Source organism: Copadichromis virginalis, linkage group LG15 (assembly GCF_057382275.1).
Source record: "Copadichromis virginalis isolate Kocher_CV1m ecotype Utaka linkage group LG15, C_Virginalis_male_GT1.1, whole genome shotgun sequence".
NCBI lineage: Eukaryota > Metazoa > Chordata > Actinopteri > Cichliformes > Cichlidae > Copadichromis > Copadichromis virginalis.
Genome location: NC_140632.1, coordinates 32768617 through 33056974, shown reverse-complemented (window position 1 = coordinate 33056974; position 288358 = coordinate 32768617). Strand labels below are relative to the sequence as shown.

At 41.6% G+C, this 288358-nt stretch overlaps 14 protein-coding genes and 1 long non-coding RNA gene across 20 annotated transcripts in view; 6 read left to right on the top strand and 9 right to left on the bottom strand.

Annotated features, from left to right (window-relative positions):
- Positions 1–1717, top strand: part of stxbp6l (syntaxin binding protein 6 (amisyn), like) — a 22711-nt gene extending 20994 nt beyond the window's left edge. For both annotated transcript variants that reach the window (XM_085432962.1, XM_085432961.1), the window contains exons 6-7: positions 615–772; positions 921–1717. In XM_085432962.1, coding sequence (XP_085289088.1) covers positions 615–772; positions 921–944 — 182 coding nt within the window. In that variant the 3' untranslated portion in view covers positions 945–1717. The remainder of the gene's footprint in view (positions 1–614; positions 773–920) is intronic.
- Positions 1718–26878: 25161 nt separating this feature from the next.
- Positions 26879–48854, bottom strand: meis2b (Meis homeobox 2b). Its single transcript, XM_085432958.1, has 13 exons — positions 48565–48854; positions 48119–48333; positions 47646–47787; positions 47444–47494; positions 47124–47174; positions 46881–47027; positions 44648–44762; positions 38935–39074; positions 36517–36593; positions 35751–35809; positions 35554–35643; positions 34654–34750; positions 26879–28084 (listed from the first exon to the last, which is right to left on the bottom strand). Exons 1-12 carry the CDS (start codon positions 48574–48576, stop codon positions 34692–34694), a joined length of 1158 nt encoding a protein of 385 aa, XP_085289084.1. The 5' UTR covers positions 48577–48854; the 3' UTR covers positions 26879–28084; positions 34654–34691.
- Positions 48855–72539: 23685 nt separating this feature from the next.
- kcnk10a (potassium channel, subfamily K, member 10a) lies at positions 72540–108675 on the top strand. The gene is made up of 7 exons (XM_085432957.1): positions 72540–73073; positions 74998–75383; positions 98330–98447; positions 101664–101824; positions 103606–103798; positions 105308–105450; positions 105828–108675. Exons 1-7 carry the CDS (start codon positions 73019–73021, stop codon positions 106503–106505), a joined length of 1734 nt encoding a protein of 577 aa, XP_085289083.1. The 5' UTR covers positions 72540–73018; the 3' UTR covers positions 106506–108675.
- Positions 108676–109413: 738 nt separating this feature from the next.
- On the bottom strand, positions 109414–125860 carry cfap206 (cilia and flagella associated protein 206). The gene is made up of 12 exons (XM_085432956.1): positions 125683–125860; positions 125518–125601; positions 123621–123711; positions 122229–122417; positions 118994–119161; positions 116266–116480; positions 115103–115222; positions 114753–114939; positions 114491–114631; positions 112591–112802; positions 112325–112468; positions 109414–109676 (listed from the first exon to the last, which is right to left on the bottom strand). Exons 1-12 carry the CDS (start codon positions 125833–125835, stop codon positions 109455–109457), a joined length of 1926 nt encoding a protein of 641 aa, XP_085289082.1. The 5' UTR covers positions 125836–125860; the 3' UTR covers positions 109414–109454.
- Positions 125861–127853: 1993 nt separating this feature from the next.
- LOC146692777 (uncharacterized) lies at positions 127854–145066 on the bottom strand. 2 transcript variants are annotated; one of them, XM_085432954.1, is made up of 24 exons: positions 144874–145066; positions 144561–144647; positions 144169–144292; positions 143987–144089; positions 143308–143421; positions 143104–143220; positions 141346–141506; positions 140716–140862; positions 140396–140498; positions 139807–139935; positions 139453–139635; positions 138712–138965; positions 136792–137628; positions 136239–136329; positions 135933–136040; positions 133402–133977; positions 132583–133272; positions 132104–132226; positions 131673–131801; positions 130419–130611; positions 130164–130288; positions 129841–130031; positions 129585–129718; positions 127854–129488 (listed from the first exon to the last, which is right to left on the bottom strand). In XM_085432954.1, exons 1-24 carry the CDS (start codon positions 144926–144928, stop codon positions 129256–129258), a joined length of 5007 nt encoding a protein of 1668 aa, XP_085289080.1. In that variant the 5' UTR covers positions 144929–145066; the 3' UTR covers positions 127854–129255. The 2 variants fall into 2 exon arrangements, with proteins under 2 accessions (XP_085289080.1, XP_085289079.1); XM_085432953.1 differs by having other exon boundaries at positions 132583–133977.
- Positions 145067–151136: 6070 nt separating this feature from the next.
- rmdn3 (regulator of microtubule dynamics 3) lies at positions 151137–159887 on the top strand. Of its 3 annotated transcripts, none has more exons than XM_085432949.1 (12): positions 151138–151616; positions 152339–152528; positions 153607–153744; positions 155846–156158; positions 156816–156918; positions 157590–157650; positions 157739–157814; positions 157897–157974; positions 158062–158160; positions 158612–158665; positions 159102–159182; positions 159258–159887. In XM_085432949.1, the coding sequence occupies exons 1-12, from the start codon at positions 151415–151417 to the stop codon at positions 159315–159317; spliced, it is 1455 nt and encodes a 484-aa protein (XP_085289075.1). In that variant the 5' UTR covers positions 151138–151414; the 3' UTR covers positions 159318–159887. The 3 variants fall into 3 exon arrangements, with proteins under 3 accessions (XP_085289077.1, XP_085289075.1, XP_085289076.1); XM_085432950.1 differs by lacking the exon at positions 151138–151616 and adding an exon at positions 151688–151825; XM_085432951.1 differs by lacking the exon at positions 153607–153744 and having other exon boundaries at positions 151137–151616.
- rad51b (RAD51 paralog B) lies at positions 159849–168102 on the bottom strand. Its single transcript, XM_085432952.1, has 10 exons — positions 167875–168102; positions 167366–167507; positions 165577–165714; positions 164289–164406; positions 163926–164017; positions 163661–163755; positions 163391–163504; positions 161868–161997; positions 160402–160523; positions 159849–160327 (listed from the first exon to the last, which is right to left on the bottom strand). Exons 2-10 carry the CDS (start codon positions 167441–167443, stop codon positions 160204–160206), a joined length of 1011 nt encoding a protein of 336 aa, XP_085289078.1. The 5' UTR covers positions 167444–167507; positions 167875–168102; the 3' UTR covers positions 159849–160203.
- Positions 168103–169241: 1139 nt separating this feature from the next.
- Positions 169242–197429, bottom strand: cenpe (centromere protein E). Its single transcript, XM_085432947.1, has 55 exons — positions 197303–197429; positions 195861–195970; positions 195677–195766; positions 195481–195599; positions 195274–195393; positions 195010–195091; positions 194848–194915; positions 194702–194776; positions 194568–194619; positions 194343–194430; positions 193139–193268; positions 192817–192936; positions 192587–192739; positions 192361–192514; positions 192165–192264; positions 190323–190686; positions 190190–190246; positions 189815–189982; positions 189633–189707; positions 189476–189547; positions 188987–189118; positions 188665–188842; positions 188431–188585; positions 187850–187996; positions 187475–187654; positions 186790–186906; positions 186528–186698; positions 186294–186440; positions 185815–186036; positions 185538–185612; positions 185332–185445; positions 185134–185250; positions 184897–185037; positions 184525–184746; positions 181888–182049; positions 181504–181737; positions 180354–180587; positions 179099–179215; positions 178837–179007; positions 178598–178744; positions 178107–178340; positions 177034–177255; positions 176866–176952; positions 176422–176502; positions 175722–175841; positions 175446–175628; positions 175150–175359; positions 174662–174874; positions 174270–174473; positions 173819–173995; positions 173623–173723; positions 173389–173486; positions 173128–173263; positions 170452–170819; positions 169242–169446 (listed from the first exon to the last, which is right to left on the bottom strand). Exons 1-55 carry the CDS (start codon positions 197356–197358, stop codon positions 169370–169372), a joined length of 7947 nt encoding a protein of 2648 aa, XP_085289073.1. The 5' UTR covers positions 197359–197429; the 3' UTR covers positions 169242–169369.
- A 248-nt stretch (positions 197430–197677) lies between these two features.
- Positions 197678–205710, top strand: ddx51 (DEAD (Asp-Glu-Ala-Asp) box polypeptide 51). Its single transcript, XM_085432945.1, has 16 exons — positions 197678–197842; positions 199010–199305; positions 199757–199836; positions 199909–200059; positions 200259–200404; positions 202169–202240; positions 202321–202427; positions 202555–202663; positions 202750–202889; positions 203415–203604; positions 203691–203806; positions 203874–203990; positions 204355–204456; positions 204533–204596; positions 204676–204810; positions 204889–205710. Exons 1-16 carry the CDS (start codon positions 197820–197822, stop codon positions 204904–204906), a joined length of 1866 nt encoding a protein of 621 aa, XP_085289071.1. The 5' UTR covers positions 197678–197819; the 3' UTR covers positions 204907–205710.
- A 165-nt stretch (positions 205711–205875) lies between these two features.
- On the bottom strand, positions 205876–207306 carry smim8 (small integral membrane protein 8). The gene is made up of 2 exons (XM_085432946.1): positions 206925–207306; positions 205876–206141 (listed from the first exon to the last, which is right to left on the bottom strand). Exons 1-2 carry the CDS (start codon positions 207051–207053, stop codon positions 205983–205985), a joined length of 288 nt encoding a protein of 95 aa, XP_085289072.1. The 5' UTR covers positions 207054–207306; the 3' UTR covers positions 205876–205982.
- Positions 207307–210014: 2708 nt separating this feature from the next.
- Positions 210015–215673, top strand: gjb7 (gap junction protein beta 7). Of its 2 annotated transcripts, XR_014915286.1 has the most exons (3): positions 210015–210090; positions 211252–212920; positions 215366–215673. XR_014915286.1 is itself a non-coding variant. In XM_085432944.1 (2 exons), the coding sequence occupies exon 2, from the start codon at positions 211262–211264 to the stop codon at positions 212048–212050; it is 789 nt and encodes a 262-aa protein (XP_085289070.1). In that variant the 5' UTR covers positions 210015–210090; positions 211252–211261; the 3' UTR covers positions 212051–213880. The 2 variants fall into 2 exon arrangements, 1 of the variants encoding a protein (XP_085289070.1); XM_085432944.1 differs by lacking the exon at positions 215366–215673 and having other exon boundaries at positions 211252–213880.
- A 221-nt stretch (positions 215674–215894) lies between these two features.
- Positions 215895–238008, bottom strand: znf292b (zinc finger protein 292b). Its single transcript, XM_085432943.1, has 8 exons — positions 237826–238008; positions 228301–228455; positions 228085–228160; positions 227830–227965; positions 226622–226824; positions 225460–225596; positions 224832–224973; positions 215895–223056 (listed from the first exon to the last, which is right to left on the bottom strand). The coding sequence occupies exons 1-8, from the start codon at positions 237988–237990 to the stop codon at positions 216424–216426; spliced, it is 7647 nt and encodes a 2548-aa protein (XP_085289069.1). The 5' UTR covers positions 237991–238008; the 3' UTR covers positions 215895–216423.
- Positions 238009–240129: 2121 nt separating this feature from the next.
- Positions 240130–252119, bottom strand: pcare2 (photoreceptor cilium actin regulator 2). The gene is given in 3 exon segments (XM_085433510.1): positions 240130–240187; positions 249425–249446; positions 249449–252119. Coding segments are annotated over 3 exon segments (2751 nt in total).
- A 7076-nt stretch (positions 252120–259195) lies between these two features.
- Positions 259196–259855, top strand: LOC146692768 (uncharacterized). Its single transcript, XR_014915031.1, has 2 exons — positions 259196–259591; positions 259673–259855. It is a non-coding gene; the product is annotated as an uncharacterized LOC146692768 (long non-coding RNA).
- A 17063-nt stretch (positions 259856–276918) lies between these two features.
- Positions 276919–278448, bottom strand: LOC146692767 (ankyrin repeat domain-containing protein 9). Its single transcript, XM_085432940.1, has one exon. The coding sequence runs from the start codon at positions 278295–278297 to the stop codon at positions 277368–277370; it is 930 nt and encodes a 309-aa protein (XP_085289066.1). The 5' UTR covers positions 278298–278448; the 3' UTR covers positions 276919–277367.
- Between the last annotated feature and the right edge of the window lie 9910 nt (positions 278449–288358).

The following is a 288358-nucleotide window of genomic DNA, read 5'->3' as shown; positions in this document are numbered from 1 at the left end:
GCCAGCAGCATCCCGTCCTGGACTGGGTTCATACTGGCCAAATACTGGCCATTCAAGGAACAGTCAGACCATTTCTTTATTCATGAGGTATTTCTGGTGGGATACTCTGGATAAAGATGTCAGGGAGTATGTGAGGGCCTGCACTCCCTGCGCCTGGAACAATACCCACACCCAACGTCCCGTGGGTTTGCTACAGCCTTTAGTTACGCCATACCGACCTGGGTCACATACAGCATTGGACTAGCTGTTATACAGTTAGGTTATGGTTACAGTAATTATTTGGGCAGTGATTCTTTCTTTTGTCATTTTGCCTCTGTCCACTTCTGTTCATTACATTTTAAACAAACAAACAACCAAAAAACAAATCAAGAAAAGAAAGAAAAAATCCAAATCAGATTAAGTGCAGTTTTGAAAAAGTATGGCTTCTAGTTTTTAGAAATTACAACAATTTTTAAAAATAGTCTCTGATTTTCAGAAGCTCAAGAAATATGGACCTAAGTTTAAGATACTTGACATATTGTAAAGGTATTTGGTCCACTATTTTCTTACTAAACGGACAAGTATAAAATTCTCTCAATATCCTTTTGTGTGTGTATGTGTGTGTATATAAACAGGTCAAATGCGGAACCGTGCCAAAGGCAGAAGTGTAGGTAATTTAGTCCAGAGGGTGAATGTTACTCTGGGCGAGCGTGGAGACAGACTAACTCGTGCTGAGGACAAAACTGTGGAACTGACACACAAAGTCCAGCAGTTTGCAGACACTGCTCATAAGGTAACATATGCAGCCTTCTCTGCTAGATTAATCATTCAAAATTGTATATAGTATAGATAGTAGAATAGATAACCCATATTTGCACAATCGTTTGTCAAAATTTAACTGCCATACATTTTTTATTTCTGTTGTTCTATTTCCTATACAGCTAGCCCTGAAGTATTCAAAGTAGAGTGTACTGGAGAGAGAATACCGCTAACTCTGGAAGATGCTAATAAGAAGAATATAAGAAGATTTACTCTTGGGCTCCAGGATGTTACTAATTTGTTTCTATTATAACTAAATGTATCAAAGACAACTAAATAATATGTCCCTGTGTTCTGGGGCGCCTCTGCCCATAGGTAAATATCCCATGAACTGTGTTTTGTCTGTTGTCAGATACTTTTATGAAAAGGAAAAAGTGGATTTATTTAACATTTGTGTTGTTCTAAAATAGCTTTTGTATTTTAGCTTTTGTACAATAGCCTTGAAATTTATTTGAAAGCCACTCCAGAGAAAAATTAGTACTGCTCTCAGTGAATGGCATTAATTACTCCATTTGATTTAGTTTGATTTTATGTTGATTTAATGTGCTTTAATTTGTATATTTCATAGTCTTCTTCAGTCTGGCATTATCAGTTGTTGTCTTTTTGTGCGTGTGTATGTACACTCACTGTCCAGTGTCTAATGTGTTGTCTACTATGTTCACATTATGTTTCCTGAACATCAAAGTGTCACGCTGTATTTACGCTGCTGTGCTGTGTATGTCATTTAGTCCATGTTAGTATTGTCTTAGAAAGTGGAGTAAAGGTACGATGGTTTAGTTTAAGTGGTTAGGGTACAGGGTACCTTAAGGATGTTTAAATGCTGCCTTTAGAAGACTCACAGCAGTGAATAGAGGATTACTTAAATCAGACTGACTCATTCTAACCCAACTTCTATTAAATGTTTTCTTTATTGCTTCTAGTGGCATTTTATATATGTGGTATGTCTGAAATTTTTCTTCAAACCTATCAACTCTTCTCTGTGGTCTAATTAAATAAAAACATGTTGAGCTTATACAGGGTATCAGCTGTTCCTCTAATAGTAAAAAAAATAAAAAATAGTCCACATATTAGTCTCACAGTACAAAAGATGTGAAGGAGACACTATTTTTTTAAAGGTAAACAAAGAACCTCCTGATTTTCATTGGCTGTCTTTTTTTCTTCTTAGGAGTCAGAGGTAGGTCATGACCTATTCATGATCTACAGATAACCTATAGGTCATGATTAGGTGAATGAGGTCCTCTGTGTAGGTTCTTAGTCATCCAAGTCTCATAATCTTAGGTGAGGTGAATGACGTTTGTAGTAAAAAACACTTTGAGTGTTCAGTTAGAGTAAAAGAGCTCTGTAAGTGTCTGTCCATTAAAATTTGTCCAGTGTAATGGACATCAGCCCTATAAGCTAAAAAGGAAGCATAAAAATAAATAAACAAACAAACACCCACACCAGGACAGAGAGAAAAAAAGGCACCCCCATTCCCGTTACGGCCACCCAAATCACAAAGGTCCAAACACCAGCTCTTATGGTGGTGAAAGAAAGCAACACGAATCCAGAAATGTCACGCAGAGTAAAGATAAGGACCGATTCACAATGCACACCAGTGCATAGAGCCAGAAAACGTGAAAAAAGGCTTTCACCACAGCCCAAAAGCCTCCACCAACATCTGAAAGAGGCCAGAAAGCTCATGCCAGACCCACCCTAGTAGCACAAACAGCCAGGATGAGAAGCTTAAAGCACCAGAGGAACCTACGAACAGCTAACAGACCCAGAGCCCAGGAAGGACACCAGCTGGCACAACCCCAGCAGCACAGTTACCTCACCTTTTAAACAGCTTGGACCTTAGAGAGGTCCAGCAACTTACAATATATAGTATACACTATAATATAACAGAGTGGTTTTATTTTCACTGACCAAATAACCACATTTGCTCAGGGCCTTCTTGATATGACGCTTTTCTGCTTCCCTGGACACTCTATCTGTGGGGATGGTGTTGGTCACAGTGGAACACCACCAAGTCGTTGGTTCAGGTATGTGGATGGCATCTGGGTGAAGATTAAGTCTCATGATGTACCCCAATTTACTGATCACACATAATGACGGATCCTGATGGATCAGCAAGAGTCTCCATTCTTTTTCTGAGAAAACAATTTTTTTTTGTTTACGGTGACAACTCCCCCCCCCCCCCCCCTCCCTCCCTCCCTCCCCACAATCCTTCCACTGGGTTTGTACACTGCCTTTGGGATGTGACAAGCACTGGACCCATCACTGGCTGCAGCTTCATGTGCATGGAATGATGTAAATGATGACAAATTTCTTCTTCCCTCATCATGCATGTGACGCTAATCGGTGTAACACATAGTGATGGGCATGTCTTAGCACTTGGCTGAGGGGCTGAGCTGCCCCACCGAATCAGTCAGTAGAATCATACTGCTGTCAGGCCACACAGCACTCTCCTCTAGCTTACAGGCCTCTGTTTACCTTCATTGAGCTACAGTGCTTACCTCTCCCTGTTGCAGTTTGTGAGATACTTGAAGGACATAATTTCCATTTGGCATATGATGTGCTTGTCAATGCCATTAAGCTCTTACACATATCAATGTCAAGCAGATGACTGTGCAGTTATTTCTCAAAGTCTTAAAGTCTGATGAAGCATCTGAGTTTAATGCCCTTAACCCAACTTTTATTTATTCAGTTTAACTAAAAGCACATGTGGGCGGTTCCAGTGAGGAAATGCTAAAGTGCCATACTCATATTGTTCCAATATTGAACAGATTTAACTGACATTTGAGCTACAAATATGTGTATCTGTTGTATTTTTTTAAACTAATATTGTAGTTACCTTACAACAATGTAATCATTATCATATTCTGATCATTATCAGAATCATTATAATAATCATAATAATTTGTCACAGTCACAGTCAGTTATACATGCAGGGTATATATGTCCAGGATGAACTTTCACTCAGTTTACCTTGTACTTTTATCAGTATCAGAATCAATATGGCTTATGGACACAAATATGCTTAAATACCTTCAAAATGACTAAAAGCCCCAACTTACAACTCATACATAACTCTCCAAAGAACAAAGATGTTCCCATTCAGATATGTTCAGATATGTTCCAAGATGTGCCTTGCAGATTCAAACATATGCACCCACTGCAGAGGCAATTCAGTTCTGTAGTGGGAATATCAATTGTATGTGTGTGTGTGTGTGTGTGTGTATTCACATATTTTAATCCAAAAATTTGTATAATCATTTATCCTGGTTCTTCTGTAAAAACAAATTACATAATTTATGCAGATTTGACAAGAAGATGTTTCCAGGGTAGCGGGCACAGCTGTGACCCACATCTTCATGGTTCACTGTTTGACCAGCCTGATTCACCCGAGAGCTATTGTGGACACAGATCAGCAGGGGGCATGGTATGATGGGAAAACATATTATAATATTTCCTAGATCTGAGAAACCCACAGAGAGGTTATACAAATGAAAGAGCAGAAACTCCTCAAATACAGGGCTCTGGTTAAGCTTGTTCCATTAAGGTTATGCAGCAAACAGCAAGATGTTGAAGTAATTCATGTTTCTAACAAAATATGTCAAATAAAACAGTGACACTGACAAGTAAAACTAAATTGAATTTACCTGAACTAAAATTGAGTAATCTTCTACTCTGATGAGTAAAGGGAATACCATTAGGACACAGTGATGATCTTGTGCTTGGTTTCATACTTTTATCACAAGAGGGCAGTAGTATGTCACTGAAAATTGGCCTCAACTGGGTTCACACAGAATAACTATTTATAAAATTATTATTAAGAGGCTACTTAGAATTTGTCCGAGTTAGTCACAAATAGAATTTTATGAAATATAAAGCTGATTTTCTCCTCAATTTCCAACACTAACCAAATATGACTACAAAAGCCCCCCGACCCCCCCCCCCCCACACACACACACACACACAAAAACAACCAAATAACAAATACCAAAAATAAAACAAAACAAAACTTCATTGCTCTGTAAGTTGGAGACTTACTGAGCCCAGACACTGCTCCACTAAATCAACTCGCTCTTGTCCTTCCAATTAATTCTTATCCATGACCAGTTTCATCTCCTGCGACATGGCAGGAGAGGGCTGGCTGTGATGGATGTGACATTAACGGGAAATGAAACCAGGGAGATGCAATGCCCCTGTCCAGTAGTGGCATTTGTCACTGCCCTGGTCAGGCAGATTGGGCCAGCCTTAACCAATGACTAAGATTAATGATGACGGTGGCCCTGTCTTTGTCTCCATGTGTTGTTTCCTAAAGCACATCACAGTCTCAAAAGTCTGCCTCATATTAACCCCACACACATCACAGACACAGCATCCACTTGTAAATAGGGGACTCATTGCGTTCATTTCTTCCAGTAATTGTGGTGATATGTATGCCTATTTGATTTAAAAATGACAGTTTTGGCTAAAAAATAAACTTAAACCCAGGAAGACAAAAAGAGTGGAAATTATATATTTTTACACTTAAATTTGAGTGTTTTGCAGCTATCTGGACTGGTGCGCAGTATGGTGGGAATACCAAATCCTTGTTTATAATGAAGTAATAAAATAACCTTAAATGCACAGAAAACGGCCTTCCTCTGACAGATGAACTAGCCAGGCAGACTCAGATGGATGGGGGTTTGGGCCAATGGTATAGGAGTTCAGGGAAGCAGCATATACGCCTGGTCATCCATCATTCGCTGACACATCCAGTTATCTTCACCACATATACATGCAGATGTAATGCTGTGTTTGATCAGTAATCTGGCAATTCCTAGACAACACACATTTAAAGTTATATAACAGCTTGTTTTGATGAAGACTATCTGAATGATCTTGTTGATGATATTCACTAACCACCAATGTGTGCTAAATTCTGAAGGTACCACAGAGAGCATAATCCACTATTAAGGTCAGTCATATTAAGAGTGTAATATGTACCCATATTTAAAAGAGTCTCCATTTTACTCATGCTTGGCCAAGTGCCATCATTACATGTGGCCCAGTAATATCTGTAAAATGTTGCAAACATGCAGTTGATGCACCTGGCATGGTTGTGCATTGGTAGTCTGTAGGTGTAGGCTTTGCACGCCAATATCTTCCTGTAGCTGTATGCTGTTGCCAGGGGGTGTGTCACAAATTGAATATACAGGGAGTGCAGAATTATTAGGCAAATGAGTATTTTGTCCACATCATCCTCTTCATGCATGTTGTCTTACTCCAAGCTGTATAGGCTCGAAAGCCTACTACCAATTAAGCATATTAGGTGATGTGCATCTCTGTAATGAGAAGGGGTGTGGTCTAATGACATCAACACCCTATATCAGGTGTGCTTAATTATTAGGCAACGTCCTTTCCTTTGGCAAAATGGGTCAAAAGAAGGACTTGACAGGCTCAGAAAAGTCAAAAATAGTGAGATATCTTGCAGAGGGATGCAGCAGTCTCAAAATTGCAAAGCTTCTTAAGCGTGATCATCGAACAATCAAGCGTTTCATTCAAAATAGTCAACAGGGTCGCAAGAAGCGTGTGGAAAAACCAAGGCGCAAAATAACTGCCCATGAACTGAGAAAAGTCAAGCGTGCAGCTGCCAAGATGCCACTTGCCACCAGTTTGGCCATATTTCAGAGCTGCAACATCACTGGAGTGCCCAAAAGCACAAGGTGTGCAATACTCAGAGACATGGCCAAGGTATGAAAGGCTGAAAGACGACCACCACTGAACAAGACACACAAGCTGAAACGTCAAGACTGGGCCAAGAAATATCTCAAGACTGGTTTTTCTAAGGTTTTATGGACTGATGAAATGAGAGTGAGTCTTGATGGGCCAGATGGATGGGCCCGTGGCTGGATTGGTAAAGGGCAGAGAGCTCCAATCCGACTCAGACGCCAGCAAGGTGGAGGTGGAGTACTGGTTTGGGCTGGTATCATCAAAGATGAGCTTGTGGGGTCTTTTCGGGTTGAGGATGGAGTCAAGCTCAACTCCCAGTCCTACTGCCAGTTTCTGGAAGACACCTTCTTCAAGCAGTGGTACAGGAAGAAGTCTGCATCCTTCAAGAAAAACATGATTTTCATGCAGGACAATGCTCCATCAACGCGTCCAAGTACTCCACAGCGTGGCTGGCAAGAAAGGGTATAAAAGAAGAAAAACTAATGACATGGCCACCTTGTTCACCTGATCTGAACCCCATTGAGAACCTGTGGTCCATCATCAAATGTGAGATTTACAAGGAGGGAAAACAGTACACCTCTCTGAACAGTGTCTGGGAGGCTGTGGTTGCTGCTGCACGCAATGTTGATGGTGAACAGATCAAAACACTGACAGAATCCATGGATGGCAGGCTTTTGAGTGTCCTTGCAAAGAAAGGTGGCTATATTGGTCGCTGATTTGTTTTTGTTTTGTTTTTGAATGTCAGAAATGTATATTTGTGAATGTGGAGATGTTATATTGGTTTCACTGGTAAGAATAAATAATTGAAATGGGTATATATTTGCTTTTTGTTAAGTTGCCTAATAATTATGCACAGTAATAGTCACCTGCACACACAGATATCCCCCTAAAATAGCTAAAACTAAAAACAAACTAAAAACTACTTCCAAAAACATTCAGCTTTGACATTAATGAGTTTTTTGGGTTCATTGAGAACATGGTTGTTGTTCGATAATAACATTATTCCTCAAAAATACAACTTGCCTAATAATTCTGCACTCCCTGTAGATAATGTGGAATACCGGCTACTTTTGTCCATGTTTGCAATATAGTTAGTCCTTTATATTTGTCTACCGAAAACATTATCTGTACTTCTGATGCTTTTTTATATTACTATTTTATACCTTTTCATCTATTTGGTGAACTGTGGTGTCACATCTTTACCTGTTCAAACCAGTAGCGGCTCATCAATAGAGGGTGCTAAGCTACTGCCCCCATAAAAATACTGCATGGAAAAAAATCCATCACATTTAATTACAAATATATGATATACCATACAAATAAGAACAGTTTGCTCATACAAAATGTGTGGTAGCCTTCATGTTTGTGGCGGAGGTGTGGTCCCGGGCGCGTCTGCAGGAGAGGAGTGGTGCAGTGGGCTCAACGGGGCGGTGCTGGAGATGCCGGTGAGAACAGCTGTCGGTCCCAGCTGATTTCCCTCTTTTTCCGCTCCTCTCCGTCTCACTATAAAAAGGGAAGGAAACCATTATCAGTCCAAATCGCCATCAGCTGTTCTCACCGGCATCTCCAGCACCGCCCTGTTGAGCCCACTGCACCACTCCTCCCCTGCAGACGCGCCCGGGACCACACCTCCGCCACAATGTCCTTGCTAGAATGCATTTAGTGATCAAACTGCATTACATTATGCGTTAGGTTCTTGTGAATAATATAATTATGTTTCGACTTCCTTTTATGGTTGCCAGCTAAATGGGAGTGGGACAGATTAATATACTTTGCTTGTCCTTCCATGATGGCTCCTCCTCTTCCTCCTCTTTCTTGGGTTTCTGCTGCCTGAGGTATCCACTGAGCAGACAGTCGGTTGGGGCCATCTTCCTGATGTATTCGTGGATGTTCGTTGTTTCATCCTGGACTCTGGTACTGACACTCACTAGTCCCCGGCCTCCTTCCTTCCGCTTAGTGTACAGCCTCAGGGTGCTGGACTTGGGGTGAAACCCTCCGTGCATGGTCCGGAGCTTACTTGTCTTGATGTCAGTGGCTTTTATCTCCTCCTTTGTCCATCTTATTATCCCAGCAGGGTATCTGATCACAGGCAGGGCGTAGGTGTGGATAGCCTGGATCATGTTCTTAATGTATACACATCCAGAAATGCATATACTATTATATATTGTACATATATTTATTAGTTTCAGATGTAGCCATTCTTGTATTTTGCTTGTTTACATTATTGTATTTTGCACAACTCTGTTGCTTGTGAAGCTCGCACACAAGAATTTCACTCACATGTACTCTACCAATGTACCTGCACATGTGATGTGACAATAAAAGTGATTTGATTTGATTTGATTTGATTTAATGTTCAGCTGACTCCTCAGGACTTGCCTGACCCTCTGCAGATACTTGGTGGGTGCAGCTTTCCTAGCGGCCTCTTCGTGGTTCCCATTTGCCTGTGGGATCCCCAGGTACTTGTAACTGTCCTCTATGTCTGCAATGTTGTCTTCTGGTAGTTTGATCCCCTCAGTTCTGACTACCTTCCCTCCCTTTGTTATCATCTGACTACACTTCTCCAGTCTGAATAACATTCCGATGTCATTGCTGTATATCCTGGTGGTGTGGATCAGTGAATCGATGTCTCGTTCACTCTTGGGATACAGCTTGATGTCATCCATGTACAGGAGGTGGCTGACAACTGCTCCATTCCGTAGTCGGTATCTGTAGCCAGTCTTGTCAATGATCTCACTGAGGGGGTTCATGCCATTCAGTGAGATCATTGTGGGGACAGAGCATCTTACTTGATGGTGACTTGTACAATGGGCTTGAAGTTTCCCTCCAGTGTTGTACACCATATCCTCACTGAGTTCCTGATAAAGGCTCTTAGGGTCCTGTTGACCTTGTATAGTTCTAGGCATTCCAGGATCCAGATGTGGGGCGCTGAGTAATAGGCCTTCTTGTAGTCAATCCAGGCAGTGCACAGGTTGGTCAGCCTAGTCTTGCAATCTTGGCTGACTACGCCGTCTGCCAGTAGCTGGTGTTTTGCGCCTCTGGTATTCTAGCCAGACCCCACACACCTGCCCCACCAACCTCCCTGGCACTGACCCTTGAGTTCACCTCACCACCCCTCCCCTGCAACTGAGCCATGGACCACACCCCTGCCACTGAGGGTGCTGGTTCTGTGGAGAATAGCTGGTTTATTCTCCTGCCTTCTATCTCTCTGGTGTACCTCTTCAAGCGGCTGTCCAAGGCTGTGAGTGTTTCCTTGGCAGTTTCCAAGGCCTCAGGTATGGACAGCTTCCTGTATTTCCTAGGCACCTACTTCATCGCACCTTTCTGCAGCTCTAATAGTTGGCTAACCTCCCTTCGTGCTACCTTGCATCCCATGATGCACTTCTTCCTCTTCAGTCACATTTCTCACTCTCTATGTGTTAATAGACCTCTCAGCACTGAATCACACTTGTTATTAATCTCTCTCTCTTCCACAGCATGTCATTTTATCCGATCTTCCTTCTCTCACCCCAATCAGTCATGGCAGATGGCTGTCCCTCCCTGAGTTTTTCCTTCCCACTGTCGCCAAAGCGCTTGTGCATAGGGGGTAATATGATAATTTGCCTTGAGGCAACTGTTGTTGTAATTTGGTGCTATGTAAATAAAACTGATTTGAACAGAATTTAATTGAAACGCTCACCCTTGCCTCACACCTACACAAAACAACTACCTCCAGCCCTCACCCCTCCCGTCTGATCCCCTACCTGCACTAAGGATCTGCAAAGAGGATGTGGCTGCTGAGACAGAAAACCAGGAAGGCTGTTGGTGTGTCCCCTTCGTGCCTGAAAGTTTTTACCGGCCAACTAGCCCGCCATCTTCACCTGGATCTTTAACACATCTCTACAGCTGTGTGAAGTGCCCTCCTGCTTGAAACGCTCGACCACCATTCTGATCCCAACGAAGTCCACCATCACAGGATTAAGTGACTACAGGCCTGTCGCCCTAATGTCTGTAGTCATGAAGTGCTTTGGGACTGCACAACATACTGGATTACCTTGACCAACCTGGGACATACACCAGGATACTGTTTGTGGACTTCAGCTCTGCCTTTAGCACCATAATCCCAGATGTCTTCCACCGAAAGCTAACACTGTCCCCGCCTTCACCTTTTAGTGGATTACCAGCTTCCTGATGGACAGGCAGCAGCAGGTGAGGCTAAGGGGGCATCACATCCCACTACTCAGTTTTGCACTTATCGTTTCCTTAGTTTTTTAAGACTTTATTAAACCGAATGTTTCTATTTTTTTTTCTTGGATGAAAAGAGAAAAGTTGAACCAGAGTTTCTTGCTTGTGTGCACAACTTGTGTGTATAACAAATAAAGATTATTCTGATTTTGATTCCTGGCTGCTCCAGTCAGCACCCTAAATTTACCTTGCTCCTCTTGTGTTCATCGGAACGTGAATGTGTGTGAACATTAGAAAGCACGTGTGAATGGGTGAGTAAGACATGTTGTATAAAGCACTTTAAGTGCTCAAAAGGAGTAGAAAAGTCTATTTATCTCTCTAACCTGCTCTGCCAGTCACTCAATTCCAATCAATTCTCCTTTAATCCCCAACCTCGCACACAACTCCCTATAAGACTTTTCATTTGCCACCTCTGTCTTTGCTGTACACCAAGCCTCCCAGTACACTTGTCTACTTTTCTCTTGGTTTCTAATAGTAATCCTGCAGACTACCTAGCTGCAGATACCATTTTGCAGTCTCCTATCTATTTCAGACTGCACATTCTGCACATTCTATGTGCTCCTTCGTGCACTCTTACACACTGTATGTTTCAGTCTAAAAGGTGCCAGATCAAACTCACCTGCTAACACTGAGAAAAAAGTCAGTTGCTATGGTAGCATCTTGTGCATTATATAAACAAACAGCAGAAGCAGGAACAACCTACATATACACAATAATTTTGGTGTAAAAAGGTTTTTGTAAGGATTTTATGTAAGGCTTTGGAAGACTCACTGCTAACACATAGATAAGGACTCATTATCATACTTGTATTTTTGTAAAGCTCTCATGCATGTGCCTGGCACAGCCCAGATGCTGTGGAGTCATCGGTCCTGCATGGCTTCCTACTGTGAGGAAGGCATGCAGGAGTCTTTACTCTTCTCTCTCTGTCTCTGTTTCTCTGTCTCTCTCACGCACACACAATGCTAGTTTGGATGTGGCTCATGCTGTTGTAACTAATGCTTTTGTTCATTGCCCTTTATAATCTTTGTAACAGAATTAATAACCTCAGCAGTCCTTTGTCCTAAATAAGGACTTGGTTACTTAGTACACTTAAGCCCTTTTTGGTAGGTGAATCAATCTTTTGCTCCCTAGCCAACATGGCAAATGGACTGATTCTTATATAGCGCTTTTCTGCCCTCCTGGAGTACTCAAAGCGCTCTATACAGCATGCCACATTCACCCATTCTTCTATGCTTTTAAGTGCTTACTATCTACCATTCACACACATTCATACTCCGATAGATGCATCTTGCCCAAGGATATTTGGCATACAAACTGGGGGAGCCAGGGATCGAACCACCAACCTTCCAATCAGTAGATGACCTGCTCTACCTCCTGAGTTACAGCCACCCCCATGCAGTTTGTTTGGCACCACCATGTGCAAAGCGGGACCTAGAAGGAGGAGGAGGGGATGATACCATCTCCAGCTGAGTCTGGTTGAAGGTAACAGTGATGCCTGCCAAGAGAACCCAGGGGACAGGGCTTAATGTGACTGAGGTGGTGGAGCAGAGAAGTCACTGTCCGTCCCTAGGGGATATGAATGTTGATTAAACATGTGCTCAGCCTTGGATATTGAGTAATTGGTTGTGGAGCAAATGTCAAGCATTTGTTAATTTCAGTATTATGTGGGGGTTCATAGTTTGTGATCGGTGAAGGAGGACAGACATGAGACATGTCTGTTTGTTCTCAGTGAGAAAAGGTGCTACTTGTCTTTAGGTGACGAATTCAGTCATATGACTGGAATGTGATATCCAAAAATTACTAAAAAATAAATAGCATTTCTAGCACTGTGAGAGCGAACCAGAAAACCTAGAGAAAACCTATACCGGAGAACAGTTACAATCCTACTGAAAGCCACTCCCTTTTTTACATTAAATTAATTAATTACTGAACGTTTATAACAAGACAAAAATTTTAATTAAATGTCAACATTTTGACCCAAGGAGAACAGGACTTAGTTCCAGGTGAAAGGAACTCTTAATGCTTTAGAATACTAAGAGACACCAGTGCAAAAAGCAAACATAGATGAGCAGGTTTGTAAAGGCAGGAAGGTGAATGCTGTGGCAATATAGTTTAGAGCTGGAAACCATGCTGGGAAGCCTTGCTGGGAATTTGTCTCATATTGGTCAAAAATCATTATTGTCAGTCTGAAAATGTTAGTGCTGATATTAGCATTTTGTCTGAAACAGCAAGGTAGACTTACATTTGTATTCACATATTTCATAAATATACACACTGGATAAGACGTCTTTAAACTTTTCTGTTTGGTAGGAAGGGAGACTTCAGTCAATAAACTTTGACTTCAGTCAAAGTATTGACCGGTATAATGATCTGGCAGGAGAAAGAGGCAACAAACTGAAATGTCATATATTACGCCAGCTAAAGTTTGAGATATAAGTCACTTTTAGTGGTCTGGTACATAATTAACCCATATTTCTGATAGCATTTAAAGTATTCATCTGATTTGGCGACAGTGACATTGTCTGAGTCTTCCTTCAAAATCTTTATAAAATGTAATCTGACACATTCTTTTCACCCAGACAACTCCTGCAACACTCGCAGAAACAGTTTTAGCATTAGTGGCGAATTAGGAGCCCTCACTGTGAATACTGGAAAAAAAAATTCTGCGCCATCATCTGTGCAACCAGAACTGCATACACCTCGTGTTTCTATCACTATTTTGTGTAGGTGCTTTGAGCTCTAAATGCAAAATCTGGATGTGGTTTATTTCTTCCAATCCAATCTAATGAGCATCATCTCTGTCTAGGGATGCAGGCTGTGGTTCTTGAATCTTCTTTGTGTGGCTGGACAGGTGTCTAACTGAATGATGAATGGCCCTGTTTCTCCCCACATAATTGGCTACTCGCTGTTTGGTCTTAGACTGCCTGCATGTCTGCTGGGCAGCTACCTCCATCTGTCAATCAACAACCTGCTGCTGCCTGGCTGGACCTCTGATAGCTATGCTAATGTGCAGTCCTCATGCCCCATTGGCTGAATGTGTGCTGGTCCAAGCTAATCCATTAAAGCGGTGACAGTAATAATCTCTCCCCAAACACAGGGCTCCAAGTGTGCTAAATGTTATTTGACCGTTCCTGTCACATTGGTGCTGCCAAGTGCACCGGTGAGGAGATGGATGAGCCTAGCTCTGGGCACTCATTCATCACCTGCTGACTTGTGTTTTTGTGCTGTATCAATAATTTAAGGGTTTCTGTGATTTTTGATTTGTTTCAATAAAGATTTTTTTTTCTCCGTTTCATTTTGTTTTGGGTAAAATTACTATACATTTGGTGTGTTTATTGTGTAAAATTTAATTTGAAAGTTCATAAATTGTTAGTCACCGTTTTCTTTAATAATGTAAATCGACTTCTTAACCAGCTATGCTTGAAAGAACAGGAACAAAATATATGTAATCAATCCAGCTCTCTTCACAATTACTACTGTTTTCTCACACTGTGTATAAATATGCTTATGTGATGAAATATCACTGACCAGGATTGAATTTTCCGATAAGCAATAATGCTAAGAGTTTATTTTTTACAATAATTGCGCTGCCTTATTGCAGTAAATATAATCAACAATAAAGAGACACGCAAGACCAAATATTTAATCTGTCCTGTGTGTGTGTGTGTGTGTGTGTGTGTGTGTGTGTGTGTGTGTGTGTGTGTGTGTGTGTGTGTGTGTGTTTACGTGCAACACTGGGCCTGGAGCCAGCCACACATGTCAACAATCAAACTCACCTGCTGTTGATAATCCTCATCAGGACCTCACTATTTAACAGAGGGGCTTAGGTTCAGTCAGTGGTGGATTGTTGAGTCTCACAGTCAGTAAAATGCTGGTTCATTAAGGTGAACCTGTCATTTTTCAGAGAGAAGCTAACTAATCATTGTGTCTTGTTTTGCCAGGAACCCTGTGAGGAGAGTGTGGAGGGAGCCGAGCACCCTTTGTAAATACTGCATTGAAAATTGTATATCACACCACAGGCCAAGACAAAATTTGTCTTCTGTCAGCCCCACTCGACCCAGCTGACCCACCTGACCTAACCGCTGTACTTGCAGTTTACCACGATTTAGCTAAAGTGTTTAGCAAAGACCTAGCTCTCTCTCCTGCGTCACCGTCCCCACGACTGTGGCATTGATTTGCTTCCCGGGGCCCTCCCTTCCTACTATCCGTCTATACAGTCTCTCTAAAATGGAGGGGAAAGTCATGGAGTATTATATTGCCGATTCTTGGGCTGCCGGGAAAATTCTGTCCATGTTCCCACTTGGTGCAGGTTTTTTTTTTCTTCGTAGAAAAAAAAAGACAAGTCTCTCTGCCCCTGTACCGATTTTTGTGGTTTGAGCAAAATCATGGGAAAAAGAACAAGTACCCTTGCCCTCTTTTGTCTTCAGCTTTTGAGTTACTGCAAGGAGTTACTATGTTCACCAAGCTTCATTTACGTAATTCTTACCATCCTCTCAGAATCAGAGAGGGAGATGAATGGAATCGAATAGCTGGTTATGCCATTTGGACTCAGTAATGTAAATAGTACAGAGAGTAAAGTACAGATACCTGAAAATTCTACTTAAATACTTTAACAAAGTATTTATACTTTACCACATCTGAAAACCAGATGCGAAATTCATACTATGCATTAATAGCACTGGTATGAGTCATCCACCAAAGCAACATCCATCCTTTAACTATTGAGTTTGTCATTTTGGGTATGAGACATGTAATTTTAATTAATCTTTTAAAATTCACTTTAGTTTGTCTTTGAACTCAAAAGTTCAAAGACAAACTAAAAAATCTAGGTTCTCTTAAAAAGTATATGTACTGTATGTACGGCTGCAAATTTTTGGTTACCAACTTGTAAATCTTGTTCATATCCCAGTCAGCATTCCCAAATGAGAATCTATGAACGTTCTTGCATGTCCAATGGGGCATTTATAAAGGGACTGCAGAGGCAAAAAAGCCACATTTCAGCCAAAATAAAATTCATGCCAACGTGATCAATGTTAACGAAATGGCTTTGGCCATCATGCTCACTTATGATAATACTGAATTCATTAAAGTGACTGGAAATGCCACAAGAGCAGTGCAAAAAAGTGTGATGTGAAATCAGTCATGAATAAAACATGAAAATAAACTGCACAAATAGCCAATGACTGAGGAAAAACAAATGAAAGTTCCTATCTAGAAAATGTATGCTCATACAAAACTTAGTGGCCTGTGGCAAACTTTGCCAATTATGCTTTAGGAGATTTTCGAAATTAAAGAGAGATCTTTTTATAATTCTTTTAAGTAATAGATATTTATGACTGTCAGTATCATTCAACACAGTCAGATATGCAGCAACTAAGAGTTTAAGTACACACATTTACGTATTTAAGCAGAAACTATTCTCAATTCCAATCAATCAACAGTATGGTTCCACAGGTAACAATGTCAGTCACTGAGGTGTGTAAAACACCAATTTCTTCTTCTTCTTCTTCTTCTTCTTCTTCTTCTTCTTCTTCTTCTTTTTTACTGTTGAGAATCTGATGTAAGTGGTCGTGGTGTACTGTCTCTTTGAAATGGTTCTGTTAGGTGTCATTGCAGGCAAAGGACAGAGGCACTGCCACCCATGAGAACTTCGTATTGAGAGGATTCATTTCATCAAGAAGAGCATTCATTGTGGAGCCAAATTGTTTCCACTGAGTCCACCCTTGACTACTTGGATTGAAGCCCGAGAAACTCTGAGGAAAACTGTCTGTTTCTACACAGTACTATCTCACACAAGCAGCACTGCTCGTTGCTGTAATCTAATTTTTTTTTAAAAACCCGGAGGATCTGGAAATGCTTCACATCAGATGCTGTCACACCACCCCAGTGCTGCTGTCATCAGCACTGCTGTGTGAGCAACAGCGGTGAGCACTATTGTAATGTAAGGATCGAGAAAAGTGGCTGTGAGTTCAGAAACTTTACAGTCTTGCCCCCTTCCTCATCCCTTGCTGCTTCATGTACACCAAAGCCCTGCACATCTGTCCTTTGTGTGCATCCATCAGCCCAGACACACAGCTTAAAGACAAAATGATGGTTCAATCCCTGGCTATTCCAGTCTGCATGCCAAAGTATCCTTGGGCAAGATATTGGACCACACACTCACAAAAGTGAAATTGAGTGGTTGATACATTCACAAGAGTCTAACATGTAATTTGTAAAATTTGTAAAACAAAATACTTTTATGTTTCTATAGTGAACGTAATTTAATCATGTACAATCTGAATGAAATTCAACAACTTAAAACTAAATTTCTTTTATTTTTTTATTTTTTATTTTTTTTTAGTGAGAGTGGTTAGAGTCCTGGACTTGTGATATCACAAGATCTTGCGAGATTTAAAATTTCAGGTAAATCGCTCGGTTTATAAGACGCTGAAAAGCATACAGACACCACATGTACGATATTGTGATTTATACGGGAGGATCGGCTGCTTGCGTCGGCAGCTAGGTGACTGCAGCCTGGGGAGTTGGAGGGTGAGGCATGCATGCTGGCAAAAGTAGCCCTGGAACAGTTTGCAGAGGGCCTGGTTGGGAAGTGGCACACCGCTGCTATAGACCGGCGAACCTGGAAGTTGGGGTCACTCTTGCCACAGAGAGCAGCGCAGATACCAGGGAACAAGTGCTGGAAGTGTGGGCTGCTGGGACACCTGAGTTGGCACAGGTGTTCCGCATCGCTGGGGCTCTGGCACCAAAAAGGACGTACAGCATTCTGGTAAGGTGTCACCAGGCTTTGGTGGACACGGGCTACATGCAGACTATGATCCACCAGACTCTGGTTCATCCCAAGGCATTACTGGAGGCAGAGTGGGTGAAGGTTAAATGTGTGTATGGGGACATCCACAAATATTCCACAGTGCTGCTGGTTACTAAATTTAAACTTTTCCACATTTTGTCACATTACAGGCACAAACACGAATCAATTTCATTGGAATTTCACGTGAAAGACCAACACAAAGTGGTGTACACGTGAGAAGTGGAACGAAAATCGTATATGATTCCAAACATCTTTTACAAATAAATAACTGCAAAGTGGGGTGTGCGTAATTATTCAGCCCCCTTTGGTCTGAGTGCAGTCAGTTGCCCATAGACATTGCCTGATGAGTGCTAATGACTAAATAGAGTGCACCTGTGTGTAATCTAATGTCAGTACAAATACAGCTGCTCTGTGACGGCCTCAGAGGTTGTCTAAGAGAATATTGGGAGCAACAACACCATGAAGTCCAAAGAACACACCAGACAGGTCAGGGATAAAGGTTTTGAGAAATTTAAAGCAGGCTTAGGCTACAAAAAGATTTCCCAAGCCTCGAATATCCCACGGAGCACTGTTCAAGCCATCATTCAGAAATGGAAGGAGTATGGCACAACTGTAAACCTACCAAGACAAGGCCGTCCACCTAAACTCACAGGCTGAACAAGGAGAGCGCTGATCAGAAATGCAGCCAAGAGACCCATGGTGACTCTGGACGAGCTGCAGAGATCTACAGCTCAGGTGGGGGAATCTGTCCATAGGACAACTATTAGTTGTGCACTGCACAAAGTTGGCCTTTATGGAAGAGTGGCAAGAAGAAAGCCATTGTTAACAGAACACCATAAGAAGTCCAGTTTGCAGTTTGCTACAAGCCATGTGGGGGACACGGCAAACATGTGGAAGAAGGTGCTCTGGTCAGATGAGACCAAAATGGAACTTTTTTGCCAAAATGCAAAACACTATGTGTGGTGGAAAACTAACACTGCACATCACTCTGAACACACCATCCCCACTGTCAAATATGGTGGTGGCAGCATCAGGCTTTGGGGGTGCTTCTCTTCAGCAGGGACAGGGAAGCTGGTCAGAGTTGATGGGAAGATGGATGGAGCCAAATACAGGGCAGTCTTGGAAGAAAACCTCTTGGAGTCTGCAAAGACTTGAGACTGGGGCGGAGGTTCACCTTCCAGCAGGACAACGACCCTAAACATAAAGCCAGGGCAACAATGGAATGGTTTAAAACAAAACATATCCATGTGTTAGAATGGCCCAGTCAAAGTCTAGATCTAAATCCAATCGAGAATCTGTGGCAAGATCTGAAAACTGCAGTTCACAAATGCTGTCCATCTAATCTGACTGAGCTGGAGCTGTTTTGTAAAGAAGAATGGGCAAGGATTTCAGTCTCTAGATGTTCAAAGCTGGTAGAGACATTCCTTAAAAGACTGGCAGCTGTAATTGCAGTGGAGCGGTTTTACATGACTGACTTTCTGACTTTCTACACTCTTGGAGCACTCGGGGCCCTTTATACAACATGCCTCATTCACCAGTTCATACAAACACTTTTTTCTGTGCTTAAATGCTTTGTATCTATTCTATCTGCCCCTGCCTGAGCCTGGTTCTGCTGGAAGTCTCTTCCTGTGAAAAGGGAGTTTTTCCTTACCATTATCTCCAAAGCGCTTGGTCATAGGGGGTCATATGATTTTGGGGGTTTTCTGTTTTCTTTTTATTATTGTCGGGTCTTTACCTTACACTGTTGTTGTGATATTTCTATATAAATAAAGTTGAATAGAAATTGAATGTATCTCTTGCCACATTCTTACTTTGATGGATGCATCTGAAAGCAATTTGGGGTTAGTATCTTGGATGAAGACTGGAGCAGCCAGGGATCAAACCATGAACCTTCCAATTAGTTGTTCTCATTTTACGCATTCAGGAACATAAAGCTGTACCAAATGTGATATGAGGTTGGCCTTTGTGACAAGTGAGAAATGTTCCACCCTTTAATAGATGTATTTATGGAAATATTCACAAATTATTCACTCACTTCGGTATTCTGAGTCTATATTTTTTGTTAATGAAGGATACATTCCTTAAAAAGCATTTATTTTGGTTATCCTTTGTTTTGGGGAGAACATAACACAGAACTGCAACACTTTCTTTTTTTTTTTAATCTGTAAAGAAATTTTCTGCTTTATGCCAGCAGCCTAAATGGAGCTTACTTGGATCAATAGATATCAAATAGAGAGTAAATTATCTGAATGGAATTTAATGGACCTCTTGTGTAGGTAAACAATACAGCCAGTAGTAAATTTCTCTGCATGAGGAGTTTGGAGACGGAGGGTTGGTGGTTGGGAGCAGTGGGGTCAGGGGTTGTAGAGATGTGTTAACTATAGTGTGAGGAACTGTCAAACAGACTGGACAACAGTGGCTACAAAAATGTCAGGTGAAAAAACTGGGACGACATGTGTCACTTTAATTCCAGAGCAAAGGCCACTGCTGCAAGTTTAATGTCCAGAGTGCCTGTCCAAATCCTCATCTGTCTCACACTAATCAGTAGGAAAACATTTATATTCAGAGCCTCGTGGACAGAGCTGCAGGGGAAGAAGGGTCTGGCTGACATAAAATACTGATTTCTTTATAAAACTCAGGGAATGTGACACTGATGGTCTGAGTTAGGCAAGAATATCTTTCACTGACAAGACACCGGAGAGTGACACCGGCTGGGATCACGCCCGCCATGATTTCCTCCTCTTCCTGTTATTACTCCTGCCCCATCTTACAATAAGCTATTTATTAAATAATTAAGATTTATATTATTCTTTTTTAAATGTTCATCTATGTCAGTGCATACAATACTACTAAAAATACTACTATAATATTCTATTATGCTATATGCTGGGTACATGTGTGTTTATAGCTGTTGGGAATCATAAAATTAAATGGACTTATATAGCCATTTTCTAGTCTCATTAACCACAATTTAGATAAAGGCTTCTCTCCACACTTTATTTTACTTATTCTACATTTACGCAGCAAGCGTGCTCAACCACTGTCCCATTCAAATATTCATCCACATCAAGAGAAATTTAAGGAGAATCAAAGAGGTAAACCATATGGAAACAGTCACACTACATCCCAGAAGCACACGTAAACTAACACTGTGTTGATGCATGCCCAATCATCCAGGTAAGGAAATCCCAAAAAGTTGATTCTGTTCATCTGGACATAGTGTTTTCAGTGGGAGAAATGTGCAGTGTTAATTAATACTCCACATTTACTTTCATCAGCACATGTATGCTCAAACCAAAATGATTCAGAGAAAGAAAGATTGAGTTGGCGCAAATACCGCATGCATTAAGTAATGGGTGCAGTGCATCAGCAGTATATTATCTAGGACAGTGGCTAGGGCTTGTTGACAGGATGAAGACATGATTGAGAAAATGAGACCTCAAGGAATGACCAAGTCATCAGCACCACCAACTCTTTTCTCAAAACACCTTCTTTCGATGTATTTATGTCTTATCATTTGCCGTGAAACCCACAGTAAACTCACCATGTGGGGGGTTTCAGTTCTCTTTGGACTAATTCTCTTTGCTTTTTTCTTCATTTAATTAAATTATTCATGTCTTTGTATTTATGATAAACTGTTTAGGACAAGCATCTGGATTATTTAAAATAAGGCAGGTGCCATCATTCCACTGGTATGTGGTGGTGGATACAAGGTCCAGTTTTTTGACCATTTCATTCACTCTTTCACTTTTATGTGCACAGGTGCATGTAAATAAATAGAACATCCATCCATACATACATGCATTTTCTTCCACTTATCCAGGTTTGGATGTGGGGCAGCAAGTCTAAGCAGAAAATCCCAGACCTCTTTCACCTTGGTCAACTCCCCAGCTCATGCATAAAGCAAATAATCTATGTATTGCCATTCATGGAATTAATTTTCTTGCACATAATTTTAACAACTTGTGTGCTTATTAGTAGAAACCATGCACACAAAGAAGCCATCATACTGGCAAGAGTGTCAAAGCTTAATTTTGCTTTCTCAAACCAACCTGACTTTTGACCCTTTGGAGGGCAGAGCACAAAGAGAGGAGGGTAATACTGACAATACTGAAAACTTTCACTGGATTATTTTAATGCTCAAAAAATCTTAAAAACCAGAGGATTCTAAGGTGAGTTCTGAGGCCTCGACACTATTGTCCCATTAGTCTCTTATACTGTATCACAATATTGCATACTTCATTATGATTTTAAAATGATTTTTTAAATGATTTTTGCACTTAATGCAAGATATTTTTGCTTGAAATAAGTTTAAAAAAATTTTTGCCAATGGAACAAATGAAAATTCTTCAGATCCAAGATGCACTGTCTAAAAACAAGTTCCCATATCTCACTGAAATGTTACTCTGTAGCTGATTGTGTCTCATTTTAAGTGTGATGAGATATTTTGACTAGAAATTAGACAAATATACTTGATAAGATTTTGAGTTTTGCAGTGCACTGTGTTGGAGACAGACTGATCTTATGATATTCAGCTGGAAGTATACTCATGGTCTCAGTCTTGCTGCCATTTGAGACAAGGTAATTGTTACAGAGCCAATTACCCGAACCCAACTGACTTTCTACAATTTTTCTAATAATTTACTAACAAATGGCAATTTTGAAATAGGCTGATAATTATCAGTTGAGCTGGCATCAAGATTAGTTTTCTTTAGTAGAGGAGTTACCTCAGCATGTTTAAATCACAAGCTTGCCTCCATGAGCTATTAATAATAGACAGCAATGTGGAATCAGTGTTGGCGAGAGTCCCAGATAGGACAGAAGGAGGTAACATGTTCAAAGAGGGTTTCACCTCAGTGCTCTGAGTCGTAATTGATAAACGACTCAGGGCACTGAGGCCCATCTTCATAAAGGGAGGAACTTTTTAGACCTCAAGTCTATAATCTTTACTTACAGTGTGATTAAGAAATATGTTACAGTCTTGATCAGAAACTAATACAGTTGGTCAGTCAATGCTGAACACAACTGGTTCCTTATGCCCTGGTTCCTACCTTGAATATGGATATTTCTCCACAGTGAGTTGAAGACTTTCTTTAGTACACATCTCCAACTTCTCAAAAGTAGGGTTACTAACAAAATCATATAAACTGATCCAAACTAGGCTAATTTAAAAGCAATGTCCAAACTACAGAGTGTGATTAACGGATGGATTCTCCTGCTCAGTACCCTGGCAAAGAGTTTCTCTTAGTGTGACCCATGTAATTAGAGCACACTCTCTGGTCCCGCTTCTTAAAAATAGGAGCCACCATCCCAGCCTGAAAGGCACTGCCCAAAATTTCCACCCAATGCTTCAGATACATGTTAACCAAGACAGGCCAACACAATCAAGATGCTTGAAGTGCTCAAGGCAAATCTTATCCACCTGAGGGGACCTGCTACTAAGGAGCTGTTAAAATGCCTCAGTGACCTCAGTCCTTGTGATGGTCAAGTTGTGCCCTTGTCCACAGACCTTGCTTCCTCAATGTCACAGGAATTGAAGTATTCCTTTGAATGCATAACTACATCCTCAGTCAGCGGCACCCCATCCCCACTATACACAGTGCTACTGGATCACTTATGGTTTGTCAGAATTGCTTCATGGCCAACTGAAAGGCTTAGTCCAAGGCTCCACTTGGCCTGCCCGTACCTATATTTTGCACGGACAAGCTCAGGCTTCTTCTTCATGTGAGAAGTGACATTCCATGTCCCAGGAGCTATTTCCAATGGTAGAAATTGAATTCTAGGGCATCCACATTTGGGTGCTGGCCACATTGCACCCGATCTCTATGACACCTTCTGCAGGTGATGAGCTCACAACAGGATGGGCCAATGTTACTTCTTCTGGCTGCATCTGAGTGGACCCTGTGGCTCAGGCGCAATCCATCGAGCCGCCTCAACATGCCTGAATCCAGGATGTTTCTATATTTTGATGATTGAAATCATCAAAATTCAAATTATTACAGTAATTCCTAAGATGATTCAAAAATGATTTACAGTATTTACAGTACAGAAATGTCCAGCTTTTGAAAATTACATTAATTTGTAAACCCAATACTCAATAACTCTTTATCGTATAAAATGTAGTGTGGTGTGGAGGCATCACATCGTGGCATTGCTGAGGCAATACTGTAGCTCAGGTTACTTTGCTGACTTTTTGTGACTTAGTTGACTTGTAGAAGCTGTAAGCAACTGTCAGCAGCAGTCTTTCAGTGATTCTGGTTGTGTGTCTTGAAATAGACAGGTACGTGCTGTTTATACTTTTTGAATATTAATGTAACAAAACTTGAAATACTGTTACGGAATTTTTTAGCAGTAGGCCAAGTTTATCAGAGTTAAATTAGAAAAATCCTTAATCAAATGAAACATTGTAGCTTCCATGTACTAGAATATTGATTTTTTTTTTTATTTTTTTTTTTTTACTTTCTGAAATAGCCGATGGATGATGGACTGTTTTACAATATTCTGTTTGTTGGTTTTTTGCATGTGACTCTCTCGTGGGCAGTAAATAATTGTGGTATTTCTGTCATAAAATATGTATTATGTCATGAATGACACCATTTCTTTTAAAAGGGAAATTAAAGGGAAAGAGTGTTTAGCAATCTCCTGCTCACAGTTTGTGCGCTCATGAACTTTCCCGGGAGTTACCGTTTAATGTTCTGCTCAGTCATTTGGTAGAGCACATTTTGAGTCCCTATGTTTTTCTGAAACATGCACTGAAATTAACTTAAGCTGTTTCAGCAATTTCTACCACTTGCTTTTGATCTGTTATTGTCAAAAGATCCACTGGATGTCAATCTGCCTTTAAGTGGTAGACCTCATCTATTAGCTTCCTTACAGGAAGTTAAACAACAACAAAGGGACGCTAGAAATGTGTGGACTCTGTTTGGACTTTTGTTTTTTTAGAAAGAAATAAAAACTCTCCTGATCATTTATTGGTATTTATATTATACGTTTATTTCTACTACATGAAATTAATACTAGAATGATTTCATAAGTATGCTTAAAAGCATATCTAAAAACATTTTCAACCAAATAATTAAATTGTCATTTAGGTGCACAGGTAGCAATGCTGAGATGATCAACTTATAATGCTGAAGAAATTTGTAAAATCTGAAAATTTACTGTTCATCACATTTAATCCTATTTGATCTAATACTTGAAAAATATATGTTAAATGTCTAGAGAAAAATATGCAGATGTATTTCCATTGTGGGTAATTCTAGTGCCTGGCATATATTGGTGCACTGACATGTTACAAATTTATTAACACTGCATGGCATATCATTTTTGGTTTTTATTTTATCCTAACAAATAGATAGGATAGGATAGGATAAGGCCATGCAGTCTGATGTCTGTGGGATCATGCCTCTTTTGACTGTTAAACTGTAGAGCAAAGAGAAAGATATCCATACACTGCTGATGGCTGATTTGTGCCTAAAGTCGACATATAGCAGGTACTGATCTTTCTGACATGCTAGTACACATGTACAAGATACCAGCATGGTCAAGATATATATGTCCATCCTTCCACTTATCAATGTTTGGATACATCTTTGACCTATGCACCAAATACAGCTAAGTTGTCTGTAAGGGAGATTATGACCTATTGAGCAAGAAACCAATATCTCTTAAAAGGATTTGATTGCAGTCAACCACAATTTGAAGCAAATCAACATGACAGCATCTAGAACTGACCAACCATCATCCTCCTCTAGACACATTGATACATCGCCAGACCCTCACAACCACTATCAAATGTGTGTTAGCACAAGTGCAGACATTTGCCATGTCGATGTGACAAACTGGAATGGTGCTAATTATGTCACAATTGTTTGTAAAGGTGTAAATCCCAGAAATACAATATGTTTCTTGACTTGAATGTACACCAACAGTGTTTTGAGAAATACCTCCCACAAATATAAGGATTCTAAAGCCCCAACACTTAATGTTTCAGGTGGTTCTCTTGAGCAAGGATTACAGCTTTTGCTGGGAAGTTTTAAGAGAGTCCAAGAATTTTATTTGATTTTCTCTTATCTGGTTATGTATTCGGAGTTTTAGCACTAACAGAATTTCAACAATTTAGTTGAGGCCTCTATTTTAAAATTGTAGGGTTGTTTAAATAAAAAATAAAATAAAGACTCTTGTTACTGTTGCCTCAACTGAGTAAGAAAAATACAAAGACATTTTTTTCATTGTTTTGTTTCGCCCTGACAGCGGTTCTTCTAATTTGGGGCTATTGAATTTATTAGCTATCTTATAGAAATGAAAACATAATTAGGCTCAAAGCACTTAAAAGCCACATTTATATAGTGCTTCACTATATGCACGGTAAGCATTTTATCTAACTCATAGCCACTGCGAGTTCCGTAGGTTTGCCGTTATTTCAACCTATAATATTAAAGGTTTGTTCTTCGACGGCTTCGGCGCTTTGCTTTTATGAGGAAAAAGCAAAGCTCGTGCATCATGTGATACAGCTTTCTGCTCGAGCTCTGACCCATATTTCAAATAGATTTGCCTTCGTTTCCGACAGCCTTCAAAACGCATTAATGTTCAGCATAGGAGATGCACGAATTAGGCCCGTTACAGCGGAGCTCCTCGGCCTGGAAAAGAACACGCACAAAATCGCTTCCTGCGACATTCTTTAAACTTTTTTTCTTTCACTGTAGTTGGCTACAATTTGTCACTGTGAGGCCTTTAAATGCAGTTTTGCACCTTTCGTTTCTGGTAGTATTAAAATATTAACTGAACACACACGGAAAATAGACCGTGGAATACAATAAGATGATGAAATAAGCGATACGTGTTAATTGTTAAACAACAGTAAATACTAAATATAAACCACTTTTTTCTTTTCCATTTTCTTGCTTAGGTGTTCTGTATATAAATGTGAACAGATCGAAACAGAGGCCTGGCACTTCACATGTAACTCTGTTATTACTGATTTACTGATGATTAAAGCCACAGTTAAAAGACGATGTGTTTCCTTCTTTATTTGGTGGTTAGCATAGTCGCATCACGACAAGAAGGTCCTGGGTTTGAATCCAGTCTGCAGCCTTTCTGTGTGGGGTTTGTTGTCCCCGTTTTGCGTGGGTCTCTCCGGGCTCTCCCTCCCACGGTTTAAACACATGTATGAGGGTATTTTAAATTGAAATTGGCCGTAGGTATTTTACTAGTGCTACAACAACAGATAGCTAATAATAATAATAATAATAATAATAATAATAATAATAATAATAATAATAATAATGGATCGATTTTTTTTTTTAGCATTTATTAAACATGTATTAAGAGTTTGCTGCTCTTCAGTACAAAGCGCAGATAATCGGTGCAGGCTGACAGTGATAAACGAGCTGTTCGCTGCATTAATGTATTTATTTATTATTCCATATGTGCTTAATTTAATGATGTTGTCCTGTTAATAATTAGTGTTATCACACACACACATACACCCAGAGCAGCAGCCACGGTAGTCATATTGGAGTGAAAGCTGGAGCTTCCGCCTTGTTTCAGATTTTCTTGAAATCGCCCATCCATCATCTCTGCCGCCATCAATCGAATAATACGAGACAACTGCAATTTCGTCTCGTATCGAACCACAGATACGTGACCTGCTCCACGAACCGCTGTTGCGGCCTCAGCTGCTTTCTCCTTAGGCCCGCTGTTCAAGTAAAACACAAAGCTCTGCTCCGTGCTCGTTTTTGCTTTCCTCCGTAAAGTCTTTATTTACTTTTAGTGCAGATTTGTTGTCCGTGATTTGGTGCTACAAAATGATTTTAAACATTGTCAGGAATTCAACTCACAACCATCATCTCATATTCCCTCATCCAGATCCTTCCATCCAGGAGTCTAAAAACTGTGAGATGTCAAACAGAAGAAAGAAATGCAGAAACAAACAATCACAGAGTTTTCTTACAAAATCTTGCTTTGAGCTTGGCTACAAAACGTGTCCGTGAGAAGAGCTGCAGTCTAACGTCTAACAGATCACAAGCACGAATATGGACTGAAAGAGCCAAACAAAGAGCACAAATCTCTACAGCACAATCGAGTTCCCATCGTTTTAGAAACATATGGGTTTTTTCTCATCAAGGTGTGTGTGTGTGTGTGTGTGTGTGTGTGTGTGTGTGTGTGTGTGTGTGTGTGTGGTTTTCGTTGTACAGTTTTTTTTAAGAGGTGGTCAAAAGGTAGGGGTGTGTGTGTTGGGGAGGGTGGACAGGAAAAACAAAGAAGTCTGTCTTTGTAGAAAAATAAATAAATAATTTAAAATGAAACAGAGGATATGTTTGGTTCTTCCTCTCTATAGTCATTGCTCTTCTAATTTCCTGTGCAGACGCAAAGCTCCTCAGCTCACATCAAAAATCTGTGGGCTGAGTTGATGACACGTTTCCGTGGTGATCCTCCACAGGCGCACGCAGGATGTGGGAGTGGTACTGTCAGGTAGATGTACGGTCAGAAGTGTGACTTGTCAACAGATCTGTGCAGCCAGAAGGAGATCCCTGAGCCAACCATGAAGGCCTGGACACAAAGAAAGGAGATGAGTCCACAGCTGCTCTGACCCACTGACCCACAACATGTCCTGTCTCTGAAAAAACACTTTAATGTAGATCTTGCTCTAAGACATGCCATAGAAACTGTCTCTTATCTGATCATATCCCAATAACATTTACATTTACAATGATAGACTACACAGCATTGGCAAGTAGGCTTCATCACAGCAGATTTTAACCATTAGAGGAAAAGTTACTCATAATCATCTCACAGATGTAACGGTATGTTACTTTCAGTACCAATTAGAAATGAGAAATATCCTGTCTCAGAGTGACGCTGAAAAACTAGTTGATGCATTTAGTACTTCTAGGCTGGACTACTGTAATTCATTATTGTCAGGAAGTCCTAAAAACTCACTGAAAGCCTTCAGTTAATCCAAAATACTGCAGCAAGAGTCCTGACAGGGACTAGAAAGAGAGAGCAGATTTCTCCAGTATTGGCTTCCCTTCATTGGCTCCCAGAATTGCATTAAAATCCTGCTCCTCACATACAACGTCTTAAAAGATCAGGGCTCATCTTATTCTATTGACGTTGCTGTACCATATCACCCAATTAGAGCACTCAGACTGCAGGCTTATTTGTGGTTCCTAGAGTATTTAAAAGTAGAATGGGAGGCAGAGCCTTCAGTTTTCAGGCCCCTCTTCTATGGAACCAGCTTCCGGTTTGGATTCTGGTTTTTGAATATTCTTCGATTTTGTGTTTTTCATGGTTTAGTAATTTGTATTTCTTTCTTCTTTAGTTATTCTCTTTTTATATTTTGTGGTTTCTACTTCTTAGGTTTCACTACTCCTCTGTGGTCCATGTATCATGTCAAGTTAATTATGTTCTGTTCCCCAGTTCCAGTGTCGCGTCTGTGTCTCAGCATGTTTCCTGTTTTATTATGATAGTCCCTCGTCTTGTGTTTAGTGTGTTCAGTTTTGCTTCCTCCCTGTCCCATTGCTTCTGATAAGCCACAGCTGTGTTTCCCTCCTGTTTCCCATCCCCTCATTATCAGTGTGTATTTAGTCCTCTGTTCTCCTCTGTCTGTTGTTGGTTCATCTGCTTGTCTTCCCTCATGTTTCCCCAAGACCCAGGTTTCATTTTTCAGGTTCTTGTATTGTTTTTCTATGCATCTCGTGCTTTTGTGTTTAGCTTCTCCCAGTTTAGGTTTTGTTAGTTCTATCTCATTCTTCCCTCACTTTAGTTTGTTTGCGTAGACCTCAGCAGATGTGACACAGATACCACAACTTTTAAGATTAGGCTTAAAACACTCCTTTTTGCTAAAAAATATAATTAGGGCTGGATCAGGTGACCCTGAATCCTCCCTTAGTTATGCTACAATTCCCTGCTAGGCCCACATCCTCATTTTTGACAGCATTTTTTTTAGTAGATAAAGGTGAATGGCTTAAACATGAATTGAGCTGCCGTTTGGGGAAGGCCTTGGAGGGGACTGGTGGTGGCTCCTGGGCCTGGCAGATCCCCAATGAAGGCATCTCGCATGAGAAGCAGTAACAACTGTGATAATAATTACTAATAACAGTAATAATAACTATTCATACTGTGCGGTATGAAGGCCAAAGACCTCTGCAGTAACATCACTGGTAGGCATAGCGCAGATAAGCAGCCCGTGGCCTCAATAAGGTTGTCGAGGATTCCATAGAGTGGAGGGGATGGGCTCAGAAAAATCGGGAAGAAATGGTGGGAGAGGAGATCAAAGAAAATTTCAGACAATGAAAGACCTTGATAGATGAATGAGGGGAACTCTCGATCGGGTAGCTAGACTCTACAGAAGCTCTGACAGTGACACATGCCGGGATTTTGAGACTTGTGGTAATGGCTTGACGGCTCGTGAGCTTGTCTTGGAGTAGAAGATGGAAAGGGGATGCCTGGTTGGTTAATTTACTTTGGATAAGGCAGCGATAACTACTGTGCCAATTTCTGAAACGAAGGTGACAGTAAGCAGTTTTGGAAGGGTTAACTCAACACTTGCTGGTGGGTGACTTTGCTGAACTTCACAGAGGTGGCGAGCAGCCGGAGTTACTTCATAACTGGATCTAGCGGAGAGAAAATGACTGGATGGATCAATGTAGCAGACCGGATTGTTGGCTGGCAAGAAAACTGCTAGAAAGTTTCCTGGGACGGCAGGTGTCAGCGGCGTTCGGTTACTCTGAAGCACCGCGTTGACGTTCAGAGTGTTTGGGTTTCTTGGATTGCCTGGAGGGAAATCGATGAAGCAGAGCTGTGTAGTTCTTCATCTGATGTGGTGACGGACAAGAGGGCGATTGTAAGCAAATGGAAGGGTGAGTAAAATTACGTTACTCTTGTGAGATAAGTTGTATTAAAGATCTTCTCGAAAGAACAAGAACGAAACGTGTTCTCACGAAAACGGGAACAAACAGCTTGTAGAACTTGGGGGTCATATATAATATAAGAACTGGAAGGGCCGTGTTTGGAGGTGTGGTCCTGCTCCGGAAATTCAGATCATTTTTCTCCAATAGGTGTAGGCTGCAGGTGGATTTCCATGATGAATTGAGTATTTCTTCTTCAGTCACCTTTCTCAGTATGTGTTTATACACCTCTCTGTCTTGAATCATTACTTATTTCTGGCTCTCTTCCACAGCGTGGCTTTTGTTCTGTCCTGTCTTTTAGCATTCAAGAGAATTTTATTTTGAAAGGCCAAACCACTCATAGGCATCCTGTTCACACAGTAGTAGTCACAATAGTAGTAGTGAGATAGCCACACGATAGTGAATAATATATATCAAAGAAACTGTCATATTTTACAAGTGCCAGAAAAAAAAACTGCTACTGATGCTTTTCAGCTTTTATTATGAAAGTCATTTACAGCCTCTGTGCGGTCGAAGGGTTTGGTGGCAAAGGCAGTGGAGGTCTTTTTTCTTTTATGTTTTGTAACACAGCAGCTTCCATTTCCACAACACTTAATGACCTGACAAACTTAGTTTATCTTGCTCTCAATTGTCCTGAGGGATAGCAGCTACTTTTCTTTTCCAAGTCAGGTTTTACAAGTCTACTTGTGTTTTGTTTTAGGATTTTGCTTTTTAGTAAGATTGAAGTAAGGCCTTCAATCCTCAAGGAGCTACTGAGGATGGGCTTTGTCAGCTAGAGGAGTGAATTCATAAAATAAAGTAATGTGAAAAAAATGTTGTTGTTTTGCATATTTGTCATACATGTTTCAGATCATCAAACAAATTTTAATGTTACAGATAGATACTTAAGTAAATGCAAAATACAGTTTAAAAGAATTATTTCATTTATTAAGGGGAAAAAACAATTAAAACCCCCTTGTCACAAAGATTAACCAGCAATTTCTGGAAAGCTCAAGTTTCACTAGCTGCACCAGGGTTGAGTACTGACAGACCCGTTGGATCAATAAATCATTTAAATAGAACCTGTCTGACAAAGTGAAGCAGGATAAAAGATCTCAAAAATCTTTTATGATCTAAAGAAACTGATGACACACAAAATCACCGACATCTATCAGTCTAAAAAGTGTTACAAAATAATTTCTACAGCTCTGGGATTCTAGCAAACCATGGTGAGAGCTATTATCCATAAATAGAAAATCTTGGAACAGTGGTGGACCTTTCAGGGGTGGTCGGCTTATCAAAATTACTCCAAGACAGACTGACAAGTCTCCAAGAACTCACAAAAGCACCTATAACAACATCCAAAGACCTGCAGGTCCCACTTTTCATGATTAAACAATAAGAAAGTGACTGGGCTAAAATGGCATCTGTTGCGAGTTCCAAGGTAAAAACCACTGTTGACCAAACAGAACACAAAGGCTTGTCTCACATTTTCACATTGAGAACTTTTTGGAAGATTTGCATCCAATTACATCTGACATAAAACTAGCATACACCTCTCATAAAAAAAATCATAGCAACAGTCAAATGTGGTAGTGTAATGGTCTGGGATTACTTTGCTGCTTCAGGATTTGGATGACTTGGCCAATGATTTTCTGGTAGAGAGCAGAATTCATCAAAGATTAGTTTGTGCCCTAAAGCTCAAGCACACTTGGGTTATGCAACAGAACAATGATCTGAAACATTCAGGTGCGGCAACTATGCAAACAAATTAGAAATCAGGAAGAAATCAAATTCTGTTTCACAGATGTATGAGACAAAATATGAACTATATAGGTCCTAGAAGACCCAGAGGAAATACAGTGAGAAAGAACACCCACCTGTCTTCGGTATTTTTCTCTCAGACAAGATGATAATCTAAGGTACGAAACAGGATTAGGGCCACTGAAAAAAAGTGGGCATGTCTTTTTTTTCTTCTTTTCCAGAGTTCTGAGAAAAAAGTCAGAATTCTGACTTTAATCTCAGAATTCTGATGAAAAAATCAGATATCTGAGAAAAAAGTCAGGATTCTAAGAAAAAAGTCAGAATCCTGACTTTTTTCTTAGAATTCTGGAAAAGAAGAAAAAAAAAAAAAGACGTGCCCACTTTTTTTTTTCCAGTGGCCCTAATCCTCTTTCGTACTAAAGAGTAAATGTGCAGGGAAATGTCACACATTAGAGCGGACTAATATGTTTCATGTAACACTGATGAACTGCTAGCTGTGAGAATGAATCCATATTTCTGAAGGAACTCTATTTTGTTTTTGTCGTTTGAAATCATTTTGAATTCAATCTGAATATATGCACTGCTTGGATTCCCCTGGTGGCTATGATGAAGTTTGTGATTAAATGGACAGTTGTGGCTCAGGAGGTTGAGGGGAACATGTGGAACAGCAATCCACATGTCAAAGTGTCATTTAGCAAGATACTGAAGTTATACCTGATACAGTCATCAGAATGTGTGTGTGCGTGTTTGTTGGTACGGTTGGAGTCTATTCCATTTAAGCCTACCACAATACTTGTGTTTATTTTTGATTATATTTTGTATTATAATTATTTAGCTGATTGGACTCTTGCATTATTTCACTTTGTTGCCTCAAGGTCCTTATAGCACAACGTGATTTGTGCTATATACATAAACTGAATTGATTTTTTTTTTCTACTAAAATTAGTCGCTTATTTTTTCATTTTTGCATTGCAATATTTTAATGAACTGAAGCTATTTTGTTTTGGGTTTTAATATTTTGTCTGCTGTGACACAATACATCTAACTGACTAAACTATTGCCTGAGTAGCTTTAAACTAAACTGATTCTGTAAATTCAAACATTACCTCAAAGAGTGTTTCTGTTTTAATCCAACAAAAATTGCTATTAGTTTAAAACTGACATGTGCAGTACATAACATAGCATATGGTGGACCAATCAAAAAAGAGTGCACAACAGAGGAGTATAAAATTGTGTAGATTCAGTCATCTGTTCTGTAATGGCTAAATGTTATGGTTCAGGCTTTATTGTGCGTGGAAAAACCCTCATATTACTCCAAACATAGCTCTCTTTCTTGATGCAGTCTGGAAGAGATTTATTGCCACTATCAGCATATGCACTCACCAGAGATCAGGAGAAACTAGACAGTCAGTGATCATTCACAGAGAAATAGTTACATTAAATACCTTACAAAAATATACAGATAGCACTGATTCAGAGCGCTCAATGTTTCTATGTAGATGTATGTTTTAAAATAAGCCTTGTGAACTTCATTAACAGAGCCCTGGAATTATTAGACAGGGAAGAGAGGGCTGCACTGGCAAAAAAAAAAATCACCCTGCTAAAAAAAATGAGCAAATGCAGCTCCTATTTACATATAAAAAGCTCTATTAATCAAGGTAAGTGTCATTACAGCATGGCTCATTGAGCAGAGGAGAGTGGGTGTTAAATAAAATTCTCTGTGGTTGGTGCCTCCGGCAGGCGATATGTCTTGATTTGAGAACTGTCAGCAGAGGTGAGAAGCTGATAGAGGGAAGGGGAGACAGAGGGGGGAGCATTACCCGATTCTTAATCAAATTGCAGCGGGAGAAGAGAATGAGGACAAAACTGGCGGGTTGGGGGTGGAGAAGGAGAGAGAAAGTGGTTGAAGTTAGATTTAAAATGGAGTGTGAATCTGTTTCCCCCACAATGACTTGTTTACTGATGTTTACTGAGAGAAAAAAAAGCTTTTTATTCTGAAAGATGGTCTGACTGACCCCACGGATGTTTAAAATCTGAACTGACTGAAATAATCATCTACAAAAATAATATAGTTTATATGTAAATAATTGTTTTAAAAAAAAGAAGAAAGGAGTCTGACAAGGCACCAATCCTAAAGCCTTGTGCAATGCATGAACTTGAGCCAAAAAGATGTCATTTGTGAAACCATTAAGAAGATACTGACATTCTTTCTTATTTCAGTTTCATATCTATTTGTAAAAGAATAACTGAAAATCTCTAATTCCACAAGTTTGTGCTGAGATACCTAACGCTGGCATTACCATGACAATTAAAAGACCTTGCTGTGTCTATGTTAGACTGTAAACAAACTGAAAGAGCAGAGTGGAAGACCAAGTAATAAGAGATAAGGAGAAGTGAGTTCAAGAGTTCAAAATTGCTTTTCTGGGATGAAACAAAATGAAAAGTGACAAAAACTTTACTTCTTACTTCACCCTGTTGTTCAGGCTTGCCTCAGTGGAGTGAATTTACATGTAGTGCCACTGCCCATCCATCCCCATATTCATACCCATGCTACCCATCGGCCCTGCAAGTAAAGTAAATACACTGTTAAGAACCACCAACACAAGACAGAACAGTCCTGCACAGTATCACAGAAACCAATTGAATTTTTCAAAATATTCATAAAGGACTTTTAAGTTCAGCATCAACCTTTCTTGAGTAAAAATACACAACATAACTACTTTTATATTTACTTGTTTAATGATAGGTTTCACTCATAAAGTGATGTGCTCTGAATCAAATGTTGCATTTATTATATATGCCACTTCTTTGACTTTTGGTTCTTTTTTGCATTTTCAATGAAGACTATAGACATAGATAATATAGACATGTTCCTCTATGGTTGTTGCCACTTCCTAACATATAAAACCTGCTTTGTGTCACTTTATATCTTTATCCTGTCCTTCTTTTTGTATTATGTTCAGTATTACTTATATGTCTCTCACACGAGGAACTTGAACAGCGGTACAACCTTAATTTGTTCCCCCGTTTACGGGGTTTTAAAAAGCTGATGCAAACGTCGGGGGGTTTTTTTGTTTTGTTTTTTTAAAATAGAAATTGTATTTTTACATTTTCACTTCATAGTGATACACTTATACGCATGCAGATGGACTTTCTTGACCTATGCACTGGCCTGACCCACATACTCTTATTTTCTGTCCACTGGGGCTGCATTTAACCATGCCCTCATTTTCATTAAGATAAGGACAAATAACAAGGTTTACTTTACTAGACCATAGAAACTCACGAGGACAAGATGAAACCTGTTACACTGATTTTGTCCGTCATGATTATTTTTTTTAAATAAATGTTTGAGCGATTACTCACCACCAGGTCGAAGATTCATGTGCTGCTGCCCATCAAGAACAAAGCCTCCCATTGGCTGGCCATCTGGACTGTAAGCTGTACCCTGACTTACTGTGAGAGAAGATGAGAAATAAGACTATTGGTTAACTTGAGGTTAAATTTCGACCCCAATTCATACTGAAGGAAAGGAACTATTAGCAGTATAGTGAACACTGAACCTGCTCTGTTCGACTGGTCAATCATAGGCTGGACTATTCTCCTCCTTGCATTGATAAACCTGGAAAACAAAGATCAGTAACAATGAAAATGCTTAAATATTTTTTATTAAGTTCAATATTCTTGACCCTTGAGAACAGATACATGATCCAAAAAAAGAAAAAAAAACCCTGACGTGAAAGAATACTTTTTTCGACTTTTTTTTAGAAAATAAATTACAGTTAGTTTCTTTCCCAGTGGTGTTAGTACACAGAGATTTCTGATAACTTTGCACAGAAATTAAGTGCATTCTCTGTAAAAACACATCCTCTAAAATGCCATCCCTCTTGTAATTATCAAAAATGAAGAAGACGAAGTGTTTTGTCACCTAAAGTCAGTATTTATGAACACTTTCACTGTAATTTGGAACCTTTCCGTGCGTCTCCAGGGACCTGACCAAAAGCCTGTTTTTTCCTTATTAAAATAATTTGGGTCACTTTGAGAACACAACCTACACATGTATTGATTTGGGTTCAGACCTGTAGCTGTGACATGACAGCGCTAACCACTGCACCACCCTGTGTCACCTGTTCATTCAGTAATGATAATACTTATTATAAGTATTAAAATTACCTGTATTTAACTCATAAGCATTACTTATGTGTTAAATATAGGTAATTTGGGCATTTTCAGCAGCAAAAGTCAGGTTTTATGTATATTCTGCACTGCACAAAGCAAAAATGTTGAACATATGAAGATGCTTACTTATCTGGTTTTACACCAACTTACCAGTTGTTCACTTGAAGAATGGTGAGACCTGTGTCCTGTGCTAGCTGCTTTTTCTGTTCCTCTGATGGGTATGGGTGCTATTAGCAAAAAGGAAGATAGACTAATAGATAAGTGATGCACAAATTAACTCTGCAAACACACAACCTGGTCCTGTTTTGGCTCCCAAACATTTTACACTAAAGCATGTGGCTTTGTGCCACAGCATTTAGCATTAACCGGGTGGTATATAAAATTATTGGATGGTATACAATGGTAGCTTTTATTTGGGACCCAGTAAGGCCAGGCCACTCCCCAACCCTCCCTGTCTTGATTCAACCTCTTTTCCTCTGGCCCCAGTCCCTTTGCAAACTCTGTGTTTGAGTGTGTGTGAGACTCTGGGAGAAGGGTGGCAGATGGCAGACAGAGGTGACCTGTCTACTCAAAGCAGGGTCGTGGGCCAGTCTCCATTCTGCTGTTGTCAGGCCATCTCCCGCAGTCATCGTTGAAGGATGAGCTTTAAACTACTTTTCAGGGAAAGTCAGTGCAAGCACACACACATACTGGTTTCCTTTCTTTTTTTTTTTTTTGTATGTTTGTCACACTTAAATATTTTAGGTCATCAAACACAAACATACACAAAATATTAACAAGAAATCAGGAAGGGGGCAAACACTTTTTCACAGCACTGTATATTATTACATTTACATTCAGACGTCCACAAAGACACACTCATATACTTACAAGCTTAAACACAACCATATATATTACAAATACACACACGCAAGCATTTGTACAGTAGGCCTCCAAATATCACGAGAGATGCACAGAGAGGAAAGAAGAGACACCAATTTAAATAACCAGAGGGGAAAATGCACAGTTAGCTTTGTGAAATCAAGTGTGTGATGGTGGATAGTCACACACTTGTAATAAAACACACACAGTCTATGTACTGAGGATGCTTTTTGCCCCCTCCTAGCTCTCAGCTGGCAGAAGAGTAGCATTTAAAATACTCTGAAAGAAGTAACATAATGTACTTTAGATAATGTTGTTTTGGATTCAATGTTAGATAACTTAACTCATTTTCTCAGCTTTTTCCAGTACAAATGGCCACACTGAGAATGACTTTTTCGTGTTTGAAATTCACTCCAAGAAAGATGCTGTAAATGATTAGTAAACAGCAAACAGAATGTTTTTTATACAGCACCTTTCTACTCAGTACTCAAAGCCATTCACACATTTACACTCCGATGGAGCAACTTGGGGTTAGAAACCTCCCCAAGGATATTTGGGGAGGATTGAACCACCAACCTTCCTGCTCTACCTCCATGTAACCCCATTCATGGGTGTTACATGCAAACAAGTGCTTAAATTCAAGGTGAGAGAACATCTTTTCAGCTGACACTTATGAACACTTATGAAAGTTTGCTCTACAAACTCTGACACCAATCTTTGAATGTAGAGAGATAAAGGTTTGCATGGAAACCAATAGATATCGTTCTGCTAATAAGCAGGTAACGGATAATCTACTGAATTAAATCCTTGCACTGCTGCTTTTTATACAGCACTCTCGCAAAACCTTTAAGAGCTTTAAGAAGAGATAACAAAAGCAGGAGGGGACAGCTACTGATGGATAGAAACATCCCCACTGCCCCCACAGACATCTAACCACAGGCCTCACACTGTAATGTCTGACAAAACATAATCCCGCTCCTTTCACACCCTCAACAAGTGATGAATGCTTGAGCGCTTGGGTGTTGCAAAAGGCCTTTGAGGGGCCAAAGTCCCCTTGCACACTTTTCATAGACACATCCTGCCATGGCAAATACTTGTGCTTAACAAATTAGGCCTGAAAGGAGATGGGAACACAGAGGGGATAATTCAACTATCCTTGTCTTTATCTACAGAATCTAAAGGTGGGCTTTGGAAAGGAAGGGATTACTCCAAGTCCAGGACCTGTGTGGGCCTTTTACAAACTAAACAAGTGAGGGGTTACAGCACATCTAAGAGTATAAGAGGTAGAAAAGGTGAGGAGGCTGTGATCATTGGATAAAACGTGATGCTGTCCTTGTTGGATGTGCTCAACATCTTTACAGAGATGAGCTTCTTTTGAATGAAAGGCTTCTGATGTTGATTTCTGAAGAAAATGCCTGGACTGCTATTTCAAAAAAGGGACCTTTAGTCACAAGTTCCTCTTTGCTCCGTTCTCTTGCAATGGAACAAAGACGAACATGGTTTCAAGATGCATTCGGAAAACACAGAAAAACAGTGAGGACTCATTTCAAACAACTTTTGCCTGATGGCGCGGCCTTAGCTGGACGACATTACATTCTGTCCTCGTGCACATTGTAGGGTTTCTATTACAAAGAGGAGAAAATGTTGCAGTTGTATAAAAAGCCACAGCTAGATGTGGCTTGTCTGAATGAGGCTCTGTTCGCTTACTGTAAGGTGCTGGAATAGCCACGCTCTCATTATGTTTGTCGCCACTTTGGGGAAGATGCCTCGTTTCTTCTGTCTCTTCTTGTCTTGGTCATCCTCATCTCCCGTGCCTGGTGATGCCAAGCTGTTGTCAAGGCCGTCACCTGCAATCAGAAACAAAAGGAGTCATATTATCAGGAAGCTTTAACGTGGCCCGATCTCTCTATAGAGCCACGTTCTCCTTTATGGCACGGCAGTACAAATTTCTTTGTCTCACCTCTGCTTTACTTCCCGGCCACTGGATAATGAAGAGGAGTTTGTAGCATAGGAGCTCAGTAAAACCAAGAGTTATTAATTCAATGTGAGCCACGGCTTTGACATGAGGTAATGACTGCAGGAGCTGTGCGGCTGACATGAGATAATGAATGTTCAAAATGCAGTCAGACTGTGTTCTATGTACTCGTATGTGTATGTGACCTCTGTTTGAAGCAGGACTGAAGTAAAAGTGGGGACAAACAAAAACAGAAAGCCAAGCTTGTAAATGAAGCATGAACCCAGTGTGTTTAAAGTCACAGCGATGTGTCCGTATGGGCGACTAAGGCAGAACGAGGGGGTGTGGGTGGATGGGTTGTTAGAGCGTGAATCCTTCACCTTGCAGTTCAGTATGACCATCCAACACACACACTCCCCCTCCCCCTTCCTTCATCAACAATACAAGTGTCAGGCTGCCTGCATCACAGCATCATTCCTGCTCTGGATCCTGCTATTAGCAGCATCTCTGTTTGATTTCAGCAGGAAGCTGGCGCGGGTCAAAGCAGGAGGCTTCCTTTAAGCTGAGATTTCCGCTCCCACAAGCTAACTCACTCCAACTTGCAACACAAGGGGCACTCTGGTCTCTCTCCTTCTCTGACATTAATTGTGCATCATGCGAGATGATTTACTTTTAACAGTGGTGGTTATTTTTCTTGCCCTCGGGGCAGAGAAGCCTTGAAAGCCTGCCTGGAGGGTATGTGAATAATGCATCTGAGAGACTCCTCCCCTGAGGCGAGACAGGAACCCTACTTTTCTTAAGAAATGCCCTAGTATGTCTTTTTGTTTTTAGAGATGCATCAATCAAATGTGCCTATATGAGCCATATTCATGCATAAATATTTCAGCTAATGAATATTGACACTAAAAAGCCCTGTTCCAGGGTCAGGCTCCAGGGGCTGTGGGAGTTTTACGGATGGTGTCCACCAGCTGTAAGTCACAGACAGGATAGCGTTCCTGTTGCTTCCGTCCCCTGCTGCTGTCTTCCTGTTTGTTTGTCCAGCTGCTGTCACTGCTAACTTCAACATGATGATAATTAACCAGCATAAAATTGTATTCTTACTTCAACTCTTTAGGAAAAAATGTAACACGAGCACATTCGATTCAGACTGACCTAATCATTCTAATTAACTACATACGCACCGACACTGACATATAGCGGCCAGAGAAACTGAACCCAAAGAATATTCAAATCTCCACTAAAATGATAGCTGTGTAAGAAAGACAGAGAGAAAAGGTCTTGCTCAGCTTAATTGTATCAAAGGGAGGCACACTGTTCCCTCTCCACCCCTCATCCTCATCACTGGTCTGCTCCTCTCCTCTCCTTTCTTCTGCTCCAGAGAGGGAAAAGCCGCAGGGCATATCCTCTGCTACACTAATCGCTTCTGACTGTTCTCCGGCAACTCAGCCAATCTAACCAGTGTGTGACAGTGCAGTCTCAAAGTCATATGCCCGTGCAAGTCTCCCATGCCCCTCTGCTCCCACCCTTTTTCATCTCTACTCCCCCTCCCTAGTTAAGTCTGCCTTCCAGTGTCTGACACACGAGGGGGTACAAGGAGGGGGGAAGATACCGCAGGGATGACTGGAGTATTGCCCCGGGGTGAAGAAAAACACACACAAAAAATAGCATCCTGAGATATCAACACAAGTCTTCCTTTTTTTTTTTTTTATACCTCCTCAGCTTACTCGATAGATAGATCTGGTTCTACTGACCGCTCTGAAAACCAAACAGTCAGACAGCCCTTTGGCTGCTCATCTGGTCTGGTACGTAAATGGCGTGACCCACAGTAAATGTGATATTTATTATATGTTTAAAGGAAAATAATCATTTTTAAAAAGCAGTGAAATGTTTTTAGAAAAAAAACAAACCCAAAAATAACATCTAGATATTTAAATTGTTTTATATTAATCTCCCCACTGGACATGTTGGTAAGTGAGAAGCAGCTAGCAGAACTGATTGTCGCACCCCCCCAGCAGCATCACTGATGCAAAGCCAGCGTGGGCTACCTAATGAGCTCAGCAGGGCCCTGATTCATCATCACTGACACCCCAAGACTCCTCCCATTATTACACATGAGACAGAGCATAGAATGGAGCAGCCGGGAAGACTTCCAACACAGAAAGTGAACACATGACAGTTAGAAACTCTGATACGGAGGAGCATCTGTTTGACGGCAGGAAGCTTTCATGGTAGCAGCACCATGTGGCAGTGAGAGCTATTTATTCTTTCTTTCCATATATATATATATATATATATATAAATCCACTTTTTGAGTGATTGATGATATCATGATTTTTCACCTATGATTGAGGTACAGAGACAATTTAAGATAAGCAGGATTTACAGAGGATGTGTGTGCTTGCAGTAACTATAGTATAACTATAAATTATGCTCTCATCATCCGCTGTTTTACCTAAACAGGTTAGCAAAAATAAAAATGGCTTCTCCACAGCATTGAAAACTTCAAACTGCAAAATCCAGTGACAGACATACACTTTTTTTATTATAGGCTCAAAATCCGTTGTTAACAAATGTGCACACTGTTTGTATCTGTGTGAACACATGGCTCCTGACCAGTTAGAGCATAATTTCACGTGTGACCTCAAGCTAATTACAACAAAAATTTTGAATAACATTTTTGTAAGCAGTCTGTGCAAACTGAAGTAAAACATGCACACTTACAGGCAATAAAATACAAAAATGTGATCTTTTTTAAAATAAATAACTTGTAAGATAGATGCTGAAGGGAGGCGTCACTAACATATCAGCACCTCAAAAAGTACAACACATCCTGTCCCTCACATTCCACTTCTCAGCAAGAGTGAGGAGATTTTCTAGCTTCTCCCACTGCCTTTTGTTTTATTTGAATGGACACCTTCTCCCCCTCCACACTCCTGGGAGAGCACGGTCCTTTTAGCTGTGGTCAACCCAAGCGGTTGAGCTATCAAACACAGCCTTCTCTGCATATCACACAGCTTACAAGGCAATGACCACAGAGTGGGAGGTTACAGAGGAGCAGGCAGTTATGTACAAGGCTACCAGTACCACCAAACCACTTCAGTATTCCCCAGTCACAGTGGATTTCTTTTTTCTGTGGGTTTCATCAGACCACAGAAGCTTGGCTAATGATGACGATACCATAATCACTTCCTGTTAGGAATGTTTTTAAATAATTCTGCCAGTTTGTAGAGTCTCTTTCACCACGTGTGCTTCTGAACAAATGTCACTGTTGTTGAAATTATGTTTGATCTCATTTCTTCTGTAGTCAAACTGTGACTGATTTATATACTGATGTATATATGAACCAATAATCAATAATGAACAGCGGAGACTGATTGATGGACATCTTGGACAAAAACGTCAGCAAAGCCATCGTTAAAAACTCCCGTACAGAACAAGCTTATGATGACATAATATGAAATTTGCTGTCTAACAACATTCAGAAACTGTTGAATAATAAATAATGAATAAATAAGATTAAGTGGTGCTGATATTTCCCCAGTTGCTCCTTTCCAGACTTTACTGTATGTTTACTTTGCTTCAAAGCCCTTAATGAAGCATGTGGAATACCTGTGATCTTGGTTGAATGCTAAGAAATATTGATCCATTCATTCACACTCTCCTTTTCCCCTCTGCTACAGCTACAACTTCTGCACTGATGCCAAGTGCTGCTACCGGGCTTAAATAGTGCGTCTGGTGATTTGGTTAGGATCACCGACTCGAGAAAAGAAAACAGAACCACTAATGTTCGATGTATATTACAAACCACACCCTTGTTTGTTTCAAATGTAAAACTACTGCAAAGAAAATGTTAATAATGAGGAGTTTTGGAGGCGATATAGGCAAAGACAGAAACTGGGGGATTAAAAATATACACAACACTAAGTTCTACAGTGAGAAAATAGAAGCAAGGTTTGTGTTGCCAAATACCAAATACTCACAACATTAATCATTCTTTATTGGACTGGACCGATTCCCATATAACTACAATATTATAACTCAGTGAAGATCATCCGCCTGCTCTGACTGAGTTTAGTATGATTTTGTTCCTTTAAGGTTGTGTGCTCTTCAGGTTAGAGAAGAAGGATCTTTTCTTTTCTTCCTTATACAGAAAACAGTCTGTCCTTTCATCTCTATGAAGGGGCATTCTGCACCCCCATCCACTATCCATTCTCTACCAGGTCAAAGGGCATGGACCTTGGGTTTTCCCTGCTGTTGTTTAAACAACAGCCAAAAGGAAAGAAACTATTCATAAGGCTATTTAGACTATGGACTTCCTCAGCTCACCTCCGCACCCAACTTCTGGATCATTAAAGTGTCAATTAAGATTTACCAAAACTGCTCTCTTACTGCATTTTAGTTGAAATGTAGAAGTGAAGATTGTAAACTGCTGTGTTTATAATCAAAGTAAGACTCTTATTCACTTTCCCATGTTCTTATAATCGAATCTAAGTTTCCAATTGTTCTCTTCGATGCTCTGCTCACTACTACCTGATGAGCAGAAGGTAGAAAGTCTCTTAAAAGTCATAAATAGCAAGTCATAAATCTGTTACAGCCTCCAAACAGAAACCACAGGCAGGACACAGAGTGACAAAAGATAGAGCGGGGCTGGACACAAGCACGGGGAGACAGAAGCAGGCAATAACAGCAGTGAACTCAGTTTTCTTTATCAACTACAACTGATGTGAGGGGACAACCAGCATATGTGCTTACTAGAGCAAGTCATAATGAACTAAAGAAAAAGATTACTAGAATACAGAGGTATCGATGTGCAATATTATTTCTTGAAAATGTATGCTTTAGAAAGTGTAAAGGATGAATAAAATATATTCTGTGTATGTTTGTTAAACAGAGAAAGCAGACCAAACCAGAACAAAACCATTATTGCCATTATCACAAATCCTTAATAGTTATATTCTAAACAGGAACAATTTATGAGTCTGAATAATGTTTGAAAACTTACTGTGACAAAAATCAATTCGGGAAGAATTATTAAGTCATCATTTTGCTGATATAAAAATAGTCAGGCTTTGACTTCTTGGTTAAACTGGACATTAAAAAGACAAATTGCTAAGTGATATGCCTGCATACCTAAATACTGGTAGCCAAAAGGTCCACAGCCAGAGCGCGTGAGGATGCTTGTGGCCATATGACTTAATAGTTATATCCTTTTATATAGAAAACCGGGAGTAAATACACATATGTGTATTTGCTGTATGTGTTTTATAGCTTGGGCACTGTCTTAGAGCAGGCTTCCATGAACTTAAATCATCTGTTTTATCAATCAATGCAATTAAGCTAAAGTGATTAGATAAACTAAGAGTGTTGTCTTTCTTGAAATGCTCCCCCAGAATCACCAATCAGCTGGGCCCGGTGAGGTCACAACAAAGTCAAACCTTTGTTATGAAGGCCTGAAGGCGCTCTTACCAAGTTCGCTGGTGTTGTCTCCGCTCTGGGAAACGTGTCCCCCACTGGATGGTCCTGGAGTACCCACAGAGGGAGTGGAATGGGAATCATCCATGTCTCTCCAGGACGCTGGGTTCTGAGAGGTAGTGGACAGGTACAAGGAAATGAAGCAGGGAAGAAAGACGAGGGTAAAGACAAAAGGAATGTCCAGTAAAGTCCAGTATGAGTTCCATTATGCAGTTAAGCGAAGGCACAAACACAAGTAATGTGACAATACCAGTTTGTCCATGAGGAAGGTTTGAGCAGAAAGTACAACAGCAACAGTTTAGTAACCCTGCAGCATGTGGATCCTGCCGTGTCCCGACTGTTTCTGTGACCAGAGTTGGGGAGAAACGTGCATTTATTGGGCTCACTGGCCTGCCACTCAGACTTTAGCCTAAACCCTCTTCACTCTCTGCGTCAGCTGTTTGGCAAATGGTGATCAGATGAAGGGCTCAGCAGATGACAAGAAGAAGCACCGGGACAATGGCACAGTATGAATAAGGCTCTCAATGCTGGAGCCTCTTTTCATACCCAGCCATGCAATAATTACAACTCCTTGGTACACACAGCTACTCAAAAGAGGTGACATGTGTTTTCATGTTCATCAAGCTAATGAAGAACATCTGGTAACAGGAACGGAGCCTAGTATATAGTGTTGTGTTCATTCACACAGGAAAAAACAGTCTTGTACAGTCTCTCTGTGTCTCACACTGTCCTGTCCTGCTACATCCATCATTTATACACTGACCAACTGCAGAGCACATGAGGCACTTATGAAAAAGTACACAGGCTTTGTCTTCTCCAACCCAGCACGTGCTCTAAATAAGTAATGGAATATTACAACACCATATTCACTTGTCAGTTGTGCAGTGGCAGCTAATAAACACGTCCTTCAGGTTCTTGGAACGTAAAACTGAGTTGAGGTCCATATATCGTTCAGAAGGATTGGTAAAATCAAAGTGCTTCCTCACACTTGAATATTGGAAACAGTTGCATTAAATATATATATTTAGAGACGTAACTTTTGGACTGGGGTTCGTTTTAAGATGACACAGCTGCATGCATTCATGAAACTGCAAACTACTGAATGAGTAGAAATTTCCTGTTTTCATTCAGATCATCTCATTTCATTTCATTCGACTTTAAATGTTCTCTCAGTTTAGCAGCGTCGTTGCTCATGCTGAAGGTTTGACATCACTGAAGCAGCGTCAACAGAACCATACACGACATCAAATATCTATTTCCGGGATGTCCTAATGTAAATCTTTTATGAACAAATTTACCAAACAATAACTAAATAGACAAAATAATGCATATAGCATACAGACTGCTGACAAATGAGATTCCACATCAGTTTCAGTGCTCCTCTGCACTGATTCTCATTCAGAACTCTGGAAAGTGTGTCTCTTCCCTCACTCAGTGTTTAAATATGAGCACTGTTTAACAGTTTTCCTCAAAACTCTTGAACATTTGAAAAGGATAAGATTTAATTAAATTAGAATGAGATTCTGACACAAATGTACCCAGTAAAGCCAAAGAGAAAAGACACACTAAAGCTGATGTTGGACGACATGCTGTACCACAGTTTAACCATTATCCTCCTTGATTGTGATGAGTGTCATTTCTTGAGAGCTTCTGTATATTTACTGAAATTACTCATTTGAAAAAATTATACTTTTATTTATCTATTTAAATAAATATTCATCAATTTCAGATTAATTTTTTTATCTGATCTGCAGCAACTATGAACTCCACAATGGAACATTAGTAAACCCAGGAATTCTACATTCTAATTCTACTCTTTACCAGTCCAATTTTTTTGTGTCAAAACTTCAGCCATCATCATTTTAAGATCCTCATGCTGTATGTAACTCTACATTAGTTCAAAATTGGACTTTCTTAGTAAATGAACAAAAATAGGAAGTCCTGTGTGAGGCACACAGGACAGCCTGACACAGGCCCTGCGCTCTAACGTTTCTGTTCAAAGCTGCAGCCGTAGCACCGGCACTGATCATCCTTTCTTTCAAGCATTTCCATAGAACAGGCTGTCTTAACAGCACCTGTTACGGGCTTCTTTTATTTCCTGTTTTTCATCATTTTTATGATCTATATATATATTTAAAGAGATCATAACAATAACGAGCAATGAGAGTATATATATATATATATATTGAATAACGACCAAAAAAAAGGTTTCCACGCCGTGACTCACATGATCTGCGAGATTAGTGGAGGATCCTGAAAGGTCGTCAAAGTCCGACTTGCAGACGTCTCTCTCCTCTATGACCAGATCGATGGGCATCTTTCCTTTCAGGCAGCTGATGTAGCGGTGGCAGAAGTTATCACAGAGCTCATGGACCTGCCGAGGCCAAGCTCACATTTAGCGAACACCACGAGACTGAAATACTGGATTAAAAACCTGTTTTCACTGAGCCACGTGAGAATGAATCTTTACCTTTTCTAATTCCAGCAGATGAAACCGCAGGACTTGAATGGCTTGAATCATCTAAAAATCACAAATATTTTTTTGTTGATGCTTTCGTTGTAGTTGTTTTCTAGAACCTCAAAATATTAGCACCCATCCAATAATAATAATAATAGCCTAATAATAATAATAATAGCATAATAATAATAATAATAATAATAATAATAATAATAATAATAATAATAATAATAATAATTCATAACTCATAATCAGCTATGCGTTTGACGCGGGCGGACACTTCTGTAACGCCCTACTGCGCGTGGACAGCAGAGAATGAAAGGTGAGCTCACCAGGTTATCCAGCTCTGGGTTAGACGAGAACAGAGGTTTCTCTGCGCGGATCTGCAGAGCAAAAGGAAACCGAGTGCGTGAGTAAATGCTGTGGACCTGATTCCATTTCCACTTTTCAGGAGTTTCCTCCATCACGGTGACACGCAGAGTGCCGTGTGCTGAGCGCAATGGTGACACTTGGTTTCTCGCTTGTGTGTTCTACCTGCTTTGCGAACACAGCGATGTCTTCGTTGAAGGAATCTGAGGAGCAGACGTCTCCTCCCGCCACACCGGGCTCTCGGGGCGTGCAGGTCGCCAGCTCGCACTTTTCGAACACCAGAGCCAGCAGAGGGAATAAAGGGTGGCTGCAACACACAGGAGCACAGGCCGCAGAGGCCTACACATGAAGCATCAAACCAGCGCTCGGCCCTGTCACGCATATTTATGTCTTCCTCCTTAATGCCACTGAAATATCAAATATATTAATACACAGAGAGGATTTCATCCGTCCGCCGCCAACTACCTGTAGACACCCAAAAACGAGCTCAACACGAGCTGCAACACGTACATTGACTGAATATATTTAATTTCCGAAATTTAGATGAAACTGTTCAGAGGCTGATCGCACACAAACAACTATAACACAAATCTGCACATTAATAATAATAATAATAATGTTTGCTGCTGTGTCCGCACCCGTAGATTTGGTCCTTGTCTCTCTTGAGTGCGTCGCTGACGGAGCTGCCCATGATGTTGTGCGGAGCGTGGGCTCCGTAGTGCTGTGTCGGGTGTGGGGGAGCCCCGTGACTCAGGTGGTGGAGCTGCGGTAGGGGCCGGGGTGCGTGCGGGTCTCCGTACATGGAGCCGGGGACTCCGTCCATCGCGCCTCCGTAATGAGTCAGCTCATCATACTGGAGTGAAAGTTAGAGTTCCGTCAGTGCACGAACATAAGAGGAAAATTTCAAAGTCGACATTGATGATTTCATGATAAAAAAAAACCATATTTGATATTTTTTGATAAGTATAGCAACTTCATGACGTTTTTCAAAGGTTCCTCAGGTTTCTTTCAAGGATGTAATGTGACTAGTGATTAAGTGGACTGTCATTGTGCAAACAATTGAAATAATGGTCGTTAGACGTACCCTTTGCGCCATGTCCGTGCGCAGTCACCACGCGTGTACACAGGAGCCTGGAGCGGATAACTAGTTAAGTTTTAAACTTTTGAATCCACGAAGGAACTGCAACCGTGTCCTTTTTTGTAGCATGGAGTCCGGAGTTAATGGGAGTAAGACGGCACACGTCCTCGCGCACACTGACACGTTCCCGTGGTGCCGCTTTGCCAGATCTGCGACTGTGATGCTGTTCCCAGCTTTGCTGTGCCTGTCGCGGGAATGCGCCGATCTCTGGTCTCACTGCGTCCCTATGCCCACGCCTCTGCGCGCCAACACGCTCACTGTCCGCAGGTCCACTCCGCTTTAGAACACGGCGCTGACGGACCCGCCCCCAGCCTTCTGCGAAATCTGCGAGGTTTTAAATGTTTTTATAGGGTCACTGATTTCGAAATAAAACGCCACGAAATGCATTCATTCATTCATCGCCTTAGGAGCAGGAGAAAGGACTCTGGACAAAACTGCTCAAGTCTAAGAGAGATCATCTTATTCTTCTTATTCATCTTCTACATCAGTTAAGTCTTCAAATTAAACAAGAAATGAAAAGAATGTTACCTACTGCCACTGGACAGTAGTTCATACCCCAACCCTCCAGCTACTGCATTTTTTTACAATATCCCTAAGATGGAACTTCCTTTTACACAGAACTGTATTTTGTTTTTGTTTTTTATTAAACGTGTCAGAGTCAAATAAATTCAGTGCTGCTCACGATATCAAACAAGGAAAGTAGTTCTAAGTGTACAGCTGGTTCTATGTACACTACGACGGTTCTATGGGAAATCATTTGAGGGCCACACACATGGACCGCACTTGATAATTTTCAATTTCGAAATCAGTTGCAGCATATATAGCCACAAAGTTTAGTCTCCGTGCTTTTATTTTGAAGACCAAGCACCTAAACCGTTAGAGGAAGCTGAGCCGGTGACACGCCACCAGCTTCAAGGTTTGCTTTGCATCGGATGAAACGATCAGTGAGGCAGAAGAGCCGTCAAAATAGAAGAGAGAGATGAGAGCAAGATAGTCCCAGAGATGGGAAATTCACATTGTTGTAGCAGCAAAGTGGACAAGGCAGAATAAATAAATAAATAAATGCAGTACACTTAAGAACCATACTATGCAAAGATAGTATGGTAGAAGAAATATAACTTCAAGTATATGTACACACGCACGTGTGTGTGTGTGTGTGTGTGTGTGTGTGTGTGTGTGTGTGTGTGTGTGTGTGTGTGTGTGTGTGTGTGTGTGTGTGTGTGTGTGTGTAAGTTTCAATACTATTTCATATTGATTTTCTATTCTCTTTTTTACCTTTTTGGTGTGCAAGTCAGAAGTCAAAGGTCAATCTGTTGAGTTGACAGAATAAGAGCCTTACTGAACAACAGTTCAAGTGCTGAACACATTACTGCCTTGCGTTAAAATATTAATTGCCTTTATTATATGTGTGATTTTACTATACAAGCAACTTTCCAGAGATTAGTCCACATTGGTTTCCCATCACATGGTGGTGGTCAGAGGGCCCGGTGGCGCCTGTGTCCTGCAGCCTCGCCTCTGTCAGTGCGCCCCAGGGCAGCTGTGGCTACAATGTAGCTTGCTATCGCCAGTGTGTGAATGTGTGTGTGAATGGGTGAATGACTGAATGTAGTGTAAAGCGCTTTGGGGTCCTTAAGGACTAGAAAAGCGCTATACAAATGCAGGCCATTTACCATACCACATAGTCCCTTAAACTGGCAGTTGCCTACAGACATCTGTGTCAGACACAATATGTTTGAAGGTTGCCTGTGTGGTACCTGCACAAGTCGGTAAATAGTGTTTCTTTTAAAGTCTGACCACACAAAGCACTTTATATAACATGCCTCATTCACTCATTCATACAACCACTTTTTAGCTAATGCATAAGTAGTTTCTGTCTAATTTTCACACTCTGATTGATGCTTCAGAGGTGTTAGCATGGTTTAGTATAGTTGGGGTTAGCATCTTGCTAACTATATTTGGCATACAGACCAGAGCAGGCAGGGATCAAACCATCAAACTTCTGAATAGTAGATGACGTGCTCTACCTGCACCCCTAAGTGATGCTGTTAGATGCTTTGACTGAGTTATTAAATGTTGCTGGGTCAGACAGAGATGAGTTAGAAATGATAGAGCCAGCAGACATGGTAAGGCACAAATAAAAAGCAGAATAAAGAACAGGTTGTGGCTGTGCTGAGTGCTGTCTTTCAGGATCAATGGACCTCTGTACAGACACCTCACCATCAGGGATACATGCCACTGTTGACAGACATGAATGCCTTCCTTTACATGGAACTACTGTTTGTATGCTCTATTCTAAAACCTCCCAAAGGTTTATTTCATTGCTAACTCTTTCTGTCACCAGGACTGTGATCAGAATTCAAGCATGAGCTTACAGCCTTGACATCATTATATGACATCATATATTCACCGTGTAGAAAAGCACTATATAAGAACCAGTCCATTTGCCTTTACGAAAGAACCCCAAAAATGAGTCCACACTATAAAAATGATGCCAGATTTGACTCAGGATCCTCACTGTGCCCCTACTTTAAAGTGGATTGAAAGGATGGTTGTTGATTGTAGAGAAAGAACACACAAGCAAACAGATAAGATATAGACTTAGTGAAATATTTTGCTCTCACACTTGATAAAATGTATAGAAATATGTATAATAAACTCTAAATCAGTATATCAATTATTAAACCATGAAACGTATCCACATTTTCAGTTAGCAATCACCTTTAATCACATTCGTGTGATTAAGTGTTTGCTTAAAAAGTGAAATATTTTCAGCACATTGCTCAGAAATATCTCACACATTTTCTTTTGATATGTCCTGTCTGTAAATTATTAAAGGCATATATTTGAATTATAAATACACTAACTATAAGAAAACAGGCAAAACATGCACCATGCCTGAGGCTACGTCTCTTCATTGCATATAATTTCCATGTAGTCACTCTCTGTTTTCTCCGCTCCGTGCTTTCTCCTCCTTTGTGTTTACCTCCCCCTTCCTCCCTTCAGCTACACACACCCTCCCACCACCCTGGCCAGCCAATATGGTCTGAATAGAGGCTGATTCAGGGTGTCAGGCCCTGTCTTAAATGTAATAAATTAGCACTGAGCTGGGGAAAGGTGCATCCTTCCCAACACATCACCAGAGAAGGAGCGTGTGCACCACCATCCTTGACCTCGTCTTCTAACCCCCACTTTTTATACACACACACACACACACACACACACACACACACACACACACACACACACACACACACACACACACACAGACACTACAACCTCCAATTCCCCCTCCATCATCAGCTAGTCCTGGTCTGGTTGGCTCTGTCAGCCATCATCCAGTGCTCCAGTGAGAATCATTAGCATTGTCATAACTGGCTGGGAAAGGAGGCCAGCAGAGACCTGGTTGAAGGGGTAGTGGGGGATATCTGTGTTTGTGAGAGTGAAAGAGTGGGTGGTAGTATGCAAGTATTCATAGCTATGTGTTTGCATACAGACACTGTAGGTTTATGAACAAATGTTCATCTTTTTCGTATGTGGCTATTTCATGAGTGCGAATGTCTGTGAGGGCTGGTGCGTCTGTTTGCCTGCACGTGCGTGTGTATGTGTGTGTGTGTGTGTGTGTGTGTGTGTGTGTGTGTGTGTGTGTGTGTGTGTGTGTGAGAGAGAGAAAGAGAGAGAGACAGAGAACTGGTGCTGCATGCAGACATAGAGTGGTAATAAATAGAATGTATGTGGTAGCTGCAGCATTTGAGCAAAGTGGATACATGACTTAACAAGGTGTCCTGATGAAATGTGCAGAAATGGTTAATGAGTAAGATCAATTCAATTCAGTTTTATTTATACAACACCAAATCACAGCAACAGTTGCCTCAAGGTGCTTTATATTGTAAGGTAGACCCTACAATAATACATGCAGATAAAAACCCAACAACCATATGACCCCCTATAAGCAAGCACTTGGCGACAGTGGGGAGGAAAAACTCATTTTTAACAGGAAGAACCTCCAGCAGAACCAGGCTCAGGGAGGGGCGGCCATCTGCCACGACCGGTTAGGGAGAGACAAGGAAGACAGGACAAAAGACATGCTGTGGAAGAGAGCCAGAGATTAACAACAAGTATGATTCAATGCAGTGAGGTCTTTTAACTCATAGTGAGTGAAGAAGAAGTACTCAGTGCATCATGGGAATCCCCCAGCAGCCTATACCTATTGCAGCATAACTAAGGGAGGATTCAGGGTCACCTGGTCCAGCCCTAACTATATGCTTTAGCAAAAGGAAAGTTTGAAGCCTAATCTTAAAAGTAGAGATAGTGTCTGTCTCCTAAATCCAAACTGGAAGCTGGTTCAATAGAAGTGGGGCCTTAAAAACTGAAGGCTCTGCCTCCCATTCTATTTTTAAATACTCTAGGAATAACAGGTAAGCCTGCAGTGCGAGAGTGAAGTGCTCTAATGGGGTGATATGGTACTATCAGGTCATTAGGATAAGATTGGACCAGATTATTGAAGACCTTGTAAGTGAGGATTTTGAATTCAATTCTGGATTTAACAGGGAGCCAATGAAGGGACGCGGGTATAGGAGAAATATACTCTATCTTCCTAGTCCCTGTCAGTACTCTTGCTGTAGCATTTTGGATTAACTGAAGGCTTTCAGGGAGTTTTTTAGGACATCCTGATAATAATGGATTGCAGTCGTCCAGCCTGGAAGTAATAAATGCATCAACTAGTTTGTCAGAGTCACTCTGAAACAGGAAATAATTACTAAAGTTAACTCAGAAAGATCAATTGGAGAAAGAGACTCTAAATGAATATCAATGGTACTGAAAGAAGTTGTAGATAATGTTACATCTGTGAGATGATTATGATTAATTATTTTCTCTAATAGTTAAAATTTCATCTGTGTAGAAGTTCATGAAGTCAATAGCGCTTTGCTAATTATTTGAGCTGTATAGTGTAAACAGAATTGGTCCTAGCACTGAACACTGTGGAAGTCCATAATTAACCTCAGTGTGTGAAGAGGACTCTCCATTTACATGCACAAACTGGAGTCTATTAGAAAGATATGATGTAAAGCACTGCAGCGCAGTACCTGTAATACCTACAGCATGTTCTAATCGCTCTAATAGAATATTATGGTCAACAGTATCAAATGCTGCACTGAGGTCTAGCAGGACAAGCACAGAGATGAGTCCACTGTCAGAGGCCATAAAAAGATCATTTGTAACCTTCACTAAAGCTGTTTCTGTGCTGTGATGAGCTCTGACACCTGACTCAAACTCTTCCAATAAGCCATTCCTCTGCAAATTATCAGTTAGCTGTTTGAAAACTACTCTTTCAAGAATTTTTTTAATGAATGGAAGGTTAGAGATTGGCCTATAATTAGCTAAGACTGCTGGGTCTACAGATGGCTTTTTAAGTAACGGTTTTACTACTGCCAGCTTGAAGGCCTGTGGTATATAGCCGATAAATAGAGAGAGGCTGATCATATTTTAGATTAAAACATTAATATTAATGTAATAAATGTAAATATTAATCAGTTACACCTGATATGTGTAATGTACATTCCAAGCCTATGTAAAAACCCAATTTTATTTGTTGTTATTTATATATTCTTTCATGGTTAGGGCCAGTATTTTTTATATTTCTTCAACAACATGTACTAAAAAAAAACACTTGCATGGAGTATTTACAAGAAGACATGTTCAGCAAACAGAATAACCTAAATAATTCACAATTGAAGAGTGTTTAAAAAAGAGTTTTGCCCACAGTGTTTTAACCTACAAAGGTCTCACATGTCCCTGACAGTTCTCCATGGTCCATCTGTGCACTCTGTCATCCTGATACAGTTTGATAACCACTGGTTAAATGTACCATCACCTGCAGTACATGTGTATTTCTCTCACACAGTCACAGTCAGTGATCACTGATTCGTTGATACCTTTGAAGAAAGGTAGTCCTCTTCATTTCCATAATCCATAAATCAAACTGTACTTCTTATAAATCTGTCACTGCAGCCTGCGTATGCCATTAATCTTTCTGATAATCAATCCTCTGCATGCTATTAGTTATTAGACTACATTCTGTTCATGAGTTAGAAAAAAAACACGTAACATATGTGAATAGTTAGCATGTCTATTTCTCCTTTGTTTTTTTAAGTGATTAGTAATTCGATATTAGTACAGGTTGCACAGCCATTTTCTCTGCACTTTTGTATTTAGCCAGTAAAAAGACAAGTCATATTTCTATTAATATAGTTTAATAAAATATATGCTCTAAGCCAGGGGTTTCAACCCTAAATGAGCTGTGGGTGTGCTGGCACTGTCATCTCATTGGAGGGCCACCTTGGTGTTCAAGTAGCATAACATAGCATCTTTATTTAAAATGCACTTTACAGCCAACAATGTTGACCAAAGTGCTACAAATATAAAACAGAGAGAAAACAGTTTAAATTACATATAAAATATCTTAAAATTAAAAATAATATAGTTAATAAGAAAACATATTAAGAGACATCAACAAGTCCTGCTGTGCTGAAAGCCAAGGTAGATAAATATGTTTTAAGTTGTGATTTAAAAACAGATAAGGAAGGTGCCTGTCTAACATGTAAAGGCAACACACAGCAAACGCCCGATCCCCTCTGAGCTTACGATTAGTCCTGGGCACACTCAGGAGGAGCTGGTCTGCCAACCTGAGGGACCGGGAAGTTATGTATGGATGAAGAAGCTCAGAGAGGTACAGAGGGGCAGCATTGGACAAACATTTAAAAACAAATAAAAGCAGCTTAAAATGGATCCTAAAATGCACGGGCAGCCAATGAAGTGAAAATAAAACTGGGGTGACATGCTCGCATCTACGTGTGCCAGTTAAAAGGCGTGCAGCAGCATTCTGAACTAGCTGCAGTCGAAAAACAGAAGATCTACAAAACAAACAAACAAACAAAAAACCCTACAAATATTTCCTAAAATGTAGTGAATGTAGTGTTTTGTTTTGTTTTTTTATTATTATTTTAAATATTGTATAACAAGACAAAACTGCAAATGTAAACTCAAATTATTTTTCTCTCGTAACTAACTGAAGCCTTTCATTGAACTATAATAAACACATTGGTCCTCTCATCTGGCCAGACACATAGCAGTACTTCTGCTATTATTTTGTTCGTATTCAACAAAATCAAAATGCAGACAGAAGTGTACACATTAGTTTTTGACTCTCTCACTGAAATAACACAGCCAATCCCTCAGGATGTTTGTACTCTCTGCTCATATTGCCTTCATATTAAATCAGTTTGGGCTTTTTAAAGAACTTATTTAAATACTGCACTCGACAACAAACAGATCGTCCCTAACAAAAAAAGGAACATCAAGGGCCAGATTGCATTAGATTTCTTTCTGTAGGGTGACATGGGCTGGAAGTGGCCCCAGGGCCGTGAGTTTGAGGCCCCTGCTCTAAGCATTGTAGCTCGTATTGATTACGTTTTTATATTCACTATCATTTGAGAATTTACATGACCTAACAGTTTGTCTCATTCAGTTTAATTCACAGCCAGTGGTTGGGGTAAGAAGAACGCAAAAGGAGAAAAGAAAAGCATTATGAGACATTAACATTAACTCATTCACTGCCATTGACGTCTATAGCCGTCAATTGCAGTGAATGAGTCAATGGGTTTAACTCATTCACTGCCAATGGCTGGCAGTGAATGAGTTAACAATAACAACAAGCAAATAGGTAGATACTATTTTATTTGAAAATGAATCAGGTAAGCAGGGGGGCAGGTAGGTGTTTCTGGAGAGTATTCAATGACAGATTACCGGCTTAGGTGGAGCAGAAGTGACCAGCATCCAGGTTGGAAGAGTTATGGCGAGGTGGAGTGAGACAACTGAGAAGACAAGAGAACAAGGTAAGATACAAGCACTATGATGAACACAGGATACGAGAAGCCACGAACTAACATAGGATTAGTTGTGAGCGCTGGTCTTAAGTAATGCCGGTCTAATCAGCTCCAGGTGGGAGCCCTGGGAGGAGTGATGATGACTCCACCCAGAGGAGGGGCGCCAGGCACTATAGAGAAACACTGACTCACCCAGACCACGACAAACTGTCTCTATCGATGTGGTGTGTGTATGTGGCGTGTGTAGGGTGTGAAGGAAGATGTCATAGAAGAGGGATAGTAGTATAGCAAAGACAGTGCCTTAAAAATAAAAATAAAGCATGCAAGAAAATAAATCAAGCCAATTTTACAACAGATCAATCACATCAGAGTGTTTGTTGTCATTTTTAAATAATTCCATATGTTTGTTTGTTTTTTTGTCAAATGACATGTAATATGAGCGACTGGCTTGCTTGGCAGGTCCAGTGTGGAGTGACTGACATACTGTTTAGTTGAGACAGATTATGAGGGTCGTTCCCCAGTGAACACAGGTGCTCCAGGCACTACATTCACACCACAGCTTTGTTGTTTCTTTGTTTAACTATATTTCTAGAATCTAAGTGAATTCTGATATCTAATTTTATTTTTGTGTACATCAAGTTTTCAATGTACAATATTAATGCCTTAGTTCCACATTGAGCATCCAAACTGTATGTTTTATTTTGAATGTTTATTGGTTCTTTGCTAGCCTAGATTATGAGCACTGATTCCATCAGTTGAATTTTTGATAAATCCTGTTAAGGAAGTTAAACAACATGGTGAGGTTATTATTGAGAGCTCCAGTCTTAGCCTGTGATTAGACCCACAACAAACCTGTATCTGTGTTCTCCAATAATTCCTGTCCTGTCATTGTGGAGTGGTACACCAAGATGACAGACCAGAGCCCCCTCCTTTTTCTGTGCATTTCTATACGTGCATGTAGTCATCCATGTGTGTGGCAGCATGAGAATAAGATAGCTAGACTGGTGTGCATGTATGTGTACTCTACCCCAGTATAGGCGGCAGTATTAATGAGCCCAGATTTCATTTCCGATGAGCGATTATTTGACTGTTCATTTGGCTAAGATTTATGATGAGGCCCTATATCTGTAGCCTGCAGCACTGCACAAGTCTTTAATAATGGGGAATGAACACATTAATCACCCTGTAGCAGTCAGCTACAGAAAGCAAGGGAGCACCATCCAATCTGCATCACTGGATGAGAGAGACTATCACCTCATATTCATTTAAAAACCTTATCTAGTACATGGAGGTAAGGAAAAATGACCTGTCTAACTGAATATGATTTAACATCATAAAACTGAGAGTCATACACACACTAGTTATCCTGTTGTGATGAAAGACACAGACCAACATTGGGCTGTCTGCCCAATGTTGAGGATGCACAAACAGAATCACCATAACAAACCCACAGGGTTTATCTAGGGTGGAGCATTGCCACTATTCGCAAAACCTCATGAGTCTCAGGGCTATATATATATAACCTTATATATATATATTAGTGCTTTAGCGTTAATCTCATTAAAATGACGTTAATGCCATAACCGCATTAACGCGACAAATCTCCATTAGCAAGTTTGCACAGTTGTAGCCACAGCTGCCCTGGGGCAGACTGACAGAGGTGAGGCTGCCATATCGTGCCATCGGCCACTCTGGCCATTACCAGTAGGCGGTAGGTGAAGTGTCTTGCCCAAGGACACAACAACCGAGACTGACTGTCCGAGCAGGGGCTCGAACCGGCAACCTTCCAGTTAAATGACGAACTGCCAAATCTTTGAGCCACGATCGCCCCACTTCATAGACGCCTCACTGTCACTTACCGGAACTTCAACATTATGCAATTCATACTGTACATAAATGCCACTTGTTTTGCACAACAGCCAACTGCTGACCTCTGTATATTTTATTTTTATTTTATATATATGTACACACACACACACACACACACACACACGCACACACACACACACGCACACACACACACACACACACACACACACGTGTATATACATATTTAGTATACATATTTAGTAATGCACATACACTCTTATATTTGTACATGTATTTATTCTTATAATTCTCAGATTTACCCATTCTTATATTTGCTTGTTCTTGTGTTATTGTATTTTGCACACCTCTGTTGCAACACTTCTTGGACATGTTGCAGTATGCACAACTCAGCTGCTAGAATTCTTACCTACACTAAGTCCTGATAAGTCACGCACTCCCTTATGCACTTCCAGTGAATCCTAATCAATTCCCAGATATCCTGTAAAATGAATCCCTAGATGTTCTTACTCCCCAGTGTTTATCTGATCTTCTCCTACACCGTCCCAGATTCTGCCTTTCACAGACAAAGGCTTAGTCTCCATTTCTCACACCAGGCTGTGGTCTTACAAAGACAGAGCCTTCAGTGGTGCTACGCCTACTCTTTGGAATCAGCTCCACTATGGGAACTGCAGTGACTGGTCTCTGAACATTTTCACCTATTCACTGAGGCCCATTTATTTGACTTTTGTGTGTAAAACAACTGTGAGTTTCCTGAAGGACTGTATATAAATAAAGAAATATATAGTGGCATTTAAAAAGTTGTTTAAAAATATAAATTGAATGTTATGGTGATATGATGTAGTAATGATTTTTTGTCTAAATTTTTAAAAGTAACAAAGCAAAATCACAATCAGAATACTTTATTAATCCTAGAAGAAATTATGTGGTTACAGTTGCCCCAAGACAGTAAGAACAGAATAACTCTATTAGATAAAAATAGCAATAAAGTGTTTAAATAATTTTAAAATATAAGGACGTTTCAAGTGTCCTAAGCAAAAGGAAATTTGAAAGAAAAATATATTTTTGACTGGTCAATCATACAAAAACAAGGGCAATAAATGTCATAATTGTTCTTCAGCCTTTGGCACAGAGCTGGGCATAAATTCAGAGCTGTCACATCTTGAAATCTGCCTTAGATTTACATGCAAATTTAGATAAAATCTGTATCTAAATTGATGGACTATCTGAAGCATCTACCACATTGATAGGATACACCCCCTCGTGGCTCAGCATGTAATTAACATTTCCGTTTACATAGAGCAATATCCCCATCTACTGGATGTATGGCAATTACACTACACTACTGAGAAACAAACGTGTGACCAGGACTAACTATGCTGGTCACATAGATCTCCACTGCTTGGTTTTATGATACAGAGATGGATCAGGTGACAATGAAAAAATAAAAGTTCTTAATATTATTCATAACAATTTGGAAATTAATCACAAACACAGCCTTAGCTTAACTCATCTGACATTTCTGCACAACTCTGCAGACATTGAAAGCATGCTGTTTAAAGCAAACATTGTGGCCAAAACCCTTTTACATGCAAAATCTATTTTTACAGCAAATTAATAGAAAGAAACCACCGGACAATTCTCATCAGTTTCTGAGATGCCCTTGGCCATAAATTAAGTCTATTTGTCCCCCATCATTAACTTGACACTGTTGTTGCTATTGCTACTAATTCAACCCAGAATTTGGGTTGAATTTGCAGTAACTTACAAACTCATGAATTCAAAAAGTTCATAATGGTGCCAACGGTCTTGTAGTTTCTGTTATGACAGTTTGTCTAATAATAAATCTGCAGTGGCAGCGAGGAAGGAAAAAAACATCAAATAACTCTTTGCACCAATTATTACCTGAGGACAAACAGAACTACTTATATCGGGGCGATCGTGGCTCAAGAGTTGGGAGTTCGCCTTGTAATCGGAAGGTTGCCGGTTCGAGCCCCGGCTTGGACAGTCTCGGTCATTGTGTCCTTGGGCAAGACACCTCACCCATTGCCTGGTGGTGGTCAGAGGGCCCGGTGGCACCAGTGTCCGGCAGCCTTGCCTCTGTCAGTGTGCCCCAGGGTGGCTGTGGCTACAATGTAGCTTGCCATCACCAGTGTGTGGATGACTGGATATGTAAAGCACTTTGGGGTCCTTAGGGACTAGTAAAAGCGCTATATAAATACAGGCCATTTATTCAGTTGTGTAATAACTTTCATTTTGCAGAACTTTAAATTTGGAAACAAAATTATCAGAAAATGGCAGCTTCATAACTAAGTTCAAAACTTCAAATTGCAGCAATAGCTGAAAAAGTGTAACATGACTTTGACAAACTAACCAAATGGAAAGTCTTGAGACAACCATCTACAGACAGTATAGAACAGACCTAGGGATTGTATGGCTCTAAGTCTACATTTGGTCCTTTGGTTATCCCTGACCACCCACATGAGGGCAATATGAAATTTGGATTCAAACATATAGAAGAATACAAGTATACATCAAGCCATCTGTCATATTTAAGCCATTAGACACCGTTTCATAAACTCCCCATCAGATAACAGCCCACTAGTTTTGTGATTTTGTGAGAAATCACAATATAAATTTGTTTCTTTTGTTTGGAAGCTAAATGTTATTTGTTTTAATATTTATAGACATATTTACGTGTCCTAGCGAATGTAGCTTTACCGCAAATGCATTGAAACCTGAGTTTTCTCCATAAGTTTGTTTTTTAGTTCCCTTGATCGTATACTCATAGGGGTCTTCTCAATCGCTCTTTGTCTGGTCTCTTAATTTGCCATGGGAGACCCAATCAGGGGGCAAAACCCCTTGGACAACAGAGTCTCTGGGATACCTGGGACACACAAACCCCTCCACCAGGATAAGGCAGCGATTTGTGGAGAGGCTATTTATTCTATTTATTTCTATTTCTATTTCAACACAGAAAACCCTAATTTTCTCCTCAGTGGCTTAGTCTGTGCAGGCCCCACATTAGCTTTACACCAAGGGGCCCACATCATGGTTTTCTGTTGGCAACCCACAGGGGGCTTGTCCATAGAACACCCATATATGGACCCCAAAAAATCCTGTTGGCTTGTGTTGGCAAATCCATTTGGGGTCCACATGGAATAAATGTGAGATTACCCTCCCCACAGCCACAAAGTTCACCCACATCACCTAGTGTTCTCCTGCACTGACAAATTGGCTGGCCAGTTATTTTTATTTTTATTTATTTATTTATTTTATTGAGCATCAACAATGTAGTACAAAGACATACATATAGCAAGGCCACAACGCTCCTTTTTATATATTTACCCCACCCCAAGAACATATTGGACACCAATCCAGAAGGAAAAAAAATTAAAATAAATAAATGAATAAAGTGAATTTAAATGAGGTACAAGGAAATTCACCATATTTGAAGATGTGCACTTAAAGTTTTGAAATTTAAGCTTAAATTTCAAAACTTACATTTAACTACTGATTTTATCTATCGTTCTGATTCTATCTGTTTTGATTTTATATACTGTTTTGTTTGTTTGTTAATTAGTTTGTTTGCTTGTTTTAATCAATTTTAAATCATGCTTTTTATTTGTTTTTGTTTCTAATGTCTCTGTAAAGCACTTTGAATCACCTTGTTGTTGAATTGTGCTATACAAATAAACTTGCCTTGCCTTGCCTAAAGGGGAATAGTTTGCACAAAATTAATCCCAATCACACACACACACAAAAAAAGGATTCACGGCAGCTGTCAAGCATCTTTCAGGTGGGTATGGTTTTAATTTTCTCTAAATGTTTTAGCAATGTATCCCAAAGTAAATCCGTTGGGCATCTTTCTTCGCCTTTAGACAATAATTCTAATGGCAAAAGAGCCAAATGGGACAGGCAAAAAAAAAAAAAAAAAGCAATGTATCCCAAACAGCAAAGAATCTTTCCTTTGACCCCTTGACAGCGTACTTTATCTTTTCCAACTGTATAAATTGTGTCAGGTCACTAAACCACAAAGCTGCTTTGGGTGGCTTTTTTGACTTCCAATGCAACAATATCCTTCTGCGTGCAAGCAGTGTAGTGAAAGCAATTATGTTTTTATGACTCTTGCTTAATGTTCTATGTCCTCTATCTGTGACACCAAATATAGCCATAGCTGCATTGGGTTGAAGCTCAACATTCAATGCTTCGGACAACGTTTTGAAAATTGTTGACCAGTAGGCTTTTAAAGTTGGACATGACCAAAACATATGTGTTAAATCTGCAGAGGGATTTCTACATCTGTCACAGCTTGCATCTATGTTTGGAAATATTTTAGCCAGTCTTGCCTTGGAGTAATGAATGCGGTGTAGAATCTTGAACTGTATGATGTTTAATTTGGCACAAAAAGTGCTGTTGTTTACTCTTAAAAGAGCACTCTCCCAGGTCTCCTCCTCTAAGTCCACCCCCAGCTCATTCTCCCAGTCTGCTTAGATCTTTGGCATTGTTATATTCTTAAAGGAGGCTATACAATTGCTAATTCTTGAGATAAGGCCTTTAGGCTTAAATGTCAGCTTCAACAGATCATCTACAGCAGTAAATGGAGTTAGATTAGGAAAGTCAGGGTTATGATGCTGAAAGTCCCAAAGCCTTAGAAATGGCTTTGTAATGATTTCCGGACTGATAGATGTCAGTGACTTTGTTTCTCATCTAGTTCTTGTGGCATGATGTCGCTTTTGTAATCTTTTAGCCTGATTCACTTTGTCAGATTCTATTTAACTGATTTCGTGATTTAACAAGTCTGGCAGTAATCAGGCCTAGGTGCGGCTAATGAATGTCTCCCACAGTCTCCCACAGTGTGTGTCTGACAAGGTGATCAGCAACACAGGGGCACCACAGGGGACTGCCCTCTCCCCCTTCCTCTTCACCCTCTACACCACAGACTTCAGCCACTGCACAGAGACCTGCCATCTTCAGAAGTTTTCTGATGACTCTGCGGTGGTTGGATGCATCAGCAGGGATGATGAGACAGAGTACCGGGCTGTGGTCGACTCCTTTGTCACGTGGTGTGAGCAGAATCATCTGCAGCTCAACGTGGCAAAGACCAAGGAACTGATCGTGGACTTCAGGAAGACCAGGAAACACTTGACCCCTGTTTCAATCCAGGGGGTCAGTGTTGACATTGTGGAGGACTATAAATACCTTGGAGTACACATTGACAATAAACTGGACTGGGCTAAAAACACCACAACACTTTACAGGAAGGGCCAGAGTCGTCTCTATTTTTTGAGGTAACTGAGGTCCTTCAGCATCTGCCAGAAAATGCTGAGGATTTTCTATGAGTCTGTTGTGGCCAGTGCGATCCTCTATGCTGTTGCATGCTGGGGGAGCAGGCTGAGGGTCGCAGATGCCAACAGACTTAATAAACTAATCCGTAAGGCCAGTAATGTTGTGGGGATGGAGCTGGACTCCCTCAAGGTGGTGTCGGAGAGGCGGATGCTGTCCAAGATAAAGACAATGTTGGATAACACCTCCCACCCACTCCATGACATGCTGGTCAGTCACAGGAGCACGTTCAGTGAGAGACTGAGATTACCGAAAAGCACCACTGAACGACACAGGAAATCTTTCCTGCCTGTGGCCATCTCCCTGTACAACGCATCCACTTAACACACTGGTTACTGCTACAACTACACGTTTCTTTTCCAGCTATTTAGTGACTTATGTATGTATATATATGTATATATTGTACTATTCTTAGTTAGCGTATTGTCTGTCTTGTCTTAATGTTGGTTTATGTTGGTTTATAATGGAGCACTGTAACAAAAAATAATTTCCCCCAGGGATCAATAAAGTATTCTGATTCTGATGAAACTGAATTCAACTTTCTTTCCAAAGAGGGTCTGCACAGTGTACCTACACAGGCCCCAAGAGTACATGTGATTTCTCATGTATGTGAAATGCGCGTGCATGTATGTGCATTCTTATGTCCCAGAACAAGTGACATTGCTCATTCATGTTGCTTGCCCCTGTCATGAACCCAGAGGGTTCATACGAGAGGCAGACCTAAAAGCAGACTCAAGAGCTGATTCACTTCTTCACCAGACATTATTTACACACCAACTGACTGAAATGGCAGAAAAATGCTCTATAGGTGAGTGTGGGCTGAGGAATGTTTGCTTACTTGCAAGCTACAGCTGAGACGCTTTGAGGAGGGTAACTGAGGGAGTGTCTGGGCTGCGAGCAAGCACTGGAGAAGGTGGGGGATCTCTTTCTGGGTTCTGGAGGACTTCTGGTGGTGAACAGTGGGCAGGAGGGCAGGCAGTTAGGTGAGATGAGTAGCTGATCCTTTGCAAGAGTACTGCAGGTGAAACCAGTGCCTGACTGAAAATGGAGCAGGGGACGGGTCCTGGAGGATGTGACCTGAGAACAGGCTTGATCTGGGAAACGTGGAAAGTAAATGGTAAATTGACTGATTCTTATATAGGGCTTTTCTACTCTCCTGGAGCACTCAAACTGCTTTATACAACATGCCATATTCATCCATTCACACAAGCACAAGCCTTTCTATGCTTTTAAGTGCTTTCTAGCTAACATTCACACACATTCATACTCCAATGGATACTAACCGGAGAGCAACGGTTAGTATCTTGCCCAAGGATATTTGGCATGCAGACTGGGGGAACCAGAGATTGAACCACCAACCGGTAGTAGATGACCTGCTCTACTACACCACAACCACTTCAGGAAAGTGGGATGGATGCACCAGGATCAACTTTAGTCTAACTGCAGACGGACTGATGATGGGCTCGATCTTGTATGGTCCTATGAGGCGAGCAAAGTTTGCGAGAGAGGACCCTCAGAGGAATCTGTCTACCAGACAGCCATGCCATACCCATTAGTGCTCAATGAACTGGAGGAGGGCCACCTGAACCTGGGTCCAGACACGTTGACATCGTCACTTGGTGTTGAACTGAAGGAAACGCCAACTCCATCTCAACTTCAGGGAATAGAGTAGGCTGGAAACCAAGGGAGACCTTGAAAGGAGAGAGACCGGTAGCAGAGCAGGTGAGTGAGTTATGAGCATATTCTATCCAAGAGAGCAGAGGTGACCAGGTGGAAGCATTGTGGGAAGTTATACAGTGAAAAGCAGACTCCAACTCCTGATTTAGTCTCTCTGTCTGGCCTTTAGACTGTGTTTTATTTATTTATTTAATTTTATTTAGAAAGAGGGGCAATACATATTAATGAACATTTTAACAAATGTAAATATGCCAGATTATAGCATTGGGCTAATTTCCATCTGCAGACCCTCTGGCAGGTTGGTGTTAAACACAAGTTAGTAAAAACATACAGAGACAGTATTTACAGGTCATGTGACAAGGATAAAAACAGTGATCACATTATACTAGAACAAACAATGACAAGAAGAGTGGACACAGAGGACAGTATAGATAACAATAACGGAAACACATCAATTATATTGCACAAACCCCAGTATTGCACATGCCCTGACTGTCCTGATATTGCACTGACCCATTACACTAATAGTTGTTTCCCTTTTTGTAATACACTAACTCTTTTTCACGTCCAATATAAAGCATGATTATTAAACATGATCACATGTTTGTGTGTCCCTCAGCCGCCCTTTTAAGTGACTCTTAAAGATGGGTAAACACTATCTTGCGTGCGGCACAATATCGTTTATTACTTAGTATCTACTGATATCTACTGCTAGCTAGTTTATTGTGATGGTGCCGTTTTTTTTATTATGTTGCTCTTTGTTGTTTGCTTTCTCTTCTGTTTTTTTTCTCCATACAGGTGACCCAGGTGTTTTTTGTTTTTTTTTCTTTCTTCCCCCCCTTCTCACCGTCTCTTCTCCCCTTTGGTTTTCTTTCTCTCCCTCTCTTTCTTTCATTCTTTCTCCCTGTCCTATCCCCCAGTCATGTCTGTCCCGTTTGTAGCAACTGAAAATAAAATGAATTCATAATTATAATAAAGGTCAATCAAATGGACCAATATGGCAAGGCCATGATGATCCACTTGGTAAAATAAATCCGCTTGGCATCTTTCTTGGCCTTAAGACAACAATTCTGATGGCTAAAGATCCAAACGGGACACAAAAAAAAAAAAAAAAAAGATGGGTAAACTTGTACTTTCCCTCACTGACAGTGGAAGACTATTCCAGAAGCTCACTCCCTGATATGACAGAGCATTCTGTGAAAAGATTTTAATCGATAATCAAAACCTACCCCTACACTTAAGTCACTTAAGTCGAGACCAAATCTTTCTAACACACTCAACCAGTGCTCAACCCTGTCAAAAGCCTTTTCTTGGTCCAGAGAAATCAGACCAATATCACATCACAATGAACTGGAGACCTCCAACATATCTCTGACTAGTGACACATTATCAACAATAGATCTGCCTGGCATTCAGATCCATCACCTTCTTCAGTCTGTTTGCCAGCACTTTTGACCGTATTTTATAATTAGTGCACAATAAAGAGACAGGCCGCCAGTTCTTAATATCCTGGAAATCACCTTTCTTTGGTAACAGTGTTAGAACAGCTCTCCTGCAGCTCTGAGGTAAAGATCCTTCAGTGAACCTCTCCTCAAAAACCTCTATGACACCATCACCAAGCTCAGACCAAAAAGCTTTATAAAATTCGACTGAGAGTCCATCTATGCCAGGCACCTTCCCTCCATGCATAGAATAGAATAGAATAGAATACCTTTATTGTCACTATACAGATATACAATGAGATACAGAGCATCTCCTACTCGGTGCAAACATGTGGGAGAAGAAAGGGGGGTGAGGTGCACAGTTTGTGCAGCACTATATATTCATTATGAACAGTAACTAGAAAAAATCACACACACACACACACACACACACACACACACACACACACACACATATATATATATATATATATATATATATATATATATATATATATATATATATATATATATACACACACACACACATATATGTCAGTTAAATACATCACATAGGAGACACACACAGTGATATTTGAGAAGTGAAATGAAGTTTATTGGATTTACAGAAAGTGTGCAATAATTGTTTGCAATAATTGTTTAATATGGCATTTGAGCATAATAGTCCCATAAATAAAAACAACCCATAGTGCTGTTTGAGGATAGCCGTGTAAATGTATGTATTTGTTTGTCATTGTTTTAGTCTACGTTGTGTATTTGTTTTCTTTGGTAGGTGTAAAACCGGAATTAGTGGAGCGCTGAAGAGAAAGTAGTAGGCACTAGTCTATTCTTTAGAGTGCGATACCGTGTGTCCAAAGAGGCTATTAGAGCTAAAAAATAAAAAAATAAATAAAAAGTGGTTGGACTGAGTTTAAGTGCTATCTGGCACCATCCGGTGGAAGGACGGTGATACTGCAGGTCACTCCCCAGGCCTGGTAGACATAATTGAAACTGATAACAGATAATAAAAGGAATAAATAAACTAAAACAAGAATAATAAATAAATTCACTAAATACAATTTTAAGAATATATTTTGAGGACTGGATTAAAAAGTTTAAAAAAAGTTGGCAGCACGGTAGCATTGTTGCCTCACAGCAAGAAGGTCCTGAGTTCAATTCCACCATCAGGCCAGGGTCTTTGTGTGTGGAGTTTTCATGTTCTCCCCGTGTTTGCGGGAGTTCCTCCCACCGTCCAAGGACATGTTGTGGGGATAGGTTAATTGAAAAGTCTAAATTGCCCCTAGGTGTGAATGTAAGTGTGAATGGTTGTCTGTCCCTGTGTGTTATCTCTGCGACAGACTGGCGACCTGTCCAGGTTGTACCCTGCTTCTCGCCCTATGACAGTTGGGATAGGCTCCCACGACCCTGAAAAGGATAAGCAGATGGATGGATTTAAAAGTTTTAATTGATTGATTAACAAAGACAGAGTAATGACAACGCATAAGCAAAGACTGACAATTTTTTTTTAAAAGTAATGAAAGAAAGAACCTGAAATTAATAAGAAGAAGAATAAACAAAGGTGAAGGTGAAATAAGTAATAACAACAAATTAAAATCAGGAAATATATAGACAAGCAAAAAAATAAATAAGATTTAAAAAAAATTTTTAAATTATTTATCTAGAAAGAACATAACATCAAGACAAAATAAATTAGAGAATTTGAACCGCAAGAAACATAAAAGAGAAATTACAAAGGCAACTACCATCCCTGCAACATTCAAAGAAGAAGAACCAGCATCCCCCAGCAAATTGAGACAGACTTTTTAAAGAACCAAATGCTGGAAGGGGAAATCAAAAAGAAGAAATGGGCAAAATTTGAAAAAAAAAATGCCTCGATGAAATATGAATAATGTGGGGGAAAAGGAGGATTTTTTGTGTGCAACAAGCTGAACACAAAACAGTTTGTGTGTTTGAGCTGATAGAAACACTGTATTTTAAATTACCTTTCCACAGCATGTTATTTCGGTGGCGATCGTGGCTCAAGAGTTGGGAGTTCGCCTTGTAAATCAGAAGGTTGCCGGTTCGAGCCCTGGCTTGGACTGTCTCGGTCATTGTGTCCTTGGGCAAGACACTTCACCCGTTCCCTACGGGTGGTGGTCAGAGGGCCCGGTGGCACCTCTGTCAGTGCGCCCCAGGGTGGCTGTGACTACAATGTAGCTTGCCATCACCAGTGTGTGAATGACTGGATGTGTAAAGCGCTTTGGGGTCCTTAGGGACTAGTAAAGCGTTATACAAATACAGGCCATTTACCATTCTTTATGTTCACTCCTCTACTGTAGGGCTAGCTAGATGGTGAAGTACCGCAACTGTTACTTATGGTCACCTGTGGTCATTCCTGTGCTATGCCAAAAAAAAAACCACACACACACAAAAAAGACTCACTTTAACCCCTGACTATGGCACAATCTTTTTATGCAATATGAATTATACATATGGACAGTCTTTCATGTTTTACTGTTTAGGCATATAATCAGTTTGATGTTTGAAGGCTCACAGTGATGTAAAATAATAACTCCCCTCAAATCCATTAAACCAAAAGTAACAAGCCCATTTTGAAAATGTAAGGAGTAGAAAATACAGATATTTGTTTAAAAATGTAGGGAGTAAAAGTAAAAAACTGTCAAAAAAACTAGTAAAGTACTGAAAATTCTACTTAAGTACACTAATAAAGTATTTTTACTTCATTACTTCCCACCTCTGCCTACAGTAAGCTGTGAGATCAAAGGCTCGTCAGGCCAGGTGGGCTCTTTTCTTTACTTGCTTCAACTTTAAGATAAGATAAGATAAAACTTTATTAATCCCTCGGGTGGGTTCCTCTGGGAAATTCGGTTTCCAAAAGCACAGCACCGACAGAAGTTACAGTTACAGAATATTATATATATATACACACACACACATATATAAATAAAATATACGAAGGGGATAAATAGAATAAATAGGAATAAAAATAAAAATACAAGTGAATTGCACATTTCAAGTATGGAGTCTATTGCACCGTTGACTATTAACAAAAGTATTGCACAAAAGGTATTGCACAGTGAGGTGAAGAGGCACTACAGCTTAGTTGTTCCCCCCTCCTTTGTCCTCCTGTTTCCCCTCCCTCTCCCCTCCAGAGAGGAGTTAAACAGTTTGATGGCGTGTGGGACAAAGGAGTTTTTAAGTCTGTTAGTTCTTGTCTTGGGGAGAAGCAACCTGTCACTGAACAGACTCTTCTGGTTGTTAATAGCCGTGTGCAGAGGATGCCCAGCATTGTTCATAATGTCCAGCAGTTTTTTTAGTGTCCTTTTCTCTGCCACTGTCACCAGAGTGTCCAGCTTCATGCCAACCACAGAGCTAGCCTTCCTTTACCATCACTTACAGATCCAGATTGCATAATATAAATATAAATATAAATCTTGCCTTGTCCAAACTGCTCTCCTCCTCAGACTGCCCAAGGAAGAAACTATCTTGCCTACATCATGCGTAATTGGTTTGTTAACCTGGGAAATAGATTCCTTGGTTCGAAACGCCCAAAGAAAAGAGTAGAACCCAGGTAACACACCTCAACTCCTCATCCCTGTGAAAGTCCGGTCAAAAGTAACCTAGTGGGCACATACTGCCAAATGTATGGGTCATCAACCACACAATATACTTCCTGGCTCTGTTATGGTGGCCATCTTTTGTGAAAGACTCGAAGTCAACTTGAACTGCACTCCTGAGAATGTAAGAGCAAAACAAATGTCTGGCTGATCAGTACCAGATACTTGCACCTTCTTATCAATCAGGTCAGAAAGTTTGGTTATCTGCAAAAAATATCCCTCTGCAAATGAAACCTAAGAAATTTGCAACCAAATACACTGGACCGTTTGAAAATGATACAGTGATTAATCCTCTCTGTCTCCCCATTTGAGGTTGCTCAGTTATGGACACCAGATGTCGTGGAAGGGGCTTCCAGTACCTGGTTGATTGTGAGGAATATGGCCCAGAGGAATGATCCTAGGTCGTGCATCCCGCCATCCCGGACAAGAAGATGGTGAGAGAATTCCTCCTCAGACTCCCTTTATAGGTTGGGGAAAGGTACTGTCACAGTCCATCTGTCATCTTACCTCTTTCTATTCTATTGACATTGTCTTTTTAATGAAACACATCTAGCTCAGTCATGTCCAGTCATTCAGTTTAGTGCAACCTATCATGTTGTGTTCATTTTGTCTTCATAATAAACAGTGTCCACATCCTCATTCAGCCACCTACGTGACACTTACCTGCCTTTCCTTGTTTTCTGGTCTACCTGGAGAGACCTGAGATGCAGAGTGGTGAGATGTCTTTGCAAAGAGGGAGTCTGGGAAATGGTTTGGAAACTTTGGAAAGCATCAGAGGAGTTTGGGATTGTCACTACTGTATAATCTTTTGACTATTCATATTCACTGTAAATAATGGTAAATAATTGACTCATAATTATAATCTGTAATTTTATTTTTTATACTTAATTATAATTATAAATAATTGACTAAGGAGTCCTGCCAGAGTCTAGATCTTGACAGTTTCTTCCTGTTAAAAGGGAATTTCTCCTTTCCACTTTTACCAAGTACTCTCTCATAGTAAGTCTTCTGATTGTTGAGGTTTTGTGTTGTTGAAGGGTCTTTACCTCACAACATAAAGCAACTTTAAGCAGCTTGTGATTTGGGGCCGTATACACAAAACTAAAAAAAATTAAACAAAACTGAATTGCTTCTGATTGAACACCGGTATCAAAAAAGATGAGGTTAAAAAATGTGTGTTTTTTTGTGGCTGCTGTGAGGACCAGATATTTCTCAAAGGAACAGCTGTTAACTCAGAAACACAGGAACAACTTCTTGATGTTAAATGTATATTAAATATTTTTATAAAATTAAAAAACGCAGGCACCCGCACTGTGACATGGTTACCTGACAATCTAAAGAGGGATAAATCATACATGAGAAATGAAGGTGTTGTATGAAGTCTGATTTCTCAGATCTAAAATCTGAAAATGACAAACTGCACCTGTTCAGCGTGGCTGTTTTATTAAACCGGATTTGATTCTCTCTTCTATAGCAACAAGAGTTTACTTGCTAACATGTTGAAGGGTTACTAAAACTTCTTGACACTACTCTTAACTCTGCTATCGCATCTGTTTACTTGCTAATTCTAGCTCGGTTACTGTACTGTGTGTAGATTGATCAGAGCATAGGAAGCATAGCCAGTGGCAGCTTGTCTAGCATACTGGTCTCCCATTAGTTTCTTGTTAAAGACCACAGATTTATCCACAATGTGAATGCCCAAACAATCAAAGAAACTGCTGACCTCTCAGCTTAACAAGCTCCGCCTTCGTTAACAGGTCGTGGACAGGCTCTTAAGAAAGAAACAGCAACAAACTTGGCTATGAAATTGTAGTCAAGCAGAATCAAGCCTGCTTCCAGAGCCAATAGCTAACTGCGTCAGAAGATGGCAGCAATCTTGTGCCATCAAATAGGCCTGATATGACTGAATGCTGTTGGAGATGAAAGGAGAGGGTTAGAGTTTTAACACTCCACAATCCTAACCCTAATTCGTGTAACAATGAAGTCAACATATTTTAATTTAGCACAGACTTCTTATATAATGCTTATATTTCTCAACAGCTACCAGGTGTTATTGTTAAATAAACACTGAAGCGCGTCTTGCTGTGGTTCAGCATCTCTCCTCTCTTTGCTTGCTCCTCTCATTTGGACAAACGTGATCTAGTGGTAAAGGCACGACGCTGCGCTACGGTGTGGAGATTAAGCCAAACTGCACCAGCAGCAGCATCTGGGAGTGGTGGGTCTTGACAACTAGCAGCGCAGAGCTGTTCAGATGCACCGTGATGTAAATGTATAACAGAAATCCGTCGCAATGTGATGGTTAGATTCTTCAGTGGAGCATCGCTTCTCGTTACCCGCGCCCATGGTGTTTACTGCTACACAATGCAGACGGTGATGCGGCGAGCGGTGGGTGTGCGCTTCTGAAGACCGCCACCGTTGGGGAGAAGAGAAGCTTCATACAAGCAGCAAGTCTCTCAGCCACTGAAGCGGAACCACGCGCTGCGGATAATGTCTTTTTACTCCCTGCCATTTTCCATTCTTTCCCGGTTAAAAGCGACGGAATCAACAGAAAGACCCTGAAAGTTGGATATATATTTCTTCTAATAGTGGCAGTGCCAGAAGAGCCAAGATGAAATTTCCCACTGAGAATCCAAGAAAACCAGGGAACATGAACCCTCCACCAGGTTAGCCCGTCAGTCAGTATGCTGTTTTTGTGAAGGTGCTGGTGTGTTTTATTCATGCTGCACTTTCGCGTTAGATGTCGTTCTGGATTCGGTGAAAGTTGGCGTTCACATCCTCCCATTACTGCATGTTTTGAAATGAACTGCTGAAGTCAAACTGCTCTTTGTGACCTTTATTTGCTCTGTAAACACTAATTGGTCCAGTATCTCCCACTGGCTTGGCTACTTAACATGCTGACCAGACATTGAATTTCCACAGGAAGCTGCATGCTGAAGTTTACTATGGGCAAACACTGCAGCCGTCTTCGGTACTCTGTGGTGTTTATACCTGAGAAATCATTTAATGGCAGAAAGAGTAATTATGCCCACAGCGGGGCAACGCAGGGACATCTAGCCTGAGGCTGTTAGTCAACAAATGCTCCGGTGTGATGCAGCGGGGAGGTCTGTCGTAACATTACCTCATCCACCCCCGTGGAAATAGCCCCCCGAATCCCGCATGACCGTCACGTTCTCCCACACCGTCAACATGCGCATGTTTATCGAGTGTTTGCAAGCTCTTGATCAGTTCAAAGTCTTTTATATGGCACCCCTCTATTATTTTCAAGTGCTGTTGGCACATCATTAATTGCGGGATTTCTGAAGTGTACACCTGCATGTAAGCTTAACTGTACACACTGCAGCTGACTGATTACATAAATCAAAGCAGCCGTCTCTGCTGGTTTCTACAAGTGTACTAATGTCAGTGAAATGTGTTGCAGCTGTCATGATTCCCTGTGCTGCTTTTACATAACACTGTGTCGTGAATAGAAGAAATGCAAAATCCACCTGTTTGGCTTTGCTGGGCTGTTACTCTGAGAGCTCATCACGATCTGTTTTTGTCAACCACAGAAGAAGGTGTGACATTCACTAATATGTTGGGATTTTTTTTACAGTAACACTTTCAGTGGCGTAGCAAATAATAAACAGCAGTTACTTATATTCAGAGAATGATTGTTTAAAAGAGATATCGATAGAATTTACTCTAAACACTATCCACCAAATCAGAAAGCCTCTAGATCTGAGATGCAGTTGAACAACTGTCAAAACTTGAATTGTGATTTTCTGCCCAAGGTCAAGAAGGAACATTCTAGTGCTGCACCCTGTTATTGCTGTGGTTTAATAGCTGACATCCTCTAAATAATTATTTAGTTTGTTCATTCAAAACCTATAGAGTTCATTATTGCTTCAAGTTCTGTGACTTTGAATAGGCATGAATTGAATCTACTTATTCACTTGTCCATTAATCCACTCAGTGTTTTGTTTCTATAACAGAGACAGTGGTGAGAAATTTTATTAGTGTCAGTTAAAAGTGAAAGTAACCTCAGCACCTTAGTGCTTGTTTTATTTAGTCTTCCAAACATCATATTGCTCCCACAGTCCAAAGACATGCAGTTAGTGGGGTTACCTGTTAATTCTAAATTAGCCATAGATGTGAATGCGAACAGACTGGCGACCAGTCCCGTGTATACCCTGCCTCTCGCCCTGTGGTAGCTGGGATAGGCTCCAGCCCACCAACATACTGACAAATAACGATAACAAAGATAAATCCATGATGATCAAATATTTTTTCTTTGGTTTCAAGTAACATGTAAAAAGTATTTTTATAAGCACTTCATAAGCATATAGACTAACAAATTGTACTTCAGTGAATTCCCATTGCATCACTGTTAACTACCACCACTGAGTACCCTGAGGACTTTGTTTGGTCTTTCTGCTTTTCTTCATCTGCAAAATTATTAGCATATGTTTTAAAATCAAACAAACTGTCCTTTCTTATGCTTATTCCTGCTGATCACCTGTTTTCTATCAGAGCACTTGTCAGTGGAAAACATCACTTCAATCATGCAAATATCACATCATTCTATTTTTCATTTCCCCTTTGTTTCAGTGGAAGTCCAGACCAACCTGGTTTCACCAAAGAAGGTGCAGCCAGGCATGCTTCAGTCCAGCCTAGTACATGCCAGTGTGGCCACTATGCAGAACCCAATGGGCTGCGTTCTGCCAAGGCTCTCCGCCTCCTCCCGTCCGCCGAGCATGGTGGCCAGCATGGAGGCGGTGGCCGATGGCTCAGCTCCCTTCACCATGATGAAGCTGAAAACTGTGCTAGCTGTGTTTGTAGTGGTGGTGACCTACCTGGTGGCGGGGGGTTTGGTGTTCCAAGCGCTTGAGCAACCCTTTGAAAATAACCAGAAGATCACCATCACAGCAGAGAAGGCAGCTTTCCTGCTAAAACACCCCTGTGTGTCCGCAGAAGACTTGGAGGCTATCATCAAGGTAAGAGCAGCTGCTGTTTGATAGATTTGCCTTTCCTCAGTCTTTGACTGGTTTTCCCAGTGGGGACTCAGGTCAACTGAAACCTAAGCGTCACATTGATCTGACGCCATTCGAGCACATACTCTGTCAGGCACCCTGGTGTGGATACAGACCACAATGAATAGTCTGGTACAAATGCGGAGATTGCTCAATGTTTCCAGATATCCTTGAAGAATTTCCTTAATGATGTACTTTATTGAAAGAATATGACTGGGCATGTATGTGTTTGGAAGGAAAGCCTGCTGACTATGGTTAATTCAATAAATTTGTTGAAATTTGAGTGTACTGGCTTTTGGATGTTATTCAGAAAAGAATGGCAAATAATAGTACATAAGATCATTACAAAAAAATTAAAAAGTGGTAAAGTTGGAGTATTTCTTAGTAAATCTGAAAAACATAGACCTCTGTTTATATGTTACTAACTAGTCATCTTTGTGTAAAGCATAATCTTTTAGGTTTAATATCATATTTGGGAGTGGTTCTAAAATGATAAAAAATAATCATTGCAAAATATTTTTTTTCTCAGTAGAAATATGAGAGAGGTCAATGCAAAATTGATAATCTCATTTCATCCATGTTTTGACTGACAACATGAAAGGCCGTTAACAAAAGTAAAAGTAACAAAGTAGTAAGGTTGGAAAAGGAAGGAAAGAAAGGCTGTTTATTTGATTTGATATACCTTTATTAGTCCCACAAGGGGAAATTTCATAAGGCTGCTGACCTATTGCACACAATGGCGGCGCCATCTTACCCTCCGACCATACATACATTACACAAAACATCATATGGGGAAGACAGGTCAGAGAGGTATAACAATGGAAAATGCACCACATGAGGAAAGATAAGGAGAAAAAAAATAACTCCCCCCCCCCCCCCCCCCCCCCAGACTGAGCTCCAACAGGGAGATCAGTTTGAGAACAGAAAGTTGAGAAAGGGGTGTCAATTGCATTTAGGTACCAGTTGATCCAATCCATAATTCCTCTTTTAGGTTTTAGAGAACGGACTGTGAGAGAGTGTTCCAGGGAAAAGTAATACAAAACACACGAGACTAGACAAGGACACAAGAGGCTAAGCAGGGAAGCTAAGGGAGAGGAGGAGGAGGAGAGGAAAAAGAGCAAGAGTAAGTATTGCAGACATTCATGACTCAGTAGCAGCTTTTCCTTCTTTTTTCTTCTTTTTAAAAATGTAATAACACTGCACATTCATGGATAGATCCTTGTCAGGACTCCGTCCTTGGCTTATTTAACCAGTCACAAATACATAACAGTGGTTTTATAGATTACAGGTTTTACAGTTTTGCTACTGTTTACATGCGCTGCTGCAAAATCTGTGTTGAAACTCAGACTGTTCGGGCACTCGAATTGAAATTTCTATCTGGGAACTCAGAAATTCTGACTTGCAACTTCAAAAGTTAAATGCACCAAGACCAAGTCAGGTTAGGCTGACACCATACATACCATTAGGTTGCGAGTTGGGAGCAACAGCATTGTCAAATATAACAGAGTGGTTTTTATATAGCACCTTTCTACTGAGCACTGAAAATGCTTTCTTATTCATTCTTTTACACACAAATCTAGACAAGTGCTTTTTCTATGCCTGAGCACTTGCAACCTAACATTCACACATTCGCACAAATTCATGAATGCCTTGAGGGCAAACCAGGGTTCAATATCTTGGCCAAGGATAATTGAACAATTAGTAAAATGATCCCTCCCACCTCCTGAGCCACAGATGCATTTAAACACCCCACCCCATGATAGTCCAAGGCTCAAAAGTGTGGCTAAAGCCTTAGCTCTGGGACCAAGAGCTTCTCAGGCCTGCTAATGCATTGCAATTTTCAGTCTCTGGCTTCCCAAATTACAACACATAACATTAAGCATCCTATTCACACCAAGACAAACAGTGAAACAGGAGAAACTCAGTTTGTGTGTTGTCTTCCTGTTTGGGTGACAGCTGCCTTCACCCTGTGCAACCATGGCAGCTCGAATGTGTCAAAAAAGTGTGGGATGCAACATCTGTATGCCTCTGGAAGATGATGAAAAGCAGGTGGTCACCAAAGGCAGGTCCTTGGGCTCTTTCTGGGTAGTGCAGTTCCATCTTTGGTTATCTCAGTCCCAGCTGGTGAGGCTGATGAGGCTGCCTGTCGACCCACACTCATGTTTGGCCCAGGGGCACCCCAATTTTTGCAGCATGCTCGAAACAGCCGCCGTGTTCCTCAGGAGATGTCAAGGGACATGTTCAGAGGTTGTGAACCCTGAGATCCAAGATGCAAAATTCTTACGGTCCCTGGGGTGAGGCAGGCCATCAGTGCCAGCGGTTGGTTTGCCACCACTGACCTGAAGGATGCCTACTTCCAGATTCCTATCTGCCAAGGCCACTGGCAGTTCCTGGGGTTTGGGTTTGAGGGGACAGGTGGGTGATCAGAGCAGATGTGTTCATTCAAAAGCAGGGACCTTTGTGGAGTCCTGCCCATGAACACAGACACAAAAAAAATTGACACAGAGTGACGGGAGAGATTCTCAATCACCCTAGGGCCACTTCCGGGCCATACTCAGCACAGATGTTTCTGTATACTATCCCAGACATTTGATTATTGTATTCCATGTATGCCTCGCCTGCCTTGCACCCTGCTGTTATGTGCTGGATTGTCTCAGCGGCATCTATGCTCCAGGGGTCTTGCCTGGTGTGGTAGACCCCAGCCTCTATTGTATTGTATTGAATTGAATCTTTATTTTGACAATGTTAAAACAGTTCAGCAACAGAGAAAAAATAGACAAACAAAGCAAAACAAAAGGAAAGGAAAACAAAATAATACTAATTATTAATAACTTACATGTTCAAAAAGGAGTAGGAAGAAGCATAAGCTTATTTACCCCCACTTACCCCCTTTCCACTATTTAGTAATTATTAGTCTGCACTTTTTCTTCCTGTTTATGCCCTGTCCATCAGAAATTCTTTATTACCATTAAATTACATGTTACATGTATTATTTATTTATTTATTTTAAATATATATACCTATATAACCCCAGTAACCTGTCAAAAGAGATACAATTTGCAGACATATATACTCATATAAACATACTTGTGCACCCACACACACGTATACACATCACTGTTGTGAAAATAGTGGGTGAGAACCCCCCCTTTAGACCCCCACCTCCTCCCTGTACTTTGCAAAAACCATATTTTTGAACCGCTTTTAAACTGAGTCATGCTGGGATGTTGATTCCTTTCTTCACTTAGTCTGTTCCACAGCTTCACTCCACACACAGAGATGCAAAAAGATTTTAGTGTTGTACGGATACAGGGATGTTTTAAATTTAATTCCCCCCTCATATTGTATTCCCGTTCCTGTTTAAAAAACAATTTTAGAATATTGTCAGGAAGTAGGTTGTTTTATTGCTTTATACATAATTTGCGCATTGAGGAAGCGAACCAGATCTGGGAATTTTTGTATTTTTGATTTAAAGAATAGTGGATTTGTTTGATCTCTGTAGCCAGTTTTATGGATTATCCTCATGGCCCTTTTTTCCAATATGAAGATTGATGATAGGGAACATTTATAAGTATTGCCCCAAATCTCTGCATAGTAATGCAAATAGAGTGAAATCAGTGAACAATAGAGAATGTGGAGTGATCTGTGGTCCAGAATGAGTTTTACTTTACTCAAAATTGAAATATTTCTTGATACTTTGTTGTGTATATGATATATATTAGAGCTTATTTTATCATCTATTATCACACCAAGAAACTTGTGTTCAAGAACTCTTTCAATTTCCACATCATCTACATGAATCTGCAGTTGTGAGTTTCTTTGGGAATTCCCAAATGAGACAATTTTAGTTTTACTTAAATTTAGTGAGTTTGTTGTTGTATCCAGCAGCTCCTTTAGAACAAAAGTATTTGTGTTGTCTGCAAATAATACTAATATATCAGATACCTTAAAAATAGCATTTATATAAATAATAAATAACTTTGGACCTAGTATAGTCCAAGCATGATGAGGAATATTCTTCACAAATTGTTTCCTGTCACTTCAATAATTTTTAACCCACTGCAGTACAACCTGTAGAAATAATCTGGCTGCATACTGTTTCTGATCAATAGCATTTGTAATCTCCTTGATTGACTGACTGAATTAATGTCAGTGATGTTGATCTTTTCGATCTGAATCCATATCGACTGTCAGACAGTAATTTATATTTATCTAAGAATTTGTCTAATTGTTTATTAAACAGGTTTTCTAGGATTTTGGAGAATTGTGGTAGTAAAGAAAAAAGCCTGCTGGGCTTCTGAGCCCTTTTTTTTCTAATTTTCTTCTTTTTTGGCATTTTAGGTGAGAAACTTTCACAATCCACAGTTCAAAATGCAAAGATGATCTCCCTGGAAACTCATGTAGGGCAGACCTTGACAGATGATTTAAGGGGAAATGAAACAAGGCTTGAAAGCCAGATCTCACAAGCAGATCTTAATTTGAGTTGTGACCCAACACTTTCAACTTTGCTAACACCAGGGCTTTTCACAGCCAAAAGCTCACAGCTAATAAAGCATTATAGTAACAGCCAGTTGTTTGGTCTGGACACTTATTGACCTCAGCAAAAGTGAAACCCTGTATGATAATGGACAGGATATTGGAGAGCACAGCTGCTGCAGCTAAATCTGGAAAGCTGTTGTGGATTGTTGCCAGCTTGGTTTCACAGCCTAACACATTTGCGCACAAGGGAAACACAAAAGCTGCATAGTAAAACCACCAATCCTTGAGAAAAAAAAACTGTGATTGGATAAAAGTAAAACCTAAAGTGGTTATTTATGTTGTTAAGGGAAAGTAAGCGGTAGGCAAAAAGATCAGATCTCGCCACTTTGTAGAAGAGAATTCCTTCCTTCTTATCTCATACTTAAAAAGCAGACTTTCAGATGGCTTAGGCCTGGTCACACCACAACTTCAAAATGGAGACTTTAGGAGCCAGGGATTCAACCACTAACCTTCCTGTTAGTGGTTGGAAGACAACTCTCTGACAACTCTAACAGTTGTGTTTTGATGAGCTCTGAAATGTATTAAAAAACTCACGCATGCTGGAAAAAAGAATAAAAGGTAGAAATTACATTTTTATGTGACTATTTTCAGAGGTGTTTTTTTTTTTTAAAGCCACTTATAACTGACCTATTCAAGCATAAAAACAACTTTTCGCTGCTGCTCCCTTCCTGATGCAGGCTTAATGGGGAATTGTGTCTCTAGCTGGGATTTAAGCAGTGACATTAAGATAATGTGTTATCCACTAAACCATTGGAGACATCCCAACAGATCTTATGGCGTAATGAATCTATGAACTTTTTTAATCAAATATTTGTCAGTAGGTACTGAGGAGGTCAGTCAGTGTCTACAGCCATCTGTAAAACATTGCTTAGGCTCTAAATTGAACAGTGAACCTAGAAAACAAGATTTTTGTTATCTGGAAAACATATTCCTCATTAAGAAGCAGTGGTTGACCAATGAAGCCAGCGCAGCAAAGCCTAACCATAAACTCAGAATTAAAGATAGAAAGATTAGCTGTTCAGTAAAAATAATCCCCTCTGTATGTGGAAAAATATATAAACGATATATATATCACTGACTATTAAAGGATAGCCAGTGACCCTGTAAACTGTATTTCCTCCACAGCAAGCACCATCCCTGCCATCCTGGATCCATATTAGAGCAAACAGATTTACAGAGAATTAGATTAACAGGTGCCACTCCTCCTGCTCCAGCTTGTGTCTGCACCGTCCTCTGAGTGTTGGTTTTATTCTGAAAAGATAGGAGACTGCACGTTGGTATCAGGGGGGATGTAGCTAGGCAGCTTTAGAAAGTAGTCTGTTGGATGTGAGTGAGTGAAGACAGAGGCGTGGATTAAGTGGAGGAAGTTAAAGAAGAAACAGTGTTGCTTAGATTTCAGGGAGGAGTTAAGACAGAATCTGGGTGGTAAGGAAAGCACATCTGAAGTGCTGAGGAAACTAGTGTTTGGTGTATCCTTTGGACAGAGGAAAGGTGACAAAGACTTGGAGGTGCGACGAAGAATTACTGGAAAGTATTCAAAGGAAGAGGTTAGCAAAATAAACTGAGAGAGGTGGCAGAAAGAAAAAGAAGGAAAAAAATAATCAATTACCAGAGACCTTTAAAAAAAAATTTATTTTTTGTTGATACTTGTTTTTTGTAGATAGTCTAGGACTTCTAAAAGAGGTTTTTAGTTTCAAGAATGTAATTTTCCTGGTTACATAGTTACTTTAAAAAAACTGGGCCTCATTTGTGTTTCTTAGTGAGGCCTACAAATGTTTCACAGAAAAATCCATGATTTATCAATATTTTAAAAACAAAATTATAGCCTGGCTGCCTTATATGCAGTCACCTGGCAGCAACCTAACAGAAAAGCCAAGGCCTCCCTCTCCCCAGCCACCTCTTCCAAGTTAGGAGCACTAAACATTTCACTTTTACATTCAGCTTTCTCTTCACCATAATGGACCAGTGCTGATCACGGTCTTCACCTCAATTCGTCTGTTGAAAAATATTTCATTATCCATTGTCTCATCTTATGTATGTTCTTTCATTAAAACGTATGTCTGTCATTGCTAGATATTATCATGTATACTTTAATTTCTTGGGACTATCGTATGAATTCAGGAGAATCTGGATTTTGTTTTTCTTTTCTTTTTTACCCACTCAGCCATAAAATACTGATAAGGTATTGCTGTCACTCCACCGGGTGTTGCTGTTGCCTGTATTTTTTTTTTTTCTTCCTTGCAGTAAGTTTTTTCATGTGGTTGTGACAGATTAGGCTTGGTCCTTATCCTCCAGATGTATTCTTTTTATTTATATATATATATATATATATATATATATATATAAAATCCCCTCTTGCCCCTGCAGGCAGTCCATCCTTCAAGCTCAGGTCCTATGCGTATGACCCTCAAACTCCCTGGCTTGAGGGACCTACGCAGTATCTTAGCTGTTCCTACAACTGCGATCTTTTGGACAGAGATCACAGATGTTGTTGCTGGGATCTGCTGGAGCCACTTGCCTAACTTTTGGAGTCAGTGTACATTACCACTGGGACCGCTTTTACCTTCAGCCTCCACTTCTTCTCCAGTTCTTCTATGAGCCCTTGGTACTTTTCCGGCTTCTTGCGTTCCTTCTTCCTGATGTTGCTGTCAATCGGTATCACTACATCTAGCACTATGGCCGTCTTCCTCGCCTTGTCCACCATTATTATGTCCAGTTGGTTAGCCATCACCATTTTGTCTGGCTGTAATGGGAAACCCCACAGGATCTTAGCTCGGTCATTCTCCACCACTCTAGGGGGCGTAAGATCCATAGAGGACCCCAGCCTCTATGGATCTTGTGCTCAGAGCTTGTTGCCATGGTGCTGCCATGATTCGTGCTTCTGCGCTGTCTTTCAGTCCAACTTTGTCCAGCCACTGGTAGGATTTCTGGATGTCAGCCACTTCCTCTATCTGCCGGTGGTACGTAACATGCAGGGGCCTGTCCTTCCATGATGGTTCCTCCACTTGCTCCTCTTTGTTGGGTTTCTGCTGACTGAGGTATTCAGTGAGCATGTTTATCAGTTGGGGCTATCTTCCTGAAATGTGTTTCAATTCTGGCCCCAAGAACGATATTTAGCGGCCCCTTACCTGAAATCAAAGTTTGATATTAGTGTGGCCCACGCGAGGGGTTTTTCTCACAGGCACCTGCATGAGTCGTTGCACTAGGTGGTTTATATTTTTTAACACGTGTGTGCTACCGTAGGTCAGGCTCATGAACTGTCACCGAGTAGAGAAAAAATATATCCTGTCACACAGTGCAAATACATTTTTTGTCACCCAGCCACAGTCATGTTTTTTTCAAACCCTGCCGTGAAGAGAAAGGTTGGTGATGAGCACAGACAATTTCAGGAGGAGGAGGAGGATGTGGACGAAGCCATTGCTCTGCACTGCATTATCCATCAGCAGGCCCTTTGCAGCAAATGCCTGAAGTTTGACAGTGTGATGTCCAATGTTGTGAAATGCATCAACCATATCAGATCCAGGGGCTTAAAGCACCGGTAGTTTTGTGCCTTTTTCAAGGAAATAGAGTCAGCATATGGGCATATGCTCTACTTCACCAAGGTACGTTGGCTTAGCAGCGGGAAGGTCTTAAAGAGGTTTTTTGAGTTGAGAGCAGAAGTGAAAGCCTTTATGGAGAAGAATGGGATGGCTGTTTCTGTACTAAGTGATCCTGAATGGCTAATGGACTTAGCTTTTCTTGTTGACATCACACAGACAAGCTAGGACAATTTGTCAGAAATGCCCCCCACCTCTCCTGAGCTTTACAGGATGTTCAAGCGGAGCATGTGCATTTTTGGCACCACCAATCTGTGTGAAAAACTCTTCTCCACAATGACCTTAAGTCAAAGTTCAGGTCCAAACTTACAGATAAGCTTCTTAAAGCCATACTAAGCATCTCGGTTGCTTCGTCCCTCAAGCCAAATGTGGCTCAGCTGTGTAAGAGGAAGCGCTGCCAAGTCCAAAAACCACAATCTGCAGCAGTTTGCTGTAGCCAACTACCGGAAGAGAAATGCTCATAACTTAGTGGTATGCATATTTATAAAAGAGAATTTGCATCTATCAGATTTGTCAAAAACCATTGACGGAGACATAGGTTAGACTTTAGCCCCCGTTATTGGCGAACAGGTTGCACTCTTCTCCTCCCTCAGTTGCAGCTTCATCTAGGGATGAACACACACACACTTTTCCCTGACCTGTTACCCAGTTTCTTGCACCTAAATCTGTCTGTGAATGCCGTGTTTATCATCTCCCGACCTCGCTCTAGTTACTCCCACATTCCTTTCACTAAGTCTGCACAAACAATTCTCAGTCATGGGAATCTGTAACTTTTCTACTTATTTTATTCTGAGTGCTCAGTAGTGCAATGAACTATTATAGTGATCTGAAATTAATTACAGTCCCCATACCATTTGCCAGCACGGGTTTTGTAAACCAAACCTTTCTAGTCCTGACAGTAAGAATTTCAGTGTGTCCTTGTGTATTTGCCCTTCAGCCAGCCAAACAGCTATCTGTCACACCCTGAGTGTGACTCATTACACTGAGACTCCATCTGCCAGGACAGACACTTGCAGGGTAGCGCAGCGCTGACTGTGACACTTGACATGAGCTCCCTTTCCTTGTCCTCTCCCAGCACCTCTGCAAACAAACTTGGAGATGCACACAGAGAGAAGAAAGTACAGTTTTATGTAACAGAAAAAAACAGGGCAATTGATTCTTTTTTTCAGTTTCCTAAAAGGTGTTGCTTTGCCCCAGGCAAAGAGACTGTACTGATCTAGCCATATACTGAATGTAGCATTTAATTTGAAACACACAAATGTGTTTGACTGGGTTTCTTTGAGGTACAGTGGTCCCTCGTTTATTGCGGGAGTTACGTTCTAAAAATAACCTGCGATAGGTGAACATTTTCACACTTTTCTGTCTTGTTTAAACACTCTCAAAGTTCACACCTTCATAGAAAAATAAGTCCAGTATTATAGAATGAAACCAAAGATCAAACCCTGTTTTCAGGTCCAGAACATGGAAATAGAGGAGCTGCGATTTCAACATTAATGAATCAATGGTACAGAAGCAAGAAGAATGAGTTGAGTAAAGTTTGACATATCCGACTGTTTTGTTTCGCTTAATGCGCCTTATAATCCGAAAAATACGGTAACTTCTACCTTCCTTTAGCATGTCCAGAAGTCCAACTTTTTGTGCGATGGTTAGCATCTTCCTCTGCCTTTTGTGTGCTACCGCAGGTGCCTTTGACGGTGCAAAACGTTTTGTCGATGTTGTTTTGTTGGGGAGAAAACTTACAAGCATACAGTACAGCACTTCAGAGTCACACTGCTAGCGATCGAAGATGTATGTTAATTTGACAAGCTGAATGCATTCTGTACTGGACAGCCAATCAGGACACAGAACACAATGCGTTGTTTTTTTGTTTTGTTTTTTGTTTTGTTTTTTAAAAAAGCAAAATTGCACAAAAAAAGTCTGCGAAACAGCGAGGCCGTGAAAGGTGAACCACGTTATAGCGAGGGACCACTGTAACAGTGTGGTAGAACAAAATGACTGAAATTCAGTCCAAAATTGTTTCAAGCATCACTGGAGAGAAGTCCAACACTGGAACATTGTACCAGTTGCACTGATCATATAAATGCACCTTCACATAAATCTTACTAGACCAGTGGTTCTTAACCTGGGTTCGATCGAACCCTAGGGGTTCGGTGAGTCGGTCTCAGGGGTTCAGCAGAGCCTCCACCGTGACATGCACGGCTCATTTTGTGCACCAATAAAAAGCATATCTATGTCTTGAATTTGAAAAAAATCATATTTTATTTTTCACTAAAGAGGGGTTCAGTGAATGCGCATATGAAACTGGTGGGGTTCGGTACCTCCAACAAGGTTAAGAACCACTGTACTAGACACACTGATGACGCCTTTCCCAAAAAAGTTGATTCTGTACATCTGGACGTCGCGTTTTCATGGGAGAAATGATAGGGTCGCCCCTACAAAACTGTGTTTCACAGACGAAGGAGTGAAGATTTTGCAGAAGGACACACCGGCCTCGTCTTCCCTTCTAGAAGTGCATGCTTAAATGAAGATGAATAAAGATGAATAAAGGTTTTGTGAAATAACTACTGAGGTCCGGTGCCGTCTCTGGATGCCTCGACGAATAAAAGAACAGGGGTAAAATTGATTTCGCAACAGTACACTTTCTTTAACTCTGCAGCAGCAAGGTAATTTATACTATATGGCGCAGTGCTTCTTTCACAGACATGACAGAGAGAAAAGGGGCTCTTTTTTCATGTCATGCCTCCCACATTTGAATATCATTTGAGGACTGATTTGGCTTTTGGCCTCAGGCTCACACTTACCACTGGCTCATGTGTGACATGCAAGCTTGACTTTTATTGTGTGTTGCTGTTTGGCTTAGTGGGTTAGTTCCTCCACTTCAGTCTGTTGAAAGCTGAAGGTTGTCAGTTCAACTACAGCTTTACATAGTTATTTTCATTCTTGTGGGCTCACACACCTAACCCATCCTTGCTATGGCCTCCCCAGTCCAGCTAGCCGGGTCCTTTTAGCCAAGGCATTAGCTCAGCAAGCAAGAGCGTCTCTGGCCTGCTAAGGGAGCCTAACTTGTTCTCGCTTCGCGAATTTTCACTCTTTGAATTTACAGTTTATAACTCCTATTCACACCAAGATGAACAATAAGAGCAGTGTTGTGGAAATGCTATGTTGCTTACCTTTCGAGACTGGGGACCACCAAGCTGGGTTCTTCTCTCGCCATTTGTTGATTCCCAAGCGAGACGGGGAACTCCGTCTGAGGGGCCTCAACCTCTCTCTGCACCCCCTCCAAGATGCTGATGGGACTTGGAACACTTGGAATCCCTTGAGATACCACTGTTTTCCATTATTATTGTTATGTACATATCTATAGCTACATGATTGTAGGGAAAATGTTAAAATTCGACCTATTTTTTTTTTCAGACAAAACATTTGTTTATACCTTCATGAGCTTGTATGTACTTGATATATTTTGTTTTGTGTTGTATTTATTTTATCTATCTATCAATCTATCATTCAAAAGGAGAACATGAAGCTGTAGTAAGACGTTTACATACAGTCATCCTGGGCATGAATGTGCCAAAGAAGGTGTCACGAGCTGTTCTTGTGTGTTCAAACAGAGCCACAAAATTTGGTAAGCTATGGCAAACAGCTGTAAAATGCTAATAATGGAGGTCAAATCGGAGAAGGACTATTTGAATGTTACTTAAGTAAATAAACTGCTGCAAAAGCAAAAATAAATGTTTTTCAACACTTCCTGAACCACAAGAAGCATTCAAAAATCTAGAATTGAGGTGTAAGACATTAAAACAAACCTCTAGTTCACAAAAAAGGATGTCCATAAAAGCTGAAAGGGCTAAACACACTGAACGCAACAACTCATTACAAACAATTTAAAAGCGTGTGACAATCTGCTGGGTGCACTGACAAAACTGAATATTTGGAAGCACAATCTAAACTTAAAAACCTGGTATTTGACAGAGAGACCTAGGTGGAAACAGAGAAGAAAGTGATGAAAATCCTCTTGAAAAAGGTATATAACTTTAGCGGGAGATCAAGATGGAAGAACTGTGGTACAAGAACAGAACGGCCATTCTCCAATTGGCAAAGTTTCTCAAAGGATCTAAAATATTCATAAATTAGGCTTTTATGGATGTACTGAGGAGAAAAAGGAAGGAGTATATGGGCTCTGAAGTACTGTTAGGACAGAAGATACATTTTTCAATAATTCACTTTAACAGCAGAAGCTTGTATACCAACTTTCACAAGATCAAACATTGCCTCGGTCAGGTCTTACACCCTTTCAATAAAGCAAAGTGAGACAGGTATGGACTTGGGTGAAGCAACTTATGAAATTATTTCCAAGAGCAGAGAAAACACAACTGAATGTGATGTTGCTGTCTTTATTGATGGTAATTTTATAAGTGTGGTGGAAGAAAACAACCTAAAAATAATGTTTATCTGTGGTATTATCTGTAGTGTGAGAGAGGAGGACAAAGGAGGACAGAACACGAGAGAAGACTGAACTAAATTTAAACAAAGAGCGAGCCATTTATTTGGGTTGAAAACATGAAAATAAAAAAGGCAAAAATGAACAATGGCGAAAACTAAAACCTAAACTGGGAAAAACTAGACTGTGATGACCACGAAAAAGAACATTTGTGACATCGAGGGAGACAAACAACCTGACAAAGAATGAATGAAAATACACAGACTAAATACACACAGGAGGTGATCAGGGGAAGTGGAAACACACGGGGAAACAGCTGACACAAATGAACATAACAACGTCACAGAGGAAGCGTAAAACTAAACACACTGAACGAAGAAACACAAAACTTTCAAAATAAAACAGGAAACATGGAGTGATGTAGAGATGAAGACACATGAAACACGCACACAAGAAATACATGACGACTAACACAGAAGGCCTAGGTGAAACAGCCTAGACTAAAACTTGAGGCAAACTAATAATAATCCTAAATCTTATCATCTTCAAAATACCACAAAATAGATCAAAACAAACTGAAAACGCTTGGTCACAGACCCAGCCTCTGACATAGTGATATCAATATTTACCTGAAATAAGCACAAACTGAAAGATGAATCAACACCATATACAGCCTCAGTATATATCCCAAAATCATCAAACCCAGTTATTATACTTCTCATTATTCAACAGTGATTGATTATATATTTACCAGGAATCAAGAGAACATCACCGACCACCTTCCAGTATTTATAGTTTATTATGGGGGTTATGGCAAAGAAAGATTTTCAAGATAAGGATCAAACTTGTAAATGGGTTAGAATTGAACAGGTAATGGAATGAAAAAGATGCCAATACATTTTTTTAAGTATTTAAATTATTGCATGATTAAAAATTGCCCAATAAAATAATTTAGTAGAAAACAAATATCACATAATAATGTCATGGATTATATAGAGAACTTATAAATTGCTGAACAAAAGAACTTGGAAATATAAGTTAACTAATATTTTGTGACACTGTAAAAACCAGTATTACAGTGAATTATTAGAAGATTGTGATGATAATATTAAAGATAGATATGCCGTATACCTCCTCCAAACCATCAACATGTCTTTTAGAAGAACTACCATTAATTAATGCTTCAATTTTAAATATGATCAACCTATCTCTATTTATCGGTTAGGTACCACAGGCCTTCAAGGTGGTAGAAAAAGTTAATTTCAATTCAATTCATAACAACAGTTGCCTCAAGACCCTACAATAATACAAACACTGATACTTAAAAAGCCATCACTGAAGCCAGCTGTCTTAGCTAATTGTTGGCCAATCTCCAACCTTCCTTTCATCTCAAACATTCTTGAAAGAGTAGATGCAAAACAGCTAACAGATCATCTGCAGAGGAGTGGGTTATTTGAAGAGCTACAGTCAGGTTTCAGAGTGAAGGTTACAAATGAGGAATATATCAAAGACATAAGAAAAAAAACTGAGGTTATTGGGTTGGCTACCATTGGGGTGACTGTAGCTCAGGAGACAGAGCAGGTCATCTGCTGATCGGAAAGTTGGTGGTTTAATCCATGGCTCCCCCAGTGTGCATGCCAAATATCCTTGGGCAAGATACTAACCCCAAATTGCTCTCTGATGCATCCATCGGAATATGAATGTGTGTGAATGTTAGGTAGAAATCACTTAGAAAGCATAGAAGAAAGTGCTTGTGTGAATGGGTGAATGTGACATGTTGTATAAAGTGCTTTGAGTGCTCCAGGAGAGTAGAAAAGTGCTATAAAAGAATCAGTCCATTTAACCAGATTCTTACTCTGGATGGCATTACCTTAACTACCAGTAACATTGTGAGGAATATTGGAGTTGTTTTTTAGACCAGGATATGTCCTTCAATGCACATATTAAAAAAATAGGACTGCTTTCTTCCATTTGCGCAATATCTCTAAAATTAGAAATACCCTGTCTCCGAATGATGCTGAAAAAGGACTAGAAAGAGAGAGCATATTTCTCCTATCCTGGCTTCTCTTCCTTTGATCCCTGTTAAATCCACAATCTAATTTAAAATCCTTCACATCACATGCAAGGTTTTAAATAATCAGTTATGTCATGTTAACTTAAAGACCTCATACTACTGTATCACCCCATTAGAGCATGTCCCTTTAAGACTAGAGGCTTACTTGTGGTTTCTAGGGTATTTAAAAGTAGTATGGGAGGCACTGTCTTTAGTTTCAAGGCCCCTCTTCTATGGAACCAGTTCCCCCTTTGGAATTCAGGAGGCAGACAGCCTCTCTACTTTTAAGAATAGCCTTGAAACTTTCCTTTTTCACAAACCAGTTTGGGCTGCATCAGGTGACCCTGAATCCTCCCTTACTTACACTGCAATACGTCTAGGCTGCTGGGGCATTCCCATGATGTACAGACTGTGTCTTCATCACTCACCTTTTTTCACTCTGCATTTTAAAAGGTATAATTAATTTCTGGTTCTCTTCCTCAGCATGTCTTTGTCCTGTCTTCCTCCCCTTACCCCCAAAGTGTGTTTCATGATAAACAGAAAGTGGTGTGATGCCAGGAGCATTTCTACTCTCTCCAGCGGCTGCTCGCCACATCTGGAGTTCCTGAGCATTAAGTGCCGCCCTTTCTATCTGCCCCGTGAGTTCACCTCAGTCATCGCCACGGCGGTCTACATCCCACCCCAAGCGGACACAGGTATGGCTTTGTCCGAATTACATGATGTGCTGAGCTCGCTTCAAAACAAGGACCCGGGCGCAGCCCTCATTGTAGCAGGAGACTTTAACAAAGCGAACCTCAGACAAGTCATGCCAAACTTTTACCAGCATGTCTCGTGTCCAACGAGAGGGGATCGGATTTTGGATCACTGCTACACGCCATACAAGCAGGGCTACAAAGCTGTCTCACACCCGGCTTTTGGGAAGTCTGACCACAACGCCATCTTCCTCATTCCCCAGTATAAACAAAGCATACGGAGGGAAGACGTGACCAAGAGGGAAGTAAAACGGTGGACTGCCCAATCAGAAGCTACGCTACAGGACGCACTCAACGACGTAGACTGGGACATGTTCAGAGCATGCGCAGTCGACATCAACGAGTTTACGGAAGTAGCAGTATGCTTCGTCAATATGCTAGCGGAGGAGATTATCCCCACTGCGAGAGTCACCACATTCCCAAACCAGAAACCGTGGATGGACAGATCGATCCGCACTGCAGTAAACGCCAGGACCGCCTCCTACAACGCGGGTCTTGCCACTGGCGATATGAGCGCCTACAAAGCGGCCTCATACGGCGTGCGGCGCGCGGTGAGAGATGCCAAACGCCGGTACCGGGAACATGTGGAGTCCCGCTTCCACCAGGGCGACGCACGGAATATGTGGCACGGACTACGCACCATTACGGACTACAAAGCCAGGGACACTGCGCCGATCAACGCCGACTCTGCATTCACCAACGAGCTGAATCGGTTCTACGCCCGTTTCGAGGTTAGCCAGGCGGCTAATGCTATCTACCGCCTGACTACCGAGGACAGTGACGTCATCAGCGAGAGACCGGTGACCAGCATCGCGGAGCATGACGTCCGAGCGGCACTGAGGAGAGTGAACACAAGTAAAGCGGCGGGGCCAGACAGCATCACCGGCCGTCTGCTGCGCTGCTGTGCTGACCAGCTAGCAGGTGTGTTCACTTACATCTTCAACGAGTCCCTGGCGAAGTCTGTGGTCCCCACATGCTTCAAAAGATCCACCATCATCCCTGTGCCCAAGAACAGCAAACCCTCATCCCTGAACGATTACCGGCCAGTTGCACTGACCTCGGTAGTAATGAAGGTGTTTGAGAGGCTGCTGAAGAACATCATCTCCTCCTCCATCCCAGACACCACAGATCCACTGCAGTTCGCCTACAGATCCAACAGATCCACAGAGGATGCCATCGCCCACGTCCTACACACCACTCTCAGCCACGTGGACAAGAAACAGGGTAACTATGTGCGAATGCTGTTTGTTGATTACAGTTCAGCGTTTAACACAATAGTGCCCTGCAGACTGTTCACAAAGCTGAGGGATCTGGGACTTAACAGCCGTCTGTGTGCATGGGTGTTGGACTTCCTCACTGGCAGAACTCAGGTGGTGAGGGTGGGCAGGTGCTTCTCCAACAGCATCACCATCAACACAGGAGCACCTCAGGGATGTGTCCTCTCGCCACTGCTCTACTCCCTCTATACTTCAGACTGTGTGGCCACCCATGGCTCCAACACCATTGTGAAGTTTGCTGACGACACAGTGGTGTTGGGTGCCATCTCCAACAACGATGAGGCGGCCTACATGGATGAAGTGAAGAATCTGGCATCGTGGTGCCAGGACAACCACCTCCAGCTGAACGTCAGCAAGACCAAGGAGCTGGTGGTGGACTTCAGAAGGGGTCAGCACAGAGACTACAAGCCCATTATCATCAATGAAGCTCCAGTGGAGAGGGTGCAGTCCTTCAAGTATCTTGGTGTCCACATCTCCTCAGACCTGACATGGGCTGCCCACATTCAGGTCCAGACCAAAAAGGCTAGGCAGCGCCTGTACCGCCTACGACAACTGAGGAAGTTCAGGGTCTCTCCAAAGATCCTCAGGATTTTCTATACAGGCGCTGTGGAGAGCATCCTCACACAGAACATGACATCGTGGTTCGGGAACAGCTGTGTGAAGGACCAAAAAGCTCTCCAGAGAGTGATCCGTACAGCAGAACGCTGCTGCAGGATTGCTCTCCCCCCGCTTCAGGACACCTACACCAGGAGATGCCGGACTAGAGCAGCGCAGATACTGAAGGACCCGTCCCATCCTGGCAACAAACTGTTCCAACTTCTGCAATCTGGTAGAAGGTTCCGCATCTTCCGGGCAAGGACAGAGAGACTCAAGAGGAGCTTCTATCCCCAAGCCATCCATGCCCTAAACACACACACCCGCCCTCTCACATCATCTATAATTGACTGAGACAGGACTCTTCCAGACACTAAACCAAGGCACAATGTACATTTCAATTCCTTTAATTTTAAATATGTTTATATTGTCTATCCTGTAAAATAGTCAGATGTCTATTCATATTAATGTACAGAATTCACCTGCTTGCTGCTACTACTGCACATTCACCCAGTGTATATACTATATGTATATATATATATATATACACCCCCCAAGTGCGATAGGAGAAGGATCGTTGAGTGCGAGAGGAACTGACCTGAAAAATAGGATCATGGCCAAGCTTGAAACCTGGATCCCCCGTAGCCGGTTACCAAGATTACGTGAAGTACCCTCAGAAGGTCTGCTAGATGATGTTAATGCAGCACTACGGGCAATACCTACAACCACGATTACCGACACTAACAAGCTGATCTACTATACGGCAACAGTGATCAGTGAGATGCTTGGCTACAAGTTGAACAGCGACAAGGGGCAGTACCCTCCATGGAGAAGGAGGCTAGAGGGCAAGATCAAAGTAGCACGGAGGGAGGTTAGCCAACTAACGGAGTTGCAGAAAGGTGCGACAAATAAGGTGCCTAAGAAATACAGCAAGCTGTCCATACCTGAGGCCTTGGAAACTGCCAAGCAAAGACTCACAGCCTTGGCCAGCCGCTTGAGGAGGTACACCAGAGAGATAGAAGGCAGGAGAATAAACCAGCTGTTCTCCACAGAACCAGCAAAGGTGTACTCTCAGTGGCAAGGGAACAATAAGAGAACAGCACCACCAAGGCTGGAGACGGAGCAATACTAGAAGAGCATATGGGAGAAGGATGCAACCCATAACGGCAATGCTCAGTGGCTAGAGGATCTGAGGGCAGACCACAGCGACCTCCCTGAACAGGGTCCAGTAACCATCACAGTGGCAGATATCCAAGAAAGGGTCTCCAGTATGAAGAATTGGACAGCACCAGGGCCCGACATGGTTCACGCCTACTGGCTGAAGAAGCTGACTGCACTCCACGAGCGTCTGGCAGCACAAATGAACCAGCTGCTAGTTAACGAGAGACACCCGGAATGGCTAACTGAAGGCCGGACGGTCCTGATCCCCAAGGACCCCAAGAAGGGACCGGTCCCCTCCAACTACCGACCAATAACCTGCCTCAGTACTACATGGAAGCTCCTGTCAGGCATCATATCGGCTAAGATGAACAGGCACATGGGTCAATACATGAGCGGGACACAGAAAGGAATTGGCAAGAATACCAGAGGCGCAAAACACCAGCTACTGGTAGACAGAACAATCAGCCGAGACTGCAAGACCAGACTGACCAACCTGTGCACTGCCTGGATTGATTACAAGAAGGCCTATGACTCAATGCCCCACAGCTGGATACTGGAATGCCTAGAATTGTACAAGATCAATGGGACCCTAAGAGCCTTCATCAGGAACTCAATGGGGATGTGGCGTACAACACTAGAGGCCAACTCCAAGCCCATAGCACAAGTCACCATCAAGTGCGGGATCTACCAAGAAGATGTTCTGTCCCCACTGCTGTTCTGCATAGGCCTGAACCCCCTCAGTGAGATCATTAACAAGACTGGCTACGGATACCGACTACGGAACGGAGCAGTTGTCAGCCACCTCCTGTACATGGATGACATCAAGCTGTATGCCAAGAGTGAACGAGACATCGATTCACTGATCCATACTACCAGGCTATACAGCAATGACATTGGAATGTCGTTCGGACTGGAGAAGTGTAGTCGGATGGTAACAAAGAGAGGGAAGGTAGTCAGAACTGAGGGGATTGAACTACCAGAAGGCAACATTGCAGACATAGAGGACAGTTACAAGTACTTGGGGATCCCGCAGGCGAATGGGAACCATGAAGAGGCCGCTAGAAAAGCTGCAACCACCAAGTACCTGCAGAGGGTCAGGCAAGTCCTGAGGAGTCAGCTGAATGGTAAGAACAAGATCCGGGCCATCAACACGTACGCCCTGCCCGTGATCAGGTACCCTGCTGGGGTAATAGGCTGGCCAAAGGAGGAGATAGAAGCCACTAACATAAAGACAAGAAAGCTCCTTACCATGCATGGAGGGTTTCACCCCAAGTCCAGCACCCTGAGGCTGTACGCTAAGCGGAAGGAAGGGGGCCGGGGACTGGTGAGTGTCAGCACCACAGTCCAGGATGAGACAACGAACATCCAAGAATACATTGGGAAGATGGCCCCAACTGACCGAGTGCTCAGTGAATACCTCAGGCAGCAGAAACCCAAGAAAGAGGAGGGAGACGAGGAACCATCATGGAAGGACAGGCCCCTGCACGGTATGTACCACCGGCAGATAGAGGAGGTGGCTGATATCCAGAAATCCTACCAGTGGCTGGACAAAGCTGGACTGAAAGACAGCACAGAGGCACTAATCATGGCAGCACAAGAACAAGCTCTGAGCACAAGATCCATAGAGGCTGGGGTCTATCACACCAGGCAAGACCCCAGGTGCAGGCTGTGTAAAGATGCCCCAGAGACAATCCAGCACATAACAGCAGGGTGCAAGATGCTAGCAGGCAAGGCATACATGGAACGCCATAACCAAGTGGCCGGCATAGTGTACAGGAACATCTGTGCCGAGTATAACCTGGAAGTCCCGAGGTCAAAATGGGAGATGCCCCCAAGGGTGATGGAGAATGACCGAGCTAAGATCCTGTGGGACTTCCAGATACAGACGGACAAAATGGTGGTGGCTAACCAACCGGACATAGTGGTGGTAGACAAACAGAAGAAGACGGCCGTAGTGATCGATGTAGCGGTTCCGAATGACAGCAATATCAGGAAGAAGGAACACGAGAAGCTGGAGAAATACCAAGGGCTCAGAGAAGAGCTCGAGAGGATGTGGAGGGTGAAGGTAACGGTGGTCCCCGTGGTAATCGGAGCACTAGGTGCGGTGACTCCCAAGCTAGGCGAGTGGCTCCAGCAGATCCCGGGAACAACATCGGAGATCTCTGTCCAGAAGAGCGCAGTCCTGGGAACAGCTAAGATACTGCGCAGGACCCTCAAGCTCCCAGGCCTCTGGTAGAGGACCCGAGCTTGAAGGATAAACCGCCCGCAGGGGCGTGCTGGGTGTTTATGTATATATATATATATATATATATATATATATATATATATATATATATATAATGTTCTTCCTCTACACCCCCCCCCCAATTTTTGCACATGTCGAGGAGCGTGTCAGGCTACATTTCACTGTGTGTTATACTTATATAACTATGCATGTGACAAATAAAGAACCTTGAACCTTGAACCTTGAAATGGTCGCGGCAGATGGCTGCCACTCCCTGAGCCTGGCTCTGTTGGAGGTTATTTTCTGTTAAAAAGGATTCTTTTTCCTTCCCACTGTGGCCAAAGTGCTTGCTCATAAGGGGTAATCTGATTATTGGGGTTTTCCCTGTTTTCTATTATTGCATTGTATTGTATATTTAATAATTTTCGTCCTATCTCCAATCTACCATTTCTCTCAAAAATCCTTGAAAAAATAGTTGCTTCACAAGTCCATCTTCACCTAACTGATAATAACCTTTACGAACAGTTCCAGTCTGGCTTTCGTCCTCTACATAGCACTGAAACTGCTCTTATAAAAATAACAAACGACCTTCTTATAGCAGCTGATTCTGGTCTCCTCTCCATCCTTATCCTTCTTGATCTGAGTGCAGCTTTTGACACCATCTCTCATCCCATTCTCCTTAGCAGATTAGCTTCTATTGGTCTCTCTCACACTCCACTAGCCTGGTTTAAATCATACCTATCTGACCGCACTCAGTTCATTCAATTAAAATCCTTCACTTCTCAGCTTTCTCCTTTATCCACTGGGGTGCCCCAGGGATCTGTCCTCGGGCCCCTTCTTTTCATCATCTACCTTCTTCCACTCGGACATATTTTTCGTAAATATAATATTCAGTTCCACTGCTACGCCGATGACACCCAGCTCTATCTCTCTACCAAACCTGACTCTACTCTTCCTCCACCCTCCCTCATCCTCTGTCTAGCTGAACTTAATTCTTGGTTCTCCTCCAACTTTCTTAAACTCAACAGCAATAAATCGGAACTTCTTCTGGTTGGCACTAAACGACTGCTATCCAGAATTAACAATTTCTCTCTCACCATCAATAACTCGCTGGTCCCTATCTCTCCCTCTGTGAAAAGCTTGGGTGTCATTCTCGATAGCACATTATCCTTTAACTCACATATCAATAATATTACACGTGCAGCATATTTCCAACTCCGTAACATTAATCGCCTCCGCCCCTTCCTCACACCTCACGCCACTGCCATTCTCATCCATAATCTTGTTATCTCTAGAATTGACTACTGCAACTCATTATTATTTGGCCTCACACAAAAATCTATCAACAAGCTCCAACGTGTCCAGAACTCTGCTGCCCGTATTATTACTAGGACTTCTTCTACCCACCACATCTCCCCAATCCTGAAGCAACTTCACTGGCTCCCGGTCAAATTTCGCATCCATTTTAAAATAATTCTGTATACATTCAAGGCTATTCATTCTCTCTCTCCACCATACCTCTCTGACTTATTACAGATGAAGCTCCCATCCCGCTGCCTCAGATCTTCATCTTCTCTTTCTCTCTCTGTTCCCTCTGCTCGTCTGATCACAATGGGAGGGAGGGCCTTTAGCTGCTCTGCCCCTCGACTTTGGAATTCCCTACCCCCGGACCTCAGAAATATTAGTTCATTCTCTCTTTTTAAGTCCACCCTCAAAACTCATCTGTTTAAAATTGCCTATTCTTAAATTTCTGTATGTTTTTAACTTTTATCTTCTATTTTTACCATTGTGTATATTTCCAGTTTTTATCTGTTGTACAGTGTCCTTGGGTGCTTTGAAAGGCGCTATTTAAATAAAATGTAGTATTATTATTATTATTATTATTATTATTATTATTATATTATTGTAGTAGCCTTACTTACAGTCCCTTGAGGCAACTGTTTAGATTAAGCACTATATAAATAGAATAGAATAGAATAGAATAGAATAGAATTGAATTGAATTGGTGGTACAACAGGGGTGCAAGGGTGCAGGTAGCACTTTGAGTCCCTGACCTTAGGCCTGTTGGTGTTTGCTCTGGGTGAGGGACTGGTGAAGTGCCACAATCTACAAAACAATTCCCTTTTTAGGTCTTGCCTTGTCGTTCTTGTTGCCACTTGTGTGTAACCTGTCTCCTCAGAGTGAACTAAAATATGAAGACTTAGCTGAATCAACACCACAGCACAGTCAGCATTTTTCATGATTCTCTCTCTCTCCTTATCTTATCTTCTCAGCACTCTGTGGAGGCTGTGAATGCTGGAGTGAATCCTGTTGGTGATACCTCCTACAACTCAAGCCACTGGGATCTGGGTAGTTCCTTCTTTTTTGCTGGAACTGTCATCACCACTATAGGTAATAAAAATTTGGAAAGACTGAACTGAACATACTGAACATTTTAATATGGTCCAATGTAGGGAATGCATAGTTCATTGTATTACCTTTAACCTCTGAATATACACCAGAGTTTATCCTTCAATAGATTCTTCAGTACTGTGCCTGTATAACTGCATGTAAGCATATGGAAGCCATGGGCAATATAGAGGTTTTTGACTCTTTACATAAAAAAGTAAACAGAAATAACTCTCCACTTAAGGAAGTTGGATGCAGTGTACGTGTAACCCACCACATATAAGGATAAATTCCATACAAAATCAGCATTTTCATTCCTGGATACAAATGCCAGTCAGTCAAGAAAGGCATGAAAACTATGAATGAACACATATGGAATTATGTAGTAAACAAAATAGTGTGAAATAACTCAACTCAAAACATGTTTTATATTTTACATTCTTCAAAATAGCAACCCTTTGCTTTGATTACTGCCTTGCACACTCTTGGCATTGTCTCGATGAGCTTCATGAGGTCGTCACCTGAAATGGTTTTCCAACAGTCTTGAAGGAGTTCCCAGAGATGCTGAGCACATGTTGGTCCTTTTGCCTTCACTCTGCTGTCCATCTCATCCCAAACCATCTCGATGAGTTTAGGTCAGGTGACTGTAGAGGCCAGGCCATCTGGCGCATTTATCATTTCTTTCTTTGCTACATAATTCCATATATCTTGCTATATATGTTTGATGTCTTCAGTATCTACAATGTAGAAAGTAGTAAAAAAAGAAAACCATTAAATGATTAAATGAGAAGGTGTGCCCAAACTTTTGACTGGTAGTGTATATTCACTATCCCTGCCCTCACACGCTTAAACCATCTCAGGCTTTCTTTCTAACATTATCTTCCAAACACTCAACCTGAGTCGTCCCTCTGATGTACTCATTTCTAATCTTCTTCATCCATTCTGGTGACTCCCGATGAAAACCTCACCATCTTCAGCTCCATTTCCTGCTCGGTCTCCTGTCTTTTTGTCAGTGCTAGTCGCCAAATCGCACTATAGCAGGCCTCACTACCATCTCGTTCACCTTTTCACCAGTTTCCCTCTCTTTCACACACATATCTTCTGTCTTGCTTCTACAAAATTTCATTCCTCCATCTATTCGTGCTCTCATCCACCTGCTTCCTACTCTCATTAGAGATCACACTGACCTTATCTGTCAGTCTGTTAGTCGCTAATGCAAACAAGAAAGAGCCCAGAGCTGATCTCTGATGTAATCCCACTTCCACCTTGACCCTATCTGTAGTAAACAACTCACCACTGTCTCTCTGTCCTCATACATGTCTTGCACCATTCTCAAATACTTCTTTACCACTCCAGACTTCCTAATGCAGTTTCTCTCTTGGCAACCTATCATATGCTTTCTTTAGATCCACAAATACACACTTTGGCTCCTTCTGACCTTCTCTGTACTTCTTCATCAACAATCTCAAAGCACACATTGCATATTTAGTTGGTATGGTCCTTTGTCTTCAGCACAGCATTTTGGGTTTATTCATGACTTTTGATTCACTTCTTTGAATTTAAGTTCAATCTTTGTATTAGTAGGTCTTGAGTTTATTATTTCTAGTTCCTGGCTCTTGTTTTATTACAGCTCACTTTCGTATCCAGGCAGTCAGAGTCAGAGAGACTTTATTTATCCCCAAGGGGCAATTAAGTCTGTTCCTAGTCTCCTCTCTGTGTCTTTTCATGTTGTAGTCTGTGTAGTCTCCGTGTTTTGCTATGCTTTTGTCTCCCCGGTCAGTCATATGTGCATGTTTGTTTAGCTCCAGTATCTGTGTCAAGTTCACGTGTTTCAGTCTTGGACTCAGTTTGTGGGTGTGGTTCCATCCTCTTTTATTTTGATAGTATCCCGTCTCATTTGTGTCATATTCAGTTTTGCTTCCCCTGTCTTGTTAGTCGGATACCAATCAGCTATGTTCCCAATCACCCTAATTACCTGGTGTGTATGCTGTCTGAATCTCCGTTTGTTGCCCTGTGGAGTTGAAGGTTGGATTTCCTTGTTTTGTACTTTGTTTTAGTTTAATAAAACCACCTGTTGTTTAACCCTGGTGTTTTCAAGTCCTGTATTTGGGTCCTACTGCTGCCTGCTACACAGCCTCCTTGGTAGTAGTGCTCTTTCTCAGCATGAAGTCATACTACTGCTCACTGATCGTCACCTGTCTTCTTAACCTAGCTCAATACAATACAATCACATGCTGCTCCATTCCTCAGGTATCCTCTCAGTCCATTATCTGGTCGAACTCACTCTTCATTCTCCTCATAGATGCCTCACCGTTAAGTTAACTCCATACTAAACTTACCCCTTCACTTCTGATTCAATAACTTTCCTCCGTTTGTCTTCTGTGCTCTTATTTTTTTCATTCATCAGTTCTTCAAAGTAGTCCTTCACACTTAGTGTCCACCTTAACATACAGCTCACTATAATGCATTTCCTTTGCCACTGCCACCTCTTTTCCTGTACACCTTGCCTCCCAGTGCTTTTGTGTACTTCATCTGACTGTCTCACATTTTCTTTGAATACACTCCTGAATTTCTTCATTGCACTACCAGGTCTCCTTGTCCACGTTCCTCTGTCAGTGGATACATCAAACACCATGCTAGTAGTTTCCTTAAGCCCTACAGCTGTACTTTCCCAGTCTTCTGGCAACTCTTCCCTGACACCACGTTGCAGTCTCTTATCACTTCCAAATTGTACCTTCTGCATTAGATGTAGTGTGCGTGTTTACAGCTACCTCCATCTTGTATGTCACTGCTTGTCACTCACTCTTTTCAAAGTATGTGTTGACCACAGTCATTTCCATCATTTTCACAAAATCCACTGCCATCTGCATTTCTCTCCTTAACACCATATCTACACAACACTTTCTCATCACCTCTCTTCCCTTCATCTACATGTCCTTTGTTGTCTGCTCTAATCACTGCTCTCTCCCCCGGGAAGACTCTCCCACTTCATCCAACTTACCGAGTGTTACACTATAAGCTGGATTCATGTATTCACACGTACAGTAGACTGGAGGATCTAGGGGTTTAAACAGTCTTTAGTAAACCACCCCAATGCCTGCTATGAACTTTACATACAAAGTAGAATGTCTCACTAACTTCTTTTCTAACTGCTTAACTGCTTTTTTCCTGCATATTGTAGATCTATATAGCCCCCTCTATCTCCATTTTTCCCTCTAGGATATGGTAACATTGCTCCAAGCACAGAGGGAGGGAAGATTTTCTGCATTCTGTATGCAATATTTGGGATCCCGCTGTTTGGATTCCTCCTCGCAGGTGTTGGGGACCAGCTAGGTACCATATTTGTCAAAAGCATTGCCAAAGTGGAGAAAATGTTTCGGGTGAGTCACAGTGGTCCTGTTGTGTTATGTAACTTATTGCCTTTTAAAATGAAATGGCCGTCAGTAAGATGTTTTTCATGTGGGGTCCTTGGTTTAACATAAAAAACTGAAATATATATATATATATATATATATATATATGAAAATGAAACACACTGGGTAGAATTTGTTCAAATGCTACTTATTTATGTTCAGTTTAAATACACAGCTGCTGTGTATTTTTAAGGGTTGTAATTCTCCAGAGATGCATGTACCCAAAGCAGGCGTGTGAGTCAGTCACAGGTAAATTTAAAGTGAGCTGTTTATTATCAGATTAGTAGTTGAATCCAAAAAAGTAACGTTAAGTCAAACACTGAAAACCAGGAACTAATAATAATCTACACTGCAGAATAAGAAGGGATGAGAACAGGTACAAAGCCGGGAGCAGGAACACAGTAAAAATAAGGATAAACAACAGCTGATCAGACAAAGATAAAAGGGAAGACTGCAACTATAAATACACAAAAGGGTGGTTAAGGCAGAGTGGTGACACCTGGTGTGAAATGCACTTCACACACGTACACACACGCACAGTTGTTTGTCGCCAGATGCCACGTTTATTTCTAGTTTTCATTTGTTATGACCGTCCACAGTCTGACAGCTCCGGTCTCAGCTGATTTCCAGCTCTGCCTCCGCTCCTCTCCCGTCTCACTATAAAAGGGGAAGGAAACCATCATCAGTCCAAACGCCATCAGCTGTTCTCACCTGCGTCTCCAGCACCGCCCAGTTGAGCTCACTGCACCACTCCTCCCCTGCAGCCGCGCCCGGGACCACACCTCCGCCGCACCTGGGAACACAGCTTAAACTCATGAGGGAAAACAATACTAGCAAAATTAAAACTGAAAACATAAATAAAATAAATAAAACACGAAATAACCAAACAACGGGAAATCCTTGATGAAGACTTGACATAAAAGGATGGAACACTAAGGGAAAATATAATATACAAAACTAGGGAACAAGAACAGAATTGATACAGTAAGAGAAAAATATACATTAATATAATCCAAAGAAAACCAAGAATCGCAGGTTTACATAAAGAAAACTAGACCAGAAATCCCACAAAACTCAATTAAAATAACTGGGTAACAGACCAAGACCCTAACATATAAATTGTCTAAACTAAAAAAGTTGAAACCTTGTTGTTTTATGCAATAATGTGTTGGTTTGGCGGTTTACAAAATCATTTCAACTTATTCTTATTAAGATACTTTAATTTATTCCATGTAGAATAGATTCACAAAAACGGGCAGACTCAAATGCAGGATATATCTGTCCATGAAACAATTTAAGGTTTTTGACAAAGTTCAAAGATGGACAGAAATATGTTGAGAGGTAAGTTAGGAAGTTTCCTGAGACGCAGTCATTGGAGGACTTGAATGGGAGATGGCTGGCTGGCAGAAGTGAAGAATATAAGCCACACAAATGCACGGGAAGACTATGACTATTCACGGACTATGCACGGGAAACCAAAAGGTGAACGAGGAATCTCGATGAGCAGGGGTGATGCTGCCACAAAAGTAGCATCACCCCTTTCATCGAGATTGCCTTTTCCCACGCTGAGGTGATCGTCCGAGAAGCATCTTAATCTAAGGTGGGAAGAGATGAGGAACAAAATCCTCTGTCAGATCACAGTCACACTTAGAGCCCTGCTGAAAATGAGACTGGTTTAATAACTTATACTCCTGATAGAATGTGTATGTCTCTCTTTCTCCCTCTCCTCTCCTGCTTTTACCTCTCAGAATAAACAAAACCAAATCAGTCAGACTAAAATCCGTGTGGCATCCACGCTGCTCTTTATCCTGGCTGGCTGCATCTTGTTTGTCACCATCCCAGCTGTGATTTTCAAGCACATTGAGGGCTGGACAGCTCTGGAGTCAACCTATTTTGTCGTCATTACTCTGACAACAGTTGGAATAGGTGACTATGTGGCAGGTAAGTCCTTGTCATTCACACTCTGTTATTCACACAGAACACCACACCCAACAATTAGGTTGTTTTGGATAAATCTAAAGCAGGTAATCCACTAACAATATCTCATAATCAAGCACAGACAAGATCTTACAACTTGTGAATGAGAAACAAGATTTGTTTCTATATGAAAATCTGATGAAAAGTTTCTTGTAGGGTGTTCCTCTTGGATTTTAAAAGTGAGTCTATCATCCAACAAGGGTCCTGAGTATTTTTAACACTCAGCAGAGTTTAACATAACACATAACATAACACATCAAAAGCACTCTAGGCCAGAACAACTTTAGAACCAGTGGAATAAAAAAAGAATAAAGAAATATATAGTGTCATCTACAAATGTACATTGTGCTTTTGGGTAGCATAGTATTGTTTATATTCAGAGTGTATAAATGCACTTGACATGTGTCTGTGAAGGTTCTCAGTCATCCAGGTCATCGTAGTCAAAGGAGCTTGCAAAGAAAAGCGTCTGGACTTCTTTGAGTTGCTTGAAGACGTTTCACCTCTCATCTGAGAAGATTCTTCAGAACTGAAGAAGCTTCTCAGATGAGAGCTCCTTTGACTACGATAACCTGGATGACTGAGAACCTTCACAGACAGAAAGAGCTATGGTGAGGATGCTCTTCATGGATTACGGCTCAGTGTTCAATACTATAATACAAGACATCCTCACCACCAAACTGGACCACTTCCACATCCCCCATGCCACCTGCACCTGGATCAAAGATTTCCTCAGCTACTGCCAGAGCCATACTGTGCTTGGCCTGCCAGTACCTGTCAGCTGCCTCCTGGAATGGCACAGTTAGCCTGTGGACTCACGCTTTAGCTTGACAGCTCCCTTCAACTCCACTGTCCACCATCTGGTTCCTCCCTCCAGGAATGCTGTTGAAGCACTCCTGGAGACTGGAATCGAAGATCTCGTGGACCAAAGCCTCTGCCAGATGCTCTCAGTACACCTTCACTTGGTGTACTTCGTGGTGATCAAGCAATAGCTCAGCTCCTCTCTTCACCTAGTTTTCCAAGTACTTTGGGAAGCCTGAAGTACTGTAATGAGTAACTGAGTCACTGCTTTGGTGTTTTTATATGTAGATTGCTTTACAACCACAATTTTTAGTAACAGTATGTAAATTGTCTTCTGCACATTGGTAATTCAACATATTTTATAACTGTCAGATAGCATTGTCTTTATTCTGTGCAAAGACTAAAATCAGCCCTGGACTGAAATGTCAATTCTCCATTAAGGACAGGTTTACCTGTAATGGATGAAGGCCTCGGTCCTGTTGTGACATTTCCTAATAAAGAAAAAAACAACACCTGCTCCTATAACAAATACTTATGCCAGTTATGTTTTTGTCTGTGCTTGTGGACCCAAAACAGATAAAACAAAATACATGAATTCCCCCCTTTCAATCCCTGAAAGGTTCGGGAGAGGACACCTGCAGGCAGTTACAAGTTTGTTTGTTTTTTCCTGATCAGGTGGAGACCGGAGAATTGAGTACCGGGAGTGGTACAGACCGCTAGTGTGGTTCTGGATCTTGGGTGGCCTGGCTTATTTTGCTGCAGTGTTGAACATGATCAGTGACTGGCTGAGGGTGCTGTCCAAAAAGACAAAAGAAGAGGTACGTTTTCACATTAAACCTCTAATCTGGGTGCCACCAAATTGCCATAATTTTACTATACAGCTGTTTATTCTGTCATATACATTAAGTTGTATTTAGTCAGATTTTGCCTGCCAAAGTTATTCATCCTTACAGTTCAACCTATTTCTGACTGGTGACATATTCCAGTGAGAATCCCTTCTGTTTTGAATTAACATCTAATCTAATTTGTCTCATGTTCCAAGTACTCAGAGAAGTATGTTTCTGATTACCATGTGATAAGAAAACAGACATTCTGTTTTCAGGGGCTCTGCAGGTGGGGTGCACACAATAAGGTAAAGGGAACCTAGTGCAGTATATTTACTAAACCTTATATCTGACAATATTCTTTTCCTGAGGTTGGAGAGATCAAAGCTCATGCAGCTGAGTGGAAAGCAAATGTTCGAGCTGAGTTCAGAGAGACACGCCGGCGCATGAGCATAGAAGTCCACGACAAGTTACAGCGAGCTGCAACCATCCGAAGCATGGAGAGACGGCAGCTAGGCCTGGACCAGCGTGCTGTGTCCCTGGACATGCTTTCCCCAGAACGGCGTGCCATCTTCAACAGTCTGGATGCCAACAACTATAAGACTTCTTCCCAGGAAAGTATCGACACTAAGCTAAACAACCTTCGACTGCGAGAGGCCGAACAGTGTGACCGACGCTCCAGCTCCCAAACCATGTCTGAGGACAACATTTTTAATCGCCTTGGCTCCGTCACCAAGCTAGCCAAGCGTAACAGGAATAGAGACCTAAAGAAAAACATCCCAGATGAAACTCGCCGGCCTCATAGTGAAGCGTACGGTTACAGCATACCTGCTTTTGACTGCAGCATACCTACGACAGATGAAGGAAGAAGAAAAGACGAAGGAGAGGATGAAAACGAAGACAAGGAATGCAACACCAGTTTGTCGGATTTTCCACTGTTTGTGGAAGCTTGCAAGCTGCAAAATGGGCTTATACAGGAGCACACCAAAGAGAACGAGGATGACAAAACCCATGATACAGATCTCCATATTAAGATAGACTCTGCATGATCCTACAGATGAGTTTTTAAATACCACCATTAGTGCCTCTCCCTTATTCCTGTGTGTGCTTGAGCAAGGACAGAACCTTTCCTTTTTGATATATACAGTAATGGTCACATATTCAATGGGCTCTATGGATCTGAGGCATAGATGTTACTTTCTATAAATCAAGACCTGGAAGGGTTTCTGTCATTGTTCTTTGACAAATGATTGTTAAGTTATAGTAAAAGTTGTCAGCTATGTCCATTGTTTTTCTCAATTGTACTGTACTCAGCTATAATCTATAAAGATACACACGTATCCCATGGAGAGATTTCAATTGTCCAAGTGGGAAAGGGAATTTTCTGTTTTGTCATAGTATACAGTACATGTCATATACAACCACAAGTTGTTAGTCAGCACTGTTTCTTCTGTACACTGCACTTTCACTTGAATTTGAAATGAAATATAAACAAACATATAAAGTTTTGGCATGGGCGGAGCTACAAGAAACTGTTCTGACCATCTACACGGGGCCCCGCTTTTAGAAATGATCCAGAAACATTTAGACATGGCAGCAATTACCAATGTGTCCAACCATGCAGATGATGTGGTTTGTAAAGAACCAGCGAAATTGTAAAAAATAAGCTGATGCAGATCACTCTCCAGATTCAAAAGTGTTAGCATTAAAAAATTAGACTTAAAAACAGAACTGGCACTGTTAGATGTGTGATGAAAGTTTGGATGTCAGTGACAGAATTGGAGGTGTCTTAAATGAGGTCTTATGTGTACACACAGACGTACAACTTTGTTGTGACTTCATCCGTGTCTCAAGCATAATAAATATGAAAACAGAAAAAAAAATGCTGTGTGGAACATTAAAACATAAAGGCCTGACTTTCTTATGATGTGTTAGTTGTCATGTTGCCTACTAAAAATTGATTCTTAAAATGTGCATTGAAATGTGACTAAAAACATGCCACATGTTGTCTGTGCATGATCCCCAACCTTAGCCATTGTCTCTGTACAATGTCTGACCTCTTTTAACACTATCTCAGGGCCTGATATTGTCTCCTAAGTATTGAATGAGGGGTCAGTAACTATACCTGTTCTCAATGAAAGAATGAAAATAGAATGGAAGAAGAGCCATAATGAAAGAGGAATGTCTATTGCATATTCTCCATGAAACATGGTTTGAGACGATGGGTTTGAGAGTATAAAAGGGACTTGCTGTTACTGTCAGTGTGCATCGTGCCCTTGTTATTGTACCTTAAACGAACATATTTAGGAGGTGTAGATTGTCTGTGGCAGTGACATTACAGATCTTGATTTGACTTGGGTTTACCCCTTCGCCTGCAGTCTGGAAAATTCAAATGGATGGACGTCAGTGGAACACGGATCCACCAGGACTGACACCTGATAGGCTGTGACACCTGTCAAACGAGTAAATGTGGTCCAAAACATACAATTCTAGCCTTAATACCTTTTTGATGGATTTTAACAGGAGGAAGGATTTTAGCTCTGGAGAATCAATCTTGATGTGAAAAACATGGGATTGGACAGTTTGGGACATTATCAATGAAATTCTATGCAGTTGGAGATTTCTGTGCAGCCAGCATCTGATGGCCATTGCCAGTACTCCATCTTCATGAACTTGTGCATCGGCTGCAGCTTCAGCCATCGTATTGGCTGTTTGAGCAGATAATTTCCCCCAAAATAAAATAGTCTCGTACTCACTGTGTACCTTTTAAGGGGGGAAAAAGAAAACGTGCTTAAATCATACTGTGATATTATGATGCTCATACTGTTTTAAACACCGCTCCTAGCCTCATGTTAATGTAGTCACTATCTGTGTATGCACTCTTGTCTTATCTTACTGTTCACATTATTAAGTGAAGCTCTAGGCTAGTGTCAATGCAAGAAGGTGTGTTTTAAAATGCTTCCAAGTGATACAAAAATGCAAAGCTTACAAAGAAAACCAAGACATGGAACAAGGCATGCTGTATTACAGATTATTATAATGTATATGATGTTGACTGTATACGACCACTTGCTTCAAAGGATGGCGTTTTTAACTGCCTGTGTTAATAAGATGCACAAGCTATGTACTTAGACACTGCTCACAGTATCTCCTGTGCAACCATTACATTAAAGGTAGTGATTGCCTTTTGGAATTAAAGATCACTAAATGAGTGCTATTTATGATTTTGCAAATGTCAAGATTCAATTTGTCCTGGTTTTAGTTTTAGTTATTGTTTCCTGTGTCTGTTTCTGAAAAATATCCACCACAGACCTGCATCACTTTCAGATACACTTCCTGACTCTTTGGTTACAAAGGGTAGCTACTTGCATTCAGATAAACAAGGAGAAATTGGGGCATGTTGGATCAGTTTCTGCTGTTCTTAACAAAGATATAATGTATGTTTAACATGACATGCAATACCCCAGGTGTATCAAAGCCAGCTGTGACCGGAGCATGAACCTGAAACTAATCACACAGACTTTATTAATTTTGTGTGTGTGTGTGTGTGTGTGTGTGTGTGTGTGTGTGTGTGTGTGTGTGTGTGTGTGTGTGTGTGTGTGTGTGTGTGTGTGTGTGTGTGAGTGAGTGAGTGAGAGAGAGAGAGAGCTTTCACCTATCCAAATCATTTAATTCAGGTCTTCCAATGGCCCCTTTCACAGCCACAGGTGTATAAAATCAAGCACCTAGGCTTGTTAGGCATGTAAAATCAGAGCGGGGTTAGTGGATGCTGATCTGCATAGTGCCACGGAATCATACCTTCAAACTAGAGCTAGGCATCTTGTCTGGTGTAGTCCAGGAATCATGTTTCCAGGGTTTAAAATTTTAGGGTCAAGTGCTGTAAACAAAAGCACTGCAGGTAGGTGGTGTGTCCAGAGGGTATAGGCTATATAAAAGAAAAAGGATAAAAACAACAAGAAGATTCTTACATCAACTTTTATTTTGTTAACTATTTCTCTTTAATCATCCACAGATCTGGTCAGGTTTGCTTTGACAACATGTGCACCCCTTTGTCCTCTCAGACCTGCTACAAAGGTTTGAGGTTTAGGCACTTGGCTTGCACCATCTCTCTTGCTTTGACAGGCAGCATTCTTAGGAAGCCAGGTCTGAGTGACATTTTCCCGCCTCATGTGACTCAGGTCAGTCTGTACTGAAACGGTAACTCTGGTCTGAAGATTGGCCTAGAGATATGAAGCATGGAAATGAAAGGTCAGTAAATAAAGTCGTGCATTGAGACAAACAAAACAGAACCCAACTCTTGAAACCACTGTAATACGGTAAGGTCCAGTTAACTTTGTTAGTTACATCTTGCTAGTACCAGGTTAGAGTTTGCCTTTCATAACTCCCTCAGTTCTTGTAGCATATACTCAACAAGGTGATGGAAACAATCCTTTTAGGATTTTGGTCCAATAGCATCACATAGCTGCTACATGTTCATTGGCTTCCACATACATGATGAAAATCCCGTTCGAAATCCTATCCTATATAATCCACTATAAAAGTTCTTAAAAGTACTCTGTTGGACTGCGATGGTGACTGTGAAGCCCATTTCAGTGCTACAATGACAACTCATTGTCATGTTCATAAAATCCTTTTGAGATGATTTAAGCTTTGTAACAGGATGTGTTAAGCCATCTGAAGGTGGTTACACTGTGGCTATAAAGGGATGGGAAAAGTCAACAATACTACCCAGGCATTTAAAAAAATGCTTGGTTGCTACTAATGGACTTCAAAGTATGCATAGATAATATCCCTCATGCCATTATACCACCACCAGGAGCAACCTGGGCTGCTGATCCAAGGCAAGATGGATCAGGGTTTCCAGAACCACAATCTTTACTGTCAGTGTGCTTTCGAACAACGAAAACTGTATGCAAACCCGTTCAGTACAAGTAAAAAAAAAGGGCAATGTTAAGAAAAAGAAGTATATCTGTACAATAAATTTTAAACAAAGAAAAAAAATATATAGTATGTACAAGACTGTATCAGAATGAACAAGTGAGAATACACACAGTGATTCAGTCCTTAGAATATTGCACGGTTCCTTGGAAATATTGCACAGTTAAAAGAAGAAGAAGAATATTGCACAGCTAAAAAGAAAAAAGAAAAGAAAATATTGCACAGTTGAAGGTTGTGTTTTTGCATTGATTTATCTCCCTGCATTTATTAATGCAACAGCCCTGGTGTATGTGCTTTTTCTCAGTCTGTTTGTTTGGCCTTAAATGTCCTGTTCATGGTGTTTACACCACATTTTTACACTACATTCAAATGTTGTGGCAAAAATCTAGACTCATCAGACCAGGCTATTTTCTATCGTGTCTGTTTTATTCTATTCTATCCGATAATTTTTTTGAGCACATACATACTGTACCAGATTCAAAGTGTGATGTGTTCAAAGAGACCTTTCTGCATTCATTAGATGTAATAAGTGGTTATTAGAGTTCCTGTCCAGCCCAAAGATATTAGGCCATTCTCCTCTGATAACTAATATCAACAAAGTATTTTCTCCCAGAGAACTGCAGCTCACTGGATATAGGCTCAGAACACAGACAGCACAATGTTCATTTAGAGAAGGGTTGTTAATGACAAAAGCTGTACAGGTAAAGATGAACCTGAGGCTGCTGTGGGACGCCTTGTTCCAAGAAATTAACATATTCATTCTTAATAAAAGCAGCAAAGTTACACATCGACACACAAACATACACACAAAGACTTTAAGCACTTAAAATACTTACTATAAACTTACTGCATTTATAGTAAGTATAAATGTACAGTAAACTAATATCTGCTAAAACTTGTAAATGTGACCATTTCTGCATGTCATTGGGGTGCTATGAGGTCTATGAAGTTCTATTATAAAGTACACAAGAAAATTATATAAGAAAAAAAAACACTATAGCACATACAGTAATTGAAAAGATAATCCAAGCACAATCAGAAGGGACACTTATGAAGGAAAATGTAACTTCTGATAAAACCACATCAAATTGTAAAACTGTAAAACATGGAGACAGAAAGAAAGAGCATCAGGACACATCAAACAAAAAGCTACTATAACTGTGAGCGTCGGATGGCCACCCTGCATATGCGCGTTTGTTTTCGTTCATGACACTTACTTCCATGCCCTGCCTAGAGCCGTCCAGTTGGATTGCACAGATTTGCCACTTCCAGAAATGTTTAGCCCATTTACTCCCTTTTTATGGGCCAGAAAGAAGGTAGTCAGAATTGACCGTGGCTGACAGAGAATTCCAGGGTCTCCTGAGGGTCTTCGTCACCATCAGGTGGGCTCCTGAGGTTCTCCATCTCCATTGTCTGCCTCCAATGCCTTTCACAAACGTGAGACTAATCTAACCTGTAGACTCACTGAGTGGGATAAACAATGCCGAGTCTAGGCCATGATCCGCTGCTTACTTTATGGCTTTTTCCACCCCGAGTTGTGGCTTTCTTATGGAAAGTGATTAAACGGGCTGAACCTGTCTGGAAGTGACAAATCTGTGCAATCCACTGGACAGCTCCAGGCAGGGTGGCCTCTCAACTGTTCCAATACTACTATTCTGTTCTGTGACTTTTGATATTCTGCTACTGCTGATAAGTCTTTTCACATTCATGAATCATTCAAAAACAGAACAGTTTACATTGTACATTTTAAATGAATGACAAAAACCTCTCTGAAAAAGGTTACAAGCAACCCAAGTTTAATATATTACCTAACGCTGTTTGTAGAAAATGTCATACTTTTAAGTTATAACACCGTTAAGTATTACTATAGGTTTCAACACTTAGCACACATCAGACTACAAAGTGAGAAAAATAAATGAACGTGTCTCACCAATTTGAGAGCTTTTCGTCTAAGCTCCCACTCATTCCACTCATATGACTTGACAATGTTTTTCTCCACAGGGTGAATTTCAGTCTGAGTGCCACACTCACATTTTATACCTGGCTTCACCGGTAAACCCTTTCTTGGCTGGGTCTGCCAAACCAAAAGTCGAAATCAGTTACTACCAACAGATTGTCCAAACATAAAGTTTTAAAAGCTCCTGTGAATTTCATTAAATGTTTTTGAAGTGTGTGTTGTGGCTATTAGAAAGTTACCTGTGAGAGTCTGCTCACATCAGAGTATGGACTAATACAGGAAAACTGTTGGTGGAGTTTGAGGAGCTGAATGAGTTCAGGGGAGTATTTGGCTTTTTCTGCAACCTCTGCAACAAAGCTGTCTGGACTAAGGGCAAACTTCATGGCAGCTTCTTTGGAGGTAAAAACATAGAGCTTCTCCTTGTGTTTCAGGGCTCCAATGTATGGATTACCTGCAAGAGATAAACATTAATATAATATTGGTCTACAGCCTCCCTTTGATCTACTCTATGTTCATTTAATTTGAAGTTAATGAAACAATCTTCCCCCTGATCCACCCATCAGAGAAGGAGACTGAATGTTAGACAAGGTGCTTAAGTATAGAAAAAAGTGCTTCTATGAAGTCTTATGTGATGAAGTGCTTTGAGTGCCCAGTTAACTAACCGATTAATGTATCTAATTACACAGGTGAGAAGTTTCACTAAGATAAACACTCATATTAGCCTTATCATCAAAGACTTGTATTGGCTAACACTGTACTTAAAAACTATTGGTAATCCCCACCATTTATGCTTTCCAATAACATCATAGTGGCAACAATCACAGCCATGCCTGCTTACTTGATGGACAGCTTTACTCAAGTTGTCTGCTGCTAATCTTAGTATATCACCTTTATGATTCATTTTAATACTCTGGTTCAGAAATTCAGGGCTGTGAAAGAGACAGTCCAGCTGCAAAAACAGGTACATGTCCTGTAAATCAGTGTCAACCTAATACTGCAGTATTTATTTATTTAGTTAGTCATAGGTGGAAAAATTTGATGTGCTGACATGTAGGAGAGAATTAACACGTTGTTAGCATTCAGCCTGGTCTTAATGAGTGACGCCAAACAGCGCTCCCACAGACTACTAAGAATGATCAACAACTGATATTATTTCTATACTGATTCTGTGCAATTAAAGCAGTATCATCATATGATCCCTCAACCGAAGTGTAGGGAATAAAAAAATAAAATAAAAAATAAATACTTGAAAAACACGATTTGTAAAATATATTACGTAGATTGTAGGGATTGCATTCTTTTAAAATACAGCAAATTCAACAAATCTGTGGAAAATAGCTGCAGTACATTTAAGGCCAAAAGCAAGTTTTACAGACAGGTAAGAGAGTCCAGACTATCATTAGTATTACACATGTTAGGTGACCATTCAAACAGCTCTCCAACCACCCACAGAAGGCAAATGACTTCCAAACCCCACCCCAAATATCACTACCTTTGTCCAGCTGAACCTGGTTCAATAAACCTAAATCTGATTCATTCTAGTTACAAACTTGAACAAGCATTATGCCAAGACATACTGTTATCAAACCTATATTTAGTAGGCAGACTATTAACACACATCACTATATATATATATATATATATATATATATATATATATATATATATATATATATATATATATATATGTTATAGCATCAACTCTGTCAGCATGACTGAGCACCAAGTCAGCAGCTTCGTCCTCTTCACTCACCAGTTTGGAATAATCGTGACTTCACAATCAACAATAAAACGTTATACTTGGAAAATCAAAGGCATTACACATTCTTAACTAGAGCTTCTAAAAGGTGTCTCAGACACAGTTGACTGCATTCCATTTTTGAATTTTATAATATAACATTTTAATTACAATACTAGCCTAAATTCTGGATGGATGGATGGATGGATGGATGGATGGGATCAGGAAGGCAGTATAATTATAGCTATGAAGAGGCTTTGGTCACCACCTTTGTGACCATTCAGAGAACAACTTCATAATTCCCTGCAACTTCATGAGTGTTTTTAAAGAAAGCTGACACCTTTACTCACACACCTAAATGTGTTTTACCTAAGCAAAAAACCATCACACTGGAATCGTACCTGGAAGTAGAAGGCCATCTCTGGTTACAAGTGTGTAGCCACAGAATCCATTATACTGTAGGGGTATTTCCTCAAAATTGACTGTTGTTTCAGGAAAAAGCCATTCCTGTGTCTTCAGGGAAGCTGGATCAACGCAGTTATCTGAAAGACAAAATAAATCACAACCACATTTAAGACTGGCAAAAGCATAGATCTTCATTTCTCTTTTTTGTAACTCTTGTGGAAAATGCAGTTTTGTTTCTGTGGGTGACCAAAGCCATACCTGAAGACTCAAGCATTCTCTGTTCGTCTGTCTTCACCTCTGAGTCCTCCAACAGACTTTCTAGATATGCTTCAGAGAAAATCCTGGCCTGGGAGGCAGAGAAGGGCTGGAGTCTGAGCATGATTTTATTGAGCATGTTCAGGAACTCACCCTCATCCCGAAGTTCAAACCATAACTTTGACAGCATCTTGAATAATGAGAAATGACAAAATAAAGACTCTAGTTACAGACAAATATAAGAATCAAGGAGAAAGAAAATCTTGTACACACTTCCATCTATTCCTTCAGATGAAATATAAAAAGACATTAACTGTAACAACTTAAGAACACTTCAAAACAAAGCAACTTACGAAAACTGTTGCAGCTGGTACTGCTGTTTTTGACTGCACAGTTTCTTTTAGCATCTTCATCTGTGATGAGACGTCACTCAGCAGGGTTTCAACATGCTTAGCACATGAATTTGCATCAGCCTGGTGGTACAGGAAAATTAATATTTCACTAAATATTTTAATATAAAAAAAAAAATCACCTTCAATAAGATGAAAATAGCCTAAAATGCCCAGTGGTACATATGAAATAATAGCAATGGGCGTACACAAAACATTGTGCATGCTTTGTTTCGTTTTGTGCTTTTTTTATTGTCCAAACTTTTAACAGTGAGTATCTCAAGGAAAAAATACTCAATAACCAAAATGAGACTAAGGCTGAAATAACAGTATTCAATTATTTCAGCCTGATCATCACTTTTGTGACCATATGGTTGGTAAAACAGCTGGTTAAAGAGCTCGACCCAGGATGCAACATCCAGGTAGAAAATATTTTTCAGTTTTATTATTTGACAATATTATTCAGCTGCAATTTAAGGTTGTTAGTTTAGTTATTGTTAAAGTATTATGCAGTTATTTTATAAGTGTATTTAAAATGTACACTTCATGTTGTGTTGTTACCACTACTCTATAATTATACAGGCATCTTGCTTTAATTGATACACACTTCACATTAGTCCGTGATAGTCGCCCACTGGAAAAATTTATTTATCCTCTTAAATGCTGCCGACTTTTAAATTCAGAATTATACAATCAGTTTTTGCTTTTATCTATGTGCGCACTGGATGCTTTTTGTAGTGATTTCACTACGAGAGATCATACAAATGACATTCAGTGGCTTCAGCCGTCTATGGGTGAACCTCTCCAGTCAGAAAGTGGGCGTGACCCAAGATAAACTTCGCTCAACTTTCAGGCCAGTCACCCAGTGGTCAGCTTCATGATGATCATGTGGTGATCAAATAGCTTTCAGTGTGTACACAGCTTAAAACACTGTCTTAATATACTGTAGTACACGTTTCAATTAATTACTGCACCCATTTCTTTTTTCCTAGCTCAAGACTTTTGCAAAGCACTAAAAGTTGGTACTATTGTTATTATTAAATGACTGATATCACTGTTATAACAGGTGTAGTCTCCATGTAAATACCATGTTTTTAACATTTTGTTTAAAGTTACTGCCACCTTACCAGTAACATTTTTAGGAAAACTTCATGCTGTCTGGCATTGTACAAAGCCTGTTTGAGGAGAATAACGGGCATGTCAGAATGTCCCAGCTGAACATCAGAGCTTGTTAGCTTCTCCAGCACAACAGTGTACTTGAACACCAAAGTCTGTGTCACACACAGCTCATTTGCTATGCTTTTACTGGTGACTGGAAGAGCCTCTTGAAGAACTGCAGGCACTGCAAGGAGAACACAAAAAGGTATAAATATCACTGTTGTTAGATCTGTGTGTTTTGTGAATCTATATACATTCAGCTGGACTTTATCATGCCCCAAATTAAGATTGAGTAGGCTGAAGAAAGACTGGAAGAGAAAATCCAGCAGGGGAACTAGAAAGCAAGAATAGGAGGAGGAGAACTGGAGAGAAGAGAGGACCCGAGTCACGGCGTGATAGCCCTGTGACAGCACAGGACACAGAACACAAAGCTGACATGTGGGAAATGCTGGAGCTGGAGCTGGCTGCCATCACCACTGGAAAGAGGCCTGACAGAGTGGAGTTGGGTAAGAGCCTGAAGCCTCCCCCAGCCCTGTGAGTAACCTGTTTGTTTCCTCTTTTGATGTAACAACTTGTGTCAGGGGCTGAACCTGACAGATTCTTTAAAACAGTACTGTCCACAGTTAAACCTCCCCACAGAAACCCTCAACATCTAAGGTGCACATATGCATATGTAATGGGGTGTGATTTGTGGCTCAGCTGCAATGGAGGGGTGGAGTGATAGATTCAGGGTGTGGTCAGCAGCTCTCCATCATCAATCATGCCTCCCCTATTTGAGTTGGACAAAATTACCTGATGCCAGAGCTGTGTGCTGTGCTGAAGGAGGCAGCTGGAGGCCTGCAGAAACTAAAGAGTGTGAAGCACCACAAAAAAACGTTCACTTACTTTGTGATGCTGAGTGCGTTGGATCTTTTTGTCACGATTGGTACCGAAATCCAGTTGTGGGATGATGGGCCTATGACTAACGCAGTTGAGTGACACTGGCAGATATTGTGGTGGAGTTGATGCATTGGGAGCAGGTGTTGGTGCATCAACAGCAGCTCAACTGGCTACAAGACCAGGCTGAGTTCCTTTACATGTCAAGGCTCACTGTGTGGCAGGCAGGATGTAGGACCCAAATGCAGGACTCATAAACGCAAGGGTGAGAACTAAAAGTGGCAGCTTTATTTTGGCTGTAAATGACTCTTTAATCATACAACAAACAAAGCCAAAAGCGAGGAACTAGAAATATGAACTAAAATCAAAGCACTATGACACTGGGAAGCTAAGGAACTAAACTGGGAAACAGATAGAAAACTACTAGGAGAACACAGGAAAACATGCACCAATAGCGTGCGCCCTGCCCAGAATGTCAGCTGGTGAACCCGCCACCCTTTCCAAAAGCACCCTTGCACCCACTCCTGTTAATGGACGTCCCGTTTGAGCACACTGGTGCAAACCTCATCAGGCCATTTGTAATTCTAGGTGTTGGACCCAGCATTTTGAGTTTATTGTGTTTTTGTATTATAATGATGATGTAAGTTTCTCTAGTTCGTTTTGAGTTTATTCTTTCTATGTTTCTGAGTTTTCTTGTGTTCCCAGTTTAGTCTCTCGTCTGCTAGGTCCTTTTTGTGCCTCCTGTGAGAATCTGTCTTGTTGTCTGTGTTTACGTTTCTGTGCATATAGCTCCCTCGCCCTCTGTGTGTCCAGTCGTTATGTTTTTGTCTCCTTTTTCTGTACACGTGTTCCTCTCATTGTGCTTTATTCTTTGTCTCCCCCGTCTGTCATGTGCATCCACGTGTGTTCTCACCAGCCCGTCTTGTCCCATATGTGCATTTCATGTTTTAGGTTCCTAGTGTTTAGTTTCCCGAGTTTAACTGTCTTGCTAGTTTAGTCCTATCTCCTTGTTTGTGTTTTCGTGCAATCTATGAATAAAACGGCTCTGTTTTTGTGAAGTCCCAGTTTCACGTCTGTTGATTCTCTCCTTTTGGGTCCACCTCATCATCACTTCACACATTCTGCAGCCACATACCATGAAGCCATTTCACTGGAGTGCAGAGGGATATCACTTTGTATTAGTTCTGGTGGATTACGCAACAGGATAACCTGAAGCAATGCTGCTGTGCACCACTTTACCAAAGAGTGTCGTGTAGACACAGTTTCAGGTCATCTCCAGAGTCGGCATATCGAAAGAGATACTGACTGACCAGGACACTTCATTCATGTCTCGGACACTTAAGTTGTCAACCTGATTAAAGAAAACTGCAAAAAAGGTCCAAGCCCAACCAAGAAAAAAAAAGATGTGTACGTTCTAACCCTCAGGGCAAAGCTACACACACTGGGGAGATTGTCACAGGTTTACAGAGTGGATGTTGCTGAACTGAAACTGCGTTTTGCAGAGGTGTCCCCTCTCCCTCCCCTCTGCCCAGTCGTACAACACTCACAAACCACCATTATGGAGCAAGGTCTATAGTGTTACAGGCTTGAAACGAAAACAGCTGGACTTTTTGGTTCATGAAGACATTTCATTTCATTTTGGTGAACTGTCGGCCAATGTTGTTGGTCGGCCTACAAATGTTTTTAAAAGTATTTTAACTGCATGCGACTGCTTATAATTTCAAATAGCAAAGAGACAGTCACTGAGCTAAATCTACAGTAGAGGTCTTCTAACAATCAATCTCAAGCTGGCAAAGTGAAAAATAAGCATAAAAACTGTACTTAGTTCATGGATGTCAACCTCCTCTTCACCCCTCTTGTTGGCTTTGTTGAAGAGTCGGATCCCAGTAACAATCATGGTGAGTTCTTTGAGCTGCTGCTCCTGGTCTCTCTTTAAGGCCACTCGAAAGTTTCCCAGTTCAGCCTGAGGGAAGACGCTCTGCAGGACAGCTATGGCAAAGGAAGAAGAGAAGTCAAACGTTAGACACACTGCATGTATAATCATTATTACCACCACCACCATCATTCACTGCATGGCTAATTGTTACACTATATCAGTGTTTCCCAAAATTTTTTTTGCTGGGCCCCCCCATTGTTTTACAAGAAAAATGTTCGGGCCCCCCCACCAACTAAACACCCCCCGCACAAACATATCCTCCAACCACACACACCCATATTTTGTTTTCAAACTCCGTTGCGGTTTATTTCACACCTCAAACATTTAGTAAACAATTAAGCAAATACAAGTAAACTGCAATAAATTACAGGTAGTTATAAAATAATCTCAGAACTCTTTTACGCTACGTCCACACTTAAACGGGTATTTTTGAAAACGCAGCTGTTTCTACGCGTTTGGACATTTCGTCCACACGTAAACGGAGTTTCGAATCACTGAAAACAGATTTTTTTTTTTTTAAAAACGCCGTTTTTTGCGTTTACGTGTGGACAAGGAATACAGAGTTAGTCACGCAACGAGTGGTGCCTTTTTTCACGTCACGCTGTGCGCCACGTTGTTTACATGAGATGAATTGCAGAATGGCAGATAGACAAAATACTGTTAATCTTACTATCTTCAGGTTTTACACGCTTACGTATACACACGCAGTTACTGTCCCTCCATTTAGAAAGGCAGAGGCGTCACGGTGTAATTATTTTACGTGTAGTTGTTTTTTTTTCCTGTGTAATATTCAACATTGCTATCAATACATTTCTCAAAAAATGCCTCTGTGTGCAAAATGGGTTCAAAAACATAAACAACTGTGTTATACTGTTTGTCCTTGATTTGAACTGGGGAAACAAATCGTGGTAGGACAGGCCGGATATTATTTGTATCCCACTGTAACTTTACTATATACAGTGGGGCAAAAAAGTATTTAGTCAGCCACCGATTGTGCAAGTTCCCCCACTTAAAATGATGACAGAGGTCAGTAATTTGCACCAGAGGTACACTTCAACTGTGAGAGACAGAATGTGAAAAAAAATCCATGAATTCACATGGTAGGATTTGTAAAGAATTTATTCGTAAATTAGGGTGGAAAATAAGTATTTGGTCACCTCAAACAAGGAAAATCTCTGGCTCTCACAGACCTGTAACATCTTCTGTAAGAAGCTTTTCTGTCCCCCACTCGTTACCTGTATGAATGGCACCTGTTTGAACTCATCATCTGTATAAAAGACACCTGTCCACAGCCTCAAACAGTCAGACTCCAAACTCCGCCATGGCCAAGACCAAAGAGCTTTCGAAGGACACCAGGAAAAGTATTGTAGACCTGCACCAGACTGGGAAGAGGGAATCTACAATAGGCAAGCAGCTTGGTGTGAAAAACCAACTGTGGGAGCAATCATCAGAAAATGGAAGACATACAAGACCACTGATAATCTCCCTCGATCTGGGGCTCCACGCAAGATCTCATCCCGTGGGGTCAAAATGATCATGAGAACGGTGAGCAAAGATCCCAGAACCACACGGGGGGACCTGGTGAATGACCTGCAGAGAGCTGGGACCAAAGTAACAAAGGTCACCATCAGTAACACACTACAACGGCAGGGAATCAAATCCCGCAGTGCCAGACGTGTTCCGCTGCTGAAGCCAGTGCATGTCCAGGCCCGTCTGAAGTTTGCCAGAGAGCACATGGATGATCCAGCAGAGGATTGGGAGAATGTCATGTGGTCAGATGAAACCAAAGTAGAACTTTTTGGTATAAACTCAACTCGTCGTGTTTGGAGGAAGAAGAATACTGAGTTGCATCCCAAGAACACCATACCTACTGTGAAGCATGGGGGTGGAAACATCATGCTATGGGGCTGTTTTTCTGCCAAGGGGACAGGACGACTGATCCGTGTTAAGGACAGAATGAATGGGGCCATGTATCGTGAGATTTTGAGCCAAAACCTCCTTCCATCAGTGAGAACTTTGAAGATGAAACGAGGCTGGGTCTTCCAACATGACAATGATCCAAAACACACCGCCCAGGCAACAAAGGCGTGGCTCCGTAAGAAGCATTTGAAAGTCCTGGAGTGGCCTAGCCAGTCTCCAGACCTCAACCCCATAGAAAATCTGTGGCGGGAGTTGAAAGTCCGTGTTGCTCGGCGACAGCCCCAAAACATCACTGCTCTCGAGAAGATCTGCATGGAGGAATGGGCCAAAATACCAGCTACTGTGTGTGCAAACCTGGTAAAGACCTATAGTAAACGTTTGACCTCTGTTATTGCCAACAAGGGTTATGTTACAAAGTATTGAGTTGTATTTTTGTTATTGACCAAATACTTATTTTCCACCCTGATTTACGAATAAATCCTTTACAAATCCTACCATGTGAATTCATGGATTTTTTTTTTCACATTCTGTCTCTCACAGTTGAAGTGTACCTCTGGTGCAAATTACTGACCTCTGTCATCATTTTAGGTGGGGGAACTTGCACAATCGGTGGCTGACTAAATACTTTTTTGCCCCACTGTAAAGAGCTAACATCTCCAAAATGTCAGGAGTAGTTATTTATTACAACAAGTGTTTGTGAACTAAAAATAAAGAATGTGGGATACTGTTTGTCCGTGATTTGGACAACCCAGCGCGTGCTGCCGATGCAAGGGAAACTAATTCTGTCGCAGAGACCTACCTCGGCACTTGTGCAGGTGAAGCCAGTGTCCAAGCTTTCTTTTTTTCATACCCCCCCGGGAACCTCTGCACCATATTATGTAAAATTGTTCATTTATTTTGTGAATAGAAGAGATTCCATTCAGAAAACTGCTGACAATTTGCTCCCTTTCAGAACCTGATCTTTCTAACTGGAAGTCTGATGTTACATAATATGAACAGACTTGTGGTTCATCAGAAATGTTTTGAAGTTCATAGTCAGCTCACAAGACATATGTTGGAGAATCACTGAGAATAGCAAAAAGTGCTGTCTGGATGATCTGGGGTTAGAATTAGTAGCGCAGCCTTTGGTGTAACGTGGCATTACATTTTCAGTATGCAGACATGACATTGTAGTTGGAACAATGAAAAGTAGTATGAGACCTGTAGCCTCTTCCATAGTGTTGGTATCTGTAGGCGAACCCATAGCAGAGCGCTGCAGGATATAAGTGGTGATTTTCTGGTAAAGGCCATCCAATTCCTTCCTTGATTTCACCCTGTTGTCAGTGATCTCTCTGCACAGTGGACTCAGCTTGGACTCTTCTGACTGGTGGATATCCTCAAGAAACTCACCTACACAAACACACATGGTCATCACCAAAAGTCATTGTGGCAAGGTTTTGCAGTCTGAAGTCTGTACGTGACTCAAATAGAGCACTGCAATAGCACAAACATGACTAAATAAACCCACATATGACAGCTTCAGATAATCAGCTTCTAAGCTGACCAACACACGTTTTAACTAGTCTGGAAATGTATCATTTAAGATCGGGGTTTATGACCTCTAGTGCCTCTGTTAAACAAGTTCAGCATGGCTATGCTGAACTGCAGTTTAACACATCCAGGCTTTCTATGCATTAGACAGCTCATCTAAACATAAAACCCAAGTTGGAGATAATGGGAAATGCAACAGTGGTTATCAATTGATTGGACTCGTTGGTTGACACAAAAATGAACCAACTTAGCATAGCCTACTTTGATCTGTAAAGAACAAAAAATATATAATGGCAAAAAGCAACACTTTTGCTACAAATAGGACAAGACTGCAACAATGTGATGATTTTATTGATTGCAGCACTAGGTATGCCATTTATTTGTTACAAAGCAGCTGCACATGAAGACATGGAAAGCATTACGTCCTCTCCTTGCATACGTACTGAAAACCTACTGCTGAAAAAGATTGGTCTGTAAAAGCGAAGCTGTTGATTTACCTGTCAATCTACAGTCTCATCACTATGGTTACAAGCTCTGGGTAGGGCCTAAAAGAATGAGATTGCAGATACAAGCGACAGGAATAAGCTTTCTTCAAGGGGTGGCTGGCCTCTCCCTTAGAAACAGGAGTTAAGTCATTTGAGAGGGCCTCAGAGTAGAGTTACTACTCCTCCACAACGAAACTAGCCAGCTGAGGTGGGTCAGGTATCTGGCTAGGATGCCTCCTCGGTGAGGTGTTCCAGGCATGTCCCACTAGGAGGAGACCATGGGTAGACCAATGATACGCTGAAAAGATTATGTAACCTGGATAAGCTTGAAAAAGTAGCTGGTGAGAGTTAGGGCTGAGCTTCTCTGCTTAGACTGCTGCCCCTGCAACCCAAACCCAGATAAGCAGATGAAACTAGATGGATGCTAATAATTGGTCATTGGCATTTGTAGACGACTAGACAGATGTTGTATAGCAAAATAAATCTAAATAAAAAAATTGAACAACCTCGAGCAAGCTTAGCATACATTACATACATGTATTGGTGCCACATAAAATCAGAATGAGGTTATACTTACATTTCGTGGTATAATTCATGTCAAAGCACACCTGCATTTTGATAGTGTCAAGGGATGGGCTGCACTTTTCTGTGAGTTTATCCAGACACAGCTGGAAGACATGTTGCAGAGGGAGACATTTTCACTGCTTTGCTGATGACACACAACTTTATCTGTCCATGAAGCCAGATAACACACACCAATTAGTTAAACTGCAGGAATGTCTTAAAGACATAAAGACCTGGATGGCCTCTAATTTTCTGCTTCTTAATTCAGATCAAACTGAGGTTATTGTACTCGGCCCTGAAGATCTTAGAAATATGGTATCTAACCAGATGCTTACTCTGGATGGCATTACCTTGGCCTCCAGTAACACTGAGGAACCGTGGAGTCATTTTTGACCAGGACATGTCCTTCAACGCACATATTAAACAAATATGTAAGACTGCTTTCTTCCATTTGCACAATATCTCTAAAATTAGAAATATCCTGTCTCAGAGTGACGCTGAAAAACTAGTTGATGAATTTATTACTTCTAGGCTGGACTACTGTAATTCATTATTATCAGCATGTCCTAAAACTTGCTGAAAAGCCTTCAGCTAATCCAAAATGCTGCAGCAAGAGTCCTGACAGGGACTAGAAAGAGAGAGCATATTTCTCCTGTTTTGGCTTCCCTTCATTGGCTTCCTGTTAAATCCAGAATTGAATTCAAAATCCTGCTCCTCACATACAAGGTCTTAAATAATCAGGCCCCATCTTATCTTAATGAGCTTGTAGTACCATATCACCCTATTAGAGCACTTCGCTCTCGCACTGCAGGCCTACGTGTTGTTGTTCCTAGAGTATTAAAAACAGAACGGGAGGAAGAGCCTTCAGTTTTCAGGCCCCTCTTCTTCTCAGCTTCCAGTTTGGATTCGGGAGACAGACACCATCTCTACTTTTAAGATTAGGCTTAAAACTTTCCTTTTTCGCTAAAGAATATAGTTAGGGCTGGACCAGGTGATCCTGAATCCCCACTTAGTTATGCTGCAATAGGTGTAGGCTGCTGGGGGACTCCCATGATGCATGGAGTATTTCTTCTTCAGTCACCTTTCTCACTCTCTCTGTGTTAATAGACCGCTCTGCATTGAATCATATTTGTTATTAATCTCTGGCTCTCTTCCACAGCATGTCTTTAATCCTGTCTTCCTTCTCTCACCCCAACTGGTTGCAACAGATGGCCGCCCCTCCCCGAGCCTGGTTCTGGTGGAGGTTTCTTCCTGCTAAAGGGAATTTTTACCTTCCTGCTGTCGCCAAAGTGCTTGCTCATAGGGGATCATATGATTGTTGGGTTTTTCTCTGTATGTGTTATTGTAGGGGCTACCTTACAATATAAGGCATCGTGAGGCGACTTCTGTTGTGATTTGATGCTGTATGAATAAAAATAAATTGAACTGAATAGATTACCATCATTGCTTGTGTTAGTCTTACACCAAAAGAAGAAGGGGTGAACTCAGATTCAGCAGTAACAAGTGTAACAAGTGTAATATATGTTAATAAAAATGGGCTTTACTGTCATACAATAGTAGTCATAAAGAGAAATCAAAGACAAGGGAACAAAACAGAAACTACAGAAGTAAATGAAATAGCCACAAAAAAAAAAAAAAAAAAAAAAAAAAAACAGGATCTAAAAAAATCAGGACTCAGAAGAGGAGAGCGCAGCTGCCACTCCCTGTTTGAAGTTGCCTCCTGTTAAATGGAAACGTCTGACTCTTGGCCTTTCTCCCATAACCTCACTAAATGGAGAAGAAATGCAGTGCATCATGGGAAGCCCCCTTCTACCTCCTAATTTTGTAACAGAACAGAATTTCGACTCAAACATACACAGTGATTTTCAGAACCACTAACACCAATTAGAAAAAGAAATAAAGCAGCTCACCTCTTCGAGTTTTTGAACATCATCTTTAGTAAGGGTCCTGTCAACATTAAAGCCATTTCTTGGGTCCAGCACCACAGCAGACACCTGTGGATGTTTGAGAACATCGTGAACGTGTGCAGCAGCAGCGTTAGCTTAACGACTAAGTGCTTACTTCGTTTTACCGACCATAAAAGCTGCCAGCGTCTCCGACACCGCATCTCCCCTCAGCCTGCACTCGTGCACAATGTGCCCGATTACGGTTTTAAGCAGGGTTTCCGCACCAGCCTGAGACATTTCTACCGCCGGACCTACGGTGGATTGTTGATAAGCAGTTGCCATAGTAGCGGTGCAAATTTGTCCACTAGAGTGCGCTACAGTTAAACAATGCTTTAGTCCATAGATGACTTCTGCAGTTCCCATAGAACGTGGCAAAAGGCCATGCATGTGTCTGTTTTCTTTATGCAACCAGGTCATAAGTTACATATTGTTGTAATTACACAAAATGTGTTCTAAAACCCGAACTGTTTGGAGAAAAATAAAACTCCAGGTTCATTATGACATCTATAAAGAGAAACTTCAATTATATTTTACAACTGAGGAGTGCAAGGAGGTCCTACTTCTCTGACATCGTCACCAAAACCAGTCATAATGCTCGGGTCTTATTTGCAACAGTTGACAGGCTAACAAACCCTCCTGTGTCAGTGGCAGCTGAACTTCATTCGACCATGGCCTGCAATGACTTTGCCAAATTCTTCACAGACAAAATTCAAAAGATTAGACAAGCAATCGGTACATCACAGCAGATTTAGGATATGTACTGTGTCCACCGAAAAACTGTTTAAACACCATAAAACAGTTTCACCCTATTAACAGCAAGGACCTGGAGGAAATTTAACGTCAACTGAACTCTTCCTCCTGCTGCTTAGATGTCCTGCCAACAGATTTTTTCCAAAGAGGTCTCAAAGACTTTGGAGTCAGACCTGTTACAGATCGTCAAGCTTTCTTTAATGTCAGGTGTGTTTCCAGAAGCACAAAAAAAAAAAAAAAAAAAAAAAAAAAAAAGCTGAAATTAATCCTCTACTGAAAAAGGACAATCTTGACAAGACACAAATGAACAACTACAGGCTGATCTCAAATCTTTCATTTTTAAGTAAGAACATTGAAAAAGTTTAACAACTCAATTACTTCTTAAAACAGAATAACTGCTATGATGCCTTCCAGTCAGGTTTTAGACAGAACCACAGCACTGAAACCGCTCTGACCAAAGTGTTTAATGACACATGTCTGAATACAGACAGTGGAAAAATGTCTTATAGTTTTACTGGATCTCAGTGCAGCATTTGATACAGTTGACCACAACATATTACTCAAACGACTGGAGAACTGGGCAGGTCTTTCAGGAACTGTACTAAACTGGTTCAAAACATACTTAGAAAACAGGAAATACTTTGTATCAATAGGTAACTTCACATCCGAGCAGACAAGTATCACATGTGGAGTTCCCCAAGGTTCCATCATGGGACCTCTTCTGTTTAACATTTACATGCTCCCACTGGAACAGATTATAAAGAACAAAATAAACTATCATAGCTATGCAGATAAGCACAGATATATTACTGAGGCCCTGTACAGGCTCTTGATAAATGCATTGAGGAAATTAATGACTGGCTGTGCCACAATTTTCTCCAGCTAAACAAAACTGAAGTGGACCCAGACCTAAACTTAGAAAAACACATTAAGGCAATAACAAAATCAGCTTACTATCACCTCAAGAATATTTCAAGGATAAAAGGTCTGATGTCTCAACAGGACCTGGAAAAATTAGTCCATGCATTCATCTTTAGTAGGCTTGACCGAGTATGAACCTTCCAGATCCCCCAGGTCATCTGGAGCCAGTTTTTTTTTTTTTTTTTTTTTTTTTTAAATCCGTTCCGAGTCCGAACCAGACACTGAGAAGCTGCATTCAGCTTTTATGCTCCATATATCTGGAACAAATTCCCAGAAAGCCTCAGATCAGCTGAAACACTCAGTTTATTTAAATCCAGGTTTAAGACTCACCTATTCCCAGCTGCATTTGAATAAAGCACCAAATCCAGTTTTACTTTTAAGCCTAAATTCTTAAACTTACATTTTAACTACTGATTTTATCTACTGTTCCTTTTTTTTTTTTTTTTTCTAAAGCACTTTGAATCACCGTGTTGTTGAATTGTGCTATATAAATAAACTTGCCTTACCTTTCATCATACAACACAGGAACACACTGGTTACATTTAGGCAAATATGAAAAAGCAGATCCATTTCCGTTTTAGTCTCAACATTCAGGGACGTCTACAACTGAAACAAAGTCAGCACAGCAGGATGATTACAATATTTATTTAAAAAAAAAAAAAAAAAAAAAATGACATGGTTCAGGAAAAACACTGCTGGACTCGGCCCAGCCGTTTAACTACAATTAGAAGAACCACACAATCCATGAGCCTGTTCACTTCAAACTTGCCTGAAACGGCAGCTTCTGCTGTCACCGCTCAGTAATTTCCCCATAAGAGCAGAGCTCTAGGCCACATGACAAACCCTCTGCTTTTAGACAGACACTTAAAAATACAAAATTCATGCAAAGTACACACACAAGTCCAAAACAACAGACACACACGTGGAATTCAAACTCATGCAACTGAATTTCATGCACAGAATAAATAATAAAAATCTTTAAATGTTCACCAAGTCTAACAGCACGGGCTGCCACTGTTTGTTTTTCTTCAGAATTTAACAGGAATTGAGCAGTTTGGCATCACTGGAACAGAGTCCACAAAAAGGATAACTTGTGCAAGAATGCATGTAAAACACACAATGGTCCCCTACACAAAAAAAAAAAAAACAAAAAAAAAAAAAACAACCTCCACACTGAAAAATTATACAGAGTTCACAATGTACCAGAGCAACACGTGCAACGAGGTCTAAGAACCAACAATAACCTCAGCAAAAACTCATGTACACTGCACCCATCTGATGAGTATTAGGAGCCACTCCATTCAAGGGATTCTGCACAGAAAAAGAAATTAAAAACAAATATATTCTGTCATGTGTTATGATGACAATCTGAGTCATATTACAACGAAAATGTGGTATTAACTAAAGGAATCATTGAAAGTTGCATTGTGACAAATCCATTATTGCAGAAGATTTAAGAATAAATTCTGCAGAGCCCTTAATACTCAACATTCAGTGCATAAAGAACCACAGCAGATTACAGCTGGACTACCATGTGTAAAAGCAAGTATCATGTTTCACATAAAAGCAAAAACAATAAATAAGGTTTTTGACAATATCAGATTAATGCACAATTTAAAGCTGACACATCAAAATTTCTTCATGTTTCTCAATTGCATATTCTTGAAACAAAGACAGACATGAATTAAAGGGCAGCTTCAGTTTCAGCCCCTTAATCACAGAACATGAATATATTTAGGCTTAAGTTCTTGGGACACAGAAATTTAGAATTTAAGACACACTTAGAGGTTTTATAGTGATAGCAACGACAGTAGTAATGATTGGAACGTTTTGATCAACTTCCTTATTGCCGTGTTAGTGGGCTGTATAGGAAGTGCATAAGGTGTAAGCAGGAAACCTCCACTAAAGAACAGGGGAGAGAAAATTAAGAAAAACACAAAAGATTCCACAGAGAGGGACAACAGCTGAGTCCCGCTGGCTCAGCAGCCAGCAGCACTGTTGATGAAATGAGCCATCAACCTTTCAGTCGATTCAGAAGCACTTCCTGAAGACTATCTGCGGTCCATACTCCTCGTATTCGTCCCGACTGATCCATGCAGAGGTAAAGGTAGGCATATTTGCCAACACTGCTCCTCCTCTCCACACTGAGAAGTCTCTATCTTTGGGGCTGGTTACACAAACACTGCCCCCCATGTCTGAGGGCAGCAGGCCTTTGATTTCATCCTGCAGTCGCTCAGGCAGGCCGGGCAGCAGAGTGTTCCCACCTTCAGGAAGAGAGGACAAAACAAATGGAAGCAGAATTTGGAAAACCATTGTACTTCAGATTGTAGTGCAACACCTTACCAAGAACCAAATGTTACCTGAAAGTACAATGTTTCCCAGGAAACAGCGCCTCAGGTCAATGTCTGTGCTGAGGATTGACCTGTAGATGCTTTCGTGCATCCCATAATGGTCCCGTCCAATCAGCTCAGGTTTGAACAGAATCTCAGGTGCCCTAGATGAACAGGGGGTACACTCTGCTAAAGAGTCTGTGCTATACAACAAGCAAGGTGACCACAAGATCATTTCTAAAACTTAAGTGTTGGTAAAAAGCAGGAAGCAGCCCCCCAACATTACCTGAACCTCTCTGTGCTGAGGGTAATAATCTGCCCATCTGGCATGGTGTAATGCATCTCTCTGCAGGATGACTGCCCCCGATTTAGCTCATCTTCATAGTTGAGAGAGACACAGCAGCACTTCTCCTTCATCTCCCTCACTATCTCCTCCTCTGCTGTGGTACGCATGCACACTCCCTGTTCCCGGAGAAGCTTAAAGAACAAGCACAGCAAGCTGGTTTTGCCTCGTCTTTAAACTAAGTTAGGAACCATCCAGGGATTATGCCTTCCAAGCAATCAATAACATAGCTCCTACACTGGAGCATTAACAGAAGTGCTAAATACCTTTTTAAGATGCAGTGTAACATCTAATCCAGCCAGGGGAAAGCGTTGCACAGCATGAGGTAGACAGTATCCCTCAAACACAGGCACACTGTGGCTCACTCCATCCCCAGAGTCAAACACCACACCTATATCAAATACGCACAAGTAGGATCATAGGATCAGATTTGAGTGGTTTAAATACACCAAGCTGAACAAAGTCTTCAGACAAGCCATCATCCGTGTGCATCAGTGCGGGAAGACGAGCGACTACAGTACCAGTGGTTCTTCCCGCTGCGTAGAGCGCGAGCACTGCTTGCATGGCTACATAGGTGAAAGGCACGTTGAAACACTCAAACATGATCTCAACCGCGTGCTGCCGATTCTTCAGAGGGTTCATGGCCGCTTCCGTCAAAAGAACCGGGTGATCTTCTGGTTCCACACGCAGCTGCTGGAACGTATGATGCCAGATCTAAGAGACAAAAAGTCAAGCACCAAGAGTAAATGATCTTGTGGACAACCACCAATACTTTATTTCTCTTGAGGGAAGCATGTTAATGGGTGGGGAAGTTGCAAAGTGGGTGAGTTCTCAAAACACAGACATTCAAACTAGACTACCGGTAATCCACAGGGACAAATAGGTCTGCAGCTGCCCTCTAAGCCTCAGGAACATATTCCTATGAAGTGAGGCTTTTGACAGCATCAACACATATACACTGTGTGACCAATGATGGGATAAAACCAGGGTATTTGCTGAACGGATGTTATATTTGAGACTTGAACATAAGAAAACCATTTGTGCCTTTCCACTTTGCCAGCAAGTTTCAAGCAGCAGAGACTGTATGATAGATGAGCAAATGTACCTGTAACGATCAAGTATAAAATGAAACTTTTGCAGCCTTTAAGGCTGTACAGACTCTCCCACATGCCAATAGCAATTTTATTTATACAGCACATTTCATTATTACGTGTAAACTCGCTTTGTTTAACACAGCAGATAAAAATACTGACGGCCACCATCACTACTGCTCAGCCTCCTACCAGCTGCACCTCATGTTACCTCATTCTCAGGTTACTGTGTTCACAAAGCTGGGTGTACACGCCACCCGCAGGCCTGACACGATGACAACAATACCCCCTCAGCCTTTTATGGCTTAGGGGTAAAAATATTAAAACCAGTGCAGTAGCAAAATAAAACAGCATATTAAGTGTAAAGTTTTCTAGTCCATTTATGGATATATGCACAGCAGGACCACAATAACATGTTTTTAAACTGAATGTACACATTTTCCTCACATGTCAAGTACTACAAACAAAAAGGCTTTGGGTCGTGCCTCTTTCAAACTAAGCCTCATATTGCTGGAAAAGACATCCAACATCTTCAGCCAGCTGGGTCTGTGGAACAGCTGTAACCTGTAGTCAGTAATCGAGTTCCAGACGACACATCAATATACGTAACATTTAAGTACTAAAGGGGAATGATTCCGACATGAGTTTTTCATTTTCTAGTTGTTATGCAAACACGAGTCTCACCTTTTCCATTTCATCCCAGTTGTGAATGATTCCATTCTTTATGGGGTGCTTCAGAGTCAGAACCCCTCTCATGTGTTCTGCATCGTGACCAATGTAGGCCTCTCTTTCAAGGTTACCATTCAGTACTTCCTGCAAAGACAGGACACACAAAAAAAAAAAAAAAAAAAAAGTATATTTATACCCACACTTTAAATCCCCATAGTTTTCCTTATAGCTCAAAGTAGCTGTAGGCAGATGCCAACCAACTATAAACACACATCATGAGGCTGCTGCAATGAACAGACAAAGGATGCAAAGACCAAGGCAATTTATAGAATACATTTACTGAAAATATTTTGAAAAGAAACGCTCCATAAATATGTTTAAACATGTAGGGGCCAACCTAAGGGACACGAGTTAAAATCAAAGCTTCTAACAACGAATGCACTTACCTCATACTTTGGCACCCCAATTATTGTGGGGAATATAATGGTTGGTAGGTCTTGATCTGCAAATCCTGCCTTTATCAAACCAGAGCCTGAATCCAGTACAATTGGACTCTTGAAATCTGCAATCTAGAGATACAGACACAAGCTTTTTTTTTTTTCTCTTTCCTTTTTTAAAAAAAAAAATAAAATTCCAGAGGTTCAAAAGCACTGAAATGATCTTTTAAGTTTATATTGTGACTACAACTTTATTTGTTTTCAAGTCTGGCCAGCGCTTTAGTCTATAAGCCCCATTTTAGTCATACATTCAAAGTATGTGCGCTCAGTTACACATGGCAAACAGCAATTTAAAAGCCTGGGGTTGGGAGAAAGCTTTCATAAGAACTAAAAACTAATGTTGATGTTAGGCTTTTAAATACGAGATATACTTGATGTTCTAAATGAAGACAAAAAGGTGACAGCTGAAGTAGGATGTGCCCACGTACCTCCGTCATGGGGCTATAAAACTGGATCTGACTTTCAGGTGACCCAGAGATTCTCAGAGCCTCAGAGCTCTGAACGCCATCTAGTAGCTTTTCATTTGGTTCGTCTCTTCCACCAGAGTCAAACTCTAGAGGCTGATCAGCAGTCACTTGGGATACAGACTGTTCGAGTTGGTGGTCATCTGCAGGAGGTGAAGTGTGGATTTCCTCTGCTGACTGCACATGTAGTTTGAGTAAAGATGTGGGCATCTTTTCATTTTTAGTCATTATTTCAGACGAGCGCTGTAATGATGCCCAACAGTTCTCTGGGGGTACATGGTTATCGTTTTCATGTTGTGTTACATTTGGACTGGAAACCAAGCTGTGGCTGGTGTCTGGAGGCACATTCTCTGGCAGCTCTTCAAGTACTTCATTTTGTAGATGAAGTTGGCCTTCACCTACAAAATAATGATCTAAGGACTCCTCTGTGGAGTGAGGAGCTTCGAGTTCAGCACGGGCTTCATTCACAGGAAGCAAAGACTTTCTTGGCTTAGCTACAGGGGGAAGGAGTGATTTTCCACCTGGGTCAAAGGTGCCATCATCTACCCTCATTTCAGGGATTAAAGATGCTTCTGGACTGCATAAACTAGCAGACCTGGCCAATTCATTCCCATCGATGTATTGCGATTGGACACCTGCCTCTTCTGAGGGTTCCTGTAAATCAAATACATTGTTCAAGGTAATTTTGTAATATACTGACAGACCAGTTGTACAACCACTAGCATCTTGACACTGGGAAAGTGGCAGTTGAGCCACATCTTGTGGTGAAGCCCCTTTGGTTACCTTAAGGTCTGAAACATCTTGAATAATTTTAGTCACACGTGTATTCACAGACCCATCCATGGCAAGGCTGGCGACTGATCTTCCAGAACCATTGGGAAAGAGATCACAGAGCACTCGATCATCATGTTCTTTTCTAGGCCTTTCAGTTATAGAACATTTTTTAAACCTTTCATCAATATCCTCATTCTGTTTCTCCAGCTCCTCCACCTCCCTCTTCTCCTTTTCCAGCTGCAAATGTGAAGCCTCCCTCTCATTGCGTGAAGTCAGTAACACATTTGTACCCACAGGTTTGCTCTCCCAGAGCTCAGTGTTGAGTTTCTCTTTACTGCATCGAAACTTGTTGATCTGCAAGTTCTCTTCCATGATTAACCCGTCCAGGATATGAACCTTTCTCAGTTCCATCAGCAGGTCTGGCTTGCTGTCAGATACCGTTGGAGCTTCACTGTAAAGCCCATCCGCATTAGCTTCACGTGCAGACCCAGCTGACACAAGGTCAATGAAACCGTCAGATTCTGCAGAGTCAACGCAGTCATCGAAACAAAGAACACCAGCTTCAGCCAGCTCGTAGGACGACATCTTAAAAGAATAAGGAAAAATATAGTGAATACCAAGGGACTATAAAACAAGCTGACAAACCTACTGTCACATTACCCACTGGTTTGTAGGCTTCCCTTCAGGCAAACTGAGTTTTTCCATTCTGGCCATCATCTACCCATTTTTTGGAACCAGCAGTAAATTAAACATGGTTTAAAGGTTTGAACAGGTAAGACTCAGATTGATATCAGGCCTTAACAGGGGCTGATATCTACTCTATTCTGGAATTATTTTCAGAACAACCATCAGCACAATAATTATAAGGAGTGAGTTAGACATTAACAAGCTAAAGATTACTGACATTTGTATTTAATATGAAAAGTTATTTGAATCAACATCTATTTGAGTCAGACATTTTATAAGACAAACCCCAGCATGTCTGTCAGCCTCTGATGATGAGGGTTTAGCCATTTCAACATAGCACAGTACTTTGCAAATTACATAAGAAAAATATTTTAGCCAAAACTGGAAACAAGCTTGTTTCACTACTTGAAACAAGCTTGTTTCACTACTTGAAACAAGCTCAATACAACCGGGCTACAAAAGATGACAGTTGTCCACCTGGCTCTGTGTAAAAAAGTATTTGCCTCACATACCTAATAATCATTGTGCCACTGGCTGTAACAACTGCAGTAAAGTGTTTGGGAGAACTGGCACAGAGTCTTTCATGTTACTGGGGAATTTTGTTTTATGAGAAAAGCCTATTTATTCATTCATTTTTGGCCGACACTTGAGGTCCTTTAAATGTGCTATACAAATAAAGCCGACTTGACTTGCAGACGTAGACTTGCCAGACAAATTCAGATCATTTAACCAAAGCACTTTAACTTCAGGGCGTAAACTGATGGCCGGACAATCTTCTTGGTGAAGAGCAAAATTATTTACCGTTACCTGCCAACTAAATACATGCCAGGACAAAGTAATATTACACTGTATGTGAAAGAATGGCAAATGCAAATCATAGGAAATAAAATTATTGAAGTTGAGTCAATAATTGAGCTGACTATACAGCAGTTTCCAAAGTCCTTGTACTTCATGACATCTGGGAATGACCAATTAAATTTTCCTCTAATGGTTAAAAATCCAGGGGTCCACCTGGTGATTACTATGAATCATGGCTGAAGTTGGAGAAAACCAATAATTACTGAAATAAATTTTTATTTTTGGGTAATAAAAATATCAAGTAGATTAATTACTTCTTACTATAAAAGGCTGGCATAACAGATCTGTCAAAAAGGAGAGTATAAATATAAACCTGAAAAGAATACCCTGAAAGCTGTACAACTCATGGGTTATACTTCATAGAGGAGTAGTCAGAGGCTCCTCGAGTTCTTACTTTAGTCTGTCACTCTTTTTTCTGTCTTTTTCTCTAGCTTTCTGCTACGTGTGCATATGCTTAAGGCTCTAAACCCTAGGGTTGCTTTGTCTCGTTATTCTGTGTGTAGTTATGTGCTCCTTTGTTTTTGCATGACTGTTCAATAAACTCTGCTCTTTTTCAGAGGATCTTATTTAGTCCTTTGATATAAAATCCTAAAAAACAAACTGCAAGTGTGTTTTGATCATCTGAATGTAGACGGTCTGTGGGAATGACAGAAGAGGAGACGCTGCAGAGAGGCGTGTAAGACGGCAACTTGGGTTCCCGTTTGGATCGTTTAATAAATTTAGCCAGATTTCCCAGAAAGGAGAGTTGCTCCCAAAGTGGGATAAATCCCGTCTCTCCTAACAAGACCAGGTTTCCCCCAATAGTTTATAAACCACACATCAGTTTCACATTTTGTCCATCTTCCTCTTACAGTCCAAAGACATCCCTGGACCTGTGCCTTGTGTAACTTACCTCTTTTTCCGTGCCATAGAGGCATAGAGTAACTGAAACAAACCGATATCGAAAATGAATAGAATCTGTAACAAAGAACTGATCTGCTAGATGCTTCACCCACCGTATCAAGCTGGTCCTCACCATCACACAATCGCCAGACACCCTGCCTGTCCTCTGTCCTCAGCAGTGCATCTAGCACAGCTTCCTGAGCCAGAACATTTTCCTCCTCCTGCAAAATAAAAACGAATAGTTATGTCTATAACTTCTGTTCCCTTTCAGTCGATTCACTCGGTACACTGGACACGCGAGGGCGTGATATCCCATACTTATGCGTTGTACCGAGTGAATCGACTGAAAGGGAATCCGTTCTGTCCAGAAGTCACAACAACCAGCACCGTCTTCATTTCTCAAACGATCCCCCTCTCACCTCTAATATTTCATCAGCCTTGTCCAAGATATTCTCCACTTCCCTCAGACCTTCCTCTTCCTTCACATCCCAGTCCTTCATGGACAACTCGCTGAAAAGTTGCGAGGGGAAATAAAATAAGGCATTAGGCAATTCTTCAATTTGCCTTTTCCCAGTTTACCATCCTTCCTTCAACTCTTTCATCTGACCCTCATTAATTTGCTGCCATAAGGAATCAAAGTAGACAATACAGTGTCTGTATGTTATGATGAAATGTAACAGTAGGTGCCACTGGAGGAATTTTACTGGTTCAGAATGCAGTTTGGCAGGTGATCATGCCTGATCAGTCCTCATCATAAATTGCAATAAATCAGAGTCCCCTTATGTGACAAATCTAATTATTTTGTCACTTGTGACCAACAATAAAAAATATAAATTAAAAAAGATTACTCGTGTAGGATCTGTGTAACAACTGAAATTTCAATACCACTGCTGAAATTTCTTTGAGAATAGCACACGGTAGGAGAAGCAACATACTGATCGACATTTTGACATTTGAAGCCAAACAAATTACCCATCATCATCATCATCTTGATTTTGGTCATGGAGGTCATAAGAATCCCAGAGTAGAGTGGGAACCCCCTCTGTGGAACAGATGGACTTGTCTCTTCCTTCAATAACGGTGCTGGAGAGAACACTGCAAATGGGACTTAGTTCAGGATGTTCCACACAACTTTGTGGATGTAATATCCAGTCCCTGCTCTGTGATCCTTTGGGTTCTGTGCTCCTTAAAACCTCCGGTGTAGGCTGAATTTGAGACCTGCTAGCCTGGGTGCCACTGACATGCTCATCTGAAGAATCGTGATCAACTTTTTGAGGTGCTGGATTTTGTGTACTGCTGACAGTGTAAGAGTTTTCCAAATCCTCTACCGGCAAGCTAAGCCAAGGGTTACTGGACACAGCAGCTATGCGCTTTACTTTGATCTCAAACTGATTCAGCAAATCAGCTTTAGGAGAGCTTCCTATAGAGCCCAAGTCATGCTCCTCTCTGTGAGCCCTATCTGAAACACTGGAAATAATGTCATGGATTTGAGGCGGGCTTGAGGCAGGTATTGCAAAGTCTCTGGTTGCAGCAAACGGGGAGGACGGTTTGCCCGTAGCTGACACCAACCCTGAACCTCCGGACAAGGGAGATGTTCCAAAGACATGGGCAACTTCTTTACCACCTTTACATTTAGCGAGGTTTGACTCTGAAACATGGTGTGGCACAGGTTTTGACGTGGTAGAATCAGCAGATAAGAGATTCACATGGTTGCCCCTCAGTAACTCATACTGCCACTGTAGGGCCATCTGGAGTTGTTCGACAGCCACTGGTCCTGAAGAGCTTAGAAGTTTCCTCAGTGTCAAGCACCTGGCGAATAAAAAATAAATAGAAAATGAAATAATGGCACCAGAAAAAAAATTAATGTGGTAAACTGGTGTGGCTGGCTGCTCAGCCAAACTGTCAAATGTTATTTGACATACTGAATATTTGGGTTGAATGGGTGATGGGATCAAAACTAATTGAGCAGCCATAAGCTACAAACGCTGATCAGCCGATTAAATCTATTCCAAATATTACTCCATCTGCTAAAGGAGAAAATAAATTCTATGATTCAGTGACAGCATGAATAAATAAAGAATCCAGTGGACCAATGAATACAGACGACGACAACAACAACACTGGAGTAAAACCATTTAAATTGCCATCATCTGTCAAACTTGCATTTGATTGCTGAATCAGTTGTTCAACTGAAGATAAAAATATAGATCACACAACGGACACAACTTATAGATGTGATATTTCACCCAGCAAAGACTCATTTTGGCGATTCTGAGTCCAAGTGAAGACATTTCATCTTTCAAAAAGTCACTCAAGTGTCAACAAAAAAATAAAAAACTAAACAAAATGGATGAATGTTTGTTTCTCATCATTTAATTAAAAGGGTTAAACTTTGATAGAAATTGATTTCATCTCTGGTACACCTCTTTTTGTGGCTTGTAACTCATGCAAATCACAAATTCAGCAGCTCAAATTAGAATATTTCATTCAAGTTTGAGTAAATTACTATTGAAAAATAAAGTCGATTCATAGCATCATAGCAGGTCAAATTCTCAAAATGAGGAGCTGCACTTGAGTGCTTCATTCCTTACCCTTCCTACAAGAGTACACACTGGATGATCTTTTATGAAAGGACAACATACTTATACATATTCAGTTTTTAACCAAGTCTGCTTTCCTGAAGAGGACCAAGCTTCCTGCTAACAGCCCATAAATGACATTTGGTAACGGCAGTGGTTGACATGTCTGATGTCTCAGAAAGCTGCTACTTTTCAACAAATTTTTGCACAAAACTGCAAGAAAGTTGATAATTGATGCACACGCACACCTTATTTGCTTGCACTCAAGGTACGACTTTTTACACAACAGTTGAAATGGAATCAATCACATCACCTTTGAGACATTTGTTTCCCCATCTGCTGGATCTCATCATCTGGGATTGCATTTGCCAAATGAGACAGATGGAGCAGCTCCTCCATTTCTGGAGGGGGATTGTTCTTCAGAAAAGTGGACAGCCTCCATCTCCACCCAGGCATCATCCCCCAGTTCTTCTGCTGCAGCTGGATGGAGGAAGCCTCTTCACGAACACCCGACAGGAGCTCCTGGAGGAAGTTCTGGCAAAGGACCAGACTGTACCAGCAGCTGGCCTAAACAGGTAAACGGCATAATTTCTGCTATTCTTGGGGGTGGGGCCAATTTATTTTAGACAACAGTAACCAGGTATGGCAATAACAAAGACTCAAATTTTTGAGCAACATCATCTTTAAGTAGTTAAAAAGCATTTGTCCTTGAAATTAAAAATGCACACCGGCTGTAATTAGACAGCACAGGATGATAGAAAAATGTTAGTAAGCCAGTTGGATGATAGGTCAGTGTGATTTGAAAGAGGATGGCTGGCACATGTGGAGTGAAAAAAATAAAAACTACTGTCAGTGATTACAGTCAGTAAAGGTATTTTTGTTGTTTTGTTTAACGTGGCAAGCATTACCTCACAAGAGCAAGACAAAAAGCTGTTGATGGTTAGCTTAGGTTCCAAAACAAAAGTTCTTCCAATGAATCAAATGCGCTGCTGATGTTCATGCCACAGTTACGAGCACTTGGTATTACCGCGTCTGTAAGTTTTCCACAACTTGCCTTGCTGTAGTAGCGATGGTAGCTGGAAACTGCTCTGAGGGTTTGCAGAATCAAGTTCACGGCAGAGTCAAGTTTGTCCTTCAGCCTCTCCAGATCTGCAGCCCAGCTCCCTGTGGGCTGACTGTCCAAGGGGAGAATCTCTGCTGAAGCCTGGATTACATCTTCAGCCCAGCGAACAAGTGCCTGGTAGGTGAGAGGTAACCTTTACTTCAAGCATAAGTTAACAGCATCCGTAACACAGTTAGCAACACTAATGTTACAAACAACTAGGATTTAACTAAACCGTGGTGTAATCTAATCAAGGTCGATCTATGTTGCAAGGTAAGATTCATAACATGCAAGCTAAAGCCATACCATAGCAGGAGTGTGGATGGATGCTTCAAATTCAGACACCAGAATCACAGCTTTTGTAGGGTCCTTGGCAATCTCTACTTTGAAGGGCTGGATCTTCTCTTGAAGAAGAGTTTCAATCTTCTCAGAAACCTGTAAGCAAGCGTCAAGAAAACCCAACATCCGGTTGCCTTTATTTGCGGATCGGTTGTTGTTCCCCAGTTACTGGGGGAGCTGATAATTTTCTTCAAGTGGTCACTCAAAGTAGTTTTCCACAAACACTGAGCCGTTTATACTAACACGATTATCTGTACTTTTATCTAGTTCTGTACTTAGCTACACGCCCAAGGCCATTTTTAAAGATGAGAACCGCACCCTTGACAATTCACAATCAGAAAATGATTTAATAGTTCATATTTTAAGGTTATCCAGATGTACAAAGCCACATTTGTCCTGTGGATACTCAGTTTTGTGGTCAAACATTCCCCACTCTGCTCAAACCAAAACAGCCCGAGTAAAGTGACTCAGGTCATTTAGGTTTTGGTTTAGACCACTAGGTTTAAAAAAATTTTTTAAAGGAAACCATTACATGTGGACTCGCTGTTAGACCCACCTGCAGCGCATTATCACGCAACTGGAACACACGTAGCCTTAAACGAGCTTTAGAAAACAGCTGCTGCCACAGCAACTCCACTTTTTCCACAGCAGCAGTTACCCTGTAATTAAATGGCACATCAACTCTTAAAAGCGTCCGATACAGTTTCTTAGAGTAGCAAAAAACATTAATCTTGGATAATCCTTAGTCATACTGGCATTTTGCTTTAGCTGATGTGAAATGGGATCATTACAAAACTGCTGTATGGACTTTTTGGTGGATTAAGATAAAGAACCCATTTTCATGACTTGACACAGAGATCTGGCTGCCTGCAGTACCTGCTGTGGTTCTGGAGCATATCAAAGGCCATCTGAGTGAAGAGGGCAGTTCCAGCCATATCCTGGAAGCACGGCTCCCTGTCAGGCCAACGCAGCTTCCCCACCAAACTCTCACAGTTCCTCAGTAGCTCCTCCAGCCCCAACTCCCTGATCACATCATACATGTGGGACAGTAAGCTTTAATGTTTACCTGTGAAACGCCCCTAGATTGGTCAGAAGCTGCCAACACCACCTCTTTCATCTGAACGTGCAGGGGTAACCCTGGGTTAACTTGATAACCAGCTTTCTGAAACAGTTTATCCTGATCGACAGTGTTAGAGTAAGCCGCTTCACATAACAGAAAGATACCCACAGCACGTTGAATGAGTTTCCTAGTATAGGGCCCGAATTAGCAACTAGAGCACATTATTTACTCTTGATGGTACTAATATTATACCATGAATACAAGACAAAACAAGTGTTACACCAAACAAGCATCTGTGCACATCCCCCTCTGCCGTCCTGCTGCTATAAGGTTTATATTTCAGTGAATATTTGATTGACAAAAATATTGCAGACAAGAAAGTGCCACACCCTTTTTTAGACTGCAGCTGCTTGATAAGATCATAACCAAGAAGGGGCAATTCTAACCTCCTGAGCTGCTGAAACTTGGCTTCAGTGCCTAAGCAGAATTGCCGGAGCTCGCTGACGGCGGTGGGCAGTGGCAGCCTGGACAGAGCCTGCAGTGCAGAGATGCATGAAGGCAGCCGCTGGACTACAGACACAAACTCCTGGACAAATGCATCAATCTCCTGCAGGAAGCAGCATGAGTCAGAGATCATCAAAATACATCTGTGCACCCAGGATTTCACAATATGAGACTTCACTACTGTTTATTTTAGACAGCTTTAAGGTGAGCATGAGTTTAAGGCTACTCATTTTCCCGATTTAGTTATGTCAACAGTCGATTAAGTTAACCAAATCCCAATTCAGTCTATGGGGATTGTATCCCAAGTAGTATCCTAAATAGGTTTCCCCACAGGCAAAGAGGTGCCACAGTTAACAGTCATGGCCCAGCTGAATATGACTGAATGGATAATTAATGGAAAGAGGGCTCCTTTCAATGGCTAATAAGATCAGCTCATTATGCAAGGCATTTGCACAAGCTTCATGGTGGTGACCAATAAGAGGTGCTGGCTGCTCAAACAGATCTCTGCATCTATGCTCGCAATAAATATTCAATGGATTCTGACCTATTGTTAGTTATTAGTGGATTACCAGAGAGACCGTTTCTCACGTCACACTTGAGCAGAAACATTTCAACATACACACAAATCCCCCGATTAATCATAAGACTGATTCTTAAGTCTTGCTATCAGACTAACGGTTGTGTTAAACAAATATAACAAATTAGTTAGAATGGTTGGCTTAAAGTTGGTTGGAGCAGACAATCATCAACATAATCACCCATTAAAAAAAGTATCCTTAAACACTGAACTTTCAGCTGCTCTTCCAGCTTATTCCTATGACCAAAAGCTTTGGAAAGGAAACATGACTACATCGTCATATATCTAAATAACAGGCAGGACAGACATTCATTTCTTCATCTTACTCATACCTCTTTATAGATGCACACATTACAAGTAGAAAAGCTCATGTTAAATTCCATATTTGTAGCTACCTTTGCTACAGTTGGTGCATGACAAGTTGTTCCCCAGAGAAGCAGCAGCATTTTAATACAGGCGTTTCTCTCTTCCTTCAGCTGATCCCTTTTGGGCTCACAATTGTCACCTGCATCAATTTTATTCTATCACTAGTATTGTCTTCTGTCACCCCAACCCCTCTCATTACATCCATGAATCTTCTGAGGTCTTCCTCTTTTCCTTCTGCTTGGCAGTTCGATCTTCATCATCCTCTATATAATTTACCCACTATCCCTCCTCTGCACATGTCCAAACCATCTCAGCCGTCTCTCTGATGGACTCGTTTCTAATCATCTGATTTTCATTCCTCTTCTGACACTCCTAACTTCCTAATACAGTACCACATCTTGGCACCTTATCATATACTTTGTGTAGATCCACAATTGCACAGTGAAGCTCCTTCAGAACTTCTCCATCAATATTCTCAAAGCAAACATCACATCTGTAGTGCCCTTTCTCAGCATGCTGCTGTTCACAGCAACTCCTTCATATCTTCATTGTATGGCTCATCAACTGCACATCACATTCCTCTGGCACACTTACTCTCTGGGATTGTTTCCATCTGGTTAAAGTCCACTCCCTCTGTCCCATATATCACCACAGATATGTGATCAAGACCACAGGCCCTTACCCTCTGTATCCTCTTCACAGTGATTTTTCTACGCTTTCTAAATGAAACTGGTCTCGCAGAAAGCAGCATCACTACCTTAATGAAGGCAACCCAGCTCTGATGACGGTACATGAGGTATCCACCCAGTGACCATGGTAGCTGGCTTCGATCAATGTAGTTCTGGAGCTCTGGGATTTCTCTCAGAAGGATCCTCTACAAAATGTTTATAAAAGGAGATCAGAACTGCTCACGTACATTAAATCTCAACAAAGTCTGTGCATAACAGTTTGATATACTCACTTTGAAAGAAGCAGGATAATCCTTCGATGGAGCCAGCAGCTTCAGCATTAGCTTCTCAAGATCCTTTTTTTTGGGCTGAAGGATGTACACAGTGTGGACTGTGCGCTTTTGTAGCTAAAAAAAAAAAAAGGAAAATAAAAATTTGCACCAACAATTATTCTTTGTTTTCCTCAATGAAAACACATGGTTGCTCATACAGCACTCAATCACACAGCAGCAAGAGTTTTTAAAATGGCTTCATTGGTTAAGTAAACGCAAACATCTCTGAAACCCTTTGCCTCATCTTCAATTCTTCAGGCATTAGATTCATGCAACATTTTCTCCAATTTGACTCCCCAAAAGCAACAACACATAAAATGTAAAAAATGTATCGCTAAATGAAAACCTTCATTCTGGGTTTCTACATTTTTGTCCTTCCACAGGTTAGACAGCTGACATCTAAACAATATTTCATTATTATTTGGGACTCAAATTCTTCAGAGTACTTTGGGGTTTATACTTTGTTCACAAAAAAGTAAATAATACAATTCATATTCATCACAATTCAACAGCAGCCTGCTGGGTAATAAAAGCATGTCTAAAAGCATTTCAGCATAGAACTTCAGTCTAAAAAAAGTAAACCATCATCTTGAAAAGGTCTCACAATGTAGCCACACACTCCACTTCATCATAACAATACCTCAAGCAGCAGTAGAGTCTCGACAATGAAACTGATGGTAGAGAGTGAGACATCCCTCAGATCAGCCACGACTGACACCATGCTCTGCTTTTCCAGTTTCTTACTGTCAGAGAGAAACAGTCCAAACATCACTGTACACACAAACACAGTGCAAAAAAACGTGTTTGTTGAATTCCACCTACTTGTGCTGATACTGAAAGTAATTTATGAAGTCCACCACTTCAGCTTTGCTGAGGTCTGAGGAGAGTTTGTATTGCCCATCCACTGGGAACATAACCAGAGGGCAACCATGTTGATCAAAAGTACCTAAAAAGCCAGATAAACCCATTATGTGCAAATTTTAGGGATGAAGAAGGAAAATAAAATGAAAGAGGCCTAGACATCCGGTCCGAGTTAAGGACATTTTCATGTGGCTGCCAGTTTTGCCAAAATAAATGAAACATTTAAAAAAGAATGAGTATCACCAGGAGTGGAGGAGTTCTAAAGCCTTCACACAAGCTCTCTTAGGTCTCACACTTTCAAACATTTATGAATACACCAGGCACATGATACACAAATGTGGGTTAATAGCTACCAGGGAATAACACCGCTCCGGAGCTGAGCACATGATCCGCAGGCAGGGTCGGGGAGGGAGCACTCTCCTGCAGCGGCTCCGGGACGTCTGAAAGGGTTGGGAAGAAATTATTTTTATTGGCTCACACCCGAAAACTCCAACAGTCCATAATATCTGACCGCTCCAGCAAATTCCTCAGCTCCACACAAAAAGTTGGCTAAAAAGTTCATCAGTGCTTCAGTCATGAACCCAGCGAGGTGTCTGTGTGCTGTGGCTCCATGGGAGCAGCACTGACCGGCTCACCCTCACCGAGCGACACTGGTCTCTCTCCTACCTTTTGCGCGTCGGCTTATCGGAGATTCTCCACTCCTGGCTCGTTTCCAGGACATGTTTGCGCCGTAAGCGAATTCTCTGTGTGTCTCCGAACCGGACTCGACACTGAGAAGTTCTACTGCGGGGCAGCAAAACAAAGACGGATTAACCCCGGCTGCTCTCTGCCTCTTTCCGCCATCTCACAGCCACCCCAGTCCACCTGACTGAATCAGCTCCAATGACTGAGGGCTGCTCGCTTCTTTTATAAACCAGGAGGGCGGAGGAAACGCCGAGAAGGACGGACAAAAAGTGAAGCCCACCAACCGACTCTGCTCAACAAGCAAGTCATTATTATATACAGCACTAAGCCCGTGAGAAATATGTGTTTGAAGTTAACGTTTCTTGTTTCATAATGGCAAGAGACACAAACAACACAAAATGACTGCAAATAGATCCGACAGAGACAGTCAGACTCAGACAGAACACAACTCCAAAAAAGAGAAAAGTCAAAAAGACACACAATAAAGAGACACCAAAAGACCTCAAATAGACAAAAAACAAACAAAAATCATTCAGAGACTATTAACTTCAGAGCATCCGGTTCTAAATTTTTGTTGCACAACATTCCCATCCCTCCTCATATTATGTACAAATACTAATGTGAAAGCTGGATCAGCAGATACAATATTTTTCATCACTTTGAGGCTTGAACTGAAACTATTTACCTCCATAGAGCAGGCCACTAATGCCTCAAGTGTTTCCTTTTGTGTAAGAACAAGTTCCATTGTTCCTCACTTGACTGGTCTGACTGCATGTCTCATGATAGGCAGTGTTTGTTTAACACGGTCAAGCTAAACAGCACCATTCAACTATGCAGTTTCTGGAGACATTGCAGTGGGATTGGTCTATTTTGTGGGTTGGGCGGTGGTCAGGGGCAGAGGTCCTGTGGTCCAACCTCCGGTTGACAAATCTACCTTTGGATTGTAAATGGTAAGTGGATTAGTTCTTTTCTACTCTACTGGAGTACTCAAAATGTTTTATCCCATTTACCCATTTAAATGGCCTGTAAACGGTAAATGGCCTGTATTTGTATAGCGCTTTTCTAGTCCCTAAGGACCCCAAAGCGCTTTACACAACCAGTCATCCACCCATTCATACACACATTCACACACTGGTGATGGCAAGCTACATTGTAGCCACAGTCACCCTGGGGCTACAATGTTATACGAACACTTGCCCAAGGATACATTGGCATGCAGACTAGAACAGCCAACCTTCCAATTAGTGGACGACCTGCCAAATCTCCTGAGCTACAGCCAGCCTTCAAATTGGTTTGGAAAAAATGATCCAGGCCATTATGCAGCCGATGCTGGTGCATCTACTCCAGCTCAAAGGGAAAGCCACTGTTGGGTCTGTGATAGAATCCTAGGCCCATGCCCTTCCCACAAACAGGATGATGGAGGCATGGAGTATGACATCACGTATCTGGTGGAAGAAGTAAAGAATCTAAAGTGCCTCTGATCTGTCCATCGCTGGCAGGGAAGGGATCTGAGCTGGTGATTGAGACTGAGAAATACTGGCTAGATATAACTGAGCTTACCTCAACAGCTTGGGATCTGGAACCTCCCCCTGCCCACCCCTTTTCACCAAGTGCAACTCCAGTCAGCTGAGTTTCTTGGTCATACACAGAAGTAAAGGTAAGTAGTATTGGTACTAGTGATGACAGGAGGACAGAAACTTCAGTCTTTCTGTACTTTCCTGAAGTGATATAGTTCACCTTGCTTGTGGTTATCTGCTGTTAGAGTTAAACTTGTAGCTCCAATCTGCAGTAAACTGGCATTACATGAAAATGGGTCAGGGGTAATGTAGTGAATAATATATGTTATGGACCCATATGCTTTCTCTGTAGCATCTGAAAAGATATGAATGCTGTGTGTGGAGTCTGACAGGTCTGGGATGCACATAACATCTTCGAAGAGGGAGAGCATGGAGCAGTTTAAGTTCACTCTCCCAGGTGTGCTACAGCTGGAGCAAGTCGTGTGGCAGGTTTGAGCCATTTCGCTCTTCTCTAGCTCCAGAGATTCTTCACCAGTGTTTAAGCCACGTTTTATTTAAACATTTACTTTTTTTTATTTAAGCCAGAGCAGTGTAGGGAATAAGCATGCCAAAAAGATGGTATTGTCTGGGTAGGACCCAATTGGTGTTGTGCATAGTGAACTCAGTGTGCTCTGCATGACTTGATAGTTCATGATGACAGGCTTACAATGATACTGAAACCCTATACTCCGTTTTGGTGTCTCTGCCCCATCAGGTGATAGCTAGATCTCACTGCTCTCCAATATTTTCTGCACCAAAGAGTAAAAAAGTGAAATGTGGATTATTAAACATTAGGTGTCTCTCTTCCAAGTCTCTGTTAATACATGACTTAATAATTGATCAACAAATCAATTTATTGTGCTTTACAGAAACCTGGTTAGAGCAGGATGATTATATTAGTTTAAATGAATCAACACCCCCGAGTCATTCTAACTATCAGAAACCTCGAAGCACAGGCTGAGGGGGCGGTGTGGCAGCAATTTTCCACACCATCCTATTAATCAGCCAAAGCCCAAGACAGACTTTTAATTTGTTTGAAAGCCCGATGCTTAGTCTTGTCTACCCCAGCTGTAAAACTCAAAAGCCAGTCTTATTTGTTATCATCTATCGTCCACCTGGGCCTTACACAGAGTTTCTGTCTGTTCTTCCTTTTAGCATCTACATCCATGTAGATGCTAAAAATGACAGCCTCAACAGCATTTAATCTGTTATTAGACTCAATTGGTTTCTCTCAAAATGTAAAAGAACCCACCCACCACTTTAATCACACTCTAGATCTTGTTTTAACATATGGCATAGAAACTGAACATTTAACAGTGTTTCCCGAGAAGCCACTCTTGTTGGATAATTTTCTGATTACATTTAAATTTACAATAATTGATTACACAGCAGTGGAGAGTAGACTTTATCACAGTAGATGTCTTTCTGAAAGCGCTGTAACTAAGTTTAAGAATATAATCCACCCACTGTTATCATCGTCAATGCTCTGTACCAACACAGAGCAGAGCAGCTACCTGAATGCTACTCCAACAGAGGTCGATTATCTTGTTAATAATAATTTTACCTCCTCACCACGTATGACTCTGGATACTGTAGCTCCTGTGAAAAATGCAGCTTCAAATCAGAAGTACCTGACTCCGTGGTATAATTCTCAAACACATAGCTTAAAGCAGATAACTTGTAAGCTGGAGAGGAAATGACATGTCACACATTTAGAGGATCATCATTTAGCCTGGAGAAATAGCTTGTTGCTTTATAAGAAAGCCCTCCGCAAAGCCAGAACATCTTACTATTCATCATTGATTGAAGAAAATAAGAACGACCCCAGGTTTCTCTTCAGCGCTATAGCCAGGCTGACAAAAGTAAGAGCACTGTTGAATCAACCATTTAACATTAACTAGTAATGACTTCATGAACTTCTTCACAACTAAAATTTTAACCATTAGAGAAAAAATTACTCATAATCATTTCACAGATGTAATATTATCTACAGCTACTTTCATGAATTGATATTCATTTAGACTCTTTTTCTCCAATTGATCTTTCTGAGTTAACTTCAATAATTACTTCCTCCAAACCATCAACGTGTCTTTTAGACCCCATTCCTACAAAACTGCTCAAAGAAGTCCTGCCAATCTTAAATATGATCAACCTATCTCTAATAATCAGCAAAGCACCACAGGCCTTCAAGCTGGCTGTAGTTAAACTGTTACTTAAAAAGCCATCTCTAGCCATCTCTTAGCTAATTATAGGCCAATCTCTAACCTTCCTTTCATATAAAAAACCATTGAAGAAGTAGTTGTCAAACAGCTAACAGATCATCTGCAGATGAATGGCTTATTTGAAGAGTTTCAGTCAGGTGTCAGAGCTCATCACAGCACAGAAACAGCTTTAGTGAAGGTTACAAATCATCTTCTTATGGCCTCTGACAGTGGACTCATCTCAGTCCTGCTAGACCTCAGTGCAGCATTCAATACTGTCGACCATAATATTCTATTAGAGCGATTAGAGCATGCTGTACATGTTACAGGTACTGCACTGCAGTGGTTTGTATCATATCTATCTAGTAGACTCCAATTTGTTCATGTAAATGTTGAGTCCTCTTCACACACTGAGGTTAATTATGGAGTTCCACAGGGTTCAGTGCTAGGACCAATTCTGTTTACATTATACATCCTTCCTTTAGGCAGTATCATTAGAAGACATAGCATAGATTTTCACTGCTATGCTGATGACACACAGCTCTATCTATCTATGAAGCCAGATAACACACACCAATTAGTTACACTGCAGAAATGTCTTAAAGACATAAAGACCTGGATGGCTGCTAACTTTCTGCTCCTTAATTCAGATAAAACTGAGGTTATTGTACTCGGCCCTGAAAATCTTAGAAATATGGTATCTAACCAGATTCTTACTGTGGATGGCATTACCTTGGCCTCCAGTAACACTGTGAGGCACCTTGGAGTCATTTTTGACCAGGACATGTCCTTCAATGCACATTCTTTCTTCCATTTGGGTAACATCTCTAAAATTAGAAATACCCTGTCTCAGAGTGATGCTGAAAAACTAGTTCATGCATTTATTAATTCTTGGCTGGACTAATGTAATTCAGGATGTTAATTATTAATGTTAATATGAATTTTCACAATTGTAAATTTGTTGCTTTTTTGCTATTATAGTTTTTCAGCTTAATTATAGCATCCTTCACTTGCATTAACTCTTTGGGCCTAAAGAGTTCATGTTAAAAACTATGAAATGCAAGATCAGCTTTTGGAATCAACTCCAGATCTTTTATATGAATTCATCACACAATAACAAGGGAACAGGGATCATCAGGCTAGCAAACTGCTCTTCGTGCAGTCATTCCATTAATTTTGACCCTATCATAACTTTATCCTAAACTAGTCACACTTTTTCACACATCTTGCTTGTTTGATTTGAAATCATCCGTTGTGCTGTACAGGGGGAAAAAAATACAAAACAAACAAAGAAAACTCTTATGTACCTGTGTTTGCTGTTTGGTCAAATGTGTCTGCCTAACCAGCCTGGATATTTATTACTCAATACTGAAACTGTGATGACTTCATATTTGCCAGTGGAATGCCTTCAACAAGTGTTGTGTTTGCATAATAATTCCTTTTATGAACTTCTTCATTTATGCGCCCAACAAATCTTGCGCAATTCAAGCTACAAAAACCATTCAGTTATCATCCCACCCAGCAAGTGTTAATATAGAAAAACTACTCAGCTACTAAAGACTGAAAGGAAACATTTTCAAACAAAAAAACGAAACTGAAATGTGTAGTCTATATACATTTTAATTTCAATTCAATTTTATTTATACAGGGCCAAATCACAAAAACAGACACCTCAAGGTGCGTTATATAGTAAGGTAGACTTTACAATAATACATACAGAGAAAAAACCAACAATCATATGACGCCGTATGAGCAAGCACTTTGGGAAAGAAAAACTCCCTTTTAACAGGAAGAACCTTTCGGCAGAACCAGGCTCAGGGAGGGGCGGCCATCTGGCACGACCAGTTGGGGTGGGAGAAGGAAGACAGGATGAAAGACATGCAGTGGAAGAGAGCCAGAGATTAATAACAAGTATGATTCAGTGTAGAGAGGTCTATTAACACATAGTGAGTGAAGAAGAAACACCCAGTGCATCATTGGAATCCCCCAGCAGCCAACACCTATTGCAGCATAACTAAAGGAGGATTCAGGGGCACCTGATCCAGCCCTACACCTTTCAGTTTAGTTCAGTTATATAATTAGGATGTCAACATCATTTGAACTGGAGATCAAAACATTACGATGAAACAAATGCTGAGAATGAGCATTTTATACTACTAACTCGGAAACAGACTTTTATTTAGTTACTGTGTTATGTGAAATATGTAAAGTTTCAACAAAAATAACTATCAGAGAATGTTTTTCCCTAATGCCCCACCTTCATAACCATGTCAGGAACATTCCCTGAAGGTTCCTGTTGCTGGGAAGCCTTTTGTGTCATTGATGTATTTTTATATTCAAATGCCTAAATGATCAACAATATTATGTGACTGTGCCGTTACAGAATTTAAGAGAGAATTTAGACACAATCATTCATACTCAGAGGTATTCTTGTAGGCCTCCATCTCAAACACACTTTATTTTGTAAGGTGTCACCGGAAGTTCTTTTCCTTTCCCCTGCTGTGGACTCATACGGCTGCTGTGTTTCAATAACGTCACAGCGGTGCATGTTGACTGTGTGGTCCAGGTTGTAGCGATAGAGCCTTGGGCACACACAGCTAAGTCTTTCCTTCCGAGGAAGGTGAAGCTGCGCACGCTCAGTCGTGCGTGTGTACGTGTGCAGTCTCAGATTCTGAAGCGCTATTCTGACTCCAAGGCGTCTACGTTGATGACGTAAGAGTGGTTATTTGTTCGGAACCAGCGTAGGAATGGGCATCGTGTAGAGTCATGAGCGTGCCGCTCGGGAGGAACGGGTTAGTCGGGCTGGCTGTCGGGGCCACGGCCGGTTTGGGCTTGATTGCCTTTTTAGTTTACAGGCAGATCAGCAGGAGGAGGTCCCAGAGCCTTGTGCTGGAGACACGGCCAGCGGCCCGGCTATTCATCGGGGAGGATGGAGGAGCGCTGCTGGGGGACACACTGGATGCCCAGGGTAGGCTGGCACTGACCTCAACTGCCCAGGATAACCATGAGCTACATGGTTGCCATGGATTCAATTTAACATGGCAACGTCACTGAATATTTAGTATCACGTCTTTCTTATCGCGGTGATGGCCAGGCCAGTGTTTGTTCCAGAAAGGGACGTCTCCATTTTTCAGGATGCTCTATGTGTAGGACCTTTAAGGAGACTGCAGTCAACAGGTTTTCTGATATATATATATATATATATATATATATATATATATATATATATATATATATATTTATTTATTTGTGATGGGAATGTTCTTTCTGGCTCAGAATGGCCTGATGTCATTCATGAGAGTGGATATGTTGGATACACTGTAAGAACTCATTTACAATAGTTTAAAGAAAGGCAACCGTTTCCGGCCAAACACTTTTGGATATGACTTTTGGACTTGAGACTGGCTTTTATTTCCATGTATTCAAGTGTAAAACAAATCATAGCACGTCTCCTTTTCAGACTGGCATTTTAAAAATAAGATTTACATTATTGTTATAAACTTATTAATAGGTTAACTGTACCTGTATATTAAGTTGTAATGCCTTTTGTGCTGACTAAAATCTCCCAGTGGAGGTATTCCAGTTAGCCCAGGCCACAAGTATCATTGTCACTGCAACCTGGAGGCAGGTTGGAGATATGGGTACAGTACTTATTAAATTGAAACAAGTAACTCCTGTCTCCGTCTTCAGAGATGGAGGCCCAGCAGCAGGCTCTGGCAGCAGTGGAGGCTGTGGTTCAGGGACTTTCCCCAGAACAGCAACTGGAGCTGAGAAACCAGCTGGACCAAGTGCTAAACTGCGTGGCGTCTCTACGTTCAGAGGTAGCTGAGCTCAGGGGAGGTCTACAGGACATTGCCTGGCAGATCATTCAGGATGTCAAGTGAGTTGAACTATGGTGAGCTACATAGAATCTGTCCTGCAGTACTGTGCAGAGGTCTTGTGTCGCCCCTCAGTTCTTTACTGGGCCATAGTCAGTATTTGGTGTGAGCACCTTTATTCTTCAGCTGAGGCAGCTTTCTGTCATCTCTTTAAGTAGTCTTCAGGAACAGCACTCCTAGCTTCCTGAAGGACAAAGCTCTTCTTTGTGTGGATGATTCCACGTTGCTTCAATAATATTGAGGTAGGGCTCTGGGGAGGCCCATCCATGACTGATAGTTCTCCACTGCATGTTTTTGTATCCAAGTCTGCTTTTACTGCATTATCAGTGTGTTTCCAAGCAGACACTTTCAGATGACACTGGATCAAGAATCCAAATCCTCCATCTACTAACTGTTTAGTGTCTTTCACGCTGTGTTATCTTTGATATTTTTCATCGATTTGAGTAAAGTAATGGAACAAATAATGTGTTTTTGTTTTTTGCATCAAACTTGGTTCTTTGCTAAGTCATCTGTACATGTGAGACAACACTGGTTCATCCCTCAAGTTAGGTTTCTTTTTATGCTTTAATGATTCATATTTCAGAGTACAGAAGCTTAACAAACAAATAAACAGGATCTGCAAAGCTGGAGAACAAGACTGCTTTAAAAAAGACAAAGTCTGGAAGTCAAATGTATTGAAATGAGGACCCTGGAAATCTTCAGTCTTAGTAAACACTGTTCCAAAGTTTGTGTCTTGATGCATGCACAATCATCCAGGTATGTAAATCCCAAAAGGTGGATTCTGTTCAGCTGTGGGTCACGTTTTCAGTGGGAGAAACGTCTCGTCACTCACTGTTTATAAGGTTGGAAACCTGCACTCAGCTGAGACTGGGAACGCCACGTGCAGGTGAACAGAATCAACCCAAAGTTTGCGTTTTGCTCGTTCCAGTTGGATTTCCCATCTGCACAAATACATATGTGGGTTTCAGTTTCAAAAAAGTAATTTAGGTGCATCACATTGTTAAGTGTGCATATCAGGGGGCTGAGTGCTTATATGAGAACTGTTTGGGCTGTTTGGGTAATGATCCTCCTCCCATTCAGAAAGGGAGTGGAGGACAGCCAGCGTGTACGGCGGCGGCGTCATGCGGTCCACAGAGAGCGTGCCGACTCGTCCAGCTCTACCTACTTCACTGCCAGCCAGGGCATGGCCAGCACCTGTGGAGAGACCAGTGAAGGGGGGTATGTCATTGGCTCAGCACAGTATGCTTTACTCACTTTTGATAAATTCTTACATTATGCGTCAGGTGTTTTGTACACAGACCTTCATTGGGAGCAGCAGGATATTTCCCAGAGGCCTGTGTGAACTTTGATTTTGATCAGCAAGTAGTTTATGGGCATCGGGCATGACTGTTTCAACTACAGACACTGTGCTCTCTTCCTGTCTCTGCACAGCAAAGATCCATAGATATGCTGTCTCTCTGCAAGGCAGGCAGTGTGAACTAGGTAACATAAGTCACATGACAAGAAAACAGAAACCCTTCAGTCTGAAAACACTAAGAAGCTCACTGTGTTTCAGTCCCTGTTTGAAAAGGAAATGATATATGTTCTGCTTGTTTTCACTCTATTTGAACATTATTAAGGTAAAGGCTCATTATTTTTATTTATGTGCGTGTTAATGGATTTTCACCTGGGAGCCATAGCCTGGTTACAGACATGCCTGTAGACATCTGAAGGTGTAAGAAGGATCTTAAATGATGGTTAATGTAGTTAGCAGCTTACCATGAAGACGGCTCTCAGCTTTACACCAGACTGTTCAGTGAAAGGACTTGAAAGAGGATAGCTGAATAAGATCTTCTGGACAAACCATGTGATAAAATGTCTCTGAGGGGTACTCTACAAACAAAGGTCAACATAGCCAGGCTTGCTCTGTAAAATATAGCAGGTGTCACAACAGTGGTCATGAGCTGTCTCAATGAAATTGGGCTTTCTGAGGCTCATGTAACTCTTCTTCCACATTAAATGATCCCTCCGAGTGTCACCTACTCCAATCAGAGATGTTGCCTGGTGATGGTGATGCAATAGTGATGAAAAATCTCGAAAGAAATTAAAATGCGTTGTAAATCAGGCAAGAGATGAATGTTGCAGAAAATCATTAATCTGGTGATTTCTGAGTGGTAAAATAAATATTTTAATTCCAGTTTACAGAAGCCTGATAAAGAAGACATGGAAATCACTGACGTTTGGCGTAGATCACAGTGAAATGAATGAGATTCATTGAACATGTGTTCTGTGTTGTTGCAGCTGCAGTTCCAGCAGAGTAAAAGAGGCTGATCAGCAGATTAGAATCGTATATCACAACAGGTTATTTAGACAATGCATGAATAAGTAATACAGGAGGAGCTCATGGAGCCACAATTAGCTCCCGGGGCCACGAGGAGTTCCTGGCTCAATGCTGAGCTCCATTCAGTGGTTGTAGTCAGGGATGACTAAAACCTGCATAGATGCAGAGACTCTTTACTTAAAAGCACTGAAAACATGCTGCAAGCTCAATGAGAATCAGTGAAAACATGGCGCTTCCAGACGATTTTAAATCCACACTCTGAACAGAAACTTGCTCCTCTCCATGTTAGTGTTTAGCCAAAGTTACCATGGTGATTGAACCAGGTAAAACAGCCACTTTCATGACACAGAAAACTTGACAGAGCTCACTAAGCCAATAATCTGGCTTTGTAGTACGCTGCTTTAGTCGGGCAAGGATTCAAGTGTGTGGCTTTTTAAATGGGTTTGTTTGCAGGCTTCATAAGCTTATTGCTGTTAATTTGTAAGACAATTAGAGATGCTAACTCTCACTGGAGTCTCCAGCTCGTATCTTAAACAGTGTTGTGTTCTTTTCCAGAATGGGACTAATTCATCAAACTATTATTATTGTTCAGGTTTTTGATGCAGCGTTTGGTACATGCTAACGAGGCAGCATGGTCCCTTTTCTGTGTTTCCCTATGTGAAGACAGGCTCGCACGGTGCTGTTAAGGGGTTCTCAGGGTCTCCTGTCAGCTGGCTGCCATTCATTGACAGCCAGCTGACAATGACAGGAAACAGGAAGGTCGGCAGCATTGACCTTTCAAAATAAAATATAGACTTTCAATGTTTGGAATAACATATACCTCAACCGGATCACCTCTGATTGGAACAGTGGCAGAAATGTCAGAGACTTATATTTCAGAACGTGCTGTGAAACAAAAACTATCTACAGAAATAGTGAATACATAAAACCTGGATGAAACCCTTGAGAACATATTTATAGTCACCAAATAAATATGAGGTGGTCTTCGCTGTATCCCAGGTACTCCACGGCCTATGCCGAATCAGACTACACTGATCGTGACACGGACAGAGAGGAGGGTGAGCAGGAGCCTGAGCAAGAGTCTGAGGATGAGGACAGGAGCTGTGCCACAGTCCTTACCCTCCGCCAGGATGTCTCCCAAGAGGAAGAGCTTGAAGAGAGGGGGCTGGAAGATGAGGAGGAGGAGGAGCTAATGAGCGAGGTTCCCAGTGGGGAGCTGGCTCTCCTCCTGGCTCAGAGTGACATCCTCCACACAGGAGATGCCAGTTTAAAAGCAGAAGGCTTTCGACTACTAATGGACAACAGAGCAGAAGTGAGTAACAGGATGCTTGTTGGTGGTCACATGACAAGAAGCTAATGATGCGTGTAATGACCATTAACGCTGATTTGATATGAGTGTGACAATGGGTCATTGCAAAGAGCAGACATAGAAGAATAAATATATCAAGTGAACCAATGAAAATTCAAATCAAATAATGGTCTCAAAGGGAAAAGGCACTGCTCATATCTTAAATAAAATTAAAATAAAATATACATGTATGAAAACTATGGAACACTTTGGAATTTTTTAGCAATAAAATGTGTTCCGATCTTCGCCCGAGTCAGAACTACAGACAAACACAGTCTGACTGAGCTCGTACTCAAGTGCTTCACAACAAAAATATCAGAGTATTAAAAAAGAAAGAGTTAACTAAATGTATGTCTCAAAGGTGAGTTTTTAGTTATTTCTTAAAAGAGACCAGTCAGTCAACAGATCTCAAGCTCAGAGGGAGAGAGCTTCAGTTTCTGGAACCAGGGTGACAAAAAGCTCTGTCACCGTCAGCTTTAATCCTCGTATGATGCACAACGAGTAGGCCCCACATTACATGACCTCAGCGACCTGCTGGAAACGTGTGTCTGTAAAAGTTCACTGATGTAAGCTGGTGCTCGTCTATGAGGAGCTCTTTTTTTCCTCTTTTTGGGTCTGCAGTATGGAGACAGCAGGGAGTTTCTATGGCGACTGGCTCGAGCCTACAGGGATATGTATGACTCCACTGAAGACAAACAGGAGAAGAAGACCTATGCACAGCAGGGTAATGGACAAACACATACTGTTACTGCACCTTACAAAAAGCTTCAAATACTATTAGTGAGGAATCTCTGAAGTTTGGCTCTTTGGGCTAAATGTCCTTATTCTTAGATTCTATCTAAGCCTGAACATGACAGTTGCCACAAAGCATTTGCTGAAATGTTTCTAGTTATCAAACGAAAGCAAATAAAATACTGACAACTGTCACTGGATTATTTAATGGAAACCAGAGGATTCTAAGGCGAGTTCTGAAGCCTCTGCGCTGCTGTCCCATTAATCTGTTGTACAGTATTACAGAGCCTCTCATAACGATATCATAGCATCATTTCCACCAAGTACCATTTGAATGTTGCAGCAAAAATTGACTCAGTTCCCTGTTCTTAGCTGACAGGAGGGGGGTCTGGTCTGGTCTTCTGCTGCCCTAACCTGTTGGTTCAAGGTTCCACATGTTGTGTGTTCAGAGATGTCTGGGTGTGGAAAACCTTTATATTAGTGTTTAAGTAATATACTAACCGTCCGGTGGACTGGGTGAATCATTGCTAGGAGTTTACATGTGCTCCTTCAAACTGATGGAAACCATGCTGCCGTATCAGACCACAACAACTACTCTTCCTGACATGCTTTCTTTGATTTTTCATAGACAGGCTGTTGTTAACCTGTGAGCTCATGTTGCAGGTCGAGATGAGGCAGAGCTGGCCCTGAAGAAGAATGGCCTGAATGCAGAGTGTCACAAATGGTAAATCCCTGTGAACACAGAGCTTCTAGCGAGCAGTGGGTTTGAGCTCCCATCAGAGAGCATTTGCTTTTTCTGTTTGTGGCTCCAGGTTTGCCATGCTGGCTGGACTGACCTCACAGCATGAGAGCATGCATAGCAAGCTGAAGAGTAGCTGCATATTGAAGGTAAGAAAGGCAGACCTGCTGCACGGCAGCAGTGTAGGCGTAGAGCAGCTGGACTTATTGTGATCATTATTCCCCCGTCTAGGAGCATCTGGACCGAGCACTGGCTCTCAGAGATGATGACCCCATGTGTTTCTACCTGCTTGGCAGATGGTGTTATCAGGTGACTCTGAAGTTATTGCACGCACCTGCTACCATCCTGATGTCAGAGATTTCTGCGCGCTTCAGTGCTTTGTCTGTGTGTCTGTAGGTAGCCACTCTGGACTGGTTGGAAAAGAAGGCAGCTGCTGCCCACTACCAGAGCACCCCCACCTCCACCCTGCATGATGCCCTTGAGAGCTTCCTCAAGGTATGAATCTCCTGACTTTTGAGTTCAAATCGGTGGTAGACTGGTGACCCAAAATACATTCTCCTCGTGGCTTATAGCAATGATGTGCAGTATGTGCTGTATCTAATAAGGACACACTGGCAGTGTGAAGGAGTAGGATGGAGGAGGGATCAGTGTAACAGACTGGGCGTGTCTCAGAAATCAGTTGAATCTCATAGGCTTATAGAAGGAGCTATAATCAAAGGATGCACAGGTGCAGTACCACTGAGAGAGGATGACTCTGAACAACTCGTCTTTATTATTCACTTGCTTCAGTTCTTTAAGATGAATGTGCGGCCTGGGAAATAAGAAAAGTAGATGTTGTATGTCTCAAATCTTAGTTAGCCTCATTTTGTGTCAATTTCTGAGCAGATGTGTGACTGCACACACACACGATGTTTGATGGATGAAATGCTTTTGTGTTAACTTGCAGGCAGAGGAGCTCAGTCCAGGTATCTCCAAGACTGTGAGACTTTACATCGCCAAGGTACTATCAGATCAGCTGATCTCACACTGTACAGTTACGATTTATGGTTCACACACATTAAAGTGCTAAAGTCCAAACTCACACCCTACAGCAGACTCTTGGGATCATCTGTCAGTGACTTTTACATGTTTGCATTCATGTGAGTTAACATGATGTCCTCATTATTTTGTGAAAAATGGAAGTTCACTTTGAATCTTTAAAGCTAGTGAAGCTGGGACCGGAAGAGACTGAAATGTTTGTAATGCCTAAAAGACGATGATGCGAGTTAATAGGTCCCATATCTACTGACACATCTGTTCATTTACATCCAAAAACACTGAACTGAAAATGACAAAAGGCAGGTAATAATCACGGCACAGTTGTTGCCGTCAGGTCTTTTTCTTTGATGGTCATATCAGGAACTGTGAAACTCACTGTGGCTGGGTCTGGTTTACAGTGTCACAAAGAGCTGGGGAACATCTCCGAAGCCACAAACTGGGCTGAGCTGGCTCTGAAGATGCCTAGAAATACTGAGAATGTAAGAGCACACATCCTGTCCACATTTGAATTCATAGCTGCAGCATTTTCACCACAATGCCTTTTCTATTCAAAGGATCAAGAAACATGTGAACTGGAGGCAGAGCTTCAGGACTTAACTGCCAGAAACAGCTGAGCTCCAGAAAAACTTTCCTTCATTGATGGATGAGTGTGATTTTTGTCTTCTGTCAACTTCTTTGCATCACCATGTATTCAACCTGCTATATTTAACGTTCTTCAGCACCTCCCATCTGAATTCAACGGGCATGCTGTGTTTGGTTTGAAAAACGACTGACTCAAGCTTGATGACTGAAACTACTAATCCCGGGACACGTGCAGAGCTTTAAGGGAAGGAGGAAGCTCTGGAATAAGACCATTTCACTCAGTTCTGTACTATAATGCTTGTTGTGTAAAGATTGGGCCTTCAGGTGTGATCAGGTGAAGCACACTGGCTTCTTTCAAACCTTATGGACTCCCTGGTGCAACATGTAGTTTAAAATGGACCACTTGTTTGAAGTCTTTGTTGTAAGTGCATGGAGCCCTGTGTGCTCATCAGTATGAAGTTGAATATTTTTGAACTGTTTATGTTATCACATGTCCATTTTGCAGTGTCTGCTGTTGGAGTGAGACAAAGACTCAGTACTCAGAGACGTTATTATGCACTGTGTGAAATGCAGATACTGTTTAATAAAGTTCTTTTTCCATTTATGGCAACACATTAGCTAAATCTGAAATGAAGAAAGAAAATCTACTTGAAATACTTTACATGGAATGACTGCTGACCTCTCCTGCATCCAACTCTTTATTCATGACTCATCTTTAGTCAGCTTCATGTTGATGCAGTTATAGAATAAAAATGTCCCATCAGATCAGGAGCAGCCTACGTTTTATAGATATATACAGTTATGCGTCTGTCGCCACAGACTATCTAGATCGTCTTTCTCAAACAATTAAATAAAACGTGACAGTGTGACGAGACAAACACACGCAGATCCAGCAGGTGCGCCTCACGTCCTGCTGCTTCAGTCCTTGGCATCGCCCACTCCGTCAGCGTTGATGGCAAACATGGCTTCAGCCTCAGGCAAGCAGGGCGAGTCATAGATTTTACAGATCCTCGTTTCTCCTCTGCCCTTCCTCAGGTACAGGCTGTGAAGAAGAGAGCACTGTTAGTGTCATCTTCCTGTGGTGACATCATACTTCCATCGTGAATAAAAACACACCGTGTGGTGGAGGCGTGGGCCAGAATGTTGCCGCCGATTGGTTTCTTAGGATCTGCAGAAAACATGGCTGCTCCATCCACTTGTGCTACCACTTGGTTGGTTATCACCACAGCAACGCCAAACTGTTGACAGGTCGGGCAAAAGTTATGTCTTAGATACATGAGTGAGGCAGCTTCAGCTCATCCATTGTAGATTTAAACACCTGTCAACAGTCACACTTTATAAACTTTGTGTACACACACACACACACACACACACACACACACACACTTCACTGACTTCACTATCATTCTTTTGACAAAAACTAAAAATAGTCAAATAGATTGATAACAGATCCTCACAGGACGGCTGCTGCAAACGTAATTTATAGAGTGATTCTGTATATTTAGCAGAATATAAATTATTTAAAATGAGCTCAACCATTTACATACATTTAACACTAATCTGAACATTTTTACTTCTAAATATTTTTTTACATTTATTTTCATTGATGTATATTTTCCAGTTACATCAATTTATTTTACTGAGGCGTTTTCTTGCTTTTCTTCCTAAAGAGTGATTTATGTCTCTGCCCACTAAAAGTAATCATTTTTGGTAATGCAGCATATATTTAACTATAGAAGCAATGTTTTAAAATTTGTCAGCCATTCACAAGCGCAGAATGGTGAAAAGCTCCATGCAGAGTATAGACAGTATGTTTTTATCTGATCCAACTAAGTTCACTCAGAGATCATGCTGATTAGATTTACTCACTGAATTCCACCTTTATAACTCAGGGAATGTCTGCTTACATCATCTTAAATTCAGCTGATTAAATCCTAAACACTAAATGTACTCACAGTAGAAATTATTCCAAGTGATTTAATTCCCCACACTGCACCACTAAAACTGATCTTATGATTAAGAAAAATGAAGCTAATTTGTGTTTGGTCTTTCTTTGTAACAATTCTTCTTGATGACAAATCGTATACCGTTAGAAAGCTTATTAGTTTCCTTTAAAAGGTGCCACATTAGTAAGGAAAATGCATTTGTGGGTTGAGCAGCAGAGTTGAGCATATTGGATGCGCCCATGATACCCCAGGTGCTGACAGTCAGGTGCCTGATAAGCAGCATGTGTGAACAGAGACCCTGCTACAGCGGATTTGGGATCCATAATATTAGATCTGAATAGGATTTTATTATATATTGGGGGTGGCTGTAGCTCAGCTGGTAGAGCAGGTCACCTACTAATTGAAAGGTTGGTAGTTTGATACTCGTCTGCTCCAGTCTGCATGCCAAATATTCTTGGGCAAGATGTGCCCCAAATACCTACTTTCTACTTTTATTATATCAGTTCAATTAGTACTTTAACTTTAACCACAGTATAGTTAACACAAGTATCTGTACACTACTGGCACCTGAGGCGATCACTGATTCGTGGAGTGTACAATTCAAACTAAAGAATCTGTCAGGGTGTGAGAGCTGACCTCGTCCGCCAGCCTGAGCAGCATACGCAGGAAACGGCCCAGGTGTCCCTGCCTGGCTGACAGCTCTCCTCTGCCCGAGTAGTCGGTTCTGTACAGAGCTGTGGCACTGTCTACTATCAGCAGAGCATACCTGACAAACACAGGGACAAATAGTGTTAGCCTGCACGTTCACACTCAGATCTTACAGTTTTTTATCGTATGTGTGACATGCCAATGTCAGACCCTAGTCGGGCTTAAAAACCTTTATGATACATAAATGATGAAACAACTCAAACAAATGGTAAATGGCCTGTATTTATATAGCGCCTTACTAGTCCCTAAGGACCCCAAAGCGCTTTACATATCCAGTCATCCACCCATTCACACACACATTCACACACTGGTGATGGCAAGCTACAACAAACAAGATCATGCTTTTCACAGACTACATGAAAAAAAAAAACTCTTTAGTCAGTTTCCTTGATTAAAAAGACAAACCAGCTAAGATGGGCTGTATGATGATACCCTATTAAAACGTCTATCATTTATTTCGTGGTGTTGCAAAACACAGCGTTTACTGCAAGATGACAGTTTGCAATAGTCACCACCAGCAAAAACAAATGGGGACTGTTCCTAAATGGGGTTGTACCTGTGGCGCATCATAGAATAAAGACTCATTGAGAAAATTGCAGCCATTACAATTTTATACATTGGTCGAAACACTCGACAAGTCGGGTTCCCACATTTATATCACAAGTGTCTGTCCAGCACTCACTGCGACAACAGATATCTAGACAAGCTGAACGGTGCACTTCATCAGAGACGGCACACTCTGACGTTTGCACACAGGCTGGTTTTCTGACGACCGTACAGGAGCAGTGATGATAGGAGAGGCAGCCAGTGTGTATCACTAAGGCCAATATTCATTTCATTTTTGATTATTTCAATTAAACGTAAAAAAGAAAACAGTATTATTGTTTATTAGTATAAAGTATGAACTGAATTTACAAAGAAAGGCACTATATTATGATACAGATCGTTATTATCGGGATAAGAAATTACTTCGTTACTTCTACAATCATTGGAAAATATTAAATCTGTCTGTGTGATTTTGTGATTCAAGACATTTTATAATCTGATTAAAATCAAACGTGAACTTTCTCAGCATTTTTCTCGTTTTTTAATCTGACTAATGTTTAAGAAATGACTGAGAAGCAATTTCATTTCTCGAGTCAGTCCAAACTCACCATCACAGCTAGGGTTAACTAAAACTCAAAATTGAATTCAGAAATTCACTCGAGCTGATGGACAAACATGAAGACATTCCACGTTGAAACCATTATACAATATAGGCTCTGTGCATCTTACATAAATCATGACATTTACATCCAGTTTTCAGTCCTACCGTGGAGCCAAGTTTCCACATGTCCTCTCACTGCACTTCCTAGTTTCTGGTTAAGTGAAATTAGGCAAAAAAATAAAAATAACTATCCTTCAATGATTCACCTGAACACTTCTACACGGTCTGTAAGTTTGTGACTAACCTGGACTCTGCCATCATTGCAGAAGCTTGATAGAGCAGCTGAGTCTGGTGGTCTGTGTTGAAGGCTCGGGCATAGGCCACGTTATCCAAAACGTCACTGCCGACCAGCCCATACCTGACAGCACAGACAGACAACACATACAGCTCCAATAAGAGTAATAAAATCAACAACGTGGAAATAAATGACAGGTTTATAGATTTTTATTCTGCGTCAGTTACTTCTTCTTTGACCTCTGAACTGAATGCTGAAAACAAAGGAGCACCATCTCACCTCTCGGCAACAGCGAGCAGTCTCTCTGGTCTGAAGGTTCCTTCTGTGTCGATGTACATGGCTTTGCCTTCTCCGCCTCCCTGATCGATGGGTAGCTGTGGACGGTCACCATGGTTACATCTCTCTAGATCAACAACTTATTTGTAAAGCAATCCTAAAAGTTTCTGAGCGAGCTGCTTGTGATCCTCCATAACACACGCTGATGGATAGAAACTGGCTTTTTAACTTCTTCTGGGACCACTTCGGTTTGTTGAACACACTGTACCTGGCAGGTGACGGCGAGTGTGTGGCACAGCTGGGTTTTCCCCGTCCGAAACTCTCCAAACATCTCTGTGATGGAACCCGTCTCAATCCCACCTGTAGGAGAGCAAAAAGGTTTAAATTTGATGTGCGAGACTGGGCCTCCCTGCTGCTTCCCGAGTTCTGATAAGTAAACAAAAAATGGCTGCATGATTTGTTGTTTTGGTTTGCACCTTTATTTAAATGGTGGTCACGAGGAACATCCCTAGTTTAAATCTAATAAAACCAGCTTAGGGCACATAACCATCACTGGCATTGTGTTTGCTGCATAACTGAACTGCTAATCAGGGAGATCTCCTCAATGAAGCATGAGCTACATTAGACTAACCCTGCAGGAGTTTGTCCAGCTCCTTGGAGCCTGTAGAGATCTGGATAATCTCAGCTCTCCTCTGATGGAACTCAGTAGCTGTGGTGAAGCCCATTGGCACCAGTTTGGCAGCTTCAGTCTGAGGGAAAAGGTAAATGAAAGCAATTCAGTTTTGTTTATACAGGGCCTAATCAAAACAACAGTGGCCTTGAGACACTTTATCTTGGAGAGTAAAGACCCCACAACGTTCAGATGACCCCCTATGAGCAAGCACTTTGTGACAGGGGAAGGCAAAACTCCCTTTTGACAGGAAAAGACTTCCAGCAGAAACACTCTCGGTGATGGGTGGCCATCTGCCGCGACCGGTTGGGGCTGAAGGGAGGAAGACGGGACAAAGACGTTGTGGAAGAGATCTAGAGATGAATAATAACTCCTATCCAAATACAGAGAGGTGTGTATAAATATTTATTAACTCTTTTTCTTTGATTAACAGTACTGAAAGTAGCTGTACATAATGTTACCTTTGTCAGATGGTTATGACCATTTTTGAAGTTATTACTAGTTGACCTTAAAGGAATGCGTGGCTCAATGCTAAATGGTAATCTTCTAAATTAGTGAGATGCCAGTTCCTTTCCAGCTTACAGGCCATCTACTGTAAAAGTGTACATCTGAGAGTTATACCAGGGGCTCAAGATCTTCTTATCCGAAGCTCTTTCTTTAAAAGAAACCCCCCCAATAAAAAAAACAAAACACACACACACACACACACACACACACACCCCTATCAGATGTTTCTCACTGCTACATTTTTGTACCACCTTGTTCACAGCTGTTTCATTTGTGAGACCTAACCTTAGTAGTGGTTCAGTGACCCTCTTAATGGGCCACGCCCACTTGGGCTGAGCACTGATGTGCAGGTGTAGACGCAGCTCTTTGAGGAAGCATGTCTTTGGTTTTTCCGGCACTTTTGCCTGCAGCCTCCCAAACAGCTGTGAGCCTTCTGGCTGAAGACCATGAAGAACTCAATTCCTATGATGCATTTCATATTAGAATTCCTCATTTCCTGTTTTAAAACATCCATTAAGGCCGACATGGATATTACTACTGAGTGGAAACCATGTCTTCTTTAACAGCATGCACTGATGTTCAAACCAGCAGCACTTGAAGAAAGTACAGAAGCACACTGATGTGCCTCTACAATGTATCCGTTTTATCTGTCAATCAGATATGACCATATGCAGTCTCCTCCACACAATCCCAGCTTTCACATTCCTCTGAGATACCGAATCAAACGACTGTCGTTCCTTACCAGGATCTTGTCAGCCTTGGCCTCACTGATGCCCTTGATGTTGAGCAGCTCCTTCTTGGGAGCGTAGGCCACTGCTTCAATGGTGTGGAATCCTGCATCCTCCAGCTTTTTGATGTCACTGGCACTGATTCCGCATTGCTGTGTGCAGAGGCATCAAAACAAAGAGCTGAAGCTAAATTCATAGAGTTTTTCAAGAAGCTGGAGGGTCTTGCACACTCCATGATTAAAAGCCAGTTTAATTTTTGATAGAGCAGTTAAAAAATAAATAACATAGTTGAGCCATTTATGAGATATCATGCAGAGAGGGCTTTTGGCTTTTAAAGGCATTAGTAAGAAATACAGAATTTTAGGAACAAAGTCACTGACAGTTTCATTTAACACAATATACGAGCCTGGTGAGGGACCAAGCAGTGAAGGCATAGAGGACAACAGGAGAAATGTCATTAAATCGGGGCTTAATTTTTTTTTACCTGTGTCACGGGGCGGTAATTTTAGGAAGTCAATGAAATGACACAATCTGGATTTTTTAATGCCACCACTCAATTCTGATTAGAGCCTGACTGATATAGGATTATTAAAACCAATACAAACAATTGGTGATTTAAAAATCTGATGCATCAGGATAACTTTTCCTCCACACACACACACGTTACATGTGGTTATTTATGAATCCCTACAAACACAATAAGACCCAACTACTTAGAAATCAATGGGTTTCACTGTCACAAAAAGCTGTGGATTACTCACTTGTGCTCTTTCCATATCAGCGGTGTGTTTGTATTAAACAGTGCAGCTGCAGAGCACCCTCTAGTGGACAATCTATGCATTAACCACGACTCACTGAAGGGGTTTTCTACCTCCTCTTCTTTACTTTTTACATTTTTATTTATCAGTCGTTATAAATGGCAATAGTGATATTTCAGAAATTATCTAATGCTGTCTGACATATCAGCCCATTCTAAATCCAAGCTTCAAATACATTTAATGTTTAAAGTGCTTCTTCGGTCTTACTGACCAGTTGCAGAGCTTACTATCAGTAACACTATAGGCATACAAACTGCAGTCAGATTTTTTTTTTTTTTTTAAAAAGGGCCAAGTTCAAAGACGGGTGGATCCTTCCATGAATCAATCAATGGTTTCCACCTGGTGCTCCAAGAATCAGCTTATTGCTCATTGTAGAAGAAGAATCAGGTCATTTACAATTACTTCAGTATATGTAATGAAGCCACCTTCCTTTACACTTTGAACGTTGTCAGTTTTGTCACATAATACTTTGAACATACCATACTCATATTTTTTTAATCCTTGCAGTCTGAGTGTGTCGGTGGATTTGAGATCCTCTGTGATCCACGCCATGATCGTTTTAAATAGTTCTGTACTTAAGGTCATACAAAAAATAAGGTGACCAAATTTCACCTCGTACCTGAATGTGACATAGTAATAGAAAAGTATTAAATTGAGTTTAGACGGCAGACTAAGAGCAAGTACACTTGTCCATCTGCATTTAAGTTTAGTGAATGAAGTCATTTTTGATCACACACACTAAATGAAGCCATACTGGCCACAAAAACGACTGAAACCAATGAGCACCATCGCACCCGCCGATCTGTGGATCAGTTAAATTGGTCTTTGCAGTGCATGTATCCCATCTCTTCCCAACTGAATGCAACAGCAGTTGGCAGTGATCTGACCAAGAGGAGCAGGATTAGCGAACCCACAGCTCCGAGCTTCTATAGCACACAAAATCAGATGTTACAGAAACCACAGTGCACTAAGGACGGATACGTACCTCCAATCTGGATAGAGGCTGTGGCCCGTAGTTTTCCTCCTCCTCCACCTCCACTCTGGCCTCGCTCCTCATCGCCATGATCCAAGGAGAACCAGATCGGCTCCGCTCGGCTTGCTGATTGTTTGACGGTTAATACTGAAAGCTAAGCCAGAGAGCTAGCATGGAAAAGCTGATTGATACAACTATGTTTTCATGATGATCGTCACACGGCAGGTTTTTTACTTTACCTTTTCATCTACCCTAAAACCAAACTTAAGTCTTTTTCACATTTAAAACATCTAAGAGACTATTCCATCTACACTTACACACTGTTAATACCCAGTAAAAATGTAACGTTTTTTTTCTAACACAGTAAATCGACAAATTCGCCCATTATTTATGTGACCGACAGCCCAGGCGCTGTCACCGTGAAGCTAGGACGAGCTGCCCGCGCACTCTGTCACAGTTGCTGTTAGTTTTTACAGTTACTGGGCTAAAAGCGGTCCTTTCTACGCGACTTCGGCCCTTACCTTCTTGCAGTTTTCTTGTTTTCCCTCAAACTCCTCGGTGTGAAGCTCCCGCGCGCACATTCAGATTCAATGACGTTGTACGTAAACGGAGCCAATGGGCGCGTGAAAGAAGGGTCGTGAGAGACTGGAACCGGAAGTAGGTGCGTGACCCCGCTATTACCATAGTATGGCAAACCGTCTAGGACAAAATTCGCCACTTTTTTAACGCTTCTGGTTACGAAATTACGTAACCGTTTAATCGCCGTTTAATAAGTCAGAACTTGTCCCCGACTGAACGCAGCATTTTACGCCAAAGTGTAGCGCCTTGAACGCCTGGGAAAAACGCCGCTTTTTCAGCCATTCAGAAGGAGCGTTCAAGGCGCAACTCTCTGGCGTAAAATACGGTGTTCTACGGGGTCAAAACCGCCATAGGTGGCCAGTTCACGTTTTGTTTTCATATTCATGACATGTTTTAATGTTAATAGCAGCCTGTTAACACACAGCTGAACTTTGAACCTCTAAATTTGTTTCTTGTCAAGTTGTTCCCCTGCAGGAAGAGTGTTCCTTTCAGATAAAGTTATATTAATTGATCAAACTGTGTTTAAAGGTCCATTTCAGCCATTAAGATGATCCATAAACACATGGATAAGTGATCATGGAGGGAAAGCTTTGGGAGCGGGGGGCTTTACACTTCAGCCTTCAGCCAATGTTCCTAGAACAAAAGTGTGACTGTCAGAGAACCTTTGGGGAACGTTCCCAGTTTGCTAAGAGCAATACTAAAAAGGGCACTTACAGTAGTTGTGGGCTGCACAGGTTTCAGAGGGGTCTGTGGTCACAGCGTACATTTATACCCAGTAGGGCATTAGAATGCTTTTGAATTTGAAAATGACTCTGGAAATATTAGAGTAAACAGTGTAATATGCCAATTGTAAGTGACAGGCCATCAAAAGTGAAGTGAAAAAAAAACAAACAAAAAAACGTTTGCTGTGCAAATCTGAAACCTTTGATATACAACTCTGCATTTTAATTGACGCAGATGGATACCCCTCCCTGAGCAGTGGTTCTGCTCCAGGTTTCTTCCTGTTAAAAGGGCGTTTTTCCGAATGGCAAACCACAGATGAAAGACATGTTCTGTTAGGGTCCAGCGCACAAAGACACATTTAGGACCACTCTAAATCTGGTTCTGCAATTGTTTGGGTTTAGTGGAGCAAATCAAACTTGCCATTGCTGACTCATATTCTGATCAATGTTCAGGTTCTTTTGTTTAAAACCACAGCACCTAAAGAAGCTGATAAATCTAAAACATTACTAGAGCTAAGCTAAGATACATCGTTCACAGTGTAGATTTGTTGGAACAAGGTCAGTTGACTGAAATGTAACAGACACCATTTAAGCACCTTATTAAACACATTTATTAAATTTCTTAGAACAGGATGAAAAGGGAAAAATGAAAGTGGGAAATAAAAGTACATAAACATTACAAACAAAGGTAAAAATACTGCTCTTTACAAACACGTTATTGTGTTTTACACATTTCTTCCTGTTTTGGAGACTTTGGCCACCACTCGTTTTTGTCCGTGTCCACAGTAACATCTGTAAATACACAAGACAAACACCACTAAATGAAAAACAAATACTGAAGCATTAATGGGAATTTTAGAAATATTATTATATTTATTCTAAAGATCTGTTTTTGTGCAGAGGCTAGTGACATCATACAGTCCTACCCAGTGATGTCACACTCCTCCACTGATTTACAGATAGCTGTAATGTACAGCAAGCTGTTAGTGAACAACAGCTAACTTGCTGCTCTTAAAAGACTTCAAACATGCGATTAGCAGGTGAAGATACATGGTGCATCTCTGTGTGGATGACTTTTTAGCTTTTGTTTGTCTGCAAGAAAACTGCAGACCAACCCTGAAACCTACTCTAAAACGCTGCAATGTTGTTAATGATGGTTTTCAATCATTTTTTTCCATGCCAAAAAAAGAAAAAAGAAAAAGAGTGTACCCAACTCATGTTCATAAATAAAGCACCTGCCTGAAGTCGAGGTTTGAAATTCTGTTAATGGTTTCCTCATTCAAGCCACTGAGTCACCACAAAACCCACTAAAGTGCAGCTGTAAGAGTTACTATACTGGTCACAGGGAGCTGGGTCTCCTAATGCATGAGTCTCTGACAAGGCTGATTTTTGCTTGTTACAAATACAAAAACTGCATCTCTACTATGGAACACTTTAAAATATAGAGTTCTATGTTTTAAAACACTAAAATAACAGGAGTAGCGTTATTCCTCCTGCTATTATTTGGGATTTATTCTCAAATGAAAGGGACCAGACCCCACTGAACAAGGTGGCCATGGCAGAAGAACATGTTACTGTGATTCTGAGAAGACCGGTGAAGTGCCATTAACCCGTGCTTCTGTTAGTATACCCCAAGTGACTGAACCCTACATCCCCACATGTTGTACATTGTTACCCTGTTCTGGAGCTGCTGTTTCAGGAACACGGGAAACCTCTGACAAAACAAACGGCCAACATCTTTATGATATTCTGAAGCTTTTGAAAGAATGTGACAAAGTAGCCTACGCTGCAGTTTACCTGGAATGGTTCCAAGGCTCGAGTTGTCGAAGAACTGCTTGGGACAGTTTCGGGACAGTGTCTCAGAGCTTCCGCCCACATCAAAGAATCTGCTTTTGGGGGATTCGAGGAGAGAGGCCTTTGGCGAATCCAGCAGCTTTCTGGGTGACTCCAAACCCTTCCTGGGAGTGTCCAGGAGCTTCTTGGCAGGTATCAAAAACTTTTTAGGTGAGCTCAGCAGGTTAGAGGAGTCAGAGGTCATGGGAAAGCCCCTCTTGGTGGGAGTGCTAGGTGACTGAAGCTTGTCCTCTTCCACTTTGTTCCTCACCTTTAGTTTGATGGCTCTGTTCTTCCACTTGGTAATCTCAGCCTGCTGACTGGCAACCACACTGATGAGAAAGGAAGTCTGTGATTAGAGCTCGACTTCAATTTTTATGTCACAAAGTGATAACTATGGAATGTGATCTGTGTTTGTGCAGTGAGCGTTCAAACCAAACCACCATCAGGACAGCAACGGGCTTCATCTGAATGACAGTTTGTCTAAATATCTGATCAGATCTTAATCCTAGTGACACAACAACTTGTATTGTTGTCTTGGGAGACAATAGCACTGTCTATCAACTGGAAATAATTTGATGACTATTAATGTTGCTAAACCAGTTTCAGAGGATAACTGTACAGAAAAACCAATTAGAAAGAAACAGAAGAGAAAACTTAAAATAACACAAAAAAACAACAACAAAAATCCCAGAAACGTGAGAGATTGAGACACAGTTTGTAACATTGTTCACGCTTAAGGAAATGCTTAATCAGCAAAAAAAATGCATATGAACTTGAGTGTCATCCCATTTTTAATCCATAAGGTTTGATATGAGGTCAGGCGAGCCTTTTCAGTTCTTGCCTGCCATTAAAGATGCAAGAAGCAGCTGCAATATTCTCCTAAAGGGTGGACACGATCATACACGTCTTCAGCCCACGCGACGGCCACGTACAACGCACCAAGTTACAAAAATCAAGAGGTGCACGATCGGCCGATGCGCCACAAAGAAGGATGTGATATGTGATATCTTCAAATTAGCTTTTAATGCAGCAGTTATGTTAATATGAATCATCCTTGTTGTATAAATAAATATAATGCAAAAGGTGGCGACGTGCTTTACACCAGCGGTCCCCAACCCCCGGGCCTCGGACCGGTACCAGTCCGTGAGTCTTTGGTACCGGGCTGCGAGAGTTCAGGCTCAGGTGTGAAATGTATAGTTTTCAGGGTTTTTAATCGGTTTTCAGCATGATTTTGTTATCATTTACTCTGTTTTCCTTGGTCTTTTCACGTGTGTTATGAATAAATTCTCTTTTTTTCGGTACTGGTACTAGTTTTATTTTGTTGTATTTATCCGCGACACATTAAAGGCCGGTCCATGAAAATATTGTCGGGCATAAACCGGTCCGTGGCGCAAAAAAGGTTGGAGACCGCTGCTTTACACTACTGCAAACAATGTTTTTGGATTGTGCTTGTTTATCTAAGGCTTGGATGCAGCTGCTCTCAAGCTCTCTATGCACTGTTCTTTCAAGCTGATCTGAAGGTCACATGAAGTTTGGTCTACCACTTTATGGCAGAGTTGATGTCGTTCCCCATTTTTGTGTTAATACCAGCGACCCGTTGTTTCACAAATGTTTGTAGAAGCTGTCTGCATGCTTGGATGCTTGATTCTATACACCTGTGGCCATGGAAATGACTGAACACCTGAATTCAGTGATTTGGATGGGCGAGTACAGCACAGTGCAGGTATAGATGATATTGATGGAGCAATACAGGGACATATGCATAGACAGTACAGAAGTAAATATGGAAAGTAGCATTTTAGATTCAAGATCTTATACCAGTTCAATGTTTCCCTGTTTGAGGGAGTTGTTCTACAAATGTTACTCCTTTACCACAAAAAAAAAGAAAAAAGAAAAGTGTCTTATTGGAACAAATGGAGATTTACACTCAAACAGATTTGATATCATTTCACGGTAAAATAATAAAAACTCTGAACTTCAACATGCATTTAAAATGGGTCAGTCAGCTTTAAGCTAATTAAAGATGATTGAAGGTTAATAATGCTATACTGATGCTATTATATTAAGTTTTAATGCTGCTTCCATATGCAGACATTTTGTCTGCATATGGCACTAAAGCATGACTAATCAAATGGGTGGTTATTTATCAAACAGGCAGCAGTGCATTTGTATTTTTACAGTTCACCATCAAATTTCCAATCATTATAATGTAGGATTCCTCAGAGTGAGTGTTACTGTATGTCAGATTTACAAATGACCTGCTGCGTGTGCTAAAGAAGGCACTGCAACGTATGCAGATGGTAGTACAATCTGCTGATAGTAGAGAAGAGAAATTAAGAAAACACAGCAAGAGGAATTGCTGTTAATCACTCAGTGGGTTTCTGAGTCAAAGAGGGGGCTAAAATGTTTGATGTTGTAGCCGACCAAACACTGTTACAGTCAACTCAAACCAATAACAGTTGCTAAGACGGGCATTTCAGTCATCATGTCCATGATAGCTGGAAGAAGAGCCACAGTAACACAAGCTGTGTGTAGAATGTTAATGATTCCACAGCAGTAAACATCACTCAAAGTGTTTTCTACTTTAAACACACGTAGCGATTGTATCGGTTGCAAAGACAGTGCTGATGCCGTTACCTTTCCAGTTCTGTGATTTTCATGTGAAGCTGGCTGACTTCCTTCTCCAGCTTGGATTTCTCCATCAGAATACTGCTGCTGACCACAGAACTCCTGGGGTTGGTCAGTCTGGCATGAAGGTCTTTACCCTGCAAGACTGATTCCAACATGAATGCATCATTTAAACATGCTCCTCTTTCAATGGTTACACCTGAATTAGTTATTCATCGGTCAGATTTCTTTGTTTGTTAGCAGATATACATGCACAGCGCTGACACTTACACGACTCTTCTCCCTCCTGTTGGGATTTTCTCAAAGTCTCTTTAAGCTTCCTCAGTAACTCTTCTTTTTCCTCCAACAGTGTGTTCATCGCCTGGATCCTGGAAGACAGAATGCCGGTCATTAGAGTCAGCAGTCCTGCAGCAGGCCACAGGTCTTGACACCACTGACCCTGAAAACCACAGTGGAGAAAAACTAACAAACAAAAGTGTAAGAACGAATTCAATAGCTCTTTACTCTCGTTTGTGTTCGTCGGATGCTGAGCTGAGCTTCATCTCCAACTGCAACAGCTTGGTCTGAAGCTTCTCCAGCTCAGCCACACTGGGTGATGATTTTTTCTGAACCAAGGAGGACAAAGATCATCGTACCAGCTACTCATTCGTCAGATAACCAAACTGAAGTGCAGCTGCGCTGTTATATGAAACCAACAAACCTCAGATTCTCGAATTTTGCTCTTCAGAGCTTGTATAGCGTTCTCTTTCTCTTCAACTAGTGCACGGTTGTCCTGCAGCTCAGTCTGCAGGAGTTGTGTTGCCTCTTTGTGGTTGGAAACTTTGGCATCAGCTTTGATGCGTGCCTCCTCCAGCTGCTCAGTTTGAATATGCAGAGCCTGAAAGTGAAACACATTCTTCATTATTATCTGTGGCTCTCAACTTCACCAAAACAAACAGTGCATTGGTCGGGGACTAGTTTGGGTGGTGAATGAATCCACCATTGGATGCTCCGATTTCTAGTAGCAAGCTGGTGTCTGTAAGCGTGTGTGTGTGTGAGAGAGACTGTGTGTTTTCATGGTAATGAAGGAACACATCACCCAGTACTAACTGATGTTTCAACTGCTTTGAACAAGAGAAGGAAAGAAATAAGAAACCGTGTGGCAAACACACTTTCACTTTTTCCTCTGCGTGTTTCAGCTGAGAAGCTAGCTGCTGGGTTTCCTTCAGCAGAGCTGCGACTGTCAGAAGCGCTCCCTCCTCCAGCGCCTGCAGCAAAGTGGAACTTTTGCTTTTCACCTCCCTAAGGTGAGACGCTGCCTCAGCCTCCAGCTGTTTTAGCTCTTCAAACGGACCCTTCTGCTCATCAGTGATACTCTATGGGAGGTAGGTGGAAAAAAAGAGCAATGCGGTAAATATCATTTAAAAGATTTCTTCTAATCCAAACTAACCAATCCCCCCAAGCAGTCTGTGATGTGCATCTAGATTAAGAGCCAATCATTTGATTCATTCTGAGAGCTGGAATTATCCATTCAGAGAAATCTTTGTCAAACACGTCAACTGACCTGCAGAAGACATTTCTTGCTTTGTATCCCCGCCGTTCTGCGGTCAGACTCCAGCTCCAGGATGCTGTCCAGCCCACTGAAGCTAATTGGCTGGTTGGTGATCAGGACCTGCAGCTGCTTATTGAACTTGAATCGTTCTTGAATCTCATCCTTCAGCTCAAGGAGGTAGGAGGTCATGTGGTCCCAGAGCTTGTCCAAAATGCTGCTCATTTTCTACAAAAATCAGCAAAGTCACCATAAAGTACCAGTGATGGAGAAGTGGATGCACATGAACAGGAGGGAGTAAAATCAAATCTATCTCCAGCTTCAACAAGTAACAACCTTTGTTGCAAGACTGACAATACAGCTTGTTATACACCACGTGACTAATAATGATAAAGTAGACACCAGAAAAGTACAGTCTTCTTCTCAACTTCTCAGAAGCTGGTTTCTTTGAATGGGACAGAGAGAGCGTCCAAGTGTTTCAGGGGGCAGGGCAGAAGGCTCACCTCCATGTAAAGTTGCCTCCTGTCCAGCAGCTCAGGCAGTCTCTGCTCCCACAGTGCGTCAAAGCCCTTGACTTGAACAGAGTGGCTGGGCGCCTGCGCTCTGCATAGAAGCACATCCTGCAGCCGTCTCTCCTCGAAGACGGCCAAGTCGTTTTTCACCAGCTCCTCAAAAATGTTCCTGTAGCCAAGTGCCTTCACACGCAGCAGCTCCTGTGGGAAAAGGACCAGAGATGACTTCATTCAAAGACCAGCATATTTAGGAAATTTTGTAGTACAGTCAAACTACAGCCAGTTACTTGAATTTTTCTGAGATTTTCATCAGTTGACTGTCCCAGCTGAAAGACCGCATCATAGGCATCCTTGGTGGCCTTGGGAAGAGGATGCTTCAGGGAACGCCGCTCCCTCAGGCCCTTGTCCTGAGTTATATTGTCATAACTACAACAAGTGTTTATGAATTGCTGGAACCTTTTGAAGGACTCCTATAATGACAAGAACCAGGTAGCATCAGAGTTATGATCACACTGCATGCTAGAAAGACATTTGAGCTGCAGAGCAGTCAGTGAAGCCGTTACCTCAAGCTGTGTGTCTTGCAGTTGTGACGACAGCAGCTCCTTAGCCCTGCTGGTGCTCGGCTCTGACCTGCTGAGCTGCTCTCTGAGAGCAGAGATGGTTGCGTTCGCTTCGCTGAGCAACTGGAAATGAAAATAAAATCACAGTCAGCATTTAGCCATCCTCAACTTTATGCCAGCGATTTATTCTTGCGTGTAATTGACATTCCAGCTTTTCATCTGCGTAGAAACTCTCTATTAAAGAATGTCACTTCTGACAAGCTAGCTAAAATATGAGATTCCCTCCAGTCCACCTAAATATAGTGCCTTTCTACTTTACCTGAGCTCTGATGAATGCATTCACACACGTTCACACCAGTCAATCCAAGTCGGGAATAATGGAAAAGGGGCATTATTACTGCAGCCCACTAGGGGCCTCAGTTCACAATTTGGGAACCACTGTTTTACAGCAATACTGAACAGAGCACCATGTTTGTGTCCCTGCCATACAAGACAGGAAGTATCAGCACTCTCCAACTCAGTCCTCAGCTTTTAATCATAAATGGACTGGTGCTTACATCACACGTCTCAGTAATCCGCACACTATGTTCAGTGTCTTGCCCAAGGATAATTCAGCATGCAGATTAGAGGAGCTGTGGACTGCATTATCATAATCCAAAATTATGGTTCTAAAAAGAGGAAACAAATGAGAGCAAAGACTCACCTGCTGCACTGCATCTGCTTCACTTTCAGCCTGAGCGCGTCTTTCTGTGTGCATTTGAACTTGCTCTTTAAGCTGCAGTATCTGACAAAAACAGAGCAGGTCGAGGTGTGAGCATGCAACACAGCTAACAACAGTGCTAACTGGGATGGAACCCATTTAGACCAATGGAAAAGGTTTTGAAAGTGGGGCTCATCCATGTTTAGAAAAATTGTCAAAAACCACCAGCTGGAGGATCAAAAACCGAGAGCACTCAGTAAATCGACATGCACTTCTTCGGTGTAGGCAAGGCTGCAGAGGTTAGGATACACTTATGCAGGGAATGCCGACGTGCATTTGTAACATTAAATGTGTGTCAGTGGTAGGTGGTCGGGCTAGCTTCCCCACAGCTTTCATACTAATGTAAGCATCCACAGTCGAAACAAGCAGAAAATGACTGGGACCTACGTCTTGTTGCAGCTTGGCTTCTTGCTCTCCTCTCTCAGGCTGCTGCTGCATGTTCAGCTGACTCAGCTTGTCCTGGATGGCTGAGATCTGCAGATGAATGAGAAAATGTGATCAAGTTTCCAGGCTGCTCTTCCTGTTCTCGGTCACTTTAGAATAGCACTAATTTACCATCTGCATCCTGTCCTCCATCTCTGCCCGGAGCTGCTGCTTCTCCTGCCTCAGACCCTCCAGGATCTTCTGCAGCTCGTCTCTCTCCTCGCTGACAGACGTCACTCTGCACAGCAGCTTCTCCATCTCCTCGGTGGAGGTCTGAGTGCTGAGCTCCTTCTCAGACAGCAGCCGTGCTCCTTCTGCTTCAGCCATTTTCAATGCATCGGTCAGAGTCCTTATCTGTAAAAGACACGATTGGCTTTTTCACTTAAATGAAATTTCATAGATGTTTACAGAAGCAAGATAAGACATGAACCTGCTGATTTAAAGAACACAGGCAGATCAATGACCCTGTCTTTCTGCACAAACACAACAAGTCCATGAGACAGAAACGCAGCTAACGTTGCAGTACAACACCTCCCAGTGAAAACTAGGATCTACGGACGCTAGAAGACCGACTGAGAACCTCCTGAGGTCAGAAAGTATTGTATTGCTGTTAGCAGCGTGGAATAAGACAGGGACACGTTCGTCACCAGTATTATTCCTTACGGTCACATGGATGGTTGGAAGGACAGAAAGACATCAATCCAGTGGACAAGGTGAATACCAGCGAGTCTTACAGTAATAATCAAATACATGAAGTACAGTAGAAAGCTACTATTGGACTGCTACACCTGTATCAGTCCTGGGAGAATCACTACACTTATTATGTAGATGGATCAGTGAAACTAACAGTACGGAGTCTGAAAATCTGATGAAGCTAAAAAACACCAAAGATGTTGTTTTTCTCTGAAGGAGCACATTTTCCTCATCACTGTGCATGTGTTGAATTTACTTCTTCATCACAGTTGATGTGGACAGTAATATAGGTCTATATAACACACATCACTGTGTAGAAAAGAGGCTTCATATTGTACCATAAAGACAGCCGCTATCAACATGCAATTGGCAAAGGACAGAAGGAAAAACTCCCTTTTAACAGGAAGAAACCTCCAGCAGAAGCAGGCTGAGCAAGGGGCGACCATCTGCTGCCACTTGTTTGGTGGTAAGGAAGAGAAGGAGAGAAGAAAAGCTGGAGCTGTCAATCAGACCTCAGACTGCAGTGTCTCCACCCTGTCCTCCAGCTCTGCTCGGAGCTGCTGCTTCTCCTGCGTCAGACCCTCCAGGATCTCCTGCAGCTCGTCTCTCTCCTCGCTGACAGACGTCACTCTGCACAGCAGCTGCTCCATCTCCTCTGTGGAGGTCTGAGTGCTGAGCTCCTTCTCAGACAGCAGACTGTCTCTCTCTACTCTCACGCTCTCCAGCTCCTCAGTCAAAGCCTTTACCTGTCAGTGAAAACATAAATCTAAACAACCCCAACAAGCTCCACTTGCATTTTGAAGCACACAAAAGAGTTTCATCTGTGCATTCTGTAGTGCTGCAATGTGTCTCTTCCCATGCGCTTAATACTTTATTACTTAAAAGAGGCAGCAGTCACTGAAAAATTGACTTTTATAATTGGGTGTGGTTAGAGATGACATTAGATCGGCACGTCTTCCTGACCATGTATGCTACACAGAGAAAAGCACCCCGAAAGTCTTACATGTGTTTGCAGTTCCACCAGCTTATCATTGTGCTCACTGGGAAGCCCATCCAGCTTCAATATTTGTTCTTCTAGCTCTTTGATCTGCTTCTTTTGCTCGCCGTTTTGCTCCAGGGCCGTCCTCAGTTCCTCCTGATTCACAATCATCTGTAAAGAGAGAAAAAAAAAAAAAAGTTTGCTTTGACACAAACCTGATAGAAGAACAGTAGCACGAAGGAAGAGTAGAAACAGCAACTTACCATTTCCACATTTTCCTGCAGGTCCGTCCTGAGCTGGTCTCTCTCAGCAGTGAGAGAAGCCAAGGTAGCGCTCAGCTTCTCCACATCCTCCGATTCCCTCTGAAAGGTCGTCATCAGGAGAGCCTCTTTCTCATCTCGCACACACTGCAGCTCCTGTGATAGCCTCAGCATCTGTCACATTTCCAGCTGTCACAACTCTGACTCGAGGACTCATTTAGAGTCCACACACTGAGCAACAAGCCTGAAATAACATATCACTTACCTTCTCCCCTAAATCAGACTCTTTCTGCTCATGAGCTTTCACGAGATCTGAATTCTTTTCTTTTTGTGTTTGAAGCTCATCCTGAACAGACGGTAGAACAACCTGCATCTCAGCAACCTGGAAAACAAGCAAACATCACGTAACAACTTATTCGTGTATCGCTTTTCACACATAAAAGTCACAAAGTTCAAGTACGACACAGTTCATATCCGAACAGATAAACATGTCAGCAGAAGGCCTCATAAAACGGAAAATTGTTTTTTTCATGCTCATTAAGGTGAGGTTAGAGACAGCAGTCTAAGCAGAGGAGCCAGACCTCCCCCTACAACTTCAGTAGCTGTTGAACGGATAAAGTTGTGGTGTACCAGTGGTTAGAAATACTATTATTACTTTAGTACTACTTTAACACAAAGTCAGGGCTGACCAGGGACCATTGCTGCGAGTCACACTGCGCAGCATAAAGGCCCTTTGACAACAGACGTGGCAGCTAAGGATCCAAAATTTGTTGCACTGACCGCTGCACTCTGTCGTTTTTTGCACTAGTTCTAAGTGTACTAGATGCGCCTGCTCCTTGTCGTTTCAAAGCATGGATCTCTCCGACTTTATATCCTCTACAAGAGTTTGTGTTGTATTATCTTTAAATGTTCAATAAAAACATGTATCGCACATTCACAACGAAGAAAGCTTTGTAACTATCCCGACCAGTGAAGAGTGTGTCATTTCCACAATACAGCTTTCCCTCTGAAGTCCACAGAGCTGTTGAAAAGGCTCTGGAGGTCCCTGTGTAAGCACGTAAACCTGTGACATAAAAATTAACTGAACTCTGACATACACAGAATGTTTTCATTCATGGTGATGAAGGAAAACGCTGGCACGTGAAAGGGCATTTACCCTTCCAGGACCTGAGGTAAAGCAGTAAAGCACCCCACTAACAGCCAAACTCATCTGTTCTCTGATTGGATTGTTAAGTTTGTGATTTACATGACATTGCCCAATCAGCTGAAAGGAGGAAAAATTGGGTCAAAATTTGTACTCGTAAGTTGAAACTCACACACAGCCAAGGAAGTTGAGTGCAGAGTTTTACACATATAGTTTTTTTTGCTTTGTATTTGTAACCAGACCTTAACAAAAATAAATAAATAAATTTTGTTAAAATTCCATTTAACAGGAAGAAAGCAGAAGCAGGCTGAGGGAGGGGCGACCAAGGGGTGAGGGGAAAAGAAGAGAAGAAAAGCTGGAGATGTCAATCACAGACCTCAGACTGCAGTGTCTCCACCCTGTCCTCCAGCTCTGCCCGGAGCTGCTGCTTCTCCTGCCTCAGACCCTCCAGGATCTCCTGCAGCTCGTCTCTCTCCTCGCTGACAGACGTCACTCTGCACAGCAGCTTCTCCATCTCCTCTGTGAAGGTCTGAGTGCTGAGCTCCTTCTCAGACAGCAGCCGTGCTCCTTCTGCTTCAGCCATTTTCAATGCATCGGTCAGAGTCCTTATCTGTAAAAGACACGATTGGCTTTTTCACTTAAATGAAATGTCATTGATATTTAAAGAAGCAAGATAAGACATGAACCTGCTGATTTAAAGAACACAGGCAGATCAATGACCCTGTCTTTCTGCACAAACAGCTCTCTTGCACTGAGGACACCCTAAAACTAAATGTCATTAACATGAGAAAATCCAAAAAGACTACAACAAGTCCATGAGACAGAAACGCAGCTAACGTTGCAGTACAACACCTCCCAGTGAAAACTAGGATCTACGGACGCTAGAAGACCGACTGAGAACCTCCTGAGGTCAGAAAGTATTGTATTGCTGTTAGCAGCGTGGAATAAGACAGGGACACGTTCGTCACCAGTATTATTCCTTACGGTCACATGGATGGTTGGAAGGACAGAAAGACATCAATCCAGTGGACAAGGTGAATACCAGCGAGTCTTACAGTAATAATCAAATACATGAAGTACAGTAGAAAGCTACTATTGGACTGCTACACCTGTATCAGTCCTGGGAGAATCACTACACTTATTATGTAGATGGATCAGTGAAACTAACAGTACGGAGTCTGAAAATCTGATGAAGCTAAAAAACACCAAAGATGTTGTTTTTCTATGAAGGAGCACATTTTCCTCATCACTGTGCATGTGTTGAATTTACTTCTTCATCACAGTTGATGTGGACAGTAATATAGGTCTATATAACACACATCACTGTGTAGAAAAGAGGCTTCATATTGTACCATAAAGACAGCCGCTATCAACATGCAATTGGCAAAGGACAGAAGGAAAAACTCCCTTTTAACAGGAAGAAACCTCCAGCAGAAGCAGGCTGAGCAAGGGGCGACCATCTGCTGCCACTTGTTTGGTGGTAAGGAAGAGAAGGAGAGAAGAAAAGCTGGAGCTGTCAATCAGACCTCAGACTGCAGCGTCTCCACCCTGTCCTCCAGCTCTGCTCGGAGCTGCTGCTTCTCCTGCGTCAGACCCTCCAGGATCTCCTGCAGCTCGTCTCTCTCCTCGCTGACAGACGTCACTCTGCACAGCAGCTGCTCCATCTCCTCGGTGGAGGTCTGAGTGCTGAGCTCCTTCTCAGGCAGCAGACTGTCTCTCTCTGCTCTCACGCTCTCCAGCTCCTCAGTCAGTCTCTGAATCTGTGCAGAAACACAAAGGTCAGTCCAAACTGTGACTTTAAACAGTGAAAGACATGAAAATGGTGGCTGAATGTAACAAAGGGATGCACACAGCAAAACTGCTGACTGTACACATGTTAGAATAAAGCAAGTATAGAAACTTAGTCCTGCCTGGTCTGTGAGCTCTTGTAACTGGAGGGTACTGCCTGCATCTTTGCCACTGTTCGGCCTGCTCTCCAGGTCTGCCTTTTCACTCTTCAGCAGGTTGATCTCATCTTGTAGGATTCTGATGTTCTCCTGAGAAACCCTCAGCTCCTCCTGGTTCTCAGTCATCTGAAAAGTTTTACCCACCATGACTATACAAGTCGACTCTGATAGTTTCAGCAATGCTACGGTTATTCCATACACAGAGAGAAGTATTTTTCTCTCACTGATGAATTCAAAAACTTCTGTAAAACATTGGCTAGAAATGCACGCGAGGACTCAACGCACGGAACAGGCCGTGTGTGACACTTGTAGGGAGGTGCAGGTTACAAATAAAGGGTTTTATTAATGGGTTTGTGGTTATGCCGTAGCTATGGTATAATTTCTTTCTTTGTACAAGATTCCTAGAATTTTTGCCACGAATAACTGATGTTTTAAGAAAAACCACATTAAAATTTCTTCTGTTAAGTTTTTTTTATATAATAGTTAATATGCCTTATTGATCACGATATTGCAGAGATTAAAACACTGGTTTGAATTGTTGAATGGACTGATTCTTATATAGCGCTTCTCTACTCTCACGGAGTACTCAAAGCGCTCAAGACAATATGCCTCATTCACCCAATCACACCCATTCTCACAAGCACTTTATCTACACTTAGTGCTTTTCTAACGACATTCATACTCCGATGGATGCATCGGAGAGCAAGTTGGGGTTAGTATCTTGCCCAAGGATACTTGACATGCAGACTGGAGGAGCCAGGGATCGAACCACCGACAGTAGGTGACCTGCTCTACATCCTGAGCTACAGCCACCCTGCGGTGTGTGCAAAGAGCAGGGACTTATCAACGCGAGCTTATGACCTGCGCTTACTGGGAATTCCTCGTTCATGGGAAATAATTGCAATCCTCAATCCGTATCACGAGTGGGGTTCAACGGGTTACCCACGCCTCTCGGCGAAGGGTAGACACATGCTGATCCACTCAGTGTGGCGCGCGTGCAGCCCCGGACATCTAAGGGCATCACAGACCAGTGATGCAGTTGGCTCTACTGCTCTGGTTTAAAATGGATCTCTTTAAATCTGATATCCCGTCACGATGTTAGAAATTCAAACTCGATAAAGATATCAGAGAACTCACTAAATTAAGGTTGGGCGATATGTAAAAATTTTCCAATTGACAATCGTCAGTCCGATAACCGTTGATAGGTGATATACTTGTGCAGGTGCAGACTTTTTGATAGGCGGAGCAACGTAACAATGTACAGGCTCATATATAACTGACTGACAACTGCTTAATAGGTTACTAGCTTAGTTTTACTGATCTCTAAAATTCCTCCTGAAGTGTTGACAAACGTCAACTACTTCATTAGTTAGTGAGGGGAGGAGCTCTGTGTCTGTGTGAACTTGTGTGTCAGCTAAAGGAGGCAAAGGCAACACAGTTGATTTCAATACTGCTGCAAATAGTGAATGACCACCACCACATCGTGGTAGAGGGGTATTCTAGTGATGCCAGGAGCAATCTCGTTGTGAGCATTGACGCTTGCAGCTTGGCATTTCTCTCCATGCCAGATATTCTTGGGCAAGACACCAACAAGAAGTTGCTATATGAATACATGTGGATATTAGATAGACAGCACTTAAGCATAGAAAGAAAAAAGTGCTTGTATGAATGAGGCAAGTTGTATGAAACGCTTCGAGTGCTCAGAGTAGAACAGCGCTACATAAGGACCAGTCCATTTAACATTTGCTGATGACATACCAAGTATGAATCTACTGAAACAAACAATATATCCAGTGAGATGCTGTAAGTCAAATGCAAACACAAAAGTAGTGCACGTTGATTTGACATAAAAGCAAATTGTTTTTATATAGCGCTTTTCTGTTTTATAGTGTAAGGTAAATACTCTACAATAATACAAAGAAAACAGAGAACCCCAACAATCACATGACCCCCTATGAGTGAGCGCTTTGGTGACAGCTCTGCTGGAGGTTTCTTCTATTTTAACATGAAGTAACCTCCAGCAGACCCAGGCCAGTAAAAACAATCTTCCATCCATCCATTCGCTTCCGCTTATCCTTTTCAGGGTCGCGGGGGGCGCTGGAGCCTATCCCAGCTGTCATAGGGCGAAAGGCGGGGTACACCCTGGACAGGTCGCCAGTCTGTCGCAGGGCTAACACACAGGGACAGACAACCATTCGCACTCACATTCACACCTAGTGACAATTTGGATTAATCAATTAACCTATCCCCACAAGCTGCATGTCTTTGGACGGTGGGAGGAAGCCGGAGTACCCGGAGAGAACCCACGCAAACACGGGGAGAACATGCAAACTCCACACAGAAAGACCCCGGCCTGATGGTGGAATTGAACTCAGGACCTTCTTGCTGTGCACGGTGGCACGGTGGTTAGCACTGTTGCCGCACAGCAAGAAGGTCCTGAGTAAAAACAATCTTTAAATTTAAAATTGATTTAAAATCCAACAATTAGGATCATGATGGTGATGGCATACAGGGCAAATATCATACTGTGTGCACTCATCAGAAAACCCAACCGGGCTAAAAAAATAAATACTGAAATTCTGATTTTGGTTAAGCTTTTACCATCTCCACCCTGTCCTCCAGCTCTGCCCGGAGCTGCTGCTTCTCCTGCCTCAGACCCTCCAGGATCTCCTGCAGCTCGTCTCTCTCCTCGCTGACAGACGTCACTCTGCACAGCAGCTGCTCCATCTCCTCGGTGGAGGTCTGAGTGCTGAGCTCCTTCTCAGACAGCAGACTGTCTCTCTCTGCTCTCACACTCTCCAGCTCCTCAGTCAGTCTCTGAATCTGTGCAGAAACACAAAGGTCAGTCCAAACTGTGACTTTAAACAGTGAAAGACATGAAAATGGTGGCTGAAAGTAACAAAGGGATGCACACAGTAAAACTGCTGACTGTACACATGTTAGAATAAAGCAAGTATAGAAAATTAGTCCTGCCTGGTCTGTGAGCTCTTGTAACTGGAGGGTACTGCCTGCATCTTTGCCACTGCTCGGTCTGCTCTCTGTCTGTTCCTTCTGAAGCAACAGGGCATCTCTCTCTGCTCGGGCGCTGTCAAGCTCCTCAGAGAGGTTCGTTAACTGTTAAAGGGAAGGTACCCAAATTATTGTTGTAGACAAAAGAGCAAATTTAAAAACTTCATTCATTAATGATGAATGTTATTCAATGTAAGTCACCTGATGTGTAAAGTCCACTTCCTTTTGCTCATAGAGTTGCACACGATCACACAGCTTTTGTTTCTGCTCCTTTAGCTCCTCTTGAAGACACTGAAGTAGACAGTTGGTCTCCTCGACCTGAAAGTAAGAAAACATGGACAATTACCTCCAAGGCACAGCAGGTATCCAGCTTAGTGAAACATGTTGCAGGGAACAAACCTGTAGTTTCAGCTGAGCCTGCGTTTCTTGACCAACTCTTTCGAGATCGCAGTTTTTATTTTGTTCTTTGAGCTGCTCTTGAAGGGAATGCATGAGACTTTGAGCCTCAGCAGCCTAAAAATAAAAGGGGAAAATAAGGTATTTGTTCAACAAATGAAAGACAAAATGTTTGACACTCCCAGTGTGACCAAAAACAAAACCCTCACCGTGACTGTACTACGCTGCAGATCACCCTCCAACTGGCTCTTCTCCTCTGTGACAGCCTGCAGAGCACCCTGCAGCTGCTCAATCGGGGAAAGGAAAGAGCAAGGTTTTTGTTTATTTCTTGCCCCCGAACAGGCAGGTTTGCATGCTGTTTGCTAAGTGACATTTTTCTTATTGTCAAAAAAATCTCAAGATAATGTTTCAGTCTACTGCTAAGCAAACACATGCCTGTGTTTAAAAAGGGGGTGGAATCAATAAATAAATGGACTGATTACAAACCATCTCCACCCTGTCCTCCAGCTCTGCCCGGAGCTGCTGCTTCTCCTGCCTCAGACCCTCCAGGATCTCCTGCAGCTCGTCTCTCTCCTCGCTGACAGACGTCACTCTGCACAGCAGCTTCTCCATCTCCTCGGTGGAGGTCTGAGTGCTGAGCTCCTTCTCAGACAGCAGACTGTCTCTCTCTACTCTCACACTCTCCAGCTCCTCAGTCAAAGCCTTTACCTGTCAGTGAAAACATAAATCTAAACAACCCCAACAAGCTCCACTTGCATTTTGAAGCACACAAAAGAGTTTCATCTGTGCATTCTGTAGTGCTGCAATGTGTCTCTTCCCATGTGCTTAATACTTTATTACTTAAAAGAGGCAGCAGTCACTGAAAAATTGACTTTTATAATTGGGTGTGGTTAGAGATGACATTAGATCGGCACGTCTTCCTGACCATGTATGCTACACAGAGAAAAGCACCCCGAAAGTCTTACATGTGTTTGCAGTTCCACCAGCTTATCATTGTGCTCACTGGGAAGCCCATCCAGCTTCAATATTTGTTCTTCTAGCTCTTTGATCTGCTTCTTTTGCTCGCAGTTTTGCCCCAGGGCCGTCCTCAGTTCCTCCTGATTCACAATCATCTGTAAAGAGAGAAAAAAAAAGTTTGCTTTGACACAAACCTGATAGAAGAACAGTAGCACGAAGGAAGAGTAGAAACAGCAACTTACCATTTCCACATTTTCCTGCAGGTCCGTCCTGAGCTGGTCTCTCTCAGCAGTGAGAGAAGCCAAGGTAGCGCTCAGCTTCTCCACATCCTCCGATTCCCTCTGAAAGGTCGTCATCAGGAGAGCCTCTTTCTCATCTCGCACACACTGCAGCTCCTGTGATAGCCTCAGCATCTGTCACATTTCCAGCTGTCACAACTCTGACTCGAGGACTCATTTAGAGTCCACACACTGAGCAACAAGCCTGAAATAACATATCACTTACCTTCTCCCCTAAATAAGACTCTTTCTGCTCATGAGCTTTCACGAGATCTGAATTCTTTTCTTTTTGTGTTTGAAGCTCATCCTGAACAGACGGTAGAACAACCTGCATCTCAGCAACCTGGAAAACAAGCAAACATCACGTAACAACTTATTCGTGTATCGCTTTTCACACATAAAAGTCACAAAGTTCAAGTACGACACAGTTCATATCCGAACAGATAAACATGTCAGCAGAAGGCCTCATAAAACGGAAAATTGTTTTTTTTCATGCTCATTAAGGTGAGGTTAGAGACAGCAGTCTAAGCAGAGGAGCCAGACCTCCCCCTACAACTTATGCAGGGTAGCACAGGTCAGATCAGGCCAGTCGAGAGATGGAACCTTTGCAGCGTGTCCTGGGTACACGCTGGGTTTCCTCTCAGTAGGACCCAGACCAGCTGAGGTGACATCCTTGTCACATGCCTGAAGTGCCTCAGCTGGTTTCTGTTGATGCGGAGAAGCAGCAGCTCTACTGAACTCCACCCCAGTGACTGAACTTCTCAACCCATCTCTAAGACCCCTGACAACATGGCCCCTGAGTTTACCGCGACCCACAAACGCCTCCACCGCAGTAAAGGGGCAATTCACAGAGACTCCAGTGTTATATGGTTGTCCTACATTTCTTACAGAAACACTGACCACTCTCTCACCTTGTCCACGTGTTCTTGCAGCTTCAACCTGAGCTCGTCTCTCTCTGCGGTCACAGATGTTACAGCAGAGAGCAGCTTCTCCGTCTCCTCTGCAAACCTCTGATCAGCAGTGCTCTGCTCGGACAGGAGCTCTGCTTTCTCAGCTCGCACACACCGAAGTTCTTCATTTAACTGGCTGATCTAAATAAATACATACAATTCTGTTTTTGTCATAGCTATACGAATCACAGTCTTCAAGACACTCACATGTGCAGTTGAATGATATCAGCTAAACTGTAAAACTGTATTATCGAATGATTTTAACTCTTTTTCTGTTGATGGGCTAATGGTTGCACATGTGCTCAGCTGTAATAAGAGCAGCTATCAGTGTCATACTTGTTCTTGAAGCTCTCTGCTAATCTCCTCCTCAGTGCTTCTGGAAGCTTCGCTGTCAGCAAGCTTCTCCTCCAAATCCTTGATCAGCTGCTGCACGTCGCTCAGTTTTCCTTCCAGAGCTCCTCGCTTCTGCTCACTTCCTTCAAGCTGAAGGAAAACATGACAACAGTTGTTTGGAAAGCCGTACGTATAAATGTTTTGTCTCTTCAGACATAACTGCACACACTCTGGAGGACTATTAAACTTGATATCATTTTAAGCCCGATCCAGAGATTTTTATCCTGGATGACTAAGCCGACACTTCCCTCAGCCTCACTGAAAGGCTTTCCCTTTGACTCATTATTATATCATATATATTATAGCATGCCTGTACTTCCCAATGTTTCCACCAAGTACACCAAACAAGTACCTGTCCTCACATTTGTCTCAGCAGCTGCAGCAAATGAAGAGCCTAGTAGCTGCTTCACTTTCTATTTGAATAACCTCTGGTGCTAGTTATGACCCTCTGCAAACGTGCTCATGCTCCCCTCCCCCCCAACTGGATGATGTCAGATTGGCTTTAGAGGATATTTGGGCCTCACCTGCTTTACCAAGGCGTCCACTTTATCTGGGAGAGTCTGACATACAGCCAGCTCATCTAGCTGAGCTCTCAAGGCCGTCTCCACTTGACGAGATGCCATCAACTCTTTATTTAGATTGGCAACAGTTCTCTCAAGCTCTATGCTGTCAATCAGATCTGGAGAAGGAGCAAATGTTACGAGGGGCAGGTTCATATGATGGGCTACAGTCTATAAATGCAACACGTGGAAACCTACTTTTAGGCACATTGCCATCTAGCAGAGTGGTGAGCTTTGTGTTCTCATCAAATGCGACATTCAGCTCCTTCTGGAGATCGCTCTGCATCTTTCTGTAACGCGACTTCTCCGTCTCCAGCTGAAAACGCAGACTCTTCACCTCCGCCTCCCTTTTCTCGTGGCTGGCAGTCAGAGTCACCTGGACGAGATCGTCAAGAAGCAGGAGATGCATTAATCGCTTACAGCTGCCATTGTTGGCTCACACTTCCTGGAATATTTTTAAAATGAGGATAGATGTGCTGCAAAAAATAATTTTTTGTCATTTTAGTGTTTGATTACGTACATTCGTCTCCTCCAAAGAAATGCTGCGACTGCGTAGGACAGCCCACTCCTTCCTTGTGTCTCTGCTCAGCAGCTCTGCATCATCCAGAGAGCGGCGAAGCTTCAGCACCTCCTGCACCAAGTCCTTACTGCCCTGAAACAAGAAAACATGAAACAGTTAGCTTGTGCCGTCGTTAGATTGCTGCTGCTTTCAGCACCCTGTCAGCGCTCAGATGGGACATGTTAGCCTGCTAAGACTGTAAGCAAGTGTAAGCAAGCACACTTTGCGTGAGAACAGCCTGGTTTATTCCAGGTTAATGACATAAACTGATATTAAGCACAAACACACACACACATCGGTAAGACTGCAGTGTTGGCCCATCTACTGCTCCAGACAGACGGATGCTCGGAGCATGAGGTGCTACTGGTTTCTAACATGTGACAGATGCACACTCCACAGTGTCACATCTACATGATGTTCCACGTCACGTGACTGAAATACTGGCCGTACCAGGTTCTCCATCTCATGTGCAAATTCTGTTTCCTTCTTCTTCAGCTGTTCAGTCAGAGTCTTGATTTCATTCTTTCAAAAGAAGAAACAAAAGCTTAAAGACAAATCAAATCAAAATGTTTCGGATCAATAAACTCTACACGTCCACTCATCTTACCTGGAGCTGCATACGCTGGAGTTCAGAGGACTCAACAGCTTTCTTCAAGCTTACAATTTCATTTTCTAACTCTTTCTGCAAGTTTCCAGAAGCAAAGTGAACATAGTGAGCTGAAAACATATTTGATAAACAGCTCTGTGAAACTTTGTTGTCAGTGGATCTGAGAAAGTTCTCCTCGTTACCTCGTTCTCCTTCCTGCACCCCTCTTCTAGAGATTTGAACTCGTCCATCTCCCTCTTCTCCTCTAGCTCCTGTAATACAGCAGCCTTCTCTGTCTCCAGACGCTCCATTTGCTCTATAAACATGCCCAGCTCTTGTTTCAGGTAGTCTCGCTCTGCAGCCACCAAGTCCTGTAACAGTATCATCCAGTTTAACACCGCTGTAGTTTCCACGTCAGACGACTGCACTGAGGGCTTTCAACACTCCAGTGTTAAGAAAGCTGAGAGTGAGTTTAGAGCAGTGTGCAGCATGGGCTTTGTTTGAAAATCCGTCTGCCCCTTTACAGAAAGCATAGGATATTTGCTGTAACTGCTCTAACCTCTTCACCTTACACTTACCTTCTCTGACGCCAAAGTTTCACAAAGCTGGATGGTCTCAGCAAACTCTTTTCTCATCTGAAAAACAGAAGATTAAGACAAGTGATGATAATGTGACGCTTGGCAGACAGAGCCCGAGTCAAACACAGCATACCTGTTCATTTGTCTCAGTGTCCACGTCACTGTGTTCTCCCAGTTGTTTCTCCAAGTCCATCACTCTCAGCTCCAACGTGTCAGCTTTCTGTGTGGCCTCCAGCCTCTGCTGAGCTTCAGTGTGCAGCAGCGCTTCCAGCGCTGCTCTCCTCTGTTCTCCAGTCTGCACTTTTTCCAGTGCTTCCTGTCTATGTTGCACCTCCGTTTCCAGCTCCAGCTGCAGCTCTGCCACTCTGCCCTTTAACACATCTAAATTTGACAGGGCCGTCTCTTTCTCCTGACTCTCCTGTTCCAGCTGCATCTCCAGACTGGACACTTTGCCTGAAAGTTCTTGCAGACAATCAGGAGACATGAAGTCTCTGGGACTGTAAAAAAAAAAAAAAAAGCAACCGGGACATGTTTATGTTACACACCAGCACACAGTGATGGCGCATGATGCGACGACTCCAGCGGCACTTGAAATATTAGGGAACAGCTTTATTAAGTGACCGGCGCATTCCGGCTTGTGGCCTTAATCAGGGTCCAGGTGGACCTCCCCCTTTTAATGTTCCTGTACTTACTTTATATTAGCTTATTTGCATTTTGTGTGTAATTTTGAGTATGTGTTACTTTAAGACGTAGAAAGGAGAATGATGTGAAGGAGTCTTCACATCATCAGATCTTTCTCTTCTCCGTGCACCTTAGAAGTAGGTGAAGAAAAATGTGTTGCCATCTATTTGATGAACAACACAAATGTTTGGGGCTGGGGTGACACAGATCTGTCAGACCTCTCAAAGTCATGCAGTTGGTAGACTGGACTTTACAGTGTCCTTCTTCATGGACCACATGAGCTCAAACACATTCCAGTGAAGACCACAGACATCATAAACCTCTGACACTAGGAAATGGATACGCCAATTTTTTCAACAGTCTAACTCAGACCCAGAGTCCTGCTAAACTCTCAGGAGGTAGAGCAGGTCATCTACTGCCTGGAAAGGTTGGTGGTTCAATCCCTGGCTCCCCGATGCATCCATCAGAGTATGAATGTGTGGGAATGTTAGCACTTAAAATGCATTGGGTGAACGTGGCATGTTGTATAAACCGGAGAGTTAAAAGTGCTAAATAAGAATCAGTCCACTTACACCACTCTGCACCTCACCCTCTCTACAGTGATTCTGAGAAGTAAATTTGCTGCAGCTTAAGAAAACACCAGAAAAAAAAAAAAAAAAAAAAAAAAAAGAGTCAAGAGTCATTGCTGCTACCATGGAAACGGTTTACTGACTTGTCAAAGCCCTTTAACAATTCAGAAGATTGCCCATTAAGCAACCAACAGACTAACAGTTCAAAAAAAGTCAGGTGAAAGAAGCAACGAACACTCACACAACGAAGTTCAGCTGGTGAGCACAAAAAACCTTTTTCCTTTTAAAGGACACAATAGGAATACCAGCACCCACTCATAAGCAACACATTTGACTCAACAACAACATTCCTTTACTACTTTTTCATTTGGCAACAGTCAGTAGCACAGGGGAATACATGGACCCCACAGAGGTTTCACAGATAGTCTGACTCCTCCAGGTTGGCACATCAATACACGTCACTGCCTGAACAGCTGCTGTGTCTCCCAGCACAATCTCAAGAAGACAGGCCGTAGAAGGCCCCTAACCCATCACGATACAATGCAGCAGTACAGACCAAGGGAGCATTTTTCCTCATTTCAAGTGGGTAAAGTGAATTCTGGACGACTGAGGGTAACCCACAGGCACGTTCGATAATAAATACAAATAAATGATTGGTGTCTGATATGGCTTTTAAGTTTGAGAATACGAGGCTTCATTGGTGACAGAACTGCTCAGACACGTACCTGTCTCCCAAGCTACGAACAGTCACAGAGCTTCGACTCATTTCCATTTCATCTGACGGCTCATCTGGAATTCCCCAGTTGGAGTCAAAGTCCTCATCGTCTGTTAAAATAGAGCAAGAATATGAAAAAAATAAAAATAACACCCCAGCAAAATTCCATCGTGGCATGAATATTCATCCTTTGTGCTCCTCGTTACCTTCACCCAGCTCCATCAGGCAGGAGAAATCTGACTGAGTTCTCTTCTGAGTGAAAGATTCTGCAAAGCTGAGATCAGAGAAACTCCCCACACAGCCAGATGGATGGCCAAGTTTTACCATCTTTCCTCCCCAGGTAACCCTGCGGCTTGGAATCTTGATAAAGAACACATGTTGTGATTAAAGCGAACATACAGAGAACTGCAGCTCATGGTTCAGCACAGTTACCTTCTGGACTGGGACCAGATTTGAGCTTGTCACAAGGAGATTGGCCAGATTTCTCTTCAGGCCCTCTTTTTCTCTCTGCAGCTGATCCTTCTCTTGGAGCAGCTGGGAGAGAACCTCCTTCTCTGTCACAGTGGTCTGCGTGACTGAAGAAACCTGCATGAGATGTGCATGGGTCAGTGTGTGCAGATCAGTGCTGCTGGAGGAAGAAGAGGAAAAGTGGAGACACTTGCCTCATGAAGTCGTCGCTTGAGTTCTGCAATTTCATTGCGATACCTTTTGAGCAGAGCCCCATCATCTGACACCTCTGTTACGTGAGGGTCGTTCTTCATTTTCTTTGCTGTGCTTGCAAACTATTGCAAAGAAGTCACAGCAGGTGGGTTAAAGTGTTTAGCAGTTTATGTTCTCAGTGGTTCACACGTCAAAGCTTCAGCTAACTTTTATTTCACACAAACTTTATCATCTGTGTAAGACAATAAAGTTTGTACTACACAATTTCTCGTCTGAAAGCATTTTTCAAATGGATTACATAACAGTCAGTCATGTTCTCCCTACCTGTAGAGTGCTGAGGGTCTCATCCAGAGTGACCGGGGTGATGGTGCAGATAATGACAGTTTTAGCATTCCCACCCAACGAGTTCTGCAGGATGCGGGTCAGTTTACTGTCTCTGTAGTTGGTGAAACCCCTGAAGAGAAAATATTTAGGTAATATCTGCACTTTCCATTTAGTGTTCAACACAAATACACACTTAATTTTTGTTGTGGCTGAAATCGTGCTCTCTAAAGGCTTCTTTGGCCCTTTGAAAAAAATTGGACTGGGAGCACATCCTTTGGTTAGATGAGACAAAACTACAGCTCATTGCTCACAGAGACGCCGCTTATATTTGAAAATGATTTCAGTACTTTGACCATGGCCAGATGAGCTGGTCAGAGTACTTCATTCGTTTTTCTAGGTTTTACAAAGAAAGATCTCAAAAGGAAATATTCAGTGAGAAGCAGTTTTCCGACTGGTTGCCACTGGTTTAAAAACTCAAAGTAAAAATGGACAATAGAAGATTGGAAAAACATTGCCTGATTTCTGCTGCAATACCGAATGCCATATTCAATTCAGTTTTATTTGTATAGGACCAAATCAACAACTGCTACAAGGCTCTTTATATTGCAAGTCAGAGACCCTACAATAAAAAAGAGAAAAAGGCAGCAATCAGACAACCCTCTAAGAGCAAGCACTTTGGCGACAGTGGGATGGAAAAACTCCCTTTTAACAGCAAGAAACCTCCATCAGAACCAGGCTCAGGGAGGGGAGGCCATCTGCTAGTGGGGGGGGGCTGGGAGTACACAGTATGAAAACATAACACTTGGGCACCATCTAAACACCACTGCCTAGTTGAGTATTGTTGTTGAGTGTGGCTGCTTCAAGAAGGATCTCAAACCATTAAAATACTCTGGAAATGCTACAAACTCATCTCACGCATAACCATCCTGAGATAAGGTAACAAACTTGCATTAAATCGGCTCAACCAAAGAACCATCCAACACGGGACAACTTATCTTGACAAAGCTACCACAAGCTAATGGTTCAGTCACATTTTCAATATGAATGAAATAAGATAACTCTGTTATTGGAAAAAATAGGAAATAATTTGCAGTTGACAACATTGTACTGTGAGGGAAGGACAGTACTGTTACAATATCATATTTGCAGGGTGTGTGGCGTTTCCCACATCGAGTACCAAACGTCAGCTCAATTATTTACTTACTTCTGGTTTTCGTCGGTCAGTTTCTTTATCACTTGGCCGAGCGTGAACAAGCTGCGGTTTATATTACAGCCTTCTTTGAAACGTGTACCTAGGACACAGAACATAAAGCAGAAAACTGGATTGCTCAAAAATGTGTAGACTGCAGCATACACTTGCAAGGTTACCCCAAAATGATATCCAACCATATTCAACAAACAAAAAATGCTGGATTTAAATCCACATTACCTTCAGCTCCAGTTTGACTTGCTCTCTCAGATCCGGCCAGATCCACTAAATTCTGCAAGATGAAGCAAAACCGTTAGCTACCAAACAAAGGAAAGAAGACAAACCAGGCCAACAATGAAAGAGAGGTAGCCTACCAAATGAGACACAATGATGGCTCCATCACTACTTTCACCTGATGCTGGGTCGCTCCTTTCCCGGCTCTCCAGGATCTAAGAAAAAGTCCATTGTGAGAAATGCATTTCCATAGACTCCCACATGACTGTAGCTATATGCTTCTTACCATCCGGAAAATAGTGTGCGATCGGCTGCTCCGCTGGTTCATTTTTGTCTTGCCATAATGTCGGTTCTCTGGAGAGGGACGGTACAGAAAATGTATTGCTTGTTATGGCCTGTACTAAGAAGAAAAAAAAAAAAAACTCTTGGAATTCATCGCATGTCTTACTTTCTCCTTTCCGAATCCATGCTAGGACTTGTGCAGGAGATGTAACCAACTCTTCAGTCAAATCAGCCACATAGATGTTTTTCTGCAAACAGTAATCATTAACATACAAAGCTCATGTAAAACAGCACACTACACTTCATAGCATTACAGCACTCCTAGAGTCTGAGACACGTCACTGCTAGCGATTTGGAATTAACACAGAAATGCTGAGAACCAAACCTCTAAGTAGCGTTCTGAATCTAGTCATCTAAATGATCAACCTACATTGATTTGTTCTCTGACTTCTAGAGGTTTTCTTTTCCAGCTGTCGACAAGCAGGTCCGTCACAGTCTCGTTGTAGATCTCCATGTAGGACACTCTGAGAAGGAACTCCTTCTTGGGAAACTTGGGTTGAAAGAGAAGTGACCCTTTAGGATGAAAAGAGACTGATACCAACCGCAACAAATTTCGAACATGTGTCACCATTCTTACATTCTTAATGCTTTGAAAGACATCCTCCACAGCTTGAGGTATCACTCCGGGGGTGCGACTGGTCCCCATCATGGTGAAGGTCTTTCCAGAAGAAGTTTGCCCGTAAGCAAATATGGTTCCTGTACAGCAAACACAGAAAGTAAGAGAAGAAACCATGCCACCCAACGAGGGATCAAACATCGTTTCCTGCACATACCATTGTATCCCTCGACAGTGGAAACAACCAGAGGCTTTGCAATGCCATTGTACAGCTGACTGGTCGTTTCATCAGCGGCAAACACTCGGTCTGTTAACAGAGAAAGGTTAGTGTTCGCATTCCCATTACTGTGAAACAAAACCAAAATAAATCGCTGATTTTTTCTGTATGTTTGAATACAGACCAAAGCTGAAGCTCTTGGTGGAATTTCCATCATCAATCTGGTGAATTGATTTCTCGTCAGCTTTCCAGAAAATCTGGACAGGCTCCGCATTCTCGGATGCACTCTCTTCCCTGAACAAAGACACACATTCCACACACATAAGCACAAACAGTGAGATGCTTTCTTAACAACAGGTTACTATTGCTCTGCACTGACAAACCTGTTGTTGCTTTCAATCAGCAAGGCAAGCATTATCTTAAAGAAAATCAGGATCGCTTCATGTTGTAGTGGTCAACACATTTGTCTTACATCGACAGTTTGCGTCTGGGAGTAAACAAACCCAGCCTCAGGGGTCACAAGCTGATCTACTGCTAGTGTCAGTCTGGAGCCCAGGTAAGTGACAGGGCTGAGGCAAGAGGTGCATTGAGGGTTGTGCAGAACCCATTGCCAAGAGTATTTGCTGTCTTTTGTCTAAACTGTGCATCTGTCACATAACCAATGTTAGTCAAGTGTGATTTAACCACCTGTTGTCTACTTTTAAATCAGCAAAGGGAACAGGCTGGGAGCAAACAGGCATTTTTACAATGACGGAGAACTCTCACTTCACTGCGGATGATATGAAAACCACCCTGATCCTTCTGAGCATCCCAAAGTTGGCACTCCTTGAATCAGCTCACAGCCAGCTGTTCCAGTGTTGTGGCAAAAAGCGATTGTGGGAATTAAACTATTTTAAAACACTTGTTGACCTATAATCTGTCAAAAATACATCAAACGTATTTTGAGTCAGACAAGATCAATCAATATTTGGCAAGTGTCTTTTACATATCTTTTATTTACCCGGGTAAAACATGTCACTGACATTAAAAATACGTTTTTCAAGAGAGATTTAATCTGGCCAAGAGGGCAGCAGAAATTGTAAGAAATATTACATCACATTTCTATAAGCATATTTTAGTGAGCAAAAAAAGACTTGATTATAATGTGGGTACAACGAAGCCCAGTCATAGAGATGAAAAACAGCTCGTTTCTTTACTTTATATATAATCCATTCAGAAATCCTGTTCACTACAGTCTATTTTCTGATATGATGTAAAGATATTACACAAAACAACACACAGCAACATCGGAAATCACTTTTTAGCCCCGGTAACGCAGTCTGCTAGCTGCCTCGCACTCGTTTTCAGCTCAGAAACCTTTTTCCTTTTTTCGTGCTTGATAGTGGTATAGTGGTATGACATGTCTGTTCTGGTCGGGACACCGTGGAAACAAAGAACACTTTTTTTTCCTGGTTCTGTGAAACTTCATTAAAGAGACGCGACGTTTACTTGCCTTAACTGCTAACACTTTAGCGCCAGAGCCGACTCTGAGGTTGAAATAACTGACGAGCTCAAAATGCTACCGGGGCAATGTCAACAGTTAACGGGAATTTTTAACGCGGCGGCAGCGCCGCCGTCCAGGCTCACCTCGCAATAAGCGGACGGACTCGAACGCAGACTTTTACCGCTGACTCCTCTGTCATCTTCGCTCCTTCGGTCTATCTCCAAAAACAACACAAAATGCGAGCAGGAAGACCAACGCGCTTTTCTCAGTTTGAATTTTTGCTCCTGACGTTTGATTGGCCAACATCTCCGCGTGGACTGGACCATTTGTGTTTGTGAAACGAGGACGATAAATGATCGGCTTAGGTTTTGGTTAATGCTGTGCTTCTACAAATCCATCTTAACTGAGAGTTTGAGGTGATGGATCTGAATATGACACTCAATGAGACTAAAGTAGTCTAGTTTTAGAGACTGAACATAAAACCAACATTGACGTGCCCGATTGACGACAAACATGTGCGCCCGGCCTTGGTGGCGTCATCAAATTGCACCTTGTGCAGAACCACGCGAGAGAGTGGAGGTGTTTTGGGTTCGGTGTTTGTCACGTTTGGAAACCCTTGGATGGGAGATCTGATAAAGTTCGCGTTGTTCTGCTGCTAACATGTCTCTGTTTCTCGTGAATAGGTAGGTTTGCTTTGCCAGTTTCAGATCTTATATTTCATTTACAAAGTTTTTATCCAGATGTGTGCCACTTTACGGACATATCCAGATAGATGTGAACATTGTCACAGCCCACTTTATAACTCTGTCTCGCTTTGATGGAGTAAATAAAACTGGCCTGTGGAAGCTTTCGGTGTTCCAGATTTAACCGGTGTCGCCAAATAACTAGTGACGGTCAAACACATGTGTGGCAGACTTGCATTTAAGCCAGCAAATAAACACTGAGTATTTCATCTTTGACATTTGTGAGGTTACCTGAAACACACTCCGTCAGTCTTATTGCTCTTGAACAATAAAATATTAAAAACTGTCTCGAGTTTACCTGGTGATATTCCCATGCACGAGGCAGCCGCGTCTTGCACATAAACCTTTAAATTAAATTAAATGTTATTGCGTGTTTACTTTCAGTCTACACCTGTAAGAAGTGCCAAATGATATACACAAAGTTCCAGAAATCCCCACTCCTATTGTTCATGATGAGTTTAATGTTGTTTTCCATAACAAAGAAATACGTCTTGAACAAATATTACACATTAATATTAGACTAGTGTTGTAACATCACATCCCGTTAGCATAGTCTGCCTCTGTCGTTTCTCTGGAAATGAATTCAGTTTGAAAATCATCTGTAATGATGACGTAGTGAGTTTGGATATCATATATGTTTAACTGTAGTCATCTGGGACAATCGTGTACTGTTTAAGGTAACTTCACAAACGTAATAGATGAAGTATTCAGTGCTTATTAGTAGGTTTGTTAGTATCGGCTCCTTAAAAGTCTACCAGTTAATCTGGAACACCGGTGTCCTGTCATATATCAGGTGTTCCAGTGCTGAATGGTCACATTAAGTACGCTGAGCTCAGACTGCTTTGAACCCGGACCCTATAACGTGATGCAGAGAGAAAATCCCTAGAATGGTCATCCCGGATCTCCAGGATGCTGACCATACGAACAATGCAGGAAGATGACAGTAGCTGTTCTTTCTGTTGCTGCGTTCCTCTGTTTGCTGCATTTCTTTAGCTTTGCATAATGTTCTTGTTGGGGGGGGGGGGAGCTTTAATAACTTGAATGTTGCCTGTTTCTAAACTGACCAAAAATTGTCAACCTGTGACTGTGGATGTGTGTTACTCTCAGGTATCTGGGAGAGGAGGAAGATGGGAGTGTGTCAAAAGAGACTCTGTCAAAGGCATTACTGGCTAAACTGCAGAAGAAGGCTAAAGAAAAGCAGAAACGCCATTCAGCTAAGCAGAGAGAACCCCTCCATGAACACCCAGCAGAGCAGGTGGATGCCCAAAAGAAAAGAAAGGCTGACGTAGATGGTGGACTAGAGCCTCAGCAGCACAAGAAGAGGCACTCAGAAACAGTAGCTTCATGCAGTGTGGAGCCTGTTGAACAGACAAATATACAACACCAGGAGGAGATCCAGTCAGGTGGTTCTTTTAATTATCAATGCTCACATGTGATGTAGGTATGAAGACATTGAGTTAATCTTTCATTCTGCCTGTCTAAGAGCCTGGGGGTATTATCAGCTTATCACACATTTGGTACATATGCTGTAAAATACACTATATTACCAAAAATATAAAGACAGACAAGGGACTGCTTTTGGCTATATGGTATATATCCTGCTTTTTATTTCCTGGTCAAAAATAACGTGTTGCTATGCTGTGCAACACGTGTTTGGAGCGCCACAAACGCGACAGCCGGCTGGTCGGAGCAGAGATGGGCAGTGTGCAGACAAGTAATCCACGACTTTTGACAATAGACTTTTTCTGTGACGATCAAGCCAGTAAAAAGTTGCGCAAGGATAAAAAGAACCTAGTTCATGCTGTAGTCTCTGTAGATGGTCGGTATGCTTACATCTAAATGTCTGGGTTGCAGATATTTCGCCTGAATCTACCACAGACACTCTGCCTGGGTTCACACTCATAGGAGGATTTGAGAGCAAACCTGTCCCAAAGGTAAAGAGAAGCACGATTACTCGCAGCGCCACAGGGCTTTTTACTTACCCTCACACTGCATTCGTTTCACAGGTCGACAGAGTTCTGCCCCAGTGGCTTGCTGAGCCTCACGTCATTCACACAGACATTAAAAACAACCTAATCTCCATCTCTGATGTCCCAGGGCTATGTGCTCAGCTCCTGAAAAACCTGCACAGTAATGGAATCCAGCACTTCTTTCCAGGTGAGGCTAGTAAATGTGTCTGCTGTGCAGCCACGTTAGAGCACAGCCTTTGATTCAAATGGAGCCGTGCCAAGGAGGCTCTTTGTACAGTAGTTTGCAGTATTACTGAAAATTGTCTTGACTTCCACAGGTCTCCACAACCATGTGTCAGCTCTCACTCATACACACACTTAACCTGAGACTAAATGTTCCTCCACAGTGCAGGCAGAGGTGATCCCAGCCATCCTGGAGAGCGCCCAGCAGGGCCTGCTGATTGGGCGAGGGGGCTATAAGCCCAGAGACATCTGTGTGTCTGCACCAACAGGCAGCGGCAAGACTCTGTCATTTGTCATCCCCATCATACAGGTGAGAGCCATGTCTTTGCTGCACCTGTAGCTCAGGTGGTAGAGGAGGTTACTTACTAACCGGTGGTTAGTAGGTGGTGGTTTGATCCCAGTCTGCTCCAGTCTGTATCCTTGGAAACCCACCCCATCGATGCATCCGTCAGAGTATGAATGTGTCTGAATGTTAGATCGGAAACACTTAGAAACAGCACTTGGGTGAATGTACAAGTTGTGTAAATAAGAACCGGTCCATTTACCATTTACTTTGTCTGCCGCCTGTTTGGAGTACACAGTAGGGCTGAACGATTATGGAAAATAATCTAATTGCGATTTTTTGCCCCAATATTGCGATTGCGATGCGATATGCGATTATTTTTTAAGGTCTTTGTCTTCTGTATTATTAAACAAAGACAAGCAATACATCATATAGTATGGCCAATACTATATTACATTAATTTTAAACTGTTCTTTCCTTGAAGACAGACCTCTGTTATGATGACATGAGGTGATGCATGAATTGATGACTGACATTTTTATTTAACTTCTTCAATCACAACAGTATATTTGAACATACACAATAGTTTATTTTTAGCTTACAAACATCTGAGCATAAAGTGCTGACAAGGAACCCTGGTGTAAACATTAAAATGAAAGTCAGTACAATGTGCAGATTGCAGAAATATACATAAAAAAAATCAGTGGCTTTACCACACTCAGTTTTTCGACATCTGTGAACTACTAGACAGTCATTCAATTAAAAAATAATATTAAATAAATAAAACTAATAAATAAAAAATACACACATCTTACTGATCTTTGCAGTCAGTAACATTACACATAAAGTGCAAACATAATAGCAATTGTATAAACACAAGGCGTGAAATTGGACGGTCTAGCCTTCTGAATCAGAAGGCTAGTTCTGATTAGCGTCACCGCTGTCTCGGTGGAGTTTAATAAACTCGGCCGTCTGCTTCTTGCTATCTAAAATATAACCAGACACTGGCGTAAATTCTCGACTGTCTCATACTTCTGTTTAATAAGTTTTCTGTTTGACGTTTAGTCAGCTGTGTGAAAACCAAGGAGGAACCCACCCGGGGGATTAATAAAGTTTTATTTTCTCTAATCTAATAACTTTAATCTCAGCCAAACCGATTTACTCACGAACAAACAAAACACTGAAAAAAGCCCAACAATAACATTTTTAGGTTGTCTAAGTGACTTATATATTACGTTTAACCCGAGCAGCGAAACTCCGCGGTGATCTGAAAATGATGTGCCGGGAGTTGTGCCGTTCTCGGCCGCATCAGTAACCCTCGAGCTCCCGGCTAGCTGTCGAGCTGGTGGGTAGCAGACGCCTCTGAAAACGTCGAAGCACTTTTGCAAATATGGGATATCTTGATAAACCGAGCAGATATTCGATGTTTACACAACTACTTTCTCGCCTGAAAATATTTTAAAAGTTTATTTTGTGACCCAGAAAGATTAGTATGAGTAATTTTAAAACTTAATAGCGGCCGCCATTGTTGGAAACTGGAGTTTGGCTGGGCCGCGCTATGAATTCTGGGATATGGTAGTAATTTGGACAGCCTTCGGCGCGTCGCTGTGACGTAATCGGTCTACAAATGCGGCCTCAGGAGGATGCAGCCCATGAATTTGGACATGTCCAGAGTATAATCGCAGCCTTTGCGGTTAGAAAATTGCACTCGATCATGTCGCGATATTATCGCAAATGCGATATATCGTTCAGCCCTAGTACACAGACAGTGAGGGTGTTTTCTGTGATCAGGTGCTGATGGACAGGGTGGTGTGTGAAGTCCGGGCTCTAGCCGTGTTGCCGACCAAAGAGCTCGCCCAGCAGGTGAGACCCTTTTCAAGCTGTTTGCATCCCAGCAGTGCTCCACAGAGCCCGAAACTCAGCTCACATTGTCTCCTGTGCAGGTTCACAGGGTGTTTGCATCGTATGCCGAGGGAACCACGCTCAAAGTGGTGATGCTGGCAGGTCAGAAGTCCTTTGCTGCAGAACAGGCATCACTGTCAGAACACAGGTGAGAAATCGAGCTGGCTCTAACAAAGCTTCACAGAAACGCAGCGGCACATCTCCTGTCAGAGTCCTCGGTGCACATGTGCAGTGGGGAAAAGGCTGAGCTCAGCATCTATGTCATGTCCGTGCAGGTGGAACATGAGGCGTAGTCTAGCAGACATTGTTGTGGCCACTCCAGGACGACTCATTGACCACATGACCAAGAATTCAGGCTTATGTTTGGAACATCTGCGGTTTCTGGTGAGTGCTGTTGAAATCTGTCGAGCTGCAGTAGTGAGTTCACTCATCAGTGTGTGTCACACAGTGTGTGTCTGCTACTTGCTCAGGTGATCGATGAGGCGGACAGGATGATCGACAGCATGCACCAGTCCTGGCTCAGTCAGGTGATGGGAGCAGTGTACCGATCCAGAGCTGAACCCGGGTCAGTGTTCAGAAGGACAGAAGCAGCGTGCATCACATCAGCCAGGTGTGTGTGTGTTATCTACTGTGGGGTGATTGAGATGATGTCAGTCTCATTCTTGGCCACAAACTCAGGCCAGCAGAATGGTAAATGGTAAATGGCCTGCATTTGTATAGCGCTTTTCTAGTCCATAGGACCCCAAAGCGCTTTACACTACATTCAGTCATTCACCCATTCACACACACATTCACACACTGGCGATGGCAAGCTACATTGTAGCCACAGCTGCCCTGGGGCGCACTGACAGAGGCGAAGAAAAGCTTAAAGGTTACAGTTAAGTAATAAAAAGACAGCTGGGAAGGTTTTCATAGTGTTATGTTAATGTTTTTGTGGGATTTTAAGGTCTCTTGTGTTGATACAGTTTGTCAAAATGAGAAATTAACTGAAAAGAATGATGCAGAAGTTTTTAAATAAAAAAGAGTCAGTGTGCTCACCAGACACGGTGGTGTCAACCATAACAGAAGAACTCCAATTCTGCAGCCAGGACTTAGGTTCCAGGTCGGTGCTCAGCTGACCGCCTTGTCCTTGTAGTCTGTCTCCACCTCAGACGCCACTGCAGAAGCTGCTGTTCTCCGCCACGCTCACACAGAACCCAGAGAAACTGCAGCAGCTGGGCCTTCACCAGCCCCGACTCTTCAGCTCCACCTACGGCCACGCCGACAGCGCTGCAGCCTCGCCAACCCATGGGCATGACCGCTTCAACTTCCCCCAGGGTTTGACGGTGAGGGCTGCCCTTTTGACCTTTAGCAGGGAGTGGAACTAAACCAGAATTTGATTTGTACAGACTGATGTGGCTTTGTGTTTTAGGAGTACTATGTTCCCTGCACCATGAGCAGTAAGCCACTCCTACTCCTCCACTTCATCCTGCGCATGAAGCTCCACCCAGTCCTCTGTTTCACCAATTCCAGAGAGACTGCGCACAGGTAGGAGAGCTCCTGAAATCACATGACTGAAGGCTTCTTGTGCTGATTCCACCTCCCTCCTCCTCAGGCTTCACCTACTGCTGCAGCTCTTTGGTGGAGTCCAGGCTGCCGAGTTCTCCTCTCAACTCTCCCCAGGTGACAGGAAGAAGACCCTGAAGGAATTTGAACAGGGAAAGATCCAACTGTAAGTCTGTGTCTGTGTGTGTGAGCTTGTATTCATATCTTTGTGGGGACCAAAATGCAGGTCCTAAAAAGTTTGGCCCTCAAAGAAATTTTTCAGACTCAGAATGTAGTTTTAAGTGTGCCAGTGGGCAGGAAGCATATGATATAGTAGTCCTTCCTGGTGGCAAGCGTTGCTCACAAAGCTGGCAAGATCACACTCAGCCTAATGTGCGTGCCTTTGGGCCACGTCATGAAGAACATCCAGGCTCCATGCAGAAAGGAACTGCTGACCAGGCGCATATTTCTAAATTGGCTTTGAGATCTGTGCTCACTGACCAAGTCCATGTTAAGATGTGATATATCACATTTAAACTGTCTTTTGGAAGGTTGATCAGCACAGACGCGGTGGCCAGAGGCATCGACATCAGCGGGGTCAAATGTGTGGTTAACTATGATGCACCGCAGTACATCAGAACATACATTCACAGGTGAGGCCCATCAGACCGTGAGTAATGCTTCGCTGTTGCCCTCATTGACGTGCTCTGACCCTGTGTCTGTCCTCAGAGTTGGAAGAACAGCGAGAGCGGGGAAAACAGGCCTGGCCTTTACCTTTCTGCTCAGAGTGCAGGTACATAACGTTCTTTGAGATGATGAGATGAAAGTAGCAAAGGTGCGGGTTGTTTCATGGTGTTTGTGGCTGCACACAGGAGAAAAACTTCCTGCAGATGGTGGTGAAAGCAGGAAGCCCTGGGATTCAGAAGCAGGTGGTTAAACCGGAGAACCTGAGGAGCATGGAAGGCCAATATGAAAAGGCACTGCAGAAGCTGGCTGATGTCATCAAGGTGCTACCTCAACCAATTTGTTAAACGTTAAAATGCACAAAGAGACGCTGTTTTAATTGTACCTTTGTTTGCCCACAGGAGGAGAGAGCCAGCTGATGTCTGGCCATGATGCTGGCTTCACACACGTCAGGACTTTTACTGCGGCGCATTTCATCCACAGAATGACATCACATCTCGCTGTCTCATGAGCACTCTTCATGTTTGAGCCATGTAGTCTTCTGGAAATCCATAAACACATGCTGACTTTGAAGAGAAGCAGGAATTATAAGGCGATAAAACATGCACCATTTCAAGAGTTTGCCAAGAGAACTGAAAGACGTGGCTTGTTAGTCTGCTGTATATCAGACCACACCTGGAAAAAAACCTTCAGAAATCTGAGCAGGAGGATGGATCAGGGTGCTGTTCTCAGCGTTTGCAGTTTACCAACATGTGACACTGTTCTACCAAAAGAGCTGCTTCAATTACATGCATCGTAGGTCAAAGCTGGCTGGGAGCTGCTAATATATTCTTCAATTATAATCTTGTCGATTTACTGGCAGACCCACAAATCTTATCCTCATAACATCCACGTGCACTGGTAGATGGCACTGTGTGCATTGGAACACATTAAATGTAGAAAAGTGCCATTATACTTCCTGTAAAGGTTGATCTTATTTAGTTTCAATGTGGCTGAAATTCTCTCTTAATGCCTTTCAAGCTCAGTGCTCTTTCACGGAATATAAATATGAGCTCGAGCTCTCTTTGCTCTTTTTATACAAATCAATGGATTTAAATGCCCCTTTTCACAAGTATAATATACTAATAAAAGGGAAACGGCTGAAATTCAGAAGTGTCATTTGTAATTTGGGGTATTTATCCAGTTTTTCCATAATGTTCAATAAAACGAAATGATTCATGTGATGTGTTTGCTATCTATACAATATATTGTTGTAGCACATGGTAATGCATTAAACCTGCAGTCTTTCTAATGGCCACCAGGGGGCAATTAGATGTGGTTGCAAACAAATATTTGAGGCAATGAGGAAATGCATATATATGCACAGACTGGACAAAGACTAGCAGATGTATGTATAACACACTTTAATGTACACACACACACACAGGTGTCCTTGTTTGAGTCCAGTAAATGCGATGTCCCCACACAGACACACTCAGTGATGAAGGCTGTGCTATCAGTCCCACTTGGATGATTTCCTCCTCGTGGTTCTCTCTCCTTCGCTGTCGATGGCCTCATACAGCTGCTGGTCATTTTCCTTCATTGCGTGCAGGTAGCCCAAGTAGCCCACACATAGCGTGATGCTCAGCAGTCCAAAGGCCATCACAGGTTTATTCTGCAAAGTGAAATAGAGATGTTACTGAGCGCGCTCCAGTCCATGCTTTGTGTGAGGGCTGAAGTTCATACTGCTGGTAGAGAAACAACAGGAGAAACCTTTATTACAGTAGTCTAGTACTGCAATTGTTGGTATTGATACCTTGAAAATACTGGGCCAATACTGCTGATGCCAGTACCAATACTTTATACTATGAAGAGAGCTTCTGTAAGGGAGAGTAGTGTCATGGTTTAAGAGATGGATTAGGACTCAACTTTATTGTCATTACACATGTATAAACACAGGGTAACGAGTGAGCAAAGAGCAGATTATATACAGATAATCTGTACATTACTATACAGAGAGCAAATATACAGATGTACTATAAACAAATATACTTTAATCATAGTCAATTTGTCAAATTCTCAACACATTTTAAAATTGTATTGAAACTGGGTTTAATGGCTACTTGGACTCTGAATGTGCCTGTCAACAAAAAAAAATCTTAGGACATTTTTCGCAGTGGATGTTTGAGGGGGTTTTTATGAACAAAAACAAAATTGTGTATTTAAAACTAATCAGAGGCTCCAAACTGAGCTTAAATAATAGAAACAAAGCATCGATCCACAACTCCAGCCTCTCTCACCACCAAGCCCCCCCGCAGTGCAGCAGGCCGGACACAGTCCGTGTCACTTAGAGGAGAAGAGCTAGTTCACATTCCAAGGTAATAACAACTCATTGGCCTGCAGCTCTCTCTCTCTCTCTCTCTGTGTGTGTGTGTGTGTGTGTGTGTGTGTGTCTCACGGGCTTAATGAAGAGCTCGGGGTTCACGGCCCGGAACAGCGTGGTGGTCTGTACGCTCCTCAGCCCAGGTGTCCTGAACCCTTTTTCACCGTGACTCTCCACCCCTGCTCCAGCCTCTTTGTCCGCCATGACCTACACTTCTACACACACAAAAACAGAGTACAGTACACTTAAACCACCTGAGCTAGCTAACTAAGCGCAGCCATATTGAAAGTCAAAGACAGCCAGGAAAACAAGTGTAGCGCTTTTCCAATCACAGCGCTCTCTGTGGGTGTGAGCGGGAAAAACATGTGCAGGACGCATTCAGGAAACAGAGACTGAAAGGGAGGCTCTGATGTTTAATGCTCAACCTTGTGGACATATGTTTCTTGAGTGCGTTCTTTAGTGTATTTGTGTTTATGCTGATGTTCATAAATAAAGTCCAGGCAAAAAAAAAAAAAACACGTGACCGGAAGTATCTGTGTGGCTGTCATAATAAGAGTTGTATTTATACAAATGAAAACTGCAAACTTGTAATTCAAAATTTACTATATTTTAACTACTTGTATACAGAGATGGGCAGTAACGCGTTACTGTAATCTGATTAATTTTTTCAAGTAACTTGACCAACACTGCTTGTATGCAGCCTCCTGCGCTCCGAATTTAGCTGCGAAACTCGCACTTATAAGCGAAGGAGGATGGGGCGGAAGGAACAGGAGTGGAGATTAGCCAATCAGAAAGCAGGACACCCCGCTGTCTGCCATTCACAACCACAGAGCAGAGCGAGTCACGGACAGTTTCCTTCAAAGCCCGTACTCGCTGGAGAAAGGAGAGAGACTTTGGGAAAGATGGGATCGTTATATGTTAAAAGACTAGAAACTGATACCTGTGTGATGCAGAGGAGTAGTCGTGATTTTGTTTGAATGCAACATACACCTGTGTAATATGTAATATGTGTAAGTAAAACAAGGCGATGTGTAGTTTGGAATATGTGAACATATGTGAATGTGTTGGTTTCCCTTGCCCTCTTTAGTTCTGTATGTAAAATAAGATGAAAATCAATAAAGAGAAAGTATTTTTAAAAAAAGCTCATACTCATTAATTTCAAGTCAGATCAGTCACTCGTTATTTATGTTACAGAAACGCAGAGGTGTGAGACCAGGCGGAAGGCTTTTTGTTTTGTTTTATAAATTCAAATAATTTTCATTTTTGTCTCAAGATAATATTGATACGTGTAAGCATTTGCATGAGCTGTTTCTTTTGTTAATTATATATTTTAAAATATCAAAATTTAGGCTTGTGTTTCTGAATCCATGAAGAACAGATTCTTTCCAGAGATATGTGGGCCTCATAGGACTACCACCACAAACATATGATTTAAGAGAGGCCTTCTTGAATGTTACACTGAGGGCCAGATTAGGCTGTTCTTTATGTTCTTTACTTTGTTATGCCATGGGCAAAATACTATCAATATATTTTGAATGAACTCAAAGCATGATGATATTACATGCCATATATACAGTAATATATACAAAACTGCTGTGTCATATTGAGTAAGCTGTTTATTTATTATTAATTCTGCCATATAACTTTTTGGTAAATGGCATAATTTCTTACACGCGTCTTCAGCCTGCACTGCATTTTCTCAAAAACAAGGCAGCTAAATATGCGACTGGACATAGTGTCTGAAGTTCCTCTAAAACATTTCCAAGGACACTTTCACGGAAATTACATAACACCAAAGACTGCAGACAGCATAACTGAGTTTTACTGTCGCTGAGGTTACATAGTGACAAAAACATTTTTTATATACTGGCTTCACATTATAGGTGGAACACCTGTACCTGTATCTAATTTGTGTAATATACTGGGATATTTATAATTAGAGCTGTTTGTTATATTTTGTAACTTTTGAATATATTGCATTATTTAATTTAGAGTTAGTTACTGTCTTGGAGCAACTGCGACCACATCATTTACTCTGGTATTAACAAAGTATTCTGATCTCAAGATATTTATTCTACGCCACATCTTCTAAGGGATTTCTACCCAGAAAAAAGTATAACAAAAAGAATATTATGAAGTTTAGTAATTCAGAAAAATTATTAATTTATTGATTTAATTACCTTTTTAAAAGTAGTAGAGTAATAATGTAGTATTCAGTAGTATTGAAGTAAGGATGGCACACCAACATGTCTTGTTTACTGTGATTATTAATCATTTACATCTACATTTGTTAGAGCACTAAAGGACGAGAACAGCTACGATACATCCTGTCGCCTGTGATCCTAGTGGTAAAGGAAGTACTAAAGACATAAAGACCTTAATGTTGTTCACTTAATTCAACATTATTATTCCCTGAGCTCAGGTTATTGTAACATCTGCAACTGACCAACACAAAAGTCACCCAAAGTTCAAGCTCACAGCTGTAGAAAACATTCATACGTGACAAGGTGCTGACTGCTGGCATGCAGTTGAGTCATTGGTTAGGTTTTGGGTGCCCAAGTATAGTGGGGGCTAACGATACTCTCACTCAACTAGTCATGGCAGATGGCTGCCTTTGCCTGACCCTCACTTGGCAACAGTGGGAAGGGAAATCTTTACCACTGCACTTGCCTTTGAACAAGCCTCAGAAATTATCTGATAGTTGGAGTTTCTTTGTATAATTCTGGGTTATTGTAGACTCTTTACCTTACAATATAAATCACTTTGAGGCAACTGTTGTTGTGATTTTGTGCTATATGAATAAACTTAAATGAAAATGAGGCATGAAAATGGCAGCTTGAAGACTCAGGCCTTAGGTTTGATGTATGATTAATTTATCAGCAGGTAAGGAGATCGCATTCTCATCAAAGTTGCATGTTTCCATCCTGCCAGATAGAAGAGGATAGAAAGATAACACAGCTGAAACGGTGCATGTTTCCCCCCCACAATGAGCTTGAACAGGCAGCATATATTTACATTAGACAGCTCCATGGTGATGGTGTCTATCTCTGCACAAACACAGACACTCACAGGTAGGAAAACAAAACAAAAAGTGTGTGATCCAGCCAGCCACAGGCTGCTGTTATGTCTTCCTGGAAAGGTGTGGCACTGAGCTCTTACCTGCAAGTAAGCAGTGAAGGACGCGTAGTTGATACTCGACACAATCCGCTACCAGAGAGAAGAACGCCCTCCAGCACCACCGGTAAGCTATCTGCTGTTTCTTTACTGTATGACAGAAATACAACCTCCTCACTGTGTCTGTGGGTGATGTTACTCTCTGTGTTTGGACAGTTATACAATACCATAAGAGTATATCATACGTGACATTTGGGGGCATTCAAAAGGTAAAAAGCTTTTTTGGATCACTACAGAAAAGTGGAAGGACCTTTGAGAATATGTTATTAGACTTTGACAACACTTTAGCAGGTTCGGAAACAAGAAAAAGAAACTTGGTTGTATTTCCACACGTATGTGTATGTATGTGTGTTTGTTGTTTCGTGTTTAAGAATAGAATATTGCATCTGTGACAAAGTGTGATACCAAAAATTGTCAGTTGCAATATATCTTGTAATCCTTCTTTGATGTAGCCTGTATAGAATCTGCCAGTGTCCAAGGCTGGATAACCAGCTGGGGAAAGGGCGTAGGGAAGCTTTGTGCAGTTTTGAATAACTGCAAATTAGTTTCAGTGGATCACAGAGCTACTTTTACTATTATATAAGAATCATGTATCACAAGTAGTTGGGTGAAAATTTTAATATCAATTATAAATATTTGTTTTTACCATAAATGATCTTGTAATTTCCTGTAATTAATCTAGCCCCATACAGATGAGATCAGACCAATTAATCGGTAAAAATCATGTTTTTCTAAGGTGCCTCAGCCTCAGCGCTTCTTTGCAATGATCTTTCATGCGTCTGGAACTGTACAGGAGAGACAACCAGAGGCTCTCTCATTTGATTATTGGATGATGGTAGAGCACTAATATGTTGGTCCAAAATGTCCCCTTGGGGTTTAGTCAGGTTGATGGTGACTTTTGGTCCAAATCAAAGTGCAGTTAGATCCATGGGTACTTTGACACAGTTTCTGTAATGTTGCTCTAAAGTTGGTGAATTGATGTGTGGCAAGCTTTACAGTGGATCTTATACTAAATCATGCCTGAAGTACAGACTTTAGCTTAAATAAAAACGATTGCATGAACTATAGCCATTTTTATACATTATGCTTGTCCAAAAACGTATGTATATAATACATATTGCAAAATGAAAAGAAACAAGGAAACTGCATACATAATGCATGTGATTTAAAGTTAAGTTGACATCCTATGACTTTGGTTGTACATGACTACTGGTTTGTTCCCTGACAGGAGATCAAAGATGAACTGGGGTTTTCTAGAGAATGTCCTCAGTGGGGTCAACAAGTACTCCACTGGAATTGGGCGAATCTGGCTCTCTGTGGTCTTCCTCTTCAGGATCTTGGTGTATGTGGCAGCAGCTGAGCAGGTGTGGAAGGACGAGCAGAAGGATTTTGTTTGTAACACACAGCAGCCCGGCTGTGAGAACGCCTGCTTCGACCACTTCTTCCCTATTTCGCAGGTACGTCTCTGGGCTCTGCAGCTCATCATGGTGTCAACCCCTTCACTGCTAGTAGCCCTTCATGTGGGTTACCGGGAGTACCGAGAGGCTAAACACAAGCGAAAACTGTACCAGGACAAGGGGCGCATCGATGGAGGTCTTTTCTGCACCTACACTGTGAGCCTCATCTTCAAGACAGCCTTTGAGGTGGGCTCCCTGCTGGCTTTCTACTTCCTGTATAATGGCTTTGAGGTCCCGATGCTGCTGCAGTGCAGCCAGAGCCCGTGCCCCAACACAGTGGACTGTTTCATTGCCAAAGCCACAGAGAAGAAGATCTTCCTCTACATCATGGGTTGCACTTCCGTACTATGCATTGTTCTGAACTTCACTGAGCTCATGTACATTGTGTGGAAACAGCTTTGGAAATGTTTAACGAGGAAGTATATTCCCATGGAAAAGAAGATGTTCAGCCACAGCCAGCCATCTGTTTCCATTGTCAACAAGTCTGCCTCAAATGAACCCACAGCAAACACAGAGGTGTGTATGACACAGCCAGCAGCTGCTCAGGAAAACCTGCCTGACCAGTCCTAGTGGGCTGGGACACTGCCAACATCTGACACTGAAAGAACCTCAAATGAAACCCAATACAAACACACACACACAGACACACAACACACACATATATATATATAAGCTAGCCAAACGAGGAGATAGAAGTCACTGACATCAACACGAGGAAGCTCCTGACTGTATGATATGTGTAAGGAAGGAGGCTGCGGACTCCAGGATGAGACAACGAACATCCACAAGTACATAAGGAAGATGGCCACGACCAACCGTGTGCTCAATGAATACCTCAGGCAGCAGAAACCCAAGAAAGAGTAGGAACCATCATGGAAAGACAGGCCGCTGCACACAATGTACCACTGGCAGATAGAGGAAGTGGCTGACATCGAGAAATCCGACCAGTGGCTGGACAAAGCTGGAATGAAAGAGAGCACAGTAGCACTAATTATGGCAGCATATGAACAAGCTCTAAGTACAAGAGCCATACAGACTCCAGGTGCAGGCTGTACAAAGATGCCCCTGAGACAATCCAGCACATAACAGCAGGGTGCAAGATGCTAGCAGGCAGGGCATACATGGAACACCATAACCAGGTGGCCGGCATAGTATACAGGAACATCTGTGCCGAGTATGGCCTGGAAGCCCTGAGATCAAATTGCGGGACGCCCCCTCGTGTGGTCGAGAATGGCCGTGCTAAGATCCTGTGGGACTTCCAGATACAGATGGACAAAATGGTGATGGCTAACCAACCGGACATAGTAGTGGTGGACAAGCAGAGGAAGACGGCCGTAGTGATAGAGGTAGCAATACCGAAATACCGCAACATCAGGAAAAAGGAAGCTGGAGAAGTACCAAGGACTCATAGAAGAGCTTGAGAAGATGTGGAGGGTGAAGGTAACAAACCCCAGTCACCACTCACAACACTCAAACACAGTGTGCTTGTCAGTAGCTTTTATTGTTGTTGACTCTTGTTCCAGACAGTTGTGATCGCTTGATGAGCTGCAGCTGGCACAGCCCCTCAAGCCAGCTGCACCACCTCTCCCCTGCTGCTGAGTCAAAGACCACAGCTCTGTCACACCATCCAATCCACACGTGCAAAGAAATCAAAGCACAGATGTCCATACATTATGTATAATAATGAGAAATGACACAGGGAAAAGTATTGAAGATAGGTAAGATAAGTGCAAAAACAGCATGGACAGTCATGACACCAGCTAAAATCTATCAGTAATTAGATTCCCAGATGATTAAACATGCAACTATTTTGCTGGTAATACCTAAAATGAGTAAAGAAAATCAACAGCCTATTTATGCAAGATAATTCATAATTTTATTGGGGGGCTATATTGGTTGGGTCTGATTTTTGGGGGGACATAACCCTCCTAACCCCCTTGGAAATTACACCCCTGGCTGAGAGTTCACAGAAGGGGCCCACTTCAGGATTTTTGAAGACAGTTTGTGTGGAAGAATAGGCCAAAATTAAACCCGAGCAAAGTCTGTAACTAGTTTCTCCATACAGGAGGTGTCTTTAAGCTGTCAAAAGTATTAAATAAATTTCAGTATGAGCGCTCCGAGAGAGTCAAAAAGTGCTATATGACAAACAGTCCATTTACCATGTGTGTCATTTGTTTTTGTTTTTTTTGGATGGGTTTGTTATCGACATCTGGTGAGAATTTCATGTTGATAGCAAGTTTGAAAATATATTCACTGGTGACATGTTTATTACTTAATTTAACTGCTGTATGTATAGATGTGTATAGTGATTGAGAAAGGTAATCTCAAAAGTTGTGACAGGCCTTGAAAAACTACAAACCATGATTACATAGTTTGCAGAATAACCTTTGGAGGCAACATTTTCTATATGAAAATACTGACAAACTCTTTTTTTTTCTTCCCCCAGTTAAGTGAAGTTGACAGGCATTTATATTCTCACAGCCCTCTTAAGATCATTTCAGTCAGGGTTAGGTCTGGACTGTGAAACATTTATTCTTTTCTTTTTCAGCCAGTCTGTTGTAGATTTGCTCCTGTTATTGGAATCACTGTCTGAACACAGTACAGAGAAGCTAACTACACTCTACTCCCAGAGAGGTCAATTACCTTGTTAATAGTGTTACATCCTTATTGCACATGACTCTGGATGCTCCAGAGAATAGAGAGCCTCATATCATAAGTTGGATTCCATGGCGTAACTCTCAAACGTGCACTTTAACCCATAAACCTGACATTAAATGGCATCTCACTAATTTAGAAAATCTTCATTTAGCCTGAAAGAATTGTTTGTTACTCTATTTAAAGTCCTCCGTAAAGATGCTCCCAGGTCTCACAAATAACCAAATGTGACCTCCACCTCTGTTCTTGAAATGTTTTCATAGTGTGAAGATAACATTTTGCATGGTTTAATTAAATACATATACTAGTTCTTGTAGAAAAGGGATATGAGGTGGTACATCCCTATTCTCTTTTGAGGAATTTTGAATGTTCTCCATATACTGACACTGTTGTGGCTGCTGCTATTGTCATGCTAAACTTACGATGCTTTGTCTTTTGTTTTCTTTCTCAATCTGCAAAGCTATGATGTCTGCTGTGTGGGGGGGGGGGGGGGGGGAGTCTTTCACATTTCTAAACGGTCCTTCTGTAACTGAACTGATATCAACAAGCACTTTAGATAATATTCCACAGGAACGTCCTTTATTGGTATGTTTGAGAGGATGACTTCAACTGAAACCCCCTGCAGTAATAGTTAACACTGACAGGTTTTGCTTAGCTAGCATAGATAACATTAACAATTTATTCTTTTTCTTTAAATCTGTATGAATAAAATGCTATACTTGTTTATGAACATTTGAAGTGAAATAAAGAATGATTAGAAGACCCTTGAACAAAGTCTGCTGTCTGCTCCTTCTGATTCCCTGCTTTGATGGACAGTTATGAAGTGTGTTCTAAAACAAGGTGGCCATATCATCTATTTTTAAAATTGACCAGTGCACTGGTCACAGTAAAAGTATAGCATTTGAAACACAGGATAAGATGACTTGCACTGAAATAACTTTATGCGCTTAACAATTTGAAAATTGTTCAAATGAAAAGTGACACACTAAATAACTTTCCATTTTAACAATTTTCAAATTGTTAAGCGCATAGTTATTTCAGTGTGACCAGTGCAGTAGGTACTGCACTGGTCTTTAAATGGGACCAGTGCCTCTGGGAGGCAGAGCCTTCAGTTTAAAGGCCCCTCTTCTATAGAACCAGCTTGCACTGGATGTTTCTTCTTCACTATGTGTTAATAGACCTCTCTGCACTGAATCATACCTGTTATTAATCTCTGGCTCTCTTCCACAGCATGTCTTTCATCCAGTCTTCCTTTTCACTCCCCAAACGGTTGTGGCAGATGGCCACCCCTCCCTGAGCCTGGTTCTGATGGAGTTTTTCCTTCCCACTGTTGCCAAGTGCTTGCTCATAGATGGTCATGATTGTTGGGTTTTTCTCTGCATGTATTATTGTAGGGTCTACCTTACAATATCAAGTGCTTTGAGGAGACTGTTGTTGTGATTTGGTGCTGTATAAATAAAACTGAAATTGAACATACAGTTCAATCCAGTATTCATACAATGGGGATGTAGTTCTTTGCTGCCTGAATTTGCTTTCTGTCTGCCCATGAAAATTTATCAAGCAATTGTCCAATTACATTTGGGCCTATATGTGTGTTATATATGTGTAATTTATAAAAACAGCTGCAACTCCACTTTTTTTTTTAAAGTTAAACCCATAAACTGCTTGATTAAATATTTGTTCCTACTCAAATAATTGCATTATGCAAGATATGTGAATGCAGGAAAAAAACAAAAAAACCAACCACACACACACACACTTACAAAACACTGGTGAATATTTAATATGAGAACATCTGTTTGTCATTCAAAAAACCTTTCCACAAAATCATTATCATCATCAGTGTGCATGCAGGAGCTCCAGACATTACATCATGAAAGGCATCAATTCTTTGCACCCCCAACACACGTACGTTACAAAAAAAAATAAAAAAAAATCAGGCTGCTGGCTGCAGTGGGTAATTTCAAACTATACACAGCACAAACACCTTCAACCACAAACTACACAGTCAATTTCAGTCCACCAATCTCCAAGTTCCACAGGGATAATCAAGACACCCTAACCTGATGTCCTATATCTACTAAACCCGAATGTTCTTTTTTGTATTTAAAAACATGCTTTATATTTTTCTAGTTAAAAAACAATAGACAACCATGTACAGGTAACAAGTGTTTATAGATGGATGTATAAAAAACATTTTACATGTAGGGCCACCAGTGTGCAGCAGATTTTACTCATTCAAATCCTGAGATTCTGCTTCCAAAAGAAAAAAAAAAAGGAAAAAAGTGTTAATTATATTTTTCTAACAACACAGCAGGGCGCATGTCCTGCAGCTGTTTTAACATCAGGTCAGAGACAGACGATGAAAAGGCCGTGTCCAGGTATATTTTCACCTTGCTCAGTGATTTCAGATTCTGACGGTTGCTGAACCTGACACAGTTGCCTTTGGTGCTCAGGCTGAACGGATGCCTGCACTTTACTGCCTCCGAGACATTCCTCATCAACGGGTGCTCAGATTTATTTGACTGTTCTAGGAATTTTAAGAAGGACATTTCAAATCCCATTGGTTTAAAAGAAGCCAGCGGCACGCTCTGCTCAGTCCTCTCCTCCTGCATTACAGCGGGACATGAGGAGACAGCTTCATTGGAACGGCTGCAAACCACGTCCGCCTTGGTTGGATGTGGAATCTTCTTGCCTTTCACAATTTTTTCAATGTATTTTCGTGGACGCCCTCGCTTGCGTTTGAGTATCACAGAACCATCAGAGATGCCATCATTTGATAATTTGCTGTCAAACAATGCTACAGGGATCCCTGCTGCAGCCCTTCTGCGTAGGATCGGCTTTGAGCATCCATACTCTCTACCCTCCAGGCTGGCGTCTGCAGCCGTCTCGACGTCTGACATGTCTGAGGTGTTGTCAGATTTGGAGTCGTCACTCCTGATTGAGCGACACTTCTGCCGCGGAAACTTTTTGCAGAAGATAAAGTGACTTCTGTGCTGTTCCAGGTACTTTTCTGAAAGTCCGTGGCCAATGTAATGCTTCATTATACTCCGCTCTGACTTCATTACAGACTCGCAGCCTTTGATCATACAGGGGTACTGCAGAGGTAATTTCTTCGTGCACAAAGCGGACGCCTCCAGTTTAGATTTCAGTGAGGGTTTTCCATATTTAACCCAGTGATTGTTCTTTGACTTGCTAGCCCTCTTTGTGTCACTTGCTCTCAAAAACTTTTTATTCGTTTCAATGTTTTCTTTCCCATTACTTGTCTTAGTAATTTGATAATGCAAAGTCTTTGAAGTCTGTTTTGTGCCATCTTTTATTTGTTGACTCTTTAATTTAGACTGGTGCAGATCCTGATGTTTTTTCATCATATGTCTGATCAGATTTGACTTTGTGGCATATGAACGGTCACAGCCTTCAATTTCACACTTGAAAGAACCATTTAAATGTTCTGGTTTGGCCAGCTTTATATCTTTGTGCTCACCTTTGATGTGAGCTACGTAACTCCTGAAAGCAGTGAAGGATTCCTTACATCCTTGATGGCCACAAGCAAACTTGCCGAGCCTGACGCTGGACAACAGACTGCCGACTTTATCTAGACTAAATTCGTGGAGCTGGACATAATGCTGAAAGAGGTTGGGTACTTGTTGGAAAACACGGGAGCAGTCTTTGACTTGGCATCTGAACTCAGAAACCTGAGGGAACTCTGCCTCTGGCTCATCCTCGTGGTCCAGTTCATTCGCAGCCTCAGACTGGTCTTGCTCTTTGTTTACCTCCAGTGCCGACAGGGCAGACTGGTGAACAGCCCTGTAGTGGAGGATCAGATTGTGCTGGATAGTAAAAGCTGCCACGCAGCCTTGATGAACACAGCAATATGGTCTGTATGGACTCATTGCGTCACCTAACTTGGGCTTCCTCTCTTTAGTCTTCTTTGTAACATCTGTACTTGGCTGAACTATTGAGTGCCTATTGAAAGCTGAATGCTTGTTGGAGGACTGTGGCTCCTTAGCCTGAGCCGTGCCCAAGAGAGCCTGGGTGAGCAAAGGTGACACTGTAGGTAAGGAGTCGCCAACCACTGGATGCTGAAAAGGCAAGTTTCTTTGCTGTTCATGTAACCATTGTTCTGCTGCTTTTACTGACGGGAAGGATGTAGTTGAAGTCTGTGCCTGTCTCGAAGGAGTCACTGGTTGGTTATGCGTGTGAGCTGCTTGCAAAGGACAGATCACTGTGGAGCGAATGTCTTGCTGAAACTTGTTATTCGTTATGACTGTGTTAGTGCAGGGCCCCAGAACCTGTGATGGGTAATCCCGTTGTGTGGCATCTTTGAGCGGACACATATGTGTCCCGTTCTCCACTGTCGTGTGGTACCGAGCCTCTGGAGCAGAGTTTATACCCACAGGTTGGTTTTGAATAGCAGCGGACGCAGCATCTTTGGCCAGCCTGCGCTTCAAATCTAAATCCGCAATTTCTTTAGCTGATAATTTGTGAGCTGAGTGGTAGTGAGCTCTGAGGTTTGAGTTTCGAGTGAATGCCTTACTACATTTCTGACATTTAAAAGGAGCATATAGGCCATATCGTTTTTTAACCACATTCACCATCTCAATTTTGTAGCTGTGGGTTTTTGAGAGGTGTTTCCACAGTGCTTCACTGGAAATGGAACTAAAGGTGCAGTCCTCCTTCTCACAAGCAAATGGCTTAATCAAGGCTGATGAAATTGACTTACGCGATTTGACTTTTGCACATTTGGTCTGGTTGTTTGCAGCTTGCTGCACAGAAACATTTGACATTTGATCAGCAACTTCTCTGACCAAGTTGAGCCTTTCAAATGCACTCTGAATTTCGGTCATGTACTGCTGTTGGCTGGCTGACAGTTGGTATGGTTCAGGCTCTGGATCATTTGCCACAATGACTCTGGGACTTGGTACCTCCTGTTGTGGTATAACAGTATCTCTGAAACAAGTAAAACTTTGTGTGTTCAGCAATAGTTTAATTTCATCAGAGGTCTGTGGCATAACTACAGAATTTTCTTCAAAAAATTGTCCTTGACTAATAAAATCTGTCTTTGCATCATTAGACAATGGATTATATCCAGAATTATTGGAAGAGGTACCTGCTGGATCGAGCGATATGGCTTTAGCATCAGCGTTGGAGGAGTTACACGTGCTGTTCCGACGCTGCAAGTCGCCAGCCAAAATCTGCTCACGCAGTCTCTTTTTAATGCCTTGGTCAAAAGCTTTTCTCTGCACCTCAATCTGACTGCTACTTATTGCTGCTGGACTAAGCTGATTTTCAGGTATCAGTGTGTGTGTCACTGAGTTTAAATCTGGATCTGGTGTGTGGATATTGTCAGACTGATATCCTTCATTGTGGATCTCCCCAGCAGTCTCGTTTTTAGGGGCAGATCTGGGGACAGCCGCAGAAGGGTTTTTTGTGAGGATTTGTGAAAACAGTGGGTCTGGGAATTCTGTTCCAGAAAATATATCCATACTTGGCTGAGGATAATGGGCTGAACTGTATGAGCATTCTTGCTTCACCTGAACATTTTCTGTGTGCTGTATTACTGAGCTACCTGTCAAACGCTCACCAGCTCCTAGGGGAACACAGGGGTTTTGGAACATTGTCTGTGGGGCAGGTGTGTGCACAAAGAGATCAGACATGTTGGATTCAGTCATAATTTGTTTAAGAATATCATCATTTGCCTCATTGCTGCCATATGTCTGCAAGTTATTTGGTGGATAATTACGTGTGGGGTAATCTTTTGTAGCTGCTGAAGCTTGATGATGCTTCTCCTGGTACACAGCAGCAGGGTTATAAGAAAGTTGAGGGGTGCCAACTGTTTGCTCTGAATTAAGATCAAGGAATGATCTTGGCAAATCTGCATTCAGTTCTGAATCATTGTAGGGTTTGCAAGTTGTTCGTTTGGACAAGTGGCCTCCGAGGGATTTAGGACTATCAAACTGTCTAAAACACCTCCGACAAACAAATTTCCCATCCTTAATAATCGCTGGCCATTTAATCCTTTTGTTTTTTCTGCGTCGCACCTCATCTTCGGCGACAATAGGGCCATCTATAGGTAGGACCGTACTACTCTTCTGGATTTCGTTGTTTGCAGAAGGAAAATTCATCTGTAGATGATTTTGCACAGTTTGCGTTTGTTCAGGTATCTTGGCACCAGGGGCTAAACTGCTTTGAATCTGTGATGAATATGATGGACAGGCATCAGTTTGTTCCAACACTTCCTTTGCACCATTCACGTACGAGGGACGAACTGGCTGGGGCCTACTGTTCTGTGGTGACTGCAAGGACTCTGCTGGTCTCTCCGTAACTGATCCCATCACAGAACAGGATGGGACACCAAGCGACACAACAGAACTATTAGGAGTCATTTGCAGGTTCGCTTGCAGGCTAGGTGGATAGACTTGAGAAGAACCACAGTTTTGAACCTGTTCACTTCCAGCAACTGTATGCCAACTGTGACTGCCTGAAGCTTGAGCGTGTTCAATTGTGGGATTTCTATTGCTCCCTAACTGAGAGAGAACAATGGGATTCAAAACATTTGCCATTAGCAGCGAACCATTATGGGTGAGGCCTGGTGAAGAAAGCGAGTGCAGGTCAGAATAGTTTAAACTGTTACCCATGTTGGTATAAGGTGATTGGATAACGTTCTGTCTCTGAACTCCATGAATTGTTACTCTACCGTTTTGCTGGTTCTGAAGCTGCGAGACTGAACTGAGATGCTCCACAGACGATTTGCTCTGTGCTGGAGCATAGGTTGTTTTGATGTTAGTTCGAGCAACTTTCCATTGCTCATAGAAATCTGGGTGAACCGCTTTCATGTGCTTGGTGACACTCCTGTAGGAGCTGTAATGCCTCGGACAGGTTTCTAATGCGCAATGAAATCGCTCTCTCTGTTCTAGAGAGTTGTCCGCTCTGTTCCCAGCTCGCTGCTGAGGACTTACTGTTGGAGGGAGTGGCTGCAAAACTGCAGGCTCTACAGAGTTGTGAGGCAGCTGTACTGTTAAGCAGTTGCTAGTAGACGGTGGCTCTTGCTTTACTGGCAAATTTAAGTTAGAGTTGTAATTAACTGAATCAGTATTCTGAATATTAGAGAACATCTGCGGTTGGCTATGTAAGACATTATTTAAACTGGCTTCAAATGAAGGTACAGACTGATTCTGTTGGGGCGCTCTTTGATAATCAGACAAATTATCTCTATATCTTTGAGTTTCAGACAAGCTGGAACAGACAGACTGAATCACAGAATTGCTTAAATTGTGTGTATGACTGCTTGAAAAAGCTTTGTCTTCATGTTCGCTTGTATATTGTTTTAATGTGTCCACAGGTTCTTCTGAAGATGTCAGCAAAGTCTCAGTGGGTACCGGCAGCCGTCCACGATCTTGATCAACACTCTCCGTTTCAGTGCTCCAGTTCTCCTGTTGCATTTGCTCAGCGAGTGAAGGGCTGGGTTGCCCATTTTGTAGGGTTTGTTCAGAGGACTGGTTTTCCTCTTCTTGAGTCACATGCCTGTCCTGGTGTAAATCCAGCTGCTGTTGTGAATGGAATACTTTTCCACAGTCCACAACTTTACAGGTAAAAGTTTTATAATGCTGTGCCTCGTGGTCATACAGTTTGAAGGCTGCATTGAAAATTTTTCCACAGTTTGGAAACATGCATTTAGCTTTAAACACAGAATGTGTTTTCCTATGTATTAGGAGCTCAGTGTTGGACAAGAAACTTGCCTTGCAGTTCAACTGTATGCAGATGTAAGGTTTTACACCACAGTGGACCTGCAAGTGATCATTAAGATGAGTGACACTAATGAAGTGGCGACGGCAGTACTGGCAAACAACCTTTTTGCTCTGCATCTCAAGGAACGTCTTTGCTTCCTCATTATCCCCATGAGCTTTGACATGTGCAATAAGATTTTTGAAAAATTTGAAGCTCCTCCTGCATTTTCCAACAGGGCACATGTTGTCCTCACTACAGTCCACATTAAGCCTAGGCCCACTGGTCTGACCCTTGTAAGCCAACCCCCGGTTACACCCTGAGGGGTCACCATTTACAGAAAGATTGTGCTGCGTTTTGGATTCAAAGGCTGCAATAACAGGGGCAGCTGTTTTGGGATTAGCCAGTTTTTTGCTTGTTTTCAGTGCAGTCAGCCTTTCCTTGCACGATTGTTTCACATGTGATGTTACATGGGGAATTAATGTGTCTTTTGAGGTAAATGTCTGAGCACATATTGGGCAGGTGTACATTCCCTTGCTTAGATGAGTCTGTGCGTGTCGTACAATCCTATGGCCGAGAAACTCTTTGTCGCACAGCACACAGTACTGCATGTAGGCCTGCCAGTTTCTGAACCTGGCAGATATAAAACCTTTTTCTCTCAGTTTCTTCATTTCTCTGTTTTTCTGTTTCTTGTCTGTAACATCTTTGAGTTCGTAGGTGCCAGTAACTAAGTGGTCTGGAACATTATTAAACCCCCTTAGGCTCATGACGTCCTCTTCTTCAGGGCTCTCTGTATCATTCAGCAAATCAATCGACGACACTATGGAAGCTTCTTCGCCCATTAGTGCCAAGCAATGACGCTTTAGCGCTTTCCAATCCCAAAATTCTGGGTCAAAGGACCACTGGGTTTTTAACACTAGCAAGAGTTCACATCGCAGCGAGTTGGGAACCAGCAAATCCTCCTCCTCTAGTTTTTGATCAGGTTCATTATAAAGAGTCTCCACAGCATAGTAAGACTCAACAGTGGGTTCTAGGAGGAACTCTGTCAGCTGACAGGCTCGCTTCACTTCCAAGTCAGATGGAAGCAAACAGGAAATTGTTTTACACACAGTGGCTTTACTGTTCCCATCACCTGATTCCATCCGTAGAGCCCTGATGCACATTTCGATGCACACTGGCAGGCCAACACGGTCAATCTGTGAAGGGGACAAACACACACACACACAAAAAAGCTAAATTATTTTAAGCATGTTTCAACTTATTCTGAACTGCTCTGGCTATATTAATAAAGAAGACCCATTTCATTAAAAAGACGTTATTTGGTTATTAAGTTACTACAATAACCTGTTGGCTAAGATACAGTGTTGAAAGTTAGGCAGATCTAGTCCTCCTTTGTAGCATTTTTAAGATAATATGTGGGGGCTTACCTTTCCAAAGGAATTTAGAGACCTAAACCAGTCTGGTGATGGTTTACTCGGGATCATTAAAAACAAAATTGATTCTTGGCAAGACTATCATTTTTATTGAAGCGACCCTTCCCATGAAAGATATGGGTAGAGATTTCCATCTAGTGGGATGTAGTTTAATTTAGTTAAATCTGCAAGCTTAGGAGAGACATTAATACCTAAATATTCAATATTTCCAGATAGCAGTGGGCTAGAAGAGGAATTATGGAAGGAGCAATTAATCAGAAGAACTGTAGATTTGAACCAGTTTATCGAATAATCTGAAACTTTTGAAAAAGAGTTAAATGCAGTATCTCAGGGAGAGCTGTTTGTGAGTGTTGGGAAAAAAAGCAATACATCCGCATAAAGACAGATTTTATGTTCAACATTCTTCCATCTTATGCCCGTAATCACTTTAGCCTGTCTAATTGCTGCTGCTGCTAGTGGTTCGATAAAAATTGCAAACAGTGCAGGGGAGAGTGGGCATCTCTGCCAGGTGACATCTTCCAGCTTCTGCCAGGAGACAGAAGCTGGAAGATGTTTGGTCATTTGTCCTGCCACATGCTGTCGGGGTAGTATTTTGTGCCCAAAAACTACGACACACCATAATCCCCATTCCACAGACCTTTACACTGGGCACAACACAATCAGACAAGTACCGTTCTCCTGGCGACTGCCAAACCCAGACTTGTCTGTTGGATTTCCAGAAAAGAAGCGTGAATTCATCAATCAATTCAATTTTATTTATAAAGCGCCAAATCACAACAGCAGTAACCTCAAGGTGCTTTATATTCTAAGGTAGACCCTACAATAATAATAAGAAATACTCAATGGGAATCCCCCAGCAGCCTACGCTTATTGCAGCATAATTAAGGGAGGATTCAGGGTCACCTGATCCAGCACTAACTATATGCTTTAGCAAAAAGAGAACATGTCTCCACTGCTGTAGAGTCCATTTACATTGCGCTTCTTGATGTAAAGCTTAGATGCAGCTGCTCGGCCGTGGAAACCCATTCAATGAAGCTCTCTACATACTGTTCTTTCAAACTGATCTGAAGGTCACATTAAGTTTGGAGTTCTGTTCTGACTGACTCTGCAGAAAGTTGGCAACCTATATGCTGACTGTGATTTTATGTGGCCTACCGCTTCATGGCAGAGTTGCTGTTGTTTCCAATCATTTCTACTTTGTTACAGTAACAGCTGACAGTGGAATATTTAGTAGCAATGACATTTCACGACTGGCCTTACATTGGATTGCATATGAGACATCCTATCACGATACCAAGCTGGAATTCACTGAGCTTGTGAGAACCACCCGTTCTTTCACAAATGTTTGTAGATGCAGTCTGCATGCCTAAGTGCTTCATTCTACAAACGTGATCTGAACACCTGAACTCAATTTAAATGGGTGAGTGAACACTTTTGGCAATATGGTGTGGATAGCTCAAAGGCAAAAGATAACAGTTGCAGTCAATCATTTGGGTCCAAATGTTTGAATATACTGAAGCAGATGACTTTCCACTAACCTCTGACTGAATGACCTTGATGAGGAACAGGATGTGGTACACAGTAATTGACAATAAAGACATCTGGCGACATCTGTCAAGAAAGGCCTGCTCTGATGGTTCCAATCGCTTCAGCAGCTTGCTCCAAAACAGTGTGAGTTCCCTGGTTAGAAGACAGACAACTTGCTCAATACTGATTACATCACCAACCTCCTAATACAGCGGTCTCCAACCTTTTTTGCGCCACGGACCGGTTTATGCTCGACAATATTTTCACGGACCGGCCTTGTCGCGTGTCGCGGATAAATACAACAAAATAAAACTAGTACCGGTACCGAAAAAAGAAGACTTATTCATAACACACGTGAAAAGACCCAGGAAAAGTGAGTTAACGATAAAAACGATAACAAAATAACGCTGAAAACCGATAAAAACCCTGAAAACCATACATTTCACACCTGAGCGTCAACTCTCGCGGCTTGGTACCGGTCCGAGGCCCGGGGGTTGGGGACCGCTGTCTTAATAGTACCCAAAAATATGGAGGAAAAGAGAAGGAAAAAAAGTATGCTGATTCTATAACTTTACTTATTTTTCTAAAAAATTAAATAAAATAGTGGTCAGCATCAAATCAGAGAACTTTTCTTCTTACCAAGCACAGTATGTGTCTCCTTGGAGAAGCTGCCGGGTCAGGAAGGCCGAGCATAAACTGAAAGCTGCATTATCGTCTCCCTCAGACTCTAGGTTGCAAATCATCTCTAATGCATCACGGCAGTCCTCCTTTGAAAGCTTTACAGATAGAAACAACATAACCACATATTGAATCACCCAAGTGATTAAACCAATCGTTCAGTAATTTTGCAACCCTCCAATATCAAAGGTCTCAGAAACTTTTAAATGTTGCCTACCTATTACAAGAAAACAGCACCAATAAATTAAGGGCACAAATAAGGCTAGCAGCAAAGTGACATCATGATGTGCTAAGTTACCTTTTTAATACCAAGGGAGCTAAGAGCTAAACTAGAGACATTTCAAAATGTTGCTCGACAGCATTCAGTGACTGTAGCTTGAAAATGTGTTTGAAAATACTCAAACTTGAAAGGCTCATACTAGATAGTCACACACAGGAAACCTTTCACATTATCACAATTTTAATACAATGTTGTAAAAACATTATTTGCCCTTTTTTTGGCATATTTGTTACACTTTAGTATCAGACAAAGATAACCTGCCTAAATACATAATGCACTTTTATTTATGCCCCATAAACCTAATAAACCTCCAGCATTTGCAGGAACTGCCAATTACTCTTTCAAATCATTGTTGAGGAATTTTGTTCCACTGTTCTTTGCAGAATTGCTTTCATTTTCAGTCACTGAAGGGGTTTTGAGCATGAACTGTCTGTTTAAGGCCATGCCAAATCATCTCAACTGGGCTTACTGTGACTAGATTACTCCAAAACCTGCACTTTATTTTTCTGACTTGATGTGTTATAGATGTTCTGATGCATAACCCAAGTGTGCTTGAGCTGCAGGGAACCAACCAGCTTAAGTTAGTGCTCTCTGTACAACTTTCCCCTTACCTTACACATAAAATCTCAGTTTTCCCACTAAACCTGCTTTTTCAAACAAACCCCCGATTCCTAACACACAAACACGAAGTCCAACAACACAACTGCTGGCCTGTGTAGGATAAACAGCAGATGACAGATGAAACCCTCAGGTTGAAAGTCTATGAAAACATATAAAACTTAACCCGCTACTAAGTGTGACCACAGCACTTTATGCATAATTAAATAACCCAATGAAACTCACCTCCTCCATAAGCTGATTCTGCTCTGCAGTACCACAGAGGCACACAAGATACAGCTGCTTGAAGGATCCGTTCACTTGGAAGGCTGAGGACTGGCAGCAGGTCTTTGCCAGCAGTGCAGCCTTCTCTAGCTTCTTCTCCTTCATCAGCTGCTTCACCCTCATCCCCAACAGTACGATTCCCTCCTGTGCTAGGAATTCCTCAACTGAAACATTCAATATGCATTTTTTTAAAATTCATGTTAAGTATCTAAATTTTATTTTTATTTTTTTTAAATGGAAGTGCTCAACAATTTTCTTTCCAGTAAAATCTTAAACACAGTATTGCTAATGCCGAGGCTGCATAAAATCTACTTTAAACCCTTTTCACTTATTGTACTTGAAGACGTGCAACATAGGGACCAACCAGATCCCTTATTGTGATTAATTGGGCCTCCAGCGACAGTGAGGAATCTTAAAGTCATTTGTAACCAGGAAATGTCCTTTACCTCTCATATTAAACAAAACAGACTACACACTTTCATCTGAGCAATACTGTCAAAATTTGGAGCTTCCTGTCGCAATGACGCAGAAGAAGTAGTCTTACTTCCAGGCTCGACTAATGCACAAGAAGTTGACAACAAATTCCAAACAGCACTTCCGTCAGCATGCACCTTATGTATGGAGAGATTTAGAGCACAGGACGGGAGGTAGAGTATTCACCTGTTCTTTTAAGATCCTACTTCAATTTTCTTTTTGGTGAAGCTTATTGTTTGGAGTTGGTGAAGCACCAGTCACTAACTTAAGTCTGATCTCTGCTGTGCTTAAGTTGTTGCAATAAATGGCTGCCCCTCGCTGGGCTTGGATCTGATGATTTGAAGTTACTCAAATTACTGAATTCTCCAGAGGAACCCACCTGAGGGATTAATAAAGTTTTATCTACTCTCTAATTTGAATTGAAAAATAAGAACTGAGGTTGTGAACTTCAATTTTTACTGTTCAATCACTGCTCCAAACATATTTAACAGGAAATATTTTGTTATTCCTTCTGACATTTTGTTACTTTTTTAATTTAACCTGTTAATCACTCTGACCATTATTTCAGTTCTATAAAGCACACTATGTTTTCAAAGGTGCTGCACAAAGCACATTATTGTTATTTTTACTAGTATTTAATTAAAAGCACAGGATCTTTCCAAATAACACAATGTGAAAAAGAGGCCTGCACTCACCTTGTTCTGTGGGAAGGTTTTCATTGGACAGAAGGCCTTGCAGCGTCCTGTTGGACCAAACACCGTCATACTTGCCCAAAGCAGACAACGGGGACAGCTGAGTGATTCCATTCTGTTTAAGATTGCTGTGAGCAAACTGTACACAACAGGAAAACTCCATGAGGTCTGAATGTGAGTAGCAAAAGCATGCTTATGAAGTCCAGCTTAGAGCCGACATTTTGAATACTTTATTTGGAAAGCTGAAATCTTCTTTACCTGAACACATGACTTCAACTCGTTCCATGCGGCATGTGGAATATCCTTCAGTGAGAGTAAAAGCTCGAGGAAACTCCTGTAGACCGAACCATAGAAACAGCAAACTGACCTCTGATGGACTGATTTTACAGGAAAATGTGTAACTCAACGTTGTTACAGGACAGTATCCAACAAACGTTCCATGAATGTAAAGTGTGTATGTGCAGTTATACTTACAGTGAGAGTCTCTCAACTACAAGAGAAACATTTTCACACTGCAGAGAGAGGTATGGAGAGGCACGGGCATAATTCACCAGGGCCTCCGTGTATACTTTCACCAGAGGCAAAGGCTCCTCCTCCACCCTCCACCGACCTGCGTACTCCAACAATGTCTGCAAGGGGAACCAAAGTCACTCACTTAGCAACAATGGAAAAAAAACAAAAAAAACAACAACAACCAAAAAAAACAAAACCTACCAGCAGTTTGAAAACAGGCAGTCCATTCACTACAGTTTAATTCTAATTGTGTGAGGCATTCACACTATAGTGATCCTGTTTCTCTTTATTCTTCCACCTTATTCTAGTTGCTCAGACCTTGGTTGGTTAACTACTCCCTCAGTTTTCATCCGATTTTCACCATTCAAACTTTAAACCGTTCTGCTCCTTCTGCTAATGCCTGCTATATCTTTTGGTGCTCATAACTTTTATACTTTTTGAGCTATTAAGCTTTTTATGCCATTTTTTGGCCCATTTTGCTGAATGGGACCACATTATCAGTGTGATCACCAGCTTTGCTTGCCAGGCTGAGCCATGTTTTAGCTCAGTGAGATGAGCAGCCGTTCTCAGAGCAGGAGGCCCGGGTTCGAATCCCGCTTATGACAAAAAAAAATTTTCAGTTAACAGTTCAACTGTTTTAACTCTTTTCAACACAAATTTCAGCTTTTTCACCTATTTCCAGTTAGGGCTGAACGATTATGGAAAATAATCTAATTGCGATTTTTTGCCCCAATATTGCGATTGCGATGCGATATGCGATTATTTTTTAAGGTCTTTGTCTTCTGTATTATTAAACAAAGACAAGCAATACATCATATAGTATGGCCAATACTATATTACATTAATTTTAAACTGTTCTTTCCTGGAAGACAGACCTCTGTTATGATGACATGAGGTGATGCATGAATTGATGACTGACATTTTTATTTAACTTCTTCAATCACAACAGTATATTTGAACATACACAATAGTTTATTTTTAGCTTACAAACATCTGAGCATAAAGTGCTGACAAGGAACCCTGGTGTAAACATTAAAATGAAAGTCAGTACAATGTGCAGATTGCAGAAATATACATAAAAAAAATCAGTGGCTTTACCACACTCAGTTTTTCGACATCTGTGAACTACTAGACAGTCATTCAATTAAAAAATAATATTAAATAAATAAAACTAATAAATAAAAAATACACACATCTTACTGATCTCTGCAGTCAGTAACATTACACATAAAGTGCAAACATAATAGCAATTGTATAAACACACACACAAACACGCCTTTAAAATTTAAAGGCGTGAAATTGGACGGTCTAGCCTTCTGAATCAGAAGGCTAGTTCTGATTAGCGTCACCGCTGTCTCGGTGGAGTTTAATAAACTCGGCCGTCTGCTTCTTGCTATCTAAAATATAACCAGACACTGGTGTAAATTCTCGACTGTCTCATACTTCTGTTTAATAAGTTTTCTGTTTGACGTTTAGTCAGCTGTGTGAAAACCAAGGAGGAACCCACCCGGGGGATTAATAAAGTTTTATTTTATCTAATCTAATAACTTTAATCTCAGCCAAACCGATTTACTCACGAACAAACAAAACACTGAAAAAAGCCCAACAATAACATTTTTAGGTTGTCTAAGTGACTTATATATTACGTTTAACGCGAGCAGCGAAACTCCGCGGTGATCTGAAAATGATGTGCCGGGAGTTGTGCCGTTCTCGGCCGCATCAGTAACCCTCGAGCTCCCGGCTAGCTGTCGAGCTGGTGGGTAGCAGACGCCTCTGAAAACGTCGAAGCACTTTTGCAAATATGGGATATCTTGATAAACCGAGCAGATATTCGATGTTTACACAACTACTTTCTCGCCTGAAAATATTTTAAAAGTTTATTTTGTGACCCAGAAAGATTAGTATGAGTAATTTTAAAACTTAGTAGCGGCCGCCATTGTTGGAAACTGGAGTTTGGCTGGGCCGCGCTATGAATTCTGGGATATGGTAGTAATTTGGACAGCCTTCGGCGCGTCGCTGTGACGTAATCGGTCTACAAATGCGGCCTCAGGAGGATGCAGCCCATGAATTTGGACATGTCCAGAGTATAATCGCAGCCTTTGCGGTTAGAAAATTGCACTTGATCATGTCGCGATATTATCGCAAATGCGATATATCGTTCAGCCCTATTTCCAGTAGAATTTTAAGTTTTTCCACTACTTTTCAGCACAAATTCTGCTGATTCACCTGTTTTCAGCGCAAAGTTCTGCTTCTTAACCTCTTTTCAGCACAAATCTCAGCCTCTTTAACTCTATTCTGCACAAATTTCAGTTTCTTCACCTCCTTTCAGCAAATTTCAGCTTCTGCTCCACAGTGCACATTTTTTCTCTCATCATAGGACCAGAACTGGTTTGGCTCAGTGGGTTGAGCAGCTGCCATGAGACGCGGCGGTAAAGGTTCGAACCCTACCTGTGATAGTTGCCACACATCTTTCCCGCTTGCATGCACTCTGCTTTCTTGACACTCTTCAGTGTACCCTTTCACATACAGCCATCTTCAGCAAGCACTTCTGCTTCTACACCTCTTTTCAGCTGTTTTCAGCAGATTCCACTACACTGCATTCACACTGCATTTTCGCAGGAAATGCAGCTTTTTCTAGAGACAATAATATTACAACAGGTGTTTAAATAAAGTATTCCTCATCTTCCCGTCTCATTTTCCTGCAGGGAAGACAGGCAGGCTTCAGGATAATGGCCCAAAAGCCTGCCTGTCACAGACAATGTGATAGAGGAACCTTGAAACGAGAGTTAAACAAAACAAAAAGATTTCTGACATGATGACAGGCTTCCATCCTCATGTACAACACCTGATACCAGCAGGCAACAGTGCAAACCACTGAGCGACCAGCAGCACTTGTTATTGTAATCAACTGCTTCCGCGAAATCCAATTTTAGTGTACTCATTTAACAGAATACACTAGGGCTGTGCGATATGACCAAAATCTCATATCCCGATATGAGACATTTATCGTCCGATAACGATATAAATCACAAAAATGTAACATTTTCTGTAAATTCTTTGAATCTCGGGCAGCTCGACTTGCGTGAAGTGTTTGCAGCTGGGCGTCATGTACCTGGAGTCGAGTCTTTTAACCGATGCATGAAACGATACATTTTTAGACATAAGTTGTAACGGCCGCTGTTTTCTTTGTGAGTATTTATTACACGGCGTGCTGCGGGGAAAAGCCTGTTCTAACGTTTGAGTCTAAGGTTTATTTTTTAGCACCTGGCGGCTCTTTTTTACTTCTCATCCGTAAATAATCTGCTCTTTCACGTGATTCAGTTTATTTTGAAAAGTCTCAACAGGATCTTGAGCTTTATTGTGAAAGGTTTATCTGGAACATAAACAAGCGGACACGCTTTCACCGTCGTTGTTGCTAATGACAACACATAAAAACAGGCGCTTGTCTGTCTGTAGTTTGGTTATATTAAATATAAGAGAAAGAGAGAAAGAAGAAATTAATATAACCACTACAGTGACCATCAAAATAATGAAAAAATATTGCCGTAAACAGTTTATTTTGCAACACCACGAAACAAACGATAGCGTAAAATGAAACAATAGACGTTTTTATATCGTCATCCGATATATATTGTTATATCGAACAGCCCTAGAATACACATTTAGAGGTTTTACTAGTTTTACAAATGATTTAGATCATGATCTCACAGCTAGCTACAATAAAATAAGAAAAATATTTTATTAAATGAATGTAAAAGTAGAAAAGTTCAAACTTTTCATCTCATCCACATCGGCCTACAGCCTTTCTGTCACCTCAGTCTGCAGCGCTTTCCCTGTGCAGCTCTGCTTTCAGGCCAGAAAGCGTCTGAATTTTATATAGCAAAGTTTGACAGCACCAACAAGGTGATTCACAGATAGCTACCGAGAAAAACTTGGTCTGCCTTGTGTTCAAAGGGGGTATCTTTGCTGTAGGGACCTTCACAGCAGCAACAACTCATTACTGACTAGCTGACAAAGCTTTGTTAAATAAACAAGCTGTGGTTGTTCTTGACCAGTAGTTTTTATAGACACTATTTAGTAGGGCTGAACGATTATGGAAAATAATCTAATTGCGATTTTTTGCCCCAATATTGCGATTGCGATGCGATTATTTTTTAAGGTATTTGTCTTCTGTATTATTAAACAAAGACAAGCAATACATCATATAGTATGGCCAATACTATATTACATTAATTTTAAACTGTTCTTTCCTGGAAGACAGACCTCTGTTATGATAACATGAGGTGATGCATGAATTGATGACTGACATTTTTATTTAACTTCTTCAATCACAACAGTATATTTGAACATACACAATAGTTTATTTTTAGCTTACAAACATCTGAGCATAAAGTGCTGACAAGGAACCCTGGTGTAAACATTAAAATGAAAGTCAGTACAATGTGCAGATTGCAGAAATATACATAAACAAAATCAGTGGCTTTACCACACTCAGTTTTTCGACATCTGTGAACTACTAGACAGTCATTCAATTAAAAAATAATATTAAATAAATAAAACTAATAAATAAAAAATACACACATCTTACTGATCTCTGCAGTCAGTAACATTACACATAAAGTGCAAACATAATAGCAATTGTATAAACACACACACAAACACGCCTTTAAAATTTAAAGGCGTGAAATTGGACGGTCTAGCCTTCTGAATCAGAAGGCTAGTTCTGATTAGCGTCACCGCTGTCTCGGTGGAGTTTAATAAACTCGGCCGTCTGCTTCTTGCTATCTAAAATATAACCAGACACTGGCGTAAATTCTCGACTGTCTCATACTTCTGTTTAATAAGTTTTCTGTTTGACGTTTAGTCAGCTGTGTGAAAACCAAGGAGGAACCCACCCGGGGGATTAATAAAGTTTTATTTTATCTAATCTAATAACTTTAATCTCAGCCAAACCGATTTACTCACGAACAAACAAAACACTGAAAAAAGCCCAACAATAACATTTTTAGGTTGTCTAAGTGACTTATATATTACGTTTAACCCGAGCAGCGAAACTCCGCGGTGATCTGAAAATGATGTGCCGGGAGTTGTGCCGTTCTCGGCCGCATCAGTAACCCTCGAGCTCCCGGCTAGCTGTCGAGCTGGTGGGTAGCAGACGCCTCTGAAAACGTCGAAGCACTTTTGCAAATATGGGATATCTTGATAAACCGAGCAGATATTTGATGTTTACACAACTACTTTCTCGCCTGAAAATATTTTAAAAGTTTATTTTGTGACCCAGAAAGATTAGTATGAGTAATTTTAAAACTTAGTAGCGGCCGCCATTGTTGGAAACTGGAGTTTGGCTGGGCCGCGCTATGAATTCTGGGATATGGTAGTAATTTGGACAGCCTTCGGCGTGTCGCTGTGACGTAATCGGTCTACAAATGCGGCCTCAGGAGGATGCAGCCCATGAATTTGGACATGTCCAGAGTATAATCGCAGCCTTTGCGGTTAGAAAATTGCACTTGATCATGTCGCGATATTATCGCAAATGCGATATATCGTTCAGCCCTACTATTTAGGTCTATTAAAGGTCTAGTGTTGACCACAGAAAGAGACATACTGTGACAGTATCATCATTTGTGAAAAACCTCTGCTTGCAACTGAAGGTTAAAAAATGGGTTCAATTCATTCAGATTTTTTTGTATTCACAGTAGAAAAAAAAAAAAATGTAGAAGTTGATTTGAGTTAGTACACCAGTGCAATTTTAAGCACGATCTGGTTGAAAATAACAGTTTTTGGAGGTAATTTACCCTTTCTCTGATCAACATTTTGTGCTGCTGAAAACAGGCATTATGATGGTGTAGATGTCAATAATAATTCATTGTCCAAAATAACAACCCTCAGGTCAAAGGCTCACAGTTTTACAAGTGGCTTATGAAAAAGATGTTTGTCATATTTTAAATATGAATGCAATCTAATTAACAAAATGCATTATTTCAGTTTTAATCTGAAATATTTAACAGAACTTTCAAATAATATGATCTAGTACAGCGGTCCCCAACCCCGGTACCGGTCCGTGAGTCGTTTAGTACCGTGCCGCGAGAGTTCAGGCTTGGGTGTGAAATTTATGGCTTTCTGGGTTTTTAATATACATTTTTTTTATTTGTTTTTATCGTTAACTCTGTTTCCCTGGGTCTTTTCCTATGTGTTATGAATAAATCATATTTTTTTGGGTACCGGTACCGGTTTTATTTTGTTGTATTTATCAACTTCTGGAGTCTTACAGCAGATTTTTTTCAGTATAAAACAATTGGCAGTGGATGGAGCAGCTACAAAGATTGCTTTTCTTCACGTCAGACTTTGCTCTGGGATTCCCTCTAGTTTTTTTTCCCAGTTTATACTGCAGGTATGTTTTTAGTTGTAAATGTGGGTTTCCATGGTGACAATGGCACGCTGCAGAGCTGTGCTTTAAACAAAGCATCAAAGCAAAGCAAAAAAATTGTATTGAGAACTTTTTTATAATCCAATTACTCAATGAACTGCTGCAGCCATATATCCTACACAATATACTGCTTATAGAAACCTCAATCTATTTGTTTTAGCCTCAAACGAAAAGCAGCACAATTAACTATCACTTGGGATTTTCCTAACCTGATGTGGTTAGTGGATGCTAAGGCTGTTTTTTTTAAGATAGGTATAGCAGTTGGTACACAATCGGCTCGATGTCGTACATTCTTGTTTTGTTTGTGTCACATACAGAGGTGGCACAGAGACACTGAGGCACTGCAGACGAGCACACTGCTCTCCGTCTGCAGACATATGTGGGACCATAAGTTTGGCCTGAGTCATTCCTGTTAAGGACCTTTTACATGTCTGTATGTCACCGTTTTGTGCCCACTCCACGCGTACTAGATGCACCTGCTCCATGTCATTCAGAAGTATGTATCTCTCATATAGGGCTGCCACGATTAGTCGACTAGTCACGATTACGTCGACTATCAAAATCGTCGACGACTGATTTAATAGTCGACGCGTCGTTTGAAGCTTTGTAAGATCACAAAAGACGCAGGAATGAGTAGTAGGATTTAAGAGTGTAATAACGGACTGAAACAGAAGAGGGCAGCACTGCATGGATGCCAGCTGCCGTTAAACCCTGAAGAAGAAGAAGAAGAAGAAGAAGAAGAAGAAGCAGCTGTGTCCCAGAATTCATAGCGCAGCCCAGCTCAATTTCCAACAACGGCGGCAGCTAGTTAGTTTTAAAATTACTCTTATTATTCTTTTCTGGGTCACAAAATAAACGTAGCTGTGTAAACCTCAAATATTTGCTCAGTTTATCAAGACGCCACATATTTTCAAAAGCGCGCCAACGTTTTCGGAGACGTCTGTTACCCACTAGCTCGATAGCTAGCTAGGCTCACTAGAGCCCGTGAGAACACCGGACTCCCGGCAAATCGTTTTCAAACCCACTGCTGTCTTTCGCTACTCAGGTTAAACATACATAAGTCACTTAGATAACTTAAACATGTTATTGTTTGGCTTTTTTTGTATTTTATTTGTTCCTGAGTAAATCGGTTTGGCTGAGATTAAAGTTAGTTTTTACACAGCTGAATAAACGTCAAGCAGACAACTGATTATCAGAAGTGTGAGATGCTCGAGAATTTACTCCGGTGTCCTGTTATATTTTAGATAGCAAGGAGTTTATTAAACTTCACCGAAACAATCTGTAAAATTCATTAAAATTTAATAAACTATCATCTTGTCTTTATTTTTAGTTAGCACATACCTTAAACACTTAAAGCTGTAAGCTAATGACAGTTATATATGAGCAGATGCTGCTGGTGCAATATGCTGTACGTTTTACGTCCAATGGATGATGATCTGATTAGTCGACTAATCGCAAAAATAATCGGTGACTAGTCGACTATCAAAATAATCGTTTGTGGCAGCCCTACTCTCATACATAAAAAAGAAAGCTTTGGAACTATTCCCATTAGTGAAGAGTGTTCTTTCTACAACACTGTTTCCCTCCCGAGGTCGCGTTATGACACAAGTTTATGTGCCTAAAGTCCACATGACATCATGTAGTTGGTTGTAGCTAATAGACTTACTAACACTAAAAAGTTTAGGGGACCACTTTTCTACTACCCACAATGAGTTTTATGTTAATTAAATTGTATTTATACATCGCCAAATCACAACAACAGTTGCCCCATTGAGCTATATATTGTAAGGCAGACCCTACAATAGTACAACAGCAAAAACCCCAGCAATCATATGACCTATGAACTCTGGTGACAGTGGGGGAAAGGCTCGGGGAGGGACTTTTAAAAGCAGCTACCCAAACAAAGTAGTGCCGCTTACTGCTAAAGTCACAGATAGGATATATTTTCCACTTTCACTTAGTTTGAACATAAAACTCATTGTTCCAGCCAGGGGCAGCACTAGAGTGAACCCCTTGACCAACTGAATTTTAGTGTCCTTACTTTTCTCTCAGTTTTTGATTCTGTCACTGGTTAGCTGACACGTGATAAAACTGATTAGGTTCATCAAATATCTGCAAAAGCATTTCTATTCATCACCATCAGCAGCCTGACTTCACAGGCACTTCCTGACGTAACCACTGTACTCAGGACAAGGCGAACACACTGAAGACCACCACCACAATGAGCCCGAGGATACTCCGCGTAGAGTCCCCATCCCCGCTCTCTCACGCTCTCAAAACGACAAGCACACCTCTGTAGACTCCACCCGGTGCACAAGCTCACAAACGGCCACTGGTCAGGCTCCAAGGGAGACTGCTGGTAATTTATGCTGCATTGTCTTCAGCGTGCAACTGAGACAGAAAACGACGTGCGCCCTTCTGCAGGCGGGCGTTCCGTTCTGCACGTACACAGGAGAAATCTATCGCGGGATTAACTGACAACTCCTTTCTTTTACCAGGTGCAATCGTACCAAATGTGCTGCAGCTGCTCCTAAAATCCAGCCGAACGGAAATTTGCTGGCCTTAGGGCTGTTACCGAGAGACAGGCGACCAAATTACGCTCACGTGCACGAGCATGTAGCCAAACATACAAGGGTAAAGAACTGATGCTAGGCACCCATATCCGCCAGACGCGCTAAGTGTATCAATGCAATGGAAGCCACCGTAAATAAAACAAGTCATTTTATTATTGCTGGTATAGGTCATTTTACCTGAACGACTCTTAACACCAACATTGCCAAAGGTAATTACCTCATGCAGACACAGCTTTAAGCTAACGTTTGCTTCAGATGCTCAACATTTAAGCTGAAGTTTACGAGCCTGTGTGTATTCACCAACTTGTGACTACTAGACACGCTTCTATTCTGGACATAGATAAAACAACAACAACTAGCGAGTGCTTCCAAGAACTACTCAGTTTTGAAAGCAGGGCTTTCTCTGGAATATCAGTATGTGTGTAGCGTTGTTATCAATGCTAGCTGATTAGCTTGTTTGCTTAAGCGTAAAGAAAAGCAGCTCACCCCACAAAACTCTTGACAATACTTCGAAGATGATTCTTCTGGAGAGTCGATGCTTTCTCTACTCAAGATTTCTTGCAATTCTTGCAAACGTTTTTTAAGTTCCTCGGTCGTTTCACTGATACCAATGGCAGGACTACGATCCTGTTCGGCCTCCTCGTCCGCCATCTTCACACCCAGCTTCTGCGCGTAACCACTGCTACGTAATCACGTAAGTACACATTTTACGAGTTCACGTCATCCCCCCCCCCGTCAGCACGTACAGAAAATTTCATCTTTGTTGTTGTGATGGCAGCTTGTCATGTGAGTTCCTGCTACTTAGCGAAAATTAGTTTGCGAGAGTAGGTTCAAATAAAACACCCTCAAAATCTCTGATTTTGTCAAGCCAGACTCACTGTGGATTTCGTTTCTTCTTTTTCTTTTGGCTGCTTCATTAAGAGGTTAAACCAGTACATCATATGCCTCCATCTCATCCTATCCCTAATATCATCTTCTGTCGCTCTGATCCTCCTGCATTAAATCCATGAATCTTCTCGGAAGTTCCTCGTTTCTTCCTTCCATCTTCAACATCCTTTGTCCAATACTTATACATGAGTTGGCTGCAGTTCAGGAAGTAGAGCAGGTCAGCTACTAATCAAATGGTCAGTGGTTCAATTCCTGGCTGCTCCAGTCTGCATATCCTTGGGCATGATACCTAACCACAGGTTGCTCTCCAAACACTTGTGTAGAAAAAGCATTAAAAACGTGCTTAGGTAGAGTAGATGAACCAGTTCATTTACCATATCCCTCCTCTGTGTAGAAGATTTCAGATGGAAGACTGCATTGTGATGACAGACAGAGACTGGTTGGAAAACTGGATTTATTTTCTAAAAGACAGAATGCAGCAGAAAAATCAGTGACACACAGCAACAACAGGCCTCTCCTCATCCCAGTGTGGAGTCCATGCAGCTCTGGCTGAGAACCCCCATACATGCAAAAGGTTTACTAGCGGTGTCTCACTGATCAGTGCCCCACCTGTTCCTGCAGTTTTTAGTTCATAGCAGACTTGAGCCTTGGAGGTTTCTGCCTTATTCCTGAACATCCTAACTAATTTCCTCTCATCTAACAGTTGGGGTATTCTTCCATACCTTGGCAACACGGTAACACATCAGAATAACTTGTACTTATGTGCAGTTGTTTGAACAGAAGATCTTGGAATCTTCAGTTGTTTCGGAATGGCTCCAGCAACCAAGCTTCCGAACTTGTGCCAATCTACTCTTCACATTGTTGAGAGGGATTTTTGCAGTAGAGTGGACAATAAAGCAGGGGCAAAGAGTAATGTAATACACATAGCAAGGGCCTCAGGTCAGACCCAAACCCAGGCTGCTGGGTCACTTGGTCAGCCCATGAGCCAAATTAGCAACTGACAAATCAAATTCCTAGATCTTCGTTGAGTTCCTTGGACTTTGCTGTTAATCTGAGTATTGGTTAGTCCAACTAATGTGGTCAGTTAAATCCTTTTAATGCTAACAAGAGCATCAGCTAATTTTAGACAATCATGATCACTAACTAGAAGTTATTAGGCGTTGAGCTTGTCATGTATGCATACATATATTTATGTATGTATCCATGCTATATGTATGATTTCGACCCTGTGTGGATTACAGAAGATCCAAAATAATTCCATTCATTCCAACCTGAAAAAAGAACAGTTTAAAGATATAATTTAAAGCCCCAAATTTCCATGACATTTATGCCCGTCATGGGTGAATGTAAACATCTGCCCACAACTGTATGTGTAGCTTGGTGTACACAGGCAAGTCATCTTGACATATTGCTCTTTATTTGCAAAACAGGATATCAGTCCTTTTCGACTTTCCCTTAAGATTTCTTTTTGAAAGATGAATTTGGTTTTGATTCTCCTATTTTATTTAGATATAGAAAACATCATTAAATCACCCAAACACAACATTGAATCCATTTATTTAAAAAAACAACAACAAATGAGTACATTTAATGATCATGTAAATTACATTATTTTGATATTGAACCCCAAAACAACTCCCTGATTGTGAGGGATTTAAAAGTATAGTTGTTTTAACAAAACACATATAATACATGTATCTTTAAAACTATTTGAGGTTTATCACTCAGGGTTCAGTATAAAGTAGAAAAATGCTTTAATCCTTAATTACATGTATTACTGCAGTCTTTAAAAAAAAAAAAGTCTAACTGGAAAAGAGAAAAAAAAAAAACCCCAGTCCCTGCTAATATACAACTTCTTTCATTATTCTCTTCCCGACTCATATTTTACTTTAGAAACCCTGGTCATTCACAGCTGGACTTTAGGGTGTCATCATCTCCTGTCATCGGAAGGCTTCCTAGCCTGCAAGAGAACAAGAAATAATGGGGGGTAAATTTAGTGCATGAGTAGATCATGTTGGGTTTGCTTGCTGGGGAGTTTACATAACTGGAGTAGGGCAGGAGGGTTAATCCAATGTGGATTAAGCTAGGTGTCTTTCCTAGAGGCAGGTTGGTACCATATATCTGAGCACAGGAGCTGTAGGTATGAATTAGACTTAAACTGTTTGAAAAAGATTATACTGCATGTGTCCAGAGTGACTAAATCCTCCATGTTAATCTATTCAGAAGTAAAACTCTACAAGCACAGTTCTGGATAAAGAAGGCTAAGACAAAGCAAATGCTGTAATGTATTTAAGTACATTTACTCAGTTTACGTTATCAAAAATTACAATTTAAATGAAGTTGTTTGATGTAATCCCTTTTTCTAGTTCTCAACTACATCTTGGGGTAGTACTCCTAGTTAGTTGCATGTGTGAATTATTACTATGGAAATCACTTGTTAACCAATAAATGATATATTCTTGATATATTCTGTTATATTCTTATAGATATATATATCTATATAAAAATGCTTAATGAGCACTACAGGAATGCTAAAAGTTAGATTATGTGCACGATGACAATATTTTAAATATCATTTGGCTGGTGCTCCTTAACAAAACTACTATCTTGTCAGATATCAAATTCTGATGATTTTTCAAAGATGAATCAGTCATTTTCCCTGAAATTAATTAGACTAGTGGGGCATTAATTAGACTGTATCAGGATAAAAATGTAACTTTTCAGTTCCTTGAAGTTGTATTAATTTAGGGGGGTTCATAGACTTAGAAGACTTGATTCTTTTTGATATATCCTGCAGTTAATTTGTCATGCGAGGGGGACTACAAGATGGGGACTAAAACTATTGTTCCAGCTTTTAAGTGATAATACACTCCACATCTCTCATAAACAATAAAAAATTTGTTAAGTCCTCAGTCACATGGGCCTATACTGGATGGAGATGCCCTAGCATCCACTGGTTGTGAGGGCGAAAATGTTTCTTCCCCTACTGGTTGGCAAGTGGTTGCTGGCTGTTGCTGGTGAGATAGCTTACAAAACTGCTAGCAGATTTGGGCAATTCCCCACTGTTTATATTGAAGATAAAATTTGTCTGCAAACACTCACCGTTTACTCTTGAAATGAAGGACTTTGTTTCTTTACGACTGCAACCAACACCTCTCTGCTCTTGCTTTTGACGAAGGCGGTTGCATTTTTCTCCTCTCATCCTCTCCCTTAGCTTCCCTGCTTAGCCTCTTGTGTCCTTGTCTAGTCTCGTGTTTTTTGTATTACTTTTCCCTGGAACATTCTCTCACAGTCTGTTCTCTAAAACCTAAAAGAGGAATTATGGATTGGATCAACTGGTCCCTAAATGCAATTGACACCCCTTTCTCAATGAGAAGTTTGGGCTTGGGTGAGCCTGAGTGCTGAAGATATCTACCTATTCGGAACCATGGTAACAGGGTTCTTGCTGATCGGAGCTGGCTTGACCCTGACTTATCGAAGAATTAAGGAAGCAGAACCGGCTGTTCAAACCCCCACAAGGCTGCCCGCTGGGATTGAAACGATGGGAAGAGGCGTGAGTTTCTCAAAATGGGCTCATTGAGCGCAGCACGGACAAGATCTTGGAAAGGCTTACGGCTGCCGTGAATACTCAGAATAAGATCTCTGAGTGCAAACTGGATTACATCTTGGAAGGGCTCGCTCGGAATAACATCTCTGAGCGCAAATTGGATTACATCTTGGGGAAGCTCACTGTGGTCGTGAGTTCTCAGAATCGGCTCTTTGAGCACAAGAATGACAACATCACAGAGCGCAAGTTTGATAACATCATGGAGAAGCTCACGGCTCTCCAACGGGAGATTGAGAGACCAGTGTTGGACTGTTAGAACAGCTTTGAAATTCATCTGAGCTGTTAGCACTAAAGTTAAAAGTTAAAAGCACCATCACTTCATGCGGATACCTTTTCAGCGCCAGCTGCGGTCGCAAGGCTGGAGCCGAACAAACACACCCTGATAACGACTGTGTTTAGTCTGTTCCAATGTCTCAGCTGAACTCTGGACACGCACGCACGCACACACATACATATACACATGCACACACTCATCCCCCCTCCCTTTCCAAACGCCTTCGATGCTTGTTCCCTTCTGGGAATTCACTGCAGGGAAACCTGCACGTGGCGAATAAAGCCTTGATTGATTGATTGATTGATTGACTGATTGATTGATTGATTGAAAAGGCGTAATTTTTACTTTGAAGGTTCTCTACTTCTGCTTTGTGTAGCACTTTTCAAAGTTTTATTAGGTCTTTGCAAGTAGTTTGTGTCATGGTCTCCGTGCCTGCCCGGTCGGCCCCACAAGGCTACAATTGCTGTTTCTGTTCTCTCCCTCTCTGCCTGGGCGGAGCTCACTGTGGGCTCCTGCCCTTGGCCCACACACACACCTGACAACACTCACCCATCATCACCGGGAGCACTATTTGAGGCTGGAACACAGATCCTCTCGTCGCTGGATGATTGTACCCCTAACGTTAGTGTTCTCACAGCTCTTGTGCTTCATATTCGTGATTTGTGATTAGTTGGTGACCTGCCTTCTCGTCTGCCTCAGATCTCCCCCCCCCCGGGACCTGCGACCTCCCTGCTGCGGGAACGTGTGTGAGTGTGAGCGAAAAAGACGTGAGCGAGTTACCCTGTGATTCCCCCGGAGTTTTGGATCCCTTCACTGTACATATATTGCACTGGCACTTTAAATAAACTACACCTTGGAGATACCTTACCGCTCTGCGTTTGAATCCCTGTACCAGATCGTGACAGAATCATCCAGCCACGGAAATGGATTCAGCAGATCCAGCGGTCTCGACTCCCACCCTCGCCACTTTGGCCGCGATGCTGGCACGCCACGAGCAGATGTTCATTCACCTTCGAGCAGAGCTCGCGAACCTCACACAGGCCGTGGCCCGGCTAACACCGCTACCGGCCGCTCCACTGGTCGCCGCTCCTCCGTCGGAGGCGCCAGCTCCAGCAGTAAGTGTCGCGCCACCTGCTCCCTCACCTGTTCACGTTGACAGATTCCTCCCCACTCCCAGGGCTTTCACGGGAGAGATTGATAAATGTGCTGGTTTCCTCACTCAGTGTGCCCTTCAGTTTCGCCAGCAACCGCAAGCCTTTTCTACTGATGGTGCGAAAATCGCTTATATCGTCCAGTTACTCCAGGACCGTGCTCTAACCTGGGCTCAAGCTGCGCTTCAGGCGGAGCCGGACATCACCTTTTCTGACTTTCTTACTAAGTTTAAAGGTGTGTTTGACAGGAAAGCCACAACTGCCACCGCCGGCCAGCGCTTGCTTGCGCTTAAACAAGGTAAACCCAGCATGGCTGATTTTTCTATTGACTTTTCTACCTTGGCTGAACAGGCGAAATGGGGGGAAGAGGCCCTTAAAAGTGCATTGCTCACTAATATTAATGAGGAAATAAAGAATGAACTAATGCTCCGTGAACTGCCTTCCTCCCTGGATGCGCTTCTGGTTTTGTGTATGCGGGTGGACAATCAGGTGCGCGCACATCGGAGCGCACGCGCGCGTTCGGGGCATGCCCTGCTGGACTTTTGTGGGACCCCTACTGCAGCCCATGGGTCGTGTGACGCCGACACCGGGGATGGGGAAGAGCCCATGCAGCTTGGGCGCTCACGGCTGTCGCCCGCGGAGCGCCAGCGCCGTCTTGCCTCCGGTGAGTGCGTTTATTGCAGCCGTAAAGGCCACTCTGTCTCCTCCTGCCCAACGCTGGCAAAAGGGCGCGCTCACCAGTGATCGTGAGGGTGCTGGTGGGCGATCTGTCGAGTGAAAGCCCTCTCCCCAGGCTTCTTTTGCCGGCTACTCTGCGTGTTCGGACTGTTTCTCATTCTCTCTCCGTTCTCATTGACTCTGGGGCTGAGCAGAACTTTATTGACACCTCACTCGCCGCCAAACTGAACATCGCCTTGGAGCCTCTGTCACGCCCCCTCCGCGTTCACGCACTGTCGGGCCAGCGCCTGCCTGACATCACTCATGTTTCTGAATTCCTTTCATTATCTCTCTCTGGCAATCACGCAGAAAGGATTTGTTTTTTTTCGTTTAAGGCTCCTCTCCCTCCGCTGGTTCTGGGTCACCCCTGGCTTGTCCTCCACAACCCGCATATCGACTGGGAGAAGGGTGCCGTACTAGGTTGGAGTGTGGCCTGCCATATGAACTGCCTCCGGGCTGCGGCTTCCCACGTTTCGCTCCCACCCACGGCCTCGCCGTCGGACGCCCCGGACCTCTCGATGGTTCCGCGGGTTTATCATGATCTGCGGGATGTTTTTTGTAAGGATCGGGCACGGTCCCTTCCCCCGCACCGCCCGTACGATTGTGCCGTCGATCTTCTTCCTGGAGCTCCGCTGCCATCTAGCCGCCTGTACAGCCTCTCCCGGCCTGAGAGGGATGCTATGGAGCGTTACATCTCGGAGTCGCTGGCGGCAGGGTTGATTCGCCCCTCCTCTTCCCCTGTCGCGGCTGGGTTTTTTTTCGTGGATAAGAAGGATGGTTCGCTGCGGCCGTGTATTGACTTTCGGGGCCTTAATCAGATCACTGTTAAGAACAAATACCCTTTGCCGTTGCTTTCCTCCGCCTTTGAACTGCTTCAAGGCATGACCGTCTTTACCAAGCTGGATCTGCGCAACGCTTACCACCTGGTGCGCATCAGGGAGGGGGATGCGTGGAAGACCGCGTTCAATACGCATCGGGGCCACTTTGAGTATCTCGTGATGCCGTTTGGGCTGACTAACGCCCCCGCAGTGTTTCAGGCGATGGTTAATGATGTCCTTCGTGATTTTGTTAACCGTTGTGTATTTGTGTACTTGGATGACATCTTGATCTTTTCTAAGACACTCGAGGAGCACAAGGTCCATGTCCGGCAGGTCCTGCTACGCCTTCTGGAGAACCGGCTCTTTGTGAAGGGGGAGAAGTGCGATTTCCACGTGGCGTCAGTGAGTTTTCTGGGCCACATTATCGAGAAGGGGGACTTGCGGACTGATCCGGAGAAAGTGCGGGCTGTGGTGGAATGGCCTACTCCTCCTGATCGCCGCCAAGTGCAACGTTTTTTGGGATTCGCCAACTTTTACAGACGGTTCATTCGCGATTTCAGCAGAATCGCTCTCCCTCTCACTAAACTCACCTCTCCCAAAGTTCCCTTCCAGTGGGATTCTGCCGCTCAGCGAGCCTTCGCCCTGCTCAAGGACAGGTTCACCACTGCTCCCATACTCCGGCAACCGGACCTTACACGGCAGTTCGTTGTGGAGGTGGACGCGTCGGACTCCGGGGTTGGGGCAGTTCTGTCTCAACAGCTGGACGGTAAGCTGCACCCGTGTGCCTTTTATTCTCGCCGTCTCTCCCCAGCAGAGTGTAACTATGACATCGGGGACCGGGAGCTTCTGGCCGTCAAGCTGGCCCTGGAGGAGTGGAGACATTGGTTGGAGAGAGCGGCACAACCATTCATCGTCTGGACGGATCACAAGAATCTGGAGTACCTGCGCTCGGCTAGACGTCTCAATTCCCGGCAAGCCAGGTGGGCGCTGTTTTTTGCTCGTTTTGACTTCACTATCACCTACAGGCCAGGAACACGGAACGTAAAGCCAGACGCCCTGTCCAGGCAATTCTCCATCACTGGGGAGGACTCGGACCCTGAGCCTGTCCTCCCGGCCGCCTGCGTAATTGGAGCAATCTCCTGGGAGATCGAGGGGCTCATCCAAGAGGCGCAGGAGACCGAACCGGATCCTGGCACTGGTCCACCTGGTCGCCTCTTCGTTCCTTCAGCCGTCCGCTCTCAGGTTCTCCAGTGGGCTCACACCGCCCGCTTTTCATGCCATCCTGGGGTCCTCCGCACCTGCTCGTTCCTCCGACGTTACTTCTGGTGGCCTGCTATGGCTAGGGATGCCAAGGAGTACGTAGCGGCCTGTTCGACCTGCGCCCGGAATAAGCTTTCGAACCGCCCTCCACCGTCTCTCCTGCAGCCTCTCCCTACACCAGCCCGACCGTGGTCCCATGTTTCTTTGGACTTTGTCACGGGGCTGCCGCCCTCCGCTGGTAACACCGCCATACTTACCATTATCGATCGTTTCTCCAAAGCTGCACACTTCGTCGCCCTCCCGAAGCTCCCCTCTGCCTTGGAGACGGCCCGGCTCCTCACCTCCCATGTGTTCCGTCTTCACGGGATCCCCGAGGACATCGTCTCGGATAGAGGGCCGCAATTCACGTCCCGTGTTTGGAGGGAGTTCTGCTCCGCACTGGGGGCCAAGGTCAGTCTGTCTTCCGGTTTCCATCCACAGAGTAACGGGCAATCGGAGCGGGCCAACCAGGAGCTGGAAGCTGCCCTCCGCTGTGTCGCTTCGCACAACCAATCGACCTGGAGTGAACAGCTTCCATGGATCGAATACGCCCACAACAGCCACACGTCCTCCGCCACGGGCAAGTCTCCCTTCGAAGCGTCCCTGGGCTATCAACCGCCTTTGCTCCCGGCCATCGAAGGTGAGCACTCCGTTCCTTCTGTACAGGCTCACCTCCGCGGGTGCCGTCGTGCCTGGCGGGCGACTCGGGCTGCCCTACTCCGTACTAAGGAGCGGAACAAGACCCTCGCTGACCGTCGCCGGACACCGCCCCCCGTGTACACCATCGGTCAACAGGTATGGCTGGCTACCCGTTTTGTGCCGCTACGGACTGAGTCAAAGAAGCTGTCTCCTCAGTTTATTGGCCCTTTTCCCGTGGAAGCCGTTGTGAACCCTATGTCTGTCCACCTCAAGCTGCCGCGCAACATGCGCATTCACAATGTCTTCCATGTGTCTCAGGTCAAGCCGGTGCTCTCCAGCCCGTTGTGCCCTCCCTCCAGGGCCCCGCCGCCCCCCCCGGCTCGTGGATGGTCAGCTGGTCTACAATATCACCCGCATCATGGACTCCCGGCGCCGGGGTCGGGGTTTTCAGTACCTGGTTGACTGGGAGGGCTACGGGATAGAGGAACGCTCCTGGGTGCCTCGAGCTGCTGTCCTGGATGGGGCCATGCTCCGGGACTTCCACCGCAGGCATCCAGGTAAGCCTGGTGGGTCACCGGGAGGCTCCCGTTGAGGGGGGGGTACTGTCATGGTCTCCGTGCCTGCCCGGTCGGCCCCACAAGGCTACAATTGCTGTTTCTGTTCTCTCCCTCTCTGCCTGGGCGGAGCTCACTGTGGGCTCCTGCCCTTGGCCCACACACACACCTGACAACACTCACCCATCATCACCGGGAGCACTATTTGAGGCTGGAACACAGATCCTCTCATCGCTGGATGATTGTACCCCTAACGTTAGTGTTCTCACAGCTCTTGTGCTTCATATTCGTGATTTGTGATTAGTTGGTGACCTGCCTTCTCGTCTGCCTCAGATCTCCCCCCCCCCCGGGACCTGCGACCTCCCTGCTGCGGGAACGTGTGTGAGTGTGAGCGAAGAAGACGTGAGCGAGTTACCCTGTGATTCCCCCGGAGTTTTGGATCCCTTCACTGTACATATATTGCACTGGCACTGTAAATAAACTACACCTTGGAGATACCTTACCGCTCTGCGTTTGAATCCCTGTACCAGATCGTGACAGTTTGTGTGTTTGCAGACAAGTTTATGTCTTCTATGCAAGCTATAGGTAACCCCAGCAACCTGCTAGAAATCAAAACACTCGCATGTAGGTTTTCAGTGCAGTACTGCATACCTCTTTGCAACCAGTTTTAATCGCCAGTAACTGCCAGTAACCTGGCAGCAACCATTCACCAACCAGCTGTGGAATATACACTTTTCCTTAGTGGCCACATGGTTGCTCACTGTTCTCTAGGCAAATGTGTGACTGGTGCCTAAATAAGAGTGCATAGCAAAGTGTTCATAGCAGTATTATTTTCAACTAAGAAACTCATAGAGTAACCAGTTGCACCACCAACTGTGTGGACAATTGGTGCATAATTGCTAAGAATGTGGGGAATTTGCCTGCTTTCACTATTGCTTCTCTTTCAACATGCAGTGGCTTTGCAGTTCACCTTTCATGGCAACCGAGTATGGTACTGCTGGAGTATGCTGGTTTCCAGAAATTGTGAGACATCAAGACTCAAGAGTATGACACAAAGACAGAAAAATCAGTTGCATATCAGATCTGGAAATTCAGATTGCCAGATATGCTGATATCATTCAGAGAAAAGTAAGACAGCTGTTTGAGTCAAAAACCATCTGGGTAGATTCAAAGCAAACAGTCACCAAATGTCAAACTAATCTGTTTGTTTTCAATATATGCTATTAAAAAAGTCAAGGGAAGACTTTTAACAACAAATGTTAACTTTATTTTTGATTTGATTTTGAACCCAGGTCTCAAAGGGGTGATGATTTTGGTTTCAATTAACCGCTGTAACATTATTTTGTTCTCAGCAAATTACAGTGTATGTCAGTCAAGATTTTCAGTTTGAATGTTTCATCCATTAGGCTATGATGTGTAATTTAAGTGTTGAGTAGTTTACATTTTTTAATATGATCACAAAATTGACTCAGAAGTGACATAAAGATTTGGTGAGCTACTTTTAAACAATTTGAAATGCACATTTTTAAAAATATGTAATCACATATTTCATCTTGTTGGATTGTAGTGTTATTTTATGCCATGTTATACCCCGAATTGAAGATTGTGAATTATTATGTAGTTTAGTTTGCATTATTCTCCTGAATTAGAAGAAGCTGATAACTATTGCATTAGTTAAACTGATTTGCATTACATTAAACTGCTGGCTTGTTGTGAATGAAGGATATTGCTTTATGATGCATTATACTGCTGAGTTATAAGAAATACTGTTCACAGAGAGTTATTGTCTTATTTGTCTGATTAGAAGAGAACAGAATATGCTGGAGTTTTCTGCCCCATCGCAGCAGGAGCAGATAAGCAGGGAGCCAAGGTCGTAGCTTAGGCGCTGTGTGAGAGAAAGCATGTAAATGTTTAGGCTTTTTATGATAAGGTGGAGGCACCAGAGGCTATAAGAGTTTGAGCAATGCTCCACCATTTTGAGATCTGAGGCTGTCTGCATACAGTGTCCATCTCCCACGCGTGTGTTCATTAAAATCATCGTTTGACTCAACCCGACCGGACCAGTGTTGTTATTGTGGTTTTTTTCTCTTGTTTCCATCCCCAATTTTGAACTCGTAACAATCTTTTGTAATATTTACCTGTATTTTGTGGCAATAGGTTACTCCTTTTCTCCTGCATAGAGGCCAAACTGGCATCCTTTAGAAACTCTGAATGAAGAGTCCCACTAGGCCTATGGTCTGATTGGGTGCGACGAGTAGAGGTGTCTGTTGCTCTGGTCAGTAGTCTTCCTCGGGAGACCTCTCCCCCTTGTCTGGGAAGCGCAGACCTTTCAGGGGGCAAACAGGTCTTCAAGTTTTGAAACTCATTTTGACAGAAAACAGAGCGTGCGTCGCGAAAGGATACAGATGGAATGATTTCTTCTGTCTTGTTATCTATACAGCGTGTCACTGTTCTGGGAGAACTAGGACGAGATGAGTGCCTAGATGTAGACTGAGGTCTAATTACAGGGGGACTTGGAAATCTTTTGCATGTACTAGGACAAGATGGTGGAAGGCGGACTCTAGATACAGGTGGTGCTATCACAGTCAGACTGCAAGAGGATAATTCACCCTCATAAAATTCATTGCTGTTATATTTCCGATCTATTGTGAGTTGAAGAGGAGAAGTTGCCCTGATGCCTGGTTCAACAAGATTTCTCTTATCAGAAGATTCTGCTGCATCACGCAGGTGAATAATCTTACATGCCTTTTGGTAGAGATTATTCTTAATTTCCAGGTTCAGATCTGTTTCTGATTGCAGCTGATCTGCATCCTGAGTGCCCGTAACACCATCCTGTGTAACAGGATGGGCAGGAGAGATAGCAATCGACCTTGGCCTCATACATGCTCGGTTTGGTAACACTTCTACATTGTGGATAGATGCCTTCAGGCGATGGAAGATTCCAATCTTGGGGTTTATCACTTGAGAACTAAAAGGTTTCTGCAAACCCACTTCAGTTCCTGCTAGGACCTGAGTACTCTGAAAGGAATTGTCCATCAGAACTTCTGGGGGGGGCGGTGGTAGGTTGTCCATATCCAGCTCGTCCTTGCTATCAGGCCAGCTGTTGTTGTTGTTGCCACTGTTGACTGAACTTTCCTTGTCATTTACTGCGTCAGATAACTGAAGTAAGCCACTTTTCCTGGGCATCCTGTTATGAGGTGGAATATTAGTGAGACTCTGCTCAGGTCTCCCATCAGCTACTTTGCTAAAGGTATGAATTAACCTTCTGACAGAGTGGCGTTTTGGTGGTTGGTTTGCTAAGATTGTTACAGAACAATTTGTCTTATTTGGTCTCACAACGCCTTTGTGTGAACCTGACAATCCATTTAATGAATGCCGTCTTACTTCAGCTCTATCCAGCTTGCAATGAGGTCTTGGTAATTCCTTGTTTCCTTGTATTTCAGCCATCATTTTTATTCTATCATCCAAGACCCACTGGCTGTTTTGTAATTCTGTCATTCCACACGTAGTTAATGAAAGGTGTTCAGGCTTTGCAATAACAGGATCAATCAGCGGTTGTTTGACTGTTGCCTGCTGATCTCGATTGTAATTTGTGAACATATAATGAATGGCCTGACTGGGATCAGGTGGGGAAGAGTTTGACCTCTTCCTTCCTCGTGTATCACTTTCCTCCTCTTCATTCTCTTTATCATCGTCATCATAATCATCCTCATCCTCATCCTCATCTTCATTATGGTCTCCAAGGTTGGTCGAATTACTGGGGAGACTATCAAATGTACTCCGAATGTTGACTCCAGACCCCCAACTTTCAGATCCAGCACTGCCACGATGCCGGCGATGCCTTTCAGAACCCGTCAGACTCTCATTTTCTCCTCCGATACCACTATCCTCACTATGCAGTGTTGAATCTTCTGAGTTGAACTTCCTCATGGCTGCCCTTTCTACTTGTGCGATCACTTGAAAAAGCCTCTTCTCTGCCGTCTGCTTCGTCTGCAGCTTCTTATTTAGCAGTTTATAGACAGAAGAAAAATATTCCACTGCCTCCTCAAGTGTAGTGTCACCTAGTGCCTGGACTGATCCTCCCACTAACTTCATCTTTTCAGTTGACTGTTGGAGTAGTTGCTGTAAAAGATCTGGAGGTGGATCGGTTTGACATGTTGTATTCATTCTAGGGTTAGCTGAGCAAATCATCCCAGAAGGTAAGGTCATGTATTCACCATGCTCCTTCAACATCAGCTCCCCCTCATCAGCCATATCCTCTAGTGCTTGGTTGATCTCCTCAAAGCGCAATACTAAAGCAGACATCATGGGCTGGAGGGACAGCTGTGTCTGGGCAGCCTGATCTAGTAGACCCAAAAGAGTTTCATATTTGGAAATGTTTGGGTTCAGAAAGTTATAGGCTGCCTGGTGAGCTCTCAGCATGTGAGGTGGGAAGTCCACCTTTGTCTGTACATGACAGAACTTCCTGTGATTCTCAAAAGACCTTTTCTTGCCTTTACTTCTTTTTTGCTTTGCTGTCTTTTTAATTCCTTTGGTTTGTTCCACATCGGTGATTATTTCTTGGGGCATCGTGTTTACTTCTGTTTCATCAGTGTCCTGCAGATTTGGTACAGTCTTTGCATCAGAGACCAATGGAAATAATTCAGTCTCTTCGCTATGAAATCCTTCATTCGGAAGTGGAAGTTCATTTTCGGTCACTTCGGTTTTCAAACATGTATTCTCAACTTCTACAGGTCTACAATTATTAACATCCTGTGGTACTTCACCCAGAGAAGCTTTTGGAGATCCTTCTGGCTTTGAAAATAACTTTCCTTTAGATGGAGAACAGCCCATTGTTGCATTCAAAGTGATTTAAGGATTCAAGGAAAAACAAGTCAGGCCAGGAAATAAAATTGTAAATCCAGGAGTCTGGCGGTCTTGAAGGCAAAGTTATCTGGAGTCCTTCAGCTTCGACTTTTGTTGTCTGTCCAGTATGTGCTAGATAACTTCTAGTTCCTCAGTCATTTCAGGCATTCTCTCCAAATTTATGCTCAAACAGTGCAGCAAAGATACCTATAACCTGTTGATGAGGTGGCTACTAACGTGGTATGCATAAGACCGTTTGGGAATACGGATTGGTTCTGCCCTCTCTCTCCCTTAGCCAGCTTGCACAGATGGCTGTGTTAAGTGCATCAATAAAAACACACAGGCCTGTTCACACGTACACACTCGGGCATTTCCATTTAAGACTTTAAGCTCATCAGATTAACCAGAGACAAACTTGTCAGGTGGTGTTTTTAGCCGCACCCACTGGCAAGGTTTGCATGCAAAAGCTCTGTTTACCTGAGACCTTCAATGTCAGGCCACAGGACATTTTAGCAATAGTTGTAGGAAAAAAATTAGATTTAAATGGTTTGCAATACAATGACTTACAAAAATCTATGAAACCACATTCTCCGAGTTCATCGTATCTTGAAAAGGTTATATTTATGTATCTTCAAGTATCCTTGTATAGGTTTTTAGGTTGTTTACTGATATTTTGCAGTGTAAGTTCACTTAATACTCAAATGTTTGGTACACAAAAAAGTTTAGCTTTACCCTTCTAAAGCAATCACAATGAATATATAGTAACAGTCAAACTGTTCATCTTTTTTTAATTATTCCAAGCTGGCAACACATGTGCCAAGTGTAAATACATTTAGGACATAAAGAACATGTCAATCCCTTTGTGAAACAACTCTGTGGGACTACGACATTAAAAGACTAGGTTTTGGAAAGCATATTTAGAAGAGTGAGGAGTGGCATTATGTATATCTCCATGTAAACTAGATCCTTGTCCCATCTTGAGTTGGATGGCAAGCTTTTTTGTGTGAGGCTCAGGACCGTTATAGTACATTACAATCACCCATCTTCCCTTCTATTATAAGCATAAGGTGTGTGTTGTGCTAGCTAAGTAGACTAGGCTATTTGTAAGAGTTGGATTGCAAGTGTAATCTTCTTGCTCCCTCCATCTAGAAGCTTCAGGAGGTCACTAGTCCCATCTTGAACATCACCTGTACTTTCAGTTTGGAACAATTTTTTAACAGGAGATTTTGATTGGATGTTTAAACAACCGTCTTTCAAAATCTTTGTGTTTTCTTTTAAAAGGTTTTCAGTCTCTGAGTAATGCTGCATAGAAAATAATTAAAAATATAAAAGGGGAAGGGGGCTATTCATGTAGCTTCAAATCACAAATGAAAACCAAGTTAACAAAGCAAAGATTTCACAATGTATATTACTAGATCTGATTGAATTAGTTTGAATCTTTTTGGGGGTTTACAATCAATCCATTTATGACTTTTATGTAATGTGCGGGCCTTTTTTGCATAGTTGGTTGATATTCTTTCTCTATTAAATTAAATTATGATAAATATTAAGAAATTGTTCATTTTTTTTGTATGTGAGCAAATTTATAAATTCATCAGGGGACCAAAGAATTATTTCTCCCACTGTATATTGTATGTAAACTTTATAACTAAAAGAGAGACACGTATGTGAGAATGCTGTTTGTAGATTACAGCTCAGCATTCAATACCATCGTTCCCTCGAAGCTGGACAGGAAACTGCAGGATCTAGGACTGAGCAGCTCCCTCTGCAGCTGGATCCTTAGCTTCCTGTCTGACAGACGCCAGGTGGTCAGACTGGGCAGCATCACCTCATCCCCCATCACACTGAACACTGGTGCTCCACAGGGGTGTGTACTGAGCCCTCTCCTGTACTCACTCTACACCTACGACTGCACAGCCACTAACAGCTCCAACATCATTGTGAAGTTTGCGGACGACACTACAGTGGTGGGTCTTATCACCAACGGTGATGAGACGGCTTACAGGGAGGAGGTCAGCGCCCTGACCCACTGGTGTCAAGACAACCATCTCACCCTCAACGTCGCAAAGACAAAGGAGTTGATAGTGGACTTCCGGAGGTGCAGAGAAGTACACACCCCCATCACCATCAACGGCGCTGCTGTGGAGAGAGTGAGCAGCTTCCGGTTCCTTGGAGTACATCTGGCTGAGGATCTTACGTGGTCAGTACACACAAACAAAACAGTGAAGAAGGCGCAGCAGCGCCTCTTCTTTCTCAGGAGACTGAAAAGATTCGGCATGAGCCCCCGCATCCTCAGAACCGTCTATCACTGTACCATTGAGAGCATCCTCACTGGATGCATCACCACCTGGTATGGCAACAGCACCGCCTACAACTGCAAAGCTCTCCAGCGAGTAGTGCGGTGCTCTGAACGGATAATTGGAGGTGAGCTTCCCTCCCTCCAAGACATCTACAGGAAGCGCTGCCTGAGGAAAGCGGGGAGGATCATCAAGGACTCCAGTCACCCCAGCCATAAACTGTTCAGACTGCTTCCATCAGGAAGGAGGTTCTGCAGCATCCGGTCCCGTACCAGCAGACTGAGAGACAGCTTTTTCCATCAGGCCATCAGACTGCTGAACACGTCATAGACACCTCAGCTTCACTACTGGAACTTCAACATTATGCACTCCACACTGTATATAAATGCCACTTGTTTTGCACATTTTCAACTCTGTATATTTTATATATTTTATTATTATTATTATTATTATTATTATTATTGTTATTATTATTATTATTATTATTATTATTATTATTTTTTTTTTTTTTTTTTTTTTTTTTTTTACTATTTAATTTGTAAAAATGTGTATACACACACACACACACACACACACACACACACACACACACACACACACACACACACACACGTAGGAAAATATTTAGTATACACATCCAGAAATGCATACACTATTATATATTGTACATATATTTATTAGTTTCAGGTTGGCCATTCTTGTATTTTGCTCGTTTGTGTTGTTGTGTTTGCACATCTCTGTTGCTTGTGGGGCTCGCACACAAGAATTTCACTTGCATGTGCTGTGCCAGTGTGCCTGCACATGTGATGTGACAATAAAAGTGATTTGATTTGATTTGATTTAACTAAAGCAAAACCATTACAGTAGTGAGAGCAGACAATAGTTGCCTCTTGATCAAGCATCAAGGATCATTATTATTGTGATTATTATTCCTCTCTAATCTCTCATGCATACTTTTTAAATATATAGTTCATTAAGAACTGGATTCCCAGACAGGGGTAAGACCAGAAGCACAGAATATCATAAAACCTGAGCCCAGCTCTAATCCCTGACTCACATCCAGGTGTACCACACTAACACGAACCAGGCAAGCTGCTGGTCATTAGAGCAGATGGAGCTTAAGCTGTTGGAGGTAAGTTGTTTGCCATCTCTTTCTTTGGTTTATTAAAGACGTCAGAGCCAGTACATAAAACTCCATCTCAATTCCCTCCATTTAAGCTCAGGTCCTCTACCACGGACAGCAAAACACCGAACCAGCTTGTCAGGAGTGCTCGCTCTGTGGTGGGTTTTTTCTCGGAGGATGTTGGCCAAATACACATACGTCTTAGGGAATCCCTCTCACACTCTGCATGACACATTAAGAGTATTCGGCAGTTCTGTTGGCTAGATTCACAGTAAATATCCCGATTAGCTTCAGTGCATCTATAATAAATATGTACTAGTTCCAGTGCTTCACTTAAACTGTATGGTACTCATGCAGACCCAGGGTCAGTGTAAAATACAATCCTACCTGTGTGAACAAAGTCTGGCTCCTTTAATCCTGCTCGTTTAATGCAGGTTGATGCAGGTTTATTGATCCTCTTTCCTGCTGTCACACCTGTCACGTCTGAGACTCAGCTATAAACGTAAAGTAACCTTTACATCATGCAAAGACTCTGTAATACTGTAAATGATCAGTAACTTAGGTTAACAATAAACATTAAACCGTACCTCTCTGTCTGTGTGTGCTGCACATTTATAATCAGGATTGCAGTCAGGCTGCACTGAGTGTGGGACTGTTGAAAACAGATTGAAGATGCAAATTTAGCATTATGGCTGATGGTGGTGTAAAACCTCTTCTTACCTTCTACACTGTGTTTTTGCTACTAATTTATGTTTGTTGTTGTTTAACACAGATTTCAGAGGAGCACAGAGAAGCACTGTTGCTTCATCTTTTATGCTTTAAAGCAGAACTGGATTGGAAATCAAAAGGTCCTTAAAAGCTTTTTCTGCTCCTGACCCTCAAAGCCAAATTTCACCCCTGAGAGCTCATAGGTTACGATTGTTTTAACAGTAACATTATCAGAAACATAGGTGAGCAACAATACTTAATATCTGCTTTTAATGTAATCATTTATATAGCGATCTTGTATTTGTTAAACATTTTGCAGGATGTATCTGGCAGTTTTTTCATCTACAGAAGTTTCATTTGTCACTGTGGGACTGCTGAGTGACCTGAAGAACTCATTTCATTCATTTACAAAAATGTTTCAGAGAATCTTTGAAAAATGGCAGACCTCAGGTCAGATTTAATTGATAGAGATATATGCATGCATTGTGAAATTTATGTATCCCAGATAATTGTTTTTCATCTTGTCATGGGAGACCCACCCCTTTCTCTGGAGTTAACTGCAGCCCAAGATAACTAGTGGGGGTATTTACACACTCATGGCCAGTGGAGTAAAATGAGCAACCAAAAAACTGGCAGCTTGCACAGCCACAGATGTGCTAGAAGCTAGAAGAGCTAGAAGTGCTACTCATGGAGAAACTCTTGGAGAAACTTGCTAAACCTATCAGGGGACAGGTACTCCAGCCCCAAAACATGATATAACCCCACATAAAGCCCAGCCACAAAGTGAACCAAGTCATGAATGGATGGATAGAAGTTAAATGACTACAAACATAAAAACATAAAAGGCACTAGTTCTCACACTGGAGTTCCCTGACATTGGGTTGACTATACTGAGCTTGTATTAACAGTTATAACGGACTACGCTGAGACATTGCTTTGAATTATTGTGTGTATGTACGTACGTATACATACGTACTGTACGTATGTATACGTACGTACGTACGTACATATGTGTATATATACATACATATATATGTATGTATATATACATACGTACATACATATGTACGTATGTATGTATGTATACATATGTACGTATGTATGTATGTATACATACGTACGTACGTATATATACGTACAGTACGTACGTATGTATACGTACGTACGTATACGTATGTATGTATATATATGCCTCAGATCCACTAGCCCTTAGATCCACTAGCTATGTATGTATGTATGTATGTACAATATTCAAGCAATGTCTTTACCCTGTGCAGTGTGTGGACGCTGTGCACGCAATCACCTCATTCACTGTAGTAAACATGCACCGCTACATAACATGATTGAAGATACTGCCATAGCTCTCTGCAGCTGTAACACTTTCACTGTTTGCAAATCATTTCATATTTTGATAGTTATGAAAAAAGCATATGTTTATAGGTCATGCCAGGTGGTTGCTTTGGTGGTTGCTGTGGACTAGGGTGGACGGTGCGTTCGATTCCTGTTTCAAAGTGGCGACAGTCTGCTGTAACTCGAATTCAGACTCCACTTTGGTCTTTAAGAAAAGGCCTTTCATAGCTGTTTATGACACACACACACACACACAAAGCACTTTGCCTAACCATGACAGGATGCAACTTTACCTTTGAAGTGTCTGATATAAAATAGAAAAATGAAGCAACCAGAGGTTTAATGATGAAGACTCTGGGGGTCTGTAGTTTACGTTTTACAATCCTGAATGACTCTTTGCACATTCATATAATTCATTTACCGGTAGACTGTTACTGTTTAATTTTTTTTTACCTTGTTATGTCATGAATAAGGTTTACCTGCTGAAGGTTTGATTGATCAGTTGGACAATACAGTCAAAGACAGAGTTTCAATTTGCTAGAATCCTAGTTGGATTTTTGTTTTCATTCATATTTCTGAACCAAATATTGAATACGACTCTGACAGACTGGATACCTGCCCACAGTGTACACTACCTTTTATTCAAGGATCCCAGGACAGAGCCCTGTAGCTCGGATCACAGTTTCAATTATAAAAGAAAAGGAAACAGGCAAAAAGCAAAATAGAAAAAAATAACATTGTGAGGTCATTTCTTATAAACTGACAACCCCCCCCATTCCAAAAGAAAAACAAAGAAACAACTTGTCGTTCTCTCACAGCAAAGGATCAGGCTCACAGCTTGGGCCAATAATGTATGTTAGATAAGGTGAGATGAGATGAGATAAGACTTTATTGATCCCACAATGGGGAAATTTTTGTGTCACCTCAGCTCACAGATATCAGAAGGAAATACAAAAATACAAATAAAGTACAATCAATGAAAAAAGGTAAGATAATACACTATATACAGTGGTAGCATACACAGTATGTGATTATGGATATGGTTGGAAATATGGAAGACATAAACTATATAGCTTGATATAGCTATTGTACCACTACTATTCCTATTTATAGACATGTACACACACACGTACACACTAAATATACATATGTATACATATACATACATATATACCTGTACATGTCCATACACATGGAAGGTCTATTATGCACGAAGTGGTGACCGTGGATGTTCACAGTGTCCAGTGACTTATGACATCGTGATTGAGGAGATTGTCAGTTGCTCAGTATGCTAAGGTCACCATGTCTATTTGGGTATAATTAATATCCAAAAAGCACTAAAAGTTATACCAGAATTTGACTAACAGAATTATTAACTGCATGTTTTTCTTCCAATTTTCTCACATAATTTGAAAAATTAGACTTTGTAAATAAGTGAAAATTTCATATTGTTGCAGTCCTAATAGCTCCTGCTTTGAAACATTGAACTTTAAAATTTACCTCATGAAAGATAATCATTCACAGTGGCACACTTTCAGTATAATTCTGACTTTAATATCACTGTTTTAATCTGAATCTTTCTCAAATATGCTGTGAATAAATACTGTTGCAACTCACTGTGGGAAAGCTGTGTTATTAAAATGAATCTGTCACATGTGAGGACGAGGACACAAACGGAGGACACGCAGATGCTGTCACGGTCGGACGGTCCTCCCTGGACGACCTGCTTTTTGTGTGGTTTGTGTGGGGTTTTTTTCTCTCCGCTTTCTCTTCGTCCTCCGCTGGCGGCTATATTTTGAAAGTCCACACTTCCGGGAGACTGAGCGCGTAATGGCCTCTGACCCGGAAGCACCTCCGCTCGGCAGCCGACACACCTGTGCCTAATCGTCCGTCCAGTTGACGCTAATTATCCTACAGTTGAAGCCGAGGTATTTAAGGGTGTGTCCAGACGGCAGTCGACGCTGGATTGTACTCTAAGCCTGGTAGTACTGGATGCTCTGTGTTAAGGGCATTTAGCTGACTAGGGAGCTTTCTCACCTGTGTTTGTCGCTCGCTTTTCCTAGGAGCTGGAGGACGGAGTGGATGGTCGGGAGAAGAGAAGCTCAGTTTGGATAATCACTTTGGAAACCGAACTGCACGGTCACCGGGAGTAAGGAGGAGAACGCTAACGGGGACTTTGTGCACTACTGTTTTTTCATATTGGAACTGTCATTTGTGAGCAATGTAAATAAACCGCACTGTCTGCATTCTGCGCCTGGGCCCTTTTCTCCCACACGCCCCGACAGATTCAAAGTCAAAAATCCAAACCTTTAGTCAAAAACAGGCAGTGGTTACGAACAGAAGCAGCCCATCAACAGTCTTCAGGGCTTAATTATTATTATTATTATTATTGTCAAAGTTGGATGTTAATTTTGTCCTTTAAAAATGTTCCTGTACTATAATTTAAGGCTAAAATGGCTCAGACAGTCTCATTCTTAGAGTATCTCCTCTGAAAGTGGAGACGGGTTCATCCACTGATCCAAATCACTTTACCTGGATGTTTTCTTTGCAGCTGGATGATGACTCCTCTCTCCCTGACTCCAGTTCAGAGGCGGAGCCAGACATTTGAAACACCCGGGGCTTAGCCCAAAGAGTAGTATTCATGTGGGATTTTTTTTTTTTTTTTTTTTGGGGGGGGGGTAGAAATGACTAAAAGATTAATAGGCTCTGTTCAAAAAAGAATGACTTCATATAGGGAAAAATATATATCACATGTGCAGGACACCTTAAACTAGTTTTTTAATTAAGCAGCAAGGCAGAACAAGGTCAGGGCTGCATCAAGACACGAGGACTAAACCCCAATTCAACCAGACCCAGAACTGATCCAGAATTAAAACAGGACTACAACAGTTCAAAATCAGGACTACTGAGGACTTAACCAAGACAGAACCAGAATCAGAACTAGATGATAGCAGCACTAAAAATCATCATAGACCTGCACTACACTTATTTTTTAATTCTACCAAAGTCCACTATTTAGATTGAGAAAAGTTTATATAATTATTTAGCCTTGTTGTGCAAACAAGCTGCATAACTTAATAAATATAGAATTTGAAAAATAACAAACCTAAAAAGAAACACTAGGTACGAGATACATGAGGACCTATGATACGATGATACTTTTGGTAAACAACCATTTGACTAACATGTGTGTCTCACCTGCTCTTGTTCCACCTCTGTTCTGTCCTCATTCTCCTCCATCTCCCTCTCTGCTCCTCTCTCTCCCTCTTTGTGCTGACAATCATCAAATATACAGTTGAAACCAGATATTTACTCTTCAGATAAAAACACTTTTTTAATTGTAACATCAAATCAGACTAAATGTTTATTTTTTTAGATTGATAAATATAAAAACATATTTGTTAACTTTAAGAGTAAAGAGAGAAACTATCTGTATTTCTTAATTGCAAATGGCACCAAATTGTATTCAAACTTGAGCCACATTTATGGAGCTCCACAGTTCTTTTCCTGGTGATTTGGTTGACATCTCTTGATTTTCCCATGTCACAGAAACAGCCTCTGTGTTTTGCCTTATATGCATCCACAGCTGTGCCACCAATTTACTCACATGGACTCTACTAACCTATCAGAAGCTTCTTCAGCTCAGAATGGAATCGTCTGGAGTTTCTTATTAATTAACAATAAATTTAGTGTACATGTACTCCTAAATTTGATGAAAGTGATAAAAATAGCTCTGTCTCTCTTTATTCTGAAATTTAACTAATTCAAAATATATTTCAATATTTATCTAAAACAAAAGTTTACTCTAAATTGATGTTGTACAGTAAAAATGTTTTATGTTTTCTCCCTAAAGTGTAAATATCTGGTTACAAATGTGAATATCCTGCTGTGTACTGAAACCCCTCTTGTTTTGCATAGAAATATACTGAACAACATACAAAGCATAATATATAAAATAACATTTACCTGAGTTTTTTCTTTGAAAGAACCCTCTAATGTCCATTCTTATATTTCAGTACATAACTGAAACCGATTTAGTCGGGAGGGTAAGAACTGAGAATATGAAATAAACACAGGTAAGCTAAGACTCTAAAAAAAAAATAGCATTTGTTCGGCTTTTCATTTCGCCATTTGTTGATTCACTTGAAGAGCAAGTAACGTAATATTGGTCAAGTGATCAGTTTGATATCAATCTTTCGTGATGCACCGTCATATTTACATTATTTGTACGGTACGAATGATTTGCTTTGGTACCTGGTCAAACTTAAGCTCTCCTTGGTATGGCTGGCTCCGTCTCTCCAACAGCGCACTCACGGGCAGCAGCTGCCCCGCCCCCTCGCTCAGTCGCTTAGTGCCTGAGCTTGGATCATACCAATATCAGGGGGGGATTCACGCACAGTCGTAAATTCCCACAGTGTGCACTATGTGCTTCGAATATTGTGTGTACTTTTTGTTTTATACAGTTGTCAGCCAGGCATCTAACTATGAAAAAATTACACTCCAAAATACCCCGGGCTTCTGACAAAACAACCCGGGCTTAAGCCCCGTAAGCCACCCCCACGCTCCGCCCCTGCTCCAGTTCCAGCTTTGCAGACCAGTTGGCCTCTGAGGTCACAGTGATCATCTGTAGCAGGAAATGTGAAATTTAAATCAGTTTCTTCCCTTTTTTTTTCCATGTTTAGAAAAAAATACTCCTAAAATAACCAAGCAAGTAAATATTAATAAAGACTTACACACTTCATGAGACGACAGTAAACACATCTCCCTTTATTCCGTTTCTCCATTCCTGCTCAGAACATCAGGTAACAAATATCACAGTAAATCACAGTAAAATATAAAGCACATACTATGTACAACATGTGCCTGTATAAAGAACATTGAATTTTAAACCATCCGTTACTGTTTCTTCTTTAGCTTGGATGGTTCATCTGCTGCCTCTGATAAGATATCAGATCAGAACGATAATTTTCTGTACTCTGCAGTCTATTTACACCTACAGGCCAGTGGACATTCTTTCAGTGATAAGGATGTACACATCCTGGACAGGGAGGAACACTGGTTTGAGCGGGGAGTGAAGGAGGCTATTTACGTGAAAAGGGAAAAACTTTCTCTGAATCGAGGAGGGGGGCTAAGGGTACATCTTTCACCATCTTACAATGCTGTGATTGCAGCCATTCCTCAACTCATGGTACTCATGGCCATTGATCAGTGGTCTTTGATTAGTGGTTGTTGATCAATGGTCACGACAATATGCAAGAAACCAACCTCCTATTGTTCGCCAGTGGTGCTAGTTTTAGTCATTGTGCAAATGTACTCTTTAAGTGGTTGGGGAAACCTGCAGTCACTCATCACTTGGATGAGCGACGAGCAGAATCAACGTTTTGGGACTTGTTTGATTTCTTACCACTTCACTGAAAAACAGGTTCAAAGAGTTGAACTAGAAGGCTATGCCTTCCAAATGTTGCAAAACCATCTTATTTATATGTTCTAGCTACCACACTAAGTGACAATACATAAAATATGACCAGTTATTTTAGAAATGTGTACATAAATGAAATAATGTGGTTTCTTGTCAAAAAATGTTTTAGTGTTGTAAATCTGATTTTACCTTTAGAGCATTGTATTAGGGGTTTTATTTCCCTGGAAGGATAAAAAGACTAAGCTTACAATAAATGTATTTATTTTTGTTAAAATAAGTTAAGTGCCTGGCTGGCTCGTGACCTGGCCCCGGATAAATGGAAGAAGATGGATGGATAAAATAAGATAAATTAGGATTGCACCACCTCCACTGGTTTAAAATAAGAACAACCCTAAATTGCCATCATCGTAAAATGTATTTGCCATTAAGTAAGTATTTGGCTTACAGGGGAACTGTGTACGCATTCATCAGTCTAGCCACTCAAAAACAGTAAAAAAGTAACTCCTGGCAATGTTTCTATAAGGTGTTTTTGTGTAATGCTAACTTAACCTTGAGCTATATTCATGTAATACAATTCTATTAGTGCACAAGAAGCATGTGCCCTACTTCTGCAATGCTTTGCCTGCATGTGAGCTTGCGTTACACATCATGTATGTAGGTGCACTCCAGGGGCCCGTTCTTCGTACGTCGCTTACTACATCCAAGATCAAATGACACATCCAAGATCAAATCATCGCGCTAACCGTGAGCTCGCTAATCCGGTTCCCCGAACACACCTGCTGTTGACGATTACTACAGCTGGACGCAGGAATGTGACATCACTGGGTGTCGTAAAAGGGGCTACGCATCGATAGTAGAAACATTGATCGGCAACCCGCTGATTGGTCGGCGAAAATGTCCAAGGGGCGTGCTCGGTATTTTCCGGCAGCAGAGCAAGAACTCATGAGTGAGGGATTTCAGGAGTTTCAGAGTTTAATTAAAACGCAAGAGAACACTGCAAAGGCTGCAAAAGCAAGGAGAGAGGGCTGGCAGAAAGTTGCTGACAAATCAAACTCGTAGGTAATTTAATAATAATAATAATAATGGATTGGGTTTATATAGCGCTTTCCAAGGCACCCAAAGCGCTTTACGATACCACTATTCATTCACTCCCACATTCACACACTGGTGGAGGCAGCTACGGTTGTAGCCAGGCTGCCATATCGCGCCATCGGCCCCTCTGGCCAACACCAGTAGGCGGTAGGGTAGATCTATCATATGACACTATATTGTCCAATATCATATGGCATTATATTATATTATAATATGTTATATTATATCCCCTTTCACATTAGAGCCACAACAGGACCCACAAGAACATGGGAACAAGTAAAAGTGGAATACAGGAGTATTCTACAGAATGGTAATATTTATCTCTTAGATTGCTTTGCGTCTCTTGGCAAGGTAATACTGGCCTGTAATACTCTGTTAGTTTGTTCATAACAGCAACCAAGAAAAGGGCAGAGGAAAAAAAGACAGGTGGTGGTCCTGCACCCCCTCGTCAACAAGTTGGTTAAGTAAATAATACCCTCACGGGAATATCGATATCTCTCTATGAGCACACTGTCGCGCTGAGCTAAAGGATCCTGTCTGTCCTGCAATATACGCTGAATTCTGAGGACTCTCCTTATCAATCTTGCACCTTCCGCAATGGGTTGGTCGCGTATACGGACAGGACATGGCTGCGACAGGCTTCCCAAATCCACCTTCGCTTTTATAGCCGTGGTCTCTCATCTTGATTACACGAAGTAATTTACAATTACTACTCTGAAATATGAATTACATCTGTAATAATCACATACATGTAATAGAATGTTAATAGTACATTTCCCTTTTTAGGAAATGACCTGTATGTATCTGTGTGACATCAATAAAAGGATCAAGTGCTGCATTATCTTTAGTTACATTGATAATATTTATTTATGGTGAAACAGTGGAAAAATATCGCTGTTGCTTTCGTATAAATGAAGCGGACATACCTGCGTGGCCGCGATCTAATCCTGTTTACATAAAGTAAACCTGCTCCCGAGCAGGTTTACGCTTACGGCTCTGTTGCTATGACAGCACGTCCCGGATGAGCTTCGGGGAACCGACTGATCCAGGATCACGCGAAATCGTCAACAATCTAATCCGGCTAACCTACTTAGCGAGGTACAAAGAACGGGCCCCAGGTAGTAAGCCAGTTGTATTTACCTGCTTAATTTCATGGATGACAGCAATGATCTGTGTGCTGCATAACTGAGGCAAACAAAGAAGAAAGAGTTTTTGTTGTTGTTTTAATAAAGGATGCTCAGGACGGCAGTAAAGAAAGCATCAGAATAACAAGATGAAATAACACTTGTACATGTAAGAAAGTGTGCATATGTATTCAAAAGGTAGCAAATCAATACTTCCTCTTTGTTTTTCACAAGAATAAAATAGCTGTTTTCTTTTTCTATGTAAAGTTGCATTACATTTTCTGAAATTTCACCTTCACTCCATCCTAATACACTCAAATAAAATCTGATGTCATTAGTTAGCTCAGTAAATTAAACAGCAACCACTATTGTGTCACCTGTTGAGGATCCACCCTCACAGATGTGTGACAAAAAATGAGAATTGGCAACTGTAATTTCATAGACCAACCATGTAACAAGTTGGCAACACATACTGTATGTGTAAGTTGGCTGGATAAGGTCAATAAAAATATTTTACTACATTATCATTTAACATATTCTCAGACCTAAATGTATCATGACCCCTACACACTGAGGACATGTATTGGGTCTGTAAGGTAGGGGGTGCCAGACTAAGCAGCTAAGGAGATAGACCGCGTTGTCTACTAATGACAAAATTGGTGGTTGGATCCCTGGATCCTCCAGTCTGCATGTTGAAATATCCTTGGCAAGACACTGAACCCCTAGGTGCCCGTGACTCATCCATCAGAGCGAGTGCGTGTGCATTAATGTAAAATGAAGTGCTTAAAAGCATAGAGTAAGAGTGCTGTGTGAAAGGCTGCATGAGGCTTGTAGTCAAAGTTGCTTGACTAGAATAGACTTCTTCGTCTGACTGCATGTGGTGTCCATGAACCTTACTATTTATCTGGTTTCACACATAATATTTAAACAAATTCATGAAAAAATAGCAATTTGAGTTTAAGTAATTAATTATTGATGTTTATGAGTTAAAGTGACAGACTAGTGACCTGTTGCAGGTCTGCCCTGCTACTTGTCACAGATCAATTAGACCTCAAATTGGGTCTTCTTTCTCCGCAGCCAATTAGCACCAGTCCCACCCACACAGTGTCTTACTGTGATTTCACCACAGTACTGCCAGCTAACCCGTTTATCCTGTACAAAACTACAGAGCATTTTCATGCAACATTTCAATAACACAAAATTAGTATACTTTGTTTTGCAGGAAACGCCACAATATGAAAATATATAATTCATTTAAAGACTGTTTACAGATGTAATTCAAAATGGTAAATAGACTTCTTCATCACCTGAGCACTCAGAGTGCTTGATACAAATTACCTTGTTCACCCATTGATGCAAGCACTTTTTCTAAGCTTTCTATCTTGAGTAGTATCTTGCCCAAGGATATTTGGCATGCACATGAGTAGATAACCAGATGACCTGCTCTACCTCCTGAGTTACAGCCACCCCTTAATAATGACTTTACATGTAATCTTTAAATCTACAGTTTATCAAGTGTCACTGAGCAGTCCTTACTATTAAATATATCTTTTAAATATATCTCTTTTTCCTCTCCTGTCTCGCTTACGTCTTTGTGGATCTCCCTGGGAAATACAGCAGGTGAATCTTTAGCTAGCAACACACAGTGCAACAGACTGTACACAAACAGTTTGTATGTTCCCTGATATTTACTGAGTTATTAAACCTAAAGTAACAGGTCTGTTTCGAAAATGTTCAAGTTTCAGTGCCATACACCACCAAGTAAGGCAGAACGTTGAAGCCACCTGAAAGACTTGCTGTGTTGCTTGTGGATATCAGGGCTCTGGTCTGTGTTTCTTTTGAAGAAGGGAGGGTGTAATATATTGCTGGGAGTGCTAATTTCCAGCTTGCTGTGACTGCTCCTTGGCCAGCAGACGGCAGGCGAGCGCTGCAGTTGAGTAGTGACTAAAATGGCAATAATCAATTAAAAAGAATAACCATCACCTCTCGACCCCCTGGCTGTTTTTGGCAGCAGTTATAGTAAAATACACCTTTCACTTTGCTGCTGCTATCAATCTGATCACTATGCCTGCACTCCTTTGGTTTCTATCATTGTGTGGATGCTTTAAGCATCCACACTATTGAGTTCCTCTTGGGACTTCCGTACACTTTTTGGCACTTAACTACTTCCACAATTTTCAGCCGATTTTCACCGTTCAAATTTTAAACTATTCTGTTAATTCTGCTAATGTGTGCTATGTCTTTTGTAGAGATGGACCGATCCGATATTACGTATCGGTATCGGTCCGATACTGACCTAAATTACTGGATCGGATATCGGAGAAAAATAAAAAATGTAATCCGATCCATTAAATATCACGAAAGCACCTCACAAAACTTGCAACACGCCGTAACTCACCTCAGAACGTTAGCACGTCGGAGCAGTATGCATCACGTGATAGAGAGGCTGTGGCATGCGGGACCTGTCGGTGGTCTGGATAGCATTTGGAGCTTCGCTAGCAACCCGGCATTTCATCTCCGACAAAGTTATCCCGAGAGAAGTACAGCAAGTGTGTAAGTCCATCTCTGAATGTTTGTAAAGCATTCCTGCGTTAAGCTTAACAAGCGACTGCCTCTCCTGCTGCTACTTCAATCATGAAACTGCTTAACGATCAGCTGATCGGCTTTTCTGTCGCGAGTCCGTGTCTCTTGTTTGCTTTTGGCCCACTTTGCACCAGAAAGAGGAAACCAGGGGCTGAACAACAGCAGCACGTTTAAGCTTGATCAGCTGTTGTTAGAATGTATTTAATATTACTTTCTACACCAGGATCTTTTTCTACGTAGCTGACGCTGGTAACTGTGCAGGGGCGGATCTAGCAAAGTTTAGCCAGGGGGGCCGATAGGGCATTAACAGGGAAAAGGGGGCACAAAGACATACTTTTCTTTCTTATTCTCATTTAAAATGTCGAGCTTTTAATAAATAATTATCTGACACCAAAAGTTTCAATTTGATGTAAAATGAATAGAAGTCAATTACTGTATATAGTAACTATTAAGTCTAATATATATACCCTAGTAAGCTATAGTACTTTTTCCTTTGGGAAGGTACCATCTGTGCAGTCTGCAATTTTGTTGAAGAAAGATGTTGAATCTATTTAATATTTCTTGAAAAATAATTGATTTCTGTGCATTTTTTTTCACACTGTATCAAATTAAGGTTGATTACGTTGATTAAGCATCATGAGGTGGAGCGTGAGGGGTGGTTCCCTATTTTTTATTTATTTATTTTTGTTGTTGCTGGGAGTTGGAACCCTATTAGTTAGGTTGCTTAATATTTATGCTAAGTACTCTTTAAAATACCAGAATAGGGAGGATGGTGTAGGTTTAAGTTTATTAGATTGATCAGTATTGCTGAACTATGAAATATTTTTTTTGCATACAGGTATAACAGAATAGCTTTAGTGTAGTTGTTGTTTTAAACTTGAGTATGAACTTATACAAAATGCAGCAAGATATTTAAAAAACAGTTTTGTTGATTAAAAAACACTATATCGGATTCATATCGGTATCGGCAGATATCCAAATTTATGATATCGGTATCGGTATCGGACATAAAAAAGTGGTATCGTGCCATCTCTAGTCTTTTGGTATTTTTCACTATTATACTTTTTAAAATATTAAGCTTAATTTGTCCCATTGAAATGAATGGGAAACTTCTGCAATTCTGCTAAAATTTGCTTGTTTTTGAAACTTAACTACTTCCTCATATTTTCACCTAGAACAACCATTCAAACTTTAAAATGTTCTCAAATTATTGGGCTATTCAGGTATAAATCAGCTTTTTCAAATCTTTTACCGTTTTACTTTTATGCCTCTTAAAGTTTTCAGTTGCAAAATTGTGATTTTTCACAAAATACATGTGTTGTTATGGTTGCTTTGCACTTGGCTTCCAGTGTGCCACTGAAGGTTTTGCAGTCTTCTCTTCATGTCCGAACAACTTCTTGCTACTTGCTCAATTTTCACTCAACTTCCATAAATTATACATCAAAACGTAGGTATTTTTGCTGGCTTTCTGAAAATGTCACTATCATTGTTGTGGGATTTATAGAATTCTGGCAAATCTCCTCAGACCAACACAAAGTTGCAAAACTCTCCATAGAAAGTCAATGGAGAGTTTGTTCAAAATCACCGCTTGATTTCTGTAATAAGAGGCATATTCGAATCGTCATATCTCCTTAACGAAGCAAAGTTAAGACATAAGGCTTGTCCCAGTATATCTTCAGACACTCCTGACGCTCACAATTCAAGAATTATTTACTCACCTATTACCGTTCTGAAATGAGTTGGACTTGTTTGAGGGTAGGAAATTTGTCCTTCGCTCAGATTTCTTCAGATTTCAAACTCTGGAAATGAACCACTTTTTTCTCTCGTCATAACTTTTTGTTGGATTTCCACAGAGACCTGGAAATTTCCATGATTGTTCACCAAAGCCTGCTGTCTCTTATGGTGAAAGAATGATACTGATACTCCAAGTAGATTTAGAGTTAGAAAGCGTTGTTTGAGGGCAAGTCAAGGCAGTTTTTGCTTTGCTCTACTCAGTTATGGTGCATTAGAAGTCAAATATCTTTAATAATTAATATTTTAATGATAAATTGTCAACACTTTAAGATTCCCCCATCTCTTCTGAACAAAATGGTGTAAGAATGACCGTTCTGGCCAATACAGTTAGGAAATTATGGTCATTTGTTTGAGGGGAATCCTCACTACGAGAAATAGACTACAAAAATCCTGTCTCTGTGCTGCGTATGTGCACCTGTTTTGGCGGGAAAAAGTACACAGCCTCTGTGGATTCAAATTCAGCAGCTCCCAGGCTGCTTGACTGAAAACATGCTTCTCTCTCCCTGTGTGTGTGTGTGTGCATGAGAGAGAGAGAGAGAGAGAGAGAGAGAGAGACCCTCTTTAGGGCAGCATCTCATTGTTGGAAAAAAATAAAATATATTCAGACTGGTTGACTGGCATAGACCCTCCGTGTGTCTCTCTCTCTGTGCATTTGTGTATACATACTTGATTTCGTGTGTATCTGTTGGCTGGTCCTTCTTGTTTTTTAAATTTATTTTTATTTCTTTAATTTTTTTCACAGGTGAACAACAATTAGTTTTGAGGGAACTTAACCATGTTCCGTTTTTTTTTCAGCTTGTCATCTTACTTTTCCAGTATTTTCACTTAAGTTATTACTATTCTGCTCAATCATAGTATTTGTTCTAAATCATTGTTATTATGCTATATTGTAGTATTTCTGTTAAATCATACTATTTCTACTATATTATATTTTTCTTTCTAAATATAGCATTTCTGCTATATAATTGTATTTCTGCTATGTTATACTATTTGTGCTAAACCAGAGTATTTGTGCTGAAACATAGTATTTCTGCCAAATGATAGTATTTCTGTCAAATTATAGTATTTGTGCTAAAACATAGTATTGATTTAAAATTACAATATTCATAGTCCATCACAGTGTCTCTGGTAAATCACAGTATTTCTGCTCTGTTGTACTATTTTTCTAAATCATAGTGTTTCTGTAATGCTTAAGTGTTTTTGGCTAAATATATTCTTTCTGTTATCTTATACTATTTCTCCTAAATTCTTGTATTTTTGAGAAGTTATCATGTTTCTGGTAAGTTACAATATTTCTGTTAAGTTCTGCTATGCTATTGTATTTCTGCCAAGTATTATGTTTCCTCTAAGATATTGCAGTTCTGCTAAGTTATTCCATTTTAGCAAAGTTCCTTTGCTTCTGCAAAGTTTTTACAATTTCTGCAACTTTTCAGCTTTTTCAGCTAGTTTTTGCATACAGCTTCAGCTTTAAAGCATCCACACTGCATTTTTGCAGGAAATGCAAATTTTTCTAGTTTGCTTTGAATTGGATAAGCATTAATCTTATTTATAATGGATAGATCCAAAGTTAAAGCTGGAAATGATGCATTATGCAAATTGCTTTTTTTGCATTATATGGTCATCTTCAGATTTTCTGAGGCTTTAAACAAGATTATGAAAACAACTGTACAACCTGATTACAGCAAACAGAGCTGCAAAAAGTAGCAGCCTTTGTTTCTACCTGTTCATGCTCTGCAGTAGACTTGCAGCAACAAGCTTATGTACAGTGGCTTGCAAAAGTTTTCGGCCGTCTTGAACTTTTCCACATTTTGTCACATTACAGCCACAAACATGAATCAATTTTATTGGAATTCCACGTGATAAACCAATACAAAGTGGTGTACACGTGAGAAGTGGAACGAAAATCATACGATTCCAAACATTTTTTTACAAAAAATAACTGAAAAGTGGGGTGTGCATAATTATTAAGAGTCAATACTTTGTAGAACCACCTTTTGCTGCAATTACAGCTGCCAGTGTTTTAGGGTATGTTTCTACCAGCTTTGCACATCTAGAGACTGAAATCCTTTCCCATTCTTCTTTGCAAAACAACTCCAGCTCAGTCAGACAAAATGTGGAAAGGTTCAAGGGGGCAGAATCCTTTTGCAAGCCACTGTATCTCACTGCCCAAGGACCTTGTGTTTCCCGTGATAATAATTGAAGGGTGCTTTTCCATTTTGGCTCAAATAAGTCTGATGTTTGAAGGCATGCAGAGATGGAAAAAAACAAAACAAAAGCAAAACCCTCAAATGTGTTAAACCCAACGAACAAGCCTATTCTGAAAATGTAATGACCAGAAAGGAGGTGTTTATATTCAGCTGTTGGGGCAAAAATCAAAAGTTATTCAAAAGCTAACAAAGTATTTCTACTTTGTTGCTTCCCACCACCTGCAGGTAAAACCTCCTGAAAACCCTTCAGCAGGTTCAAAACCAAGGTTATCATAAATATGAAATAGAAATATTAAATGAAAACCAGACCAAGAAAAACCCAAAACAAAACAAACTTAATTGGAAACAATTTTGTGAGCTTGGATCACTAAGCTAAAATACAATACAAATAGAGGAAATATCTTCAGTTTTAGTATTGGTTAGTCTATACACACAAACTCTTGTGTACACTGTATATACAAATGTTTTCTACACTCTAAGAAATAAAACGTTGGATTTAATTGACAAAGTTAAGGCAATCTTTTCCACAAAACCTGGTCAATTAAACATAAATCAATATGGTTATTATCTGCAATTTCAATGGTGATGTATATCAGAAGTGAAATTGTTCTATAAAAACAACAGCTTTCCTTTCATTGTTACTATTTAACACCATTAAATAGAATTTAAATACTTTGTTCATTTTATTAACTGTATCGCTTTAGGTTCAATTGACAATATTAATTTGAATTTAATGGCACCATTTAGATTGAGTTTTGGACCTAATTAATTTGCTTAATTATGATTTAATTAATAGTTTCATCTATATGGTAAATGTTTAGGTATCAACAAAACAAGTCTAGAAAGGTTCCTGAGTTGTCATCTATACATTGTAATTAGGTGTTTGGACCTTTCAGAGGTCTTCAGCAAAGGTCTAACACTTAACTACAGAGTACAGGTGACAACTCAAAAACCTTTTTACACTTGCTCACACGTTACCATTTATAACATTCAAGATCCTTGCACTTCAATAGAAAACTCTTACACCAAAGCTTACATAAAGTGTAAATGCAAAAAAAGGGTGCTGCATCAACAACTTTATTTACGGTGAGCCTTAACAAGGCAAAGCTTCGACAGGGAACAACACCGCGTAAGGCAATATTAAATGCTTAAAGTGCATGACCAAAATTTAAACATTGGAAACAACTTTCGAGTTTCAACAAAGTGACATTGTAGTGTGCCGTAAGATGTCAAATTCAATACAACTTGTGATTATAGTCAGATCTGCAGATTTACCACAGCAACTTAAAAATCACTGTATAATGCAATTACAGAAAATACTTAAGTGACACAAAGGTAAAAACGATTTAGTCCCCAGTTACAAAAATCTGATTCAGAATTATAAGTTTTCTATTATATAATAAATTTTACAATAAAAAAATGCATATAGCAAATCTCAAAATATTCTTAATTAAATGCTAAGACCAAAAATCCAGTACTTAACTTGAGTACAGGTGACAACCTTAGAACCTTTTCACATTTGTTTGCACATACACTTTAACATTTATAACACTCAAGATCCTTGACCTACAATGGAAACCTGGTACACGAGAACTAATATGAAGTGTAAATACAAAAAAAAAAATTGTGTTGCTTTAACAACTTGAACAAAAGCCTTCAACGAGGCAAAGCTTAAACAGGGAAACAACACTGCATAATGCAACATTAAATGAAGTGTGTAAAATAAAATGTAAACATCTGAAACAACTTTCCAGTTTCAACTAAGTGACAGTGTAGTGAGGAGTAGGATGTCAAACCTGACAGAATGATTTCAGGATCTACAGTTGTAGGTCTGCAATGGCTACAGTCTGCAGAATTACCACAGCAACTCAAACTGAAGAAAATGTTGTGAAACAAGGAAATATATCCATCTGCGTAATTTTGTCCCCAGTTCCAAAAACTCAAGTTTCTGAATTATGTTTTCTTTTCCACAATCAAAAGAAAAATGGCATTCAGTAAATCTCTTAAATATTAAAGCTATGACAAAATATTTACAAACAAAGATCAACATATATATATTTATGAACTTTTAAACAGTGAAACAGAGCACTTATTTTGGGAGACATTTCGATCTAGAAGAGTCATTGCGTCTCCTTTTGGCAGAGTTTGTTCTTCAGCACTTGTATTTTGTTAGACAGTTTTTTGTCTTCCAGTCCCATGAGCACCTTCTGGAAGAACTCAAATGCGAAGTGGCTTTGGGTAACTCAGATTGAGGCAGTAAATTAGCCCAAACAAAAGTGCACACCCGCTCGCCACATCGTGAAGATCCTGCAAGACGGTGCATCTCTCGATAATGATGCCAACATCTTCAAGGGAGTCATCAGGCTGTGCTCCTTCATGGATTATTTTATAAACACGCCAAATCCATCCTCTCAAGCTCTTCAGCTTCCATCACGTTGAAATCCTGAAAAGGACAGAAATATTTTAAATCTGTTGTATTTTGGTCATTGCATCATCTATCTATTCACTGCATTTTAGTTCAAATGGTCCACACTATCCTAATTACACATATCCCTGAATGAGACTGAGGAGAACAGACCAAAGAAAAATGTGGATTTAAGACAATCACCAATAAAGACCAAGAAGAAGATACATGAAACATGGACAGAGGGCAGAAGGAGTATACATTAATAATATTATCAATATTCTGCTGACCAGGGTCATTTTCTTTAGTTTTGCATAAAACAATGTAAGTGAATGGAAACAAAATCCTAGTATTTCCCATGCACTTTATTGTTGTAAGCTAATTTAAAGAAAACTGATTGCTGCCAGAACAGGAGAATGCCTGGGCTTGTTTAGAAAATACATTTTTCAACTTACAAAACTCTGGGAATTATGACAGTCAAAATTTTACTGAGGGGTGGAATATCCCTTTAAAAATAAACTTACCATGTACTCTTTGATGAGATTTTCAGGGTTCTCATTCAGGTATATAATCACAGCTTTAAGGATGCATTCACGCTTCACTTCGATTCGGGAACTCTAAACAAAACAACACATGCAGCGCAATTACTTTTTTGAAGTTTTTAGAGACCCCCACAAAACTTAAGTCAATTTTTATTGTTGTTTAACCAATTCATAATTGTTTCTAAGTAATTTTAAACATGCTTTTTGCAAGCAAGTAGTATTTTGTGTTAGAGAATGAGAAGCTTACCAATTCATTCCCATAAAGATTATAAGTTATGAGTCCAATTACACTGATTGCGATACATTGGGTTGCGGAAAATGCAGCTTTAGCGTGGTGTACCACCCGAAAAGTGTTGTTGCATAGGAGTGCTGTTCAAAGGAATCAAAAACATTTTGATAGAGATTTCCAAAAATTAATGACAAAAACTACACACTGTCACGTTAATATGAGGTATGCGGGCTACCACCACATTTGCAGTATTTATACCAAGTTTGAGTGAAAAAAAATAATCTATTGTGTCACTGAGTTGTGGCGAAATGTGAAATGTTGTCTGCCTTTGTCTTTTCTCAGTGTAGCTAATTATTCCTTTGGACAATTAATGAGTAACAAAAAAAAGAAAAGAAAAAAGCTACAATGCCAGCAGCGGCACTTATGGCCTCTAGGGGCATGAGTTACTTAGTTCTGCTTTGTGTCAGGACCAAGTCCAGAATATAAGCCAAAAGCGAGATGAGAAGTATAATGCAGGAGAGAACAAGCATAAAATGACCCAAGAAAGTTAAAAATACAGGTTAATAACCAGACCTGAGATCAACCTGCAACTAATCTATTAGTTACAGAACATTATAACAAGACAGAATACCTGTGAATTGTAGACAATGCTGCTGTGATCCGCCGCGCTGTTTCCCCTCCTTTTTTTCGTAGAATCTTCATCAACTGGTCAGAGTACTGGTCAAGACTGCTCATGAATGTGGACAGCAGTGGAACTGTGGTGATAACCTAAAAGACCAAATAAGAGAATTCAAAATGTAAAATTGCGTATTAAGGAAAAAGTAAATAATATGCAAGCATTAGGTACCTTCAACATGAACTTTTGGAGCACAGCTCAAATCTCCGCAGCTCCAAATTCCACAACCAGCAACCTGAGAGAAAAAGAAAAACAGAAAAAATTAATCGTTTACAGTGAGACACATGCAAAGGGGTAGCACAGAGATGGTCTAAACTTAAGAACACTCCTATTTCTTTTAAAATGTATTAATAATACAAGTTAAATTTCAAATGCTCCAAAATTTCTATTACTCATTTCATAAATCTGTTCCTGTGAGCACGTTTACCATTATATACCGGAACAGCCCACTCTGTGAACGTGACCCACTTGCCCCCAAAAATAAAATCAAGTATACTGGGTGGTTAGTGCTCCGTTTGTCGGTTTGTGCTGGTAAAATCATCGTTTGTATCGCTAGGTGTCAAAGATATTACACTTTTATTTAATAGGTCATTCAGAGTTCTTTCATTCAGTTTTTTCATTCTCTGCGCATGCTCAGAAAGGATGTGGAAAGGGCTCTTTGGATTTAATTAAATGTGTTCAATAAATTGGAAATATCAATATTATTTAACATTAAAACGGTATAGAATTAATTAAATCAAATTTAAAAATATTAATTACACCCATAAGATTAACAATTTTAAGTATATTGAACATAAAACTAAGAATTAATTTTTAAAAACCCCATGTTTCATTTGTTAGAGTGTAGGCTGAATTTGTTCCTTATCTACAAACTGCATCAGACCTTCTGTGTACCAACAAGTGAAGTTTCAGAAAACCTTTTCAAACCGAATACTACTAAATATTAAAATCTTTAATTTTAATAATCATTGTTATACTAATAATTACATTTAACTTACTGTCTGTGTAGGTTCTCAATCACCCAGGCTATAGTAAAACAAGGAGCTTGGAAAGAAAAGCAACTGGACTTCTTTAAGTTTCTTGACGATGTTTCACCTCTTGAAGCTTCTCCAGTTCAGTTTCTTCAGAACTGGAGAAGCTTCTTCCTTTCCAAGCTCCTTAGATTCCTTACAGTATGCACCCCCTTCTTCATTTCCATTAGCAACAAACATGTTCTGTCAATGAAGGCCCAGGAAGACAGTCACTTAAAATTTTATTTATTCAAAGACAGAGATCCAAAATGTTTTCAAGTCACCTGATCATTTTCTTATGACTACTTTATGTTGCTGATAAATACTATAATTTTAATAAATTAAATTCATCAGTAACACAGGTCAGTATTAGTGTCTGTCCGTCCTTTTGATACAATACACTTGTATCATTACTAGATACAACATTTCATAGACACATAAATGATTCATGGCACCTGAATCAATGTGAAACGCTACAGTATGGCTTTTTTATTCCTTCCGGTGGAATCAGCGTGGCTTATGTTGCATCATTAGATCACATTAATTTAGTCTATTTGTTCCCTGACTGTTAGTGTTTTATCTGTTCAGGCCTATAATAGCCATACAGGATCTTCAAATGCTCACACACAGCATGCTAAAACAGCAGTATCCAAACAGGGCATGCATGTGTCACTGATGCTACACCACCCTCTGCCTGTCCCGCTGGCTCACAGGCAGTCCCGGTGGTTTGAGGGAGGAGGGAATGGGCAGCTCGAGTAGGCTGTCCGGAAAGCTGGCAGGGCTCAGCTGCTGCAGAACAGTCTGCATGGCGCTGAGAACCAACGGCGCCGGGCTCCTTCCCGACAGGTAAAGGTAGGTCTCCTCGCCTAGCATCTTGCTCCAGCGCTCCGATTCTCCAACCAGAGCTTCCTTCATTTTGAAGCGAACTTTTGGCATAAACAGGAGCAGGTTGTCCAGACACCGCCTTTTCTCCCCACTTCTGACCACCGTGGAGTCTCTGAGCTTTTCCAAAGTAATGTCCAGCGGGGTCAGGCCGTTGTGGTCTTGGGCGTACGGGGACGCCCCGCTCCCCAGGAGCAAGATGACCGCCTCGGGACGCAGAAGCTCGCAAGCCAGATGTAGCGGGGTTCTTCCGTCCTCGATGTGAAAACACCCGGCTCGGTCCGTGTAGGACGGGGTAATGGCTATACGGTGGGTTTCTTGTAAGATGAGGCAGAGAATGTAGCGTCTGTCGTAGCGAACAGCCATAGCGAGGTGAGGCGCGGAGGACGGGCAGGGGCAGAAGCGCTCCCCGGGTTTTGCTAGCGCTTCATCCGTGTATCGGCTGAGGAGGTACTGAGCGTACGCCTGGTGGTCATGAACTATAGCGTACAGCAACGCCTCCGACGGGCTGTAAATCCTCTGGCCAGAGTCCTCGTCCAAGTAAAAAGTTTCCATCGTCCGCATGTCCTCCAACATCCAGACCGGCTTTAGGTCCCGCACGGCCCGGTAGAAGAGCAGCGAGAAGGACTTTCGATGCTTCTCGACGCTCCGAGCCTCCGAAGTGACGGTTAAAGAGGCCATGGCAACCCGAGTGATATAAATTCCCAGAACCTTACACGGTTTCATTCACAGAGCGCAAAAACTACCATTTCCCCAACAGAAGCTCGAGTCCAGGGACCTACTGAGTCAGTGTTTGAAATAACCGACATTCCTGTAGCTGCTCGAGCCCTCTGCAGTACTGTGCGAGGGCGCATGCGCACAACGTACAAACGTCAAAAGGTTTTACAAACTTTATTGACAGTTGAGCTGTGAGCTGATTATAAGGGCTGTGTCCAAACTCGGGGGCTGGGCTGCATCCTTGGAAGGATAAAGGATAGACAAGTTACTTTGACATCTATGTTCAAGTGCATTTTGGTGCTGATGCTACGTTTACTAATCTACAACTACTGCTATCGCAATTAAGAATGAGCTGCGGTAGCGCTCCTTCCTGCATTGTGGGTGAAAAAGTCTCCTGCTGAACGAGCTGCTCAGTGCTCGTACAGTCTCATGCAGGGGGTGGGAGGTGTTGTTCATGATGGATATTAGCTTATTCAATTCAATTTCAATTCAATTCAATTTCTTTATTGTCCCACAAGGGGAAATTAGTTTAGCAGCAGGATAAAAATAAACAGAACAATACTATAAAATAATAACAACAATAATAATGATAGAAAGTTCAAGGACAATTATTTAATAATAATAATAATAATAATAATAATAATAATAATAATGGATTGGATTTATATAGCGCTTTTCAAGGCACCCAAAGCGCTTTACAATACCACTATTCATTCACTCTCACATTCACACACTGGTGGAGGCAGCTACGGTTGTAGCCACAGCTGCCCTGTGGCAGACTGACAGAAGCGAGGCTGCCATATCGCGCCATCGGCCCCTCTGGCCAACACCAGTAGGCAAGTAGGGTAAAGTGTCTTGCCCAAGGACACAACGACCAGGACAGAGAGCCCAGGGATCGCATCTGTAACCTTCCGGTTACAGCTGCGATTCCCAACCCCCTGAGCCACGGTCGCTCCCTTACCATTAAGGAGACAAGACCCAGTAGGGATAAAAGAGACCTGGAGTCTTTTAGTCCTCCTTGGAGGTACTCTAAAACGGCGGCCGGAAGGCAACAACTCAAACTCACTGTGAAGTGGATGGTTCACACAATTAATAATAGAATGAGCCTTTCTAAGCACATTTCTATTGTAAATGGCCAAAAGTCCATCTTGCCAGCTCCCTGGAATTTTGCTAGCAGTTTTTTTTTTTTTTTTTTTGTGATCAACATTTTATTGATTTAAAACGGGGTTGGGGGGGGGGGGGGTGTACAGACATATACAGCACAACTGTAAACTGCAGTAGCAAAGCAAACATTAGCAAACAAGGCATAGGGACAGCAAAGAAAAGACACAAAAAACACAAAGTTAAAACCAATTATTGCCTCTTCCAGGAGATAACTCTGGATGAGAAGATTTTCCAAGCATCAACAGTCGTGGGTCGAGCTTTATTTAATTTTGCTGTGGTATGTTCAAAACCAATAACACGGATAAGACATCGTCTACAGAATGATTCCATACAAATGTCAGGACAGAACCATTGCTTTGTAATAGTCTTCTTTGCGGATGTGAATCCAGCGAACAACATTTTGCATTGCATTTGTTTTAAGGAGATTTCAGAGGTATCATTAAGGAGACAAAGACCAGGATTGGGAACATAAAAAACTTCCAGCACCTCAGATAACACAGAGTTCACAAAGACCCAAAAATCGGATACCACAGGACAGTCCCAAAACATGTGCAAAAACGTGCCAGGTGATGAATCATTGCAGATGTGACAGTAATACGTAGCCTGTAGTTTCATCTGGAACCTCCTATAGGGTGTAATGTATGTTCTGTGTATGGTTTTGAAATGAATTAATGGATGCGCCAGGTTCTTAGAAGTCAAACTCAGATTAGACCACACTGTATCCCAGTCTATATTAACCTGTAGTTCTCCCAGTTCCCTGACCCAAATAGATTCAATAGGCAGGGACTTCATACCATGTTCGGCTAATTTGTTGTAGATTTTGGAAACAGAGGGTCTGCCAGATTTAGGCAGGATCCAGTCCAACATGGGATGAGAGGGAAGAGGAGAGTCCCAGGGGACACCACATGCTTTGAAAGCTGATCTGAGCTGCAGATATACAAAGTAAGAAGATGCAGGAAGAGAAAAACGTGTCCTTAAGTCCTGAAATGAGCAAAGGCCTTGGGCGTTGAATAGATCATCAAAAAGGTTTATCCCGAGTGAGAACCGAGAGGGTTGAACAAATGGTCGGCTGCCACATAGTAACTTTAAATTATGCCAGAGTGGTGAGCTTTTACAAAATTTAACTGGAGCACCCAGCCACCTTTCTATCTTCCTCCATACCTGTATAGAGTTGGCAATAATAGGTCCGAATTCGTTGTTGTTGTAGAGCGTATTGGTGGGAAAATTAGCAAACAGAAGATCTTGTAGTCTATGCGGTGCTGCCTTGGCGGATTCGATCATTTTCCACGCAGTAGTAGTCTCTGGGTTGACCCACGTACTAAGCGCCCTGATTCGGAATGACCAGTAATAAAACTCGAAGTTTGGTACTGCCAGGCCACCAAACAATTTGGGCCGCTGCAATGTTGACAAACGTATCCTAGGCCTTTTGCCATTCCAAATAAATTTAGACACCGCAGAGTGTATGTCTTTAAAATAAGTTAGAGGAGGAGAGAGTGGCAACATAAAAAAAAAGGAAATTAAGCCGTGGCAGTATGTTCATCTTTACTGTGTTGATTCTACCCTGAAGCGAAGTTTTTAAATTGTCCCATCTTTGAAAGTCGGATTTGATCTTATTTAGCATAGTAGTAAAAATTTTGCTAGCAGTTTTTACCAGAAGTCCCAACCGATTCTTATTCTTCACCGTCAGGTTACCAAACCATGCAGCAATACAAAAAGACATCACAGATTCGATAAAATATCTATAAAACAAGGACAACATCTCAGATGAGACATTAAAAGATCTAATTTTTCTTAAAAAGAACAGTCTTTGTTGAACTTTTTTAGTAGTGGCATCAGCATGAGATTCAAAACACAGTTTATGGTCAAGTACCACACCTAGATATTTATAACTCTCAATGATCCCAATATCGGCAGTTTTAATGATAGTAGGTGATGAGCTATAAGAGGACTTCCTAAAATCAATAATCATGTCTTTAGTTTTTGACACATTAAGTGACAGGAAGGACTCATCACACCAATTCACAAAATCATCTACAACCTGTCTATGGCCTGACTCATCCCCCACTAGAAGACTGACGATCACTGTGTCGTCAGCAAACTTCAGGATGTGTCTGTTCGTGAAATTGCTGCGACACTCATTTGTGTACAGAATGAACAGAAGGGGAGAGAGGCAACAACCCTGGGGCGATCCAGTAGAGGAGGAGAGCACATCAGAAAAGACATGATTCACCCTCACGCATTGTGACCTATTACCGTATTTCCCGGACTACAAAGCGCACCTGAATATTAGCCGCACAAGCTAAAATCAGGGGAAAATCCTGTTTTGTACATACATTAGCCGCACCTGACTAAAAGCCGCAGGTGTTTCAATGTTGACTTATCATATGTAAGAGAATATGCACAAAGGGAATTGTCAGGAAAGAGATGGCTGTTTGGAGACACACCCCTTTTATTAATATTTTGAAAAACAAGTTATGGGTACATATTTGCACATGTAGTACATAACAGTAACCTACAGCACACCAGAAAAATAGATTCGGCCTACCTTTTAGGCTCAGGTGCAGTGACACGGCTTTAACAAGAATAGAAGTCAGTCATTCACCATCTTTCTCTTCTTCCTGCGCTCTAAAACCACCAAAGTCCTCTTCTCCAATGTCGGAAACGAACAGGCTCAGGATGGCTTCGTCATCCACTCTCCGCTTCTCTCCTTCGTTGTCACTTTCAAAACCAAAGAAATCCTCGTTGTCAGTGTCAGAGTCGAACACCCTCAGAAGGGCCGTGGCGGTGTCCTCCTCTCCATCATGCAGCAGTCCAGCCCTTCAAAATCCGTTGGTGATCGTGGATGTTTTCGCACTTTTCCACGCTGTCAGAATCCACCGGTGGAGTTGGGCATAACTTGCTTTTCGCAAGTTTATCGCCGTTCGTCATCCACGCCTCCCGCTGAATGCGTAGCGCTACTTTGAAGTTTGTTTTTCGCGCTACTTCGTACGGCACTACGTTGCCTGGCGGACGGACATGTGACTAACATACCACTCTTGAACCCCGATCCTTCCGCCAGGCAACGTAGTGCCGTACAACAGCGGAACAAACAAAACAAATCGTCTTACGATATCACAAAAATCATGGAAAATCCATAGAAAAGCCGCACCTGACTAAAAGCCGCAGGGCTCAAAGCTTGTGCAAAAAGTAGCGGCTTATAGCCCGACAATTACGGTAGTCAGAAAGTCCGTCACCCAGCCGACCAGACTAGTGTCAAGCTTAAAATGATTGTAAAGCCTGTCAGCAAGTAAGAAGGGTTGAATTGTATTAAATGCAGATGAAAAGTCAGCAAATAATAATCTTGCATGGGTGTGAGGGGCCTCAAGAGTGTGACAGCAGCATCCTCCACACCTCTTCCTGCTCTATAGGCAAACTGGAAGGGGTCAAGATGATGTTCAACATGCATTAAAATCTTCTTCTTAATTATCTTCTCAAATGTCTTCATCACTAAAGAAGTCAGAGCCACAGGCCTAAAATCATCCAGTGCCTTAGGAGAACTGCCCTTAGCAACAGGAACAATAATAGCATGTTTCCAAATCTTAGGTACTGTCTGTAGCTCTAAAGAAAGTGAGAAGATATAGTGAAAAATCCCACTCAGCTGATCAGCACAAGTTCTCAGTATCTGTCCACAGATGTTGTCGGGTCCAGGACTCTTGCTTTTGGTGTGTCAACATAATTTATACTGAATTCAGCACAATGCCACTCAACTACATACATTATTAAGAAATCCAGAAATGCAGAAATGTTGGGCTTTGTGACAAAGGTGACAGGCTCAAGGTGTAATAGTAATTGAAAAAAAATCAACACAGAAGCATGAGAAGGATTTCTCCATTTACTGTCTTATTCTCATTTTTGATCATTTCTCTGGAGATGATCAGTTAGCTGTTTGACAACTACTCAGTCTTTCAAGAATTTTGGAGATAAAAGGAAGGTTAGAGATTTTCCTATTATTAGCTAAGACCGCTCGGTCTAGTAACAGTTTAAATACTGCCAGCTTGAAGGCCTGTGGTTCATAGCTGGTTAATAGAGATTGAAACATTAATTAATGGAAGGGCCTCTTTGAGGAGTCTTAGGAATAGGGTCTAAAAGACACGTTGTTGGTTTGGAGGAAGTCATTACTGAAGTTAACTCAGAAAGATCAATTGGAGAAAAAGACTCCAAATAGATATCAATGGTACTGAAAGTAGCTGCCACATCTATGAGATGGTTGTAACTTTTTCCTCTAATGGTTAGCTAAATTATGAAGGCATTACTAATTAACATTAAAGGAATGGTTGGCTCAACAGAGCTCTGACTTTTTGTTAACCTAGGGTTGTTCTTATTTTCTTTAATCAGTGCTGAATAATAAGATGTTCTCGCTTTATTGAGAGCTTTTTTTATAAAGCAGCAAACTATTTTTCCAGGCTAAATGATGATGATGATGTTACCATTTTCTTTCCAGCTTAAGAGTTATCTGCTTTAATCTGGATGTTAGAGAGTTAAAGCAGGTAGTCAAGTATTTTTGATTTGAGGCTCAGTTTTTCAGATGAGCTACAGTATCCAGAGTCCAGAAAACATTTGACACAGGAATAGAATCTCATCAGGCTCTCTATAACCAATCACTCTCACAGGGAAAACGCCAGGGCTTTTGCACAGATGAGATGACAAGTTCGTAATCTTCAAGGTAACAGAGACACAGACTTAAAGATTGAAGATGGTTTCACTAATAGTAGTTCGTACAGTGCTCAGGCAAAGAATGAAGCTTTGTTCCCAGCTTAAGTAGGAGCCAGCTGATCATCAATTGACAAATAGGTGAGCTTGATTACTTTAGGTGTGCCCAGGAGGAGGGCAGAAATCCCAGAAGTTTCCCGTCCCTGCAGGCGTAAGGTGTAGTTAACAGATATGCACACAAATACACTACGCTGAGACAGAGCAAGCGAGAGAAAGAAAAGTGGAGAGAGACAGAAAGAAATGGCAGAGGTGCATAGAAACGCCCCCGCATCCACACACTCCACAGTTATTGTACATTTCAAATTTCTCGTTTAGCACTAAATCACAACAGTTGCCACAACTATATATAAAATATGCCAGTCCTTAATTATTAAGGATTGGCATAGGTCTCAAGCTCTTTGTCTTTGTAGCTCAAGAGCTCTTTTAATTCCTCTCCAGAAGTCTTTGGAACTGCAACTAGTGGTAAGAAAGAATTAAGATGATGTCAGGTGAGGTAAGAAAAGGCTTTTCCCTGGTTAGAGTTAGTTTTGTGAATGATGCAAAGGTGCTTGCCATTATATTTGGGACAGGGCCACTAGAAGTTGTGGTGTAGTGCTTGATGGTTGAGAGCACGTCACCTCTGAACCCACAGTTATAGATAGCCGGTTCTGTCTACTTATTACTCGGCCTGCTCTACATCCTTGACTTTCATTTTCTGCCCTGTTAACAAAATTACAAAAATACAGCGTTTATTATTATTTATACCTTTTGAATAAAAAAAGTACGTGAAACATCATTTATGTAGGAGGGTTGCCAAACCAAGGACAGTGGATTTTAGAAAGTCCTGCTTTCTGAGACACCAACCGTCACTTTTAGAGAAACCAGCTCTCTTCCACACACATCTCATATTTAAATTTGCAGACTTCTGCATTCAGGACACTTTTGGGTGAAATTTAGCGGATTTGCCAATGTGCAGATTCGGTAAAACAGGCTCTGCATACCTTGTTTTCTGCCAGCGATACCCTCCGTGTCCCTTCCGCTCAGCCAAGGTCCAAATCGAGATCAGCAACCAAGATCCGGGTCACGGCACCAAATTGTCAAGACAACGCCAGTCTCTCCGATCCTTTTGTCTTGGTAGACATCACGCAGAGATGTTTACAAGTTTCACACAATCCTTTTATTAACTTTGCCAAAACAGTGTCGGACTCTGTAGTTTTCTCTGGTCCCCTCCCCAATCTGACCAGGAGTGACATGTTTAGCCGCATGTTCTCCTTAAATTATTGGCTGTCTGAGTGGTGTCCAAAAAACAATGTGGGCTTTATAGATAATTGGGAAACTTTCTGGAGGAAACCTGCCTCTCTGCAGCTTCTCTCCTCCTGTTATCTCCCCAAACTCCCCTTAGAGACTGTGTCAGCTCAAAAAACAAACTAAAAACCAGCAAAAAACGACTTAAACATTAAAAAAACACACAAAAAAGAACAATACAGTATCCACATCTGCACCAAAGAGTAAAACAGTGAAATGTTGCTTATTAAACATTAGGTGTCTCTCTTCCAAGTCTCTGTTAGTACATGACTTAACAATTGATCCACAAATCAATTTACTCTGCCTTACAGAAACCTGGTTAGAGCAGGATGATTATGTTAGTTTAAATGAATCAACACCCCCGAGTCATTCTAATTATCAGAAACCTTGAAGCACAGGCCGGTCTGTCTGATTTCCTGTTGTGGGTGATTTTAACATCCATGTAGATGCTAAAAATGACAGCCTCAACACAGCATTTGATCTGTTATTAGACTCAATTGGTTTCTCTCAAAATGTAAAAGAACCCACCCACCACTTTAATCACACTCTAGATCTTGTTTGAACATATGGCATAGAAACTGAACATTTAACAGTGTTTCCTGAAAACCCTCTCCTGTCTGATCATTTCCTGATTAATGTACAATAATTGATTACACAGCAGTGGGGAGTAGATTTCATCACAGTAGATGTCTGTCTGACAGTGCTGTAACTGAGTTTAAGAATGTAATCTACCCACTGTTATCATCTTCAATGCCCTGTACCAACACAGAGCAGAGCAGCTACCTGAATGCTACTCCAACAGAGGTCGATTATCTTGTTAATCATTTTGAAGCCAGATAACACACACCAATTAGTTAAACTGCAGGAATGTCTTAAAGACATAAAGACCTAGATGACCTCTATACTGCTTCTAAATTCAGATAAAACTGAGGTTATTGTACTCGGCCCTGAAAATCTTAGAAATATGGTATCTAACCAGATTCTTACTCTGGATGGCATTACCTAGGCCTCCAATAACACTGTGAGGCACCTTGGAGTCATTTTTGACCAGGATATGTCCTTCAATGCACATATTAAACAAATATGTAGGACTGCTTTTTCTTCCATTTGCGCAACATCTCTAAAATTAGAAATATCCTGTCTCAGAGTAACGCTTAAAAACTAGTTCATGCATTTATTACTCCTAGCCTTGACTACTGTAATTTATTATTATCAGGATGTCCTAAAAACTCCATGAAAAGCCTTAAGTTTATCCAAAATGCTGCAGCAAGAGTACTGACAGGGACTAGAAAGAGAGAGCATATTTCTCCTATATCGGCTTCCCTTCATTGGCGTCCTGTTAAATCCAGAATTGAATTCAAAATCCTGCTCCTCACATACAAGGTCATAAATAATCAGGCCCCATCTTATCTTAATGACCTTGTAGTACCATATCACCCCATTAGAGCACTTCGCTCTCGCACTGCAGGCCTACTTGTTGTTCCTGGAGTATTTAAAAGTAGAATGGGAGGGAGAGCCTTCAGTTTTCAGGCCCCTCTTCTATAGCACCAAACTGAATCCAGTTTGGATTCAGGAGACAGCCACTATCTCTACTTTTAAGATTAGGCTTCAAACTTTCCTTTTCGCTAAAGCATATAGTTAGGGCTGGACCAGGTGACCCTGAGTCCTCCCTTAGTTATGCTGCAATAAGTGTAGGCTGCTGGGGGATTCCCATGATGCATTGAGTGCTTCGTCTTCAGTCACTTTTCTCACACACTATGTGTTAATAGACCTCTCTGCACTGAATCATACTTGTTATTAATCTCTGGCTCTCTTCCACAGCATGTCTTTTATCCTGTCTTCCATCTCTCACCCCAACCGGTCGCAGCAGATGGCCACTCCTCCCTGAGCCTGGTTCTGCCGGAGGTTTCTTCCTGTTAAAGGGAATTTTTGCTTCCCACTGTTGGCAAAGTGCTTGCTCATAGGGGGTCATATGATTGTTGGGTTTCTCTCTGTATGCATTATCTAACTTACAATATAAAGCACCTTGAGGTGACTGTTGTTGTGATTTGGCGCTATATAAATAAAATTGAATTGAATATTCTCAGCCTGGACAGATGATGAGGGACAGGAAATATGTTTGTCAATAGCTCAAATTATTTTCAGGTAAATTTTTTTCTCAATCAGTTTGGTGCAATTCTTACACATTTGTAACCATCACCACACTTAATGAATCACAGTTGCGAGTTGGAAATTGAGATATGCGTACCATGGCATAGATCTGGAAGAAACCTTTGGGGCAATATAGCATATGCTGGGGTTTGTGTGTGTGTGTGTGTGTGTGTTTGTCTGCCTGTGTTCTTCCTCTGTAATGTGAAGCACAGACCAGCTCAAGTTCCAATTTGACATGCCTTTAACGATGCTTTCATCTACTGGTGAAATTTCTGAATTACATCCTCAGTCACACAAACAGAAGAGGCCAAAATTGTGGCTAATAATTTATCCATTTCTGAGCTTTCACTGTTGAAGGAGAATACCTTTTGACCTTTGACACTTTCTTGTCATATTCTCAGCCTGCACAGATGATGAGGAGCAGAGAGACATATGTTTCTCAGTACTTCATAAGTTGTTTTCAGTTACAATTGTTTTCAATCAATTTGATGACAAAAAAAAAATAAGGAGAAAAGAATAAAATCAAATAAAAAGAGAAATGTTAAAAGTTATTGATTGTGAGTTATTGTTGTTTTGGCATTATTTGTATCACCGCGGAAGCACTAGCTGGTAGTCGGACCGTACGCGTGTCTTAGTGCAGTTGAACATAATCCACAAAGTCCGCTTGTAGTCGAAAAACAAACAGGCAAACATTTATTTCCACAGTTTTGAAATACAGTGAT

Excerpts from the sequence above, each read along its gene's own strand:
- rmdn3 (XM_085432949.1), top strand. The coding sequence starts at position 151,415 with ATGAGCGTGCCGCTCGGGAGGAACGGGTTAGTCGGGCTGGCTGTCGGG. Across the intron at positions 157,975-158,061 it reads TTGGCAGATGGTGTTATCAG|GTAGCCACTCTGGACTGGTT; the intron begins GTGACTCTGAAG and ends GTGTGTCTGTAG. Across the intron at positions 158,161-158,611 it reads CCCTTGAGAGCTTCCTCAAG|GCAGAGGAGCTCAGTCCAGG; the intron begins GTATGAATCTCC and ends GTTAACTTGCAG.
- cenpe (XM_085432947.1), bottom strand. The coding sequence starts at position 197,358 with ATGACAGAGGAGTCAGCGGTAAAAGTCTGCGTTCGAGTCCGTCCGCTT. Across the intron at positions 188,586-188,664 it reads AGATGGCAATGTGCCTAAAA|ATCTGATTGACAGCATAGAG; the intron begins GTAGGTTTCCAC and ends CTCCTTCTCCAG. Across the intron at positions 178,341-178,597 it reads TGGTGGAACTGCAAACACAT|GTAAAGGCTTTGACTGAGGA; the intron begins GTAAGACTTTCG and ends TTTCACTGACAG.
- cfap206 (XM_085432956.1), bottom strand. The coding sequence starts at position 125,835 with ATGGCAACTGCTTATCAACAATCCACCGTAGGTCCGGCGGTAGAAATG. Across the intron at positions 119,162-122,228 it reads CACTATGGAAGAGGCTACAG|CTGTCCTGCAGAGCGTCTTC; the intron begins GTCTCATACTAC and ends CCTTTGCCATAG. Across the intron at positions 109,677-112,324 it reads GACGAAAAGCTCTCAAATTG|GCCAATCTTCAGACCAGAGT; the intron begins GTGAGACACGTT and ends TCATATCTCTAG.
- ddx51 (XM_085432945.1), top strand. The coding sequence starts at position 197,820 with ATGTCTCTGTTTCTCGTGAATAG. Across the intron at positions 202,428-202,554 it reads GCATCACTGTCAGAACACAG|GTGGAACATGAGGCGTAGTC; the intron begins GTGAGAAATCGA and ends ATGTCCGTGCAG. Across the intron at positions 202,890-203,414 it reads GCGTGCATCACATCAGCCAG|TCTGTCTCCACCTCAGACGC; the intron begins GTGTGTGTGTGT and ends TTGTCCTTGTAG.
- smim8 (XM_085432946.1), bottom strand. The coding sequence starts at position 207,053 with ATGGCGGACAAAGAGGCTGGAGCAGGGGTGGAGAGTCACGGTGAAAAA. Across the intron at positions 206,142-206,924 it reads CCGAGCTCTTCATTAAGCCC|AATAAACCTGTGATGGCCTT; the intron begins GTGAGACACACA and ends TTCACTTTGCAG.
- LOC146692767 (XM_085432940.1), bottom strand. The coding sequence starts at position 278,297 with ATGAAACCGTGTAAGGTTCTGGGAATTTATATCACTCGGGTTGCCATG.
- LOC146692777 (XM_085432953.1), bottom strand. The coding sequence starts at position 144,928 with ATGTCCTGGAAACGAGCCAGGAGTGGAGAATCTCCGATAAGCCGACGC. Across the intron at positions 144,648-144,873 it reads GATAAGCCGACGCGCAAAAG|ACGTCCCGGAGCCGCTGCAG; the intron begins GTAGGAGAGAGA and ends CAACCCTTTCAG. Across the intron at positions 140,499-140,715 it reads ATGCTCCAGAACCACAGCAG|GGTAACTGCTGCTGTGGAAA; the intron begins GTACTGCAGGCA and ends ATTTAATTACAG.
- gjb7 (XM_085432944.1), top strand. The coding sequence starts at position 211,262 with ATGAACTGGGGTTTTCTAGAGAATGTCCTCAGTGGGGTCAACAAGTAC.
- meis2b (XM_085432958.1), bottom strand. Across the intron at positions 47,788-48,118 it reads GACAAGGACCAAATCTACGG|CCACCCTTTATTCCCTCTGC; the intron begins GTGCGGACACAG and ends TGTGTGTTGCAG. Across the intron at positions 47,028-47,123 it reads ATCTGCTGGAATTAGAAAAG|GTCCATGAGCTCTGTGATAA; the intron begins GTAAAGATTCAT and ends TGGCCTCGGCAG.
- znf292b (XM_085432943.1), bottom strand. The coding sequence starts at position 237,990 with ATGGCGGACGAGGAGGCCGAACAGGATCGTAGTCCTGCCATTGGTATC. Across the intron at positions 226,825-227,829 it reads AAACCTTCCCACAGAACAAG|TTGAGGAATTCCTAGCACAG; the intron begins GTGAGTGCAGGC and ends TGAATGTTTCAG. Across the intron at positions 225,597-226,621 it reads AGAATCAGCTTATGGAGGAG|CTTTCAAAGGAGGACTGCCG; the intron begins GTGAGTTTCATT and ends CTATCTGTAAAG.
- kcnk10a (XM_085432957.1), top strand. The coding sequence starts at position 73,019 with ATGAAATTTCCCACTGAGAATCCAAGAAAACCAGGGAACATGAACCCT. Across the intron at positions 73,074-74,997 it reads GAACATGAACCCTCCACCAG|TGGAAGTCCAGACCAACCTG; the intron begins GTTAGCCCGTCA and ends CCTTTGTTTCAG. Across the intron at positions 103,799-105,307 it reads AATAGGTGACTATGTGGCAG|GTGGAGACCGGAGAATTGAG; the intron begins GTAAGTCCTTGT and ends TTTCCTGATCAG.
- rad51b (XM_085432952.1), bottom strand. The coding sequence starts at position 167,443 with ATGGCGATGAGGAGCGAGGCCAGAGTGGAGGTGGAGGAGGAGGAAAAC. Across the intron at positions 161,998-163,390 it reads GCAATGATGGCAGAGTCCAG|GTATGCTCTGCTGATAGTAG; the intron begins GTTAGTCACAAA and ends TGTGTTTGTCAG. Across the intron at positions 160,524-161,867 it reads TGCTCAGGCTGGCGGACGAG|TTTGGCGTTGCTGTGGTGAT; the intron begins GTCAGCTCTCAC and ends ACCTGTCAACAG.